Below are 256546 nucleotides of genomic sequence, written 5' to 3' on the forward strand. Positions count from 1 at the left end.
AGCTTTCAGTCCAAGCTTAAAATTCCTCATGCCTCTTAAAGGGAAATTAAAATCTCTGACTGGAGCCTAAGTTTTTTTGATTGTTTTTCCCTTTTTTTCTTTTTGCTCTTTATCTTCTAGCTGAGCTCCCTGTTCGTGATGTGGCTGGGAGTGGCACAAATGCACACATTTCTAAGGGAGAAAAAAATATAGTACCTTTTTTTATGAAAGCAGGCATCTCAAAAATGAGATTTGTGGAGCAAGCTTGAAATTCATAGAGCAAGCTTGAATAAAGATGCTTCTCACAACAGTGTTCATGGAGAGATATGTAGGTTTTTGTGGTGATTAAGTTTTTAGGGAGTTATTTTATGGTGACTGATCTAGAATTGTGCCAGAATTTTTGTTTTTCTTAGAAAGAGTGAGTGCAGAGAATGGCTTCAGAAATTCAGAGGAGCTCAAATTCATACTTTTGAATGCCAAGATGTGAAAAGAGTGGTTATGGGATCCCAAATACCAGTGCTTCCTTGATATGGTTCTGCATGTTTATGACTGGGAATGCTGTTACTTATGTACCTTACCTATCTTGGTTGGGAAGTTAGCTAAGTTAGATAGAAGTTAGAAGTTAGAGTCTTGACTAGTTTTACCTACTCAATGTGGAGCACTTAGATATCTGTGTAGCCAGAAAAGTCAGTTAAATTTTTCCTTAACAAAACGAAAAATATACTGAAACAATTACAGGCCTTTGCCTTTTATTTCATTTTCCGTTTTAGTTGTTTCTACTGTCCAATGTGTAAAAAGAACACATTAAGTGAAAGTCAAATTCATTTTAAATCATCACTGTGATGTTAATTTTCTGTCAGTTTTGTACTGCCATGTTTCATAATCCTCATAGATGAGGAAGAGAGGAAAAAGCATTTCAGGTTCAAGAATGGAAGAAAATATATTGTTTGTCCTCTTCTCAAGACTATGAGAGTCAGGTAATAGGCAGAGTATAAGTAGGGAGAAATGAATAATCTATTTTTACCTGTTGTTGGGAACAGAATTGTGAGTGGATATTTTAAATTTGACTGACACTTTCTTAAAGTTCATTTTTAGTAGAGGAAAGGACTGTCAGGTGGTACTTTCCTAACTATAACATTTGCTGATACAGTTTTCCAGGACAGACCCTGTTCTTATGTGAATCCAGACATACTACCATTCTCTTAGCATGTTTTATATTCTAACACAAATACCACAATACCCTCATGTTGCTTCAATCTGTTTCAAAAAATCTACAATTTTATATTGCAATCAAAAGACTCTGATCAAATGGGATTCCTACTGATTTGAAGAGACCTCATGTTATGTGCATAGCAAGCCATTTGAATTCATGTATTTTCTTTTCCATTGTGACATGTTATTTTCTGTTTGTTGTTTTTTTTACCTCATCTCCCTTAACTGTCATCTAAAATACCAGAGATTTGCTATGTTCTGCTAAAAAATGGGGGGTGGGGGGAGGGGGGAGAGGGTATTATTTTTTAATTTTAAAGCCATACAAATGTGTGATAATAGACACCGTGGATGTGCTTACTAGGAAGATTTTAGGAATTTAATTCCTAAACTTATACTTTCTCTGTGCTGGTAACCTGTTGACAAATACTTGCTGTTGCAGCAAAAACCAGAGATGTGCTATTTAAGTTTCACTCTAGGAACTTTCTAATCCCCTGCCAAATGCCCAAACCCTCCAAATCTGAAAGCAAAAACTCATGAGCCAGGACAAATGAAGGAGTTCTGATCTCCTTCAGCTCTCTGAAGAATCTGACATTTCTTCATCTACTACCAAAAATAAAGGCATGACACCTTGACATCAGATTAGCTGCAAAGTCATTAAGCTTCTTCCCCACCCCAGCTTCATGCCAACGAACTTTTCATGTAGTTCCAGTTATGTCCAGGGAATTGCTGGGTAGGTTATCATGAATAGACACTTAAGAGGCAATGAGGAGAAAAAAATAAAATAGTAACTGGGGAAACCTGGTATCTTAAATCCAGGTCAAGTGTTTGATACCCAAATGTTTTTTTGTTTTGTTTTGTTTTGTTTTTTTGGTTGTTTGTTATTGACTACCTGAAGATGAACAGGAGTATTTTTTCATCAATATTCAGCACAGTGGCATGAAAGCGCTGTATCTTCAGCCACTGACATATATTCGCCCACCAACAGCTACAGTAAACTCACATAAAGCTCAGGGAATACAGAAGAAGCAAAGAAATAAAACACGACTTAGCTGAGCTGGGGATTAGCATTCTTGGATTCCTTCCCAACTGGATTTCAGTGTACAAGTGACTTCAGTAGGCACTTTATATTTGCATAGGTTACAAATCTAGGATAACCAGAACATACCAGGCAGTCTGACATCACTCCTCTTAATTATCTAGTCTCTAGCCAGCAGGGACTTCAGGTTTAAGTTCTGGAATGTATGACAGGTGTAAAGGATGATTCTGAGTCAAAAACACAGCACGAGAGTGAAAGACAATACTGACTACATCCAAATTACATATCACTAATTCTAGTTTAAAATACTTCAGGCTTACGCGAGCAATATAAAGCAAATAAGGAAAACATGCTGGGGTGAAACAAGGAACTTATGCATATAGGTTTGCTGGTTGACCAGAATTGTGCAGTAGAGTGTATAATATCTATGCTCATAGGAAGTTATTCACTTTCCTTTTTGGAATGAGATTAGCTTAAATTGGTTTTAATTTGAAATTAAAGCAAAACTGCCTTGCAGCTATTTAAGTCCTTGAAAAGCATTTTACTGGTTTGTGTATTTTCCTAGGGTGTTTTCAGCTACTTTAATGACTCTCCTTCTGTGGCTGGATCACAAGTAAGGCACGGTGTGGCTGCAAATATTCTACAATAAAATATTGTGGAGCACGTGCTTAAAACTGTTTTTTTTTTTTTTTAATTTATTTTTTTTTAATTTCCTCTTTAAAAGAGGTGGATGTACATCCAGGAAGATTCATGGCACAAGGCCATGAATAGCGGTGATTTCACCATTTCTAATTTACATTTTCAAAGTCTCTTATATGATTCATTATGCACTGAAATTTTACATACATTTGTTACTGGTTTTAGTTATAACTGCAGACAATTAGAAAAGAAATTCTGAAGCTTCGCTTGAGAGGCAAAATGCATCATACTCTACATGAAATAACTATTCTGTTCTTTCTCATGCAGAAACTAAAGAAGTGACAGATGTACACACTTCCCTTTATAATGCTGTCTGTGTGGGAAAAAGTAACCATTCTGGTTCGGCTATTTCAGTTTAGAGAAGTACATTTGATCCCTGATATATAGAATATGGCTGTAACCATTCAGCTGGCCTACAGAAGCTAGTAGGTGACACATAGAAGATACTCAGTTCTTAGCAGAATTTGGCTCTACTAAAGATATATATATAATGCTTGTTCATAATATTGCACTACTTCACTCTCTGCATGCATGTGTACACACACACACAAAACACTAGGAAAGAAGTTTAAAAAATGATTCAAGGTCAAAGAATTCTGTGCTGTCCAGACATTCATGAGAGTTGCAGCATGTACATCTTTATTTTTTTATTTTATTTTATTCATTTATTTATTTATTTATTTTGATTTAGCAAACTGCAGCTTATTACAGGTGTAAGCTAAAATGATTTGGTAATCTGTATATTTGGAGGATGTACAAATTTGTAAGGTTTCAAGCAGAAGATGAATGAAAAGGGGAGGCAGATGGAATGGGACAAGAACATGTTGTATGGGAGAGCTCCTAATAAGTATCTAATACATCAAATGAGAGCTGGGATTTTGTGCTGGTGAAAAAGCTTAAATTTAACAAGAGAATTCTAATTTAGACTGGGAAAACATTTGCAACACTGATGCAATTGAGCATTAGGAAATGTTTGCCTACAGAGACTGTAATTCACTTGCATTAACAGACTGTAATTTCAAATGGTGTTAGAAGTCTGTTAGGAAAGGCATGGACATGCTTTACGGGACCCTCTTGAGGTCCTTTCCAAAGGAATCTTCTACTGTATCAACAACTCCTCATGAAGCACTTCTATTCAATGTGTAAAATGCAGACTTTGTATTGAGTATTAAGACTCTCTCTGTACCTATTTCCACACTCAACTGTCCATTCTAAGCTTTTTATGTCAGCTTCAGGAGCTCTTAGTGTCATCCTGATATTGAATGGTATTTGTTTTGCAAGCATGTCAAGTGATTTTTCTGAGCCAGTTTAATTCAATGCCTTTGGCAGTCTCTATGGCCATGTATGTACTATACCTGTTGTTACATTTCAGTTCCCTGGAAAGAAAGCTGGAAAAGCAGCTTAGAAGGGAAGTACTATAAAATAGTGTGAATAATGGGAAATCAGGACAGGCATGTTATGGAGTGAACTTATTCTGTATCCTAGACATATATCAACAGAGAGAAACTGCTCTGGCTGAAGGCATGCTCACATATTGTGTATGTTACTTGGATCTTTTGTGAATCTCAGTAAGTGGATTCAGAGGAAAAAATTCAATGACAAGACATGTGGATTCTAATTATTTTAGAGGGTGAATTCTTTGACTAGGCAATTCTGGTAGAACTGTGGCTCAGAGAGCACTCATACTAACACATTTTATTATTCAAGCCATTTAGTTTACTTCTTGATTTTTTCTTGCATTAGTGAAGCAGTGGCTCACCCTGAGCCTCTAATTTATTAATTTCTACACTGAGTTTCAAGCAAATGATATTTGAGTGCCCATTGCTTCCATTTTCCAAACTAATATATATTTTTTTATTTATAGCAACTTAATTTTTAATGTAGCGATATTATTTCCCCACATTCCAATTCACTTGCCCTTTTTAATATAAAGCATAAAAGATGCTCTGTGTGCTTCCATCCTTTTCTACAGCGTACTAACTCATTAGACTAAGCAGAACAGTTTGCAGTGGTTTTACTACAACTTATTTTTAGTTTGTAAAGTCAAATATAAAAACAAGTATATACATATGAAAAATCACAAACCATTTTCTATTTCCTCTTAAGGAAAATATTTCAGCGTTTTTGTTTGTGAATTGCCGTTTCAAAATTGCCATGTAACTCTTTGGAATTTATGCCATGTTACTTCAACAAATATATTTACCAACTCTTTTATGTTCTTGCAATAGACAAGAAATACCCAGATATTTGGTGTAAGTATAAATGCACTTTGTGGTGAGTTTCCTATGCATTCAGAATTTCTATGATATGTTATGAGGGGAAAACAACAACAACAATAACAACAAAAGAACAAACAAAAACAACAAAAAGCTTTTTTCCATTCACCATTTTCAAGATGTACAATGATGTCCTATTTTGGTATCTTAGCTTTTCATGAAAAGGTTAAGTAGAACAGTTTTGTTAGTGTGGTACGATTCATATAGCCATACAGAACTCAACTGAAGCAATTAAATGCAGAAAAAAAAATCCATTAACAAATTCATTGTTGGTTAAACTCTTCAACAGTACAAAGAGACAACTGACAGTAATGTGAATGCATCCTTTTGTTTCTCAAGTGTCAGACCAAGTGTTAATGAGATCCCACTGGTGGAATCTTACTAGTATTCGTATACTGTATTGTATAGCTCACAGTTCCCAGAGACAAACTTCATGTAAGGGCACAAATATTTACATTCCAGAGGCCTCAGTCTACCTGCCCTCAAGGATGAACCTGGCCTCCAGATAAAGATGATTATCAAAATGTCAAAATTAGCAGCTATTTGTCCGCTGTTTCTTTCCCATTCTTTGCCCTAAAAGCAACAACCTTCTATCCACTTTCTCTCCTTCCTCAATACAATTTCTCTTCCAATTCACTGACAATATTGATGGGCCGATAATAGCTTTTAGCAAAAGTATGTTAGAACAGGAATAAACCATTGTGCTAATGAAATTGTGTGCATTTGGTTAAAAGCAAAGAAAGCGTCTCTCTAGACAAAGAATGTTATTGGTGTTTAGCTCATTACCGGTGATAGCTTGGGTAGGAGTTATTGTAATTAATTTATTCTAGTTTTATTAGATAATCTGTTTGTTGGGACATTAAAGAAAAATCAAACTTCAGAAGCTCCTCCTAGGAGCTACACTGATATCTTTAATGATATATGAAGCAATATGCAAGCTGCTACTGTATTTCTGCATGTGCAGGGTTTTGCTGTTATAATGCTACATTTTAGCTTTTCTTTGGGATGTCTGACTTGCTTGACCACAGTCACAGCATAGAATTTAACTCAGAAAGAGGCACCTTTTAAAATGTCTAATATCTACTCAGTGTGTGTGAATGAAGGAAGCTATGAGGTACTTCCTATTACTGACTGCCTACTTAATGCCCTCTTCAGAATACCACTCTAAAATACTTTAATATTGTAATTGTTGTCTTGAAAGCTACAAATTTGTTCTTTTCCTTTTTACTTCATCTTTAAATATTGGAGAAGGCTATGTGTGTGTGTGTTTTAATTGTTGTTTCCTTGACATATAAATTAACACAAAAATAGAGGGACTAAATTGAGAGAAAGCAAAGAGGTAGCTTGAACACCTGGGGAATGTTCTGAGCTCAGTAAAAATTGGTGCTAATGCCCCAATCTCCCTTTAGCTTGTGCAATAGCATTTGACTTCTTATTTTATTTCCTATTTTCTGCTAAGAGTTTAACTGTCTGCACTGTCATTGCAAAACCCTTCAAGTTTTAAGTTCATCTTTATTTCCAGACCTTGTGAAGTGTTGAGAATGATTCTTGTCAACTAGGTAGCTAAGGCTAGCTTCTTTCTCCTTTTGCTCTCCCTCCAGCCTCTATCAAACTTTCTCATCCCCATTTCACACACGTACAGCTGAAAGACTTCCCCTTTTTCTGTTTAGGGCTCTGCACTACACAAAGATACTACATCAACTTGGCAACTGGAAGTCTAAGGGAGAGCAGCTGTAGTTGTATCCAAAATGAGATTTAGGAGATAACAGAAAAACTAGATATGCCCATATGGAAGGAAGTTGTCCCTTTAAAAGCTGCTTAGATACTGTAGGTTAAACAAAACCTACGTGCAGTCTCTTGGAATTCTGTGGAGATCATCAGCTTTTCTAAATACATGAACAGTAGGTGAGGAATATCAGTTTTGTCTTACTGGAGGCAGTGTTGCGCAGAAAGATGCAGCAGAAGAAAGAATAAAGGGAATATTTGTGACAAGAGGCTAACAGTCATCTTCATCTCAACCTTTTCAAGTCTTGTATACGCCTACTCAGCAGTACGTAATAAGAGATTTTTTTTTTTTTTTTTTTCTGGCACATGGTTGATACCTTTCTGACTTCTGTAACCACTAAGTCAGGAAGTACAAACAGCACACCATCTGCTTCATTTCTTCATTAGAATATACTCAGTGATGACTATTCAAACTTCTTTTGCAAAGCTCAGCTAATTTGGACTGCTGCAGGCACTTATACATCATTATTTTTACAGTAGCATATGCCTTTTCTACCATAAATGCTAATTTTTGGTGCTGCCAATATCTAAAACAACTGTGTTTTAGATTGGAATATTCCAGAGCATGCCTTTCTTTCTTTACAAACATATCCTGAAGACATCTTTTACCTAATCACAACTAACGTTTTAAATAGCAGAATTCCCAAAGTCACCTCAATATACTTCAGTATCGGCAGGGATGAAGGGGTGGGGAGCATTAGGAAAATAATGTTCCTTGTCTGTTAGAGCTAAGGATCCAGTTTTGGAGGATATATATACTGGTTAATTTCTAGAAGAATGTAATACCACAGCAATACTATTTTCATCTAGAAGCTCTTCTTTTTCCATTATCTGCCTCCTTACAGATACTACTGAGGATGTAGCTAAAGCATGAAAGATGTGGATGTCCATAGTATAGGAAATGGTTGTTAAAATGTTCTTGTGCCTGAAAGTTCCTGTTTACCTCGGGGATACCTGGTATGATATAACAGAAGGCTTTGGAGTTGGTATGAGTATAATATAAGAAGGTGCCATTAAGAGTAAATGACAGTCTTTCCCCTTTGATGCCTTCCTCAACCTTACAACAGATTAGTTCTCCTCTTGAAACTGTTGCTGAATCTCTGCCAAAAGGTCCTTCAGATGAGCTAACACCCACCTCAAGTCATTAACAGTGCTATTGCCCATGTACAGCTGATTATAGAATGAAGATGTAGTGTATTTACATTCTTTTGACCTTAAGTTAATTAAAAATATGAAGATAATTTTTATTACCCTCTGTGTGTGAGCCTTAATATGATTATTTCTCACTGAAGGGCACAAAAGGGTGATAGTGAGCTAAAAATTGCTTTTGTCAGTCTATAGATCTCCCATAACAAACTGGAGATTCCTCTTTTTCCCATCCAGCTTGCCAACTAGCCTTGGAGGTTAGGTGCGAGAAGGATTTTTAATTCTGCCAAATCTGCTATTCCAGGAAAACTGACTTTTACACAGACACAAAAGCCTAATTTTTTTACAGATGTAACTCAAAATATAATGGGCTGAAGTACTTATTTCTCATCAACACAGAGTAGCTAGACTCTGTTAATCATACACTTAACTAGCCTAATGATTTTACAAACCAAGCAGAGGAATATAGACAGTCTCCTCTGAGCTGCAGAGACCAATGAAGTAGTTGCCAGTGCTGGTAGATATTAGGATTTTCTGTAGGTTTAAAACATAAAATATTTATAACATGTTATAATATTATAACATACTATGATCTTTAGAAACCTAAAAAGGAAAGTGTAAGAATAACCCCAGAATAGCAATGATTTCCAAAAAGATGAACCAAGATATGGAAATTATGAGGTTGTGTCTCCTGAAAATTTTGTTTTGGGAAAGAGCAAGAATTTGAAAGGGGAAAAAAGAAATCTGATCATTTCAAGAAGTAGAACTGGATATAGAAGTTGTTGTTTTAAATAGCTGTGATCCATCCTTTGTTTTGTCAGAAATTATCAGAACAAAAAATAAGATTTTTCAGTCATGCTATTTTATCAATTATGTCAACTGCTATCTCTTTGGGAGCAAATGGAATAAAAAAGATGCAAAAACATGGTGTTTGTATGCAACCAGAACAAAGAAAGTGTGTGTGTATTTGTGTGTGATATGTGTAAATCTAGACATGTTTTGTTTTTTGTTAAAAAAGAAATTTGGGGGGAGGGGAGAGAGGGGGGAATTAGCCCTGCTAAATTTATGGTGCTATCTGTTATAAAGCTTAAATGTACAATCTGCAGATGGAAATCAAAACAATTATATTCTATACTGTATACTGTACATTTCCCAAAGTCATGCAGTTTGTCTCTCTCTTTTTTTTTTTTTTTTTTTTCAATACTTTAGCAGGTTACAAAGGCTGATAAAAGTACAGGATGCATTGCAATGTTGTCATCTGTCCACAAAATGTAAATCCATTTTGGGCCTTGAATGTTGTGGATCCAACTTTCCCAGCCACTTTCCTAGCACTGTTGACATGGCTAACAGTAATGAAGTCAAGTAGCAGTTTCAGTCTCTCTTTGCATAGTTGCAAATGACCAGAGAGGAGCCAAAGTGCAATCTAGTTGGATCCAAGCTCTAAACTCCAGGTAGTTTCATTTTATGATTAATAATACACATGGTTCATTTTCAATTATGTAGTTTATTTTCTTTTTGTATAATGCAATCATAGACATGCAATGTATTTCTCAGATCTAAATAAACTATTTCAAAAGAGACACTAAAATCCATGATTAATTACATTATAATGCTCAAATCAGATTCTGTTTTGTGGCTGGTCAAAAAAACAGTTTCATTACAAGATTAGAAACCTTTTAAAATTAAGTAGCAATGGACATCCGTAGATGTACAAGCTAACACTAACACAGTTAAGGATGTATGATTACTAAACCATATCTTCAGAAGGTTATACCTTGGCCACAAAGCTTTATCCTGTCTTTTTGCGTATAATTGAATTTTCATCACAAGGTAGACTCTTTTTTTTTTTTTTTTTTAATATAAAATTGGAAAGATATTTCCAGAGGTTTATTCTTTGGTTTGAAGGGCTGAATTTGCAAAGATTTGGCTCTTGACTTCTTGACTTTCTGCTAAAATATATTAAAACAATATTCCCCCTCCCAACTCCCTCCGGTGCCTCAATTTGAGTGATCTGAGTGATTTGTATTGGCCTATACAAGATTAGCAACTAGCATATGAGAAAATTCTGTGCTGTTTGCTTAACTTTGACTTGTTGAAATCTGTCTATTAATGTTTGCATGAAAACTTTGGTACAATTCTTGTTTAGGAGCACTGCAGAAAGACTTCCTGTTTTTAGTGGGAAAATCAATGACTTTCATGTAGAAATGTCTCCTAATCTTTTCGGCTTTTCATTTATATTTTTAATTAAAGTAATTAAATAATACTAGCCCAAATCTTGGTTATATAATTTAATTCTGTTAAATCATATGATACATGGACTAAATAAAAAACTTGTATTCTCTGCAAGCAATGATTTTTAATAACATTTACTGTAACTTTCCTGAGATGATGCAATATAATCCAAATTTTTTACTAACTCATTAATATTTTATTTTAAAATGTTTTAAAATGTAAGTATTGCTATAACATTGAATTTCTTTATAAGTTTCTAAGTTTTACATAGCATGAAAGGGGTTAATAGAGGAAGCAATCAAGGAACAACTGAAAAGTTGCCCAATGTCAGAGGTAAAGATTAGGAACAGTTAAATAAAATAGACATTTATCGTGGATGGAGTGGAGTTAGTGAGACTTGTTCCTCAACTAACAGTGAGCTAAGGGTCCAGAATTTGCTGCACTGAAAGCAGACTTAGGAGGGCTTTTATTAATGTGATGCATGAGAAAACAATGGTGTTATAGCAACATTTTAGTTGGATGCCTTTTTAACAGGAATGATCTTCGCGTGTTATATAATCCTTATAATGTGAATCTAAATAAATGTTGGGATCAATAGGCCAAGAAAGTTTCAGCTTCTTCTTACTAGGTGAAAGCATGCTAGATGCTATGAAGATGCATTGAATTTACAGTACATCAAAATGAAGTTTGTTTTTCTGGCATAACTCAAACTGTATGGTTCAGCTTACATTATTATCTACTGAGCCTAGAAATTCTGCGTTCAGCTGAAATAATGATATCTTCCTGCAAAATAAACAAACAAACAAATGAAGGATCAACCTCTTATCTGGCCATAATGAGGAAAAACTAGAATATAAGTGGAAGCAAAAATTTAGTATAGTATACACAATGTAGAAAGAAAACAGTCATATCTCTTAAACACAGAAGCTGGTCTGATTTGCTAAAATGTTTCAGCTTCTGCATGTGGGCTATAACAGCAGCCTAGAAAGTATATCATGATTATGTTTCTTAAATACCACAGAAACTATAAGAAGCTCCACCTACTCATTTTACTGATTGGAGCGACTGGTATCTGAAACATGCTGAAGCCTAGCCAAAAGACATTTTAAGTAGTTCATAGACTTCCAGCAGCCTTCAGCATGTGCCTCAAACCAGGTGTTTCAAGGTTACCTACAGCTGTTTTGAAGCACAGAATTATCTAGGTTGAAACTCTTTTTCTGAAAATCTGTTTCTAAGCTAGACTCTCATCTCCATAGATAACGGTGTTTTCTGTTTAGCAGAGGAATTTTGACACAGTTTTAACCCAGACCAGGACACCTCCATTCTTCTGAACTTCACAAGAAGGAGTATTTTGCAGAGGTCGGTTTTTTAGCACTTTTCTAATCAGTAGGCTAGGTCTTCAGGTGGTGTAAAACAGTCTTGGGTCATCTTACTTCAGCTGTCAACACTGATTTACACCAACTGAGAATTTGCTTCTCTATTTAATTCGTCTACTGTTGTGTTTCTTTCTTGCTGTCATCTGATGTTTGTATTCTATCCATGTATCTTCAAGGTTACTGTCTAAAGACTATACAGAATGAAAGAAAATTGTAAGAGACGTTACAATTGATGTTCTTTATGGGATCTAGCCAAGTGGTACTCAGTGCAGGATCCAATTTGGGGGTAGGACATAAAATAGCTTTTATATCAACCTCACGTATTTGATTCTACAGCTGACTAAGTGCTGAGTGGGCCCTTCAGCTCAAATTAAATCACCCTGTGGTATCAGAAAGAACCAATTTTAAAGAGCACCTAGAATGTGTGACTTCCTATTTTCTCCTTTTTCCAGGTGAGTAGTTTTTATTCCCCAGGGACTGTTAACTTCAGATTAGTGTGGTAGTTATTCCACCTTTTACTACTAGGAAAAGCCCGAGAGAACTAACATAATCAACTGGAAAAACATAAAATAGAGGGAAGAGACTCTTAGCTAGATCTTTGTTTGCGTCTAAGGGGAAAGATAAGTCTCTATTCCATGTGCTTTGGAAACTATATCTCATTTTGCTCCTTTGTTCTTAATGTCTTAGTAATAAGATGAATCATGTACCTTAAAACTCAAATAATGTGCTGGCCCTCTTTCAGCCGACAAAACTAGTTTTCTGCAGTAGCTTCTCCTTGGGATCAAATACACTGTTAATGTAGTATGGAGGTATACACAGATTAAAATGTGTATGTACTTTTTTGTTTCCCGTGCTGTGACTGGAATGCATTAGTGATTTGGATGTTGGAAATTATACTCTTCACTTCAGGCTTCATTGCAACAGCAGGGTTCTTAATTTCTCTGTTTTCCTGGTGATGCTCATCATCAGCGTCCATCTGGTAGTATGTTGATGAAAAGAGCTAGTGATGATACACCATTTTCCAGTTGAAAGAAGATTGATTTGTTGGTCTAGATGTAGGTAGGAAAGAATAGATTAAGTAGTCAATGTGTGACTGGACCGAAACTCAAGTTTGGTTCAGTGTAAAGCTGACATGGGTAAGATATTCCCAGGTGTAAAAGATTATCTCAGACAAGTTTTGTCCTCGTAGCTTCACTTTCCTATTTGTGAAAAGAAGCAGTAACCATCACTGGCCTATTGCCTTTTCCATCTGTAGAACGCTTATGAGTACTGTTCCATTTTTTGGCAGTAAGTCAACTGAAGCCCAGGAATGTGGGTTGTGGGGTTACTTTTGTTTCCCCTGATGTTATCAGGCATGTTTATGCTTGATCACTGGTAAGCTTGTCATCACTACTCTCTTCCTCACTTCACTTGATCCCACTAACCTTTTTAGTCCTTTCTTATTTGCTTGAAATCAGAAACCACCAAGACACTTTCAAGAATCTGCTCAACTTGCAGTGAATAAAATGCTTCTGAAGAAACCTCACATAAAAATCTGTTGGAAGATTTACTCTTTAATCTTAAAGTCTTTAAGATACAACTATAAAGTAAGCCAATGGGTTTGAGAAACCCACTCTGATTTTTCCTTCAGGATGTACCTTTAGCTCAAGGACACTTTGGATCAAAGATGTCTTGATTTTACTTATTTATTTATCCTGGTGTTTGATCAGAATTGGCATTTAAGTGAAAAGTTTCTTTGAAAGTTCTCTTTGACTTAAATATCTACTTTCTTTTTTCAGTAAATTGTCTTGATTAATTAGAGGAACTGAATAATTTACTGTTGTCTTGTACTACCTATTTTTTTCTAAAATCTGTCCTCTGATGGCACTAACTCAAAACAACCTGTTCTTAAAACAACAAAAGCACCAACTTCATGTTTCTTTAATTTCAGTGACTATAGATGAGTTATTTTGAGTTATGAAGCAGTTCTCATGTAAAAATAAACCTACACCACTATGGTGTGGGAAGAAAAAACAATTAATGCTTTCTGTAACATTTATAAATAGTTGGGCTGTTTGTTTGTTTGTTTTTCAATAGGATCTGAGATTGTCACATCAAATTGAGCTCATGAGTATGCTCTAATAATTATCTGCCTTTTTTTTTTTTTGCTTCGTTGCTTTGATGAACTCCATGATTTTTATCTAGTCTCCACCACCAAGATAAAGGTTGTTTGTAGTCAGAAGTGTTGTATTATGAACAGATATATTCAGTTAACATATAATAACAGTTTATTCATCAGTAACAGACCATCTTACCAAAAACTGGAAGGGAAACATAAGCTTCTCCCTTCCTAGAATATCATTAAAAAGTAGCCGTGCCACTTTTCCTGTGTTAGTGAGGCCAGAAGATACTGAGGTTTGGGGTTTTTTTGCTCCCCAGTCTTTCTCTTCTATGTGATCACAAACATGGAATGTGAGACCAAGACATTGTGAGCTTTTGGTTGTCAGGAAGGAGAGGAGTTAGGATGATAGTGTGTAGACAATGGTGCTCTGCAAGACCTCTTTCTGAAAGTATTTATAAACTAGCCTTTCTATAGATTTATCAGTCCTATCTAACTTCTTCGTACATAAAGATATGTTTATTTAAAAAACAACAAAAAACCGCACAAGCTCTCAGATCACACCTAAAAAGTGATCATTCTCCATTAGCTTTGTAGTAGATTTGCATAAAATTAGACTGTACGTTATAACTAATAGGTGGAAAGCTAATAGGTGGGATAATTTATCACTGAAGCGAACATTGATGGGATTATAACTACCAGAAGGCTTTATTAGTATAGCATTGCCTAAAGAAAATAGCAATCTGAGACTTTGTGCTGTATGAAAACACAATCTTTGTCTGAATATAGTTTTTTGGTGACTGCAAATTAGGCTAGATTGTACAGAATAATTTGTTTTTGGGTTATGCAGGGACACCTCTTAATGTTTCTGGTCATTATATGCTGGTTTAGTGTGATGGAATTTGGATTATTTTGCTTTATGTGATGCAGGCAATGTCTTGCAACAGCATCTTTTGCTTTGAGGCCGCCGAGGTGTGAAGCAGAGAAAGAGGCAGCTGGAGGCAGTGGCAGATGTTCATTGCCTTGTGAGAACTAAACCCAGTCTTTTTGTTCCTGATAACACTGTCCAGAAATTGTTCTATTCAGTTCCAGAAAATAGAAAGAATATGCTGCTTCAGAAGAGCTGTTATCTTGGCTTTTGTTTATTTATCTTGAACGGCTAAATTAAATCGGCATAGCAACAGACAGACAAGAATAAATACCCCAGTTGTATTCAATATTGCTGCCCAACCAGTAACACTTGGATCACTGGAGATGATGGATGAAGAAAGACATCACTTCAGGATTTATTTTTATATATTTTTAAAAACCATTTAGATTTTCCTTAGAGATCTAGAAAGTGAAATAATCCATAGTGTGTTCTCGATCTCCAAAGGCTTCTGCCTTTGCAGGAAGATATGACCTTACCAAGGGGTCTGGATGTCTTTTCAACCCTCACTATATACATTTTTCCTTGTGTGGTGCTAAGGCTCTGTCTCTTTACTATCTTCGACCATGCTGAGGCTGCTGGTCGTGCTTTTACTAGTAAATTGTATGTGTGCTCTACAAGGCTGATAGTCCATCAGTGCCATGTTATACCCCCTTCTTTTTGTAACTCTAACTCAGGTCCAGATAGAGTTTTAGTCTATACCACTGGATTCATTGAGCCATTGATTAAATGGGGTTCTTGTTCATATTCCATTTTTCATTATAGCACGAGCAAGGCCATACCAATATACAGAGTGGACGGGAACACAAGACCCGGAATTAGTTCAAATGAAGCCATAATCTCACTGAGGATAGTAAGAAAAGACTGCTAGATCAACTGAAAAAGGTGGTATAATAATAGTAGTATTAGTATTCATATATGTATTAATACTACTGTATATATGTATTAATATATATACATACTTTTCAAATTTTTGAGTAAAATAAAAACCCGTATCTGGACTTCTATGGTTAGCGGTATTTCAGTAATCTCTGGCGTCTCTTACCTCATAGGTTGTAAATGAGGATGAGTGTGGAGGCACTGGGATATTGTCACAACAAGATTCAGGGGTAGCGGGCAAAATTCTTGGTATGGGAAAGCCCGAATAGAGGTTTAAAGCCTCTGCAAAACCTGTCAGTTTTGCAGTATCTCTTACCCTAGATACTCTGGATCCTAAAAGACATCCCCAGTTGATAGTCCTGTCTTCTCGGCTAGATTATAATAATCTGAGGTTGTTTAGGGCATTTCCTCTGCCCACTGCTCTTGGCAATTTTGAATTGCCTGGATAGAGGAAAAGCTATTAAATTCTCTATCTCACTCAGGTAAAAGTATGCCTGTTCATGAATGGTTTAGAAAGTCATGCCTTTGTCCGTCAGTACATCGTTTTTTTTTCATATCTGCCTAAAAGAAGTGCTATGCTTGAGCAGAGATATTTGCAAATAAGACACTATTGCTGTTGTGAGTGCTACTTTGACTGTGATAAGAAAATTTCATATCCGATTGGAACATTTTATTCCCTAATGGTGATCATATTCTTACAAAAAAAAAAAAAAAGTAACCATTGACTTACTGAATGATTTTATTCAAAACAATATGAGCATTTAGGCTGTGGCTCTGCTTTACCAAACTCCCACTCCCTAAAATGAAACACGTCAGCTGGGGCACCTGTGCTCCATACCTGCTGCCAGTGACGTAGTCTACTTTAAGTCAAAGAGGATGTCCTGCTTCTTAGAAGCTGTACAGGGGGGTTTTTCACTTCATTCATAAAGTGAATCCTTTACACACAGTTAAATTTCTCTGACAATAAGCATTGCAAGGTTATTTTTTTTAAGGTAGTACAAATGTGCTTCCTTTCCACAGTGTTTATTTCTGTGAAATCTGAGCTTTAGGATTTCACTAGTTTGGTCAACTTTATTTGCTTGCAGTGATTTGAAGTCAATGAAACAGAATTTTTTTTTAGCTACTTGAAGAAGTATTTTAGAAGTATAGTTCTGAACATAGTAGAATATTTCTTCTTGATATCAGCAATCTGATTATTTGCCTTCCCTCAACTGGAAAAAGCAACTTATCAGAAAGACATGACATATGCTAAGAGCCAAAGGAAAAAAACAAATATACAGTCCTAATTGATGTCAGTCTATAAGAACCCAGCTAAAGCAGTCCATTGTCCATATCCTTAGAAGCTTTAAATTTAATCTACCACATCATGATGATTTACAGGAATTGTCTTCTCTTCAATTTACTGAACATGTCACCCTTCCTAATGTATTTTTGATTGTTTTCAGATCCATCCTTCTGATAGAGAAATCGTATTTTGAACCTGTTTTTTTTTTACCCCTGAATTTCTTAACATTGAAAGAGCTACTGTAATCGTGTAATCTCATTTTCCGTGGTTATGCCTTTTTTTTTTTTTTTTAATGCACTAGCATAGAGGGAGAGCATAGAGGAGAAAAGTCTCTTTTTCTTTGCCTATACATAAGGTTTTATACATGCACTTGCAAATTACGTTTAAAAAAAAAAAAAGTCCTTACATGGAAAAGTCTTAAATATGTAACAGAAGACTAACTACATGATCAGGAAGAAGATTTGACTTAAGACTGCTTTGTTAACCTGAGCATTCATGATTACCCCGTCCTATTTTTATGATAGCTTTGGAGCATTCATATTATTTGCATGGTTATGTGTTACTTCTAACATTGTTATAACTTTCAATGCTGTATTCCAGTAATCAAATTGTCAGGATAACAACTGGAAAAAATAACTATCTGATTGCTTAAGAAAAATAAATAAAAGGCAACTTAATTGGCAAAAACAAAAGGCCCAGAGTGGTTAGGACAAAATGTTTAAATTCAGAGAGAGATCTCCTGCCACTCGAATCTATTCTTAGTGGTATTTCACTTTTTGTTGTTTTTAATCAGCAAGATCATTTGAAGAAACTTTTCACCAAGTATGAGTAAGAGAATGTGGCATGTGAACTGATGATTGAAAGTTCCTTTAAAATTTGTTTATACCTCTGAGGAAAAATTCTGTGTTTTTCTAAAGATGTTTTTTTTTTTTTGGGGGGGGGGGGGGGGTGGTTGGTTATGTGGTGTTTGTTTGTTTGTTTCGTTGCTTGCGTTTTTTCCCTTTAATTCCATCCCAGTGTCTTTAAATTCAAGGATATATAACTTTAAGGAAATAGAGCAAACATTTGAGACCACTTGTTCTGATGATTAGTGTGAGATTGCCTCCTATGCTACTCCATCTTCATAGCTGTGGTTACCCCTGTTGGAAAGATCAAACCAAAATGAATGTAGTAGCGTATGCTGTAGGCTTATAGTTGTGCTGACTTTTTCCAGTGCTCAGGGAAGCTTTTTCAATGGTACGGAATAATGTCCAAAAAAATCAATCTCACACACTCAAAGTTCATTGGTTTTGTTTCTGGTTTGCTGATTGTGGGTGGATTTTTTTGTTTGTTTGTTGTGTTTTGTTTCTGCCTCTAGCTTATCAAGTCAATAAGTTGAAATCAGGGTCTCTGAGGGACTTCTCATGTGCTGGAGACTAAGATATAAATCAGCGCAACTGTATGGAAGATAGTGAATTAACACAAAGCATGTATATTTTATTAGTATGGATATTACTGCTGTACTATTTTGAACCCAAGCTTAGGTTCAAAGCTAGCTGTGGTAGTTCTGTGTCCTTGTACTTGATCAAATAGTAAGTTCAGAGAGTCATTCACACATTGAGAGAAAGACCATCATGTGTAATTTGCCATATAATATTTTATGTGTGGAAAAGGCTTTTTCTTTCTGTTGTTATACCTGCCGAGTGCACTGAATAAACCTAAAAGCAATTTAATAGCTATTCATGATGTGATGTCAAGCAGACCTCGGGGAAAGAGGCTTGTATTTTTCAGGCTAACCAGCTTGCCAGACTGTTATTTCCCAGGTTATATACAACGTGTCATGTCACATCTCTAAGCACTTGGTGTCAGATGTAGCTGTGCTCCTCCTAAAGTGTAGTCAGCTCTCATTGTCTTAATCCACATTGCATTAAGTATGAGAGCTGAGATGAGCAACTTTACAGAAGGTAATTTTCTTCCAGCTGAGATAACGAATTCATAGGCCTAAGATAACTGTCTACAGCACTTGAGATAACGCTAACTCCCACTTGAACAAATTACCCAGTGTGCAAGCCTTTACCTGTAACAAAAGCCTTAGGTTGTGGTTTTCTAGACCTGCTGCATCTGTCAAAGTGGAAGGAGATTGACACAGTCAAACTCCTCAGAAAGTGTCCTAGAAAACAGTACTCTGGCAGAGGGCCAGATCAAAGTAGTTCCAATAAAGTAGGAATATTCCATTAAAAATAGAAATGTACAGCAGTACAATTATTCATTTTGTAAAACATGCTGGCTCAGAATAGACAAACAGGTACCAGGAACAACTTGTGAGTCTGGTGCACCTGAATGAAAAGCCATAAGACTAAACTAGGTGGTTCCTACAGGTTTAAGTAGTGACCTCTTCCAATACATACTTATTCCATTATTGCTGTCAGCCCAGAAATTGAAAAAGGTTTTGTAACAGACTTGTGATGGACTTCAGAATCAGATTTCCATTGTATTTTTCTAGGTCATACAAAATACATGTAGCTAATGAATCTGTGGCTGAATCACGTTTATTGGAAGGTCACAGCAAAATTGAGTCTCCTGAAATGACAAGGTGGCAACTCATTATGTGAGACAAATTATTTTTCACTCCTTGAGTATACATTATAATATCATTAATCATGATGAAATATTCTGTTATTAATGTAGCTCTGCATAATTTCAGACTTTCAATTTATTCTAGCACTGTTCGACATCCACTACAAAGTATCTATCCTGATGTTAGTGTACAGAAGAGGTGTTAATATTTCTGCTTTGGTTATGAAATGAGCTCTCCTTTCCCAAAGACAAAAAAAAATACTGCTGCTTAATTTAGAGTAAAAGTGTGGACAATAGCATGAACACGGTTATACCACATAAAAATTGGAATCATTTAGCACAACCAAAATGAATTTTACATGGACATTCATATTTTCCATTTTCTTCTAGCTAACAATCTTTTTCATTGTCAATACCCCCAGAATCTTTTATTCAGAACTTTGGCATGCTTCATAGATAACTACAAATGTTATGGATTACATGTCCTATCTTGATTAAAAGACAATAATTTAGCCAGTATCTAGGTACCATTTTAGACTTATTGCTGTTAGAAGGTAAACGTTTACCCACTTATCTTGCAGTAGATTATCAGGAGTGTTTCTGTGTTTCTGAGCATTAATTTCTTTTGAATATACAGAGCCCAATACTGTGTTATCGTAGGATGCCACAGTGTGGTAGCTGTTGGTAAATGCTGTTGGGCTTTTTGGTTTGATTTGTTTTTTTCATGTGTGTGCCTTGTTTGTTGTTTTTTTTTTTTTGTGCAAATTCAATACCCATGTATCCATCACTGTGCTTATGGGAGCTCAAAATTGCAATCAATAAAGGGCTGGTGACTAGCATGAAGCTTGCAAGAGGTCTAAAATCTACTCACCTTTGCTTCCTTGTGAAAGATTTGCTGCTTTAGTTATGTTGTTGCTAATACTTATTTCTGTTGTAGACCAAACTTTTTAAAATTTCGTATCTTTTGATAGCAAGACAAGGAAAGAGTTTGTTTGTTTGTTGCTGTTGTTTTTGTTGCTGTTGTTGTTGTTTTTTAATACCTCCCTGGTTGAGAGAGGCTTAGGATATAGATTTACTTTGTTTATTAGCTTGTCAATCTGTTTTCTGTGTTTAGAACTACTTACTTTCTGGTTATAGTCCGTTACTCTGACTGACCACTTTCATCTCAGAACAGGGCTAATGGAGAGAAATGAAACTGTGCTTTGTCAAGAGAGTCACCTCCTGCTTCTTCAGGTGATGGAAAGCATGTTGTAGGCTGTACTTCAAGTGCTGCAAAAAGAATGGCACAATCCCCATTGTAACTGATGATGATAAGTCAGATTTACCCTTGCTTTTGTTGCTTCTCTGAAGCTAGTAGAAGTACACTTGTAAAGAATTTTTTTCCATTACGCAAGGCTCCAGAAGGATAATAGAAACAAACTTTTATGTCCTAGCCATTGATGAGTCCCTGACCATTGCTGATCCACAGAACCTGAGATGATACCTTACTACATGAACTGGAACTCTTATTTGGCTGCTCTTTGCATGCAGAACTGTTTTCCTTTCAGTTAAGCAATCGAAGGGGCTCTGCCTGAATTAAGTTATGGATCACATTGTATTTAACTGCTTTGCTTGACTAACGTCTCCCTTGTTGAAATTCCCTCAGGGAGATTACTTCCATTGCCACCAGGATTTTAAGCAAGACTAGACATATAGGCTGTATAACTTGTGGATTGAGGGGAGACGGAGGAAGGAGGAGAGAGAAGAGCAAAGGACAGGGATGTGGGGGGGTTGTCCGTATATTTTTTTTTTTGTTGGTTTGTTGGCTTGTGTTGTGTTGTGGTTGGGTTTTGTTAGTTTGTTTTTTTTTTCCTTGCTTAGCTTCCTACACAACTTGTCAGTGTTTCTCAAGGAGTGAGACAAAGGAATGGAAAAAGAAATTGAATGTGTTCTCAACACAATAAAAGCAGGAGAATGACAGCCACTGACTGAGAATTAGAACTAAAAATACTTCCCTCTATTCTGAAGGTGAATCTTTGAGATAAGACTCATTTTGCTAATAAAAAGCAGCACAAACAGCTACTTTAACAAGTACAAAAAAACTGGGGTCCCTTTCAAAACTTATTTGATGCAGCTTATTTTGACAGCAGTTTCTGTTCCTGTGTGGGTTTGGGTTTTGCTTAGAAAAATATTGAGAACAGTTGAGCATTTGTGAGCAAAACTGTTGTCCTTTCAATTATTTGTTACCACTGCTTCAGGTAAGTTGATAACACGTGATTGAGGAGACTAACATTTTAACTACCCCCAAAAAGTGCTGTTTGGCTTTCTTCACACTGAATGACTTGTTCTACTGATTAGGGATAGGACAATTGACTCAACAGTAACCACAAGCAAAGATGAACGAGTGATACGTCTCACAGTTCTTTTAAAAGAAATAAATAAAAAAAAAAACTAAAAAACTTTCTTTTTGTACATAAGCCTTTTGGAATTGGCTGCTGTGTTGCATAAGACCAGATTGACAGAAGAGGCCTCTGAGCTCTTTGGTTCCGAGTAATTTTTGAACAACACATACTGCCAAGAGTAAAACAAACTCAGAAAAATACTGAGCAGAAAAATGGCCCAGTGAAAACTGCTGTCAGGTGAATCACTGTTGAACTGCAGCAAAGCAGAATTTATCATTTTTGTCTGAAAACAGTGGTTGCAAGAAATTAAATAAGGAAAAAAATGTAGTTTTATGTCTGATAATACATATTGCTTGAATGAAGCCATGTCAATTAAAACCGTTAACTCAGAAAAAGTGAGTTAAAGGACTGCAGTACAAAATGTGACAGAATGTGGTCTGGAACAAAGCACATGAAAATATAGAAAAGTTCTGAACGTGCTGAAGCAGTTAATCTGCTATGCAAATCACTAAGGTGTAAGGTGAGAACACAATATTCTTACACCATCAATTCTGAATTTTTCTGATCATAACTCAAGAAAATAAAACAATCCAAAACGAGGTTCCTCACCTGAACTTATAGTTGTGGGGCATAGGGGAATGTGTACATATTACAGGAACTACCAAAAGAGACCCAGAATAAGAGGGGCAAAGGAGACTTCAGTCTTTCCATGCAATCCCACTTGGCTGCAGAGCCTAGGAGAGTGATCTATCCTGCATAAACTAGAAGGAGTTTGCCTGCAGCATTACAAGCCCAGACGGGTTGTACTGTTTCTCAGGTTGGGATAGAGGAAAAATGTTTTTAAAAGGGTTTCTTGAGAGGAGCTTGCACTACCTGGTATTGCTTATTTTCCAGTACTATCTTGATACCAGCTAACCAATGAATGGAGCTGGACAGTACTGAATTCCTAGGCTGGGAGTGATTACTCAACATCAGGTACCTAACACCAAATTCAAAAGATGGTTATTTAGTCCAGAATGTGTTAGTACTTACAAACTACAGATGTATTTCTCAGTATATATCATAACATTCATGGTATCAGAGAACCGCAGAGTACTGTTCTGGTTTAACTGCCAAAAACAGGACAAGTACTTTAATACAAGGGGAATCTCTGGAGGTCTACTCTCTGTTCAAAGGCAGGTCAAAATTTCAAAGTTAGATCAGGCTGCTGCAGTTTTGAATACCTCCAAGGATGAAGATTCCCCAAGTCCCTATTGGTTCCTATTTTCCTTTCAAAGTGCATCCCTAAGTTAGAGAGTGTAGTAACTGGATAATGAGAAGATTCTGAGAACCTTGACTCAAACCTCACTGTTTAAATATGAACTTAGTTTCTGGAAGCGCTGGGTTTCTGAGAAAATATATGCATATAGTGTTCAAATATGTGTTTGAGGCATGCAACATAATGTATTTTGTAATTATCTCTTTCTTTCATAACAATACAATCGAGCTCTCATGCCTGTTGGATCTGCCTGTAAAATAATTCTTTTAGTTCAGAAATACTTGCAACTAAGACAAGTGTATTGAACCATGTTTCTCCCTACATGTGTTCTTTATTATTAGAATGGTGTGAAAAGGGGACATTTTATGCCATTTCTCCTTCTGTATGTGTTTGCAAAGATATTTGGAAAAGGAAGACAATATGAAGCACTGAACACCACCACCACCACACCCTGAAGCTTTATGGGTGGGGAAGAAAACTGTTATTTTAGCTTTAGAAATGTGCATATGGTTTCTTTCCCTCTGAGCAGTAAATCAGGGTAGATGATGCTTCAAGAGTGCAGATGGAGCTGTACAAGTGGAAGAGATGAGTAGTGCTAGGGGGTAACTATTTTAATAAAGAACTTATCTGTGAGCTGGAAGAAAGTTACTTGTTGCTCTGCCATTCTTTTGTCATTGGTATCTGAGAACGTCCTTCAGGAGACACTATAGTAAATTCTTGTTTGTCATGAGGAGCTTTAAATTGATGCAAGGTATTTTATAGTAAAGAAAACAGACTATGGATAGTGAAAAGGGAATAGATTGGCTCTGTCACAAACAGCAGATTTAAAAAACAAACAAAAAAAAAAAAACACATTTAAGCAACTTAAGATGCAGTCACATTTCTGGAGAAAAGTAAACAAACTGTAAAAGCTACTTGCATTGCTAGTTAGGTATATATGTCCTAGCACAAGTAGTAAGAATTTTTCAGAAGGGATTTTTGTGTTGTTCAGCAGATAAATACTTTTTAGGGGGAAGGGGAATATTGAATGTTCTGAAATCCTTCCATTTGTTCAAAGAGTCTGTCATTGACTTTAGATACAGTAAGTCTTGGACTAGGCCCAGTGCAGCTGAAAAGTCCCAGAGCCTGCTATAGAGCAAAAGCGAAAATTCTTTGAAGTTCAAGCATGTCTGGCTGCAATTTCTCCAGCCAGGGAGAGCTCTGAATGAAGGTGAATTGTATAATTAATGTTCTTTCTCATTCATTGAGCTTCATCCGCTGCTGTTCTGAAAAGAAAACAATGTGCTTCAACAGCTTTCTAGGATGAGAACCTGAATACTCTTAGACTTGAGATTTACCAAATCACCAATGAATTCCAATGGAAAAAAAAGTCTTAAATTGCTGCACAAACATAAACGTGTTCACCAAAGGCATGCTATTAGCCAGATGCTTTGTCTGTTGAATTTGTATTTTGCAATCTCAAATTTCTACAATAAGTCTTATTGGTGTGACTACTTAAATATGTGACAGGATGCAGTTACTAACTTCATGCAAATATCTGGGTTAGTTTTTCAGCCTTAACAAGGTCTCAGGAGACTGCTTTAGCCTGGAAAAGCATTCTTACATATGACTCTTCCACTGAGTTTTTTTTTTTGAAATTTACTTCAGGTCTTAAAAGGTTTTGTCTAACAATCTTACAAATTTTCATGTTTATTGTAGCAATAGAATGTTCCCAGTGATAAGGCAAACATTTTCCTATCATTTATTCTGATTGCCTTGTGCTCAAAAGACACATGGGTCACTTCAAAAAATGTTTTATAACTTGTCTTTGATTACGTGTTCTAAGTATTTTCTTCTAGGTATGTTGTCTGCTAAAAGAAAAGCCATACCATTTTTAAATTAGTCATAGTTATAATTTTTAACAAGTCTTGATGCTCTGTAGATTTTGGGTGACTGCTGTTATGTAATTTGCTTTTGAAATATCAAGTACACAGCCAGTTTTTGTAGTAATAGTTCTTCAAACAGTTTTGTTCACAATGGAATACTTCAAAGAGGGGAAAAAAAATAAACACCCTAATGTAGCCTTCTGAAGAACATTGTGATTATATGCATTGCTTTTTAGTATCTTGGCTACACAGTGGGTCAAATCAATTTTGTACCGCAGCATTTTAATGAAGTTTAGATTTCAACAAGATTGCAAGAGTTCAGTTATTTTCTCTCTTTTAAAAAGGAAGATGGTAGACTCATGAAATCTCAGGTCAATATTTGGGTGAAGAGTTTTTTCTATTAACTATTTTGAGGCCTGAATGTGTTCCTAATTAAATTGACTCCACTTGGGATAATACAAGATCTTTGCTAATTCTGTCCTCTGCCATCACCTTTTTGAAATTTGATCACAAGCATCCAGCTCAGCTTTTCCAATAAAATAAATAAACAAATAAAAAGGAGCATCCATCTCTTTCATCTACTTGCTCTCATCTGTATGAACCAAAATGGTTCATACAGCAGCAGGGGAAAAAAAATAACTTCTTCCTTCTACCCTTGCATATGTGCAATGATAACATTTAATTTCAAATTCTATTTTGGAAGTGAGTTTCCATGAGTTTCAATATTCAAGGAAACTGTCTAATGTCTTAATAGATTCAGAGAAATGATTTTCACATAACCTGACAAACAATTAGTTCGGATGTGTAAGATGATTGCATCTGACCAAGTGTACCATGCCTTTTCTGTTGAGAAGCTGAACTGAAATGTATTGAACCAGAACCCTTACTGAGGAGTCAGAACCCAAGGATGGTGAGAAAGGGTGGGTCGATGCACTGTGCCAGCAGAAGCTAGGAATACTCAGAGCTCCCTAAAAGCTCAATGAGGTTCATATCCTGTTTTGAACGTGGCACATACAGTGTAACAGTTCAGTACACAAGGCAAATTGTATCTGTGCTTTCAAGAGATGTGCTGTGTTCAGTAAATGCAAGTAACACAATACTGAGCCGCCCTAGACACCAGCAGCTATTCATTAATTTAGACAAATTTTGTCCTGTTTCACTCATCAATACACAAAAGGAGATTTGAATGCTTCTGAAACATAAGTGAAAATGTTCTTCAGAATGTGCTGGGTTTTAAATAATTCTTATAACACTCAAAATTGCTTTAAAACCTTATAATTTCTTAACAAGAAATATTTTAAAATGTTCTTACTTTGCCTTAGAGGAGCCATGGTCAGAGCAATAAAATCAAGAAGATGATGTATGTAACCGAGAGTAGACCTTAATATATAGTTTTAAAAATGACTTCCATTAAAGCATGTGTTCTGAAGGAGCTGTAATAGATTTCGCTGTGGTTGAAGTCCTGTTTCTATTGAAGCTGAAAGAATTGTGTGGCTGATCTTAACGAGGGTCAGAATATTACTTCAAGTACATTTGTACTTACGAAAAAATATCTCTTTTCTTGGAAGTTAAGAAGGTTTTATTTCCTTCACAAACTCCAGTTATCTACTACCTCTGTCCTGTTTGTACATCTCTGTTCAGAAGTGCCTGAAAACAGGTGAAGCATCCAGCGTGAAGCAAAGAACTGCTGCCTGCTGTCTTGTGGCACGGTGGTTGTTAGGGGCCTTCTGGAGCCTGTTTAATTCAGCAGCCTCAAGCCTCTGAGCTGAAGTCCAGAACAGTTTGCTGTCACAACAAATGTTCTTGTTATAGTATATTATTACTTATATTATTATAGCTTGTTGTGTGTGAAATGAAATTTTGTACACTTCCAAATTTAATCCAAAAATATTATTCAGACAAATGCCCTCCTTTCTGGATCCGTCAGTTGAAAGTTGAGGATTCCTCAGCAAGAAACAGACCAGATTTTCCTTTGGGTTTTAATTGTTGCTTCACTAGAAAGACATTTCTTACGGGCAAGGGAAGTGGGAATCTTTTACACGTCTGTCGTGGACAAGGTATTAAGGGGCAGAAACAGGGGCTTTGCGAAGTGAGGTAAACCAGGACATGAGGGTAGCAGCAACACAGTATCCTTGGTAACAAGGGGTGCAGCTGAAACTCTACTGAACACCAGAGAAGGCTCATTATGAGGCAATTCAGGTCAAGCCAAAGTTCTAGGCAGTTGGCTGTCTACACCTACAGCTTGTCTGAGGACAAGGGCAACTCTAGAGATGTTGGATTGAAGGTAGCGGCATGGGAGTCCCAGATGAGGTTTTTCATTGCTCTTTCTCATGATTTCATGAGCTGAGGTTACACAGAGCAGACTTTGAGCACCAGCTACTGAGATCCTGGAACTGGTATGGAAAAAGTTGCAGAGGATTACAGAGAAAGGAGGCTGCAGATGCTTCAGGCATGTTGATGCACTCCTGACATGAGAAATATGTGTCAGACCCTCTTGCCTTTGTTGTCTGTAGCTCCATTAGTAATAAAATAGCATTTATTTAAATTAGCTGAGCTGTTTGCATATATTCTGCTGACCATAATTCTTACCTCTTGCTACAAATCTGACACTGCTTCAGAGCACTAGGACACAATTAAAAATAGAAGGGCAGATGTTACAAATAACTGCAGATGTTCAGCTGAAATTTTGGGGGGTAAGGAGAAAGCTTGTATGCTCTGGTTTTTTTGAATTTGAAAATGTGAACAGTTCTCTGAGAAAGTTATCTCAACATTTACAATCCATTTTTATTATAGACATGAAAGCTTTGTACAAACAAACAAAGTTGAAATTAACATGTATCTATACTACATAATTACACAATCCTGACCAACAAGATAAATTTTGCTGCTTGACTCTAAGATTTTTTAATTGTGGTTAATAACTCTATCAAAAATTGCAAGCTGATTGCAATAGAAATGGTTCATAGGCACCTGACAGTGTCATGTCTGGAATATTTCTGACTCTGCACACAAATCAAAGTTTCTCAGATTTTGAAGGAGACATCTCTGCTTACTGATCAGCAACTTGCTTTTCAGAGTGGTTCCTTGACCACGTCAGGCATCTGTAAGCACTGAAGGAAAACAATTTATTTCAAGAAGTGCAGCAACCACCCTCTTAAAGTTCCAATCCAGTGAAAGTGGAAAGCTTTTTTTTTTTTTTACGTTTATAATACTGTATGTAAAAATAAGGCTGATTTTAATACCTCTTAAATTCATTAATTTTAAACTGGATGTGATGAGCCTTAAGTTATATCCATAGTCCCTTCTTTCATCAGCAGAAGATGAAAGATTCTGAAAGTATGTAGTTTTAATGGAAAAAATAATACCTTTGGTTTTAGTTCTTTGTGGTATATGTATTGCTATTTATTATTCAACACTTCTAATTTAAGAGTAAAATGAGAAATATGTCAAATAAGAGAATTTTGCTCTTAGTTAATGCTGTATTTTTTTAATTAAATTAAAAAAAAAAAAACTGGCTTGCAAATACTTGCATGTCAGAAGTTGCAGGAAATAAAGGATTCTTCTGCAAATGTGTTGAAGATATTTGTTACAAAATTAATCATTAGGCACCAACAATTATAGTGAGTACTATTTGCATCTGCTGAGTCTTGATTGTATATCATATATTTTCTCTGATATCTTTGGTTCTGCAGGATAACCATTCCAAAACTGGAATAACGGAGTACAAATCTAACTAAATATATTCAGTTTTCTTATAGTCATAGGCTGCCATTGATGATTTTTCCCGAACTACAGCTTTCTTCTGATACGTAATCAGAAAATGATGTTCTGAGAACTTTGAATATTATTGAGAAATGTTCTATGCTACTTCTGCTTTGTTCTTTCCAAGATTACTTGAATTTTTCAAACATCCTGCCCTTAATTTGATGGATCTTCCACTGAATTTGTTGTGCCCTTTCCAGAGGCTAGAAATATAGAAACATTCTTCTCTTGAACTCCGTGACACTTGTTCTCAACCATTCCTGCGTGTGACAACATGATTGTATACCTGCTGTCCTCATCAGTAATTTATCTGTTACATCCACAAAGAAGTACATAAACTGTCATCTAGGAAAACTGTGCAATTGCCTAGGAATAAGCAGGCAGCACTTATCCATATGTACTCAATCATTTTCGACTGCCACCTTGATATCTTCCACATCTGTTAGTGAAGGAGGCAAAACATGGCCTGCCACCTGAAACGTTCTGAACAACTGCAACTATTTTTGATCATACTAATATACATGAACAGCACCTGCAGAGGGTCAAGGATCAGAAAGCTCAAAAACCCTAAGAAAAACAAAACATCTCTGTGGACTGTAAACTGGACTCTGGACAGCAAAGCTTGTTAAGTAGCTTGAGTTGTGTAAGGAGGGCTCACCTGCTTTTTGTCACAGCAGTAACTTACTTGGGATAACGCCATCTTCCTTGTTGCTGTAGAGATGTACCCAAGAAGTCCTATTAAAAACAGTTGGACTATTTCCTTGTTTAAAAATATCCAAAGACGTTTACAAAATTAGAGACCAATTTTAGACTGTAAACTCTCTGGGTAGAGATGTTCTTATCTGTTGATGGTACAGAGCTTAGCATGCTATGATTTTGATTCAGCCTCTGACTTCTGCTGTCACATAAATAATGAAATGTTATGCTGGAGTTATTCAGATTAGTCCTAAATGTTCATCAACTGACATTTTCTTCTCATCATTCTACTTTAAAAAGAGAACAGGAAGCTAGAAAGGGCATAAACTTTGTTACTAATGTTTCAAGCTCTCTCTAACAGTGCCTAATAAAATCTTCTGAATATAAGTAATGTTCAGTCTTTCCAAACCCAAATGTGCAGTAGAAGGTAAAAAAGTAACGTATATACATTTATTTCTCTATTTCCTCTGAAATAAAATCTTGTTAACTCTCAGAGTAGCTGTAAAAGAAAGTGATTGTATGATTTCATCAACCTCTGGTTATAGCTAATTTTGCTTTAATGTGAATATGTGAATTTTTCCTCAATTTAGATGTTATTTTCCCAGCACATGGAATATTGTTCGTAGGGTTGGTACATATTAAGGCTTGGTAGATATTTCTTCTGTAAATGGTATTTGCAAAAGTCAAGTCCTGCTAAAAAAGAAGGTACTGTAACATCTTTAATATGCTCTAATAACGTCTAATATGCTTTAATAACATCTTTAGTATGCTCATCTTAATACCACCTTTTTTACTGATAGCCTCAAGCTGGTATCTGGTTTGGTTAGCAAGCCTTGTCTAGGTCTCAAATAGTTATTTGAACGTGAAAGCTTGTGCTTAGATGTAGTATTAAGACTATGAAGAAATTTTAGCTATTTGATCTATAAGTTCTGGAGAAAATGCTTATTCAAAAAGCAAATCTTTCTGAAAATAAATAGAGTAGCTTAGACCAATCTAGTAACATGATACAGAACACTGAGATGTATTTCTAGAAACTGATGTTGAAGCATAGGTTTCAGTGTACTATTTTCTATACTCACCGTGGGAGTGTTTCAAAGTCAAAAACAATTAGGCAGTTTAATGACTGGATCTCCCAATTAGTTTGCCCCCCCAAGCATGTCAGTGGTACAAACAGCTGTTTCTCTCAAATAAATATTACTTAACTGCCAAGGACAGCCAGAGTGAGGCTGTCATTTCACAGATATTATTGCTGGTGACTATGTCAATAGATCTTCAGTGCCCATTGGCTCTAGTCCCTTTTCTACACTGCTTTCTCAGTCGTGCATTCCTTCAAATGCCCGGATTAAAGTACAGTACACTACAATAGACCAGATAAAAGCTTCCTATTCTATTTTTGAGGGCTGTCAGTTTATTCTTTGACTTACGCTGTCGAGGAGGAGGCAAGAGGCAGAAAGGAAGAGAAGTGTGATATAGAAGGCGTTTGTCTGTGTAACAGACAGTAGTACTCACTTCCTTTAAGATCTGCTTATACAGGTGTTTAGGCTAGAAAAGCTTGTTGTAGGCTAATCTTCTATTACGCTGATCCAAAAGAATATTGGGTTGATGTTAGCATTGCAACTGCTTTAGGTTTGGACAGCCCCATTTTCTTTCTTCTCTCAGGTACAAGAGGTATTTCTTGTTGTGGTTAGCACTGAATATCTTTACAAAGGCTTGAAGTTGATGAACTTCTGCCTTTATTTTCTAGATGTACTGCAAAAGTTAGTGAATAAACTTGGTAAAACTCAGTAAACATTCCTTCTCTAAGTACAAGCCTTGCCTCCACTTGTCTGTAGGTATAATCCTAGTCCATTTATAATCTTAATGAAGATTTCAGTTAATTTTTATCTTGCACTGGAATTCATAGTTTTCATGAAGCCTTGCCAGCCTGGATGAATCCTGTCCCAGTCCTTCTCAAATGATATGTAATCCTCATAGTCAGTCCACTTATGCTATTTAAAAGTATGTGTTGTCATAATGTTACTTTAGACTGTGAGATTTTCCTCTCTCTGTCTTTCAGAGGCTTTTAGTGGTATCAGCATCTCAAATAGTCTTTGATAATCTTGCCATGACATCAGGGAAAAAGATCCTGTCAAGAATTCAATTGAAATTTTATATTTTACAGTTGTAAAGGAATACTGACAATAGTCAAGCTCTCTTCTAAATTAAACTACTAAAAAGGTGACTTTGTGTTGTCATCTGCAAACTGATGAAATTTATAGCAGCATTGACAGAAAGAGTCTGGCTGTTCTTCTTACACTAAGCTCCGTATTTTCTGTGTGAAGAGTCCAATTTCTGTCAGTTTCTATAATATTTGTTCTTAAAAACAACAACAAAAAACCTACTGTCATGGAGACCAAATCTGTGTGGGTTGCATCTCCCAAACAATGCCACGAGTAAGGCGCAGAGTTTGCCACCCTGTGCTCTTGCCGTGCTCTTACACAGCCTCTTTAACAAAACAGGTGTTGTTTTTTTTTTGAGGGAGGAACAGACAAGATGACAAAGAGACCAGGTATTAATTAGCCATGAGTTACTCCAGAGGGAAGACAGAGTCTATGAAGAATTTATAGACTTAGTCTGGGAAAGAGTTTTCACCACACAAAATCTCTGAAGGAGATCTGTGGACTTGGAGAAGGAAAGCGTGGGCTAGATGCTTGATACTGTAATGCCTCATGGTAGCAGCTCCAAAGCCCTGTCAGGGTTTTGAAATACCTCTTTTATGGAAATAAACTGTAAAACCTGAAGATATACATATTTATAATAATAATAATAATAAAAAGTTTTATAAATATGCCTAGTGACAGAGATCAAAGAAAGATGAAAAAATCTTTTTCTAATTCAAGAACTGGCAGAACTACGTGAGGTCTATCTGATAGCTTTCAGTAACAGCTTCTGAAATGCGCTGTCACAGAGTGTAATTGCTGTTGATTGCGGTTTTTTTGTTGTTGTTGAAAATAATTACGCAGTGGCTGGGGGAAAAGAAAGGTAATTAAAATACGTAATTTCTGTGATGGATGGAGTAAAGGCAGCAAAGTATAGCAGTTTGTGACTAAGTAAATTATAATCTTGGGAAGAAACTGAGATTGTGTATGACCTGTAATCATTTGGAACAGAGGGTTGAGGGCCTTATTCTTCCATAGAGATTGAAGCTTACCTGGTGGCTGATAAGCGGCTTAAACTCTCTGCTCTAGAATCTCAGTTAGGTAGAAATATTCTGCTCTGAAGGACTCCTGCTTTAGTTTTATTCCCTTGAGTACTGTAAGTACTATATATTCACTTACTGTACTGTAGTGACCCAGCTTTTCTTGGTTGTCATTTTACCCGTGTTATTAACTCAGAAAGTTTCTCTTCTGTCTTAAACAAGCAATACTCCCAGAAAGACTCTGTGTTAATTAGCACAAAGCAGGCATTTGAAGTCTGTAAAGAAAAAAAAAATAATTTTAGTTTTCAGTGTTTTCAGGAAGTGTTTTATTGTAGTGCGGTATGTTTTTCTTTTATGTATGTATTTAATTACATTTATTCTATATCTGATATTTCTGTGGCATTATTTTAGTGTAAAAATTAGCCCCTCCAAAGAAATTAACTATTTATCACCTGTACTTTAGGAAGTACTAAGGATTCCCAGCCCAAATGTCAAGGGGTGCCCTGCTTATGTGTTTTTTTTGTTGTTTTGCCTGATAGCTCTATGTATAGGGTGTCCTTCTTGCTTGATGCACAAGAAACTGAAGGGTCAAGATCTCCTCTGTGATTTTACTGTTTTCTTCTCTGCTCCCCTCAATAGCTAGCTTCTAATATTCTAATATTCTCACTCACAAGTATTGTCTGATCCCTTAGTTACCTTCAATGCAGTGGGGCAAAGCTCTTTTCATTTACTAGAATTAGCAAGGTGAACTAATTTATAAAACCTGAATAAGGCAACCTAGAGGACATGACTTTGAAATAAAGAAGCTTGATTATGCTTTGGGATTTTATAGTTAATCTGAACTTCATAATTAGCATATGGACCTATACTAATCTGAATTTAATCTCTTCAAATTGAGTGTCAATCTCTCTCTCAACAAAATGCCATTTGAGGGCTCCTTTTTACTTTATTTTAATTTAAACCTTCTTATGAAGCTGATTTATCAAAGTCCAGAATAATTCCTTTTTAAATTAAAAATAATACCTTATTCTCTTAGCCAGAAATTGATGGTTTTATGGTTTCCTTCCAATTCTGTGAAAAGTGGAGGTGCAAGGTTCTTGCCTTTTTATATTAGTTTCCTAGATGCTGTATTTTTTTTTAAGAGGAAAATACCTGCAAACAACCTATTGCTCCATACAGGACATATATATTAGGTGGGCTCCAGGTTGTTTTTTGTTGTTGCTGTTCTTGTCTTTTTTAAACTGCTATTGATTATAGCACCTTAAAATTATAACATAATTACATTTTTCAGATAGTTAATATTTGTTGCTTGCTGTGTTGTGTGTCAAACAATGTTTGTTTGTTTTAAAGACTGGGAGGTTTGCCTCCTTTAGGTTAAGTAATGTTTTGTTTCTTTTATTAGGGTGTTTTTTACATATTAACTTCTGCAATCTCAATTGCAGAAAATAGAAGGTAGGTAGCATATGGAGCAGGAGATTGTAGAAGGAAAAAAAGGAGAGTCCCAGTACTATGATAATAACAGTAATAATGCCATGGTTAGGGGGAGATATTTTTTCCCTTCCTCTGCAGGTGTTTCTCTGCAATCCTAGGCCAGCTTTTTTGAGACAAGTTCTCATTATGTGGATCTTCAAACTTTCCTGTAAGTCCCATTTTCAAAACATTCAAGCTCTGCAGCGCTCATCAGAACATCACCTGCAGGCAAAGATGAGCTTAGACACAGCCAGACACACACCATCTCTGGTCCAGATACAAACAGTTGTATTAACACTGTGTTGTGTCTGCTGCAGTACCTTGCTTGGACCCAAAGCCTATTAGTGTAGGCACATTACTTTCACCAGATTTGCTTACATACACTGATGCCTTTATAGAGCCTAGCTCTATCAGTATTTGCCCAAGAGGCAGTATAAAAAACTAAATTTTCTGATAAGGATAGACTAAGTACCTTAAGCTATTGACTTTTTCAAAGCAAATAAACACTTAAGACTCTTTGACTCAGTCTTACATCCTTAAAATATGGGAATAATGTCACATTTTATCTTTCCAGGGTGTGAAATTAAAAATTAGAAGGGAGATTTTCACCCTAGATGAAACTCTGAAGGGTGCAGTGTGGGCAAAAAAGAGATATGAGAAAAAATAAATTACTGATGAGTATTTTCATTAGCTGGCCCTTGTCCCATTCCCATTACAATTCAAATGACAGGTTTCAGTAACTACAGTGTACATAAATTCTTTTGTGATCCTTAGCTTCATGGGTTTCATGCATATGGCAGGATGCAACACTTGCTATGTCCGCTGTTAGAAAGAACAAACACTTCTCTGGGCTTTCAATGGTGATAATGTTCATATTATGTGTTATACAGAAGGCAGGAAAAAAATGTAAAGGGTTTGTTGTGGTCTTGTTTTGATTTGTTTTTCTTTCAGCAAATGACATTTTAATTTAGGAAGGCAAATAAGAGTATGAAGAAAGTGAAGTGATTCCTCCTATTGCAGATGAATAGGATCGAGCACCCAGCTGTGCAGACTGTGAGGTTAGGATGCTGTCTTTGTTTTTATTGTTCATTAACAGTTTCCTGACTTTTTATTAATGACACAAAATTATAGAAATTCGTCTCTTGGCTTGATCTGAACTGGATATAAAACTTCACAATTTGTAATGATTCAAATATACCCCGTTCATCATTTTTTCTCATAGGGGACAGACCATCCACATTAGGTTGGTACCCCATGGTAGTCAACTGAAAGTAGTAGGATTCCCTAGAGACATAAGGCTCCAATATCATGCATCTAATTGCAGAATCGAGGCCTTGAGGATTTCTCTCCACCTAATGAATTTCCTTGTGACCTCGTTTTCTAAATCATCAGCAGGTTATTTCTCCTTACTTCTTTCCATTAAGAACTGGGCTGCAGGAAAGTTACTTGTGTGACTTTGAAAGATTGAGTTGTTCAGTTATTCACAGAAATGATTAACAGGTATGGTTTCACGTGAACTATTTTGCTGGTACAACAGATAGCAATTTTATCTAGATTTTAAATCATCTGCAAATGTTAACAAAGAAAAAACAAAAAAGCCAACCAACTAAAATTAAAGTAGGCTCTTTTTCTTAACATTGAAAGCTAAATTTTCTTTTGTGTTAGATGACTAAGTAGCTACATCCAGAAATGAAGTCTTTGAGTATGAAACAGCTAAGAGTGTTAAATAAGGAAAATAGAAGAAGACAACCACTTCTGGAACTGCAATAGAGGCACTAGCCCAAGTGTCAGGAGACTTCTGTAGCATCAGTTTGGTGCAGAGGCATTTGAAAGAATCTATAGACCTCTGTAATCTTCCTTTTAGCTTTGCATTGATAGGGAAAGGCGACATCTATAAGAAGTTTAATTAACCTTCTGCTGAGGTTAAAAAGATGCTTTTCCCCCCAAGGCCCTTGTTACAATGGGTATGCACTGCTAGAGCCTTAACCTGCCCTCAGCATGGGCTGAGGGAGGGTGGCGAGAGCTGCTCTGGGAAGTGTTGCTCTCCCTCCAGGGCATCGGCAGGGTGCAGCACTTTGAAATATATACACTGCAGCCTCGAGTAAGGAGGCTTCAGAGCACATTATAAAAGCAAAGTTTTTATTTCACTTGTTTGTCTTTTTAAGCTATATAATGATCAGGTTTTAAAAAGCTCTGTTATATATATTATGTGCTACACAAACTGTATGAACTAAGAATTTAATTTGTTTCGGGGTGTATTGAAAGATAGGCACATTAATGAAGAATTCCTTCATTCCAGCTTTTTTCCATAGCAGGTGCATGGACTTGATCATGCAGAGTTTAATCGTCAGGTCTTACTAAAATTCAGCTGGACTGCACATAAGCCAGCTTTTAAACAGGAATTAGATTAAATAATAATAATAATAAAAAAAAATCCTACACTAGCTTATAAAAATATTTCTACTTCAGTAATGAGTGCAGGAGAAAATTACTACCTGAGATTTTTAGATCAGCTCTCTCTTTAGTTGTCATTACTGCCAATGATGTTTTCAAACTCAACTGGAAGTTTATCATATAGCATTTGGTATCAGCTATAAAATTGTCTAATGTTAGATTGAATGGCAAATTTTATTATCTTTGCAAAATGTTTTAATTAACATGTTTGGAGGCCAAACAGCTGTGCGTGGAAATGATTACTTCAGCTGAAACAAACAAACAAAACCCACACCACTTTAGAACCCTTAGTCTCAAATATTTAATTTATATATCATAACTTCTGTTTGTTATAGAGACCCAAAATAATTGAACTAGGAGAAGTTGCAGGCGCACATCTGCTGGCACAAACTTGGGGGCTGGAAATTAAAATGAACCTAGGAGATGTCATCTTTTTCCATTTGTAGAACATCAGGTTGCTACAATTTGGTGTGAGTGAGTCTCTCTACAAGAGATGATTAAGTCCAGGACACTGGGGGTTAAGGTCAGAAAAACAGGAAGACTTGAAGTAGTGTAACTGGGTGGTTAAAATTAAAGATTGCTTATGTATCATATTTTTCCTATGATTTTTTGGGATTTTTTTTTCCTGTTTTTTAACCTGTGTGTGTAGGTCATCTTGTGATCTATCCTTATGATTTTTTTTCTAATTTTAGCTACTCTTTTCCAGCTGTATCTGTGTCTCACTCAATTTTCACTTTTGACTGAATCTGAATGGGTACTTGAATACCAAACTTCAGGAACATTGTGTGGGTTTCATGTTGTTTTTTCTGTTACAGGATGGAGGTAAATTTACAAAGCAAAACAATCCTCTGCTGCCTATGCTGTGAGCTGCAGCTGGCCTGAGGTTCCTAGGAGCTCTGGCATGATTTGAATGAAATTGCTTTAATTTTTCCTAGTTTTCTGAATAAATAGGTTTGAAAATTGGAAGTAACCTGGAAAACTGAGTGGAGAGATGAAGTGTTCTGTGCCCACCAGAGGATAAAGAGGTGCACAAAACCAGAGGATTGAACAGTTTGCTAGCACCTGTCTTGTGGCAAGGACTGGATCCTGCCAGGCTGTGAAAGTGAATGTAGATAGTGAAATAGTTGTGCAAGAGTTGGGCACTCTTTTCTGTCTCTGTGCTTTTCATCCTCTCTGTGCCTGTCTCATCTTTCTCTTCCTTTCCTGAAACAAATTCCTAAGACATATCTGAAGATATATAGATATATATATATATATATATATATATATATAAAATCTCTGTAAATTAAAAAAAAAAAAAAATAGATGGAACAATAGATGGTCCATTTTAAAAGCCTGTCTCCTGGGAGACACAACCCATCTGTCATAGGAATCTAATTCAGAGGCACAGTAGGTTTCCAGCTATTAACAGATGTTGTAGGTTACGTTCCATTCACTAACCTTGCAAAGAATGCCCTGTACGTTTTGATAAAGAAGGACTGTGTCTCTTGGGAAGGTGCTTGCCATGCTCTTGATTTAAAATAAATAAATAAATCAAAATGGTAGGGATGCAGGCAATCTGCTTATATTGGAAGGGCAAGAAATCAAATGTTCACACACACATTCAACTTCCATTTTGCAAGAGTTGCTTCCCAAAGTAAAATAAAAATTAAATCAGAACAGAATGCTAGTAATTCTAGTGGCAATAAAATATAATCATTTTTGTACCAGTGTCTTTCATTTGAATTTCAGATTGTATTTTCTTGCATGTTGGACTCCCCTGCAATTGATATGGCAGTGGTTGATATCTCGGTGAGAGAATAGAAATCAAATTTATGGTGGTATCCTCTCCTCATCTTCACCTCCAATGTCTCATTTAACTCACATGCGGATCCTAGAAGATGGAGGGTAGGATTCCTTTTGAGTTCAGGAAATAACGATGGGAATTACCACTACTTTCAAGAAACAGCTAGAAAATAATATCATGGAGTCTGAAAGTAAACTGTCAGTCAAGAGAAGTGTTAGTCTTGCTCTTCTGGATTTCATAGCTAAAGGCAACAGAGATCAGAGAGGCAAATGCATCATTGCAGGGGTAGAGCTGTGTTTGACAGCCTTCCTGAAGCTTGTGGAAGGACCTGACCACAGTCTAAAGGTGTCCTCTCTTGCCTCTGCACCACTTGCAGCATAGTTGTCTGTGCTTGGAACTCTCCCGTTTTCCTGTGCCAAGGTGTTGATTTGCATAAGGGCACAAACTTTAGCCGCACAGCAGTGAGGTAAGAATAAAACAGTGCAAACTCTTTCATCTGTAGCCCTGCTAAGCTGTTGCTGTTTACCAGAGGGCTTTCTGTATTGTTGGAAACCCCAAAGGAGCCTTGCTAATGTATCAGAATGCTTTATATGCAAGCAGTAATTCTAAATACTTGTAGCAGAAGTCTCAAGTCAGTGCTAACTGAGAGTTATGACTCTCATGGTGAAAAGTGAAATGTTCCGTTATGGTAGGAAGTAATGGATATCATCTTGGCTAACTGGTATGGTCTATGATCCAGCTCTTCTGTACCTGGATGACCTCAGTATGGAAGAAAAGGAAGCCCCCTGTGCCTGAGCAATGCTCTAACAGAACAGGGCCTGGCTTTTATTTCCCTGCCTAGCCCAGTTATGTTCTTTGTGCAGAGAAAGCACCTGTCAGAGAAAGCTTAGGGTGTTTTCCTCTCCTTTCTCCGTCTCTCTGCTCTGACCTAGCACAGACGTTAGATAACATACTCTAGTTCTAGTCTTGCAGATTCAGTGGTCTTGTTTTGATCTCAGAAGTTCACAGTAGTGTAAAGACTGACTAGAATATGTTTTCGTAAAATCGCAAATAGTACAATAGTAATCTTGAAGTAGCACAATATTCAAATAACAATTGTGAAATATGGTACTTACTAAGGCAGGCTGGAGTATCCAGATTTCTAAAGGCTTATTGATCAGTCAGGATAATGCAGCTAGGATACTAATTTAAATAAAAAAATTAGCTTCATATTTTTTCTGTTTGAAGAATTTAGGGAATGAATAAAAAATATGCTTAAAAAAAAATAAATTAGAAAATGTCTAGGTGAAATCCAGTGAGCAGACCACAACAGAACAATTTAAGAGGCCCAGACTGGTAAGTACTCCTGTACTGTTCAATTCTCTATCTGACTTTTCAGGTTTGAAACTGCAGTAGACCAGTGGTTAATATAGAAAGAAATCATATGAGGTCAAAATGTAATTTTTCTTCCTGTTTAAATGATAGTTTAAATTGTGAAAGGAACTTGATTTATGATAGACAAAATCAGCTGTTCATGTTATCTGTGGATGGTTTCAGGTTTCTTATGGAACTAAGTTATTCAGTACTTTTTATGAATATATTTTTTTCTGTGGTTATTCTGAAGCAAAGATTTATTTTTGAATAAGTAAAACCTCCTGCTAAACAAAGGAAATATTAACTTTTCATCTCCATTTTATCTGTATGAAAGCCTACTTATGACAGTAGTACAATTCAAATAATAAGAAACTTTAAAACAGTCTATATTTGAGATTACATAAAGATTATATGAAGTTTAAAATAAGAGCTTAATTTTCCAAGATCTGGATTTTAAAAATATATGTTTAAAAAAGGTCTGTGCCAAAGCCTACAGGACATCTTATAAGTTGATTTTTGTACAAGAATAGTTTTTATCTAGGTAGGACTATGTCCCCAGTAATAGGAAATAGGCAAATATCCTTTATGTTACAGGATTAGGCCTTTCAAATTACAGGTAATTTCAGCCTCACCTGTGAGGCTGTGACAAGTTGCTTCCTTTAAGGTTTATCCATTGATAGTCCTACCTTTTAAGTTCTGTCTGCAGTACTCTTAGGAAGAAATACACAAATTTCATAACGTGAAAGAAATTTGAATTGTCCAGCAGCCTTGGCCCTGCTGGATGGCAACAGTTAATGAAGTCAGATGGCTGCCTGCTTCCAGAGAGTGCTGGAGATCCTATGCTGCCTGTGAAACTCACATCCACAATCTGCGAGGTGGTGAGTGATCACTTCAGCTGGGTACAGTAAATACATTTCTTCTGAATGATCTCATCTTGTTTATGCCTTTGTAAAAGGGCAAAAACATGAACACTTGCAACATCTTCATGCTTCAGTACCAGCATCTGGATATATTTGGATACAACAACAGCAATGAGACCTGCTGATTCTGTGCTATTACTCCTGTAAGGGTTCTTACAATAATAGTTTTAAAGTAAATTGATATGAAAGCAGTAAGATGTAAGATTTAGCTTGGCTTGCTCAACCTATAATAAACCCCATCATATGTCTGTCGAACAATGCTAAGCACTATTATTATTTAAATAGAATGTCTACTCCTGATAATGTCCACTTTTATTGGAAACTGTGAAGACTGTCAGATAACATACTTACTTGGCTGAATAGTATTTTCACCAAGTTTATTAGAGTTTGATAGATTATATTTACCTTTCTCCAGTCATCATGAAATTCCCTGATTACCATGCCCTATCAAAACCAGCTTCCTCAGGACCTTCAGCTTCATTTTGTCTGGTCCACATGTACCTGTGTATTATCCTATCCTGCCAATGGCCTTCATAATTATAGGCAAACAAATTTTATAACAAGACAGAAAAGTGCTGTTCCAAAACATTTTTGGATCTTCTGCTGCTGATTTTTTTTTTCTTGAATCAGTTGTGCTACATCAGCTTATACCAGCTGATGTTTTGCCAGATGGTTGAGCATCCCCTAAGACTAAAACAGAATATTGGGGATATGTCTTTATTGATACCAATAGCAACATGTTTAATGTCTCAAAAACAACCTTCTGTTACCAATATTCTCTTGTAAAGGCCAGGGTTGGTTTATTCAAATCATGCAATGCTGTGTCTGATAGAAATGTGTGAATGATTTCTCCGGCTAACAGATAAGATAAATAAAAATTACTGTGGCTAACTTGCAAACATGAGGAACGTAGATCTTTTGCATTCTTAATCAATGCTTTTTCATAGGAAAAATTCTGTTTGTTTTGAATGGAAGTCTGACTGGCTCAGAAAGTGAGTAATGATATTCAGAAACTTCCTCCTTAGATCACTATGTGCAGACCAGACAAGCAAAGCAGTAACCATAAGATTTTGCTCTCTAACGATTGATTGATGACATATGTGAAATAGGTTTGTGCTCTCTGTATAGTTACTTGTGGAAGAGACTCATATCATAAAATCTAGCACCAGAGTGTATTGTCTCTATGGAAATTTCGGCAGGAGACTGAAGACTGGTAGGGCCTGGAAATGAATTACCTTTCTGCAGGTAGGGAATCTTCTGTTAAAGAACAAAATGGTTGAAAAGCATCAGTGATGCCTTGATGACTGTATTTATAAAGGGATAACCAGCAGAATACTTTTTCCTATTTCTTCTGTTCTTAAAAAACATGTTAGTGATGATAAACTAATCCAAATTACAATATCAAAGGGAGAAGATTACACCGGATGAAAAGGAAGTTAATGAACAAATGCCTGTATTCATTGCATGTGTTATTTTTAGAGCTGGGTAGGGAATTTTTGGTTGTCTCTTTTGGGGAGTGTTTTTTTTTTTTCTTGTGTTTCAGTGTTTGTTTTTTTCTTTCTTTTCCTTAATTCCTGTTATCACCAGTAGACAGAATATTAGATAGGAAAAAATCAGGGGTGTATTATCCTTGTAAAACCACATGCTGTCCATCCTGCATCCCAAAAGGTTGCTTTGCTGTATAAAAACCTCCAATCCTCCCTGGACTGTTGCAGCTGACTTCAGACAAAATGTCTGTATTCAGTTCCATTGTGTGTGTTGCCGACAGGTCCATGTTAGGCTGTTGCTGCAATAGAGTATGATTCATTGCTGTGCCTTCAGGATATTACAAATATGCTGCTGTAAAAAGAGAAAATAGTCCTGAATACTCTCTCTGCTGCAAACCACAATGTACCACGTGCTAAATGATACAGTGCTTTAAGTTAATAATGAGATACAGCATAATAAGGTCAAAGCAGTGATGATCAAAGCAAACATATGCTGTGGCTGTCCACTCCCACTAGATGTAGACCTCCAATTTATGATGCCATTGCTACCAAGACAGAAATATATATATATATATATATATATATATTTATTATTTTTTTTTTCCCCAGGAGTTATTCCTGACATGCTGTAAAGAAAAACACTTCTGTATAGACCCAGGAAAGTAGACACCAAATGATTCAGAAATACCATCAGTGTTACTAGTTTTTTCATCAATAACCTGGAAGAGAGGTGCAACAGCAGGTTAATAAAGTTCAAGGATATGTTGGGGTCAGGTGTCTCAAATATTTCTGGAAAATAATGAAACTTGATGTGGAAATGGATAAAACTGTAAAAAGAATTTTGGAAAACATAGGAGTTGGAGAAATAGAAGTATGCTAAGCACCTATTCATGGAGATACTGATTTTTATTTACTTTTATTCTTTTTTTATAATTGTGACTTCTTAACTGAAACAGAATACAGGCCAACAATACTTCCTTGATCACTGTTGAATTTCTGTTTGTTCCATCTTCTGCCTTTATGGGGTAAATACAAGAAAAAACAATGTGAAGTGTAAGAGGGGAAATGGAAACTGCTTACCCAAACAGCATTATGCCAGTGTTATTTTGTTGCTTGACAGTTGGCCACCTTTTCAGAGTCATTTTTATTCAGCAAAACCTTAATGCTAAAAGCTAGTTACAATGAATATTTTAAAACAGTTTGGCTACATCAATGCTATCTGCTAGGGAATCCAGTGTGAAGAGCACCCCTCCTGACAGAGCAATTTCCTCAGGAAAGGCTTCTCTGTTTGCTGTAGGCATTCAGTCAGGTTGCTTTTCACCTGATGTTTCTAATTTTATTCATGCTAGTGTATCAGTGACCCAAAATTTTCCCTGCAACCTTTTCCACCAGCAAGGACAGAGTATTGCAGAGGCCTACATAAAAGCAAACAAAGAGGAAAAACAATGAAAACCCAATGTTGGTTTACAGCTAAATTTATATATATATCACCTGTAGGTAAGGAATACTCCTCTAGAGTAAGTCAGCTCCTGGAGGAAAACCAATTCAGGGTAGTTGCATAGAAGGCTTCTCTAACTGAAGGATGGAAGGACAGGGAAGTTAGAGATCTGAGTTAGAAGCAAGTCCTATGTTTATTTTTAAACGACCAGGATGTTTAGGGACTTGGCCATTTTCAAAATGTTTCTGGGAAAATATTTAACTAAGCTATGCAATTGAAAAAGTTTCTACAACTATTTTAGCTATATATAACACTGATATTCCTTTTAAAAATTTATTTTGTTTGCAAGATAATTTATATTTACGTATACCAGCTGGCAATAACTTTTGCATATACTTGTGTTGTTTCCTTTACTTCAAAGTCAACATTTGCAATCAGATTCCCTTTAGTTGTCTAAAGTTTCTCTGTAAATACATGGCTTTAAATCTGGCTTCTGCAGCAACACTGGCTGGGGTCATCTCTCATTCTCCTAGGATGTATCACCTGTCTGAGCACCAGGTAATTGGGGAAAACAAGAGGTCCCTAAAATCATTTAAAATTCAGATTTTTGGAGTTGCATCTTTTCTCCTCTGCATGAGATAACCTTAATAAGAAAATATAGGCCATATGGAAAAACATGATAGCTCCCCTCCTAGTGTTTTTCTCTTCTATTTTAAACCAAAGAGGATACTGCTCTGTGGTTCTGATTCTGCAAACACTGGGTTTATCCTTTATTTAATTCATGGAAGTAATCTTATCAGATTCTGTGGAACTACTTATGTGTGTAGTACTAAGACCATGCCTAACTGCTTATTTTGTCCTCTTTGCCTGCTATTAAATTATAGTCATGATAACACTGTTACAGCACTGCTTAATGCTTTTTTGTGTGTCCCCCCCACCCCCATTTGCATTTAAATATACTACGTTCTTGTTTGCGAACCTGAACAAGGTTACTCTCTAGTTACTGCAACCTTTACTGTACAAGTATGTATTTTGGGTCACTGATAAGTGACTGAGATTGCTGGTTACAACACCGAGTATTTAGCTTTACTAAAGAAATTAATGTTGCTGGGCTGTGCAGACTGGCTTTCACTTAGTGCTATGCTACTGCTGCTCCCCTGCTTCAGGACCTGATGTGCCAGATGTAGCTGGTGAGCTATGAGACCTATTTTCATGTTGCTTCAGGAGGAGGCATTGTGTGCTGAAAGAGCCTTAGAGAGGAAAACAGATTTTCTGGGGCATTGATCACTTTTGCAGTACAGGTTGTATCCAATATGTTCTGTTACTTGAGTATCATGAAGGTCCAATATATATGTCACAAGGTTCAAATGCATGCCTTTACACTAGATTTGACTAAGCCTGTGATCCTCATATTTCTGTAGGAGAAAGAGTTCCACTGCAAAATTCTTAAACTATCTTTTTATTTTACTTTTTGTATGACAATGTTTTTCACAGGAAAAGGAATGAAAGTATTCTCTAAGTTATAAGGACAGAGTGTACTGTTTTCTGTTAAGCATCTTCTACTAAACAGTCTTTTGTGGTATTTCTGCACAAAGGTTCCTGGAAAAGCAAAAAAGAAATACAGTATTTGTTCAGAAAGGCGGATGGCTCTGCTCCTTGCTATCAGCCATTTTATTATACGTGGACCTCCACATACTCCACACTTAGGAAATTAAAAGGTCACAGGAAAAGGGCAAACCATGTCCTACTTCAGACTAGCTTTGGGACTCATCCACTGTAACCAGTAAAACTAAAAATATTTAATATTTAATATATTTAAATATATTTAATAAAAATATTTAATATATTTAAAATATTTAATGACAAAACAGAAAACAGCCAACCAACCAAAGTAATAATAATAAAAATAAAAGACTTAAGGAGGCATCAAGCTTTGGGAGTTTACCAGCAGTGAGGAATAGTCTGGCCCTTTTCCTAAATTAATGTTACTAACAATCTCAATGGTATTTGATGACTTGTTTATATTTCCCACAGTAAACCTGCTCATGGAATATGAGGGTGTGGATAGGTACTAAAGATAAATGTAACTGCAAATGTTTGAATTCCAGCATGCAGTCTGGAACTGGTTCTTCTCACGTGTGCCTGTACATATATGCATTCTCCCAGAATGTCAAGTGATAGTTCACTGTTTGAAGTCTCAAAGTCCTTCAGATTAGAAGTGCCTTTTAGATGGATATGCTTTTTCATCATCATCTTTGCTAAAATGCAGTATTGTGATTTGTCATATTTGGTTATGCTACATTAGCGTGTGTCACGAAAGCAGGCACTTGGAGTGATAGAGCTGATGAATGATGAACGTCCCTGCTACCCTTGAAATGGCATTAGTACCTGTATTTATGGTGGTTAATTAGCAAGGTTAAGTACCTCCATGACAGTGGTTCTCTAGAGGTTTTTTCTTTGAATTTCTTGCTGTGTTTCTGTCCTGTAATTATTAGTTCCGAATTTAAAAGATACTCCCCATTCTGTCTTCATATACTGTATTGGTCTTTGTCTTATTCAAGTGTATCTTATAATAGTGCATAAAGCAGTGTAACAGAAAGCATGGATATATATATATATATATATATATATACACACACAGAAGTGATTGTGTTGAAAAAATAATATTTATTAACTTGAGCCACATCTGTTTGACTGTTGTTATCCCTTCCCCATTCCAAAACAAAACATCTGGAGGAAAAATATACGTTTCTGTCAGTTGAAAGGTTCAGATGCTAAAACATGCATTAAGATGTTAGTATTCAGTGACTTTGTCATCTCTGTACCACAAAATATATCTATTTTTTCTCTTGCATTCACCCAGAACCAGGGTGTTTTAAGGGACTTCACGCGCTTGCCTGTTTATGTTGTTAGAAATAAAGTGTTTCCAGGAAGTTATTTGTCATTCTGCATTGTCCCTATGAAAGGAGGGACAAGCAATTTCTATCTTCTGCTTTGATTTGTTTAATCTTGTTACATCATTATGAATGGACACTGTATAATATGTTCTAAAACCATTAGCTGGTGGTGTTTCTTTTTTGAAATTCTGGCATATATGTTTAAGATGCAGTGCATGGTTTAAATAGTGGGACATATTTTGAAACAACAACCTTAATTACATGTGTATTTTGATTGGAATGCATTGTTTGCTTTCATTTTATTGGGTTAAAGGGCAGCATAGTTATCCCTTTCTCTGCTTAGTAGAAGTAGTAACAATACATATAGTTTCTAACTCTTCTGAATCTATAGACAGGGCAAAAGCTAGTGAAAGTATCTTTGCATTTTCCTTTATCTTTGAACTATCTAATGATTTTGTCTGCAAATATGAAGTTGAGTTTACTGCTAATTCCGTTCTTGAAGAGCTGTATTTCCAAAAGCAGCAGATGCTGATGGTCTCTGTTGATGCACTTCTGCAGTTCTAGTTCAGATTTAGAGCTTGTTGATTCTACGTTCACCACTTATCCCGAGGCACCCATCAGAGATTATTTCCCTTGAGACAGCTGACTCTCCCATTTCATCTATTGACTTCATTAAGGTAGACCAAACTTTTACAGATACATATGCTTTTCAAGAAAAAATGTATTACTCGAGACTTCTGCTTACAAAATAGAAAACAAAGGGCTACGAAATATACGTTCAATTGTGAATCACGCTGAACTATTGCTACATATTCTAACAGAATAAGTGTGTTCAACCTATAATAGCTGAGAATGAAGTGCTCATAATGCACTACACAGTTGACTTCTGCTCCACTGCTCCACTTTTTACTCCATCGCTCCAATGTTACCCACGAGTGGATCAGAAACCAGCTGTGGGAGATGGTGACTCAATTGATCCTATTGATGGCAGCCCTCTGTGAGTTTTTATTTCTTTCTAAACATGTCTGATCTGCCACAACTTGCAGCATACAACACGAGTGTATCTGAAATAAGTTCTGTTTTAACTTAATGTCCGTAGCTTAACTTAATCCTGTAGTTCAGCAGAGAAATAAGCTCCAACAGTGAGGGTAAGAAGGGAACTTCCAAGAAAGGTAGAGTAGGACAGACTTAGATACTATATCTGCTATAGATATCTGAAGGTATTTTCATGAAACAGAGTCCATCAAAGAGAGCCTTTGGCTTGGTGGTTCTGAGGCTCTGCTCTCAACACTGCTAATAATCTTGTCTTCTCAGTTCCTCCACCACCCTTTCAAGACTGTGACTAGCCTCAGTTTCTGTTGCTCTTTCTGACCTGTTAACTTCAGTTTCTTTTTTTTCTTTTATTTATTCAATTATATTAATAATTATTTTTGTAGCCTAACACCTTGCATGTTACATTTCAAAGTAGAAGCCTCAGGTGACTTTTTTTTTTTTTTTTTATGGTCAAGAAATAACACTTTGGAAGCAAAGGTTAACAATGTAGGAATAAATCCTTCCAGTATGGCACATATAGTATCATCACAATTTCAGCCCTAACTGACTTTCAATCTAACTTATATTGACATCAGAGAATTATAGAGAGCAAGGACAGTACATTGCCTTGTAAATGTTAGTCTCACATAAATTCACCTTTGCTGCAAGTATTTATACAATAACACCCAGAGTAAGCAAATGATATTGCTTGGAGGATTATAAGATGCTAGAAAGATATATTTGGTAATGTGTGCAGTGTGAAAAAAAAAAAAAAAAAGTTTATTGGATTTTTTTCCTTTTTGTTTTCTCTGTTTTCTGGTTGACAAATTATGAGAAGAATTTTCTTTTTTTATGTCAAATTTCCCTTTGGGTGCTTTTCAGTGGCTGTTTTCAATATGGTATCAAGATTAAACTAAAACCAAAATATGGAGGTTGATCACACAAGTAGATAAAAGAAATCATCTGGCCTGGGAAAGTATTTGATTTGGATATAGAGAAGGATGCAGTCTTTTCTGGGGTGTCAGCTCAGAATCTTGTGATTCTTAATTAACTTCAGCATTCAGGGAAAGTTAATTTTATTTAACTTAAATATTTTAATTAATTCTAAAGCCTTTTTTTATTTTTTTCCCTATCCTTGCCATTAAGTTTAAATGATACAAACTTAGTAAAAGCTTCTTGAGGGACTGAAGCTATTTCAGGGTTCACAGGGTTCCCTTGCTCCAGTATTTGCTATCTGAATACTGATGAGCAATGGACAGCATTTTATTTTCTCCTGGAACTCTAATTGCAGGCTAGAGGATGATAATCTTCATGCCAGGACCTTCATATATATGGAGGGGGGAAAAAAATCACTGTGTTGTCCTGAGCCATGGTCAGGCCCCCTGGCTTTCCATGATTCAGTGTTTATGTGATAATTTATCTGAAGCGAACTGACTGACTTCCTGAAGAATGTGCAGTAGGGGGGAGAAATTAACATATATTGTCACTTTATACAGCAGTAAGCCTGAATTTCAGATAGATGATAGTGAATTCATTCTGTTTTTTATTGGTATTCATTCCAGAGAGCAATGTCATTTTTTTGTAAATGATGTAATCCAACATACCATGTGTGGGCTCCATTCAGTAAAAGAGCTATCTAGGAGCATGATTATATCATCGGGAAGGGAGTAAATGCTTAGCATAAAGATTTTGCCAGAGCAGCATATAGGTCTGGTCATCTGAATCTTGCACTGATGAGTCATGTTATGCAGTCCAGGTATTTTTACAGGTAAGTCACTGTCTGCTCAAAGGCGTTGATTTTTTTTTTTCTGTTTAATATGGGAAACAGCAACAGTAAAAGATGATGTTTAGAAGCAATGTTGTCTTTCCCACTGAAACTCATTTGTCTGTCCTTTATTTCTTTCCTCAGCAACAGATTTTTATTTTCTTAATTTGTCTCATTTTGTTATTTGTATCCCAAAGGTGCGGGGATGCAATGAAAACATGATTTATTGCTGAAGATAAACAAATGTTTTAGGCCATCAAAGGAAAAACGTAGGGATAACAAGGTTGAGGTACCATTGGCATTATTCATGCTAGGGCAGTTGCTCAAACAAGATGGGGTCATTTGTGCAATTTATTTAAAAACACAAAGTGAGAGACAATATTCTTTTTGAAGAGCTTTTGGTCTAATGGAAATAAGAATGGTTGAGAAAGTGGGATAGTCCCATTTTACAGATAAGGAACTATGAACAAAGAAATCAGTGCTTGATTCAGTGTCTGTGAGCATCCGTCATTTTCAGAGTAGCTCCATCTCAATTCACCAGTGTATTCAGCATGATTTGTACCAGCTGAGAACTCAGCCCAAGGAGTTCTCCTTGTATCAGTTTGTCTAGTCCTTGAAGAATAACATCTTCCTTAGCTGCTTTTTGCTATGCAAATGGAATAGTGTAGATTTTAAACATAGAAGTGGGTTTTTATCGGTCTGCCATATGTTTTCCATAGATAACTATGTGGTCTAATTGGTTTGAATCAAACTACTGACACCAATATGCAAATCTAGTTGAATGGAGTGTATTTATACTGCAGTTTCCTTCTGCACCATTGATTGAAATATGAGTACTTAAAATAGATCTGTATGGAATATTTAAGTAGCTTGCAATTACACACATTCTGTCTTGTCTACCCCAAGTACTATGATGCTAATGAGGAAAAACCACTGGACAATTGCTCTTTCTTAATCTATCACAATATATTTTAGAGGATCATAGTGCTTGCAAGATCTTAAAATTTAGTTACTGCAAAAGCAGCATATTTTAAATAGCTGTTTATATATCACAGTTATGTATGCGAACATATGTTTATGTGAGGTTAATGTTACATTATGCTAACTATGAAGAGATTTTATGGGAGCATAGGCCTTTCTGACACTTTTTTAAAGTATTAATTTCATATATATTTTTTTATAGTTCATGGCTGTGGTCTTGTAATTAATGTCGCTGTCTGGTTTCTTGTCTGTACTCTCTGCCCCTTTCGTTCCTCTCAATGTCCTTTCACAATCTGTTCAGGCTAGATATCAGGTGGGCCATGCCATCGCGTCAATTATTTCCATTGGAAGGACTGCCAGCATGATCTTTTACTGTTCATTTTTCATTACCATGAAACATCTCATTTCAGTACAAAAGTCAAAAACTGTTTATGCTTGCATCTCTGGATTGCTACAAAAATGTGTAAGCTCGGTATGTAATAAGTGACTGCAGAATTTCTAGCCTTCCTGAAATGTGCCTGAACTTAAAATAATTGTTTGTAGGGAAGCAAAAATGTTATGCATATGCTAAGCAAAATTTGAAATACATGAACTCTATTTTTAGAAATTTCACTGGCAGGTTTGTATGATCTAATAGAATAACAGCTGCACACTGATTTCCGACTGTTCTTTATTCAAGCAATAATAATTATAAACAAGCAAAAGGGTTTCTTGTAAACAAGCAAATATAGATTGTACTTATCACCTTTAGTATCCCACATCCTATCACTTATGCTCTGATAGTAATCCAGTATCATTATATTGAATATATTTCAATTAGCATTTCAAGAACCATATCTTTATTTCTTGACTTGGCTGTTTTTGTTACCTGAAGACACCCATAATTCTAGGAGTCGTATTGTTACAAAAAAATTACCTTTCATGTCTCCACCAAATTACAAGCGACAACACACAAAATAGTGACTATGCTTGTGACTATCACAAACTCCTTAAAAGCTACTGGTATTAAGTACGAGTTTTGAAGAGCAAACTCTTGGATAAGAATCTTAGCTATTTGTTTTTGTTTTGGTTTTGTTTTCAAAAATGATAAAGAAACTTGCATAATGGAAAAGACTAAAATACAGTTCTTAAGGACTGGGTAATCAAACGGTGGTTAAAACCAGCCAAGTGAATGGCCAATTAGAAGCCTACTTAAATGTGCTTTAGAAAAGTGTCCTTAGTTAAGAGCTTGCTTAAGTACTCCTTTGCATAGGTACTAGAGACGGTAGGATAGGAGGTCTTCCTAAAACGCACAAAATAGTGTGATACCAAGTTATGTCTCTTATTGAAGGTTTACAGTGTTGGTTAGGTTCAGCTCCTCAGGGGAAAGGAAGAAGAAAAAGAAAAAAAAAACAACTTCTGGCCCCAGGGAGGTCACTGAAAATGCAACCAGTCATTTTCAAGGGGACAAAAATTTTTTCCCTGCTGCCTCCATTCACCTTTCTTCATGTTCCTGTTATTCATACTGACTTAACGGTGAGGGGTAGCTTACATGAGCAGAGGCACCAAAGCTGCTGGCACTGTTAGTTTGAGCAAGCCCTCAACAGTGTAGGTATTCTGGAGGGCAGAAGTTTCTCTCTGACAGGAATTGCAAATGTAGTCTTCCAGCTGGCTTTCACCATCAGCCCTGGGCTCTATTCCAGGAGCAGTGTTGCTCTCTCAGTGGGAGTACTCAGTGACCCTCATTCAGCAAGATCCTTCCACATGCACTTAACATTTAGTCTGCAACTCATCCTGTTCAACTGGATTAGTCCTGTGCTTCCAGTTGAGAACCTATGTAAGTACTCTGATGGAAAAAGAAAATTAGATTTCAAATTCCCTGCAACTACACTAGAAGTAATTTTAGAAGTGGTGAAAAGGAACAATGAATGGTAAATATTGTATTAGAAACCATTGTGCTTCAGATAAGGCAAAGCTACTTACTACATCCATTACCAAGTTTGGAACTATTTGCTTATGCAGCTGTCTCTCTGTGGGTGGATCCATTGGGTTACAGGGTCAGTTAATTAGGGACAACATCTACAGTTAATGTTCTGAGAAAGCTGTGTGGAACTCGTTAAGGAGAAATGAAGATGATTCTGCAGGAAATAGCAGAACAGCATATTGAATTTAAGAAAATGTGTAGGCCTAGTACAAAATGCTTTTTGGTTGAAAGAGTTTATAATAAGATTAATGTATACAATTTTGCTTAGGAATTTTCCTTAATGACAATGTGCAGCTGTGGTTTGAGATTTTTTTCAGAAGTACGCACCATTTCCAGGGATATAAATATGTGCTAAATAATTCAAACAGAGAAAAAAATAGCTATAAAGATACACACATACAAAAAATTGTATCAAAAGCAAATTTCTGATGGATTTTTGGCACCCTAGGGTAAAAATGATTAGGACTTAGTCTTGTGAGCATGTATTCACCTGCCTAATTTTGCTCCTCGGAGGCACTGTATTGAAGCTGCATGTATTGTCTTAAAATAGAGCTTGCTTTGATGACAACATCCTGGCTTTAAATGGATGAGAGCTCTATCAACTACTTACAGCACCAGATGAAAAGGACAGCAGTATTATGAGACTTGGGATAAAAGATTTATTTCATCTCAAAAGACAAATGTAATTTTAAAAAAAATGTGGAAATTGTGGATAAAAACAAATTGATTTGTGTGATACTGGGTGAAAGGAGAAAATATACTCTTTGCAGGAGCATACGGCTTTATGACTGTACTTTCAGATTCCTAATTGCAGGACACTATAAGCTGCTGATTACCACCCTATTTCTGCAATAAGATCTGTTTACACTGGCAAATGGCTGATGTGGAGGCTTGTAGCTGAATCTCAGCATGGGTATAAGATGAGAGAAACAACCAACCATAAGAAAAATTGTCACCCTCTTTACTTTACGATCTTCTGTTGTCTTTCAGCAATGGAACTTCCACATGCAAGGCACAGTTCTGTGGGAGAACACCCTGAAAGCTCTCTTAAAGTTAGCTTTGCTTTTATGAAGTACCAAATTTCACTTTCAGCTACAATTTTGCATTAATTAGTAGCTTTGTTGAGGAAATGTGCTCCAACTCATGCAATTAGAAGCTGTTTTAATTGAAAAGCACAGCATATTTGCAGATGGATTATGAATCTGAGAACAATTTTGAGATTTAGGATTAATATTTTAAGGTAGGCAGCACAGTAATACTTCAGATAACATCTAAAATTACTACATAACGAGCATATCAAAGCTAATGTGTTACTACATTACTTTATACCACTTTCTGTACAGTTTACATATTAGGCATGGGGCAAACTCATTCCTAAAGTGAAAAATTTGTTTAATTTACACTTCTAAATATATATTTAGATTTATATAAATAAACAAGTGTACATTTACATTTACTTGTACATTTACAAGTGTAAATATATACTTATATAAATCTATACATAACTTCATTTCTGCATTGCTACTTTGTCAGTAAGTATGTTCATACTTCTAGATGCTGAGACTAGTGCTATAAATTTGATCATAAGGGGTTCAGGTCCTCTGACTAACCAGCAAATGTAGTTCAGTCTACAAATACTGACTTGCTATGTTTTGGCCATCTGCAACATGTCCTTATAAGTATTCTCATAAATCTCTGTCTGAAAGTATATAGTTTCTGGACAAAATCATTGCATGTTTTTTCATTTGTTTGTTGTCATTTGTTTCTTTTTTGGGGGGGGGGTTGTTTTGTTTTCTTTAACCTTAAATGGAAGTGTTTATGCTTAATTAGTAGTCTGTCCCTTGTTTCTGTCCCATTTCAGACTTTGTCTGCTGCACAGCAGCAGACTCTCTATATACTCTACTTTCACTCCCAAATCCCTGTTTAATGAAACTTCTTGCTAGGAGACAGGGATAAGTAGTCATGATGTAAGACATTAAGGAAAGCAAACAATTTATAAAGAATTATTTGTTAAGGTATTATCTTGAAAGACTTCAGGAAAATGCTCTTGATGAAGCAAAGGAGCAGGTTAAAAAAAAAAAGACTTTCACTGTATTTTCTTTTCTGTGCCTTGCAAAATTATCCAGGAGATCAGTCAGCTTTTTTCTAGTATGTCCTAAGGAGGTAGAAATCAAGGACATTCATAAGTAATAGAACTTAAGTCAGAGCTTAAGCATGTGAAGTTCAGACCTAGTTTATTTTTGTCATTAATTAGTTGCTGGTCTGAGTGCTTTCTGGGACAAGATCTGGACTTTTTGATCTGGGAATTTTTCCTGGGGATCATATGAATCATGTAATACGTAAACATTTTGCATTTTTTTTTCTGATGTCTGAGGACATGAGGAACTTGAAAATGCAAATTACAACAATGTTGTGGTTGGTATGGAGACCCTACTCCAGGAGGACTGTGAGGTTTGTTTTTAAAAACCTAACTTAGAGGAACATTCGTGGTCACAAGGGTTCACTTCTGAGAGGACATGGCGGTCTCCTGTAGTGCACTTTGAATTACATGACTGAGAAAAAGCATCTGGGTAAAATCTGGTTATTCATCTACCACAGCAGTTGTGAACATAACATTTATTAAAGAAAGGCAAAACAAAATGTATAAATTAGGGCCTTGAGAGATGGTGTAAATAGAGATATAAAGAGTCTTTTTAACACTCTGAAATTCCTGGCGTGACTGATAAGAGGAAACCATTAGGGATCAGAATTATAATTAAATGTGTTTTTGTAGCACGGCCAAGGAAAACACTACACAATGACACTTAAAGATTCTTAAACAATGCTCAGCTCAATGAGTTTATAATTTTCTAATACCTAAAAGAAACTAAATAAATTAATGTATTTTGCTGATCTTATACAGATGGATTCGGACCAACAACATTAAATCAGTCCATATGTTTTAGCAGGAGTTCTTGATAAGGCATTGACCAGCTTGACCACTGGAAGCAATACTGAACCAGAAAACTGAATCTCCCACATAGGAAGCCAAATGAAGAAATAATTATTTCAATTATCAGGGCATTTTCCAACTTAGAAACAAACTTTCTTTGCTCTGGAAAAAAAAAAAAATTAGCTTTGTGGGAGAGCTTCTACCAACATCCCTTTGAGTGTAACAATGTTTTGTGGTTGTCATATGCCAAAGGACCTGGCACAGTATCAAAATTTATGTACCGCAGGATTGAGCAAGGTTTGAGATAGAGCTGCCTGCCTCAAAACTTGCAAAGATTTTAACTTTAAGGAGCCAGCTTTATTCTGTTGCGCTGTGCCATGGCAACAAACATGTATCCATGGCAAGGCGGCATTTTATTTATTTATTTTTGTTACATCCTAGCTTGAAATTTTTTAGAAACAGTGGTTTGGAGTATGAAATACAAGTATGTGCATAGTAGGAGAGAGACACTGAGGAATAGGAATGTTGCCAGCCTACTCTTTTGGGGCTGGAATGTTTGGGTCTTATGCAAGTGTTTCAGATGTGGTCTGGAGATTTGGGGGGGATATTGACCTGGAAAGATAACAATTCTGTTTCCATGATTGGTGGGGTTACAAAGCTGTCTGTTACTCTGCTGCTTGCAAAAATACTTGCTCTGCACAGAACTGTAGGGGTAGAAAAATCCAAGAAGCAAACTTGCTTTTTTTTTCCTTGTTAGGTGGAGGGGAAGAAATAACAAAAAACACCAACACCACCAATCAAAACTTAAAAATTGGATTTTAACCAGTTTTAAAGATTTTAACACACCAAAGATGTGAAACAGTACTAGAACTGGCATCCCTTGATCTGCATATTTTACCAGATGCAAAATATTAATTAGAGTTGATTTCTGATTTTGAATGTCTGAAGAGAAAACATTGATTTGTAAGAGTGTTGCCAGCAGGTCAAGGGAGGTGATTCTTTCCCTCTACTCAGCCCCGGTCAGGCTACACCTGGAGTGTTGTATCCACTTCTGGACTCCCCAGTACGAGAGGAACATAGAACTACTGGAGCGAGTCCAGAGGAGGGCTACAAAGATGATGAGAGGCCTGGACCACCTGGTGTACAAGGACAGGCTGAGAGAGCTGCATCTGTTTAGCCTGGAAAAGAGAAGACTGAGGGGAGACCTCATCAAGGTGTATAAATGTCTGAGGGGAGGGTGTCAAGAGGATGAAGCCAGCCTCTTTTCAGTTGTGCCCAGTGATGGGACGAGAGGCAATGGGCACAAACTGAAGCACAGAAGGTGCTGGCTCAATATGAGGGGGCACTTCTTTACTGTGAGGGTGACAGAGTACTGGGGCAGTTTGCCCAGAGAGGTTGTGGAGTCTTCCTCTCTGGAGTTATTCAGAACCCGTCTGGATGCCATCCTGTGCAATGTGCTCTAGGTGCTCCTGCTCAGCAGTCGGGTTGGACTAGAGGATCTTCAGAGGTCCCTTCCAGCCTCAGCAATTCTGTGACTGTTGCATGGGGGACAATCTGCAGGGGATGGGGTGTGCTGTCATTGTTCTAGCCAGCATGCTTCGGAGAGTTACTGATCAAATAGCCTGCTCTTCTCCATGCCAATAAGCAGCATCAGAGTCTGTTTGTCTGCCTGAGCAGCTAGCTAGCAAATTGCCAGGAGATGGCCATCCATATTGAGGTATGGTGCCAGGGGTTGCAAATTTATCAAAACTTGTGAACAGCAAATTGCTTCCTGTGTACATCAGAGAATGAGAAGGTAGAAGGAACTTAGCAGATCATTCAGTCCATCCCTGCCGCAAGATCAATGTTATTTAGAGGGTTATGGCTTTTTCAACGGGAACTTCTCTAATTTTAGCCATTCATCTTAAGTTAAACTTCCATATTTTTCCCCCAAAGCATCCTTTTAAAATTATTATTATTCCATTCTTTTAGAATATAGATAGATACATAGGAAGAAGAATTGAAATTTAACATGCAGTTCTTTGTTGGAGAGGCTTTGCTAGAGAAAGCACTTGTCTTACATTAAGGACAGGTGTATAAGGGTAAGGATGGGTGTTTAATGTAGTATTTTGCATAATAATAATAATTAAAAAAAAATAAACAGGAGGCAGAACTATCTGCTTCAGCAGGAGGAGGAGGAAATAGGGAGTCAGGGCTTTCTGTGACTTGAAGCATTGGCTCCTTGTTTAACTGCAGTGCATTTACCTCAATACTGTGATCACATTCAGTTATAACTGTTACAGCTGATGAATACATACTTTGATTTAACTTTCCTTCTTCTGCTTTTGAGCTTGACTGTCTATGTCAGCAAATTATCAACAAACACTATTTCTGGTGCCCCATATACCTGTGTCTAGGAATGTTTTTAAGACAAATTTGATCTCAACATGCGAATGTAACAATTAGGCCCATTTAAGTGTAAGTGGCTTCCAAACATTTAATTAAAAAGATCAGAAGTTCATTACCAGACTACTGATAACTAAAACTGAAGCCACTGTCAGCAGTTAGTCATGCTGTCAGAAAAAATACCCTTGTCAGAGGCTTTACATTCAGTTTGGGCCCTGACAACTATATTCTTATGAAACTAATCTCACGTAAATGAATTGATTCACAGGTTTAAATCTCCCTATTTGCCTTTGTATTTTCTGGGTTTTTAGTGTTTTTGCTAGTGGATATGGGAATTGATTTATTTTTCTTAAGATTGTCATAATGCCTCACCTAAGAATGCTGAAAAGAATGAATGTCAGCAAGTCTGTAAATAGAAAACATTTTTACTTTATGATCATTCTCTTAGTTTGTATGAATAAAAAAATAAATAAATCTTCTCACCAAGGGGTTTTCTTCAGAGTTACCAGTATACCACTTTATGTAATATTATCAGATCAAATAAATGCTTTAAAGTAAATTAATTTAATGCCTTTTACAAAACCAGAAAAGAGTAAAATAGGGGAGGAAAAAAAATTAAACAATAGAACTGCTCAGCTATGATCTGTCTTCTCTCATATTTCCACAGCACTATGGGGTTTCACAGGCATAGAAAGTTATTCATAAAATTTTATGTTTTCCTGATATAATTATGCTGGAAAAAATCTTTTTCCCTGCAATCCTGCACTCGTTCATCTAATAAATGACCTCTTCCTGTCATGATGACTCTTCCTCATAATCATGAAATTCCTGATATTGTTTTTTTTTTTTTTTCCTTTCTGCAATCAAAATTGAATTTTCATTCTGAAATGTTGATACAGAAACCAAAAGTTCCAACTTCTTGTCCAGAGAGAAGTGACTTTCTGGGAACTAGAAATAAACTCACAAGATCATGTTAAGCTTTACTGACCATCCTCCCAAAAAAAGCTGAGTATCCTGCCCTGTCTGATCCCTAAGTTTAGTCTTGTTAAAACAGACAAATTTCACGTCTTTATAAAACCAAAGGTTTTAGAGGTGTAGTTTAAGTAAGAAAGTAATTAAAAAGACATTTTTTTTCACTGATGTAATACCAAAGATTGTCTGTTGCTTTGGCTATTCTCATCACTTCTGCTTAAAGATAAACTCATGAACAGAAAAGTTCTAGGGTTGTTTCATTTGTTGTTCTTGTTGTTTGTACTAGAGAATGGAAGTTTCACAAAATACTTGTCTATAAAATTTTTCTAGGGTTTTGTTTGGGTCAAACAGGAAGAGATGAGGGAGAGGAGAAATACATTTCCGTTGCGTGCACAGGAAGCAAACATTGACCACCAAAGCTGATATCTGCCTAGCTGCAATATTAATAAATAAATAAACCAGCTTTTATGATAACAGTAACTTGCCAATGAACTGCAAAACCTTTCATATTAATGCATGGCATTATGTAAATCAGCTTCCTCTTCTTTGAGCGACTAATGTAGTCTGCTCTGCTGGGAAAGACTGAAAAGACTCCCAAGGCAATGGTAAACATTACTGGAATTATATTATGAATGATCTAGGGCTTAAAATTGTGTCTTCTGTTCTTCTGTGAAGTGTTCTCTCTGACTGTGCTTCAAGACAGAGCCGCATTAAAGATCCAACAGGGAGATGCAGCAGACTTCAATTAATTCTTTAGGGAAAGTGAATAGGGAGCAGAGCTGTCATATATAGTAATTTTACGGGATGCCTCCAAAATTACCAGGTAGGAGATACTTCTTTGCATGACGCTTACTTGCATGTGGAAAGCATTGCCATGGGAAGTTTTAGAAGCCAAAATATAAACAAATTCAAAGCAAGAGATTAGACAGATTAGTGGAAGATAGATCATTCAGAAACTACAAAATAAGGTAGTCCAGACACGATCCCCAGTTGCAGATGTCCCTAAAGTTTGAATTTCCATCCAAAGGAAAGGACCACTTTGTTCATGCCTCTTTCTTTCCAAATTTCCCCTAACAGCCACTGGGTGTGCGTGTTAGGGACAAAACTGAACTAAATGTTTTCTCTTATAGCACAGTTCTTGTGCTCTTGAGTGAATGCAATTCCATGCTATTCCTATACTACATATGTGTTTGTGACAATGAGAAAGCACAAACATATTGTGTACAACACATTCCAAAATAATGCGTTGTTCTAAGGCAAGTCATTGAACCTTTGTGTTAGATACCAATGTGAAGCAGTAGTTCAAAAGCTTGAATACACAAGAAATAAAAATATTATTCACCTGATTTTAGTTGTTATTCCAATACATCTAACTTGTTTCAAATGTTGATATTATGTATTTTAAGATACAATATTATTAAAAAATAAGCTTAAAAGACTGACACTACTCATTATGCTTCACTGGTATGTTAATTGTGTAATGGAGTTGTTCACTCTAGTATATTTTAAAGCTATGTAATTCTGAATTCTGTATCATATTTTCTGTTAAGATTTAATTTCCTTTTTCTGACATCCTACTGCTTTGACTCAGATCCATAGAGATACAATAGTTGCCTGTCTCCCCAGCAGTTGTGGAGACTAGTTAATGTTTGCAAAGCTTTCTGAGGGCAAGAAGTGCTGATTCTATGGTTGTAAATATGGTCAATTAATATTTTTATTGCGTTTATTTTCCTACAAGATAATCTGTTTGAATTAGAGCTAGGACAACAAGAAATGTTCTTGACCAGTAATGCAGTGAGGTGTGGCATATAGTTTTGAGAACCTGACCTGTGTTTCTAAATTGTACCATTTCACCATAAAAGCGTCATAATTTCTTCCTGAATTTAATTTATAACAGTTTTATATGAAGTTTAATTTTAACCAAAAGAACAATTGCAATTAGCATGAAAATGAGGTATTAACTGAGGCAAAACTTAGGCCAGAATTATTTCTTTAGGTTCACTATTCCTATAAATATTTGTTTTGTGACACACAAGTCAGTGAATACACCAACAACAATCATACATTCTAACCATCATAGGAGAAGTTAAATGAAATTCTGCCTGCTTTTATTAATGGAGATTGTGATTATTGTGATTTTCTTTTACAAAGTACAAATCTAGAGTTTGAAACTGTGGGGATGGAAAGGTGCAGGAGGAGGAGAAAGAAAAGGGAAGATTTTCCTTTATTCTACACATGTCCAAACAGTGAAAGCATGATCTATTTGGAATAAAGGGAAATAGACATGTTTTAATTTTAACACTTAGCTACAATGCTGCAACTATAAAAACATCAGTAATATGAAAAGCACATAAATTGTCACGAACATTTGCAAAATAATTTAAACTACAAAGAATCTGCTCTGTCACCTGCCAGTCACAGTGTGAATTTAGTTCATAATGATAGACCATATTCATCCACACTCACTGTCTTTTTTTTTTTAATCACTGTCTTTGTTCTGTTTTAGCATTTGGCTGTCACGTCTTTAAGAAAAATGGTCCAACTGTTTTGCCGCTTGCTCTAAGAAATAAGTTGCTCTTAGCATATGGAGGTTTTCACAAACAATATGTTTTCAGTTTCCTGTGCTTTGGATTTCTCCATGGAAGATCGGTAAAGCTGGTATGACATTAACTAAAAATGCTGCTGTCCACATAAACAGAGCCTGCAAAGACTCCTGCTGTACATGAGCTTTTTAAGGAGGTAGACTTATTGCACATCCTGCTTTAACTGAACTTTCTATAGTTAAGCAGCAAAAGAATAAGAATTGTACAGGAAGGAAACACTTGATAAGTAAGAGATGTCATTAGCAGAGCAGCATTTGGTTATTTGTTCCACAAAACACTGTTTAATTATCTGTTCATCATTTCTTGATCAATGCATAAACTAACCACTAAAGGGGGAGAAAATCCATAGACTGTCAAAGGGTTTCCAATAGAAAAAAGACTCAGGCCCTACTCAAATCATTTTTTTGTTGCCCTGGCTGTATTTCACACAACTTTATTGTCTTTTCCTTCACTTTCTCTCATTCTTGCTACCCTTAAGGCAATGTTTTCATGTTTCTGAACAGGTCTTGTGGTAGATAAATTCTACATTTCCTGAGTTTTCTGGCTGAAGGCTCTCTGGTGTGAAAGGTGGAAAACAGAAGGAATTCCAGTTGCATGCCACAGCCCTGCAACAGAGCATGGGAGGGGAGTTCTTGGCTAATCTCCATAGAATCGTAGAATGGCTTGGGTTGGAAGGAACCTTAAAGATCACCTAGTTCCAGAACCTGTGCCATGGGCAGGGATGCCACCCACCAGATCAGGTTGCCCAGGGCCCCATCCAACCGTGTTTTGAACACCTCCAGGGGTGGGGCATCCACAGTTTCTCTTGGCAACCTGTTCCAATGCCTCACCACTCTTCTCAATGAGTTCTTCTCCCAGTCTGTGCTCATGTTTGGGATTGCCCCGACCCAGGTGCAGCACCTTGCACTTGGATTTGTTGAACCTCTTTAGGTTCATATGGGCCCACTTCTCAAGCTTGTCCAGGTCCCTTTGGATGGCATCCTCCGGTATATCGACTACATCACTCAGCTTGGTGTCATCTGCAAACTTACTGAGGGTGCATTTGATCCCATTTTCTATGTCATTGATAAAGGTATTTAACAGTACCAGTCCCAAGACAGAACCCTGAGGGGCACGACTCATCACCAGCCTCCACCTGGACATAGAGTCATTGACCATCACTCTCTGGGTGTGGTCAGCCAGCCAATTCCTTATCCACTGAATGGTCCACGCTTCAGATCCAAGGACTTGTGGGACCAAGTCAAAGGCCTTACAGAAGTCCATATAGATGACATCGGTCAGGAGACTGGCTGATCTTGGAGAAATTAATTTGGAGAAACAACCATAGAAAAATAACCTGAGACAAAAATCAGAGACAAGATGGATGTCCCTGATTGTCATCTGATGTTTAATGTTAAATAAATAAAAAGAATATCCAGAAGTAACATTAAAACCTCATACTTCTGTGTTTAATTCAGTCCATAGGTGGCAGGGGACAGAAAACTTTCTGAGATTGGACTAATTTTGCATGTTTTTATGTCCTGTAGTTCTCATACCTTTTTGTGAAGTTTTTGGTTGTAATCTGTATCAATGATGTCTAATGAGATGCTATGTGAAGGTGAAATTGTGGTCCAATACAAAAGAGAAAGTTCATTGATTAAAATAAAGAGTACATAGCTATCAAGTTCTTTCAGTTGTGGAACTGAATTAAAAAAAAAAAAAAGTGACTTGAGGAAAACTCATTGTGGCATGAGGTGAAGTGGAAACCAGTTACGGTAGAGGCGAAAGGTGGCTGTCTAATAGCAGGGTGTGAAAGGATAAATGATGGTCTTATGAAGTGTCTTGTGACTTTCAGGGAATCACTAGGTAGACAGTGTTTTCCATGAACAGCTGTAAAGTACATAATAAGTTGGTACAAGGGGATGTATTTTTGAGTTGGAACTGAATCGTTATATAAAATGGTTGTAGGGAACAAAAAGTGTAACAGCATGTCTGTGTTATAGAAGAACAGCTAGTAAAGCAAGAATATAACAACCCTCACCCAAAAGCTTTTAGAGCACAAAACCAATCAAGTTAAAAGAATAATATTTCAGCCTTAGTACCCTGGATCTGCTATCATTCTTGTTCCAGACAAGATTTACAATTGATTTCAGGCTCCTTGCTTAGTCATTCTCATGAAATATATTGTAAGCCTCATCTTCCCCAGTATAAGACAGAAGAGACTCTTTCAGTCAGCAGGGCTGCTCAGATGGTAAGATTAGGTGAGAGAAAAGTATCACTTAATTTTCTAATTGAAACTTTATGTTGCTTTGCTTTTTCCATCTTTGACTGAACAATACTCTTTGCTTGCTGTCTCTGAAGCAAATTCAGGAAGGCATTGAAACCACAGTGTTCACTCTAGCTTGAGGCTTGTGACACAGAGTAGAAGTGGGCACACATCAGCCAGATTTAGGGGTGTGTTGTTTTTTTTGTGTTGTTTATAATTATGAAGGGAACTCTTGGCAGCTAGAGAAGACTTTTACCATAAAGAAGACCTGTTCTTTGGTGTAAAATTCTTTTTTCTCCATGCCAGCTCTAATATACACATTATTTGAGTTCCTGTAATACCACATATGTATTTTTATATACAAAAGGTCTATTTTGTACACCTATTTCAGTTCTTGCCAGTAGCTCAAGATGGTCTGATTGGACTTAACTTCATAGATAGTTTGATTTAAATTTGCCTGAATACAACTTTGATCTCACGCTTCATTGCTTTACATTTTTGATCAAAGCAGTATGCTTGGTCAGTGAGTTTAATAGTGTGGATCGCTATGTTATAAAGTGTTTTATGTTTGTTCTTTTTAAGAAGAACACCTTTGTTATTGAAACTGTTAGAAAAAAATATAGGAAAATGATGAGCCATTTCAATATAAATAAGTAGGAGATTATATTTTTATTTTTAAAGAGAATTCTGAAATTATTGGCAACAGAGACCATTACCTTACCAGTGGTATTTACAGTTAAACAGAAAATGTTCATTTATTTGAATTTGGGGACTACTAAAATGACAGTGAATTACAGTCATGTTACCAGAACTTCTCAGTAACCCAGTGATGTGTTAAATGCCAGGATTTCAAAGGTGGGTGTCATCTTCCATGAATCTCAGCACTACAAATTTTTTGTGTTTATTTTTCAAACTGTGTGCATATGTATTACAATCCACAACAGCACGTAACCAAACTAGATAATTTTATACTCTCATTTGATCATAAAATCTATGAGTAGCTCATTACCCAAATCTGGTATTTCATCCAGCTCCAAAGTAACTTTTAAGTGTGAAAAATTTTAAAGGACTTTGATAAATGCTATATAGACTTAGAGTGATAGTCTATCTTTAGATAGACTGGACTGTGGTATCTCTTACAAATATAATGCTATTATATGCCATTTATATGTTTGTGTAACAACAGTTACTAGTGGTCCTCCTGGACTCATGAAATTATCTCTGTCTTCTAAACCTGTCAATAACAGAACTTTATATGGTAAATCATATTTGGAAATATAATTAGTAAGTTTTTAAGGGCATTTTTTTAATGACGTTTTCCATCTTCTGCTATTTAAATTGATTTTTATATAAAGCAATTAAGGACATCCTTTTTCCATTAAGGAAATTATATTTAACTTCTGTTGTGATGATGTATGTTATATATAGAAGAGAAAAGGTACTTGAGATTCACTTTTTTTTCCCCCCGCCCCCAAGGTCATTGTCATTGTGGGGGTGGTAATTTTCCAGACTATATACATCAATTGGTGGTCCTCTTAGAAAGTAATCAATCAAGACTTCAGATAGAAATATTTCTTTCAACATAATTAGTATCATGACTGAGAAATTATCTTAATTTATTAAGCACTATGTTTTTGAAAGGTTAATAATCAGTATGGAAAATGTCACTTGAAAACAGTAACATGAACACTGTTCTTTCTTGGCTAAAATTATTATTTATTTCTGGTGTTTTCCATGACACTTCATTAGGACAGTAGTAGACACGTTCCATAAATATACATATATTTATATGATGAAGAGCTTTTGAAAATACCTATGTTAGCCCTTTCATCAGACATCCAGCTGTTTGGCTAGTGCTAGCAAATGTACTCAAAATTTATATATGGCTTTTCAAGTTTAGAAGATTTTCTAAGTACTAAATGATATTTGTTTCTTTGTTTTGTTTTAACATAATTACAGTTAAATAAAATTAGATGTAAAGTATTAATATAGAGGGCACATAACTGCTTTCCACAAATACATAAGCACATTACTTAGGCTTCTGGTATATATATTTTTAATTCACCTTCATCCATGGGCTCAAAGATTCTTTGCTCTGTGAATCCAAACATAGTAAATTTGGTAGATTTAATCTAATGGTTCACTCAAGAGCTAAAACACAAAAATAGATGGGTAGGTAGTCCATTGTTGGCCAGGGAAAGGGTTTTTATTGATCAAAATTTTTTCCATAGTTTTTGTATGCATCCTCTTATCTCAATTCCATATTATTCTATCATATGATTAATTAGTACATTTTCTTTCTCTTTTACTAAAGAAAAAGAATTGCAATCATGATGATATTCTTCTATATCTCTCATATACCCAGAATACTTGTGTAACTAAACAGACTTCGAGTCATGGTTGCATAAGCAAAAACCTTTGTTTTTATTTAAAATGATATATTTTTTCAGTTTGCTAAATTTTAGATAACTCCATAGATACACTAACCGTGTCCATAGATGACTCTGTCTAACTCAGGATTTGATGACAGATGACTCTGTCTAACCAGGATTTTTTTTTCTCTGCCTCAGCCTGGTTTAAAATATTCCAAAGTATTCCTTAAAACAAAACTGGACAAAGGCCGAAGTTACATCATCAGAATTAGCTATTAAGCAGGAGGGGGTCAGCTATATGATTTCCTGAGCTACTTTCTAACCTGAATTATTCAGTGATTCTGTAATGATGTACGATTATTGTTATGAGAAAAAATGCCTATATTCCTAATTGCCCAATTGCTTTCTCAATATGCTCTTTTGGAGTAGTACATGAACTATTTTTGAGTGGCTTTTGAACACTATGACATTTTGTCTTGGCTGTAAAGTTTGAGCAGCGGTGAGATCAATTTTTGAAGAGCTGAGGTCAGCATGAACATCTTATCCCTTCACTTGACCTGAAGAAGATCTCTGTACATTACACAGTTTAGGAACACTAATTAGTGAGCACCCAAGAGCATTGGAAACTATATAAAGATATAAAGTCTTTTTTTTTTTTTTCCCTTGCTGTCTGAAGTTTTTTTTTTTTTCCTATCTGTTCTTGTAATCTCAGAATTCACAGGGTAAGTTTATATCTCACTGGGGTTGTTTAAGAGATGTGCTCTCAATGGAATTGTGTTTTATTTACAGTAGTAACATTTTGCAAGGAGCATCATCAGAAATTTTTCTTGATGTTACAATACATTCTGATAACTGGGGGAAGTTTTCTATACTTGGAAGTAGCCTAAAAAACGTCTGGTGCTCCATGTTGTGCCACACTAACTGCTATGATACATATTCAAGATGAATTTCCATGAGAATTCATTTTCATCAGTAGATGAACATTCATATAGTTCATTGTATCTCTTTTTAAAAAGAAGTTGATCATTGGTAGGAAAAATATTTAAGTACTGTTCACTTAGACTTCTTTACTGGCTATGCAAATTTCCAATCCATTAGGGCACATTGCACAACCTTCCTGAGGAAAAAAAGTATATTGTGAGCATAATTTAGAATGTTGTGTGACTGCTACAGAATCCTGGAGTAGCTTATTCTAATCCCAAATGGCTTATTCAGCATCCTACTTTAAAAGGTTTAGTGGTTTGATAGTGCACTTAGTTATTTTAAAATATCTGCAGACAAAAGCATCTTCTTTGAAGACAGTCAGAAGATAATATTGGATTATCTTCTTGATAATAGTGCCAGTGCCTCAATTATGTTGGTAGATGTTTTTCTTTATTCTTCTTAATTGATCCAGTTTTTTCAGCCTCCTACTCAGCCACAGAGACAAATGGAAGGTTTTCTTTTTTATGTGTCTCAATTTTTTTTGGAGTGGGATGGAATATCATTAAAAAACTTTAATTTTAGCAATGTTAGGAATGTGTCTACCTCTGTGCTACTGGGATTTTATCTACAGAAAAAGGAATATTTTGTTGAGGTCCCAGACCTCACCTCTTAAAATAGCAGGACAGTTACATAAACTATTTCTAGAAGGTAGGTATTAACTTGTTACCATTTATACTGTATTTAGTAACAGTAATGAAATTAATTTATGAAATTATTTTTCTTTAAAAAATGAAGTTTTGGATGCTGCTGATTAATATTCAACTGTTATCTGTTATCATATTAGACTTTAATCTTCAAAGCTTTTCATAGAACCATGTAGTTAAGATCAGTGAATTCAGTGAAGTGGGACTAGGCTTTTAAGCATTCACATAATCCTGTCTGTGAATACATATATTGATAATTAGTCATTCACAGAGGTATTTTGATAACAAGTCATTCTGATTCAGTGCTATAAATGCAATTTATTAAATGGCTGTGCTGCTGTTTTCAAAACTGTTTGGCTTGGGTGGTCAAGAGGACAAGAAATGGGATAGTTCACATGGGGAAAATAGGAGTTCAGAACAAAACTGGAAAAATGATTTTTTTTTTTTTTAAACCACGCAATATGCCATTAGTATTGAACTCTATGGTATTGGAATTTGTTGAGGGAGGGAAAAAATAGCAAGATCCAAAAAGCAGTCCAATATGTAGGTTAATAATTGGAGTATTCAGACCAAAAGTAATTATTACTATTATTATTATTATTATTATTTATTATTATTATTATTATTAATAATAATGTAGAAGTAATACTGAACCTTCATCTTCAACCTGTAGAGGTTTTTATAGCTGGAGAAATGGAGAGAGAGAGTTGTTTCATATTTGGCTGCTTCCCTTTCTTAATCTAGTGTTGGGTGCTGGTGGAGATGATGAAGTAGGTAGGCTTGGCTTCAATCTAGTATGACAATGTTTCTGTTACCAAATTCTTTTCTTAGGCAAAGAAGTAGGTTGCCTAGTTTCAGAGGAATTAAATAGCTACAGTAAAGATTGAGGGTTAAGCATAGACAAGGATGGAATGATATTACTCAGCACTGAACTTAAACTTGCATCTGCCCTGGAGCATCTAAATAGGCCATTTGGCTTTTTACATTTTTATAGTCTGGCAAATGTTCAAGTATTTTGTAGTACTGGGATGCAAATACCTCAGCAGAATTCTCTAACTTTGTCAAACTTTGGACATGTAAAACTAGGTAAATAATTTAATTTCTTGCTGCTACAGTTAGCGGAGAGATAACCTGTCTTTCTTCTAGTATACATATTACAATACTGGAGTACATCTTTGTCTACATCTTTGTCTTATGCAAAAGCCCTTATTGTGTTCTCACTGCACATCATTTTATAACTGTGCACTTCAATGTGAAGAACACACTGTAGCAGCAAAACATGCTGGTAAAAAAATGAAAATGAGATGTTGTATCTTGAAAAAATGCAAAATACTGTTTCAGCTTAGTGCCTCATCATTCTTCATGGAGGGTATTCTCTATTTTGAATTAGCAACACTCCTATTCTGACTGGGCAGATGAAGAATGAGATTTATAGATGGGGTTAATTTAGTCACAGAGGCATTGACTTTCTGAAGATTACTAGCATATGGAAAACTGGGGAAAATGTGTTTGTAAATTCATTTCAACCAGGGGAAACTTTAAAAATTCATATAGTTTGGATTATTCCTGATACTGCTGTCACTTGTCCCAAGAAGCTACCATATAAAAAGGAAAAATAAATTTCTCTTCTATCCAATGGAATTTCAAAATATGTAAATCAAAACCCCACGCCTTGACAGCTGTATCATTTGGCATTAGTATTTGAAGAAATATAATATTTCTCCAGAAAGAACTGTTTCTTGAGAGAGAGATAGGCTACTGTTAATTAAAAGAAGTTTCTTTATTAGTTGCTGTCTCTAAAATAACTGGATGAAGTCTCATTTCCTTGGATTATTTGGTAGGTGAAGATGCATGACATTGTTCTTCCTTTTATTTTCCTCTAAAAAGGTTAATAATTCATTGATCTCTTATATAAATTTTGTTCAAAGCCATAAGCTTCCTATATAATTAGGTAATGTAACCAATTTGTGACTATTGAACTATCCAAACAAACATTATAAAAGTCTGTGCAAGATATAAAATAAAGATTTTCATGCTACTGCAAAAGCGAAGCACTAATTAGGAGGATTGCCTAACTGGAAGATTTTTTTATTTTTTTTTTAACAATTCAAAGTTGCAGTGATTTCTATTAATTGTAGTTCAGTGTCATGAAAATTTGAAATCCAATTAACCTGGGATTCTGTAAATTTAACGAGATAGCTGAAGGGATGTATCCACTATGTGGTGATTAGGAAGAGAATAAAATGGGATAGGAAACAGTGAAACATTTTCTTTATGCTTTAATTTATGAAGTTCCCATTCCAAGTGGAACTGAACTTTATCTGTGGGACAGAACTTCCGTATTTCTCATCAATGAACATGGAGATCATCAGCTTTTCTCTGTGAAGAACGAAAGAAACACCAAAATCCTAAGGTCAGGTTTAACCTTTAGCTATGGAGACTACACGTAAGTATAAGGTCTCTGTTTCCTGAGTTCTCATTTTAAATATGATAAATCAACTAGTTGATGACTCAACTGGCCTGCAGCTAATCATTGTTGTCATTAGCACAGATTAGAAAACTACCAGCTTGATTAGTCTTACTGGTGTCAGCTGCAATGAGGAGAGACTTTTTATATTATTATTTTTTAAATTGACAGATGAAATTAACTTTTCTGGTGTCTGTACAGCCTGTAGTTTCTGTGGTTAAGGGAAATCACTAAATTGAAAATGAAATTGGTGTTGTTTATTAACTAAGATTTAGCTGTATTGAACCAATTAAACCAATGTTTCTCATCACTTCTATTTCTGACAAACATTTGTAGTCTGTAGAAATGATCCCAGTTAAGACAGGGAAATCCGATTCCTGACAAGAACTAGGCCAGAGCTTTACATTTTCAGAACACTGCATCAATTGTTTGGCGTTCTTTTCCATCACTCCCCTGTCACAGATTCAAAAGAAATTGTTTGGTGGAGGCTGAGAGGTTAGTCTAATATGCCACTGATATGAGAAGAAAGGAGATAACAATTTGCAAGATGTATTATCAGAAATTCACATAGCTATTAACCATATTGAACAAAGATAAGCAGATAAATAATTTGTAGCAAGTTCTCAGACTGACAGAATAGGCTTCAAATATTATTGATTTTTATGAAAGTTTCATCAGTCCATGCAAAATGGATCTTAAATAGTCTCCACTCTTAAGTATAGGAAGTTAAATCCTGGCCTTGTTACAATCAATACCATGTATCCTGTTGACTTCTCTGGGCCAGAATGTCATCCCAAACTTTCATTAAATATACAGCCCTATTAGCAGAAAAATGCAAGCTTGCAGGAGAGGTTGATAGTAAATAAAGTTTTTGAGACTAGTATGCATTGATAGTTTATTATGGTAGTTAAACTGGGAAGTATTTCATAGTATATTAAATATTATCAAACTCTAAGAGGAAGAGTTATTTTTTGTTAACCCGTGTATACCCTTACTTAACGTAATGATGTTCTTTTTAAAGTTTTCATAAATGACTTGGATGCAGGACTTGAAGATGTACTAAATAAGTTTGTGGATGACACTAAATTGGGAGGAGCTGTTGACTCTCTTGAGGGTAGAGAGATATTGGCAAAACAGAGGGCTGGGCAATCACCAACAGCATGGAATCCAACAAGAGCAATTGCCAGATTCTGCACCTGGGATGTGGCAACCCTGGATATATGTACAGACTGTAGGATGATTATTCTTATTATTCTTATTATTATATAGAGGCTAAAAATAATCTTTTGTTTTTCCGCACCATTAATGAGTAATTTATACACATGTTTCTCTGTGTCAGAATCTTGTACATGAGCATGCTTGTGTGTTTGATCCTGATGAACAAGGCTTATGAATTTGCAGACATCAGCATTATTAATTTCCAGTGGCAAGATTGATTAGCATGCTTTTTCTAGAGACATTCCTGATAAAGGATATGATAGTATGTAAGAGAAAACTAAAACACTTTTAAAAGTTATTCTGAGTTGAGTCCCAATTACAGATTTGTGTTTCTAACGGCTTCAGACTAAGTCTGATTGCCAGTGTAATTGCTATTGCTATTAAATGTGTGTTTAATTAAAGGTTTGTTGGACCACGGATGAGAATGGGAGATGAAGAATGGAAAACTGATTTTATAAACTAGCAGTTATGGCATTCAGCTGGGACATGGGAGAGTGAAGTCCAGGAAATTATTTATTTGCAGCACCATAATAGCTTAAGCAGGAGTCAGCAATAGAAACTCAGTCCAAACTACCTCATAGATTCATGGTCAGGCTATAACCATGGTTCACATCAAATCTAGTTATAAGTAGCTGCTTCCAGCCAGACAGGATATTAATTTAAAAGCTATCTTCACCTTTAGACCGGACAGGGTGCAGATGTACTGTTCCTTTTCATTGTCCTGTTTTTTGGGGGATGAGACCATATCCAATAGATGTAATATCTTTGAGACCACGTGATTTAGAAAGGAGATATTGATTTGGGAACAGCCCAGTGGCTATAAGTAAGAGATGGGTGTGAAAGTGCTCTATGGTATGAAGATTTATGTGGCTTTGTTTTTTGTTGGTTATTGAAGACCTAGGCAGATAGATGAATGCAAGCAGAAGTACTAAATCACTGAGTATAAACATCTAAAATCTTATACTGTGTTTGTTAGAAATCTTTAACCCTTTTTTAGCTTAGAACTCACTGATGGTAGGCTGAAAAAAAAAAAAGACAATGAGTGGAGCTTTAAGGCAGAAGATATTCTATATAGTGAGAATAAAAGTCAAGAAAAATAGAGTGGGTCAATCTTGTAGTAAAAACAGTAGAAAGGAAAATCTTTAGTTCATCATTGAAAAGTCATACTTTGCAAAACTTTTAGGGCATGATCCCTAAATAAGATCAACAGTTCTGTTTCTTATTTAAAATGTATAATTAATACCATCATGAAGAAAATTAATATTTAAATTCTGTCCATAACTATACCAACTTATTCCCAATTGTTTTGTGTGTAAAAGCAGCAGAATTATCTAGCAACAGATCAACCCAAATTAATCTGAGTATTTATATATTTCTGAAGACACATGTGCATGAAGCTTTTACTGTTTTGCTTAGGACAATATAACTAATTTCTTTAGCTTGTGTTTTTATTTTAAGTCTGTGAATAATAAGTTGCAGTTTTAGATTTTTGTTGTTGTTTTTGAAACATTTCCCTAATATCTTTTTTCCCACCCTTACTGAAAAACGATAACAGACAGTAGTGAATTAGGTTATTCACAGCTGTCTTTCTTGTGTTCATAATTAATTTGTTTCTCATAACAGAATATAGAGAAATCTAGCTGTCTGTTAGCCCTAATAGGGAAGGAACATAAGAAAGCTCTGTAAAGTTCCCTAGTTCCATAGTCAAGCTAACATTTGAAATTAGAGTGAAAGTTTTGGGCTAAAATCTGTATTTTTAAAGGAGTCTTTAGATATCCTGGTATCTAAGATAGAAATATGTTAGAAAAATGAGTTTCTCATCATGAAGTTTTAAGTATTTTTCAGTGTCTTCAGTACAAAACTTGCCTTCCTTATTTATTCACAAAAATTTCACATCTTCAATTTGCAAATTACAAAAATACATGATTTATGATGTAACTGATTTTAATTTTCTTTTAGAAATGATCAAGATGTGTGTGTAAGGCAGTTATCTATTTCCCAAAGAGATTCTCCTATAGAATATTTGAATTCTGCATTGTTAGGTAGATGGCTAATCACATGAATCACCTACTCTTGTGCACTAGATGCAGAGCATTTCATAGGACTAACTAAGCCCTCATTCTCTAAGCAGTTACTAATGAAAGTTGTCTTGAGGAATTCGGATATGAATATTTCTGCAAGCTTGGAGTCATGAGTTGGAAGAGAACCAAATCAGAAAATTTTCAATAAATATAAGTAGCTAGTCCCTATATCTGAAGGCAATAAGTTAATATAAATCTTTATAAAAAGGCTCTTGTGAGGTGATATGTAGAGCATGATATATATTTCCAATTTATTAAAGATAAAATTTACAAATCTGGTGGCTCAATACAGTTCAAGGAGCAGCCAATGCATGTGATATCCACCTTCTTGGCTGTCATGCTGAGAACTGAAACAGGAAACTGCATCTAAGAATATGATTTTTTACTGCAGAGTTTCTCAAAACTGTCTGCTGGAAATCTTGCCTCTGTTTCTTTCAAAGCCCTATTTCAGTAGTTGAGCCAGTTATGGGGTCTTGGTTGCCAGCCTGAGTTCTTTGGCTGAATTTTAAACTGACTTGTGATCTGGCTCATAGTGCTGCAGCCTCTTGCATGGAACAGGTGACCTTTGGTTTCATCTACTGCAAAGTAAATTGTGAGTTAGGATTATAACAGAGACCCAGCTTCTGTGAATTGTGCACACATGGGGACATGCCATCCTCATGAAAAAAAAAAAAAAAAAAAACGGGTAGCGCTAGTGCATGAGATTCAGCCTCATCAGATTATAAATCTCCACCAAGTGTACCCGAGGAGGGTTAGGTAACTCCCTCTGAAGAAATTAATTCAAAAAGTGAATTCTGTGGGTCACTTCTGTTAAACTGTAGCTACTTTCTCACTATCAATGTTTCTCTCCCTCCTCTGACTTTGTGTGTGTGTGTGCGCATTTGTAGAAAGGCTTGGGGTGGGAGCCAGGACTATAATTACTATTCAGTGTTGTACTGCTTGTTTTCCCCATGTACAACAGCGGATGTGGGCCTGCTGATGTAATAAATGGGTACAAAAGGTTAAATCCTGTTCAGCATATGGGAAGAAAATTTAGATAGGAGGAGGGTGCAGCCCCTTTGCCAAAAATCTGATTCATGCAAGAAAAGGGGGGAGGAGGGATAGAGGAGAGAAAGGCTGCTGTTATTCTTTAACAAAAGACACTAGAAGCACAATCAGTAGATTCTGTCTTGACTGGAATTACATTGTTTTGAGCACATAATTGTTGGAAAAAATTGTCTGGAAGCAACTAATGCTTGCTTTCCCAGAGCATCTGTAGTTAGTTGCATTTCATGCTAGCAATCTTAACCTTTTAAAAACCTGAATGAAGCAATTAAACAAGAGAGGCTGAAAATATGGGAATTTGCCTTTTTCTGGCAATTAACTTCTGGTATAATTTTCTTTTGGTCAGTTGTTAAATGACTGACATTTTGACAGGTTGTATTATGCAGCTCCTTCTGGGGTTTTATTAAGTTCAGTGATATTTGAGTTTAGCTCATACCTAAATCCCAGAACCCTTTATAGTTTTGACTGACTGATTTAGTTCCTTCTGTGCAGAAGATGGAAAGGCATGAGATCCCTAACACTTAGCATCTCAGACGTATCGCTCAAATTTAGAGAATGAAAGACACAGGATAAGACAAGTGCCAGTAAAATTTCTTTTGTAGCACTGAAATGCTGCCTTTGTCTTACCACACTCTTCTCATGAGAATATGATATTTTTCACATAAAATCAAAATATTAACCCCTGATTGCACCAGCATGGATTAGAATGCTAACCCAGAAAGCAGAGTCAGGCTGTTCTCTTAACAAAGAAGCAAAAGCAGCACTGAACTGAGTAGCAGAAAAGAAAGCTGCTGTTATGGACTGTGGCTCAGCAAAGACCACCTTATAACAAAAAGAAACAGGACCAAAGTTCAACAATAAAAAAATAAACTTAGAAAATAGCAATAAAGACAGATATAAAGATAACCATTTGAGGGAGGAGAGAAATAACTAAACCTTAGCAGAAGTGCAGCTGCAGCTTGAAGTGACTAAGGAACATAGAAGAAGAAGAGGCGGGGTGTTTGGATCCCTTGCTGGTAGGTGACTTAGCAATTGCATGAGTGGATACAGCCAGTTCTGTAGGACATGGCATTTGGTTGTCACTCAAGAGAAACTGCCATTTAATTCAAAGTGAGAGGAACAACAGAAAGAGACAGTTCAGAGAAGTTACTCTGGATAGATTAAAATGGAAATTTCAATCGAAGTGACTGTGATGATAGCTATGTTAGCTACCTAACAGTAAATTTTTATTTATTTATTTATTTATTTATTAGGTTTGATGGGAGGACAATGATTTTATCCAAAGTTATAAAGGGCAACATTTTCAAAAGTTGCTATTTCAAAAGATGCTTAGACTTAAATTAGGTAACTGAAAATAAGGTATCTCGTAGAGTGGCCCAGAGATACGTTCTGTCATGGGAAAAGAGAGTGAGAGGAGAGAGAGGAATCACCCAGAAGGATGGGCCTCCCACTGTTTCTTTTCATTAACCATAGGCACAATCTAGGCAGTTACCATAGACAAGACACTTTCCTGCTGGTAAATTCAGGTAAAATCAAATGCTGTAACTAGGCACTTTGGATTCTACGTTATGTTACCATATGTTGTCTGAGGCAATATTGTCTGTCAGGTATTTTTGATAGCTCTATCTAAGGTTGGTAAGGAGCAGTACTGGAAGCCATCAGACTTGGTATTAATTGTACTGTCTGTTCTGCAGACAATGTTAACTTTCAGCAACTGATAGCCTAAAAGAAGGGAAGGAAAAGACTAATTTCTAAAAGAAAAGAAAATGGAGAAAAAATTCATTTGGAAATACTGAAATACATATTTTCTATATCATAGAATCATAGGATGGCTTGGGTTGGAAGGGACCTTAAAAATGGCCTAACTCCAACCCCCTGCCAAAAGCAAGAATGCCACCCACCAGATCAGGCTGCCCAAAGCCCCATCCAGCCTGGCCTTGAACACCACCAGGGATGGGGCATCCACAGCTTCTCTTGGCAACCTGTTTCAGTGACTCACTACCCTTACACTGAAGAATTTTCTCCTAATGTCTAGTCTAAATCTATTCTCTTTTAGTTTAAGACCATTCCTCCCTGACCTATCATTATCTGCCCGAGTAAAGAGTCCTTCTCCAAAGGTTAAATGAAGTTAAATATTCTGTTATTCATAACATCTAAATGATTAGTGTAGTAGTAGCAGTAAAAGTAGTTTTATGTACCTTTATCATAATACAATTATTACTTGATGAGAATGTAGATCTAGTTAATGTTTTCACTCCTGATTTAATAGGATCCAATTCGTTTAATGCATCTGTGACACACGGTTCCATGAAACACAGTGGAACTTGACTGCAATGAAAATGGTGCAATGCTTCATGGAAAAAACGTCTTCGGATCGTTCTGACAAAGTACAAAAGAAAGGGGGGGCGGGGTGAGACAGAATTGCAGTACACATTAGGAGATATATCATAAGAAAATGGTGTTTGATACTTGGTTAATCAAAGTGAGATATTTTGAGGCAGTTAGATTGTCAGAATATCCCAGTCAATTAGACTTTCAATAAAATGTTAAATTTTTATTAATCTCCAGTGGACAATCAACATCTTTTGGGAGAATTTTTGTTCTTTCCAAAATTGAATTTTATGTCAGAAAATCATTATAATAGAAGATTCCCAAATGATTTTACTTAAATGCTGATATGATCTGCCAACTGTTTCTAGAACTGCTTCATAACTGTCTTAAAATTTATAACCTCTGTTCTTCTTTTGGAAATGGAATATATTGAATGCTTCTCTTATTCTGGTAAGAACAGCATGGCCAACAAATAAATGTATTATCCATTCTCTTACCAGTCAAAATTTAATTAACCTCATGTTTATTCTCACCTCTTGGTCATCTTTCAATTGTTCTGTGATAATAATTCATTTTGGTTGGCTTAACACAAGTTACGTTTACACAGAGTGAATTTGGCTGAACCTCAGCTGTATATGCCAGATGACATTTTAATGTATCTGTATCGTGAAATGAATTCTCTGGAATCTGTCTGTTGTACATTCAGGCATCCTTAAGGCTAACCACCTGGAGTACTGTGCTCAGCTTGGGGGGCTCCAGCATACGACCTATTAGAAGGGGTCCAGAGGAGGGCCACAAAGATGATCAGAGAACTGGAGCACCTCTCCTACAAAGACAATCTGAGGGAGGTGGGGTTGTTCGGCCTCTCCAGGGAGACTTTGTAGTGACCTTCTGATACCTAAAGTGGGCCTACAGGAAAGCTGGAGAGGGACCTGGTTGTTTTTTTCACTTTTGTTTTGACATTAGTTGCTGTCCGAATAGCCAAGTTTATGAGTCAGTTATCATGGAGTGTACGTATTACATTCAGTGTGCAAACCAGGTCATGAAGAGAAGGAATTACCATGAACTTCTTTTCATTCCTCCATCCCCATCCCACCCTCTCCACCCCCCGTGGTAAACTTTCTTATTTGGGGCCTATACATTTCCCCCAAAACAATATATATTTTATATTTATATACACACACACACATATATATATATATATTTTTTTTTCCAGAAAGTAAATTTTATCTTAAAAAACATTTAGGCCAGAAAAAAAGTCCTTGTGCTAAACCCAGAAAACCCTTCAGTATGACATTTTAAGCTTTATGTAATTATTTGTTTCTTTAAGCATGTCATATTTCATATACATTTAGTTTTCCCTATTTTTAAGAACTGAAGATCATACATGCAATGTATTTTCTGTATAACAAGTATTACTACATCACACGTTTCTGCGGTTATGAAGATTAATTTAATTTTTTTTACTTATATCTCTCACTAAGTACCATAACGAATCAAGCTAAAGTTGCTCTCTTAGCTCTGAGTTTATTCTAAAATATGCAGAAAAAGTTTTCAGTGCTGCTTTGCCTCCTTAAGTGCCACCTAGATTTTCAAGTATAAGAACTTAGAAACAAGCCTTTTTGCAGCAAGGCTTTTCACAACAGACAGCCTTTTTGTTCAGGTGTTCAAAAAATCTATCTTCCTTTCCTTTCTCCTTGTTAGCCCAGCCAATCTTCATATTAGCTGATACATATTTGGTTTGTAATTGAATTTCAGTTTAATGTATTACTGGAAATTACTTAAAAAAAAAAAAAAAAAAAGAAATTTAAAAAGAGGGAGACAGAAAGATGCCTTGGTACCCCTTTAACAATCTCAAAAATAACTTCCCCTGCATATACACTATCCAGATTTATTAGCTCTGTCTTTCTAACATGGAACACAGGTTGCTGGGTATATATATATATGTTTTATATACATATATATATATATATATATAAACAATAGTTAACCTCTTGGGCTAAGGACAATATTCAACTTTCACTCTCTTTTAAGTTAGTTTTTTTTTCTGCTTGTTGCCAAACAGTTGAAAATGAGAAAATTTAAGGAATGTGCCTTCTCTACGTGTGAATACACAACAGTTGATGCTAGCAGGGCATTTGACAGTAATAAATAGTATCTGGAATGTAACTCTGTTCAGTTGTCCCTGTTCCTTCTATTCTGGGTACGGGTGGATGTATAGTCTTATTGTTTCTAAATGCCATCACCTTCTAGCTGGGTATAAAACATAGACTTATCTTCATCCTGGAGTCATTGTAACGCCATTTTTTTAAAACAGCATTTAAAATCTGCCAGTGTAATATCGATAGCAATGCCAGTTAGCCACTGTCTTGTTTTTGCTTCTCATTTAATGACACATCTATGCGCTTAATATTTACATGTTAGTCTGAAAAGCTTTTACTATGTAGGCAAACTTGCCCTTTTTTTTTTTTTTTAGTGGAGCAAATCATGTTCCTCTGTTATCTGTTTCCATACCGAGTTATTTCTATTGAGGGGAAAAAAAAGCAATAATTCTCAGGTTACTCTATTACTGTTGTTCATAATTAAACCATCGCAACTGAAACATACAACAGGCTACTTGTAAAATTCCTGGAGAATGTGTGTGTGGAATTTAATAACTGCAGCACACAGAAACATCTAAGCTACAAAGTTAACAAATAGTGTATAGGAAGGAGAAATGCATTCCCTGATTAAGAAATAGTTGTGCATACTGGTCAGGGAAAAATTGAGTAGTAAGACCAAAAGTTGCCTTCTTGATGGTATAAAATAAATCTACGGTTTGGACACCCAAAAATATATCTCAAGTGATAAAGCAGAACAAGGTAAATTTGGAGGTAGTAGATCATTAACTAATAGACAATAAATATATTTCCTTTTTCATGCAGCTTAAGGCAAAAAGGTTAAAAAAAAAAAAAAAAAGATCTTATCACGCTGACAGCTCTCAGGGGAAAAAAAGAAAAAAAAAGTGTTATAGTGGTGAATGAATGTAAACTCTAAATGGCTTCCTTGTGATTAACTTCATGAATTCTAATTCTATTCTACTGTATCATGATGCATGGATGCTATGTGCAAAGTAATTTGAATTACAGTGCAGGGAAGCCTGCTTTGATATAAAGTAGCTGTTGTATCCTCTGTAGGATGTAAGAAACACAGAGATATTTGCATCATCTAATCTGCATTCTGGCATATTACAGATTATTTAAATTAATTCTGTTAAATCAATAATTAATAGCTGTGTGATGATATCAGATTAATGGGTTTAAAATATATATATTTATTTAATTTAAAAGTAAGAAAAAAAGAAATACAGGATAAAAACAGAATATGTAATTAAATCAGTAAGTTGTGAAAGGAGTGATAAAGTTATGATGAATAATAGTCATATATTCAGAACACGATTAATCATATAAGATAAACTAAAAAATTTGGCCTGATTCTCCTTCTGTTTGCTAAAATGCTTACGGAGTCAGAAACTGTGTGAGTACTATTTAAATATATGCTATTTTGACAACTTTGCTCATACTGTCATTATGGAAATCACTGGCTTGCAGGTATCTTTAAAACACCATAAATCCTATATTCTGTATTATTGCAACACTTCTGGACTCAAAAATTGGTGCCAAATCTAATAATAATAATATTGCTGAGGCCAAGATTTTATTATTTAGGAATTTTAGATTAGAGTACTAATCAAAGTTACTAATCACACATAGGTACAGTGCTATGTAAGGGAACTCACATATGTACTGCATTTTATGCTTTTAGCACTATTGATACAGAAAGGAAATAGTAATTGCCTAAGAAAACTTTAAGCGAGTCCAAGTTGGTGGCCCAAGAACAACTTGAGCTCTGGTCAGTTAAGAAAGGTAAAAGTAGTTTCAAATGCTACAGCTGCTTTTGATTCTCCTGTCACTTTGTAGCTTCATAAACCTTCCCCACCCCTCCCAAAAAAAAAAAAAAAAAAAAAGTTGCTTCTTTTTTAAAGCTGTTGCAGAAACCTGCGGAAGTTGGGAGGGCTGATGAACTGCCGTTGGGGACTTGTGATTACCTGAACAATAGTAGATATGAAAAGAAAAGACTGAAGTGTCATTTTTTTCTTTTTTTCCTACCAGTATTCCTTCAAATATCTATTTCCAAGTATGACATCTCACTGGAGGAGACTGTGATTAGAACTCTTTTCTCCTTCCATGTGCTGCTAAGAACCCAGAGGTTTTATAGTTACATAATAGCTGAAAAATCAATGGGTCAGTGGATTTAACTGGCCTCCACTGTATGGGAAATATGTGATTTCCTCTGTACCACTGTACTTTTTGGAAAGAAGGGAACAAGTTGATAAAATGTATTTTCTTTTAACAAGTTTAGAAAGAGGAAGTCTTTCTTGCTGGAATAGCAGGTAATAAAAAACAAGAAAATGGAGAGGTCAGGTAAGAAAAAACCAAGTGCTTGAAGATGGGGAAAACAATTGAAAGCTATTTTTAGTAGTTTTGCTAAAGTATCCATTGAAATATTTTTATTCCTTCCATCTCTGTCTTCAGAAGAAGGTTTTGTAATAGTAAAGGCATCCTCCTCATAGCAACCAATGACGTCTATTAGAGCAGCTGCATCTATGTTTTTCTTTCTGATGTTTTATATCATCAGTGACACTTCTTGTGTTTCTTCTCACCCATTTCCTGAAGTATAATTACAAAGAGATGGAAATGTTTGTGACCCTGACTTATTACTGTTAAATAGGTTATAATTGTAGCCTGAAGTAATTGGCTTTTGCAGGAAAACACTGTTAACCTGTCATAAGAATTTCTCTAATGGCCTGTGCTTATGGTCATTCTAGATAATAAAGAAAATTCTAACCTTTGTTACACATATCCTAGCACAGTAGTGTTAAGGCAATTGTCCCAGTCCTCAAAACCTCTTTTACTTGCAATTATGAAATAGACTAAAAGTATCCATGTTAAATGTCTAGGTTTGTTGCACAATGGATCTGAACAAATATATGTGCTTTAAGAGATACATGCAGCATGGATAAAACTCGGGTAAAAACTGTCCTTTAGCTGGAGTTTTCAATGCATGGTTTGTCACACACAATGTGTATGGTTGTAATACAACGTTAGTGCAAGAACAACATACATCTGTACAGCAAAACAAGTATCATTACCACTAGGAATGAAGCAAGTGTTTTGGAGATTACAAAATTGGTCCTTACATTGGGATAACTACCATAAATTCTGGATTTATTGCCTAGATTCTTCCTACCTAACGTAGTTTCCAACTGAAGCACCTGAAGTGCTGCCCTTAGGCTGTGTGTGCAGATCAGAAGCATCTGCAGAGGGTGATTCATGCCAAGCAGGACCTTGAATGTAATCTGGAGCACTGCTCCCTCCCAAAAGGCTATATACAGATGGAGATGAGGGTGATGAGACCTCTCATTTAGGCAGGTCAACAAGACACCCAAAGCCACAAGAAGTGTAACAAGACTGAAGTCCCATATTGGCTTTTATCATGAATAACCTTTATCAGAACAATTCAGAGAACTTCTTGATCTCCTCTTTATGATTATTTTTCTTCATGATTAATGATACCTTCCCCACCCACTGCCATGCAAATAGATGTTTGTTAGTATCTCTGCAAAACATGGATCTGTGCAGGGTTCAAATTCCCACAACCACTGTAACTAAGCAAACATTGTTATCCCATTTTATACACAGGGAAATTGCAGTTCAGAAAAAAAAATAATAAAAATTAGCTTAATTGCCTAAAAGATACCCTAATGCCTTAACAGATTAAGCAGTAATATGAGATTTCATTGAGTATAATTCTGCTCTGGGATTTCCATTTGTTTGTTTGCTTTCTTTGGCAAAGGTCTGAACTTTTGATGCTCTTTTCCTCAGTTATGGTAAAAGCGTTTTTTATGTTACCTCTGATTCTGAATGTTGGAGGGTAGCTTTAAAATTCTGGTTCAGTCACAGTAGGAAAGTCTTCTGTATTATTAGATCAGGTTTTTTCAAAGCCAGAAAAGCTGCTTTAGTCAGTAAACAAGTGCTTGTAACACCTCTTCCACCATCTCCTCCAGCCTGCCTGATTTAACACATCCAGTGTCCTAAAGTTATTGGGAAGGCCTAGAGAAGCATTTCACTTGGTGCATCACTATCTCCAACTTGCTGGCTACAAGCCTTGAGATATATTACTATTCTCAACCTAAGCTTTAATTAAACCATCAAAACTTACTGGGACAATAAACACATTTTTCATGAAATTATTTAAAAATACCTACATTATCACAAGATAATTAAATTGAATTGTAAACTTATTTTGACGGTTTCTGAACTTCCTACATTTTTGTCAAAGATCACCATTTTGATTGGCACTGTATAATTGATCCACTGCTTTCCTGAACTGAAATTTTGTTCACAATAACACTTTCTAGGTGTGTTTATAGCAGAAAGTCTTCAGCTTGAGGATTTACTCAGACATGTATGCATGCATACTCCTATTTGGAGTACAGGAGTTGGAGTTTTTGGGTACACTTGCCTGAGTAGTTGCATATTGTTCTCATTAATTTCCTTTTTAACTTTTGTGGGATGGAGATTTACAGCATTGGGCCATTGTTTTTTAAGGGTTTTTAATTCTTTAGTATTATATAAATTTGTAAAGTCATTATTTTTTCCCCCTTTTCTCATTTGTCTTGCATAATTTATTCTAAATTTAGTCAGAACATAACATCAAATTGCACTAGTTCTGTCCAGTAATGAATAGCTCTTGAGACAGAGATGAGGATTTTCTGAATCCCTCATTATTGACTTACTCCTGCTTCCATCAAAGTCAATGGAGATTTTAGAGTTATTTAAAAAAAAAAAAAAAAAAAAAAAAGTCAAATTCTAATAGTATTCTAATTGTGAACAGAAGAACAACATACTGAAATAGCAATATCAGAAATAATGAAAAATAGTCTGAGATAACTGTAGCAATTTTGATGTAAATATAGACAGGGAACCTCAATGTATTTACTACTGATGTACATAACTTTTGATGACTGTAATCTACAGAAAAACAGGCTGTTCTTTACCTGCCCTGCAGGAAAAAAACAGTGAACTAGATAAGTTATTCTCTCCACCTCTTTTCCCAACTCCTTTAATTAAGGAGCTAGATTAAAAAAAAAAAAAAATTAAATGTTTTGATAGAGAAACTGAATGTGTTACATCTGTATGAGTGAATAGGCACAAAGGGAAATATCCTAAGGAGACTGCAGCTATTTACAAGGACAAAGAATACATAGTTTGTTCTCACAGAACTGTATTATTTTATCTAACATTGTTTTGTAATTTTCCTTTTTTTTTTTTTTTTTTTTGGTCTGTTTTTGTAAGAGTCTACTTGACTGGAAACTTGTTCTTTTTTCATAAGGTGAAGAGCTACGCAATAATGAATGATACGCTTAGAGAGGACGTTAAAATTGAACAATTAGAGAAATGCAAATATAAAAAATAAGACGATAGAAATATTCCCAGAGAACACACTAAACAGAATTTCTGAAAGCATTTATCTGTTGATTTGTCCTTGTAGATCAAGCCATGGTCCTTTAAGAGGATGTTTTCAGTTCATTGCCATAGACCAGGACTAAGAACCATGGCAGTAATGACAGAGGAGGAGGATGGACAAGTGGTAATTACCTAGTGAAAGTTTACAGTGTTCACCTTATTTTAAATTTATTTATTTATTTATTTATCCATGTCCAGTAGCTAATAGATCTGGAAAGTGCAATACTGCTTAGAAAAATAAAGACATTTCTGAAGAAGGAAATTACATTTTTTTTAGATGTCACTATAAAGTTTGGAGAAGACATTTGAGCTCTGTTTTTCTGGTTTTAAGCTCATAAGGATGCCATTAGGTATCTAATGGTTCTAAAAAGCACTTTCAGCTGTGTGCATATCTTCCTGCTGTCTATTGCATGCCTGCAAGTTGTTTCACATTGGAAAAATCAGAGCAGGTATTTTTTGTAAAAAGTACTTGACAAAAAGACAGATTTGACAAAGAAAAACTCACATGAAACACCAAGGAATGAGAATGTAGTATGTGATATATTCAGTTTTAGTATCTGATGTTGAAGAATAAGTTGTAAGTTGCATGATAGAAAAGTGCTAATTGGGACAGGAGTGATGAAAGTTGAGTAATTTTTAAGTTCATCTTAGAATTATAGAAACAATTGGAAGCAAAATACCATTCCTGTATTATAGCCAAGACGAAATTAAGCACTAAGGGATACTTAAAATTAGTTTGCCCACCCAGTTAAGAAAATATAACTTAACGCTGCTTTCATGGGTATGCTTGTCCTTGTTTAACGGAACACATAATTAAAATATTTCCCGAGTTTCAGAAGTAATTTTCCTTTTCATAGCTTTAATTCAGTATGAATACCTTTTGGATTTACAGGTAGCCCATACATTTATTCACCTTTGTTTTTTTGCTTAAATCAAGAAATCTTGCCCTCAGTCAAAGAGACTCAGGCACTGACTGATTTGTGAGCTTTGAATTCTCATTTTTTCTTCATGTGAGGATGGATCCAAGTATAGTAACTGAAGTTTTCATTTGCTATAATTTTATATTTGCCTTGAATGTGGTGTCTAGGCCAATGCTATGTTGAAGGAAGGAAGTACAATAATCAGGTAGAAAATGCCAACTGAAAGCTGAGATCTGACTGGTCCTCCTCTCCCACGTGGAGGTATACCTGAGGAAACATGAAAACTTCATTTTTCTGAGATGTAATCACAGGTTAATTTATAAAAAATATTTTTATCTTATTTTTTTGCTACAGGAAAAATTGATTCTAAAAATATTTAAAGTTACAATATTTTTATCAAATGGCTAGTATTTGTATCCATCATCTGTTTCAGTTGTACTTCAAGGCAACATTTGTTCTTCAGTTACATACTGTGTTTAGATAGTTACATGGACTTTTTTCCCCAATAAATTTAGTTCATATGGAGTAGCAGCCCAGACTTTGCTGACATACAGATAATACCAATAATTATACTAAACTCTTGTTATCTTGTGTTGTGATTTATCCTGAATTGTGATTTATATTGAAAGAGTAAGTGTCTGAGAAATAACAGTCCAAGTTTCAAGAAGCTGATGAGGCCATTGCCCATTTATCTCACGCACACTTGTCTTAAAAATGTGTTCTTGTTTGTATTGCACTAATGCTCTTCAAATCCAACTTCTCGGAGGTCTGTTTGCATTGAAGAAATGTTCTGTGATCACTTAAGAAGAAAGGAATCACAGTCACTTGTATTTCATTACTCATCTGCTTCAGAAAGGTACCAAGTTTCATGATGTAAACAGTTTCAACATATAAATTCTTACAGAAAAAAAAAAAGTTTTTTTCATTCTTTAAGATTTTATACCTCTTGTTGTAAAAATAACATGGCTTTATGTATTTTCCCAGAGGAAATATTTATATATCAGTAGGAATTCACACTAGTTCTTCCCTCTGGTAAAACTATATATCTGATTTCCAAAACAAGCTGAGTACGTCAGTCATTTTTTGTTGGTTTTGTTGGTTGGTTTTTAGCTGCCACTCTAAATTACAGGTAGGAGTTTCCATGAAAAAGATCTCATGACCTTTTACAACTCAAAAAAAATTGGCAAATGTTCAGTTGTTTACTTTGATCCATCTACTTGCAATTTGCATAGAATAGATGCAGCAGAAGATGAAGGCCTCACGGTAATATCATCAAAGGATGATGATTACTGAGCTCTCCCCAGTGGATGTAGCTGCTTGCTAGGGAGGGGTGCTAAGTAGTGGTAACTGTGCAGAGTGCACTGGGACAGAACAGGGAGTCCAGCAGTGGGCTCAGATGGGTGCGCTGTCCCAAGGTACGTGAGAGGCAGGTGTGATGAGCTGAACCAGAGCTAAACACAATGAGGGGGAGGAGTAGGGAGGAAATGCAATGTGAAAGTGGAGAAAGGAACAGTAGGAGTCTTGGAAGATATATGTGGAGATATATCTGGAAAATATATCTGGATATATCAATATGGAGACAAAAGCAAAGGTCTGTTTTTGCCTATTACTACACCTAAGAAAAATTAAGCACTATTGTCTCTGCTCCCTGCAGAAATAGGGGCATGAATTTAAAGAAGCAAATAAGTGGGGTGGCTCAGGAGTTGGAGGAAGAGAGCAGCAGCAAGTCCCCCAGGGATGAGGAGGCTGGGAGGCAGCCCAGAAGGGCTGGAAGAGGTGGCAAACAGTGCAGGAAGAGGATGCCAGGGAAGAAGCCCAGCCAACATGAAGTTTGGGAAACATAAATCTTCATTATGATAAGTACAAATGATATAGATACACCCTAAAAGGGTGGATTAATCAAAATGTAAAGAAAAAGAAACATTTCTTTAATTTTTGAAAAGTGAAATGTGAATATCAGAATTTACATTAGATGCCTTAATTTCTATCATTCTGTTTGAAAAACCTGGCAAAATGATTTCCTCTCTGTTCCTCTGGCTTAACACTATTTTGAGGTGAACGAATATTTTAATGAACTCATTTCATTTCAAATCATTAAATATATTCATGCTTGATAACATGCATCAGTTCTTTCTGTGGGGGGGAGATTATTACTAGGAATAGTGCAGTGCATTAGAATTGTATTAAAATGTAGATTTAGGCCATATTTAATTTCCTCCTGAGCTCTGTGTTGTGCAAGAAGTGTACAAACCAGATGTAGTCAAAAGTAAAAACTGACAGAATCAGCTTGTGCCTGCAGGGGTCAGCAAAGAAGTTGTTCAAGTTCTGCCCCTCCCAATCTGCTCCGATTTCATTTGGTCTGTAGAGCACAGTATGCTCTGATAGAACCAGCACACACGTTTTGAATTAATCAGTCATCTCAGCATTAATAATGCAGTGCAAATTATAATAAGCTGATCTGCAAATGTACCTTTGAAAGTCAGTGGTAGAGCTCTCCTTCACAGTCAAGCTGCAAAATCTGAATCTTACTGGAAAAAAGATTGGAAGTCTCCAAAAACTATTGTTATATTCAGAGTCAAATTCATAGTGTGACCTTTTCTGCTTTAATGAGTCAGCAGGGTGATGAAGAGATGATAAAGAATAGGATCTTTTTTGAAAAAAAAGATTCTCTAGCATTGTTGGTTTATCTGAGCTTCATGTGGGAGAGTCTGCATGCATGAGGATTTAAAGATAGACCTCTAGCTCTGGAAGACGGTAAGTAACATTAGTCATGATGGAAGATTTTTTTTCCTCGAAGAGAAAAATCCAAAGATCTGTGGTTTCATTTCATATGCTTTCTCAGCACTAAACTGGTTTTCTTCTAACTTCAGAGTTTCTGCAAAAGAAAAATCTATGTCAGTAAAATTCACTGTCAGGAAATAATTTATTTCTGATCGACCTTAGCTTTTGTCTGTTTGAGCCAACAATAAGTAATGGGAACTGAAAGCTGGCCAAAGAGGGACATGGTTTTGTGGTTCCCTCTGGACAAAAAAGTGACTCAGATAGGCCAGCTCAGCTAATGTCTGGATAAAATTAAAAATTTCCTTTCAGGTCAGCAATTGGAATGAAGTATTTCACTATTTTCACATGCATTTTTAATGTTATTTTATGCATAGAATGGATATAGCAGTAACAGTTATTTCAAGTTTGATTAAAAACAATAATAAATTCCAGGATGATGTGACAGAAGATTTTTTTTTTGGTCACTTTTGTATTAAATATGAAACAGTAATTCAGAAGGTGATTTTTTTTCTAATATTCAGAAATATAGTTAGCAATGGCATTTTGTAGAAAAAAATAAAAAAACACACATTCTGGACATCTTTGAAATAAAAGAAATATACGTATTGAGGAATAAGACAATTACACTGCATACCATTATCCTTACCTTTCCTGAAGTATAGTTCTCAAAATGAACAACAGCTGATACTGTGGTCTCAGCCTGTGAAGTGGGAGGATTTTGTCCCATATCCAATAGAAAATATTCCGACTTAGGCATCTCCTTTTAACCTTATCATTTTATTTTATTTTTTTTCACTAGCTTGGAATTATTGTTTCAGTCTGTGAAACATTACAGTTCGTAGATTCCTTACAGTATGACTGTTGTCTAGTGAATTATTCCTTATCCAGTATGTTTGTAGTTTGGTTTTCCTGCCCAAGGGTCAAACGTCTGTCTTTTTGAATGGCATCTTAGTGTTTTTTTTTCATGGAATATTTTCTCAATGCATCAAAATCATTTTGAATTGTAAACCTGTCCTCCAATGTGCTTGCAGCCCCTCCCTGCTTAGTGTCACTTGTGATTTAAATAAGCATATTTTCTGTGCCACCGTGCAGTTTGTAACGGTTTTTAAAGTTAAGGTGCATGTCCAAGTAATATAATGTAGTTTATTACTAAAAAAATAAACCAGACAGTGGGCGGGTGTTGTTATTAGTTTGGCAATAACACATTCAGATTGACAAAGGCCCAGTCTTTGTTGTCCCACTGCAATATTTGATAATGAACTGAACATGTGATATTATTAGCAACTAAAATTACTAAAATAAAATGAAATTTGCTTGAGCTCCATTCCAAAACTATTTCTGGTCTATAAGGTTGATTCTAGTAAATGAAAGCCTTTGGACCCAGACTCCAATGTCCTAAATTTTACTAGAGGCTCTGTGCCTGGTGTGACTTTCATTCAGCATGTTCAGCCAAAGGGAATTAGAGGGACTTAAAGGATCCAAAACCAACACACAATCAATGCCAGAGGGCATTTCTTCCTCTCCTTGGAGAGACTCATTGACTAAAGAGGGAGCCAGAGTAACTGGTGCAAAAAGGTGTGTGGTCACAGCTAGCTGAAATAATTCCCACCACATCATGTCTCTGCATATTTTACTGTCATGATGTATTCCTAAATCCATCGGAACCTAGATCTACCACTAGATAGCATACAGCAATGACTTTCAAGCCTCAGTTCTTTTGGTACTAATAGGGAAGTGGATTGAGAGTATAGCAAATAAATTAAATTAATTATGTAACAGGCAGTGAAATATGACTAAATGCATTGGGATCTTGTTGTTCCTGATGATGCATGTGAATCATTCACATCTTCTGAGCTGTTCTGTTTTCTGGTGGATGCACTCCTATGAGAGAGTTCAACACTACCTACAAAGTATATGCTTGTGTGAATCTAATTTAGAAAACATTAGCAATTACCATGGAAGCCCTGGTTTATATTTAGATTGTAATCATTCACTCACTTTATAATGCTTTTGGACAGGGACTGTGGTTTTTTATTATTGGAATCCTGTGACTATAAAAACTGTAATCAGAGTCGCTAACCTTTGTTTTTGCACTATAGGTAGGCAATAGCTATGAAAGAACAGTTTTAACAGCACAACAGTAAAAGGAGGTTTCACATGCTTAAAGCAAGACTCTAAACAAAACAAAAAGTGCAGGAGAAAAAGATGTATGAATTTTAAGAATTTTACATTAAATATCATGCATTGGAATTTAAATCTCTGGCAAAGGTAAAAAATAGCTGCCAGTGGTGATCTCAGAGAAAAAGTTTACATAGTTGCACCTAATCTCATCACTTTCTGTGAGACCTGACAGGTTTGTCACACTGTATTTGGCTAAAAAATATATATATATATTAAAAAAAAAAAAAAAGACTGTTCTTCATGTTAATTAATTCAAGAAAAATAGGAAGATGGGTGAAACACTATAAACAGACTTGCATACAACTTTCTGAGCCAGTTTTCTCATCATTTAAATATTATTTGGACAGAATGTTCCCGTCCTGGACATGACTGTTCTCTATTAGGGACTAGCTGTGGCTGCTTTCTTTGGGAACCATTTTCTCCTGGGGTCTTTTTACTGAGATTGTATCAGTCTTGTATCAGTCCTGCATTTACTTTAAAATACTCATTTCTATAGCTTCTTCTTTTTTTTTTTTTTTTCATATATTTTGTTCTTGTGTGATTTCAGACAATGTGACATCCTTAAATTTCATCCAGCTTGTCATCCTAGTTTGTTTTCGACTAGATGGGCACTTAAGTATTTTTTATCTTCTGTAGGGGATATCTTCATTGGGAAACGGCCAATGTAGCCCTATTGGCAGTGTTTATTGTGTATGAACACTGATATATTCAAAACACAGATAATAATTCTCAAATTGTATATAGAAATGTTTCTCAAACAGTCACTTTCTGCAAAGATCCAAGAAGCAGATGAAGCCACTGTTAGCCACTGAAAGACTGGCAAAGAAATAATTTTATCATCTGCTTCTGCAAAACTCCTTTCAGGTAGGCTTTTCCTGAAAGCTTTTGCTGAGCTGATTAAGGTTAATTCTTGGTTGCTAATGCATTGCGGTAAGGTTCAGGTGGCATAAAGCCTCTAAATATTTCTCTGGTTTCTAAAAGTCATCCTTATTATTTATAATGTACCAAGTTATTATATTGTTTAATATTTAAATGGAATGGTATTTTAAGCAGTAACTCAACAACAAAGTAATTTAAGTTCTGCTATGAGATACTACATCTCACCCATTTGTGTGCATCATGCTTGCTCAAAATCAGAAACAATTTATAGATCAAGAATCATTTTTCTGTAGTGCTTTCAATTCATTTTTCAATTTTTAAACCTGTAACACCTTTTCCGCTAGCTACACATATCCACAGTTCTTTCTTGTTGATATTCATCTAACTCTGAAGTGCAATTATATTGTATTTCCTTGCTATTTGCAAGCGTAGAAAGTCTTTATTGACCCTAGTGTGATAGAAACCTATCTCTGGTATAGTAACCAATAAATCTTGGAGTTGAAATATGTCTGCTTTAATCTTCACTGTAATCAATTAAGCTCTGAGGTTAGAACTACTAAGATTTAATTCAGCTGGGTGTTTGCAGAAGTCTCTGAACTGCCTTTTCTGAGGAATTGATTGTAATATTAAGATACATTAGTAGAAGAGCAAATCTATACACAAGATCTAAATTTGGTCACAGCTATAAAATAGTGGTTGAAGTATACCACTGGGTAATGTATTATGTCCACTTTTTGGTCAAAAGGTCAATAATTTATAAGGTTTAATGACATAAGTGATTTCTAGTTTGTACAGAAAAAATCGTATACATGTGTTACTAAAGTTCCATGCAACTTGTTTTTATCCAAGCAATTATTTTTAATATGAGTAATGACTCATGCATTAGTCAGACTGTTGATATGAAGGGTCATTTCTAAGTGCCACGTAGTAACAGTTCCTGCTACTACTTCTGCTTCTGTTATTATTTTTTTTTCTATATGCTCCTCCAAAATTCAACTGTATGATCCCTCGCTGTCTGTCACTCCTTCAGAAATAACAGTCAGACTGCAGATACATTTTAGCCTTCAAGATACTTAATCCGAGAGCCTCAGGGAACCATTAAACATTTCCTCAGAATGGCAAATGTGATGTTATCCTTGATTTGACCATTCAGGAGAAGCACCCATGAGCTAGATTGCACCATGGACTTACAAGAACACAGGACCTAGAGAAGATATCCCTCCCAAGAGTCTCATCAAACACTGTCGGAGGAGGCATTAGTCAAAAGGGTTACCAGCCATCATGGCAAATTTCAAACATGGCAAGACTCAAATCATCCAAGGCCTTAGTGCAATACTGTCAGTCCTCCCCATGCAAGCTCACTGCCCATGACTCCTATGAGGGATATATGGAATGACTGTGATGGAACCTCTGTTACCAGCCTTGACTTTCATCCACCTTTTTTCTCTGCATACTTCGCAGTTCCTCTTCAATCTCTTCTTCCATTTTTCCGCGCAAACCCTGGCTGTCTGAAGCTATGTTATTTTCTGTCATACAGGCCATGTTTCCTCACTGAGCTGATCTGTGTGTAGCAGTATGGGTAGAAACCTTGCATCTTGTAAGTCCCTCATAAGCTTCCTATCTCTGCTTCAAAACCAGAATAAGAAGAGTTCTCATCTGTCCCCTCCATTTCCTTTATTATTATACTTTTCTTGGCTCCACCAAAATAGAGCAGAGGATGATGCTGGTCTGGCGAATAAACTCCTTTTTCCTTGTGAAATGTAAAAACACTTCAGTTGTTCATTTTTTTCCACCTTCCATCTAAGCCAGGCTTTGTCAAGCCTGAACAATAAATGTCTCATGTTTTTCAGAACAAGGTGGTATCTCTTTTTATCTCCCTGACTTAGTGGCAAAAAAAGAAAGGATTCATCAGAAAGCAAAGATTCATTTAAACTGAAAAGCTCTTGTGGTGATATACGAGTTTCACCAAAGTTTTCTATTGGAGAACAATGCACAAAACAGCAAGGCCCATCCTTTCCCCAGGCAGCTGGGAGAACAATGTTTAGGGCACTTACCTGGCTTGTAGAAAGTGCAGGTCCAGCTTTCTGTGTTGCCTAATTTAGAAGAGAGACTGAAACCAAAGTCTTCCAGCACGCTGGCTGCATGACCTTAGAGTCAGAGTGCTCAGAACATTTTTCAGTGCCTTGCAGGATTTTTCTAAGACTTTTATAAGGTCCTAGTTTTAGCTTGAACATTTTTGCAAGATAATAAATATTTGCTGTGCGTTCTAACGTTGTACCTCATCAAGAAGAGATTCTAAAGAACGTACAGCTCTAAGAACAGTGAGTTGTTGTGAAATACAAGCTCACAGTTTGATTATTTTCTTACATGTTTTCTTAATTGTCCTTAATTGTCATTTCTACAGACAGAAATTCTGGAAGATGCACCTGTTAGATCATGAAGTAAAAAGAGAAGTAAAATGTGGAAGAAATGGTATAAGGTAAGGAACAGCACTGCAATCTTCCAATCTGCTGAAGCTGTGATGTGGCACCACTTATTTCCCTCTCCAGCCTAATTCCTTACCTCTACTGGCAGAAGTAGGCATCCTCCTCATTGTAACCTTTGATAGTTTTGTTGATGTTGTTGCCGTTTTTCTGAGTCACTTTTCAGATGGATCATTTCCTCGGCCTGGTTTATCATTTAGCTACATGCATGCTTGAACCAGTTCTCTAAGGGTAGAAATGTACAGATAACACAGGAGGAGTTGCAGGAGCCCCCGATCAGCAATGTTATTGTGCATATTAACTTGAAGATCCATTATTGATTAAATTACTTGTCTACCAAGTACAGAATTTTACAATGACTCATGGTGGTTGGTTGAAGTCCTAGCTGTAGTGAGGAGATCAGTGCACTCCTACTAGGAATTTCACTAGAACCAAGGATTCGAAGTCATTACTTTGAAGAGGCTTCTGTCTTCCCTGAAAAAAAAACCTTCTGTCTGCATAGAGCTGTTCCTGTGACTGGTGTCAGAGATATGCCAGGCAATAAACCTATACCAACCTACAAGCAGAAATCAACAAAGATAGAATTTAGGAGCAATAAACATCACACAAGAACTAGAAACTAGAATAGCATGAGTAGGGACTGCTAAGGTTGCATTGCTGCCTCCTACTGTTTTTCAACTGTGTGCCTCTTTGGTTCAGTTTATACGATGTGCCGTAGGGTCACGTTGCTCACTTTTGCCCTCATAAGCATTCATTGTGTACTGTGAACAGAACTCTGCACTGAACAGGAGTGTATCTTATATAAAAGGCATAGAAAAGCAAAAGGATATGTGCTAGCAGGGCAACACAATACAAGAATTTGCACTTTCAAAAGAAAGAAGAAGAAGAAAGCTATTTTCTGTTGAGATTCCACTGCTGATAAAGTTTCCATTGTTGCATGACTGATAGATTACTTTTTTTGTGTGTGACATATGTGAATACATACATAAACAAGGAAAATAAAGTGATAAAATTGTTAGTATGTTCTTGTTTAATTTAAAAAGACATTAATAATAATAAGCGCCTGTTTTATTCTCATAAGGAAAAATAAAAGGAGCTGGTATCTAAAGCACTGTATATGAAGGTTTACTCGTGGGTACCTCCAGGTTCAGTGAACTCACTATGCATGTTCTATTATTCTGATGATGGCTACAGTGACTGAGGTGTCTCAGGTCTCAGACAGAAATCAGGTCACTCAGGTAGCACAGGCTTGCTCCTGACTGTGTTGACTGAAACAGCCGGACACAGAACTCTACTTCTTTTTGACAGACACCTTCAGTTAGTCTTAACATGACATACATAAATAAGGTAAAAATAATGCATAGGTGGAGAATATGTAATTTTCAAGTAATTTTTGTAAGCTTACTAAATAGTATCTATAAAGGGTTCTCTAGTTGAGCTTTTGAGAAATTTTCTGCAGCATATTTTTCTTCAGGGAGATACTGTTTTGGAAATTCTGCATGATCTTTTTTTTAGGAAAAAAAAAAACATCCCATTTCATTGTGAAATCACTTCTTAAAATTATAACATTGAAGATGCTAAAAAGCCTCATTAAAGAAATCCACCAGAATTGCAATATTTTGGGATGAAGGAACACTTATGATTTTCTTATGAAATCTCTAAAATCTTTGCTAACTTTTCTTAGTTTATATCGGGAAGAACTACCTTAAATTACAAAGAAGCCTTCAGTATGTTCAAGCCTGTTTATACACAGCTGTATACATGAGGTGAGTTCTATAAGACAGCAATTCAAAGTGAATCCAACCTTGTAATTTGAGTGGCTTTTCATAGTAACACTCCAATACCTGATTTTTCTCATTATTTTCTCATTATTATTATATATATAATCTTTCTTTTCTAAAACATCACAGAAGAACTAATCTGAGCATTTTGAAGTTTGGCTCATTCCACTGATTTTAAGAGGCTTTGAATCCAGCGCCACTAGTTGGCCATTGGCCATTGTTTCTGATATTCAAGGGTATGTGTGCATCCAGTTTTCCAACAACTACTGGTAGATGCCTCATCTCATTTTAGTGCATGATTATAAAAACACTAAAGTAGCACATTTCTTAGCTGGATAGATATGTTGCTATTTATGGGGGTTTAGTCATGTATATTTATGAGCTTCTAAAATTGTATATCCATTTTCAGAATTTCTTTAGTGTCTAAATCTCATGAATTATAACATAAATGTTTTAATATGCATGATTATTAACAATACATAAGAAAAATACAAGTAATATTGTGACTAATTTCCTGTGGGGACTGATAAATTGCCTGTATATTTATTTCTTGTTGGAAAATCTGACTTCATAATTTCATATGATTCCTAGGTAGAATATGTGTCTTTGACAAATAAGGCAAAATATATTTGACATCCATTTATTTGCCATTTAGAGAGCTTGGTGTACATTAATAGAAAAATAATAACTTTTTTTTTTTCTTTTTTCCAGCAAACAGGGTATTAACCTGACACTTAAAAAATGATAAGAATTTATTTGGTACTATTTCCACACCTTTATTATTTTCATTTATGGACTGATTAGTACTTTCATGAACCTGTAGCCAGACTCAACAACAGCTCAAGCTTGCAAGGGTGTCATTTATTTAGGAGAAACAGATGAACACTTTTCAACAACCCATTGTTCTCACTGATGAAATTTTCTGAACTTGTTTATCACGATCTGTTAACAAATGCTGGCAATATATAAGCATTTTAAATGTTGTATATGAATTAAGAGATTTATGTATGTGCTGGCTTATGCTTTGTTGTTTCTAAAAGTGTAAAATAATGCCCTTATTAGTTACTTAAATAGCCACAAATGATATTTCTCTCTGCATAGAGTGCCTAGTGTCATAAGAGATGACCTCAAGCTGCAGCCTTAGAATAATTCAGCTTAAGATTCCTTCAGCCATGAGATACAGATCCCCTGGGAATTGGGTTTTGTTCATTAGTTTCAGAAATATTTGTTTGAAAAATACAATGATTTTTAAAGCAAAGGATGAGAGGAGACCTCTAGTTTTCATTACAAAAATCAAACAATCACATTCCCCCCTCCCCCAAACAAACAAACAAACAAACAAACACATTTGCCATAATGCACAAATATAGAAATCTCAAAAATATCTGTGGCATGAAAAAGCTGTTTCCTGCTTTTCTGAGGAATCTCATGCCTTGTTTTAAATGTTCAGTAAACAGCTTCTGCTATCTCATATTTGATAAAATGTAATTTATAGCCAGTTACAAAACATGCCTCAGTGAAGAGTACTTAGGAAACCTCTGTTACACATCTACGAAGTTTTATTTCTTGACTGCTACCATTTCTAGCTGTGATATCATCTCTTTTCACATCAAAGTCGCTGTTGCTTATTTTGTGGAATGGGATATAAAAGCAGAGTTTCAAGCAAGGCATTCTCCAGTATATGTGGTAGATGTAGTAGCACAGAGACCATTCCATGTAAGCATTTAGCCCCCAAGTCTCTAGATTATCAATCATCTAAAATGTTCTAAAGAGCATTAATAATTAAAATATTCTCAAGTTTTTTTGGTAATGACAGTTCTGCTAAACATAGATTTGGATAAACTGCTAAAATCAACACTTGCTTGGATTTTGGCAAGAGTATTTTTCCACATTACAGAACATATAACAATTTCAGGTAATTTGATTTAAAAGAAGTCCAGGTAAGAGCAATTTGCAAAGCACTTCCTTGTCAAAACTTCAACAGGTTGTATTGTGGAAGGAAGTACAGGTAAACACACTTTACATGTACGCAATAACCGCATCATTAAATTTGGCAACACAGAGTAACAGAGTTTGTCTTCTTTGTGTTCATCATTGCACAGTTGCATTTTCCCACAAATTAAGACCACCCCAGTTAGTAGCGTAATGATAGTAGTGTATCAGCTAGGGATTCACCAAAAAACCTGCTTGCAGAAAGGCATGCTAAAAAAAAAAAAAAAAAAAAATCAAAAAAAAATCTGCAGTGCATTTTAAAGTTACTTAATTGTATCCAAATGGGATGTGGAGAAAATAGCATTTAAACCAGGCATTTTTGTAGTATTTTGGATTGCATACCTGGGAAAGATTTAGCAGTCTAAGATTGCAAGTGAAGAAGTGATTGTGAAAGCAGTGACAGCTGCAAATATGAATACTTAGCTTGCCAGGAGCCTGTCTTTACTGAAGAGTTGTATTTTAAAGATGTCTACAGTTGACTGGGAACCTGAGCTGTGGCAAGAAATTGCTCTTCCTAAAACATTCTACAGTAAAGCATATGTTGAATGAATTGTAGGCTTGGGTTAGTGTGAATGTAAAATGGAAATTTTCAGGTTTAAATTTATATGAAAATCGTAACAAAAAAATGTGTATTGTTTTATATTTTATGATTTGTCATCTTTGGTAATCATTAAACAAAGTAAAGCTAATTTTAAAATAGATTTCAATCTTAATGTATACTTAAATACTGATATATTTATTTAATAATACACAATCTTACCCAATCAAGAAAAGAACCTAAAATATGAACTCAGACCAGCCCTGTTTCTTTGGTGTAAGTGGCATATTCCTTATAGCATTAGCTGAGTACAAGCCCCATTATATCACTTGGTTGAATGGTATAATTCCCCGTCTTTCTCCTTTGAAATCTTTCTCTGGGTAGATTGCAGACCGCTAAATTATGCTGTAGTCTCTTTTCTTCCACAAGTACAATCATTTCTTCACTGTCATCTGGAAGAGAATGACTGGTTGTTAAGGCATTAATGATCGAGTTTGACATGGGGGGAAAACGTGCATGTAAAGGATTTAATTGGACTCATCCCTTGTTTTTGTGTGACTGACAGTGCAGGTTTATGATATAATTGGGTTGTTTTTCAGTCTTGTTTTGGGAACAGCTTTGGAGTGAAAAAATCTCTTTTCAAATCTAGTGCATAAGTAAGTTAAGAACAGAATTGCTTTCACCTTCATTAGCTAAATTTCCTGTCACAGACACCTGTTAAATACTGTAAATATCAGGGAAATTCTGGCTTTGGGGAATTCTAAGGCTGACAGGATTGGCAGAAGTGGGAAGATTCCTGGCTCTCATTCAGCTACTGTACCACTTTGTCCATCGTGCACAGCTTCGTGTTGTCTGTTCTGTCTGAATCCCATACTGGGGGTCTGACAGCATGATTTTAGTCACTTCACTACCAGGTTTGAGCAGAAGGAAAAAAGAAAAAAAAAAAAAGATTTTAATTCAGGCACTGTACTTAAATTTTGAGAGAATTTCCAAAAATTGCGTCTAGCTCTGAAGAACTTCAGAACTCTCTAGAACTTTTTAACTTTAAAAATGTATTGTGGGTTTCTTAGTCTTATCACCTTTTGTTAGCTAGAGGTTAAAATTAAAAATCATCATCCTACAGAATTATTAGAAGGGAGTGATGCGTTTACCTTTATCAGAAATGTGTTTAATAGTCTGAGTGAGATAGGTAGAATTTGAACCTAAAATTATTCTAGAAGCTCATACTGCCAGTCATCTAATTACATGGCAGCTGAGCTTCTCTCTCCTACTCTCTGTGCATATGCTCCTTACCTTCAGGAAATCCCCGTAATTCAATTTGGCTTTGCAGTTAGACGGAGTTTAAGAGGGTTACACTGTGTTTGATTCCTGAGGGTACCAAGCTACCCTGAGTTTGCAAAAAAGGCATTTACAGTTACGCTGGATGAGTTGAGAAGTGGTTTCTTCTTAGTTTGATAGTCAGTGTGAGCTCTAATAATGTGTTTAAGAAGTGTTTTGGGACTGGTTTTCCTTTCTTTTCTCAAAGAAAGCAGCTGTGATGATGAAACCAGTGAACAAGTCTGAAGCTGGAAGAGAGGATGATGCTTAAAACAGAAATCTGTCAACTAACCACCACCACATCCCTTCCCTTTTTATCATTTGTAAGGTGTAAAGATCAATCTTTCCCTTGGTGTCACTTCAGTTCAGTAATCCACAGTGCCAAGCACCAGCTGCAAGCATGCAAATTGTGCCACTATGGGAGGATGCTGCCTTTCTGGCATCCCAACTGTAGTTGCAGAACTGGTGACATCTCCCCTTAAAAAGCATATGCCAAGGCACTGTTGCCATATGTCAGAAAGATGCAAATGTTTCATAGGAACTGGCAGTGGGTAAAGATGCACATGTGCTAAAAATTATATCTAATACAGTGTGGGGAAAAAAAGGTATGGATAACACCACAGGAGAGACAAACCAACAAAACTGGAGCCTGTCTCAAGAACCTTCAACCCACACATACATCTAAAAACCTCATTATTTTATGAATTAAGACTGCCGTAACAGAATATCAGTAGGTATGATACCGAAATTACTGGAGAGTTGAGTTTGAGAGGTTTCTGTTGTCACCGTTGTTCATAAATAAAATAATAGTAATAATAATAATAATAATAATAATAATAATAATAATAATTTACTTTGTCAGAGGAAACCAAAACCAGACTCAGAAAATGTGAAACAAGGTGCTGGTTCATCTCTACTAGTTAGAAGCCTTGGCACAAAACCTGCTGTGGTAGTGATGTCGAGACATTTTGGGAGACAGCAGAGGTCCCCACCTTCCTTGAAGTGCAAGAAAGGTCAGAACTGCATAACTCAAGCGGAGAGACTGTTAGAGCCTGCAGGCTGTGTGAGCAGTCATAACCCAAGTAATTCAGCTCTTGCTTCTACCCATCTAAGAGACAGGTACTCAGGGCAAGGGCTAGGTTGGCTGGCCTGAAAAGTCTTTTAAAAGGAGGGGATGATACAATTACCATGGGAATAAAACTTTGTTCTGTTTCTTCTGGCCAACTTCGTATCTGGGATGCCCGACTCCTTTTTATATCTTTGTATGTGACCTTTTGCTTGTTTGTTTTTGAGAGGCTAAAATCTGAAAACTATTGCAGGATTATTTTCAGTACCAATTGAGCTGAATTTTGGAAGCCTACCTGCACAGCCACAGTCTAAGAACACCTTCATCCCAGGTCGTCATCTGCAGCTGCAGGGCATCTTGTTTGTCACTCCTAGAGAAGCTTGCTGAGAAACTTGCTCTGAAAATAGCTGGTGATGTTCTCCAGAACTCAGCAGACCCTGCCCCAGAGCAGATCACTTGAACTGCTGTTATCATCGTCACTGGAAGCCATGTAAGGATCAGGTAAAGCATCTCTTAAAAGGCCAGCAGAAAGCACTCTGGCTATCACAAGTGAGACGTTACCTGCAAATTTTTATTGATTTATATTTTCAGTACTAATTTGTCCCGCTTCTGGCATCTAAAACAAATCTCTTCAAAGTAGGAAACTTTTTGCCTGGTCTGGCACACCCAAAAGAAAACTCAAACTTTTTCTACTTTTTGTTTTCTAGTGGATACAAGTTATAATTTGCATAGCAGTCAAATGGCATACTGCCATGTCAATCAAGCTTTTAAAAATGAAATTTGATTTAAACAGTGCTTGCTTAAATCCTATGTCTACACAGTCCTACACATTTAAACTCTTGATGAAATGAATAGTTGTCAAAAAACCAAACATGTATTATCTATTCCTTATACAGACTTGAGCAATAATGAGTACCGTTACAAAGGAAGACTGTAGGAGATATGACTTTTTTTTTTTTTCTCATCACATCAAGAACACTGGATATGAATTAAAACACAGCAGTGTGTGTTGGGAGGGAATCAGATGTTCTCTAAAAAAAAAATTGCCAGGAGAGGTTTGTAGGAATAGGAAACATCTTTATTAGTACAAATAACTGCTGTTCAAACTGCTGTTACCTGAAGAAAGGTTTGTGCCTCTAGAAGTGCACCTCAGAGTTGTCCATTTTTTTCCTATTGAATCATTTGTTCTAAGAAAGTATATTAACTCTCCTCTGCAAACCTTGTATCATTTCTGGTCTCATGGGTATCAGCTACTGGAACAACCCTACTGTACATTGGATCATTTGCAGATGTATTTTGAAAGTACATGTAAGCAGTTTTGTGTCTGTGAATTATGGATGCAGCAATCTCCCACTCTGTCAGGAGGGCAGGGTAAGAATTGTACTAAGTGCCTGCTGGAGGATCTGCCTGAGAGCAGTGAAAGAGAAATAGTTGTTGTACCCCTGTCTGTCAGTGATAGGCAACCATCTGCAATTTGATAAATATCCTCCATGTGTTCTTCACCTCTCTCTTGCCTCCCCATTCACTTTGCAGTATACACTTTCTGCCTGACCTGCCAAATGTGTCCAGTGAGGAGACAATTTTTCACATTTTGTTTGTTGAGGTCATGACAGCTCCTTCATTTACAGCTAGAAGCATTGGTTCTGTCCCTGAAAACAGCCCATCTAGTTCACAGTACTCAAACTTAGCCTTTATACTGGTTGTAATGCATTGTCCCTTCTGTCCACTTCACAACAGCTCTTGATCTTACAGATTCAATGGCACACTCTTTTTTTTTCCTCTTTTTTAATTATTTGTTTAACAGCCAGTGTTACATCTACAATAAGCTTTTGTCTACAGTGCTCACTATGTCACATTATCTGTATGTCCTGGGTGAGGCCATCAGAGCTCTTGAAGGAGTGGACCTAATGAGCCTTGAGAACAAAATTCCATTAGAAGTGGATGTAGAGGATTCTCCAGGTACGGTCTCTCTCAATTATTTGACTTCTCAAGCAGCTACAAAGAAACTTTAAATAATTAAAGATAAAAGGGATAAATAAAGGATATAAAAGAAGAATATCCTCAGAGACTTCTAGAGTATAGTTATGACTTTCTAAAGTCAATTTTCTAAAAGCTTGAAATCCATGCAAGGAGGTAGTATAATCCATGCATATTTTTCTTGATTTGAATGAAAGATACAAAATCAAAGTTGGATTTATACCTAGTTTATTCTTCACTTTTGCATACTCTGACTATGCACCTTTTCTCCTTTCCTTCCTGCCTCCCAACTTCTTGCTTATTTGCATTGTTTTTTCTGCATAGTAAATCTTACAGAAATATTCATCATGAATTGGTCATTAAACTATCTTGCCTACCTCCTGCCTAACAAGCACAAGAAAGGCTCTTGTTTCTGCAAAGGCCCAAGTTTCTTCGTTCATTTATTTTATTAAGTTTAAATGGGGGATGAAGGATGCTATTCTTTTAAAAGAAATCAATTCAAGGATACAACAGAAAGGGCTAAAGTAGTACTGTTGCTAGTGCACTTTATCCAATCAAGGTATAAAAAAGTTTTCTAAGTTCTAAAAAGCAGACTCTTGCAGATTAGACATTTTCCTTGGGCTTTTGGTTCAGCATCAATACTGCCATCTTCCTTCTGTTGTAATTTTCTTAACTCCTCAGAGCTTTAATTCAGCTGTTACAGGTGTTCCCCTTTTTCTTCTTAGCAGATCAGTTTCAAATATAAACGCTGTTGCCATGTTTGATGTTATCTCGTAATTATTTTTGGGTCTCTCCTTAGTGGTTCTTTTTGATTTATTTATTTGTTTTTGTTTGTATGTTTATTTATTTATTTAGATGAAATTTTCAGAGACTAAAGACCTAGTACAAGGATTAACTATCTGGGGCACATGGGCTTGACTTGCATCAGGCAGATATAGAACTCAGTACTGTTTGGTGGGGGTAACAGCTAACTAAGACCCTTGTTCATATTTATGAAACCAGAAAAGAGCAAAGTTAAGCCATTTACATCTCATAATCTGCCTCTCATTGCTGTGTGCAATTATTTATTAAAGTGCTAATTCATTTTATCTGAATGTTTCAAACCTCAGTACAAAAATAGAACAACATTTTATCCAAAAACCAGTCTACCTGTTAATACCCTGGACTGGACATAATCAAGAAAATAGGTTCAGTCAGGCCTCTCTTCTCTCTCTCTCCCCTCTTTTTTTTTTTTTTTTCCAATGACTTTTGAACTAGGTGTTATATGGCATCTGGGTGACATCTTGAGATTAAACACTAAACGACTCCATATATTCATAATGAAACTTTTCTCACTTTGAATCATTTCTGGTGTGCATGGCCCCTGCCACATTTAATTCAACTCAAGGAGGTGAAATTCATATCTTCCTTGAAAAGATTACACATGTAAACATGCTGACTGCATTGCCTGTTGTGGATTGAATTCCTACTGAATGGTATCAAAGTAAACTCTAATTTTCTCTACAGCAGGGAGTACCTTTTAGGAATATGAATCTTTTTAACCTCTTTGGTAGTCCTCAGATTAATGTAGTTTATGTCATTTGAGATTACTAGTAGATGTCACTGAATTCAGAAGCCATTTCTGGCTTTACATGCCTCTTCTAAAGCTTGTTGGAGCCAATATGTTTTCCATGGACATCAGAGAGTTATATATAAAACCACACAAGCATAAACAAAATCTTAACACTGACTTATTCTGTAAACAATTACAGAGATTCTATTCATAACAGTGCACAGTGATGTCCTTCTTTTACCTACATCTGAATATTCAATGCTAATCCTCTTACTGCTTATACCTTGCTTTAAACTATTTTGGAAAATGTGAATATTGAATTATGAATGCATGAATATTATGCTAAAAATTAACTTTGGGTAACTTGTCTGGAAAGATGTCGTGAATGTGAGCTGATGACAAGCTCAATTAACATCAGTGCAAAATGTGAAAGATGAGGAAAAAAAAAAAAAAAGGTCAGCCAAGTAAAATTTAAAAATAACTAAAATAAAAACTTCCTGTCAGACCATTTCACATGAACTAACCTTAGCTGAAGCACTCTTTATCTGTTCATGTGAACAGGTACTAATTGTTGGTACCAGCTGCGCAGGGGGTCCTGCTGCGTTCTTGTCCTGCTTGGCTATTCTCAGTGCAGCCTTTGTACGTGTTGAACACAGATCAAGAGTGCTTTCCTCCTCCCTTTTTCTCCTCTGAAGGCAGAAGTATATTTCCTTTATTCCACTGTGCTTGAGATTCAGTTCTGAAGTTGGCTGAGGGGGCTTTTGGCTGAGCTTATCAGAAATGGGAACATTCAGTTTTGCCCTAACATTTTTGTCTGTCATGATCGCCAATGAAAAGACATCATGTGGCACTTCAATGTTTTCACCCTGTTGAAATCCTTTCCAAAAGGCAGAAAATGAAAGGAAATACACTGAAATGGCTACTTTGAAAACAAAACCACACTTCAGTCTAATAGGAGCTGCTGACAATATCATTGGAAAATTTGAGAGATGTAAACAATAAGTCAGGCAAGAAGTTAAGATTAAATATATATACATAATAAAAACTCTTGTCAGACAATTTCATAGTACTTTACAAATGATTATGAGGGAGAGCTAAAAATCATCAGTCTTTTTAGGAATAACACAAATCCTTCTTTATCCTGCCTTTGGCAACTGTACAGATTTTGTTTTGGGGGCACTTTTGTTATCTGAGGAAGTAGTAGAGCATTCTTTCTGTAGGTAGAATCTGAGTTATATATATTTTTTCCCCTTCCTTTTTTTGTGTGTGTGTGTTATTTTTTTTTCTTAGAAGCTTTCAAGAAATCATTGTTTCTTGTTCATGTTTTCCACTAACACAATTCTAATATCACACCAGTGACTTATCCTTACTTTATTCCCTGTAGTCTCATAACCTTATTTATTAAGTCTCAAGAGAATAACTGCAAAGAGAAAGGCTGATATTTTTGTCATTTTATTATTATAGAATTGGAAGTTCTGTGCATATACTTTTACTCTATACATGTCTTCAGTGTGCCTTGCCCTATCAGTACAAAATTTAATATAATAAAGTAAGCACAATAATAAATAAATAAACCATACCAAGATATCGGATTTGACTGTAATTTGCTAAATTGGAAAAATCTGTCAGTCTTATTAAAGAGTCCTGCATTACAGGGTATTGTAATAAATCAAAGTCTGTCAAGAAGAAAAAAAAAAAAGAAAAAAACATCGCAGAAAGGTGCTTTGATGCTAATTCTTCTTTTACTTCTCATAAGAGCGTTAGCTCAGGGTCTTGAAAGTGCAAAGGAATCCAATCTGTCAACTTAAAAGTCTTTTTCAAAGTGCAAATAAATAGATGAATTTCCTTAAAAAGTCAGTGTGTCACCTCCAGGTAATGAACCTCATATTTCCTCTAACTCTCTGGGAGTGGTAGATACATGTCTTTTCTGATATTTCTTTTCCAAACAAAACTCCCCTTACAAATTCCTTTTCAATATTGGAACAATATGTATGTAGACTCCTAGTCTGACATACATTAAAAAAAAAAGAAAAAAAAGAGAGAGAGAGAGAGTACTCTGGGTTTGCTACTTATTTAATATTTTTAAGGCCTGATTTCAGTGAAGGGTTTCTAATAAGTTATAGTCTGATTTATCTATGAAAATGTTTTGGAAAGACTGCTGATATTAGATATTTAAGATAATGATTGAATAGTTTCCTAAATAACCATGAAAATATACTTTTGAATATAGTACATTTTTCCACCAAGGGAAGTCAGATGAATTAAGGTACCTACACATAAGGTACCTACACACTTCCTTATCAGAAGACACTATCTGTAATATTACATTGCTACTTGACATTTAACATTTCGGATGCTGGTGTGAGTTTGTATATAAGACTTAAATCAATTATATTAGCGTGACATTCTGCAAAGCCAAGGATTAAATGCACATCTGAAGTGCTTAGGAGTTTTGAACAATTCCCAACCTTAGTCTTTGACTTTCTCCAACAGAATATATCTAGTAAAACACCCATTTAACAAAGATAAATTCACATCTGAGATCTTTTTTTGCCTTCAGCTGTATAAACATTTTTATACAGGTATGACTTTTTATTTTTTTTAGTAAAGCAGAAATCCTTTAATTTTATTTATTTTTTTAATCCTTTGTCATGTGGTGTAATAGGAAATAACAATGTTTTTTAGAGTCCCTCAGCCTGTCAGCAAATATTCTCTGAGCTGACAAGACAATCTTAACATACTGTTTCCTAAACGTATCATTATATTTCATTCAAAGCAGTAGAACAAACTGTCTGGCTCTTTCAAGAGTTCCTAAGGATCTTGGCTGCCACTTAAGCACAGTAAGCATTAGCACTTAACAATGTTGGGTTTGCTCTGGAAGCTGATTCCTACAGAAGAATACAGAGAAGAGAATTTAATCTAAATGCAGTGGTAATTTTCCCAGCATATACATTCATTTAAGAAAGAGGCATTGTCCTTTTGTTCAAATGATTAAGGTTATATTTTTCAAGAGAAGCGGGCAGAGATGCTTTGAGGAGAAGATTTCTGAGATGAAGATACAGAAAAATCAGTATATAACATTAGAGAATGAAGAACATGAGAAAAATATGTCATATTAAAGGCCTAAGGGTTTTTAATCTATTAGATCGAAAGACGTAAAGTGAGTAAGACAATCTTATAATCAGAGCTCCAGTATAAATAGGTAAAAGCCAAATTAAGGAAAAGCAGAGGATGGTGAGGAAATGTGATTGTATAAAAATGAAAAATCTGGTTGAGAAATTCTTCAGTTAGAATTATGAGGATAGAAAATAGAGTAAAAAGAGCTGAGGGCATTACCAAAAGGTATGGGTGCAAAGCTGGTGCAAATCAATGGGTTCAGGAATATTGCAAGTCATTACATGCTAGGCTTCAAGTTGGAAGGGGTCTAATGGATAGAAAAATAATTCACAGACCTGTATATTAGTTCTGCCTTGCCCAGCATGACTGGAGGCAAAATGCCTCTTAGATCAAAAGCCACGTGTCTCAGCTTTACTTCATGTGTGCTGCATAAATGTGATTTCCCTTAATTCTTGTAAAAGTCCTTGGTGTATTTTAAGTGTAAAATGTTATAATGTATTTAGGACTCAGCCTGGAAAAGAACAGCAAGTCTACTTGTTTGTGTGTCAGTTTTCCCATCCATTAACTTTTTTGATTCATTCACTTGTTTTCTGCTTTTTCAACATTTTTCAACACCCATCTAAGCCAGATCTACTACATTATCTGCCATATAAAATAGCTCTTAATTTTCAGGACTGAAGGTAGTTAGCTTTCTTTTTATTTCCTCCCTTCCTTCCAACCAAGCATTCATCGCTGCTTCTTTTTAAATTACAGTCTTTCTTTGTGCAACTGTTTCATCATTCTTAGAATATCTGGCTTCAAGCCAGTACAAGTTTTATTTGTCATTCACTTCTGGGTATTAATCATCCCATTAACATTGCAGTTCTTAATGGTGGGTGCAGACATTATGTTAATGTCTGCTGTAACTTTTTGGTGACTGGGGAGCATTTCTAGTGATAAACTGTTCCTAGAGGGAACATCTGAAAAGTTAAAACAGTATAGTAAATTAAACACGCAAAAACTTCCAAACATATTGGAAACATATTTTGCCTCTTAAGTATTGTGACCTTTGAGTTATTCTACTTTGTGTTTTTTTTTTTTTTTTAATTTATTATTTTCTTTCAATACTTTATACCCTTTAAGCTACATGGAAAGGAATTACTCACTATTGACAATATCCATGCAGCAAACATTTGTTTTAGCCCGTATCTGGAACTGTCTCATGTTTCAATCAAGCTGGTGAGCGGACTACAAATCACCTGTATGCAGAGAGCAGCACAAAAGGGACTCAGGAAGGACACACCTGCCTTCCACTGAAAATGTTGCTCTGATTTATTCACAAATGGAGCAGAAATACTTCTAACACGTCTAAGTCCCAGAAAGACCTTGTCCGTTCTGTAATCCATCAGTGTCCTCAGAACAGTGATGAAGATCATGCACATGACTGCTATATTATGTGCAAGAAGGCACCTAAGAAGATGACAGATATAACTTCATCACGAGGTCATTTGCCTTATGTGATGAATTGAATTCTCTTTTGGTTCCAGGTCTCATCTTTTGTCCTCTGTGAACTTGAGTAAACAAAATTGTCAGTTGCTTCCCAGAACATATTTGTCAGATTTCTGTTCTGTTTTTCTTTTTCTTTTTTTTTTTTTTTCCCCAGTCTCCCCTTTTTGCTTCAGAGGCGAACTGACATCAATGGATGCTGTGAAGTTGTATTTCTACTGTGCTGTGCTGCTTCTTATAATAATACCAGTGCCTAGGATTTGGCAGGCCTGGTAAAACACAAGAGATACACAGAGTGAGGAAGATCTGGGTTCATACTGTCTGGATACCTTGGGAAAAATCACTGAGTGTGGGAAATTAGGAATTTATTTTCTACCAAACTTCAAATCACTAAGTAAATATCTGCAAGAAAGGTATGTGTACACCTGTGTGCCTGCTACTAGTAACAAAACTGTAAAAAAGGATGAGCCTAGCTGCCCTGTGGCAATAGCTCTATTACTTTGATTTTCTCAGCCTAGTAATTTTATCTTTAAATACAGTTATTTTTTTCACCTAAAGATAATTTTGTCTCAAAATCAAGAAAATATGTGACATCAGTTTTCTCATTTTTTTTCTTTTAACACCTTTAAATTGTAACATCTTTAATTGCAGTTTATTGAAGAAAAATCATTTTCTTTTCTCTTTTTCCCCCTTACTTGATTTGTAATTTCCTTATATATGTTGGAGGGTCAATGCAGTATTCAGCTGCTAATGGAAATGCATGTGACGTGTCTGACTTATGGCGTATTGAGCAAAATTTCATTGTCAGGTTTGTATGCAATATTTTACATTTCAGTTTAGTATGCCAGTGGTGAAATATTATCTAAAGTGTATTGCAGTTATTTACTGTTTGTTTTCAGATAGGCATGAACATTACCAGATAAACAGGGAGAAAATGTACTCGCCTCAGTTCAGATGTCCGAGTATCTTGAACTGAATCCAGTGTGTTTGAGATGTTTTAACAGTATATTTAAGGAAATGATAACACATATTTTAGATGCTCTTGGAGCTTCCAAATTCACAAGAGGGTATATTTTCCCCCCTCACTGCTTCTACATATATACTTGGATTAATGCAGATGTGAGTTATGCATTAGCATCAAGGGGAGAATTTTACACAGCAACTAAGGCGCAACAAGCCTGAGTGGATGGTGAGGAGGAGAGAATAAACAGTGAGTTTCCAGTAGGAGTTTGAAAAGGCTGATGAGGAGTCTGTCTAGAGAAAGACAGCTCATCTCTTCTCTTCTGCTGTATTGAGACTGTTTGACTAGACACCTAAAATAATGCACATTATCAGGAGACTGTTGAAGGATCCAGTGCTGCCCGTATCTGCTATATAGCAGATACAGATTGATTTTTGTTTATAGGTAGAAGAATTCTGCAGACTTAAAATTCCAAGTGGTACTCAGTCTGGAAGAGTAAGCAAAGCAGCTCTAACAGCCACTGAAGACAAAGAAAAACAAGACAACTAATTTGGTCAGAGAGGTCAGTATTTGAGACTTGTAGGGCAAATGGGAGTTGAAAATGTAGTGCACAAATATTTGGAAACCTGTGTTTTAATAACTGTCAGGAAGAATTATTTGAAATCTTTCCTTATTCTCTCTCCCTTCCCCTCCCCTTCCTTCCCTCCCCCCCTTTTTGGAACTTTTTGAAAGCATGAAATGGCTGTGTAAACTTTCCAGTAGTGATTTTAATGACTTCTTCCTTCAATGTATTTCTCTATGGTTTTAATCAGCTTTAACACATAGCAACTGTTACCGTGGACAAGTGCACAGCAATGAGAAAACTAAGGAGTGTGAGACATAGTAGACGGAGAAACAAACAAACAACAACAAAAAAGAGTAGAGGCCATGCTCAGAAATTGTGACGCTGATTACACGTGGAAAAGTTTTATATCTTATTAACCGTTGATGATTGTGTCAGAGGGCTTGGTTTTCACTGAAATATGGAAAATCCTTGCTCATAAAGTTTAATCCTCTGCTACTGCAAGAAACTAGCATGTTCATATGCTCCTCAAGCTGCACTGTGTAGTGAATAAATTACCTGGTAACTCTACCAAGAAAGTATCCATCTGGATCAACACGACAACTTATTTATGCACCAGTATCTGAAGGGTGATGGTAAATCCACCAGTAAATACAGCCTTTTCCGATGCCCATCTCTTCCAATGCCACAAATGCTTGCGTGGTTGCCAGGAGCTGCTCCTGGAGGCAGCACTGGTAGGGAAGCTTTGGTAGGCTTAACCCTGGAAGGCTGTCCATGTCTCTGGCTCTACCTGTGAGAGTACTTGGAGGCATATAGAGAGACATGAAAGCGTCCCTATACCCAGATATCCCTTGGATGGGAGCTTCAGGACACCCTGCATAAAGTAACGTAGTCATAACCAAAGTAGATTTTAATCGCAGTAGTTAGCGGTACAATCAAGAGTCTTTCTAAAACCAAGAACTGACATATCCCTTTTAACATTGTTAACAGGGCTTTAAAATCCAGTCCTCAGGTGGTATTTTGATAGAAAACTAGAAAATAAAATAATTGTTCTTTTTAACACTACATAGTATTCTTCACCAACATCTAAATTCATTTAAAGAGGACAAAAATCGGTATCTTTGTTTTCAGACAGGAAAGTGAAGGCACAGAAAAGTGAAATAGCTTGTCCTAGTTTGTGCAGAAATCTGAGTGATCCCTAGTGATCATTAGTAAGAATTCAGCCTATTCTTGGCTAATGAGGCCAAAATATAAGACTTTCTGGATGTGGCTGAGACAAGCTCAGAAATAGTTTATTAAACTGGAAAGTTTAGTACATATTATAACATGTTCCAGTTGTATGGCAGAACAAAGGCAAGAAAAAGAAAATCCTCAATTTGGGATATTAGTTAGAATAGGGCTGTGCATTGTTTTCAATTATTGATGTCGAGACATGTTAGAAAAAAATGGCAGCCAGTTTACAATCAGCCTAATTTAACAGTATAACCTTAAGGTTATGCACTACTCTAGACTGATTTATTTTAAGTTTGTTTAATTAATGTGGAGGGTTTATTTTTTAAAGTATTTCAATGATATCCATATTTGAATTCGGTGGAAATAGTAGAGGATTCCATTAAGCTCTGACTTTACTAATGTAATTTGATGGCTCAACATCTCAGTGTGCCTAGTTTTCACTATTTGTTCTGCTTTAAGATTTGACATGATCAGTCAGATCTGAGAATTATAATTATGCAGTCCAGAAATAGACTTCAAGATTTCTAGTCCCCATAGAAAAAGCCAATGGGTATGTAATTAAGAACAAGAAAAATGCTTGACCTACTTTTTGTGTTGAATCTAAGCTTCTGATTGATCTATCTTTATTTCTTTCTATTGATCTATTTATCTGCCTCTCCAGTCTGTCACTAATAATCTTGACCTTATTTTCCATTGACTGATCATTTAAACTAATTTCTAGTCTGAATGCTGGTAATTTAATAATGTGAACCAATTAGGAGTTAAATAGAATCAATAAACCCCTCTGTGACATCACTGAGAAAAACATTGAAGTACCACTGTCTCATTATCCCCTTCAGCATATTCTATTAATATTTTTAGAGCTGGAGTCAACCAAAGATACTACCGAAACTAGGAATATAATTCATGACATGATGTTACATTTTAGCTATCAAATTTTTCCAGCTTCATATAATAAAAGCCAGCAAAGGCTGTTATTTGCTTAACCTCAGCAGGTACTGAAGCATCTAATGTACTATGAAGTACTAAGTACTATGAAGCATCTAATCAACACCTGCCATGGGAAAAAGAAGTGTTTTACGTCTCCTCCCACTTTTATCATGTCTGTAATCCTTGTTTTCCAGCTGTTGTGCCCTCCTCATCTCTTTCAGTAATAAAAAAAGAGCCTGGTATCTTCTAGGCCAATCATCTCACAGCTCAGGTCAGTATAATTCAGTGAGAAGTCATCATTTTGCTGAGAGATTGAACTGTTTCCCCCATAGAAAAACTGATAATCAGTATTTCTGATACTGGAAATATCAGAGGTAAAGAGATGGATAGAAGACAGTAAAACAGATTGTTCATGATAACTGCACATAATCATGTGCTTCCTCCATCTGAGGCACGGTAATCATCATGGTGTCACCTCACAGGTATATACAAATATTGGATTCATTAAGAATCCAAATGGAGCTGATCCTGTAGTCACGTGCTTTCAACTACTTCAATTGCCTTTATACGATTTCTGCTTTCAAAGGAAACTGATGGTCACTCCATCTTTTGTGCAACACTTTTTGCTAATTTCTGGTTCTTCCAGCAAGTACAAAAACAACCCAAATACCCAGAAAACAGTTTATAGCCTGAAAGAAGCAAGATTACAAGATATGTTTGGGGATATTTGTAAAAATCTCCTCCTAAACCTGGCAAATATTATGGGGAAAGTTTTGGAGTTGCTTGCAAAGAGACAGGACCCCTTTCTTACTGAATATCTTTGAGAAAAAAAAAAAAAGCTATTTTCTTATCTATTTCCTGTGTATCTAAGTGAGCAAGTAATCATACAAGAACCTAAGAAAACCTAGAAGTGTCTGAGATCTCTTTAAGTTTTCTCTTACAATATTTATGTCCCTTTTATTCCTAGATTAAAAGGTTTTCTGGTCTATCCATCGTTTGTATTAGATGGATTGTAACTATAGTTTCCTGCAGGCTTGTGTACAATTTATCATTCCCACCTCTGGATGGTGACAGACATATTCTGCTAGCCCAAAAGAACTATTCTGCTAGCCCAAAAAGACCATATGTAAGTGTTAATAGCATACATTAGCACAGTTGTAAGCTTGTTTACTTTCCCCGTGAGCCCTATCAGATGTTTCTCTTTTGTTTTGGAGTTTACTTTGCTTCATTTTGTTGCCTGCCTGATAAAACAGTCCTAGCAACAAAACCCAGATTATTATGGTTTTAGACATAAACTTCTGTGAAGGTGCTAGATAATGTCCATGTGCCATTAAGCAGCCAAGCTAATCCTTTCCCTAAAATCTCTAATTCTTTGTAATCCTCTCCCTATATTCTACTTTTCCAGATGAAAGGACAGTAGAGTGGTACTGGCCTGCTCCTCACCAGGTTCTGATTTAGGGTCGTTAGCTCCATTCTGCACGTGTGTCTTCTCTGTGCCAGAACAGATTAGCTCTACTGGCTGCTGTGTAAATCCAGATGTTTGCCATATGGATAATTCTTAGTCTGTCTGAAAGCCCAAGACACAGGAGGGGAAGGACAGCACATGCCAAATAGCTGCCTACTGGAATTCATCTTGCCAATTACCTCATTTGGGGGGAAGCAGGTAATGTGTAGCAGCCAGGCCCACGGATAATTTCCACATCAACACCCACATCAGTATCTGCATGACACGACCACCTCCCGACTTCCATTCTCTTATGTTGGCTCTTTTTTGAGTTTCAGCTGTCTAAATTGTGGATGGCATGAACAGAACAAGTGAGAGGCACAGCAGTGGCATAGCAGACTGTGCCAAAGTATTACATGCCTTTCCAAAAGCAAATCAAACTTTTTTTTTTTAAAAAAAGGAAAATAAAAGAAAAAAAACAAAAAACAGAAACAAAGAAACAGAAAAACCAAACCCACCAAAACCACATAATAATAATAATAGTAATAATAATAATAATAAACAGCAAGCAATTAAGGCAGTATTTTAACAGGCTTCTGCAATAAAAAAGGCAAAAACATCACTGGACTGCATGAGGGAATGAGAGGGAAGAAATATCGGGGTATTTTACTGCCGTTACAAAACCAAATGATATGTCCTCTTTTTCAATTATAGACGCTCAATGTTTTTTAATCTGTTGTAAAAATGAAGTTTTATCATGGGGCAATAAAAAAGTTTTTTGATATTGGAGGTGTAGGATTGGGAAGTATCTCCTCAAAAGAAGTGTCGGATTAAAGCTGTATGAGAATGCCATTAGGATTAGAAGCATGGTCCATCTATCCTCCTCCTTTCCTAGTACAATGACAGCTGCAGAGTTATCTGTGAAAATAGCCATATTTTTTCAAGACTGTTGTCATTTATGTGCCAAAACCACATGTACTGTTGTACTGACTAAAGTTAGAGCTTCTGGCCATTAGGCTTCTTGGATACAGTGATCCTTACCAGGTTGGTCTCAAGGAAACCAGACAGTATACAGCAGTGTTTGACACTGTTTCTGAAGCTTCTGGATTGATAGCGTTACAGCTTACTTCCATTGTGAAAATTGTTTTTTCATGGTGTCCAAAGGGATTGCCACATAGAATTTGCAGGAAATAACATTCCTGTTTGACAAACAAGCTCATTGGCAAGAAACACTGACATGAGAGCCAGTATTGAAGAGAGAAACTTTTGTGATAAAACCTATCAGATGAACTATGTCTCTAATAGCCTCTATGCAAGCTTTTGCTTTCTTGAGCTCTCTTGAATGACAGGATGGTCATTATTCATCACTTGAGGGAAGAACCCCAGTAAGATGCAATTTTCTGTGACTATGTTGTATAGTCAACTGAGTTTACATATACACAATTTTTTTGTTTCCTATCTTGCATAGCATTCCCTAATAATAATAATCCATCCTGCAAAGCATCCCAGATTAGGATTCATAATGAGAGAAATTTGAGAGTAAAAAAGACGGGTAGAAAAGAAGGTTGTAGAGGGAATACAAGTTCTGAAGAGGGAAAACTTGGATAAGTACAGTGAAAGAGTAACAGTAATTAAACGGTAGTTCCACTCCCATAGGCATGAGAAAAGGGAGAAAAAAAAATAAACTAATAAATTAGTCATACATAATTTGTTGTTGTTGTTGTTTTGTTTTATCACAAGCTATTCCACAAATGGAAAACTAATGCAGCTCAAAATAAGTCCTGCATTAATCTACAATCTAATCTATAATCTACATATTTCTATTTTTCTTCTGGTTTTAGAAGCTAGTTCAATTGAATGGATTTCTCTGAAGAGCAAATGAGGGATGTCCATTTCCCCTCTTCCCAAATCCGTTATTAGGGTTATTCTTTTAATTTCTTTTTCATGTAAGCTTCTTTTTGCATTATTTCTAAACCTTGCTATGAGTAGATTTGCAAAAAGTGAAACAAAGTATCTGGAGACTCCATTAATGGAGTCCATTCATTAATGATAAAAAGCATTGGATAAAGACTCTTGCAACAGTGGAGTTTTCTAACAACATTCAAGATGTCTTCTAGGCACTCTTCTTTATTTACTTTTTTGATCCAGAATTTTTATTTTTATACAAAAAATATATTATGTGATTTCACTTCATTTTGTTACTGTTCCATAAGTCTTTGTCCTTCATTTTGAATTTTAGTTTTCTCTATGTTAAAAATAATAATAATAAATAAATAAAAAAAAAACACGAAAAACCTACACTTATTTAACTACCAGCTCTTCAGAGCTTTAGAGACCAAATTGCCTTGGAAACTAGAGGTTTAAGTAAGGATAATGGATTTCTGTTATTTGACAACTAAGCTATCTAATTATATAGTGACAGATATAGTTCTGATTGCATCTAAATTTATGATTGGTTAAAATTTCATTTTACAAGAATAGATTAATGATTAAATATCACATTTTCTGTAGATTTTTGTATTTTGATATGTTAATCATTCCACAAATCCAAATAATAAAATGAAAAGAGTTGCAAGAGCTTGTTTAAAAATTAACAGAAAATTACATATTGAAAACCAATCCTGAATTTTGCATGGGACATCTTTAAATTGGGTTATAAAATATTACATATTTAATCTCTCAGAGATAAAGCTGCTGGTGGATATACCCAGGTTATTCAAACTCAGTATTCAAAGTGGATATAAAAGCATTTGGAGTACCCATGTCAACTAAAAGGATAATATAACTACTTTACACAGCATGGGCACAATCACTGGTGTCAGCTTTGTATGGAAATTCAACTGTTGTTCTCAGTCCCCTGAGTCAGTGCTGTGTGGAAGATCTGTAAGACTTCCCCAGGCTGTACGCACTGAGGTATATCAGTGGTGCATCTAAGAAATCTATTTTCTCTCCTATGAAGTCAGAGCACTCCTCTTGACAGTTGCTGTGAGGAGGAACAAGATGGGCTGGTTTCATGCTGCAAAGATGCAATTCCTTCATACTGATATCCAGGGAAAGAAGCAATAGGACTAACAGTTTAGCAACCTAAGGTGTGAACCTTGGAAAGGAAAGAGCAAATATGCTTCTTGCTAATACGCAAGGAATAAACTTTTGTGAAACAAACAGGAGGTTCCTAAACAAGATTTTTAATTTTTCTATTATTATTATTATGTTCAGTGCTCTGTTTGATCTCGTCTTATTTGACCAAGCCTTGAGATCCTTTTAAGTGAATACATGTGACTGAAGGTGCAGCTTGTGCCCAAGTTTGATACTTGTGGATTTATGCTCTCAACATGCAGATGATCACCTGGGCTGAGGTCTAATACAAGGAGTTAAAACAAATTTTGGATAAAATATCAATTTAATGTAAAGCCTGAGGTTTCTGTTCAGATATGCTTTCCTTGCAGCTGTCTATTCCTAGCCACTCTCTATTTCCCCAGTTATACCTTCAATTGTGTGTGCTTTTATTTTCTTTGTTTTTCTGTGCTTCAATATGGTGCTATTAATGTTGTACATTTTGATTGAAAAGCGAATATTTTATGCAAGGAGAATATCTTGGAAAGTATCACCTTAATTCATATAGCAAGTACACTACTCTAGTCCAATATCAATTCTGCCTAGTTCTTACGAATATTCAGAGAACGAGTTCCTTCTGTGTTCTAAAACCAGACTCCAGGATCCATCAGCCTTACCATCTCAGTAATGCATCTGGGTGGGGATATTTGTTTTTGTAATCATGAAGAGAACTGTCATGTTAATGCTGGTAGTAAGACGCAGTCATTGAAATGAATGCCAGAATATGTATTTTTAACATTGTTTCATAAATCAGAGACCTGAAGGCATTTTGTTCAAACTTTCCCAGAGTTGTCACCTTCAAATAGAAACAAGCATTGATAATTTAAAAATAAAAGATCTGTGGTTTAGAAAATCTTGAGGAAGGACTTCCAGGTTTTGCTCATGAGAGGATGCTAAAACATCAGAAATCAGTTTAGGAGGGCTGTATAACAAAATTAACCTTCAGTGTAATGCCTACATTAAATGCAATGTCTCAAGCAAGGACTTCCTTTGAAAAGTCTTCTACAAATTCTTTGCAGGTTATATGTGACCTTTTGGAGTCCTCTGGGAAGCCCTGGCTCAGAGCACGTGGAAATATAGGTAAGTGATATTATTTGGCTTTGCTATACTGCCTATTGATTTCAATGAAGTTTAAGATGTGGCAATAGCACAGACAAGATAAAGAAAAGTTCTTAGCAAATTCTCTTGACAATACACTTTTTGTTGTTAAAATTCACAATGCCAAATGATGTGGAAGAACTTAGCTCAGATGCACTGTCAGATAAACCTGACATAGGCTGTCTGTATGCTGGCTGGAATGGAAATGAGGTGCCCTTTATCACTATCTGCAAAGGAAACCTCTGTTTTTCCAGTTCTCAGATTATGTCTCATTTTAGGTATTTCATGCATTTATAACTTGGAGGTGATGCATATAGAGCAGTAATGAAGAAATACGCCAGTCCTCAAGGTAGCATGCCAAAATAGAAGCCTGTAGTCAGCTGCAGCCTTCTGTTGGTCCTGTTGCCTGATCCCTGAGACCATGTTACTCAGTGGGAGATGGGAGATTTATCACAAAACTGGTAGTGACAAAATAAGCTGGGTACAGACTCTTCGGGCCCTTGCTCATGATTCCCACCTAATACTGGGTAGATGGAGAATTCTTTAAGGCCAGTATCAAGAAAGCATTATATGCAGTGCCAGCATTGACACGCAAACCTCTTTTTCCTGTGAAAAAATTATAGCATAATAAAGATTAATGAAGAAATGCAACAGTATTATTGCAGCTTCCATTAGCTTTCTCACTTTCACTCAGGTCAGACTGATTCAAAGGGGATCTCCCTGTATATTGTTACATCTCTGCTGTAGAAACTACAACCCTTCAAATGAAGATTAAATTAAATGACAAAAAGGAACATTAAGTAAAATTAAAGCAATAATAAAAATCAGGAAAGTGAGCTAGATTCGCTTTTTGTACTTGACTTACCCAGTTGATCTTAGGCGTCATGATTGCGGCTGAAAACTGCATCATCTACCCTACTTCAGTAGAGAGGCTTACTTGGGTGAATGCACTGAATGTAAATGTCTCTGGGCTTTTGGGTTTAAATCAGCCATTAGTACTGCCTTTTATTTTATCCGATTAACATTTATACACTCAGGAAGGGAATACTTTCTTAGCCTAGCAATAGGGGTTTTTATTTTCCTCTTTACATCCTCAACTACAGACAATAACCCCCTAATGAGAGTTGAGGGTTTTGGGTTTTTTTTCTTGATACATTCTGAAGGAAGAGATTTTGGTGGGAAAAAGTAATTGGTGATGGGTGATTGTTGCTTCTTCCTTGAAATTTTGCTGGAACTCTAAAAAGGCAAATAAGTGTTAAAGGCTGTCACATGCCTCAAGCAGCAGTTTATCTCCTGTGCTATGTGGGAGAACTGCTACCATACACAAATGAAGATCACTCTGTTATCTTAACTACAAAGTTTATGCACACTGTGTCCTTTAGTTTTAAAAGCTGTATGCTGCAATGAGTCAGTTATTATAGAATAAGGTTTAAAAGAAGTTAATGCACCAGAGAATGAAGCAGGATCTCATTCAGCTTGATGAACTAACGTGCTATGTTCGGTAAGAAACACGGACAATAACGGGAACACAGCTGGGTACTCTGTGGACCAGGGTCTTGAACCAGAGCCAGAGAGATTAAGCTAGCCTAATATTAATGATCCTCTTCTTGTAGAAATGTTCAGTGGAATTACTTCATGTTAGCCCTGGAATAAGGGGTGTCTGCCTAGCTCCAGTGTCCTTGGTTATATGGGAATTTTGGAAGGGAAGAGAATGGGCCAGCACTGCTCTCTGCCACAGACTCTCTTTGTAAGCCTCAACAAATCAAGCACCTCAGGCAGTTGCTAAGAAACACAGGCAATAATCACTGTGTCTCAGTCCCACATTAGTCAAATAGAGTTAAAACCATCTCTTTCATAAGAATGTACTCAGACGCATTGTGAGGAACATATGTGCAGATCAGACAAACAAGGAAGAGGTATCAGATGTGCAAAGATGAGGAGAGGACAGGACAGGAGAGGAGAGGACTGGACAGGACAGGACTATACTCAGCTCTATCATAGATTAGAAACAAACAAACAAACAAAAAAAAAAACCTAAGACTACAGTTTTCATAAACTTTCACATTCTCTTAGGAAGATTACTCAAAAATTATCTTTTATAAGGTCTCCTTAGGTACTTTTCTAGATATTATACTTTAAAATATATAACTGTAGTCTTCCTGAATTTTAGGATGTTGGGAGAACTGCTGTTGAGGACGTGCAATGTAAGAATATTTCACATACGTTAATGATCAACTTGCTGTACCATAGGTTCTTTGTTAATAACCATTAAGTACTCAAGTTTGAATATATACATTTTTCTATTTGCCCAGTGACACGCTGGAGAATCCAGGCAGGCTTTGTGCAGTCTCCATTGAAGCACAAGCCTGCCACTTTCAGAACAGAATAGCTTGAACTTTTCACAGCTGCAAACCAGATTTCTTTGTTGGATCAGTGATTTTTAAAAGGCAATTATTTTCCTCTTTACCTAATTCTGTTGCTCCCTGTGTAATACATATAAGCAATTGAAATATCCTGTTTTTATCTTTAGATTTTCAGCTGAGTAGAAAATAAACAAGCAGGCACTATTCTGTGACAATGGCTCTTGGGAGAAAAAGAGATACAGTCACTTTTTTTTTTTTTTCTTGTTCTGCAGTAGATCCCCATGTAATTTGTCCAGGTTATTTTATATAGTCAGCGTAGCTTCCTGACACATATGTTCCTTTTTCCCCAGAGCAGGGGACACAATAACTCATTACTACTGTAGGACTCTTCCTTAGTGATTTAGTCAAGTTGCTGTCTGACTCCCTGATTAATTCACACGGCTTCCTCACAAACTCTTACTTAATATAGTGACAGAGCTCTGGCTTGGCGGGTTCTCACTCTCTAGCAGAATAATCGTGTGGCTTTCTGCAGCATGCAGGCTGCTGGAAAAGCTTCTGGGCCTGGACAAGCTGTTTGAAAAGTGACTTGGCTGCAAGACAAAGCCATGCTGGCTGAACCTCCATGCTATCTCCCAAGGAGATTGCCATGGCAGTGCAGATAGCCTATTAACAACCTTCTCTGTTTGCTTCTGTCTCACTGGGCAGCAAAATTACTTGTTTAAAGGCAAACACAAAGGCTGTCAAACTGAAAGGGAAAATAAACAACTGAGGTCTGATAGAACATCCCAAATCATGTATCAGTAGTCAAGGGCATATGTGCAAATTGCCACATCATGCTACACAAATGCCACCTCCATGGAGCAGCCATTTGTCTTTGTTTTCATGCTCTTGCCCCTTGAATTCATTATCCCAAGGCTCCTCAAGCCACTGTAACACTTCATGCACATCTGCTAGCCTGCCCTTTGCCCTTCCCTAACTTGTTCAAGATTATGTATTTTCACCTTTTGCCTAATTGTCAGTTGTTGTCTCAGCAGATACATTTGAATTTTCTGTTCTTTATCAGCAGCCTTCTCCCTCATGGCCAATTTCTGTTTCATGGTATGTGGAAACAGAATATATAGGTAAAAGAGCTAATTAGGAACTTTGAATTGAATCTCAGAAGACCCAAGTTCTGTGGCTGGATTAAAAAATACTTTTTGTCTGCTGAATATAAATTTGACAATATTTAAACTTTCATAGCATCTTAGATCAGAGCATAGAAAAAGTCTGTTTTTTGTAAATACACTAGGGTTATTTTGACAGGGGTTGGACAAGATCACCTCTAGAGGTCTGTTTCCAACCTCAACCATTTTGTAACTTTTATTCATCTGGGCAAGAACATTCATGTCTGAGCATCTCATATCTTACTACTACAATAACCCTGACAAAATAATCTTTACTGTTTCACGCATGTAGCAATTATGTCTGAGAGAAGGCAAATTAGAAAGTTTCTGTGCTCCACAAAATGAACAAACTCAGCTGGAACTGTGAGGTAGGATTGGGAATGCCATCTTAACAACAGAGTGCAGTGAGCAGGGCTTGAACCTATTTATTAACTCATTCTGAAGGAATCTTTTCACAGGAGTATTTGTGGTGCATGCTCTTAGGTTTATTTATTTTTACTCCTCTTTTAAGATAATGTGCGTAAGTAAGAGGTTTGTAGTTTGGCAATAGTCACTCTAGCAGGAAAATATTTAACAGTATGTTCCAGAGAATCTCTTCAATAGCTATGAACAGCGGTTACGAACTTTAGAGTCCTCTTCTTACCATCAGATTAATTATTTCTATTGTATAATCTTGGACAGGAGTAGGCAGGAATCAGGTCTTCTGTATTCTGAATATCTACACCTATAAGAGAAAAACATTGCCTTAAATAACTTCTAGTTATATAAAGCGTAAGAAATAGACTTAGTAAAACACTCGAATGCAAGGTAACATTACAGTGTAGTTTAAGAGCACAACTGTGTTCTTTATGGACTCTTCAGTTCAGTGGTCGATCCAAAAAACTATGGGAACAATCTTTTGGAAGTTTCCCCTCCAAAAATATTTTGCTCAAAAACAAATTAAAAATTTAATTTCATTTTCTGTTTGGGACATTTTTTAACTCAATTTGTAACAAAAAAATAATTTCATTTTCGAATAGAAGCAGTTCTAAAACTAAAGGTTGAAATGCTGTATTTATAAAATGCTTACAGCAAGTAATTGCAATTATCTGACGACAACCTCTCTTTGGATATTATTGGTTTAACCATAATTTGGATCAAATATTTTGTAGGCAGTATGATATTAGGATACTTAACACTCTTCTGAACTGTTTCTACTCTTCCATGTACTTGTTGCAGGAAGACTATCAGATGATATTCAATAAGATGAGCTAGCCAAAAGATTTGTCTTCTGTTCCTTCATACATTTACCTCGTCATGTCACTGCCTACATTTTAGCAATCTCTCTGATGATGAATAAGGAAACAACTTATCTGCAGTATCAGAATAAAAAGGGAAGCCAATGTAAAACAACAGAGGTTTTTATGAAGATTTGATCTGTATGATTTATACTTTAATTATAATAAATGTAGATTAGAGAGCGTGGGGGTGGCATCGGGATTGGTTTCTCTGCAGGCTTCTGCTATCTGGAGCACTTTTGAAATAGAGTGGGAAGAAAAATAAAATACAGCCAACTATAGACTATTTATATACTCTCCTTATAGATATCCTTAGCATTCTCCTAAGCTCTGATTCTGAAAATATTTTTGTTTGGATTTAGTTTTATGCTTTGTTTTGCTGCCCCAAGTGATTTCAGTGATTCAGGTACATCTAAATAACCTCAGGTCTTTCTGAGATAGAAGCTAGGTTTGTCTAGCTGGATGTTTGTCTCCAAAGGCTTTCAATGAGAGCACAGAATACCTTGGGTAGTATATCAAGCTCTGCAAAACATTCATACTTAGTTTAGATTGCATATGAAATTTAATTTTCTAGGGCTGATGTTGGAGGTGCTAGTGGCTTCAGGCAGAGGTAATTTTATGTCTCTTATATGAACAAGAAGGACCTAGATAGGCAAATATTGTCTATTCCAGCAGGACAGTATATTCTAGAGTCAGCTGGAAAACGTTTTCTGTTCCATGCGAGTCTTTATGAAGTGGTCAAAATTATTGAGTCTGGTTGAGAAGAACAGAGCTGTGCAAAGCAAGTCTAAGCTAGTGTGACTTTGTAACCCATTTATGACCACCAAAGGGTTGTCAGCCACAGCTTGACAACCATTGGCTAGTAACTTGGCTCTGGTCATACTATCATTTACTCCAGAAACTCAGTTAAATTAGATGTGATTAAATCCAGTACAAATAAGTTCAGACTTGTGCCCAAGTCTGAAAAAAAAAATAAATCTTTATTCAACACATTTTTAACCTAAAATGCTAGTAAATGTCACTAAAATGTTAGACTGAAACGTCACTTGTTTGTTCGTTACCATCACCATTTTGTATCAGGTTGTGTTGATGTTTGTATATCAGTAATGACACAGACACCATTCTCGTAGGCGAGAGAGAAAAAGAGACAGACGTAAAACAGACAAAAGCATGTTCACTGCACAGAAGAGGGTAAAGAACAAACCAGAAATTACACGTTTTAAAATGGTTGTTTACAATTGATTGGAAAGGCTGACCTTTATTGCATGGGCATGTATTTTTTCTAATCTGCAAGAAAGCAGAACAGTGACTGGTGCTAAAAGGAAGATTTAATGTGTCGGAGAATGTACGTATAATTTCATAGAATTATTTTTTCCTCTTTACTGTTTATTTTCTTGTTTCTGGTTTGAAACCTACAGTTCAGTTCAGTTCATCTTTCTGTATTCTGTCTGATGAGGCAGAATTAGACTTACTTAGTCATTTTCTAGTAATCTGCTTCAGCACAGAGGCATTTTATGGAAGAAATTTGAATACAGTAAGACATAAAATAATTGTAAATAGTTTGGAGAGGTAAATGAACACACAGGACCACCTAGTTCTGCTTATTTCTTCAGTAGTTTAACCCCACTTCTGTAGTGAAATAGATTGTTTAACATTACGCTGCATGTATTAGTTTCTTTTAAGATTAAATAGGTGTTGTTACAAATAAAAATTAGTGAAGAACATATTAAAATGTGTGTATATGCCCATTTTGTGTGCATACATGCACCTATGTAAAAAAGAGTGCAAATGTGTATTCTTTAATCAAACAAGTTAAAGCAATATGCACCAGGGGCATTACCTTGCAGTAACAGATACCAGAAATCAGAAACTGAAAGATAAAATTCCTTCTACTAAAAGATAATACAAGCACCCAAATCTTTCAACTTTCTGTCTCCTCACTTTTTCCAGCTTTCTTTTGAAAGATGAAGAACAGGAGAAATTAGTTCAACAATGTCTTTGAAGTAAGACCTGGAATTTATCATAGTAAGTCGGGGATGACTCCTGTGCTACCTTGTATCTCTATCCATCTATATTTTCTCTCCTTATACTAGTATCGTAAGCCCTCCCGGGGCATGAAGTAGGTTTTATTCTCTGTGATGGGAGCTGTTGTTGTGATACTGTAGTGCAGACAGTAAAATATTTTGCTTATTACAAAGAAGAAACATGCTTTTTCTCCTTTACCCAACACTACCCAGTGGCCAGTAGACAACTCCCCAAATCCATGGAAGCAGAGGCATTTCTGGAGTAGCCTTCCCTGCTCAAGTGATGATTAGAAAACAGATAAAGTCACACAGACAGCAGTAATACTCCTGAGGGAGAGACCAAAAAGTAAATCCAACTGAACAAATAAATCTCCCGACTTACAGTAATGACTTAGGAGGGAACACATCCTCCGTCAAGCTACCAAGTGCAAAGTATAAGTAAAGCAAGTTCCCAGCAGGTGTAATACACAGGGTATTAGAACTCCTAAAAACCCAACTGAATTTCAAGCAATTGAATTTCAATGTTAAGATTAAATACAAAGATATTAGAAGAAAAAAAGAGTGGACAGGAACAGCTCATCAACGTATTTATTCTGAAAGAGGCATACAGGCCCATACGGGCATTAAATCTCAAGAGACTTATTAATGAATTCTTTTCCTTCGATATTTTAACCTAATTAGTTGTGTATTTTTCAGGCTGTGCAGTCCAGCATTATGCTCCATGGGAGTTAAGTTCTGAAACTGCTTAAAAAAAGCAGCAGACAACTTCTTCCAGTGATCAAACTCACCATGAGCAATCACTGTAAGGTAGCAGCTCTGTTGCATTTACTATCCCCAAAATATTTCAGTGGTACAGTCCACGTATTATTGCAATTAAAATAAAGGGACAGAAATGTCCTTCCCTTATTATTTTTTTAGGCAGCTGAAACAGTTTTCAGGCTTGTTTGTCAGTGACCCTCAAGCCAGGGAGCATAATGCAGTCAAAACTGTGCAGTTGGGAATGTGTGATTAGAAGAGCCAAACAGTAGATGAAGGCATTGAGGATAGAAAATGGAAATAAGGAGAGCCTTAGTCCACTCTTGGGAATAACTGAACAATAAAGACATGATAAATATGATAGAGAAAAGGGGTCGAATTCAAATTGAACACTGGATGCCACAGAGTGGCAAAGAGCCATGGAGTTGATTTAGGGTTTGGAGCATGTCATAGGAGAGACTGAGGGAGTTGGGACTGTTCAGCCTGGAGAAGAAGAGGCTTAGGGGGATCTGTTCCATGTGCATAAATATCTGATGGAGGGAGAGAAGATTGAGCTCTTCTCAGTGGTACCCAGCAAGAAAATGAGGCAATCTGCACAAACTCAAATACAGGAAATTCCATTTAAACATTTAAAAACAAAAACAAAACAAACAACAACAACAACAAAACACCTTTTTACTGTGAGGACACTCAGGCACTGGAAGAGGTTGGCCAGAGAGATTGTGGGGTCATAAACTGGTTGGTCAGAGGTGCCTTCTCACTTCAGCTGTCCTGTGATTCTGTAAGCTGAGTTATTTGTCTAAAATCAATTAGACTTTTAGCATAGATTGGCCAATGATGTAAGTTGGTCAATTTTCCTCCGGGTACATTTGTAGAAGCTGCTTCATATGGGAAACAACCCATAAAACCCTGTAGTTGTAACACATGCATCTATCTTCTGATCCATCTTTTAGGAAAATCACTATGGCAATGCTACCAAAAAAGCAAGGCAGTTTGGGTTACTTTCAGATGATGTAGCCTGGAAGTTGTAGCTGGGCACCCTTTTTATTTTCAGCCAGTTTCAAATGTGATTGTTTTCTAATAAAACTGTACTCTTTGTTTAAAGAAAAATAAATAAAATAGTTTTTTGAAACTTACTTTTCCTTTGAAAATATTTTTGCTGGATCATTTTTTAGCCTCCCTTAATATGTTTTTCTGCTTTCTACATTGTACTTATCTGTTTTTTCCCATCTTACAGGATGAAGTCTGAAATGCAACTTTCATCTGTGTATGTTCAGCCAATGACTGAAGTGCCCAGTACCCCTCCCTACCTGCTAGTACCCTAGAGAGCAAATTAGGAGTGGAAGCAGTAGCCATGATAAAATTGATGTTTAAAAAGGTAATTTTCCAAAACACCAACATTTATTTGCCGGAGTTTTTGTAAATAAGTAGTTTTACCTGCTCTATCTGCTGTGTTGTTGTATATCCTTCCGTGTTTAATGCAGGTTCTACTGAATATAAACATAAACAATTATTTCTAAAGTCTTATTAAGACAATGTATAGAATTTGATTTGTGGGGACCTTAGTAATAGGGGCAAGCTATAACATTTTATTTTTTCTGATTTATGGGAAAGCGGAAGCAGCTCCTATTGTTCCTACACTTCTCAGTCTGGGAGGAGGCACTCATTTTTTTTCATAAGCTTTCCTCTGCTATTTTCTTTGCTAGTCTGCCCTTCATGTAGCTCCCAGGTTTTCCTGTAATGTTTCTCCTTCTCCTTGTGTATTACTGTGAATACAACCCACCATCAGGGCAATGAGAAGTAGCCTTACCCCTCTTCTCTTAGAAAAATCCACATGAACTGGCTGAAGACAAATATGCAATAGAATCATCCACACTTCATCATACTGCTTGCAAGAATTTGTCATCAGCTGCTGCTCACAAACATACAGACAGAAAAGGAAAGTGGGAGACTGTGAATCGAAGACTGTGATCTTATATTACTGTAACTCTGCAATATAACCAGTATATACGCACTAGTTCCACTTGTAAGGTTGAGTAAAGAGTGTAACTCATATTTACTGCTACCTGAGGGGATGGGTTTGTAGGAAAAGGTAGGGGTAAGAAAAATAGCTAAAACACAGTTAAATGAATTGAATTGTTCAGAAGGTATAGAGATTTAAAAACAAAACAAACAAACAAAAAAAGAACAACAAAAAAAAACATATTTAACAATAACACTGATTAAGTTTTGCTTAACAAACTGGTCTTACTCCAATAGTACTTTTTTGTCTGAGTTCAGCATTGTCTACCTTGCTTCCAGGGATCTGCAACTATCTATTCAGAAACACCTATAGTACGTGTTAAAATATATACTAAAAACTAACAACTTGACAGTTATATGGCTTATTTGACTTCTACAAATTTCAGTGAAATCACAGCAACCACTGGTGAAATTCAAGCTTATTGATCACCGCTTTTAATTCCGTTTTAACCTAACTGGCCCATAAATTTTTGTTAGGTTCGATGAAGAAGGAGTAATTTAACTTGTAGTGATTAAAAATCAGCAAGGCTATGAAATTTCCATGTATATTTTGCCAATGCAAGGCAAGCATTTATAGTGAAATTATCTTTGGGATTTTCAATCCTGTTAGCAGAATGTAATAAGGATCAATTGTACTCTACTACATATCTATGAAAGCAGCCACATTCTCATCAATTTGTTAGAAGGTGGTATAATTTACTATTCTATCTGAGAGGTCCTGGGTACCACAGAAAATTAAATACTGTATTTGTGTGTGAATCAATACTTAAAACATCACTGTCATTGTTATTAAATACTAACTAATGTGAGTTAGGAGATGATGGCCAAAGGTAGCTAAGCAGTGGAGGTTAGCACATGTGCCACGCGTTTTATCTCTGAAATGTGCAGCACACTTAAATCAGACTTAAAGTTCGCTTAAGGGACAGCAGAGAAGAGCTTATTATCATGTACTCTCCATTTTCAATAGGCTTTCTGCAGCAGGCATCCATGGCTGTGAATATCAATATAATCCAAGTGTGCTTTCAGTTGTACTATCCTGTGTGGTACCAGACAGAGCTCTGCAGAGTACCATTAATCACTTCTGATAGAATGAGCCCTAAGAATATGAAGAACCATGTGTGAAAGGGAGCACGAATAAAGAACCAGGAGCCTAGATTCTTTCTACTACTTTCATTATTGTAGTGGAGTGCATGGGCACTTGTTATTTATGTTTGTTTGACTGATTTTCTTTATGCTGGAAAAATATTGTACTTGGAGATTTTACAATGCCAGGAAGGAAGCAAACTGAGCCACTAGGAAAGCAAAATTACTATCTGGATGCTACTATTTCATACTCCAGAAGATCTATGCTTGGCTGACATCTACAGGATTTAAATAGCGCAGGTTTCAATCTTTGGTAAAAGATTAAAATGGATGGATTTGTGTCCTGGCACAAGCACTTATGTTCTCTCTTTGATCCACTGTCCTCCACCAAGTGTAAGATGGACATAAATTGTAATGACCCACAGGAAATAAGATCAATGCTGCTAAGTGATTATAAAGTTTTTTTGGACAGAATGCATTATTTGCACTTTTAAGTAATGACAGCCTTGATACTAAGGCTAGCTTAGCAAAAACTATGGAAGGTACTGGAATATAGTAGGTACAAAGACCTGTTTTTGTTTTTATTTCCAGAATAATGACCACTTTGTGGCTCTTGGTGCACATATGGCTCACAAGCAGATGAATTGTGGCTCTCAGACTTTGCCTATGAATTTTCCAGGAGTTCACTTGTCCTTCAGGTATGTGATCTATATCAACTGTTTTCAGCTATATCAAGCATGCAGCCTGCAGCATCAAGATTAGTGGACAACTTTGCATTAACTAATGGCTTTGGACCTGTAATTTCTGTGATGCAATCTCCCATGTAGTAGCCATGTAGCCAGAGTCCTGAGAACTCTAAAATGAATAATCCTCCCTAAAAGCTGTATGCAATACACAATTCTCCAGCTAATACATTTTTACGTCTGTAATAGTATCCAATGGACAGGAGTTTGTAGGTGATAAGACCAGTTTACAGATAGATTCCATCTGAATGCCTTGAAATGGGAGAAGAGTTTCGTTCAATCAAGCAGAACCTTTAAGACCAAAGACCTAAACTACTTGTAAATGATTTATCCAATGAAAATACAATTCTCTTTTGATGGCAAATCTCTCAGTAAAAAATAAAAAAGCTAATCTCTAGAATCAGAGCAGAAGACGGTAGATGGTCTGCACTTTGAACCTGATTGTTATGTTCCTTGCTTTTAATATTTTTTTTTCCAATAAAACAAGTCATTTAGAAAAGGATTTGATGGCTCTCCCCACTGCTTGCCTAGAGTGGTTTATAATAATTTAAGAGTTTGCTTGATGATGATCTTTTCTTCAAGAGCTAATCTGACAGCGAGTCTCAGTATGATATACGATACATGCAGTGGCAAGAATGGCTCAGTAGCAAGCTTTTGACTGTATCACCACATTTATTTCACATGATGAATATTTTTTTTATTAGGAGTAGGGACTATAGATTATGCCTAGTACTAGTGGTTCATCATGGACATGTATTTTGTGCTGCATTTCAGCATGGGCATAGATATGTCCCTGATGATTTCAGAGACACTGAGTATTAGTCCTTATTTTTATCAAATGTAACCTGTTTTTTTCTGGTTAGTTTTTACTGATACTTCTGGACTGAAGGAGCTGGATACTTCTACCTCACAAAGCTATTCAAAATATGTGCATTTTACATATAGATATTTTTGCCAGCTCCTTGTATGCCTTGCTTGTAAAAAGGTGAATTTTTTTAAATAACTTAGAGGTTTGGGGACCAGAAAATTTTATTAAAGTCTTGTTTTAGTTTATGATTGCCTGTTTCCGGATTACTCCAAAGAACAACCTTGTGAATGATCATCAATTTTATATCTGATCCAATTACTTTTATGCAACTGCTGGTTTAATGATGAGAATAACATTTTACTAATTTGGATGAGATGTTAAAACCTTGCTACAGGTGTAACAGCATTTTCAGACAGAAAAAGTAGAAGGCCTCTAATTCTATTTATCCACTTAACCATAACCTTATTTCAAGAAAACACCTCTTTAAAAGACAAAAATATATAAGGATGTGTTCAACATTAACTGCATTCTTGAAGCCATACTAACATCAGAGCCTTCCAACAAAAGAGGCTAATTGCTTCTTTTTTGGAAGTTGTAGGGAAAGGAAGTTTCTGAAGTTTTATCTTTTTTTTTTTTTTAATATTTTTTAATATTTATTTATTTATTTCAAGCTAGAGTCAGGATGTAAGTTCAAATATTTGGCTTTTATCTTTTAACACCAAAGAATATCTACTATACCTTAAAAAAAAAGAAAAAGAAAAAAAAAAAAAACTGAAATGGTTTCTTTAACATATGTGCACTCTAGTATGATGGAAGGGTTTTTATATTGCCTGTTGTACCTGAGTGAGTAACCTCATCAGTGATCTAGGGTAATTATATATTGTTTAATTTTCATCAAAAAAGTGAAAAGTAAAATAATATTTGATAATGACTTTACCTGGAAGATATTGTGGAAGGTGGCTTAGTTCAATCCATCATTATAGCAGCTAAGCTATAATGAAATGTGGGGGAAATTGAATTTGCCAATTTTGGTTACACGCAGTTTAATTATAATTGATTTAGTGCTAATGCTGTATATCTCATGCAGAAGGCTGACTGGATAAAGGATTTCACAGAATTCACCGAAGCTCTCTTTCTCCCCTGCTTTAACATTGCAGATAGTATACTTTTAAACACAGACACTGTGATTATTATACCTGGGCCCTAAGTACTGTCCAAGCACCACATTAAATGTTATCTTATGTCTACAGATCTCCTTCCTCCCCTCTCTACATCAGATCTGACTGTCAAAACTGGCCAAGTAATTGGGACAATTAAGGTGCCCCTGAGATATAATTATCCTTTATAATTTCTCTATATGTTTAAGAAGAAGGATGATTGGCTTACAGAAACAGGCTCCCTATGGTACAGTGAGAAAGAGGATACTGGAAATGAGCAAATCAGCTTTAATGTCTTGTACTTAAATAGTCCCAAAAATAATTTAAGCCCAAACTCTTCCTTCTGCGCCAGTAACCTTACACCACAAAGCAACACTTTGAGTGTGTGTAGCCAAATAAATGAGGAACATCTCTGTACAAAGGATCCTTTGGTGTATTAGGATCCTGGTAATGATTCCCAATTGCTGGCATGAAGAAGATAAATGTGACGGCTGTTTTCCCATGCCCCACCGACTTGCTATTCATCTAAGTACGTAGATGGTCCTCCAGCTGTTAGTGAAGGCATCCTCACAGCTCCTCTATGGCTGAGCAGCCTTATTCCCACTTTCACAGAGGAAGAGCTCATTTGGACAAATGGAATGTCTTTTCCTTGTTATTTGTATTTTATCGGGGAATGTCAGAATACTTACTTTGACCACGTAACTTCTAGACCAGCACCACTCACAAGGCCATGGGGGCAGGACCATGCCTACCATGAAAGTGACACTTCAGAGAACTGGGCCTTCACCACAAGCATCCAGGGCTCCTTAGGCATGTCATTGTCCAGCCCAGAAATGTTATTCTTCCCCTCTCTCTATCTCCATCTGATTACAAATTATAAAATGGGAATAAAGATTTTAACTTAATTCCGAGAAGAAAATTTAGATGAATAGCAAGCAGCATTATTATTGCTTGGGTTAAACAAAAAGCTGGTTGAAAAACACCTTTTAACACCAGTGCACTAACACAGCACTGTCTTGGCTTGAGACTTCAAAATACAAATAGAAGACTAAGGAGGTAATATTTCCCTCAGGCAATCGAGGTGCACCATTGACTTCAGTTCCCAAAGAATGCATACATTAAAAAAGATAAATATGAAACAATGGTAGAGGTATAGGTGCATTCATGAGAAAAATGTTTATATCACATCACTCCCCTAGGCAAGAACATACTCTTTCCCATCTCCAGACCTAAACTGTATGTTTCTACAGATCCACTTGTTTAAACAATTGCATTCCTTAGGAAAAAGGAATAGTGATTGCTTTAAATGCATCTTTCACCCCAGAAATGGTTTTTACGCATTGCAGTGGCTACTGAATCACTGAATTCCCTGACATGAAATAAAATCGTATTTAAAACACATAGCCCTATAGAAAAAGTCTTCTGTTACATGCCATAGGTTGGAAAGAATCAGTAAAACAGAAATCAAACTTTGAGGAGGCTGTTAACTGCATCCTGTATGCAGATATATCTTGCCTTTTGTATATCCTAAATACTAATTCTGTGCAGATTGAAGATTTCAGGAAGAATTTACTGTTGCTTTGCATCTTCCATGTTCAAATACATTCAACAAATTGTATGAATACTCCACCTGAATGAGATGGTATTTTACATTCAGTTCACATTCTCTTTAGTTGACTGACAACACATATCAGAAGGCAGTTTAAATTCAGCACCCAGAATATATATTATCTTCTAATAGGCAAGGAGAGCAAATAGAGGCTACTTCTTTCACCCCTTCCTCACCCATGTCTGGGCCTGCTGAATGAACTTGAAGACCAATTTACTGTACGAGAAAAAAAGGACAAAAGCAGTCTCTTGAGAGCAAAAGAACATGATAAGAAAAAAAAAAAAAAAAGAACATCCTCTGTTAAGACAGAGGACAGTTATGTCCAGATTCACCCAGCCTAAATTATACCGAAGTCTTTGTACCTTGTGTTTGATGTGTATGTCTAGAATTATCTGCTCATATCCATGAGGCCCAAATTGGCCCTTTCCATCTCTACCAGACCTCAAGCACCCAAAGGACCAAGTCACCCCTATCATCCATTGCAATTTTGGCCTTGAAACTCCTTGTCACCACCTATGTACATGTACTTACTTCCAGAAAACTTGTTTTCTGTTCCGTTCTGGAAGAAGGAAAAGAATGTGTGTTTCTCTTTTGTATCTTAATTTTCTGTGCTCTTTCCTGGTTACTTCTTATTCACTTGCTGCTCCTGGACTATACCAGCTGCAAATATAAAAGGGAAAAGAAATGCAGCTGACTACATTGGCAGGCAGGAGTGAGAATATGCAAGAGGGTTGCTTGTCTAGCCAGTGAGGCTCAGATTCTTCAAACTTTGCTTGTCATTGTCCCTCCATCAAATATGTGTCACACAGTTTAGCTGATTTCACCATTTGTTTACCCAGATTACACATCAAAATATAAAAGGAGGCTCTGGGATTTGTTTATGCCTTCTGGAGAAGCCATTCCCTTGGTGCCCATTTTATCAATATATTTACCTTGCTCTGATCCTCTCCCAGCCCTGGTATCACTCTGTCACCATAAACCCCTTCAGGGCAAATTTGAACCATTGTGCTGGTAATACAATGACATTTCAATTGCAAAAAATATATTAAGTTGCACCATCATCATATAAAATATTTATATTTCCATTTGCCAGGGGAAAGGAAACACTTCAGAGCAATTTCTTGGGTCTTTTAAAAAAAATAGCAGGAAAAAAGCCAGAATATTTTCCCTGAGGAATGCTCCGAATTGCTGAGAGGTGTCTCCCAGTGGCCAGTGACACGGGATTTCTATAGCCACATGAAAATGCTGATATTGAGGTATGTACACTGTTTACCTGTACTCTGTTGTAGTTTATTTTGCATTGTCTTACAGAAGTTTTGTGAGGAATATTATTCAGTAGGGTTTCTAAAGCCTTTCTTTGTAACTGTCTTTTTTCAGAGCTGATCTCAGTCAGTTATTAGATGTGTGAATTTGTTGTCAGAGCAGGGATTTTGAGATGTTTATTGTTCTGGTTTTTATATATACACTTACATATATCTATATATTAAAAAGTTACATTAGCGTGGAGAAGATTTGTTCTATTCCTGTTTCATCCCCTTGGTAGAGGCTGGAGGTGAGCTGAGATAGAAATTGTGGTCAGTTCTTCTACTTTAAAAGAAATAAATGGCAGCTTGCAGAGTGGACTGGAAAGGCCTCAGAGAACATGGAGATTTGGAGGGAATAAAGGGAAAAGCGATTACTGCTGCGATAAAATACCACACCCAACAGTAGCACTAATGGAAATCCATAGCATCCCTTCTTCCCTTTCTCTTTTTTCATTTCTCTTACTCTCTAATTAATGTTACAAGAAAACTGTAGAACTGTATAAAGTATATAATATATACTTTAAAAAAAGATATAAAATAATAAACTATTCAAAGTTGTTTCAAGCTTACATTTTCAGATGAAATCCCTATTTTAGCCTTTTAGCCTGGTGTTTTGCAAAATATACAAGTAATTTTCATGAAAAGAAAATAGAAATTCACTCTTTTCATTTACTTTCAATTTTATTATCTTTCCCTTTGTATATCTTCTGCTTTCTTCTGATTTATCTCTAGAAAACATGTTGGAGCAGAGAGGGAATTATATGTATTTTAAAGGCCTATTTTCAAAGAGTTTTAATGATAATTTCCATTGTAGTAAGAAGCTCGGCTTTCAAGTGGTCTTTTAAGAATCCCTAAATATACAGACTTCCAATCAAATTTTTGGATATATCTTAGTAACAATAGTCATAATATATCGAATACAGTGGTAGTACCAGAACCTATTGATTTTGCTAAATGCCTGAATCTCTGACTGAACTAGTACAACACAGCCACTTTTTGTTTAGACCTTGAGATATTTCAAATATTGGGGTAGTTCTGAGTGGCAGGAGTGAAAAGAAAAGATAAAATTACCTTATTGTTATCTAACTTGCACTGAAAGCATTTCTTTAGAACTAGCCTGGTAATTGACTTCAGTAATTGCCAGGCTGCTCGGTATACTTGCTGTATTATTTAAAATACTGGGTCATCTTTCTGTGATTTCGATCAGCATGTTTTTCACTGTGACACAGTTTTCACATTCTAAGTATTACATGGCCAGTTCTGCAAAGCACAAAAGATAGCACATTATATTATCTGTGTTATTAAAATGTATAATGAAAAAGTGCATTAACAAATTGCATCTTTCAAATTAATTTTTAAAGCAACACCCTCAGCTTTAACGCCCCACAAATAATGTATTCCAGATTCCCACTCCATATTAATTTGGTCTGCACAGCTACTGAGAAATATAGGATATTAATACAAGATTTTCATTAATTATTTGAGATATCTGATGATAAACTAACATAGGGATTTGTGGCTGTGGGTACAATTGCTTTGTTTCCAGCTTTACAGCAAGTTTAATTCTGAAATGTCAATTATCTACTACTGAATCAAATGTACACTACCAGAATCCAGTAAACAATGGTATGCATTTGCTATTTATTTTGATATATTTTTTTCCCTACGGATTTGGCCATTGTGGGAAACCTGGGCTAGTTTACAAGATATTTCAAGTGTCTGTGAGGCAGAAGTGTCTCTCACTAGTTTGGGAGATCTTCAGCAGATTACTGGGAAGCATGTGATATCATCAAGTTCACTGAAAAGGCCTGCACAGTTTTTAATTGTGCTATATGAATCCCAACTTTCTTGGAAAGTTAATTTATGTATTAACAAAGTCTCTTTTCTCTTTTCCCCTACTTGTTCAGTAAGTGTACAAACCACTGAAAAGCCTGTAGGTGATAAAAGTATCCCTTGAAATCATCTCAAATAGAATGTAGCCACAAGGTAAAATTCTTCCAAGAGCAAAAATTGGTCACACACAATTACTTTCTGATGCACAAAACACATAGCTCAGATTTTATATTGTCATTAAATAAATAGGAACTAACAAGATGTTGTTTTTGGTTTTGTTTTTTTTTTTCTGTCCGTATTACTGCATAATATGTTTTGACAAAGTTTTCTGAGTGAATTTGGACCCAACTCAACCTTGCTTTTATTCTGTATAATGATTTACAATAATACAAAGAAGATATATGATGTTGTATTTTAGATTTCATAGCTTCTTACTTCTGCTTTGGTAGTCATGTACAAGACAACTGAAGAAGTGACCAAGAGAAGCTCTTCTGCAGTAACATTGAAGAAATGCTGTACTGTAGTCTGGTCCTCACTGCTGGATCTGTCAGTGATGGACCAGAAAGCTTGACACAAACTCTAGACATGTCTTACCTTCTCGTTATTAAAAAGAGTAAACTGCCTCCTGATTTGTTATGGGCAACATCCTGCTAATGTTAACAGAGTACAATAGCTCAGTTGGAAGGGACCTATAAAGATCGTCGAGTCCAACTGCCTGGTCACTTCAGGGCTAACCAAAATTAAAACATATTATTAAGGGCATCTAGACCCCTCTGCAAGGCCTCCCATCCCTCCAGGAGTCAATAGCATCTCTCAGTTCAGCATCAACAGCAAACTTGTTAAGGATACATTAAACTCCTGCATACAGATAATTGATAAACATGTTGATCAGAACTGTCCCTAGAATTGAGCCCAAGGGAACACTGCTGGTGACCGGCTACCAGTCAGATGTGGCCCTATTCACTACAATCCTTTGAGCTCTACCATCAAACCAGTTCATCACCCAGCATAGCATGAACCTGCTTATTTCACAGTTGGACAATTTATCCAGAAGGATGCTGTGAGGGGCAGTACCGAAGGCCTTACTAAAATGGAGAAAGATTACATCCACTGCCATCCTTTCGTCCACCAAGTGGGTGACTTTATCACAGAAGGAGATCAAATTACTAGGGCAGGACTTTCCCTTTATGAACCCATGTTGACTATGTCTGATAATTGCTTTGTCATTTAACTGCCTTTCAATATCCATTGAATAATACCTTGGTCTCTCACAAAGTCAGTGAAGCTCATTGCAGAATGTTATGTGATATGACCAAGTATTTCTGAATAGTCTCCTTTTCAGAAAGCCATCTCTGAGGGCAGAAAGCACTGGCTCCTGCTTACTACAATATGTATTCCATGGTATTCTCCTACAAAGTCCTTGGAAACAATGGCAGCTAATGAGGGCCTCTAGTGCTACTGATGCTCCTTTCAGTCCTGGTACTGTGACCCCCATTATGTCACTGTGTGAATGACAGTAAATTGGTACATGTTAAAAAAAGCAGGGTGTTGATAAAGGCATGGATCTTTCCTCATCTCACTCAGGTCATCAGCACAGATTTACGAAGTGGTTTACTAAGCATTAGTGTCTCCTTCCTTCCTCTGCCTTCCCATTATCAGCGGTCAGTTCAGCTTTCCTGCCCACAGCACCACAGCCCTGCCACTCTCCCTGTCTCCATCACAACTACATCCCTCCCCAGACAGTTAATCACCTCTCTTCGCAGTCAGTTCCTTTCAAGTTGTTTATCCCACTCCTGAAAGAAGATTCTACTACAAATGAAAAAGGTACAAAGTTCAAAAAATATATACTGTATGACTCAGTGGTCAGAAGAAATGGAGTTAAGTGCTGGTCTGTAAACATTTAGTAGTCAGAGCATTAATCAAATGATGTGAGGTCATCATTGTCCTCCAAGATTGACCACAGAGCAGTAAATAATACATGTTCCACATGTGAAAGTGAAGAAATAAGACTGAAATCCAGATTTTGCGTAGACTCTGGCCCTTTCGATCAGAGTTTAGTAGTTCTAAACTTCACTAAAGTCACTGAAGATGCCAGGTAAACTCTGAAAGGGAAGCAGAGCACTTCAGAGACAAAATAGCTGTCAATCCTTCCATCTGTGCATTCAGTACTTGAAAAGAGTATCTTCCTGCCCCCACCCCCACCCCAAGTAAGAACAGGTAAATCTTCAAATAATAATTACCACAACCACTTGATTTTTTTTTATTATTATTTTTTGATTGTGGTGTTATAATTCATTTGGCAGAACACTGAAGTGTTTATGAGAGAGAAATCCCATTTCCTTGGGCTGCTGCTCAGTCATGCTTTCACTGAGCCCCTGGGACATACACTGGCTAAGATAGAAGGGAAGTCAGAGAAGCAGAGTTAAATAATTCCTTCTTTGTGTCCACGACAGGGAGTAAGCTGTTTCACAAGATGCGAGATTACTGACTCCTCATGCAAGCAAGGACCATGGAAAAAACATGGACTGAGTCATGATTTGCACCCGTCTGACTGTATTGACTGTTTCACTGTGCACTCAGGATCAAAGCAGCCAGGTGTCAGCCAGCAGCTACCTTAGCTTCAGAGGCAGAAGAAATGCTGAAATGCATCACAGACACTCTTCCTTCTGACTGTGAGATGAGCTGTAATCCTGAGAGTAAGACCAGCTACGAGGCTGTGGTTCAAAGTCAATTTATAAAACCCAGAAACATATTCCATTCCCAGCGTGACACTAATGGAATATCTCAGTAGTGAGTGGTTGTTTCAAAGCTGTTATAAGAAAGAACATAGATATAAATGATACTTATATGCTGCAAACTTCAGGAAAAATGACAAAGACACTGTAATTCCTCCTACTATGATTAGCTATGAGTGGAACACACTGGTCAGTTTGGATATTTTTTGCCTGTTGAAAGTATTCATGGCATTGGGGGGGGGGGGAGGGCGGGCAGGAAATTGTCCCATATTTCCTTTCTTGTGTCTTCCTTTAAAACTGAAGACACCACAAATGGAGAAGCCGTCTGAAAAAAGTAAGTTAGACCTCATTGCTGGTGTGTTTGTAACGAGCATGTCAGGGCTCCTGGGTCTGGGATCATGCACCCCCAGCCACTACCAGTGAAGTAAGTTCTTCCTGCAGGCCTTCAGTGCCAGGGATGTGGTTGCCTTATTTTTGTTCAGAGAACTATGGATTCTGTTTAAGGCTACCAGCTGCATTCAAGACAATGTTTGTACTGGCTCACTAGCTTCTCTAAAACTGAAATATCTGACTCTTGTGCCAAGTCTTTGATCTGACCCTTGACTTGTTTTCATTCTCCTGTCTCTAGATGCTGACAAATGGGTAATAGCCCATCCAGAGGCTGAATTGCCAGGCAAAGATCTCTTACCATACCTAGACAACTCATCTGATACAATGCTGAATTAAAATCAAAGACTTACATTGATTTTCTAGAAGGAGAAAAGCTAGGTGAGTATATTTTGCAGTCTTGCTATATAGCCACAAGGTTTTCTGTACAGAATGTAATGTTCCTGTGTGCTTTTTCATAAGGCCATTGACAGTGCACCCAGACTGTGGGTGCTTTTTAGTTTTAAGAAAAATGCTGGTAAAGCTCACTAGATTTCATGATCCACATTATTAGTATTAGTATTAGTATTAGTATTCCACATTATACAATGAAAGTGGAAGGTGTATTAATTTTGGAAAATGAATTGCCTATTGCATAAAGGCAGTATTTTTTTTCTACTCTGAGTTACTGAAACCTGATTTTTCTATTATTTCCTGGAAGATCAACATAGCAGATCAATTAAGATAAAATCCTGTAATATATATATCTATATATTTATAAACATATACACACACTGTCTCTCTGTCACTATCTCATACCTGTTCTTCATCACCAGGAAAAAAAAAAAAGTTTCCTGAGAAGAAAACATGTACAATTGTATTCTGCTGTATTTTGCTTCACCTTTAGGTAAAGATGGATTTCCCACCCAATACCAAGGAGGAGCACAGTCACTTCTTCACCATGGATTCTATTATCTCTTCTTGCCTGAAGAGCTTAGATCTATTCAACTGTGAAATAACTTGTCCCCATGTTATGCAACCTTGATAATTCTCTGTTTGGCGTTACTCACAGGGTAGGTGCACCACATCTAAAGGTGGGAGCACCACATCTAAAAAGGAAGGTAGGAAGTTGAATGTACCACCACAACTTAAAATAATTAAAAAAAAAAAAAAAAAACTTTATATTTCTTAGGAAAGTGTAAAATAAGAACACAGAAAAATTGTCTTTAAAATTTGATAAAGTGTCTTTGAAGAGAGTATGGGACATTTTTGAAGAGCAAATCCCAGTTGACTGTGGAATTTTCCACTATGCAACTGAGCGTTTTATGCAGGCAGATAATTTTTTCCACTGTCTAGGCTCAGTAAGAAATCTAGTTTGTGTAAACACGTATACACATGCTCACACATTATGGAGATGTTAGAAGCATTGCCACAATTCAAAATGGTAGGTTGAAATGTACAGTTAACACAGTACTAAAATCCCTTTTCTTCAGTGACTGAATTTGGTATCTACCTTTGATAATCTAACACTTTAGAAGAAAATTTAATTCTGGCTGTGTTTTTGTTAAATGTCTTACCGGCTTGCAGAGGAAGTCTCTTCTGCTTTCTCTTGCTTGTTCTGTATTTATAGGTTGGATTAAACATTTCAAAATGTTTGGGTTGAATTTTTCATTTAAGACGTGTAGGACATACATGATCCTTTCCATAGCCAAAGGCAACTCTAGAACATTGCAAACATTTCAGTATTCTGTGCTTCATGGTTTCTTCTGTGTATTGTACAGGCATGTGTGAATGTGTATGTGTGAATGACAGGGAACTCACATGGACGAGTGAGGCAGTAGAGATTTTTGCAGAGCCTGAACAACACCTGAGTTTGACCTTGACAACAGATTAAAGAAGTAGATTTTTGAGTTAAAGTGGCAATTGAATGAAGTTTGGAGCTATAAACAGAAAAAAAAGAAAAAAAAAAAAGCCTCACTTGATTCTTTGTATGCTCAGAACAGGATTTTGTACCCAGTTACCAATAAATAGAAATGCAACAGTTCCACCATTTTTTCCTCTTAACCAGAACACACTTGACAACACTAAATATTCATTCCTCTGCTTGGGTCAAAATAGATACTACAGCCCATATCCTTCCAGGCATTCTCATCCTATCATCCTAAAATAGGATTTTATCCTTCTGCTGTCCTGTTGATATCATACCCAGAGTCTAACAATATCTTGAATGTAGTCCAATTCTGACATTTCAAATGTGAGCAGATTTAGTCTGTTTTTCAGAATACTTTACACACAAAGATTAATCAGTAACCCTGCCCCAGCTAGATTTTTCACCTTGTTTCAAACCAATGTTTTAGACCAGGACATAGTTTACTATGAATACCAGTATATGAATACAGAGTATACAAGAAGAAGAATGTATGTTAGTACTTGGAGTGGCTGGAAGCTGAGAAGTGGGCATGGCTTTGTATAAAGTTGATGAAATTTTGCAGATGGAAAGTTAAATAGCAGCAACTATAAGAGCTGTGTTAAATGAAGGCATACTGGTATTTGTATGGAGCCTGCAGCTAAGTCAGATTACAGTTTTTTGAGGAGAACGTGTCTCTGATTCCTCTCCCATGATATCAGCTGGGCATTCCCGAGCACAGAAATGCCAGTGGTCATACCCATCTCCAAGAGCTTTCTGATTTTCATCCTGTTCTTTTTCAAGAGTGATAACATATTCTCTAAAATAGTTTAAATGCTAGATGTTGTTGTTTCAATTGGTTCTGTAGAAAATCATCTTAATATATATACAATATTTTTCATTCCTTCAATAATTTAAAAAACAGATTGTTTTTACTTCTTTCTGCTAAAATACCGAGAGCATTAGAACAGGTAAAATATAAATTTGACAGGCAAGAACATTTTAAAAGAATATAGTTCTCTGTTGCATTACACAATGCTGTTAACAATTATAAACACCAATTCCAAACATACTCTGAAAGGTTTTCAAGGAATTTGACAGTTTACAATGTTCATCTATATAAAAGCGGCGTAATTTTATGAATTGACTAATTCAGACAATGACTTTTGGGACCACTGGAAACTGATTTCATCAAATTAGACCTATTGAGACCTCAGTTCAACAAGCTACCAGCTGTGGGAAGCCCGTCTCCTGCACCAGCTGAGTTTCTTGAATCACTCAAATTGTTCTGCTGAAAGCGTGTGCTTAAATATCTTGCTGAGTCATGAACCGTATGTTTTTCTAACAGTATTTATGGTGTTAACTTACACTTGTTAATCAGCAAGGTATTTAAGCATTTTATGAATAGATTAGATTTGCTCTAGAAAAGAATAAAGCACAAATAAATTCATATGCTAAATAATGGTAGTTCACTATTAGTGGTAGTTCACTAACAGTAGTAGTTCAGTGAACTAACAATGAATCACACTTGATTCATTGTTAGTTCAGCGAACACTAAAGTGGGAGTGAAAAGTTGTTGTCACCTCGAAGGGGACTTCCACTTTGTGTATGACAAATAAATATTTCTACTTCAATCCTCATCATCATCAGAGCAAAGCCTGTGACCCATCACTTCAACACAATCAATAGTCTCTCTTAATTTGATTTTAGAGTTGAAGTCCCGAGGGACAAAATTAATAGTCTGCTGGAGACAATGCAAGTGTTGTGAGGTCTTCCCCTGTGAGAAAATGTAGTATGTAGTGAAGTACTTCAACATGGAAAATGGACTTTGTGACTTCTGCAAAGTCATAATCTTACTCTTAATGCTTTGGTAGTCTAATTAATGTAAATACACGAGTCTAAATAATTGCTTTGGGGTCATCTTAATTAGAACTTCCATCTTTTAATTGGCAGAGAGATTAATTAAGATATACCCTCAACCGTCTACTAAATATCCATTATATTTTATGAAGAATTATTCTAGATCTACTCAAATGCAGACCAAGAACACTAATCCTACTTCACCCTTCCACTCTGTCACTTGTAATGCTAAAAAGAAAAACTTCCTTGCACGTATATGCTAAATCACAAATAAACTCTGGCACATGGCTCTCTGCTTTTCCCAGGCATGGATGAGCTATGGAAGAACTGGCTGTCACCACTGTAACCCCTTCCCTGGATGAGCATTAGATGTGTCCAAGCCTTGTCAACTGCTGCCAGCCCCTGGAAGAGGAACTGCAGGCCTGCAGCCATGGTAGGATGCCTGGGATACTCTCTGGGGTAAGGAGCTTAACATATGGCTGATGTGAGGGGGTTTTATGCACAGAGCATGTGAATTCTGACAGACTCCACAAAGTCAGCACTATAATTTAGGACGAGTACATCTGCACTGAATCCTGGGGGAAAATGTGAAAGCCAAAAAAATTTCGAAGGTGGCAACTCCAGCCATGTGCCTCTGCAAGGTTTAAGACTTTCCACGCCTATTTACAGCCAATCCTCGGTGCTGATGTTCAGTTTCTGTTCTTCAATTCAGATGGGGCTCCAGTAGAGCTCTTAGGACAAACTAAAGCCAGGCTGCTTTGGAGTGCACACAGCACTCATTCAGTCCAGGGAGAGGAATGCCTCTGCATAAAAATTGAATTTTTCTGATGAAAAATGAAATCTTAACTACCAACCTATGGCAAATAATTCCTCTTCTGCTACCAATCATGCAAAGAGCTCTCAAGATAGTCTGGTGTCAGAGTGATTAAATGTAGTTGAAATGCTTGTGGAGCAAAGAGACTAGTTAGCAGATTTGTTGCCAAATCAGATACTTCTTGATTAAACACTAGAACAAAAAGTCAACATTTCCTCTTTCCAATAGGGATTCTGTCTTGTCCAGTCAATGTCAGATGAAAAATGTGCCCAAGAGTGTTGAGTTACACTTCAACAAATGGTGTCTTTTGAAATCCCATTTACACAGGAGGTGTGATCCCACCAGAACTCCTCCATCACCTTAGAGAAAGCCAGGAAAGCAGATGAGTTGAGATTGCTGCTAGAGGATATGGTTTCTATTAGTGTTTTCCTCAGAGGAGAATGTATAAATAACTCACTCATGGACTGGTACAATCTGTCAGGGGGGCAGCAGTTATATAAATATGTTCCTCCTGTTTCTCTCTCACCAAAAATAACCCATTTCTACCACAGCTGCATACAAAATTTAGGTAAATTAGAAGGTAGGATTGAGACTTTTTTTGCACAACAGATTCAGACTTCTGCAGAACAGCTCAGAAACTGCAACTGTGTATAGTCTTTTTTTTTTTCTAATAAAACTGCACATGCCCTGCCATGAAAAGAAACACCTTTCTAGTGTTTCCTGCAAACATAGATTTAGAAACAAAAAATACATTACACTACCAGATAAAATTATGGAAAATATGCTGCTTAACCTGTGAAGCCAGGCACACTGTATTAACGTTGTATAGTAAAGAAATAGTATAAAACAAAACCACTATATTAATAAAAGTATATTTGCCTTCCAAATTGTTTTGGTGATCCAATGAAGCCTGAATTAGCAATGTACCTTCATTACTGCACCGAAGTCAGGTCAGAACGTTTATTACTTTTAGGTCAGATCTTTATTACTTTTTCATTAAAAACAAAGCAAAGCATATTTTGTCTCACACTTTGCTAATCAAAAGAGATGACAGAGTTCAATGTATAGGATGTGACCCAGCTGGCTTTTTTTTTTCTCAATATTGAAATGCTGCTAAATGTTTAGATTAAAAATGTGCTAGAGCAACCTACCTGCACCTATCCTGCCCCAAGAAAATCTGTGTGAGGAGTGACTCTAGACCACTAATCGCAGGGACAGAGGATATTGCTGTTGTAGAAGCAATGTGTGTGTGTGTACCTAAGTGTGTGTGAGACAGAGGGAGACCACACCTCTACTTTTCTGAAGTGCAGACTTGAGGAAAAAACAGAGAGGGGAAAAAACAAAAAAACACAAGAGGACATTTCAGCCTGGCAGACCAACATAAAGAAGCTGTGAGCACTGTGAGCAGAGATGCTGCTGCTTCTTGTTTGATTCCTCCAGCATTCAGGGAAACATGTCTGTTTTCTTAAAAAAATCACAGGTCTGCTTCAAAGAGCCACCAGCCTTCAGCATACGTTTCTTCTCCTAAGCAGAACAGCCTGGAAAATCCTGAATGTGTCGCTGAATGCTCAGGTCAAAGGAGCAATTGTTGCTTCCAAGCTCTTGTCATCTAAGCGCCACTACTAAGACAAAGGCCTTTGAAGGATCCTGGCAGTGGGGGACCACCCACAGGCCGTTTGAAGAAATAAAAGTAGTCCAATGAGGAGTGTAATTATATTTCCTTTTCTGAAATGGAGACATCTGTCCTGACCTCCTGATTGCCCAGAGTAGTTCCATCATTGTTGCAACACGTTCATTCACCCTTGGGCAGCCTAAGGTGCCTTAACTGGAATGTTTCCCCCCAGGGAAATAAAATACAAGCAGATCGGGGTTATGAGTGAAAGCCACTCATTAGAAATCTTCTCATCTACAACCTTCCCTCTCCTCTGGGTATAAATATCCCTTCTCCAGGCACTAAATCCTGCATGGCAGTATCGGTATGTCACAGCGATGAGCTATAGCCAAGTGTGTGACTTACACTGGGCTGATCCCGTGAGGAGCTGTGGAATTGCTCTGCCACAACCCAGCTGTCCTGCAATGATATAACAGATAATAAAACTAAGACTGGTACTGAAGAAAAGTTACCCTTAGGAAATATGTATGGAACTATTTTTTGAAACAGAACCATAGCCGTCTTTAATTCCTCACCAAACAGAAAACATGTTCAAGCTAGAAGAGAAATAAGTAGCAGTTTCCAAAATCACCATTTTTCTGCTTAAAGACAGTTAGTGACAATCTATACATTTGTATGGATCTACACTTTTATGTAGGCTTTTGTCTGTCTTAAAGGACCTGGATAAGTAAACGACAGCAATGTGAGAATGGAATATAGAATTGACATCATATAGATCCCCTTCCTTGGTATCACATAAACCAGAGGTTTTATGGTAGATAAGTCATCTCCTGCATAGTCTTCAGTAAAAATAATCCTGGATATTACTCTGTCTTGTCTAAAAGAGAGGCAGAACAAGGCTGGAACTAGTCTGAGACTCATGCTTTGTGACTTGCCTATGGTAGCAGGCAGGAGGCAACTGAAGCAGCAATTTTGTGGGTACTTCCCTGCTCAGTGACGACTTCACTCAATCCATGCCAGACGGACCAGACAGCACGTTGAATGGCTGCATCACTGCACCCAGAGGCTCCAGCGATGAGGATGACCTCTTCAGGACCATTTGGGAGCTGCTTAGCATCTTGTAAGCACACACAGCTGAGCTCCAGACATCCTGTTTAGACCTTCTGGTTAAGAAGTTGCAAGGAATCAACCACAGAAATCTGTTTGTTAACAGTTTGAAGAGGTCTCAGGTTCTGAAACCACCCACATCTCTTTTGTTCTGTTTTTGCTAAGCATATAATGGTGTTTTGAAATAGAAATTCAGATTCTCCTTCTGCCAGGACTGCTTGATTTTGGTTAAAGCTGAAGAAAACTGAAAGCTAATTATTTCCTGCTTCAAGCACAATAGAGAGTTTATTGGAATGTTCCCTATAATCCTATCAGAAGTGTTACAGGAACTCAGTAATAAATGAACTGCCAATTAATTAAGTGCCATATAGACAGGCCACTCCAGAAATTGTTGGTTTCTTTTTTTCCACCTCCTGCATCAAATCAGTTGTTACAAATCAGGAAGAAGGTATTCACTGGAGTTTAATTCAAAACATTATGATTGCAGAATATTTCACTCAGGGTGAAATTCACCCTTAGTGAATTAATGTTAAAAACTAAGTGGAAATATGATTAGTTCCACCATTAAAATGTAATTTATTTGGGTACAGTTCTTGCACTTGCATTTTTTTTATTATTTAGGCATTCTAAAAATGGGTAACATAAAATTGGAACTTCCGTCATTTTTAATAGGATTTTTAATAACATCTCTCCCTAATTGCATTTAAATTACACTTTAGAGCATTAACATTCATTCTTCATCAAGACAATCTGAAATACAACAGCATCTTTTTGTGTGTCAGGAGGGAAAAGAGGGTGATTGTTTTTTGCAGATGTTAGTAGTAGGATAAAGGGGCCAGTTTCAAACCATCTACATGTTTGAAGCCAGTTTACTACAGGTGTTTTGGAATTGGAAGCTGTGCTCTGAAAGAAATCCATGTGGACACTTTTCTGCTTTACTCAGCTAAATACTCCATGCAGTTGCAAGGCAAAAAAATTAGGCCGCTGCACAGTCTAAAGAAAACTGGCCTAAGTGTATTCATTCAGTGACAGTACTAAGAAGATACTAAGTGATAAGGGTAAAATATATCAACTATGCTATGAAGATACCCCTTTGGGGTGCTCCGTGTTAAGTACGCTGTGGGGAGTGCATGAAAGGGGAGCGACCTGTTTGGTTTTGCTCTGGGACATTGACTGCCGGGTAGCAAGTGTACTGTGTGTTAATATCTCAGCTGCCCCATGTGCTAGATAAGGCAACTTATTGTGACACTTGTGTGCGGGTGCTCATAGGTGCAAAGAGAGGCCCAGGGCAGACATTCTTGAATTATCTGTGCTTCAGGGTCTCTTGTTTTCCAGGAAGCTCTGCTGGCTTGTATACCTACATGCAGCAGCAAAATCTTGATGACATCTACTGAGTTCCTGATGAGTGGAACTCATCAGGAGTCTCATCATTTTGCTCAAGCAAAGAAAAAGCCCTTAGGAATGGTGAAAAGAAAGGAAAAATTTTCCTTTGCTACCTAAAAACGTTTCATACAGAACAATCAAAGACAAACAGAAGGATAGATGTAGATGTGTACGGTGTTTTATACCTGAGCTACAAGACTGAGGATACTGGAAATGCTGATTGGCACAACAACCCTGCTGCAGGCCATGCTAAGCCTTTACAATAACTTGGGGAATGATTTTGGATTTGTAAGGCAATATCAAGCGTTCATTGAAATAGACAGTGCTTGGAATATGGAATAAAACGTCTGTGTAAGAAAATTTCCAGGGACTTACTAACAAGGTGGAGACGAAAAACAACAACAACGAAAGAAAACAAACAAGCAAAAATTCCTCATTCCTAACACTCAAATTAAAAATGTGTCTTCTCATTTCAACAGACTGACGCTAGTGAAACAGATGACACTGATTCCTGAAGTCCCTCCCAGCACAGAGCCAAGTAGCAAAGTTGTCTTCTAAAATAACGCCATTTGCAAGCACATCCAAGAAGTATCACTGAACAACCAGGAAAACAAAAATCTGTTCCTTTTGTCCTGGTATTGCAGGCTTTCCTGAGCCAGTCAGGTACTGACAGAAATGCAGCCTGGGGTCCTAGAGCTAGAAAAAGGGAGGAGGCTGGACAGGAAGGCTGACAGTGTGGCAGAAGCAAACACTCTCTCAGGCTGCATTGCTCTTGCCCAATGTCCTGCAGAGCCAGAGGGCTGCAAGAGGCAGGTGCTGCTTATTCTCCCCATGGAAAGAGTGAGGCTGAACACACCAAGTGCTCTGGGTAGGACAGCTAAACCCCAGGATCTGGTGCATCAGCATCCGTGTTTTATCCTCACAGTTACTTGGCTGTTCATGGCACTTTTAAGCTGAAGTTCCTGCATGGGAAGTCATTGTTAAAACATTTTTATCCCAGACCTGTGTTGTTGCCTGCTTTGACATGGAAAGATACAGAGGCTTAGCTTAAAGATATTGGTCTGTCTACCTTTATCTCCACTCACAGCAAGCCCAGCTTGAGCATATGTCTCAGCAGCTGGTAGATTTTGAAACATTGTGCACAGCCCTTGCTTTGAAGCTGATCCCTGGTAAGAAATAGCTCATTGAAATCTCCCACTAAGGCACCGACTTCCCTCATCAAATATTCTTTATGAGTGTTCTTTATGATTTTCTTCCCCTATAATTTATACCGGAGAATGTAATACCGAACAAAAATTAATAACAGCAGCCCCTGAACACATTGTGGTCAAACTGATCCAGCTTTTTGTTAATGGCCCTTGTGTCTGACTTACCATTGTGTCTGACTGCCTTCCAGTCATTTCTGTGTGCAGCCTGTGCTGTAGGCATGGCTGGAAAATCTTGTATTTGTTTAGAGAAGCAAAACTGGAAGAAAAAAAAAATCTCATGGGCAAATCCACAGAGGAACAAACTTAGTAGCAAAACTATGAACTGGATTTAAAGTTTAATCCAGGATTTTAAGTATGTATTCTGTCTACAGTTTGGCATAACTGACAACTTTGATTGCCTGAGCCTTCACTAATGTTGGAGTAATGTGGAAAAATGACTAGATTGTTTTCTGAAATGAAGACTGCTTTGTTTGCTGGCATGCCCATATTCTTACTACATTTGCTTTCCATGATAGTGCCAGGTAAAAACAGGAAGAGATGAATATACGGAACAGAGCTTAGAGAGACACAGACAGAGGATTACACGGGCATTTCTATATATACCAGTTGGGGAGTGGCGGTCATATTCACCTCATGAAAGGCTGAAGCTTGTGAGCTGCAGGAGACCTAGCCTCAGCAGCTCTTCGGGTACCCATTATCCATGTTTCTTCAATTTAAAAAAAAACATGGTTAAAAGGACTGTTTATACTGTTGCCACAGAAGACATTACTCATACACAGATATTAGTCATAAATGATGGAGCCCTTTATTAAAATTGCAGGCAGCTAAGTTTGGGGAGCTCATTGTCTTTTTTTTTTCTCTTATGAAGGGGCAATCAAAACGGCTGGTGCTTTTGGAGGGTATGTCTCAGTTGTGGTGCAGTCATGCCAACCAGGCTGTAATGAAGAATGACATTCTGGTCAGAGAAGGGCTGGTACTGCATTGTTTATCCGCATGGATTTCCATTGAATTAGTTCCGTTTTAGTGTCTAGATATATTTGACACATCTATTTCAATTTTAAATGTACTGTCCAGAAGACTGCAAGTGCTGACGATATCTAAAATGGCATTTTAAAGACAAAAGACACCCATGTTAGGGAGAAGTGATGGCTTAAGAGAATGACACCAGAATGACACCAATTAGCTTATGAAATAAGAGCAACCTTGTAATGGACATGTACAATAACAGGGTCACTTGTTACCTTTTGAATAACTGGGCTAATTGATTATACAGTTAGATTATAGTCTGATCCAAGGCATAAATCAGAGGACTTTTGTTTGAATCGTAGCATGTCTTTTCAGAAAAAAAAAATCCCAACTTTATATCATCTCGAAATCCTTAAGAAATTCAGGAAAGGCTGCCAATAATATGAAATATGAAAGACACTCTCTTTCCCTTTGTCTCTCTGTCTCTCTTGCTTTAGAGATACAGAAGACTGCATTGGAGAGAGTCTGCAGTTCTTTCCCTGGTAGCAAAGAGGAGCTACTCCAGCTGAGAATTGGTGTACTAGAGGTAAGCAAGACTCAGCTGGGAAGGAAACATCCTCTGTAACACCATCAAGTGATAAAAGCTATGGGCTCTGGATTTTACTAGCCTTTTAATCTCTTGTTTTTCAACCTTTTGAAGAAAAAGCTTCACATATTTTTGAACCCACTGGCACGTCCTTATGAACTGTTAAGAGTGTAAAAGAATTCTGTGCTGCGCTTTGTGTAACTTAAATTCACTATGAATGCTTGTGGGAAGAGTAAGCCTGGGACCAGAGATAAAACTGATAGAAAGAGACCTGCTAGAAATAACTGTGTAGAGCTCAAAGACCCCAGAGTGGGCAGTAGCTGGTATCTTACATTGGATCATAAATTATTTCAATCACTTTCACTCAGTCCCCCGTGCAGCCTTACAATTAAAAAGTACATTATTATCCCCCTCAAAAACCCATCAGAGGTAGCAAGAGGAGAAACTATTACTTATTAGACTGGATGGATACAGTAGGGAAAACCAAAGTTGCTCTTCAGGTCTTGATGGAAAGTGGGTAGAAATTTTGGTGACTTCTGGGTTCTGAATGTCAGTATGCACACTGTTAGGTGATCTTTCTGTTTTAATTCATTTGAATAGTCAGTAGATCTGATGAAATACTGAGGCTAAAATTAACTGAAATATTCTAAAATGGTATAGAATTTAAAGTCATGCAATCACAATTGGCTTTTCCCCAGGCATGCCCATTTTTTTTAAGCCCTAGCACTGCCCTCCTTGTTTCTAAAGGATTTTCAACAATGCTGCGAAGCCCATCGAGAAGTTCTGATGTACTGTCACAGAACTCTACAGTAATCAGAGGTGTTTTGCATTACTGGAAACTAACCCTGGGAATGACTAGAAATAACTATAACGTGTTTAATTTTGTGTGAAATTCATTGTATGCATTTGAAAAATGAGTGTGTTGGTTACACATATTAAAGTGTAGATCACTGAGAAAGACGATGTTACTATTAATCAGTATTTTCTTAAGCCTTGGTAATGCAAATTCAACAATGAGTGCAAATAAGCGAAAGTAAAAGCATGGGTGTCCTTATCAAAACAGAGAAGCTGCCAAATCTGACATCAAAGCAGTCCCTGCTCAGTGGCTACCCAATGACAACAATTCGGCCCTTTGAACACAAAATACAGAGTAACCGGGATTGAAAACAACCAGGCACTGACAGTGCACAGCAGACAAAGGTGAGGAGTCCCTGACCAAAAAAAGATGCGTGTGTGTGAAAATGTGCATTTCTCTGCAGGTCTTTGCAAGTATCAAAGTTCCATGTTTCACTGTATAGAATAAAAGGACAAATAATCTAAGGCTTGTGATCATGAGTTTTAAAATGTTTGAGACCCGAAACACCCTTGTTTGAAGAGGCAAACTACTGCAGCACTTTCATATTTGTGATATTTGGACATCATCAAATCATTTTACAGTCTCAAAATATTTTTCAGAGATACAGCCTGAAATTGGCAGATGATGTTCAGGTATTTTTTTTCCTCTAGCATGTGGCAATTATGATGAATCAGAGTTTATTCTGTGTTCTGTTGATCACCATAGTAACCTGTACTCCCTGCATTTAATAGGAAACAAAAAGTTATTTACTTGACAGGGATGGAGTTCTGGGAAGCACTGGTTTATGAACACTGGCAAAATATTTTAATGGCACTATTTGCTTCTCAGGTGGTTATGTGTACCTGTAATTGGATCTTCATCTGTCATACAGACTTCACAAGAAGAAATTTATTGTAGTGAAAATTCATTAATTAGGAACACAGCTATTTTCTACTCTTATCTGTCATTATATAAAGTTAGACAGGGTCCTATTCAGTCCAAACTATTTACATATAGGTAAAGCATAGTAAAGGTACATTGCTAGCCTGTTTGGCTTGTTTTGTATTCTCAGGAACCAAAGAGATTCCTAAACTGCAAACAAGAGATAGCAATTGCTTACTGGTATTGAGTGAAATCATTGCCATTTAGCATCAGACCTCTTCAGGTCTTTTTTTTTTTTTTTTTCCATCCAAAACTGTGACATTGCCTGTCAAATTTTAATAGTTCCTTTGGTGGTACGAATTGATTTATTTTATGAAATGACTTTCTTTTAGCGGGTTAATGGATCTTTCTGACTGGTTACTCTTAACATGAGATACTGACCTGGTTCTTGAAAGCGGCCTCGCATAATGCAGAGATGGCACAGGGGCGATAACTGGCATCCACTGTGGGGCAGAGGGAGCTGAGGGGAGCTGAAGAGCTTATTCTGCCCAGCCCCTTGCTCTGTGGGACTCAGGCACCAAATCTGGCTTCTAAATGAACTGCTCCTTCAGCAAAATTTAGAGTGCAAGCTGTGTGGAAACTAGGGCGATCGCCCGTGCAGTTTTCCTTTGTGAAGAGAGTTTCTGCATTTTCAGTCCCCTGTTGGAAACTTCCCATAATATGACATAATCTCAGAGAAGTTGATAAAGCAATTCATCAGGAGAAGATGCAGCCATTACATTTCTAACCACCTCTAGCCGCAATGAATCGTTCGTTATTGAACTTCATTATTACAATCACACATTACTGAGGAAGTCTCCAGTCCCTCAAGCATTTGTGTATTCTACCTACCTTTTGTTAGACATTTTATCATGCTGCAGTGAACTGTATTTTACAATGCATACAAATTTAAAGCTTGTATTTCACTAGTTCTGTAGGGACCATTTTACCCAGAAGGGTGCAGTTCTTCCTTCTATCTCAGGAAAAATTTTGATTTTAACTCTGACACATTAAAATGTCCTTAAAAAAATGATGGTTGAACCATCTACTAATTCAAAACTTTTATTTTATTGGGATCACAGGGCTAACAGTCAATATAGTTACTTCATATACTTAAATAGACATTATCTCCTGTAGTAGCAGAAGCAGTCAGTACTAAGCATCAAACAGCATGTGTGTATTAATTGTACAAAAATACCCTTTCACATTCATATTATCAAATAGGTTTTTCTAACCTCTATTCTTAGGAATGCAATTTGGAGGATGTGCATATATGTGAAATGAGCTATTATTAATACTTCAGCTGTGTGTGTGTTGTCACTGCAGCCTACCAGTTTTGCTGAAGTAATAATTTGGTCATATCAGAGGATGGAAAATAGGATCTTCAAAGCACTAGTCAGAAGGAATTACTGAGTAAGCCCATTGTGTGGTTTTTGTTTTTGTTTTTGTCTTTTTCCTGCTAAGAGATTAAACATCATACCTGGATATTATCTCATAAATACCACACACAGAATACTTATGAGACAGATACGGGAGGACTGCTAGCACATGCAAAAATCAGAGACACTGGAAGTTAGGAAATGTTACCTGTGATGACAGATGCATTTTTCTAGCATAATGAGCTACTGGGAATGCAGTAGTTTTGCTCTACTAAACAGTTCTTCAAAAGATTGGTGATGGTTTTTGTTCTAAAATCCTGCAGAAGAGAGGGGCCTGGGGATGGTGTGTTTGATGGTTTAATTTTGGAGACTAGGTTCAGATTTTTGAGCAGCTTTTATAGCAAGCTAACACTGGATCGTGTCTACTTGAAATGCTAATGTAAATGTAAAGATACAGAAGCCTTATTTTCAAAATTATTTAAAGCAAGTCTGTTTAGGCAGGTGCACAAAGAGACTGGTTTGTACGAGGTATGCTCCAAAATGGCCAACACAAATTAGTTCTACACAGGAACCATGAAGTTATGGCTAAGCTATTAAACCCCACTGTGCTTCCTTAAATGTCAGGATCAGCCCAAGTGCTTTAGCCAAGTGCAGTATCACTGAAGTGTACCTTACCTCCTGCAGATGCAGAAGTAATCACTACTAGGCATCAAACAGTACGTGGGTATTAATTGTACAAAAAGGCGTTCACATTCATATTATCAAAACCATTTTTTCTAACTTGTATTTTTAGGAATGCAATTTGGAAGATGTGCATATGTGAAATAACTGCAAGAATCCCATGAAGCTCAACAAGGAGAAGTACAGAGTCCTACGAGTCCTGGTGGACATGAGGTTGAACATGAGTAAGCAATGTGCCCACAGTATTCTTGGCTGCATTAGGCAAAGTATCTCCAGCAGGTGAAGAGAGAAGCTCCTTCCTCTCTACTCAGACCTGGTGAGGCCACACCTGGAGTGCTGTGTCCAGTTCTGGGCTCCCCACTACAAGAGAGACCTAGACATAATGGGAAGGGTCCAATGTAGGGCCACCAAGATCAATGAACTGGAGCACCTCTCCTGTGAGGAGAGGCTGAGACGGTTGGGACTATTCAGCCTGGAGAACAGGAGGCTCAGGGGGTTCTTAGCAGTTACAAATACCTATGAAAATGCTATTTTCAGTGCTGCCCAGCAGCAGGACAAGAGGCAATGGGCACAAACTAGAATACAAGAGCTTCCGTCTAAACACTAGGAAGCACTTCTTTACTGTGTGGGTGATAGAGCCCTGGCACAGGATGCACAGGGACAGTGTGGGGTCTCCCTCCTTAAAAGATATTCAAAAGCTGCATGGATGTGGTCCTGGGCAACCTGCTCTGGGTGTCCCTGCTTAAGCAGGGATGGGACCAGATGGCTTCCAGAGGCCCCTCCCAATCTTAACCATTCTGTGATTGTGATCACAAGACTCATGCCTGAGTAAGAGCAGAGGCAGGTAGAATTTTCATTTGCCCTCAAATCTTTATGGGAATACAAATATTTACCTTTCAAAGAGATGTGGCACAATTAAGGAATTTCATATTGGATAGAACATGAAGATCTTGGATGGGAGACTGCCTAAGTGTAAAGCATTAGATCATTAATGCATAGTTCATGCTTCTAGTTTCTGATGACCAATGTATGCAAGTATGCTTTTTCTAGAAAAGAATCATTTCTGAGGTAATGGTGAACAGCTGGTAGAGAATTTATATGAGTTGTACATAATATACACATTGAAGAATTTGCATAGATATTTCATTTCCTTCTTAAATGTCATAAGTAGAGATCACTGGTGGGTGATACCACGTACAATCCACCTTTTGTTAAGTTACATAGAGCCACAGCACATTGATCACACATACCAAATAGAAGACTTTAGCTCAAGAAAAGGAATATAATTGTAGAATGGATTTGCTTGCACAAATTAATGGGAAGATTTCCACCAAAGCAAGAACATATGTCATGGTAATATTGATTTTGGTATAGCCACCTCTTAAAATACAGGCTTTACAGAGTCAATAGTGCCTTGATTTAGGTTCTAACCCAACCCAGAAGTCTCAAATTCAGTTTTATCCGCTTATTATTGATTTGTCTGGCATAGTGTGGGTTGTTGTTGTTGTTGTTTTTTTCCAGAAATGCTTTTCTGCTCTCAAATTTTAGCTAGCTCTCCCAGAAGAATGTCTAATACAGTCACAAAGAGCAATTATATTCCTTACAAGTGAACTATTGATGATCATAATAAAAAGGAAAGACAGAAGTCATGTCAGTTTAGCTTCTGTCAGGACCTTAGAGTGCTCCCTCATTCAAAAACACTTATGTAATCAACAAGCAACAAGTAATAAGTTGCAAAATATGAGCAGCCCTTTATTTCCTATCAGGTAAGACAGCAACTTTGTAAAGCTGTGCTATTTTTAAGGAATAAAATACCTTATAACTATCACCAAGACATCAGTTCTTTGCTATTCTACTACCATACCTCTTTTTTTTTTCTCCCCTGCTACCTGACATTTAAATGCCTATAATTTTAGACATCAGGACCACATACCTGCAAAAAATTTCACCAGCAGTGAGCTGAAAGACATTATTGCTGCCATTTGTAGACAGCAGTTTCACCCAATGTGCATCTTCAGCACCTTCTTTGTCTTTTCTTGGGGTGGGAGGCAAGATGATGGAGCACAAAGAGACAGCACAGCTCCTTTAATAAGCCTTAACAATTTTGCTTTGATTAAATTTGTACAGTGAAATTGAAATCCTTTGGGTAGGAGTTGATGAATCATAGAGGAAATCAAGAGAGGAAATAAAGCCATGGTTAGAAGAGATTAAACAAGCCATAAAGTTTTCAATAAAAGTAGCACTTAAGAACTAGAAAAAGACATATGTATGTGATTGTACGGGGTGAAAATGTATGTGTGTGCAGGAGGAAAGGGAAGGGCAAATTTGTCTGGGGAGTAAATCCATTTAGGTCATTATGGTTCAATATGGCCATGATCCAAAAAAACACTTGAGCATATGTTTGATTTTAACATGTGACTGGCTGTCTTGAAACCTCAGCTCTGCTCACTTGTCAGGCTCAGGCTTAAGTGATTTCATCCTAGCTGCGCTCCTCTGCTGAATTATGTCAGCCCACTGCAAAGCCCAGAAGCCAACGGAAAGATCAAAATAGCTTTGGATTGGGTATATCTATGTGAAAAATCCTTTTTTTCTGTACACAACACCCTCTGCTTTCCAGCAGAAGTATGCTTACATGGAGCTGGAGGATGAGGAATGGCTGTGGCAGTCAGAGGGGCTGTGACACTGGCACTCTGCGAGCTTCTAATTTCTGCAGAACCGCACTGATATTATGTGTGAGGTGGCACAGGAAAAGCCATGCCTGTGCTTGCAAGCTGCAGGGATGGAGTGAGGAAGGGCTGACTCAGGGCAGGCGGTGGTGCAAGGTTCCCCAAGCAGGAGGCAGAGCATCTCCTCCTGGCTCCTGGGGCACAAGCAGGGTCTCCCAGGGGTCCCTGCGAAGACAACTGATCCTGCACACATTAGCTGTTGGTAACAAGGAATGGGGTCTTTGATTGTTCTTTCTACCCCAAGTTTTGTGGGGATTTCTGGCCAGGGCAGAGGAATGACTTTGGGCAAAGTCTGACCAAGACCATGGTTCTGGACCACTAATTTGAGCCACTTAACTTGGGAAAAGAGTGCACGTTTAAATCTCGTGTATTTTTCCCTATCTTCTCATCCCCGGGAATCTACTTTGCTTCCTCTCCAGTTTTCCAATTTTCTACTTCCAAGTTCCAATTTTCTACTTCCTAGAGCAGAAAGAAATACCATTTTGGCTTTTCAAAAATGAAAAAAGTAGAAAAGATAGATACACAATACTTGTCAGTGTCACCAGGTACTGTAATATTTATTTTTCTAAACTCTATTTCCTGGAGAAATGGGAATACAGACGACTCACAGCTTTCATTGAACAATAAAAGTTAATTTCTAGTTCTCAAGGTTTCACAAAAAAGCATTAAGGCATGATTCTTGCAATGTCACCACAAATATCACATGGACTTTTTGGATTTTTGCTTACTTCTGATCTCACTCTCAGAGGATGCAACAATTCACCACTTATACAAGCAATTTGCAGAATGGGAATCTGTTTATTTAATATGCCACAGACTTTTTGTTTTTTTTTTTTCCTCCTAGGAAAGCATATTGATACAGAAGAGCAAACATCTATATTTTCATATGACCAAAATGTTTAAAAGCTATTTTAGAACTCCTGCATTTTAAAAAAAGCTACTATTAAATGGTTTCTTTGAAGCAATTCAGAAGTCAAAATCAAAAACTGTCTTTTTCAGCACCTTTATGTTTCATTTACTGTCAAACTCTCAGTCAGCAGGATGAGGTGACTGATAATTATTCATGGTTGCCAATTAACCTACTTAGCAGGTCACATAGGTAACTGGCATAGATTGTGTCAAATCTCATTATTGGGATAATAATTTAATCAGCCCAGTGCATTCACTGAAGGCCAGAGAATAAATTAAACAGGAAAATAAAATCAGTACTTAGATATTATATTTAAAAACATGAAAACACAGTTTCTCATGAAATTATAAATCATACTACTTGCTAGTAGAAACCCAGTAAAAGCAAGAGAAGGGTGGTCTTTGGTGGTTTAGAGGGTGTGTTTTTTCAATCATAATATCCAACATGTCAAAAAATACCGTATGTTGCCTTGCTTTTATGAATGAAAAATAATTTCATACAAAGAAGCCATGAAAATATGTATTATTCGTTCATGTTTAGACAGCCATGCAATGTAGCACCATGCAATTGTCCTTAATGCAATGTTACAGAGCAGGACTGCCCAAGTGTATCTGTTTTCTGATTGTTCTGTGGAAAACAATCCTCTCCTCTCCTTTCTTACGCATCCCAGCCTTGTCCAGTTCTTCATGCCTGGCTTTAAAGCAAAGCCCAAGGAATTTCAAGTAAAAAAACAAAATCTCAGAAAAAAGAAAATAATATTGCTGGATTGAAGGATGGACAAGAGAGAAGAAAAATTCCAGTAAGTGCAATTGTCAAAGTCATAGAGTCAGTGAAAAAGCTGTGCTTTCTCAGTACAGTAATGCTCTACACTTAGAAAGTGTCTGAACAAATAGGAGGTAGGAGGAATGGAATCTGTCTGGAAAAAGAAAAACATTTTCTGGGCAGATAAAGAAATGCTAGTAGGAATAATAACATTCTTAAAAATGAGTTTGAATATAAAATACATATTTAAATTGGCTTCAAAGAGAGGAACAAACACTACCAGGAATTATTGAAGTTCAAATATTACACATATAGTCTGGAGAAAAAAATACCATGACTTGTGACAGGACCTGCATGTGTGAGTTGTGAGGAGCCCAACAGCACTGACAGAAGTACCTGCAAAACTCAGGGAAAGACCCGAGTATGGTCAGCATGCCCCTGTCTTCCTAGTATATAGCAATGGTTTACCGTCTACCAGAACAAGGGGGTTATAAAAGAAGCCATCACTCCTCCAGGTAGTGGACCATTCAGTTTAAACATATAGGTCTTATGGCCAAGAATTACAGCTTACCAAGGACTCCAGCTCCAGGACATGCAATTTATTCAGTCAGTAGGAAAAAAAAGAGGACGGAAAAAAAAAAAAAAAAAAAAAAAAAAAGACGATCACAGCAGCTCATGATAGGCCTGCAAAATAAAAACAGCCGGCATGCAAGGATAGCCAGCATGTCAGCAATGAATGCTGATCTCAACTAGCTTTGTTTTTTTTTTGTTTGTTTTGTTTGTTTGTTTGTTTGTTTTGAATAACAATAAGCAAGAATACATGCTTAAGTTGCTAGATGTGACCTAGACCGCTCATGTCAAATGTATTATTTTGAATCATAAATTGTCTTCCTACTGAAACAGCATACATTATAGCAGAAAGGTTGAGCATATGTATCACAGTCCTGGAACTATAGAAACAGCATGTAGCTCCTAAATGTCTATTTTAACTTCTGCCTACAGAATATAAATGCTATAGTAGTCAATAACAGATTTGAATTCAAAAATAAGAAAGACTAAAGTAAGCCAGCACTATTTATGGATGCTACCTCCTAGCTCAAGACTTCCAGACAACAGGAACAGCTTGCAGAGGAAAAAACACTTTCACTTAATTAGTACAAAACATAACATTAATGAGTTAAACTTTCTCATTAAAACTTTCCCTGATAAAGAAAGCAACAAGCTTCAAGATTATCATGTTTTGTTGTGCTTTTTTTTTTTTTTTTTTTTGCTGGTGGTGAAGGCGGTGATGGTGGTAGGGGTTGGCTGGGGTTTTTTTGAACAAAAAGCAGAAGCCCAAAAATACCAGGTATGTTCAGAGTAAGGGTCTCAGGAGGTGTCAGCTAGTCTAAATGAACTTACATTGTGCTAGAGGTCTGGAGGCTAGACTCCAGCTGCCAGCAGTCACTAATGTCTGTGGGCAGAAGGCCGACAGCTCCCATTCTACTTTTCCGATTCCTCTGAACATTTCCAGTGTCTTCAGATGACTGGTAATTTTCATATATTATGAGCTAAGGTTACAAATGGGTAATCAAATTACACAGGCTACAATCACAATAAAGAGTGATGGTAGATAAAGAAACTCAATTAGAATACCGAATATTTCACTATCTAGCTATCTAGATCAATCCAATTTTACAAATGCTTCAATAAGGACATGTCTAGAGAGCTGTCACAGAAGCAATCGCACATTTCTATGTGCCTCAGAAGTTAGCTTAAAGCAATAACATAGCCGAGGCAGCATGGTTCCCATACTGTGAAGTCAGGACATATTCTCAGTGGGGTTCAAGTCTGGATGGAGCTAAGACCAAGAGAGAGGAACGATATGGGTAAAAGCATCAGTAAGAAACTTTTTGTTCCCCTTTCATTTATTAAATTTTCAATTTTTTAAAAACATTATATTTTTCATTGATCTCTCATTTATATTTCAGTCTGTAATTGTCATAACCCCATTGTATTGTTGTAATAGCACCCTTTTACAACTCTTCTTTTTAAAAAGGTGCTTTCCAGTGACACTATTATTTCTTCCATTGACAATGATTGCCTATGGATTTGTTGCACAAACTCAATGGGCAGAAGTACTAGCTGATATTCAAGTATGGTAATACAATACAGAATTTTGGACACATCTGGATCAGTTAAAAATTTATTCATCCCCCTAAGAGCATCCGGTCTTGACTACTCCTGTTCAGTGCTTATCTTTTTCATCCCGTTCCTTACTCAGACTAATACTGACTTAGCGCCTGTCCCCGTATATAGGTGATGCTTAATTGCTAGTGTGCTTGCAGCAAATTGAACCATCTAATTCCCCCAGGGACAGTTGTGGGGGGAGGGCTTTTTTTCCCTCTGGTGAAAATTATGACTGCTCACGGATGCTCATTTCCACTGAAGGGAAAAAGCAGACAGCTTCCAGCTTCTAATGAGAAGGGGGAGAGATGGGGGAGGCTCTGAGCATCCCCAGGGTTGGTGCAGCTCCTCCACAAGCAAGGCGCTTGGATGCTCTCCAGGGTCTGTCCCCCACCCCTGAACTAAACGTGCTGGGGTCTGGGGGCATGGGAGCTGCTGCTGCATGGCCTCATTGCCTCACCACCCCCAGCTCTCTCCTGCACCCCCTCCTCATGGAATGCTTTCTCATGGGGTACCCACTGGGACCCGTGCCTGAGCATCCAGCTGAATGCCAGGCCGGGAGAGCAAATGGGAGGCTGCATCTTTTTTCCCCATCTTGATTGCCTGCTTTCTGGGCAGCAGAAGTTGTTTTAAATCACTGTAAGCTGCAAAGAACCCCGACCGCTCTATCCCACTCCCCGGGCAAGCATTTTATCACTAGGTTGTATTTTTTTCCAAATAGATACTATATATTATACTCAGAGAACACTAATCCCACTTCAAGCCCTGGTGAGAAGAGTAGCATTGGAAACTTGGTCTAGGACACAAATTAGTCCCATATAACTTCCCACACAGAAAGGTTCACTGGCTGCCTGCATCTGTGCTGGGCTCTTCTGGCTTCAGAAATGACAAGTCTTTTGGTTTAGGACTGCAGAATATGGATGATTTTTGTTTGCCTCTGCGGCTTTCCCACTGCTCGCAGAAGAAAGCCTTTATCTTTCAGTAAATGCGCAACTGAACTAATAGATTGTCAGCAATTCATTGCAAAAGGACAGTTTACAGTCCAAGATAACTCTGTAGATTCACAAATGTAACAGTCTGCAATAAAATGTGGAACATTTTAAATGTAGCACAGTGATTAACCATGGGATTTCCATAATAATCATCGTTTAGAGAATGCACGAATAGAATAAATGCAATATTGAAGCAAATAAATGACCTCTGACACAAAAAATGGCTTGCATTTCATATTACTTTACTTAGCTGCCCCCTCCTTCCCCCACCAAACAGAAGCGTTATTGACAAAATGTACTCTGGTAATTTAGTCTGTAGACTTAAAGAATGTGCAGCTCTGGGAAAAAATGAATTACGGGTTCTATTTGTAAGATGAGGAATGGCATGTAATAACTTAATGAACAGGAAGTTTATTAGTTGTTAAAGAGAGAACTAATGGAATGCATTGTTTATCAATCTTTTTTTTTTTTTTTTAACTTGAAGATGTTATTCAGGTGGGTAAGTGCCACATCCATTATGTGTTTGTTATCTTATTAACACAAATATGCTCTAAAGTATGTGCTAGATTCTCAAAAAGGTACAAAAATGTATCTCAGATTTTAATTTAATGTGTATTTGATCAGTGAGTTTTTCTCTATAATAACCCAAGTCATTACAATTTCTAGTCAGATATCTGGCCAGCAAAAAATTTCACTTGAACATAGGAGCTACCAACTTACATCATCAGAGGTTGCAGCCCTCTGCTCCCTGTACATGCTGTATTCATCAAAATGGTGAAGGGAAATAAATGCACATGCTATCATGATGATAGCCTTTTTTCAATAGCTGTTTACTGCTCTATAGACACATCTTAAATACAAAAGGATGGTAACAAGAAACATGTAGAGAAACCACTCACATAAAATGTAAGGATCAAATCCTTGCCTGTTTGAGAAATTTCCTTCTCAACAGAAGTAAAGAATAGGGATTTATCTCAGCTACAGTTGCTCGTGGACTTGTTTATTTTGCATATTTGAATGATTTGCCTCAAAATTTTTTGGATCATGGTATGTATGTGTGAATATGCAAAATATTGTCAATAAAGTGATCTAAAATGTGTTATGATGCTTCTCTCAGCTGATATTATATCTTTATGAACACAACGCAACAAATAGAATTGAGCCCTAGATAAATATATAACATATGTGCAGGTAACAAAAATAGACTGAGGGCAGGAAATTCAAGTCAATGTATATGAAGGTATAAGCAGAAAAAAGCAATAAAGTTCTGCACTATCAGCCCCAATATTTCATGTTCTGCATAGATCTTCAGGTAATTTTAACCCTGCAATGAATTTATCTGTTTGCCTTCATTTTCTATTCCAAAGATGAAAATAAGCAAAGAAGGAAAACCTGCATTAATCTGTGCCTCTAGTAGATTGTTGTGGGTGGGTCTTTTTTGCTATATTGTTTTGTCATACAGACAGCCCAGCAGCAGATGTCTTATGTATATTTAGCTGTTTAAAGACCAGTCACAGCCACTCCACTCAAACAGGTAACAGGAATGCTACTGACATTAGAGCAATTCAATATATTTGTTTTCTTTATCAATTTACATTTCACCTCAGAAGCTCAATACAATGGGATTTTGAACCATTTATGCTGAGCACAACTGCAAGGCCAGTAATCCAGTTATTTGATTTTCTTGCTGAAGAGAACAGAAGACCGGGAAAGCTGTCTTTCCCTCACGCTGGTGAGCAAGCTGCAGGCCTGCATTAGGCTTTAAGCTTCCTGTGTAAAACATACCCCAAGGGCAGCAGAAGACCACTTAAATACAGCTTGGAGGACATAAGTGGGACATGGCTGTGACACGCTGGCTTTCTGCCCAGGAATAAATTTTCACCATTACCATCAAACACTCATCCCGAAGCTCTTATACTGAAATTAAATGCCATCTATCAAATGAATAAACAATAATAAATTAAAGCAGCGTGAGTAAATTAAAAAAATAAATTGCAGTAATTTATACTGCAGATCATCTATTCTGGATTGCTTTTCCAGACCGCACACCTCAGATTATCTTTGAAGGTTTTTTTCATGATTGTATTTTTGCACGTGTAAAATCCAATGCACAAATTGGATTTATTCACGACCTAGTCCACATATTAATAAAAACAGAGTTTTAAATAGTATTTGCTTTTGTCATGCAAATAATTTTGTTTACTCCTGCTAGTCAGCAGAATCTGACTCACTTGGTACACAGGTTGAGTGCGTGAATTGTACCCAAAGATAAATCCAGACAACAAAAATGAAGCATGCGAAATGTTGCTTTAGATGCTTCATCTGGAACTGCGCTTTCTGGTTTAGAAAGTCAAGGATAACTTTGGCAGGCTTCAGGATTCAGGTAGCTGTGAAGTTAAAATGAATCAGTCCTTTTAAAGTGCTCAGAGGAATAGCAGGTTGTATTCTGGGAGAGATTTTGAAAAGGGAATTTTCAGTAAGCAGAATTTAATTACCTAACTGGAATTTTGCCATGATGCCCTGGCTAAACCTTCACTTTTTGTGAAGAAGAAAAAAAAAAATCAGGGAAAATTATTATGCTTTATCTGAACCATTCCTTGTATAGCAACAACTTCAGCCTTGCACTGGGATGGGACAATATTACGAATAAGAGCAAAGGGAAACATCTCACCTGCTGAACATTAGTCTCATTTCCTGAAACAAGTTCACTCTTCCCAGGAGCTTCTTTCCCAACGCTTCCTTAGGGTATGAAATAATTGGCTATTAAACAGGGTGTTCTTGACCCAAACAATGGAGCAGAAACCATGCAACACTTGTCATTATTACAAGAAGAGATAGAAGAGAAATCAGAGCTGATATGTCTTGACTGAGCTCATCCTGAGCAAAACCTTCTCACAGCTGTTTACACAGATTAACTGCAGCCTGCAGCTGTCTTGATTTGGCTAGTTGAGACTCAGAGGGTTGGGTTGTACCGCATTGTTGTACCTGGTTGTACCAGGGCAACAACAACAACAACAACAAAAAAAAAAGAGGAAAAACGCAGGGAGAAAATGGGAGAAGGGAAACAGAAGGGTACAACTTCCTCCCTTTTCACATTTCTTTCCTGCCTGTTTGCCCTGCATTTATAGTGGGGCTGTGAGAAAGAAAGGCTGCCAGCTCTATAGCATCATATTGCTGGTGTAGTAGTGGGCAGCCCATCTCACCTCAAGACAAAAGAGAAATTATGAAAAAGGTGTCTGCACAGTAACAAAAAAAAAAATGCAAAAATATTCCTTATCACCAATCCTGTACGCAGTCTCCTGAACAAGTGATGGCTTCCTTTTTTCCCCTTGTAAGTGCAATCACCTGTAACCTACCGAAACCTCTGCAGGTCCCCCGTGGGCTGCCCCAAGCCTCAAGCTCTGGCAGGCAGCATGTCACGCCAAGTTGCTGTGTGCAGGCTCCAAATACCACACGAGGAGTGGATGAGGATGCCGGCGTGCGTGGAGGCAGTTCCCATGGCCTGGAAGGATGAAAACAACTTGTTAGTATGCAGCACACAGCGCCCGAGGCTGAGACTGCTATTAATAAGTACTATGCAGAGGGCTCAGGTCATGGTTTTGTAAAATTCAGTGCACTTGGTACACCTGTAAAACAAAACACCAAAAATGCAGCTCAGCTCACAGAGCCGTTTGGGTGCAGCATGTTATAACTGAGGTGCTGAGGCAGCTGTCTTTGAGACGTCAGTGAGATACCTGCCCCTCCACGTCACGTTGCTTGTTACAACAGGAAAGGGCTGTGCAAGTAAATGTGTCTTTATGGAGCTGGTAGGGCTGTGGCACTGATCACTGGGCAGGACACACTGCTGGGTCATACTGGTTCGTAATGGGTCACAGTAAGTGCCTGCACACTAAGGCATTCATCGCAGGGAAAAATGGGAGGTATCAGAGGTCCTGGGCAGGACCAGGATCTCGCTGGGGTCATAGCGATGTGGGGCACTAGCTGGGGTGCACAGACCCATGCCTCGGGACAGACAATAAGCCAGCTGCCAGTTTATGGGTCAGGATTAGAGGGCAGCCCAAGGAGACATTGGGCCCACATTGGGGTGGGCATCTGCTACCGACTGCCTGCTCAGGGAGAGCTAGATGAGGCAGACAGCTGGAAGCAGCGTCACACTTGCAGTCCATCAAGGCTCAGAGTACTCAAGCTACATCTAGTACTGCTAACGCAGTAGCAGAACACAGGCACGCCATGAAATGCTCATGGTAGATCTTATTCTGACACTATCCACCTTAAAAAGAGGCTCTAAGCCTCTGTGCAAGCATGCTGCTGCCTTTCAAAGGATGGTTCATCTTCTATCCTGCCAGGGTGTCCTGCAGCAGAAAACAATGGTTTCTGGCTCCTCCAGCCTTACCCTGCGGATCAGCTGGGTGTCCCGAACGTGTAACACCTGCAAACAGGACGCACTGACCGCAAATGCCAGGACAGCATTTCTTTTCACATGGGCAAAAAGGAGGTTATTTGTGTAGGAGGTGTGTGTGCATGTACCTGCTTTAAATAAAGCTACCCCACGTTTCCAGGTTAGATTGCACTTTATTTCCAAAGCCTTTACACACCATATTCCCCAAAGTGTTTGAGTAGAAAGAAAGAGGATTGGAAAAAAATTACTGTAAATGGAAAGCTTCTGAAACAGTTATTTCAGCAGCTCATATGATTCCTACGTTCCCAGCCTTATTGAGTGAAGGAGGCCTTCAAGATGGAGATAACTGGTACTTAGCTCTAAGACAATACATTTTCATTGGCGATGAAAGACAAGACTGAAGCTGGAGGGGAAAGTAGTATCCCCAGCAGTATGTTTCCCCACTTACCTCTGTGGCAGGAATCTCTCTGATTTTATTACAGCCCGAGTCCCCTATACCACAGAAGACGGCAGTCAGAGCTAGCTTTGCCTCGGTATAAGAACAGTCTTTACATGCCCTTATGGTGATGTGCTAATTCCCTCAGGACCTCTGAAAAGATTGTGCAGCAATCAGAAAATCCTGTAGTATCTCCTAGGGACATGGGGCCATTTTTAGAGAAACTGAGGGAGGAATTCTAATATATAGGGAATAGCTGGCAAGGATGCAGTTTAGCTGCAGGAGTCTTCCCTCCTCTGCTCTTTATAGCCTATAACTTCAAACAGAAATTAAGACCTTTAATATTCTTTAAACTGTATGGCAAACTGTTCGGATTCAGTGAGTGCCTCAGGATCTTGCCTCTCTACACACTTCCACACAGATACATGCCATCGTTGCTTTGCTTATTCCATATTTCAGTAACTCTTAATTGCACGATGAGTTCTCTCACACTGCAGATTTATCTTCACTGAGCTAACTTTTGATCTCGGGCATTAGCTCTGATCAGCACTAAGGCAGACACGGTCTATCCAATTAGCAGGTGGCAGCCCCAGAAGCTCACGACACAGCACTTCTGTTACTCTGCCTTCCAGGAGCTTTGACCTCAACAGACACACTTGGTGAACCTGGCCGTGTTATTTTGGCTGCCTACCTCAGCTCATCTGCTTGGATGGCATTTTGCCTGTTAGCAAGGTAATACGCTGCTTTCAGGAGATGCCAGAAAAGGAGGGGTTTACATCCATAACTTGCTAAGCTGTGTTAAAATAGCTTTCTTCTGACATTGAGCAATTACACAAAGCATCTTGACTTTCTCTTTATACAAGTGACTCATTACCAGGCATTCCCTTGTATGGAATCCAAACTACTTGTTTTCCAGCATCTGCAAAAACAAGTATATGTTTCAAAGCAGAATGGTTTTGTGCTCTTTGGAGGCTGCTCTAACATTGATGATGTCAAAGAATCTCTTTTTCATTACACAGTTAAAGCTGGGGCAATGACCATCTTCTTCAGTGATTTCCCACGTCTATGGCAAAGGAGTCTGAGTGACTGTCAAGGTTCCTGGGCACTGCACTGATACCACCAGCAGTACTGTATTAAATGTCACATAATCCTGGCAGTCTGTTTTGCTGGCAGTTTCAAAGCCATAGGGAGAATCCATGACTCAGCCACCATTAAAAGCCACTAGTTAGTTACGAAGACCCCTACCTCACTGTATTTGTACCTCCAGGTAATCTGTTCGGGTCTGTTTGTGTCAAATGATGCCCACTTGCTTTGACGTGGCAGAACACCAAAGCTATGAAAACAAGGAGAATGCCAAGCCTTGAGACTGCTCTGGGAGTTGGCTGAAATGAATAAACTTTCAAGATGTTCCTGGATGCCCGAGGATGTGTCAAATGAGGCTGTGCTAAAATGATCTCAAATCTTAGATGACATCAGGTGTGAACTGCCTAAGTGTGAAGGGAACACTGCAGCAGAACCATGCATTGGCCCCGTTCATGAATTCTTTGTAGCTACTCAGCATTTGCCTCTGTTAAGGATCCAAAGCAAAGCTGATCACAACCGATTACAAGGAACTAAAGTCTTACATGCTCAGAAATGCCTTTCAGCCTGCCTCTTTGGCACACCAAATCTGTGCTTGCAAAACAGAGGCTAGAGTGGAAAAGCAAATCTCCTGGCTATAGTAAAAGTCAAGATAATTTCTGAAGGTAACACTAAATGTATGTCATTTATTCATCACCTCAAGTCAGTCATTAGCACTGAAACCCAAAGGTGACCATGCAAATACAGCACCACAACATCTCAGAAAAATGCAAGAACCTGTGTTCTTATATTAAGTCCCACTCGTTTGCCTTTGCCCAGTTGCGAATCACCACACTGTGACTGTCAGGGTCCTTAGCAGGACACGACATAGGGCTAATGGCAGAAGACCGAGTTACATTGCCACTAGGGCCAAAGTAGCAGGACAAAAGATGTACTGGTATCTCCTGGTTATCAACAGACCCAACAGCTACAAAACAGAGAGCATCCCTGTGGCTGCCCCTCTGTGACATGCTGCAGAGATTCCCAACCCAAGAAACAAATTCCAAGAAACAAAGCAAAGTGCAGCATGCAGAAGCTCATAAACATCGAGATAACAGCTTACTTCAGCGTAACACTAGGACAATTAGCTTCAGCACTGTTTTACACTGACATAGCTTCCAGTTTCAGCATTTGACTATTCCTGATAGCCCAGGAGTCTCCAAGCTGTGCTCCTAAAAAGGAGTTGCCCCACTTTTCTTTTGCACTCCCACAGCAGTCTCTCCTCTGTGCCTCTTCCAGTTTGACTCTTTTTTTTTTTTTTAATGTGATTGATCAGAAGTCTATCTCGTCAGTGTCTCTGTTCAGTCCTGCTCTTGCCAGGCATTTTACATTCAGTACAACAGATCTAAAACCTAGAGCTGAGATGAGAAGAAGGAGATCACAGGAATAGAAAAAAAGGATCAGGAAGAAAATCCTGCAATCCATTCAGAACATCGCTCTTTCATGACTGATGTGTGTTGTGTAGCAACAGTAAAGAAGCCACAGAAAACTGCCTTAAACTAACAAGGAGGAATGACCATCATTAGAATGAGAAGAGCCATATGATTGTTGAAATTACAGTGAACTTGCTCAAGCCACCACATGCCTGGGTTATTGATATGGGTTTAGAGAAGAGAATACGCAGTACTCTTTAAAAGGATGTGAGGACAAGGGTTCAAAGGGAACATAACACAGGGAAACCTGGAATGGGGAGGACCAGGAATGCAACTTCTTCCACCTGCAAAATCAATTCAACTACAGTTGAATAAAAGAACAAGCTGACGTCTCCCTCCTACATTACATACTCTTCCTTATGTATACTGACGTAAGAAGGGTAAGAATGAAAAATAGCTCTATTTTCAACCACACATCAAAAAAAAAAAAAAAAAGTCGAGGACATACACAAAAGAAATTGACTGACTCCAGTCAACAGTTTGCTAAATCGACTGCCTCAAACTTTGCATGGTCTCCTGCAAAAGGACTGGCTGTGCTGGCAGCAAGAAAGACTTTTAGAGCCCTCTCTGGGTGTACAGAAGTGATTTTTCCACTGGCACATTTCTACCAGCAGGTCACTTGACTACTGATCCTATATGAATACAAGGAGAATATTTTCATGCAGCCAAAGGCAGCTTTCCAAACACAGTTCAAAAGAAATAGGTTATTTACAGTTCTGAATCTACAGGAGGGTCCACAGCAGGTACATTAGAGGAGTCTGGAAAACTTGGTTGCTAAATCCACCACCTTCACCAAAGACTTTTTCAATGGTCATGACCTGAACTATTTTCAAATAGTTCAAATAGTTTCAAATAGTTCAAATAAATACCTTTCTTTATTTTCCAAATACAATGTAACCAACTGAAAATCAAATTTTCCTTTAGTGCCCAATATTAGTGCTTGGTTAAATATGAATAAAGATTAACTGTATGGCTCATATTAATATATAGGAAGATCTGATGCATAAATGTTAACACAATGTACCAGCACAGCGTTCATTTTAGTTTAAAATCAGAATTAGTAGAATCTGTCTATCAAAATGGTTTTTAATAAACTGAAAAGTACATGGTATTTTTTCTTTAAAGGGAAAAGCATATATGAATACGCCAACAGAGATGAAGGTAATTATAAAGGCTCTTAAAGATAGGAAAAAAAAAAAGACAGGGAAAACAACTTCAGTTAATTCTCCTTTTCAGGATCTAATTAACCTTAAAAACTGTGAGTCTTCAGCCTTTCCCATGCATTTCAATGAAATGGAGAATGTCCCATGCTACAAACTACAGGTCTGATTTAATGGAGTTTTGACTGAGGATAAAGACAGAAGAGTCAGTCTGTGGTACCCTCTCTTCGCACTGAAAAGTGTCCAATTCCAAAGGCAAATGCACTCAGCTCAGTCATCCCAATTAAAGTGTCGGCTGCTATTCAGCATAAGCAAAGATAGCACAAAGAATCCAAAAGAATTGGTCGTTATGGCATATTTACAAAGGCACCACAGAAATTCACATTCGCTAGAGACAGCAAAGGAAAATACATGTTATTTAAACAAACACATGTGCATAAATATATGTATGTATGTACACATACAGAGCTCCCCCACACCTCATATATCACATAATAAAATTACATAAAAAGGAGAAAATCCCTTTGCTCTCTCTAGGTCATTCTCTCAAATCTTTTGTGTATAAAAAATAAGTGGAACTACTGCTGAAGCTGCAGTATCTGGCTGCTGAAACGGTATCTTTTTGCTGGAAGTAAACAGTGTTAAAAAAGACAAAATTCAAGGACCCATTTCTTCATGGGTGTCTATAACAACTCATCTAATATGCAGAGCACACAGAAACCCTGGTCTTACACTGATGTCAGCCTGGCATAACCCCGCATGCCTCTAGAGGAATTTCTGTGCTGAGATCAGGACCCAGCCCGATGCCGAGCGGGTCATACCCTGCAGTGGTGACAGGCACAGATCTCCCACTGACATCTCTGGAGGTTGTGCATGAGTGCTAGTGGCAGTCCATTAGATTCAGGTCAAGTTATCTGAAAAGCTCCAGCTTCCTTCTTTCCCAAATGCCTACCAATGACGGTATTTTTATCAGAAAGAATGAGAGGGAGAGTTCCCTGCCAAAGGTTATCTCCAAGTTCATACTGTGTGTCCTTACGCTGCCACAACCAATAAATCGCTAACAGCCATCTGTAGTAACCAGGCTTCCCTGGGACCAATTTTGTGGGGCCAGCACGGATTTGTGCAGGCTGCTGCAACATGGACGACAAGCTGGGCTAGCACCACAGCTCTTTGTGGCCATGGCCAGCCTCTAAATGTTTTTGAAACAATCCTTTGAAGTTCAGATTTCAAGAACAAAAGCAACACAGACAATTGGAGTATGCTCAGCAAGAATGAAACTCATCCAAAGGAGCAGGGCACCTTCCCAGAGTCTCCGCACTGGCTTCAAAGGCCCCACAGATGGCCAACAAATGCTCTGCCCCTCTCAGCCTCCCTGATGAGCATCAGAACTGATGCTAGGACCCACTGAAGGAGCCACTTCAGGGATTTCAGACTAAGTGGATGTTTGTGCCCACACAGAATGAGCTTCACCCACTACTGCCCCCATTTTGAGGATCAAAATGACTGGGGGGGCTGCACTGTAATACTGCGGCCTCCCCATAGTGGGTGTGAAAGTCATTTCAGACTCCTCCAATTTGAGAGGAAATTCACTCCAAAAAGGTAACACAAGACATTGCTAAAGTCCTTCTTAAGCCCTTGAAGACCCTCCTCAGTTTCCTGTGCAACAGATGACATGGGTTTGTAATACATGGGAAAAAATGGCACACAGCCCATGTTCTTGTACTTGGCATAGCGGTGGACTTTGTGCCCTTTTTACCCTTTATAAAGCCAGATGACCCAGGCAAGCAGCAGGACGCCACCCCAAAGCACGATTATTTTATAGCTTCAATTTATTTTTGGGGATATCAAAATTTATGACAATTACTAAAGCAAATTGATTAAACCTTAAGCATAAACACACCGTGATACAGAAGCTGTTTTGCTGGCATGCCAAGGAAGCATCTATTTGCAAAGTACGTGGCAATATCAAAGAGCTCTCTATTGATTAAACTTTGAAAATAAAATTGCACCACTTATCATATGCTGTTTGCAAAAATGCCAATCATTATAATACTCACATAGCATACTGTGTGTTCCCCCTGAACTCGTTAAATTCATTACTAAGACTCTGTCCTAGGCTGCCTACACGTGGAAAAAACATCTTTCAGATAACACATTAACATTCATAACCAGCATTTAAAGCAGTGCATGGTGCCATCTCAAAAGATAATGGTGTTGTCAGCACTTCCAGTGTAAGCCTCATTTCAGGGGATGGAGACAGGGAGTGGCAACACTATTTCAGCTATTTTAAATGACACCAACAAAGAAGCCTGACATACAAGTTGTCAATCTAATTGTACATATCTTTCAGAGGTTCTTCCTTCACCTCCACATTAAGTTTTAAAAAATAGTGAAATTCTCAGTCTATTATTGTGAACCACCTGGCAAGTGCTATCATTCTGCTTGTGCATACAGCATCCTTTACAATTCTAATTCAAGATGTAAACCTTCATATTACAAAAGCTTTTAAGGTATCAAACAAAAATGACACGACCACTTTCCCACAGGTATACTCACACTCATCAAAAGAAAGAAACAGATAAGCAAAACAATAGGTAACAATACAACAATGAGGGCTTGGTTCATGAATTGTGTTATTAGCTGTTCCTGCAGTACCAAAACACTAATAATACTGAATACAAAAGTCGATGACAAAATGGGTAAAAATAACAACTAAAAGTTATTTTGGGGGGGAGAAATTTGTAGGTGCAATGCTTTTGAGCCCAATCCTGCTACAGATAATTACAGTGTAAGGTATGATTTGCAAAAGGAGAGGCATTAGCTGTTGATGGTATTGTATTCTGTCAAAAACAACAGTTTTTTTGTATTAGTGTGTATATAAATATATATAAAGTAAAAAAGCAGTTGTTGTAAGGGAAGAGAGGCTTCAGAAGGCCATGACAGCTGTGGAAGATAAATTATTTCAATGCTTATACTTGAGACGATCAGGCCCATTGACCAGTTCATAGCCAAATGGAAGATGAGGTGGGAACAATCTCATCCTTATATAATTCCAAATGCATTAGTATCACCAGCTAGAAATACAAAGTCAAACACTTCTATGTGCAAAAGCGACAACAGGATTTCAAGTTAGAAAGCTCAAATGCTAACCAGTGTAGTGATTGCAAAGCAAAAATACTATGGAGCAAATATGTGCATAAACATTTTTACCCACAGTTTTCAAGAGTCCTCACCAATTCAATAATTAATTGCCAAACACAGCTGAGCTGTCCTTTTCTCCTACCAGCTTCCCTTGCAGTCATGAAATGGACATTAAAGGCTCCTGCTGTGCAAAGGATTTTATTGCTTTACAGAAAAAAAGACCACCTATTTAACATATTCAGGTTTCCCCTGGCATTCAGGCTGGAAGTGAGATATCCAAATGTCTTCAGTATTCTGGACCCCAATGACCACAATATAAAGTTGAATATTACCGTAATCTCTTCCCCTTCTGTTGTCCCTTCAGTTCTGGTGCCATGTTCAGCACATCTCTAAACTCTGCTTTGAAATGAATTTAAAAAGACAGAGAGAGCTCTGAGAATGTCCAGGAAAAAAACTTCAGGCCCAGGTAAACTCCAATGTTAAAAATCAGGATATCAAGTAATTTTAAGCACCATCCAAATTTGGTCACCGTCAATAGGGAGGAGACTCTGGATATGGCCATTTATATCTGAGCACCTAAATCTTACCATAAAATGTCATAATAGACACGAGATTTTTTGTGTCTGTATTTGTGCGTGTAAAATTCCCAGAGCAGAAGTCACAGTTGAAATCCAGGCCCCATGAAGACAAAGGGAGATCGGTCAGAATTCTAGGTCAGGAATTTATGCATGCTTGTATTGTGTTTTGTGCAATAACAGTTCTGGGAGCTACTTTAGATGCTAAATTAATTTTAAGGCTTCCTTGGAGTCTGGAATTCTTTATTTGAAGTGGTTCTCCCCAAGATATTAAATGCAACCACAACTCTTCTGTGTTCCAATTGTCTCTTCAATTTCTGCTCATGACACTTCGAGTTATTATACGTCATGCTTCAGAGTCATCATTTGTAACAGACCGTCCTCCACAAAGAGAAATACTATAGGGTAGCTTTCAGATAAATGACTACTGTTCAGAGATAGCAAAGTTTCTGCCTAAAGTGATGTGGGAAAGACTGAAGGAAATAAGGGAATTTTTTTTCTCTAGCAGAATAAAATCCTTATTTTCTCAGAGACTTAAATTTTCCTATCATATGAATGCCAGAACAGAAGCCACCTTTTCCTGAAAGCTACATCATTGTTTTTTTCTTTTGTTCTGACTTATATCCCCCTTTTCAGAGATGAACTACTTGCCTTTTTGGTGTAATTTCTTTTCTTTCAACTCAAGGCAGCTTCTTGGCCTGCGCTGTATTTAGTAAGCCTTGTCCCCAGTAGCCATAAGCTAGCTTCACCTGTGAAACCAGAAACCACCACCTCAGCCCACAACCTCTTTTGCACCTAGGTAATTTTACACAATGAAGTACTCACGTTGATCCTATGCATAACCAAGACCCTGAACAAGCCCTGCAAATAGTGGTGAATGTCTGATCTAAAAACATTTTCCTATCGTAGAGCTATCCCAATCATTACCATTTGATGTTGCAGGAGACTGCAAACAACTAGGCAAATGCTTATGAACAGCCAGACATATACAGGTACTGTATACATACATAAAGGACAATTACAGTTCTATTAGAAACCAGATGGCAAGCACAAAACCCAACAAGTGCCCAACTGCCCACAGACATCTTATGGAATGAACTTAAAGGAAAGAACTTTTGGGAACACATGGGAGTCTGAACAGATATTCAGGTTTTTCTGCTCTCTTCGGAGCAAATACAGAAATATGTGACCTCTGTGCATAATGACAATTCAATGACATGCCTCTCATTCTGAACATGGAATATGAAATGCTCACTGTGAACTGCTCAAAAATAATCCCCAGGCCATGATTATTCATAGAAATTATTTGGTGAGTAATTTCAATTAAATAAATTCAAGGAAACAAGAAAAATAGGCTAAACCAATAGACTGCATTATTTACGATGAATAATTCATCTGGAGGAACTCCCCCTCCCACCTTTGCATAAAGCTAGCTCAAGGCTTAGGGCACTGGAGTCCCACTTAAGCCCTGTTTTGAGGTCTTAACTGGGGACTTTCATGATGAATCACTCTGGGCTGGCCATCTGCCCAGGACTGAATTTCACCCATTGCTCCTGCTCCTCACATATTGTTAGATACGCCATTAGCACAGTGGGATTTGGATTCTTTTAACTGTACTTCCATAAAAATCATGATATGGAGAAAGTTCATTATGTTTCTTTCACTGCTAATAAATAAAGGGAAGAAACCTTTCCTATCAACCCACCAGACTTTCAACAGTGAACATTCAGTGTACCCATACATCAACTGCTTTTTGCAAAGGTGAGTCCCATTACTAAGGCATTGCACTCAATAAAACAAGAAGACCTGACAATTTCAGCAAGATTCCCTGAATGACTAAAAACATTTGTGCCCATTTGCACTTTCATGATGGGATATTTCCAGTTAGAAACATTCACAAAATGTAATGTAGATTATGACTCTGAGGAAATATAAAAAATTGCACTTATAAATCATAGTGGTAAATATTACCGTAGACATTCACTCGTTTGAAATGAAAGACATATCCACTGTTGTTTTAGGGATGGAAAAAAAACTTTCATTTTTTTGCTTTTGATGCTCAGCAATGTCAGCACAGAATATCTGTCTTTGGAAAGATTCATCTCACTGTCCCTATCAGAGAAAAAGGATCCACTGACATGATGAATCAAAGCACTTCCAAAAATATTTGACCCACTCAATTAAGTAAGACATATGTATGTGCTTTTAAGTTACACATTTGTTCAAAGATCTGATCCAAAGCCCACTGAAGTCCTTCCCACTGAAGTAGGAGTCCTTCCACTGACACCAAAGGGCTTTGGCTCAGACATACTACTTTGCTGAATAGCAATGAACACATCCATAAATATCAACTGTCTAACAGTACTTTGCTGGGTTCCATGCTAAATGGAGTGTGTGTACAAAGGGAGGGGAGACTGGTTTTTTCTATGCAAGAATTAAAAAAAAAATATTGAACCAAAGCTAAAACAAAATGCAGTCTTAATTACCCAGAGGCGAGTGATTCTGTCTGTATCCCCGGTGTGGAGGCTACCTGGGATGCTTTTTGACAGGCATTTTCTATATCACATTTCCTGCTGAAACTGACATTACAGCTCAGAAAATATGTGTCTAATTTTTAAGAAAGTCAGGATTCCACATTAATAACACAAAACATCAGAAACTGATAGTTTTACTGCTGTGTTTTTCACCACCAGTGTAAAATCCTGCTGTGCTGACACAAAACAGATTACCCCAGATATACTGAAACAAATCATGGTGAAGTCTCTGAAAGAAAAAATTATCCTAAAATTAGATAACCGTTCTCAACAATGTGTATCCTTGGCTAGGATTTGAGTCCTTGCAGGAAGCAGAAATCGAAGGAAGAATTACTAAGCATGTTGATTTCAAGTCATATTTCATCAAATTATTTTATTTATACAATAGGTAAGAATGAAGTGTCAGTAAACAATATTCTGAAGCAGCCCATGGCCCTCCAGATGCCTGAATGGCTGGGGGAAATGGAGCTAAAAATGCATCTGGAAATGAAGGAACATCATTACAGGTAATAGCAAAGGCCATTACTGACTGCCAGCAAACTGCAGCTCAGTAGACACCGCACGTAAAGAAGCCACCGTCACTCAGGTGCCCCTCTGCCCACAGACTGGAGCACCCACTGGCTCTCCTTCCTCGGAGGCTTTGCCACAAGCATCCCTCTCCTCTGCCCCTCTGGGAAACACATCGCACTAGTTCACTGCGTCTGTGCTAACTGGTGAGTGGGGATGGACGCCAAGGCCGCAGAGGGCAGAGACTGCCAGCTGCTTCCTCCCTGGCCTCTATACTCACCCTCTTCGCCTTGCCCTTCCCTTGCCCAAAGGCAGCCAGTGAAAGCCAGAGTCTCCTCCTTCGCCCTCTCCTTTACAGCACACTTTCCAGTGCTGCTGGATGATCTAAAAGCTTGGATTACAAGTAACAATTATTTTGCATGCTGCTCACTGCTAAATCTGGAAACTGTTTATTTCCTTAATAATCACTTTTAAGTGAGGCACAAAAATATCCCACTTACAGTATAGGAAAGATTCCAAAAATGTAGATACTCATGGAAAATGTCTCCAGCTACAAATAGGCACACATACACGCTCAGGCATACAGGGAAACATCCCCTCAGAAAGTAAGCCTACAGGGAACTTGTTGACTAGCAATGAAGACTATGTCAGAACCCTGAGCTGACATGGAGTAGGCATCTTGTGTTATGCAGTTCAGGATCGCAGGATAAGGAACACAAAATCACTAAACACCTAAATCTACAAATTCTACCACGCTAGTCACCACATTTTGTTCACAAAAATCAATATTGGTATCTATTTATACTACAGGAATAAATCCCTCCTTACCCTCTACCAGCACCCGAGCTATCTTGATAGTTTCTAATGATCAGTACAGCTTAAATCCTGCCCTCCACCCAATTCACAAGGGTTTTAGCTTAGCATGTGTTTCATTCTTTTCTTTATTCCATAAGCCCTTTGATGGATATATTCGTGCCTTCTTCATTTATAAAAAGAGAAATAGAAACAAATAAATTGATAAAGATATGTGACAAGTGTTTAGCATCCATCTGCAGATAAAATGTGGAGAAAGAAAAAGACCGCCACATTTTCAGGCTTATTCTGCTATTCTGCTCCTTGATATTTATTCTCACAGAAGGACAACAGCATGATGTGTGCTAGGCAGTAAGGGTAATGATCTGTGCCAAATTTTATGTGCTTATGCTTCATGCCGTGGTTTGGCATTTTTTTTCCGGCCAGCAGATAGATGAAGTGGTGGCTTTTAGGACCATGAGGGAGTCAAAAGCTGCCCTGGTCTATATAATAGCACAGGACTAAGGCAGACTCTTTGAAGTTGATTTGGACTGGTGTCAAGCAAGTACTTTGTTTATACCTGCACAGGAGCAGTCTGGGAATGTCCCCATGGGAAACAGGTAGGGGATAATTAAGAGCTCTTCATCAAGCAGACAAGGATATTACAAGGATAAAAATTTCAAACTGATAGTAGCCAGATGCAGAGTTGTAGAGAAAGCACAATTTTTTACCAGTGGGAGATGAAAGCTAATGGAACAATTTACCAAACATTGTGGTAGATTCTCATCACAGGCAATTGCTAAAATATGCCCAGATATGTTATTGGTTTTCCAGGGCTTTTTGCTTTGTTTTGTTGTGTGTTTTTTGTTGTTGTTGTTGTTGTTGTTGTTGTTTTTTCCTTAGGAGGTATGATCTAATTTAAGCATGAATTAATTCCAATTTAGCTGATGGCCTTCGTTATGCAAGATCCTAAAGTCACAATGGTTCCTTTAACCCTTATAACCTACAAATCTGCAAGTTTATGTCTGTAAGTTAAAAGTCTTCATAACTTTGCTCCAGAAGGAGCATGACAAAACACAGTGAAGTAACTGGGGAAGAAGAAACCTTCACGATGCTCACAAACCAGGTGTAGGACTGTGTTTTCTCAAAGCCTTGCAGACTGTTATATCAGCCTGCCTCCTGGCCTCCCACTTCTGGAGGCTCCCAGACAGTCACGGCCTGAAAATGCTCCTGCATTCAACACACAAAATAAAGCAGGTGGGGAAGAAAGCTGTTCTTTTATATCCTGTGTTTTTAATTGAAGGGATTATAAAACACTTTGGGCATGCTGAGGAATCATGACTTTGTTCCTAAATAAAAAGCTGTAGCTATTTTTTTTTAAATCCCTGTTTTTCCTCCTACAACAGTGGTTATTATATGCATACATTTGCAGTGTAATGGAATCAGTATCATCTCTGTGTATTATTACTGTTGCAATCCCTTAACAGGCTGTTCCTTCCATCCCACATGAATCTGGTAATTACTGCTGAGGCATGCCATGTGTACACCTTCCCTTCCCAGGCAGCATCAGCAGTTACCACAAACACATTTCCCATGTACTAGTAAACACAGGCAAGTGTAACGCTGTATGCTGTCCCACGAGCCAGTTCCAGGTCATGGTCCTTACTCACCAGAAAGCTGCACATCACTGAAACTCACAGACGTACACTGTCAGATGAGATAAAAATGCAGTGGACTTACTTCTGCCTTCAGCTTTTGCTGTGTGTTGGAGTGAACCCTGAGAGTGCTGGCAATGCTGTGCGGGGCTGTGCGGGTGAGATGAGTTGAAGGCAGGTTACAGGAGCACGTGTGTGCCTCTGTATGCGTGACCACATGGGCAAGCATGTGCATCAATGTGCTCCCTTCTATAAAATAAAACAAAATCAACCTGGGCCTACTTTTGCCTTCTCCTTTCAGGCTCATGCCCCTTCCCTGTGTTACAAAGACCTGAACATAAGATTTGGTATGTTCTGTAACTAGTCCAATTTTGCTCTCCTAACACCATATTCTAACGCTTAAAGAGAAATCAAATGTAAAACAAGCAAAAAATCTTGCAGCAAAATAATCTGGCTGCTGATGTATTAGTGTTGTAAAACTCCAGATCTGCGACAGAGATCTCCCCTGATCTTAGCTAATTTTGCTCTGAATTCAGCTGGATAAACAGCGTTTGCACGGAGCAGCTCTGATCACATATCAAAATCCCAATCTTGTTGAAATTCACACAGCAGCACCCCAACAGCGTGCTCCAGAGCAGCAATGCTCCGGCTTTTTCCACAACCTCACCAAATTTTAAGTAGGGAAGTTGCAGCTGCTCCAATCCTGAGCACAAACTCCAGGACTCTCCTGCCCAGCAGCACTGCAAAGGTATCTGTGCTGGCTGCTGCAGGATGCTACCTTTCCTGACACCAAGCCCCCCCCTCAGAACAGACAATACATCTCTGCTGCTCCTGAAGTGTGGGCTCTGATACTTAATGGTCAAAGACTAACACAAAATGACAGCACCAATCTTGCCAAGTCCAGCAGTCTTTTGGCAGCAAACCTCTACATTCTGGAGACTCGCTGCTTCCAGCTCCCTATAAAAATCCTACAATAACGCCCCCTGCCATATTAGCACTTTAAAAATTCATTGTGGATTGTCTATTTTGTATTTTTTCCCCGGTGTGAACCCAAAGTTTTACCTTCTAGATAGAGATCAAGAACAGCCATCCTTTCCTATCTATTCCTTTCGCCTCTATGCGAGGGCATGGTGCTTAAGCGAAGTCACAATAACCCACATCCAACATCTTGTTCTTTCAACGTGCAGCCAAATTCTATACCATAACATCTCAATTTGGCCACGGGATGGGTCTAGGCACTGTGACGGGTCACGCTGGATGTGGTCTCAGCTGCTCAGCACCCGGCTGAGCTTTCCAGAGCGCACAGGGCTGCGGGCACCCACTGGCCGCAAGGTGTTGAACTTCCCTGGACGCTGGGAAACGTCACGGCCCCGGACAGGGCTCGGCGAGGCAATTTGGGGATGCCAGGAGCGAAGAGAAGTGCTGATGCCGGAGCCGGCTTTTGCAGCACCCCTGCTCCGAGAGCCAGATTGTGTGCGGCGTGTGCGGTGTGCGCCAGCTGGCCGGCCGGCTCGTGCCAACGCGGCTCCTTGCCTCACTCTTCTGAAAGCACGGATTTCGGGACCCGGAGCCCCAAATCCTCCGGACCCAGGTACCTCCACTCGTCGCCTTCTTCCTCTCCCCGGCTGCCAGTCCCCGCGCTGTCCTGCCGCTGCTATCAGAGCGCTCCGGCGCGGCAGGGCTGGGGATGGGGGTGCCGGGGGGGGGCCGGGGGTGGTGTTGGGGGGGGAGGGCTGGGAGAAACGTGTCCCCCACGCCCCCGGCGTGACGTCAGCGCGGCTCCGTGCGGGGCAGCCGGCAAAAGCCCCGCGCCGCGCCGCGCCCCGCGCACACCGCCCCGCTCCCGCAGCGCCGCCGCTGCTCCGAGCCCCCTGCCCTGCCCGGCTCGGCTCGGCACGGCTCCACGCCGAGCCACGGCACGGCACCGCCTCGCCGGGCTCCTCCCGAGGCGTGAGGCGGGCGATGCCTCTCGCCGCCGGGCGCCTGGTTCCCGGGGCGCGGCGGCGCTCGGCGGCTGCCCCTGCTGCAGCCCCTCCAGCCCCTGCAGCCCCTACATCCCCTGCAGCCCCCTCGGGCGCCCCGAGAGCAGGTAGGTAGGAGCGGGGGGATGCTGCGGGGTGCGGGGAGCCGCGGGGGCTTCGGCTCGGAGGAGCCCTGCTGCCGGCACGGGGGTACGGATGGGTTTTTTCTGCCTCCCCCGGCTGAAAATAGCGGTAGCGGCACGGAGCTGGGCAGCGGGGGCTGCCCCGGGCCGCTCTGCTGACGGCAGCCCCCGGGGAAGTGGTGGTGGAGGGGCCGGGGGGCGCAACGCCGGGATGCCGGTGGCCGGGGCTCCCCGAGGGGCTGCCCCCAGCACAGCTCGGCCGGCACTTCCCCGGGGGGAGGATTTCGGAGTTTGGCAAGTCGCTGCCTTGCCCCCCCTCCGCCCCCAGCCTGGCGACCTGCTCTGCCCGCCGCTTGCAGTCTCTGCTCCTGGCCGTTTTCATTGGGGGTTTCTTCTTTCTCTCCTCACCTGCCTCAAAAGGTTTGACTGTAGGTACTGAAGCGGGGATCGACGGCGCATAAAGATGCTGAAGGGTGTTTGGTTGCTCAGTTTGTTAACAGTGGCTGGGATCTCGCAGACAGAGAGTCGCAAACCTGCCAAAGACATTTGCAGCAAGAGCCGCTGCCCTTGCGAGGAGAAGGAGAACGTGCTAAATATTAATTGTGAAAACAAAGGATTTACAACCGTCAGCCTCCTGCTGCCGCCACCGTCCAAGATCTACCAGCTCTTCCTCAACGGGAACGCGCTGACCCGCCTGTTCCCCAATGAGTTCGTCAACTACTCCAACGCCGTGACCCTGCACTTGGGCAACAACGACATGCAGGAGATCCGCACGGGGGCCTTCAGCGGGCTCCGCACCCTCAAGAGGCTGCACCTCAATAACAACAAGCTGGAAGTGCTGAAGGAGGACACATTCCTGGGCTTGGAGAGCCTGGAGTACCTGCAAGCCGACTACAACTACATCAGTGCCATCGAAGCGGGGGCCTTCAGCAAGCTGAACAAGCTCAAAGTGTTGATTCTCAATGACAACCTCCTGCTGTCCTTGCCCAGCAATGTCTTCCGCTTTGTGCTCCTCACCCACCTGGACCTGCGGGGCAACCGGCTGAAGATGATGCCTTTTGCTGGTGTGCTGGAGCACATTGGAGGCATCATGGAGATCCAACTTGAAGAAAACCCTTGGAACTGCACCTGCGACTTGCTGCCACTCAAGGCCTGGCTAGACACCATCACCGTCTTTGTGGGTGAGATAGTCTGCGAAACACCTTTCAGGCTGCATGGGAAAGATGTGACCCAGCTCACCAGGCAAGATCTCTGCCCTAGGAAAAGCTCCAGTGATTCAAACCAGAAGGAAAAACACCCTGTCCTCTCAGACCCACATATCTCAAGGTTACTGCCCACAGCTAACTCTGCCATCAATCCCACCAGAGCCCCAAAAGCCAGCCGCCCCCCAAAAACCAGGAACCGCCCTACACCCCGTGTCACTGTGTCAAAAGACAGACAAATATTTGGACCTATCATGGTTTACCAGACAAAGTCTCCTGTGCCCATCACCTGCCCAGCCGGCTGCATCTGTACGTCACAGAGCTCAGACAATGGACTAAATGTGAACTGCCAAGAGAAAAAGATAAGTAACATCTCTGATCTCCACCCTAAGCCAACCAGTCCAAAGAAACTTTACCTTACCAGTAACTATCTACAAGTCATTTACAGAACCGATCTTGTAGAGTACAGCTCTCTGGATTTGTTACATCTAGGAAACAACAGAATTGCAGTGATACAAGAAGGTGCCTTTACAAACCTCACAAGTTTACGTAGACTTTATCTTAATGGCAACTACCTTGAGATTCTGTACCCTTCTATGTTTGAAGGGCTGCAGAGCCTGCAGTATCTCTACCTAGAGTACAATGTCATTAAGGAGATCCTGCCGCATACCTTTGATGCTCTGAGTAATCTTCATCTGTTATTCCTCAACAACAACCTGCTCAGATCCTTGCCCGACAACGTCTTTGGCGGCACTTCCCTCACCAGACTCAACCTCAGAAACAACCATTTCTCGCACCTGCCGGTGAGAGGAGTCCTAGATCAGCTCTCGGCTCTAATTCAGATCGACCTCCAGGAGAACCCGTGGGACTGCACGTGTGACATTCTGGGGCTGAGGAACTGGATAGAGCAAGTCACTGACCAGAACAACCACCAGTCAAATGCCCCCGTTGTTATCAACGAAGTCATCTGCGAGTCTCCCACCAAGCATTCTGGAGAGCATCTGAAATTCCTGAGCAAAGAAGCCATCTGTCCAGAGAACCCCAACTTGTCAGACTCTTCTCTCCTGTCCATGAATCAGAACACAGATACCCCCCAGCTCCTCGGTGTCTCACCCAGCTCCTATCCGGAAATACACACTGAAGTTCCACTGTCTGTCTTAATTTTAGGCTTGTTGGTTGTGTTCATTTTGTCAGTCTGTTTTGGGGCAGGCCTGTTTGTCTTTGTCCTTAAGCGCCGGAAGGGGGTGCAAAGCATGCCCAGTAGCGCCAACAACTTAGATATAAGTTCATTTCAGCTCCAGTACGGGTCCTACAACTCTGAGACCCATGACAAAACCGAAGGACATGTTTATAACTACATTCCCCCTCCCGTTGGACAGATGTGCCAAAACCCGATCTACATGCAAAAGGAAGGGGATCCAGTTGCCTATTACAGGAATCTCCATGAGTTTAGCTATAGCAACCTTGACCACAAAAAGGAAGATCCCACCAGTCTTGCATTTACAATCAGTGCAGCTGAGTTACTGGAAAAGCAGTCCTCACCTCGGGAGCCAGAGCTGCTGTATCAAAATATTGCAGAAAGGGTCAAGGAACTCCCCACCGGAGGATTAGTTCATTATAACTTTTGCACCTTACCCAAAAGGCAGTTTGCCCCTTCGTATGAATCCAGACGCCAAAACCAGGACAGGATAAATAAAACTGTTTTATATGGAACTCCCAGGAAATATTTTGCAGAACAATCTAAACCTGAGCATCCTTTACTCCAAGGAAAGCTACAAACAGAACCAGACTACCTCGAAGTTCTGGAAAAACAAACTGCAATCAGCCAGCTGTAAGGGGGGAGGTGGGAGGCAAAGGAAAATTTTTAAATGAGCTCAGCATCAAATTTGATTGATTCTGAGCTCAGTGCTGATGTCATCTGTCGCATTCCCAACGTTTTCACTTTTTAAATTAGAGAGGGAGTAAGAGAGAGAAATGGAACCCTTACAGCACAGCAGGGATATGGTGTTGCTTTTGCAACGCTCCCTTTAAGTTATTTCTATCTCTCTCTCCTTTTGAACCTTCTGTAGGAACTGCCACCACAAATGTATGTTTCTGTAATAAATCTTGCGTAATTCTTTTTCATTTGGAAGGAAATGAGGAAGGGGGTCTTTGGGTTTTTCTGTTGTTTTTTTCTTTTCATTTCAAAGTGGAAACTTAATGTATTCTGTAGAAGATCTCCAAAGATCTTTTTTTTTTTTCCTGGACTATGACTTTCTTTTGTAAATAATAATATACAGTACTGCTGTTTCAATTACCAAGTATAGCCACTGGGCGTCACTTTTTTGTGTTAAAGTGCCTTTGCACTTTAAGTACATTATTACTTAATTGTTGCTCTTAGCTTTGATAAATTGAACCTATTTTAATGTGTTGTATTTTTGAAATTAAAAAAAATATGTAAAATAGACCTATATGTCAGCTGCATTAAATCAGAAGGTTTGATTTATAGGAAAGCTGCCCATCTTTAAATGAATCTAGTTCTAGGACCTTACAAACTGAACTGTAATTTATTGGGGTATATTTTTTTCCCTCTGGGTTTGTTCAGAGTGATTCACTGAAATCAACTGAGAGGATTTAGCAATGGACTAGAGGTTATCAAATGCCTCAGCTGGGAGTAACAGCTCATTAATAAAACACGTTTAACACAATATCATAGTGAACTGAACAATTAATGTCCTTCTTAATTCATTGCATTGCAGTTCTAACATGGTTCAGTGGTTTAAGATTATTTTCGTACTTAGGAGAATATTACTCACAGTATTTTATCCATTAAATTGGGTATTTTTGTGCATTTTATGACAGCATTTATATTTATAACTTTTTGGACTGAAATTAACATTTCATTTTCCTGCTAGATACAGCAACTTTTTTTGTAAGCAGGGACACCAGCAGGGGTCATCCCACACTTCATTACTTTTTTTAACATACAGGCAAATGAACCAATGCCAAAGGTAAAATTTGAACCAAGGTCTTTTCAAGTCCTCCAAATGAAGGTAGCAGAGATCACTTTGTGCATCATACTAACTTTCAGTAGACTGAACTATGTCAAGTTCTCTGTCTGTAAAGCAACAGTAATAATGCAGCGATTCTAGTCTACTAGAGGAAACTTTCTATTAAGTCCATTATCTTAAATTTTGTCAAATGTTCTAAGCTAACTGAATTCACTCAACATGAGTTTTTGTACGCTCATCAGTGAACATACGCAATATGTATTCTCCCTTCCCATTAACTCAGGCCTGTTTTACTTCAAGATTTACCTTATCAACTTCAATTTGCATTTTCTTCCTGGAGAATATCGAAACCATTTTTATTAACAAGTCAAACTTTATTGAGCCTTATTAGCTTCTAAATAATTTTTAGATGCAAACATTATTGTGTGATTTAAACAAACAGCCCTTATTTACAACAAAACCAGTTTTGTTTTGTCTATTGTAAATCCTTATGCAACTGGGATGGTGATCTGCATATAAAGTAGGCTAGGCTTTTCAATTCCTTATTAAAGCAATTGATGGAGTCTGAAAGAAGCACACTGTTTCCTTTTCATAAATAGGTTACTGCACATAATAATCCTTTATTATCATGCAGAGATTGAAGTGGCCTCTGCTGACTGATTTTTAGAGCTTTACTATAGTTAGTAATACAGTATCTACAACTCTGAGAAATTTTCAGCAATAGCATTTGAGCTATAAATGACTACAATCAATGTTGTTCTAATCAGGACTTTGGCAATAGGAAGTCACTTTATATTTTAAGGCTAAAGAGACTTTGCATGTGTATTGCCAGATATCTGAGTCATTCAGTAAACTGTCTTCTAATGATTGATGTGACATCTGAGTACACTACTATGCTAACATGTCGATTCTTTATGTTTTGAGTCCATAGCATCTATGTCTGTTCATTAGATCAGGTTTAAAACTGGAGTGCCACAATGAACTACTGAATAATCAGTCTTCAAAATGGTCTCACTTCAAGAAGGAGGCGAAATGGTATCACTTTAGTTGCACTTGGAACATTTGACCGGAATAGCATCCATCTTTGAGTGAGGTATTTGTCTGAAATCTTCCAGTAGTGACTGTCCTATTATTGCTCCTTTTCCTGGGTGCTTAAAAGCGTTTATTGCTGAAACCCTACGAAAAGTATAAGGCTTATTTTAAAGTTATTAACTCTTTCCAGGCTTGATTTTAGTATTGTCTGCAAAACAAGTACTGTGTTATATCCGGCACTCTAGCAGCTAGGATATTATCTATTATTGTCTAGAAAACCAGAACAAATTACATCTTTTTTTCCTCAGAAAAATGCTATTTTTTTCCTACAAAAAATATTTTTCAATTGTAAAGCGTTCACAAACAACAGACAGAGGTATTGGATTCTTTTAGTGACTTTCTCTTATTTACTTTTACTGTTTGAGTCTCAGGCTGACTTTCATGCTTTCTTTGGTAGCATAGCAATATTTTAGAGGTTGCTGTTGCTTTACATTTCCTTAGCTTTCATAGTGGAATTTATTTAGTGACTGGATTTTGGTTTGCATCACCAGTACCAACTTAAAAATCATTATAGCTGTGGATCTTTTATGTTCGTTTTTATACCCTCCAGCTGACATCTATTAAACAATTCTTTTCATAGTGAGTATAGGTGAGAATTTTTTTTTTTCAGTTACACTTAAAGAGATTTGTTTAACAGGGAAAATGTGTTGGCAGCTTCGGTGTAGAAGGTCTCTACATTTCTTTAGCTGTGCAGCCCTGGAAGCCACTGCTTGTTAGGGGAATGCTGTTTGTCTGACTAATGGCTTGATAATGAGTCTGAAAAAAAAAAAATTCCTTCAGAGATTCAAGATTTAAGCTGTCAACATTATGTAACCAGGTTAGTGAAATATTTTTTTTTTGCCCAGGAAAATGGGATACAGATTTTTTTTCTTCCTAATTTTTCATTTGTGAGAATAGATATAATGACCTTTACAGAAACAATAACAGTACAGACAGAAACAGTATTAAAAATATACAGTTATCTCCAGTGCAGATAAGGGACAGTACACTTCCAATGCACGAATTTGTTTTGGGGAAGGTTGTTTTTCTGTGTAGCCATGAAGTTTGGCAAAATATGACCTTAGAAACTGGATTTCAGTAAGTAACTTCAACAGCAAAATGGGGAGAGATGCTAACCTTACACTACCTGCGCCCAAACTGCCCTGTGTTTCCTAGGCAGACATCTGTCTCCTCAGACAAACCCGTGGTTTTGCTAGCAGTAGAGCACAGCTGGAGGATGACACATAAATTCTGACAAAACAAATGCTGCTTTTTGCAAAAGGGTCTGCATTTTGTACGTTTTCTCAAGTCTGCTGCAGAGCCACTCCAAATGCCCCTTGGTAGTTCTCCTTTTATCAGTCTTGCTCTTCAATCAGATTTCATCCTCTCAGGTTCCAGCATTTGCTTAGTTCTTACCTCACCTCCAATTTCTGTACTTCCCAAGCCCCCACCATGTAGTGCTCCCGCCTCTCCCCTCAAATTTGTCCCCCTGGGCTCTTTCCTTTTCTTCCTAAGCTAGCTATAGAGGACCTATTTCAGTGTTGAAGGAAATGAATATCCCTGCTCTGCTGAGAGCTCAGCACTTACCTCTTCCTTTAGCTATTAAAATTAAAGACTAAAACTCATTGTGGGTCTCTAGAGTCACTAGCAAAAAACAGGCCACACAAAGGTGACTTCTTCCATTCCAAAATATAAGGCATGAACTAAGTTCCAGATATGCCTGCTTTTTTTCCTGTAACTGTAGAGAGTATACCTGATGAGCACTGGTTAGATAGCTAATTCCTTCATAGCTGCAGTAAGCCCAGCCTGATCATTTCTAGCATTTCCATGTACAATATTTGTGCTCTGCTGGTTATCTGCCAGTCTTTACCCTAAGATATTTCTATTCTGTCTATGAGAAAAATGTTCCCAGCGTTGTTTATGGACTGCTTCAGTCAAAGGCACTGACTTTTTACAACACATTCTTGTGCTGGTAGAGAACTATACAGTAGGGTTTGTTTGGTTTTCTTTTTCTTCCCATCAACAGTTGAATGTGTAAAATGAAAATCAAACTTAAGAAAAGTTAGAAGCTGTAATTAGTAGTGTCAAGATGAGGGTACCAGCAAGTTAAATTGCCTAAATAAAAGTCTTCTTATATAGGGATACAAATGCCATAATTTTAAACTGCTCATGAGTGAAATGAGATACTGGAAATGTTAATGAAACTTCTTACAGGCTAATCACTGATACAGTTTGTGATTTTTCATATTACTGTTGTTGCAGACAGTAAATGTCATTTAATGGAGAAAATAAACTGTTTCCCAGAGTTCCCTCCCCAAACTGTAGAACTCCCAAACCAACAGATAAATTAACTTATGCAGATGATGTGACATTTCTTGTATTTTTCCCTTCATTTTTTCAAAGTATTCTGTAGGAGAAGTCCAGAAGTTATTCTTTTGTAAGAGGATCATTAAGTCTGTTTGGATTATTGATCTCATAGCTTTTCTGGGCACAAGGCCAATCATTTTGACTAAGGTTTTTAATCCTAGCTAATGAGGGAGGAGGATTAATGAGAAGTTTTTGTTGTTTCTTCTTGTTGGAGGGTTGGTTGGATTTTTTTGAAACCATAGATTGACATGTTTATGAATACAGATGAATAGATTGTTTTGAATGAAAGAAATGTTGGAGCCGCAATTGGAGATGCAATCATTCTAAAGACCAAATAGACTCAAGTGAGAGTGAAGTCTGAAAAACAAGACATCAAAAATCAGTTTTCTTCCTGAGATCATAAACATGGAGGGCCCCCATTTGAGTACAACATCAGCTTTTGTTGCATAATATTAAAGATTTAGAAGGATGAAATTAGGTGCCAGATGCACCTCCTTTATCTTTAAAGATGTTCAGGTACTAAAGTGTTCATTTAGAATCTGGTTCTCATCTCTACTTGTTACCCTATTTATGCATGCATCTACGTTACCACTGGTTACACACTGTGCTTGAAAAAGTGATCAGTGGGAAGTTTGGAAGAGTAAAGCTAGTTGCAATATTGCCAAATCTTTTTTTATCTATATTTTTAAAAATACAATGAATTAACTATCGGTTAATAATGTCTTTTTTAAATTATTATTATTTCTAAGGACCTTTGCAAAAACTGACATTTCAGCTGTTCAAGTCAATCTATGTGGCTAGTTAGAACAAGAGCAACACACAACTTGTTGCTGATTTTAAAATGGAAGCTAGCACTACCATTTAGAAACTCAGAGAATTTGCGTTAGTATTTGCAGTGTAACAGCAATTGCACCAACAACACGTGTCTGCAATACGACGTCAGGGTTCTTTATGGTCACAGAACAAGTATAGATTTGCGTCTTAGCAACACCGATTTCTTGTATCTTCTTTTCTCACCCTCCACATGAATTGCTCCCGAGAGCCAGAAGTGTTAGGCACCAATTATCTTCTGTGTAGGAGGCAATACAGCCATTTTAAGAATGCTGTCTGCATTGGAAAAGGCACAGCTAATGTATATAGAAACCTGTTGCAGTTATCTCCTCTTGAGATAAGAGCTATTTCCATACAAAAGCTTAGAAAAAAATCCCCGTGAAATCACTGATAATATGAGAGTGTATTTTAAGACTTTTTTTTTTTTTTCTTGAGAGGCAGAGGAGTTGGAGTTGAAGCAGATTTTTCCCACGTTATAAACTTCTTTCATCTCTCCAAGTATTTGTTACTGACTTGCTCCATGTGAGTGTCTTACTTGGACAGCTAAAATCCAAAGGAAAAAATGAGAACTGTGAAAAGGCAGTAACTACATAAATTCTGTTCTAATCACAAAAGAACAAACAATATAATACTGAAGTGAGATTGTCACAGGCTTTTAAAGGTTTCAGGCTACAGTGCAATCTGAGTGATTCAGGTGTAAATGCAGAGTACCTTTGTTCACTTTACACCTGAGTGGCCTCAAGTGGAGTCCCCTGGGATTGGCACCAGTGACAAGAATCTCACCTACGACAGGCAGTCACTTAAGTGGGAGTGGGAGGAGAGAAAACCACGTTGTTTCTCTCACCATCACGTTACATGCCATCTGTGATTTTTCCAGACTGAACTGTCATTCACATAAATCTGAAGTCATCATACTCCCAGTTTATGCCTAGTATCAGATTTTTAGTAGTTCGAGTACTCCAAGATGTGACCTTTTGGCTCACAGTGTGGCCAACATCTTAACTGCCATCACCTCAGTGGCTCCTGGGAGCATGAGGTTTTGTTTGGAAGCTCAAGTTTATTGTATCTCTGCTAAATTTTAAAACTTGAGTATTCCTTACTATATTCTTATTATGCAGGACAAGTGAAATATTTTTTTCTGTTTTTCTTTATTTTCTTTCACAAGAAGGCATGTTCCTCAGTACCAAGGCAGCTGGGACTTGAGCCACTCAGAAGAGTTTCAGAAACTCAGTGATCCACTCAAGTGAGCAAAGCTTTACCTAAGCTTTACTGCTTTCATCACATCTGCTGTGCTATGCTAAACTCTTCAGATGTATTCCAGCTTGAAACACATACACACTAATAAATATCTATGGAAAACCTTAAAATATCCAGCTAATATGCTTGCTCACAATAGAAAAAAAAAGAGGGGGTGAGAGGTCAGGAAAAGCCTTTCAGATTTTCTGTGCTTTTTTCCAAAGGTTTCAGAGAGTCTTATTATGTTTATTAGTAAATCAAAAGGAAATCTAACCGCACTGTTGTGTGATTGTGTAGGTTCTTTTTATGCAAGAAGGGCATGCAGAGGGGAGTAAAGATTTTAAAAGGGAACTACCATAAAGCTGCAAACTTAAGCACTGATGATTCAAACAGGTTAATGCAAATGCCTATTTGTTGTGGAACTTCTGAAGGGAAACAGTAAACACATTTACTAATGGCTAAGGGAACGGAACAGACAATTCTCTTGGACAGCTGAGAAATCCCAGCCTTAAAGTTATACCAGATTTACTGCAACTGAGACATAAGCATGGCTCATGTGAATAGACAGTAATAGGAGGAGAAATGTGTAATGCTCTAATTCACACTTTAATTAGCAGTGTAGTTTTCAGTTTGTGTTTTCTCAGACCATATTTACCATCCCGTCTAACTCATAAGCCACTTACCAGAACTTAGTGGCTAATTCTTATTTATTTATGTGGTCTCCTTTTCCATAATGCACTGCTTACAAATTTCTTAGCTGGTGACTTATGTTTTCCATAACTTCTTGTTGTTCTCCACATAATGTGTGGGAATAATTTCCTAGTTGCAGAGTCTAACAGACAATTCATAGTGAATGCCTAAAATTGAGCTACCGTGGACTTTTTTCATCCTATTGTATTACTTGTTTTCTCTAGATAGGGAAGCAGTGGGCCTACTCATTGGCTGAGAATTTAGAAATTAATGCTCTGCTTTTAGTTCTGCCAGTGACCTTGAACAAGGCATACCTGTGTCCCCATGCTTTAATTTCTGCATCATTAAATGAGTAGGATGATACTTCTTTCCTTAATCTAGTGAGATTTACTGATGAATGCTCAGTGTAATAGTTTTTCAAAGCCAGTGCTTATGGCTTTGTAGCTTCATCCAAATACAGTAATAGCCTACTGCTTTTCTTCAACACATGTTATTCTTATCTAAGAATGTGATGTATGCATTTCAGATTTAGTTTGGTTTTCTGTTTTTGCAGTTAAAAAGAGACCGTGAACATTACTTTTTACAGGAAAAAGAGATGACGTACATGGAATGAAATGAAAAAAAAGCTAGTTTGTTTTTAAGCTTTTGAAAATGCACAGTACCCCATCTCCTCAATTTTCCCACAGATAACGTGAGCTGAATCACATTATCTGTGTTTCTGCTCAATAGCATCATTTCAGCAATGGTTCTTAACATACCATTTATTTTTGATTCACTTTTTTTTCTACATGAAATCAGTTTGGCTACTGCAGACATTTTACGCTAGCAAGTGAGCCAAAAGAGGCTCTGAATGGCAGACAGCTGCTGAAATAAGAACTTGGCACTCTGGGGAAAGAAAGAAATTCATTCAACTTTCTTTTTATCTCTCTTCCCCGTAGTCTGTAACCTCTCCTTTTTTGTATCCCGTAGTTATTGTAATAATTGCCCTTTGAATGTAGGATGATGGAATGTTTTCAATATTAGAGCCCAGCTACAGACTAGAAAACCCAACTACTTGTGTTGGACTCTCCAGCAGGAAAGAGTACCATCTTCCACAGACGGTCATCCATAATATATGTGGACAAGTCATGCATAGCAATCTGAGGATGCTTCCACACAACAGAGAGCTGATTTGTAAATCTATGACTAGGTACTACTAGAATCTGTGGCATTATATCCATTCAATGCAATGGAGTAACAATTTCAGCCTCATCTTTAAATTTGCTTTTGATTAATTTATTAAATTTCATTCACTGGCTAGAAATGTTACTCAGGTTTAGGTTTAGATTGTGTGACCATCCAAATTTTAGGCTGGTAAAACTGAGGTTCTCACTTTTCTTGCTAATTGTTGAAATGGGACATGCGAGCAATTGTTCTTAGTTTCTACACTTTAAATTACACCGTGGTGGTTTTTTGGCTGGCCATGGTAAGTTCTCTGATCCAATGCAGACTTACAGATAATCAGTAGATGTTTAGAGACCATTTGTATAAAACTTAAAATACAGTGAACAGCACAAAATATTTCTACCAGTTCAGGTATTCTGTAAACCATCTGTCATGGACCAGCAGAAGTACATCAGAAGCAGTACTTCAAACGGTCCTTCAAAAGACATTTTCTCTGTAAGTTTTGGGAAAAATCTACAAGCATTCCATCATCCTTTTAATATATTCATCTTAGAGATTTTAAGTGTTAACTTTGCTACCCTAAAAATAATAATGTTATTATTTAAATTAGGGTATATAGCTCCTCACCTACTGCAAACAGTGTTTCGCTCCATAAACATCCCTGTAATGGTTTATAAAAGCTGAGGATGAAGCCACTTTATTTTGTAGACCTCTTAACCTAGGCAATCAACAGTTATACTGATAATGAATCAGCACTATAAGTAATGCAGTAAGTTGTTCACTTTAATTTCACTATTTTAGAATGAATACAACGTGCTGCTGTTTTGGAATTTTTAGTTAGATCAAAAAAAAAAAATAAAAGTTCACACATAGTTCTTTTGGGGATGCAAACAAATAATTTGTGCTCTAAAACTAGTTGCTATATTTAGGCATTTGGTGATTTATGAAAACAATTAGTAGTACAAAATACTGAGATAGACCTGGGCACGATGGGTCGATGGGCAGAGGCCAATGGGATGAGGTTCAACATGGCTAAGTGCCGGGTCCTGCACTTTGGCCACAACAACCCCATGCAGTGCTACAGGCTTGGGGAAGAGGGGCTCAAAAGCTGTGCAGAGAAAAAGGATCTGGGGGTGCTGATTGATGCTCGCCTGAACATTAGCCAGCAGTGTGCCCAGGTGGCCAAGAAGACCAACGGCATCCTGGCTTGGATCAGGAATAGTGTAACCAGCAGGACCAGGGAGGTGATCATCCCCCTCCACTAGGCCCTGGTGAGGCCGCACCTCGAGTACTGTGTTCAGCTTTGGGCCCCTCATTACAAGAAGGACATTGAGGCCCTGGAGCGTGTCCAGAGAAGGGCTATGAAGCTGGTGAAGGGTCTGGAACGCAAGTCCTATGAGGAGCGGCTGAGGGAACTGGGGCTGTTCAGTCTGGAGAAGAGGATGCTCAGAGGAGACCTTATTGCTCTCTACAACTACCTGAAAGGAAGGTGTGGGGAGCTGGGGTCAGCCTCTTCTCATAGATAACCAATGACAGAACTACAGGGAATGGCCTCCAGTTTTGCCAGGGGAGGTTTAGGTTGGAAATTAGGAGAAATTTCTTCTCAGAAAGAGTAGTCAGGCATTGGAATAGGTTGCCCAGGGAGGTGGTGGCGTCACCATCCCTGGGGCTGTTGAAGGAAAAGGTTGAACCTGGTTAGGGATATGGTTTAGTGGGTGACATTGATAGGTCACCCACTAAATCTTGAAGGTCTTTTCCAACCTTAATGTTTCTATGATTCTATGATCTTTGTGTTCTTTATTTGGTACTTGCAAACTACTCTACCATACCCATTCTGTTCCCTTCAAAGTTTGGACATGAGTCCAAACTGTAATCAATGGCAACTGCACTCGTAACTGTAAATGTACATTCAAAAAACGAAAAACAAAAACAAAAAAAGGAAAAGAAAAAAAAGTAATGAAATAAAACTAGCTAAAAAGTCTTGGGACATGCACAAAGTCACACTCAGAAAGTCATGTTTTCCCAAGGATGGCCACAGCTGTTCCTTCTTTGCGAACAACACATTGTCTTCATCTAACATATATAACCTTATTATCATGTAAATATTTATGTCATATTAGAATCAGGCTTGCTCTTTTCACAGTAGATAAGCTTTCTGTATTAATACAGATAACAAAAATCCAATTTCTGAAAATGTTCTGTTATTGTGTCATTTATCCTCTGCTTTTTATTAGTGAACAACTTGTAATTACTTGGTCTTACTCAGACTTTCCAGAGGAAGAACTGAAGAACTGAAGTCATATTTCCCACACACTGGGATTCTGATCTTCAAAATTCACTTCTTTCTCTTCATTGCCTTTAAATAAAGTAATGTACTAGGGAAAAAGACTCGTCTTGCTCTGGAATGATACAAGTGCAAGTCAGGAATAATTGAAAATAGTTTTGATCACCCTTTGAAATCCTAGATTAAGCAGTTTTGCTAACACTCAAAGAAATTCACTGGAACCTTTTGATTTATTGCACAATAGGTAGAAAGCTTCTTTTCTTCTTCTTCGGGCTCTTACCCTGCCAATGGATATTTGTTCTGTAAGCAGCACTGACATGAAAAGTCTGAAGTTGTCCACTTTTCTCTCTGTGACCAACATTCCCTTGGTAAACAGAGCACCATGAGGAAAGCGGTGTTAATCCTCTACGTTTAGCTTTGTGAAAAAGCCACAGTGAAAGCTGTGAAACCTTTGAGCAAAATTAACAAAACTTTGTAAGACTTGCCAGCACCTTGAGACTTCTGACTAACATATCGCAGAATACTTGCTATTATATGAGATTCCAATTTAATAATACCCATAAGTTTCTTCCAAATTAATAAAATATGAATGTGGAAAGAACAAGGGCTATACCCTTAGCTGAAGTAACTCTGTGTAGCAATACAGATTGCAATGTTGATTGCAAAGCTGTTTCTCTGATCTGTTTAATTTTGTTTGTTAATTGAATTAGTTGAATTGATAAATTTAATTTTGCTGCCTCTAGGCTGAAAAGTCAGGCTGGGTAAGGGCCAGGCTGCTTCTGCAAAGGGAAGTAAGGGACAGAAGTGGAACAGCAACAGAGACACAGAAGTACAGCCGTAAAGTGAAGGTTATGGCCACCAGGAACGTAAGCATTGTCCTCCTAGGAGGGACCCCTTGCTCACATGTAGAGGAAGGCTCCCCCCCAGCACAACATGCCATCACACACCCTCAAGTCAGGTTGCGGTGTGCTTTGGTGTAACCGAAGCAGACAGCATGGATCTGGCCTTTTTGCTTCCCCAGGAACTGCCTGCAGGGCATACACTTTCCGGCAATTGCTCTGGGCTGGTGCATGTCATCCAAAGCTGTCTACATTCTCTTAAACTTGGCTAATTTGATAATAAATGAAATAGGCTGGTAGAAATCCTAGGGCTAAGGAATTCATTCTGGAGTGCTCTGTGTTTCAGCTGACAGCACCCACAACTCTCCAGCTATCTCCTCCAGAGGGAACACTAAGGGGATGCCCCTAATCTCCTAAACTCGTTGAACTAATCTGTCATTATTATTAAAGAAAACTTAAAATATAGGTAAGATGTCTTCAGGTAACAAGGGCATGGAGGAAGATAAATGTTAAAATGGTTATATAAGAGGAAGTATTTGGTGTTGGAGGCCAAACAGGAATCCAGTGGTAAAGCTGCTAAAATAAGAACGGGCATCACAGACTACAGTGCCTTGAATGGTATGTGTTGCTGCTCTGCCTGACAACAGGTACAGCTGCCACCAGATGGGGGAAAAAAAAAAAAAAAAAAAAAAAAGCACAGATCAGAAGCTTCCTAGAGTTTCCAAAGACTATTTTTTTCATCATTACTCATGCTGAGTTGGAGTTCTCCCAAATTTATCCACTGAAATCAGTCACGCTGTTCACAGAGTACATATAAACATGGGAGGCAAAATCTGGCACTGTCTTCCTTCTCAGGGGCCTGACTGGTCAAACAAATGAGACTCCCCCTTATTGCTGCATTTGAAGATACTGGTAGGAATCACAGGGTGAAGCTCTAGTGGGTGAACACACATTATTCTGATTACAGTTCCAGCCCCTGGGGAGGAAAATCCGTTGTCAGTGCCATGTTATTCACTTAGTATTGTTTCCCATAGGATGGCAAACATTGGGGACCACTTTAAATAATCTAGTCTTCCTCCTCTTATAATAGGCTAACAGGCAAATGCATGGTACTCTATTCCAGTGGGCTTTGTTTCCTCTTCTATAAATAACATAATGTTCACAAATCAACCTATTTTAAAACGGAGCAACAAAAAAGGTAGAAATGACAGGGAATGCCTCAGAACTAGCCTTTTGTTTCTAGCCTGAGATAAATTTTTATGTGTCCCAAATTTATGTACAGGACCACTCGGAATAGGAGACTTATGATGATGGGACTCCCTGAGGACCTCAAAATTGAAGAACAGACGAGTCCTGTCTTCTTTATTAACTGTCTCTGGCTCCAATTGCTTTCTGATAGCACAGGTGACAGAAAGAACACTGCACTATCACTGCCCTTGGAATAAAGTGGGTCACATAGGACCATCATTTTTTAAGTAAAGCTGCTCCCTCAGAATCAGTAGTTAGCTTGTTTTTAAAAATTGTGCACTGATCTAGCCTTTAAATGTCCAGTAAACAAAGACAATCTCTATACCAAGCAGGGCAGTACTGTATTCTCTAGTCCAGTGCAGCAAGAGAATAAGGCTCCAGTGATATTACGAAAGTGTCCTTTAGCAGATGAACTGTAGGCATTATTGCTTCCACAGACAGTTCTGTATAATAAATGTTTTGTTTTGTTTTTTTGCTGTTTGATTTTGTCATTCATGTGGAATTCGTGTCATTTAACTTGTAGCTACCTAAGCATGAGGTGTCTTGTCTAATTAAATCATCTATGTTCTTTTCATAGTTAACAGGAGAAATCAGCCCCACCACAAGTTGATTCATCTCACCCACACCAGCAAATTGTCATTGTCTGCATGCCATTTATGTCTTTGCGAGTTAGTTAAGACTTCTCCCTGAGTTAAATTAAGAAATGAAAGTCCTACTGAACAGGAAATATATGAAACCTCCAAAGCAGTTTTTACTTTCTATTTTCAAGTCATAACTATACGGACCTTCGAATCTTTTGTAGAAACATGTGAATTGCCTGTGCTTTAAGGGTAAGGTGTTGCTCTTGAAAGAAGTCAAGGGACAGAAGAAACAAATCTTCTTTTATATAAAATAATTCTTATGAGTAGGGCATCCAGTTGATGGCATGCAGTTCCCTACACCTTTTTCCTTCATGCCTCAGCCACAAATTCTCAGGGCTCCCTGTGTCCTAAATCTCCTCCACCCACCTCCCTTGAAGACACCTGGCTCAGATAATGCTGTACCACATTCTCTGTGCTCAGACTTCTCCCGTGATATCCGTTTTTCCAGGAACACCTGGTTAATCCCAGAATGCCACATAGATCCCTAACATGTTGGTACTCATCTCCCTCCTAACCTAGCTACAGACAATACGTTTTTTTTCAGGCATATGACTCAAGATTTGTAGTCCCTTTAAAACACAAATACCCTACCCACAAATGAGGTTTTGTAGCAGACATTCTTCAGTGGCAACACATCAAAGTAACAGGAAAATTATATCCTCTCTGTTTATTATAAGTAATGTTTGGATGTATTTACACAAAGGTAAAGATCTAGCATTCTTAAGAAGGACAGTCTTACACATCTCACACAGACTTGCACATCTCATGTACAGGAGAGGGAGAAAGTCCTCTGGAGTTACTACCGTGGGGGTACTGGAAGTGTTTTTGTACTGAATAGCAAGCAAGATTCCACCGAATGCTGCCAGTCTTCATAGTGGTAACTGAAGCAGTGCCAGCCACACACAGTTGCTGTATCTAGCAAATGATAAAGCGATTCTGCTTAGCCAACCATTGTCTAATGATCAGCTGCCTATCATACCAGTCTCCGCTTATAGACAGTGACCTCACTTTACTATTACTGAGATAAATCACTCCATCTTTTTACATGTCCTTTTGTAAATGAAAACACTTGGGAAGAAAAAGCAGCATTTTTAAAGGCTTGCTGGTGTCTAAAAGTTGAGATGAACCATGAACTCTTGAGCAGCCAGTCATAAAATAAATACAAAGGATTTTTACACAACTAATGCTCCCTTGTTTCTCAAGCTCTGAGCAGTTTTGTAAGACATTCCTAAACACCCACTTTACTCCAGAAATGCAAACAAGAATTATTGAAAATAATGCTCGTATGTTGTCACAAATCACATATGCCCAGATAAGTGCCTCAGGTATTAAGGAACACTGATCAGAAAAGGACACGCAACCTCCTGTTTCCCTGAGGCTGCTGTCCCAGCTCATGAGGTGAAACGCAAGTCTCTGAGCAGCTGCAGCCTTTCCAAGACGCTCATATGAGGAAAAAGGTGTTCCTGCAGCCATAGCAGTTTGCACTGTATGACTTCTAATCACCCCTTTTGTATGAGTCAAGGAAAGATAAATGATCAATTAGCTGAGGACGTCTAGACCACCCTCAAAATAGCCTTGCCTCCATCCACCTCTGACAAAATGTGTAATGCAAGGCATAAAACGAAGATTTTCCTTACTGGTCTTTTTAACAGCTCACTCACTGATTCAACACCATTAATCTTTGTTTGCAAGACCATGGATATTACTTTCTATAGCAAGTAAATAATCATTTTTTTATTACTTGCTCTCTGTAATAATAAAAATGCTTATTTTACTCCTCTGTTTTATGCTAAGGAGACAGACAATGCAGGCTGCACTCTTGCTTTAGATCAACCCTTGCCTGCCCATACTTCCCTCCTGTTTTTTTTTATAAATAAAACTAAACCACCAATAACTACCTCTCTTAATGCATTAATGTTGGCACCACAGAAAGAACACATTCACGTATCACCTGATCAAATTGGTCAGTTCTTCCCCGGCGGCCATTTTACTGGGGCGTAGCCGCCATTTTGCAGTCACTCGCTGAGGCGATCGGCTCGGGGGCAGATCCGTTCTGAGGGGGCAGGAGTTCTCCTGCCTCGAGGCCACTCGAGGGGGCCGCGAGGACCCGGCAGAATCTCGCGGGGGCGGCTGACGAGGCTTGGGGGGAGCCAGGAGCGCCCCCATCTGTAGTACAAAGGCGCAGGCAGGGCGAACAGGGCTGGTCATGTTTATGTTTGTGTTCGGGGACGGCCTCCTGAAGAAATGGTGTCCGCCCGCCGAACCTGCCGGTCTGCGGCTGAAACCCAGACGGGGGTGGGCGCAGCCTCCCCGGGCAGATGCCTCCATACGAACAGACCTACCGAGGATCGAAAGAGGGGCCCAGACCCTCAGTTCTGGGGAGCCCCAGCCTCTGGAAGCCGCTCTGGGGCCTGAAAGCAGAGGAGGGTGTCGTGGGTTCAAGTGTGCCCAGCTGGATGAGCTCTTCAAACAGGTGGCTCAGTTGCGAGAGAAGCTCATCAGGCAGCATAGCATTAGGGAATCTGAGCAGGAGACTGATAAATAGTATTATTATACATTGGCATAGGCTGAGCAGCAGCCCTGCCTTAAGTCCAGGCAAGGGGTAGCGAAACAAGCTTGCAGCCCAAAACAAGCACATTTGAAAGACTCACAGGATGAGGGAGAGTGGACCCTCATCTCTGATCGGAGACAGAGGAGGAGTCTCACCTCTGTCCCTAAAGTGTCCCTGGACAGTAGATATGAGGTTCTAAGGCAGGAGAGAGGAAACTCTGGGGGATCCAGTAAAGACCTCAGAAAGAGCAACCACAAGGAACTCAGAAAGGCCGACCACACAAAATTGGCCCAGTCTCCCAACGGCATCAAAATGAGTGCCAAAAAGAAGGCACGAAGGGTATTAGTCATTGGAGACTCCTCTCTGACACACCGAGGCTCCCATTTGCCATCCAGACAATCTCTCCAGAGAGGTTTGCTGCCTGCCTGGGGCCCTTATTCGTGATTTCGAAGAAGCTAACGAGTCTGGTGGGTCCCAAAGACTACCACTTTTCCAAGTAGGATCAAACGATGTTGTAACAAGGAAACTCCAAAATATTAAAAAGGATTTTATGTCCCTTGGAAAGATGTTGAAGGGATCGGGAGCACAAATAGTGTTCTCCTCTGTCCTCCCATTTGGTGGCTGGGATCAAGGAAGAAGGAGACAAAGGGGCCGAGTGAATGATTGGCTGAGAGGCTGGTGCCATGCCCAAGGTTTTGGGTTCTATGACCTTGGATGCGCTTTTGAGGAAGCGGGCATGCTGACGCCAGATGGGGCACAGCTGTCCAGGTGGGGCAAGAATGTTCTGTGCAGTAAACTGTCTGGACTTATCAGGAAGGCTTTAAACTAGATGTGGTGGGGAAAGGGGATGCACCTCTGAGTGAAGAAAGCATACCTGAGAACACTATCACCCTAAGTAACGGCAAGGAAATACTTGTGAACTATCCCAATGCAATTAGGAAGAGTTCTGGGTGATACGACCAGTTGTCCAGCTGACGTGCTTCTACACCAACACATGCAGCATGGGAAACAAGCAAGAAGAATTGGGAACCATGGTGCAATTAGACAAATATGACCTGATTGCTATCATGGAAATGTGGTGGGATGGATCATATAACTGGAATATTAGAATAGAGGGCCACAAACTCTTCAGAAAGAATAGACAAGGAAGGAAGGGAGGGGTTGTTGCCCTCTACATTAGAGAAGGGATTGATTATGAAGATTTGTCTCTGAGAAACAGCCACAGACAGGTTGAGAGCTTGTGGGTAAGAGTTAAAGACCGTACCAATAAAGGAAATCTTGTAGTTGGGGTCTACTACAGGCTGCCTGATCAAGGGGAGGCTGTGGATGAGGCATTCTTGCTTCAACTACAAGAAGCGTTGTGCTCGCACGCCCTCATCCCGATGGGGGACTTCAACCACCCGGATGTCTGCTGGGAAAACTACACAGCAGGCTGTAAGCAATCTGGAAGATTCTTAAGAGTGTGCTGATGATAACTTCCTGGTCCAGGTATTAGACAAACCAACCAGAGGAGAAGTGTTACTTGATCTGGTGCTCACCAACGCAAAAGAGCTCATTAAAGAGGTCAGGACTGGAGGCAGTCTGGGCTGCAGTGGCCAAGCCCTGGTTGAGTTTGTGATCTTGAGGAGTACGGGCCTGGCAAAGAGGAAAATCAGGACCCTAAACTTCCAAAAAGCATACTTCAAGCTATTTAAAGACCTAGTAGCTGAGATCGCCTGGAACATTGTCCGTAGAGACAAAGGAGCTGAGCAGAACTGGAGACATTGCTCAGAAAAGAAAGGCTAAGGAGAGTGTATCCCCCTCCGATGGATGAGAAGGGTGAACTGGTGAACAGACATGGATAAGGCTGAGGTACTCAACAACTCAGTCTTCATTGATAGTCAGGCTTCCCAAGTCTTACATTTCCCTGAAGCCGTAGATGGAGGCTGGGGGAGCGAAGTCCTACTCACTGTAAGTGAAGATCAGGTTCGAGACCACATGGTGAAACTAAACACGTACAAGTTTTTACTTCTACAACGTCACATGCTGGAACAGGCTCCCCAGGGATGTAGTCACAGCACCAAGCCTGTCACAGTTTAAGAAGCGTTTGGACTATGCTCTTACTCATATTGTCCGAATTTTTGTGTAGACCTGTGTGGAGCCAGGAGTTGGACTCGATCCTCATGGGTCCCTTCCAACTGAGGATATTCTATGATTCTATGAAGTCTGTGGGGCCTGATGACATGCATCCCAGGGTCCTGAATGAATTGGTTGATGTAGTTGCCAAGCCTCTTTCCATCATATTTGAAAAGTCATGGCAGTCAGGCTAAGTCCCTGGACTGGAAAAAGGGAAGCATCACTCCCATTTCTAAAAAGGTTAGAAAGGAGAACCCAGGGAACTACAGACCGGTGAGCCTCACCTCTATGCTTGGCAAGATCATGGAAAAGATCCTCCTGGAAGCAATGTCGAGGCACATGCAAGACAAAGAGGTGATCTGAGACAGCATGCCTTCACCAAGGGTAAATCGTGCCTGACCAATCTTGTGGCTTTCTACAATGGAGTGATTGCATCAGTTGAAAAAGGAAGACCGACCAATGTCATCTACATGGACTTCTGCAAGGCCTTTGACATGGTCCCACATGACATCCTGGTCTCCAAATAGATACGGATTTGATGGGTGGACCATTCAGTGGATAAGGAGCTGCCTTGAAGGTTGCACCCAGAGAGTGGTGGTCAGTGGCTCTATGTCCAAGTGGAGGCCAGTGACAAGTGGTGTACCTCAGGGGTCTGTCTTCAGATCGGTACTGTTTAATATCGTTATCAATGACATAGACAGTGGGATCAAGTGCACCCTCAGCAAATTTGCAGATGACACCAAGATGATTGGTACGGTTGATACAGCAGAAGGAAGGGATGCCATCCAAAGGGACCTGGACAAGCTTAAGAAGTGGGCCTATGTGAACCTAATGATGTTCAACAAGTCCAAGTAGACGGTGCTGCACCTGGGCTGGGGCAATCCCAGACATGAATCATAGAATCACAGAATCATTAAGGGTGGAAAAGACCTCCAAGATCATCTGGTCCAACCATCCCCCTACTACCAATGTCACCCACTAAACCATGTCCCTAAGTGCCAGGTCCAACCTTTCCTTGAACACCCCCAGGGACGGTGATGCCACCACTTCTCTGGGCAACCTGTTCCAATGCCTGACTACTCTTTCTGACAAGAAATGTCTCCTAATTTCCAACCTAAACCTCCTCTGGGAGAAGAACTCATTGAGAGCAGCCTTGCAGAGAAGGACTTGGGGATTCTGATGGATGAAAAGCTTGACATGAGTTGGCAGTGCGAGCTTGCAATCCAGAAGGCCAACTGCATCCTGGGCTGCATTAAAAGAGGAGTGGCCAGCAGGTCGAGGGAGGTGATTGTCCCCTTCTACTGTGGCCTGTTGAGGCCCCACTTGGAGTACTGCATCCAGGTCTGGAGCCCCCAGCACAAGAAGGATGTGGAGCTGTTAGAGTGGTCCAGAGGAGGGCCACAAAGATGATCAAGGGGCTGGAGCACCTCTCCTATGAAGAAAAGCCGAGAGAGCTGAGGCTGTTCAGCCTACAGAAGAGAAGTCTACGAGGTGACCTCATTGCGGCCTTTCAGTACTTGAAGGGGATTTATAAAAAAGATGGAGAATAACTCTTTGCTCAATCAGATATTGACAGGATGAGGCGGAATAGTTTTAAACTAAAAGAGAGGAGATTTAGATTGGAGGTTGAGAGGAAATTCTTCACTCAGAGGGTGGTGAGGCACTGAACAGGTTGCCCAGGAAGGTTGTGGATGCCCCACCCCTGGAGGCGTTCAAGACCAGGTTAGATAAGGCTCTAAGCAACCTGATCCAGTGGGTGGCGTCCTTTCCTATGGCAGGGGGGTTGTAACTAGATGATCTTTGAGGTCCCTTCCAACCCGAGCCATTCTATGATCCACAGAATAACTGCATAGTTCTGAGACTATCCAGAAAAACTGTAAGGAAGGTAAATAATTCCCCAAGGAAAAATTAAACAGGAAAAAAAAAAAAAAAGGAAATTTGGTGAATGTGCAAAAATGCAAGTTATTCATTTCCTTCTATAGCAAGAGTATCAAACTGAGAAATCAAGTAACTTAAAACAGATCTTTAAAAGTCATATAAATAAGTCATATTAATAATAGAATCATTCCCTTATTTGCAGAAAGGGTGCATGTATTTTTCACAATTCATTAGATTCCATCAGCTAGTATTTAGCTTGAGACTCCCAGGTAGAAAGAGCTATTGAAGAGTAAAGTATGCATTGTTAATGTTGCTCATTGTTATTTGATACCCTTCACTTTTGACTATAAGACATGCTAAGTATAAAAGAAAATTCAAGCTGTAAGAACAACTCTTCTAAAAATATCAGCTCTTTATCTACTTTTTTTCTCCTTTCTATTGAGAAAGGATGAAATGCATCCATCCAAGATATTATAAGCCATTTGCACCCTTTTGACGTAAGACTATATCACTGAAGTCCATGTAAATTCAGTAGGAGCAGGATTAAAGACTTTACTGGAACAGCAGTGATGTATTATAGGAAGCTTTTATATAATTGAAAATCCTCCCAGCAACAAAGTGATTTGGAAGGGGACGCTGAGTTTGTGGCTGAAAAGAGAATTTTAAACCATGCAGCATGTGCCAAGCCAGTGGTTTCCGGTCCTGCATCTGTCCCATGGAAGAAGACTACCAGTGCTGCCATGCTCCTCAGCATGAGAATAACTTTGTCCTCTCTCTCCTTCTTGCTATGAACAGCTTCACAATGAAATCACATCACACCTGCAAAAACTAGCAGTGTTAATGAGCATCCTAGATATGACACCTTAGAGCAGCAGACCTTCCTCTGCTGCTCAGCAAATCTCTGCTGCTGAAAGATTTTGATGTTAGGTTCAGGAACATAACGAAAGTTGATTTAACAACTGTTTTTGAAGAAGCTTTTTAAATCTTAGAGCCATATAAAGTGAATTCACAACAATCCCAGGAGATAGATGCACATTTCCAACTTTTCCAAATGAAAAATATACATAATAAGAGCCAAATTCAACAGCAATATAATAAACGGAAATTTTGTCATCAAATATAACAGGGTAGACATCATCCCCACCACACATAGGTTCCAGAGATTTCCACAGGAGTTAAATGCACTTATTACACAGACTGGAATGACAGCCCTCAGTTCTTCTGTCCTTCTGCTATCTTCAAGTGGAGGATTCACTCTTGCTCTCTCTTTTGTTAGGGGTTGAACAAGAGCTTACCTATACAAAACATGTAACTCTCTTTTGTAACTTGCTGCTGTTAAATGCTTCTACCCATCAATTATCCCATAAGATGATCAACCTAAAAGCAACCATATATTTTATGGAAAAGGAAATTGCTCGAATGACATATAGCTGCTTCTCTGTTAGTAGAGACTTGACTGCATAACGAAGGTTGAACTATTTCCTTCTGAAATGGAAACGAAAACACCTCATTTTATGTCAGGGCCAGTCATCTGCATTTGGGTGGTTATGGGACCAACTTAATATCTCGTAGCTGTACTCGTGGGGAATATGCAAAGCCTTTTTGGCACTGACTGACTGTACTGTGGCAAAATAGACACATGAAGTTTGCTATTCAGCAAGTCCATTCAGTTATCTCCCATTTTTTGTCTTCTTTCAAAGTCTTTACTCTTATAAGATTTCCATTAGCCTACTTAAAAAGTACTACTTTTAAAAAAGTACTGCTGAGCCAAAACAAAATAATTTGTATTAAAAAAAAAAAAAAGATAAGCAGAAGAGTATCAACATGCCTCTGAGATAATTATATCTGATCTCAACACAGTTTTATTTTCTAATAATACACACAGGATGAAGCTGTCTGAATACTAAGGAGCATTTAATTCTGCTTTTTATAATTTTTCTAGTAAGGGTAAAACCACCTAATACACAAATACACACATTTCAAGCAAATGTGACAGAATGAGGGCATTATTTTGATACTTTATGTATACTTAGAAGTGTGGGCAAATTTAGTAAGACTGCTGCAGTTGCTTGAAATACATATGGTCAATGCCATCCTCTGAATAAGAGAAAAGAGCAGGAAAAGCTTGTTAGTTACAGATAAAATCAGGAATGAGAGACCCTCTAGAAACTGGGTGTGTGATTCAGAATCCCAATCAGCTGCAGCAAAAACCCAGCTTTCACTCCACCTTGCTGTGACTCACTGCAGTATCGGTGCCACGTACCTGTCTGGTGCCCTGCACAGAACAAAGTGGGTAGTACAGCTGCATGACTGGATCCACACTTTAGCCTATTCTGTGAACTTCTTACAGTTATTTAACTGAATGAGTTAAATGAATTTTAATGTCAGGCTTCTGGCTCCTTCAAGGAATATGAAAGTTTCTGCTCATCTATAATCTGAAGGCCTTATCCAGCTCTCCTGGGCACCTGGGCACTGATTGGAATGGACTCTGGACCTGGCTGCTGTCTTTAAACTGCTTTGGTCTAAAGAGAGATTGGCAATGCAGAGCTGAGTCTCTGTACCTGAGAAAAGACTCTCTAACGTCACGTCCCATGCCCAGGACTGAACAGGATGCTGCATGTGTCAGGATCAGGAATGGATGTAAGTGCTGCAATGCCTGTGTCATGAAATGGCTTGCAGAGGTCAGCTTATGCTTATCTGACTCTTTTTATATCCGCTTGCCAATCAGATAAGTTTGAACCTAATTAGGTTCTTTTAATTAAGAACCTAATTGTTATGATGTATTTGATAAGGTCTATTCTACATCCTTAAATGGACAACAGTTATTTATTTTTTTTCCAGACAAAAGCTTGGCAGCTATATTCAGGGTTATCAGAATGGCAGCTGTCTTAGTCTAAAGACCCAGAGAAAGCAAGGTAACCCAGGGAATATGACTGGGGTTAGCAGACCACCCTCCTCTCCTAGGGCCCCGAAGGTTACTCTAAGACCAAAAGTTTGTCTGCTTTTTCTATATACATAAACCGTGTGAAAAAAAAAAAAAAAGTTTTTTTTTCTTACAAAACTTGTATCTTTATAGGCCCACAGAAGGAGAGTATAACTCCTCGTTAATATATGGGGTTATAATGATGCAAGATAACTGTAATTTTCCTATCCTTGACTATTTGATTATAATTACCACATCAAAAACAGCTCTACAGAGTAAAAGTAAGTTTTGTGAAATATGTACATTTTTAGAAGAGGAAAAATCAGGCTTATAGATTGTTTTTAAAGCATATTTTAAGAAGCAAGCAGACCTGATCAAATATCAAGAACCAATTTTTTCATGTGAAATTTGACATCAGTAGGCTCTAAAAGTCAGCGAGAGCTTAGTTTCTATTTTACAAGTCGTGATCATATCAGTTCATGCTGCTAGATTACCGAACTTCTTAAAGACACGGGGTAGAAAAAGATAAAGGAGAAAAAAGTTAAGAGAAGCCTAAAAGAAAGACAAAAGAAATAAAAAGAAGCTGGAGAATACAGAACTGGAGAAGCTAAAGAATACAGAATTGCTAGGATTTAAAAAAAAAAAAAAAAACTGGAGGGGAGAAGGGGAGAATAGGCAAAAAGATGGGAGGGAAAAACAAATGTTCTACAAGAAAACAAAATGAGAATTTACCGAGAGAGACAGAGAGTAGGTAAAGCACTGAGTATTTCATTGTCGCTAGTTAAGGGGCTAAGACAAACACCGATACATTTGTTTTGCCCATAGAGCTAATTTCCTAGAGCCGATTATTTCCGTTTCATCTAAATGTTTTGTCCATGCCACTCATGGATTTTATGATCTTTCTGCTTTTGCATCATCCTGTGGAAAATCTTTTTACAAATGCAGTAGGTTTTCTGCAGTTGTAAGGAGATTTGTAACAAGATCTCTGCTCAGCTGTATTTGCTTTCTCAATGAAATTAATAAACAAATTGTCACAAGGTCAAAGGGAAATTCTGTGTTTAAGCTAGTTTGGATCAGATCATTAGTGCTAAAATTATTAGGATCCCCAAGGAGGCACACTAATTTTACACCAGCGGGGAATTTGGACTACATCCGTTTCAAAGTACAGCCTAAAGCAGATACCTAATAGAAGAACGAAAATTAAAAGTGACATCATTTCATTGAAGTGAGCATATTGAACTGAGGCCAGTGGAGTCCAGATATAGTACCCAGGTCCTACAATGCTTAGCTCTAATTATTAACTTCAGTATGCTTTTTTTTTTCTCCAGCAAATTTCAGAAACGTTTGCACTTTTCAGCACATTGCAAGCTTCCTGTAGTTTAATCATATTCATCATATTCTTTAGTTTCTTTTTTTTTATTTTTACAGCATTTTGCTCTGATCTATGAGATTCCTCTTAAAGCACATTGTCCAGACCTTAGATCCATCAGAAGAGTCTCATGTCTAAATACTTCTCCATGGATGGTTCAATTTTCACCTAGCATAGGAAAAGAGCAAGAATAAAGGAACACTATACTGGCTTGATCCCATGGTTCATTTAATTTTATAATCCCATATCTTTCTCTAATAGAAGTCAGCACAACATTTTTTTTGTTTTTTTCAACTTGTGGCATAATCTGTTAAATAACTTCTTTCTAGGATAAGCATGGAAATGAAGCATCCACTTGGTTAGCTTTTTCAAAAATTATTTTGGATATTCTTGTTATTTATACAATTGACCTGACTCTACCTGGTAAAGTTGTTAAATTTGGGATCTGATTTTTTTTTTTTTTTTCCCAATCAAATTGTACGTTTTGTTCAGAGTTATCAAAATTACTGATTGCTGAGGGAACATTTCCCAGTCAGGTCTAATCATAATATTTTCTGTGGTATTCCCCATCCCATTCCTAATACATCTTAATGCTTATTTGGTTTTCTGGCCACAGCTAAAGTCTTCATTAAGCTGTCTATAACAACATCCAAATCACTTTCCTGATCTGAATAATTAATTCCAAATCCTTTCCACTTTTATAGATGTTTTAATACTTTGCATTTATTGATGGAGAGTCTCATTTGCTGTCATGATCCTTGTGAAACTCATCCATCAGTGCACAGCACCGAATGAGACCACAGGGCCGGCAAGTATAGGAGCACTTCACCACATAATTGATGTTCAAACCGGAAAAACCTTTAAGAATATCTTCTTTCCATTCCCACACCCCATAAATCAGTCTTCTCTGGTGGTGACTAACTCCTACATCTGTACCATCTGCAAATTTTGCTACTTTCCTGTTCACCAGCTTTTTCAGGAATTAGTAAATATATTAGGCAATGTTGCACCTCATACAGAAACTTAAATTATTGATGCATTTTATTCATCAGGAAGAAACTCTTTATTTCCTGTCTCTTAGCATATGGAGACCCAAACTCAATGTTTACATAGTCTGGAAGCCACGTTATCAAAAATAAATACTATGGAAGTCAGCGGAACTGTATTCTACAATTTTTATATGCATTTTGCTATTGAATCTCATAAAATATTAATCAGGATCAGGAGGAATTTATGACATTTTTTCACCTGTAAGAGAATATTTTCCTATAAAGAATAAATTTAGACTAAGGTATTACAAAATGCACTGAAATGCAGCATGGAATAATCCAACTGCTTTCAAAAATAGAAAATAGTGGGTTACAGCACAGTATCAAAGTCATGAAGAACTCCCTGTTTTGTTGTTCTTTGAATTTGAAAAAAATAAATTTTAGTTTAATTTTTAGGTAATAGAGAATCTGATCTTCGGATATGAGTTTTAATAACTTAGGACCCTTTCGTAATCATGTCCTGAAGCTAAAAAAGCAGAACAGAAAATCTTCCACAGAAAAAAAAATGGTACTTCTTTGACACTTCTTCACCAGTACTTCCTTAATTCCTAGAAGCCTGTTCAACTAACTTATATCTGAAAGAGATTCTGGCACTTTGGCATATGCCTAGGAACAAGTGGAGACTCAATTCATCCACACTTCATACCATTCAAATTTCTAGTCCTTGCCAGCACTGCAGAAGATAATTAAGTGGTTGTTCATGACCCTTAGAGCTTCTGAGATCCCTTGCTATGTTGAGAAGACAACATATATCATGTGGATAACGAGAGGGAATCTCAGCCAAACTGCATTAAACATGACAACAGTAATAAAAAGCTTCTGTAACCTGAGATTAAAATCTGGTGAGAGATCTGAAGACCCTCAAAGTAATTCAACACGCTAGTGTCTGACTAAACTTGCATATGGAAACTCTGAAACTTCCTACTGCTTCTGCCTACAACTCCCACAGACGAGATGGCATTTGGAGCCGGAAAACCAATGTCATTGTAAATATTAATCAATAGAAGATAAGATTTCCCTTATTATGTCTGGCAATCCAGGAAATCAAATGGATTTAATTTACAGAGACAACAATGATTTATAGCATTTGAGGAAGATTCATTATCTGATTAATTATCTTAAAAGTAAAGAATGCATTTGTGAATATGTGTAAGGAATTGGTTAATCCAGTTTTCTACAGGGCATGAAAATGCTTCCTTAGGAATAATTCACAGGTTTGCATATCAACCAACTACACTGGTATTATAGGACTAAGCACAAATACAGGGAGGCCATACACAAATAATGCATGATTGCCTACTATTTACAGCTTGTTGAGTTCATGAGATGCGAATAATTAGCAGAGTTCTGGGAACAGTAAAAAAACATTCATTTTTTAATATTAAGCCATGCTTTCCATACACCAAACACCAGGGCAAGACTGTGCCCCAGTCCTTTCACGAGAAGCCTCCCCACATCCCTCAGTTCAGAGCCATGCTTGAGAAGCAGCCCCATGGGACTCAGCAGGCCACTCACAAAAGTGCTGTGCAGAGTGATTGATGGGAACACCACAAGGCCTTGCAAGAATGACAGGCAATTTACACCTGAACATGAATTTTTTAGAAATTTTTTTAAATGACCTTTCACAGTGTGCAGTTAAAAATGCCCTTATTCTCTACAAACTCCGTGTAGTTATAACTCTGCTCTGTACACAGTCCTAGGAAAATACACAGTGCTGGTATTTGCAGACAAAGGAAATCAGATACAGGCTATGACTTTCCTTAACTTGTACTAAGAGGATAACACAAATAAGCTTCATACAAGTTGACAATGCAGATTTATGGCACATTTGTCAAGTGAAATGTCTTTGTTGAGGAACTAAACTACAGATTGTAAAAACTGTTGGTAGCCCCACTTGTATATACCTGGTTTTGCTGAGGTGTAAGAGTCACTTGAGTGTGCAAAATTCAAAGTGACGGATAGGAACAGTGGAAACGCAAACCATCTTTAAGTAAATTAAGCCATCCTTAAGAGGCAAGTGACCATTCACAGTATATTCTTTTTCCTGTTTGTGCTGAATTGTTTGCCATTATCCATTATGAAGCATCAATTGTTTTTTAAGCCCGAGAAGCATTAAAATGCTCTGCATAGCCACTAGAAACACCCAAATACAGAATTACTCTCAAATAAATGTTACTGACTTTCATATAACAGATTTGTAAACACAAGGGAATGAGTGACTAAAATGGCTTTTTTTTTTTTTCCCCTCTAGATTCTGAACTGCCCAGTGGGTGTGCTTCACATTTAAAAAGCCTTCCTTTTTCTAGTCACACTGAATCCTCACACATGTTCCACAGCTTCTGTTTTGCTATGCAAATTATAATGCAAATTGCACACATGAAGATTGGTAGGTGGGATAAAAGACATTTGTTTTGTTTTAGTAGTCAGAAAACTGTGTTTATTTTGCATATTTAAACTAAATTAAGTTGCTAAAAGAGAAAAGGAGTGGTGCAAATGAGATATATGACCAGAGATCAGTTTTACTGCTAAGCCACAGAAAACAGAATTGGTTAACATTCAGCTCTGGCTGTCATTTAAAAGAAACCTGAAAGAAATGTGTCCCACTAAATGTTACCACCCTTCTGTGGTGAGATCCTCTGGATAGATGATAGAACTTGTTCATGAAAAATAAACCACCATTAACAGTCACCATATGCTTCCATCCAGTCACAGCCAATTAATAGCTACATTACTCAGTTATTTTTCCTTTATGCTAGCTGGTGTGTTTAAAGAATAAGAGTGAAAAAGAAGCACATAAGCTGTTGCTAGTTCAGCAAACCTCAGCCACACTCACAGCTAGTTGATGTTAGCTATCCTACCATTTAAAGTCTGGGGAACTCAGAAAGAATATTCCTATCCATTCTCAAAGACACAAACTGAATCCTCTTATTAAGCAGAATTGAAGGGATCAAGAGGAAAAAGACATTGTCCTTTATGCCTTTCTATGTCTCCTCCATGTGTCATTGAAGACTATAGCTCTCTACTGTATCTGCTTAAAAGTTACAAGCATCACAAGTTGAATATAGGAAATGGCCTTTTCTATCAGAACAAAGATCACCATCCCCTTGCATCCCTTCCCTCAATTGGCTAAGAAGAGATGTCTAAAGGATTATAAGAGAAGGTCAACAATGCCGTGCTACTTCCTCAGATTATTCTCTCAGCCTTCAAAAATTTGTATCTTATTGCTTTCCTAAGCCACAAATACAGAAAAAAGGTAAATTCCAGACGCTGGTCTCGTAAGAAAGACAGGGTAAAAAAAAATACCATAATTTAAAAAATGTTCCTTAATGTAAATGTAGTGGCAGTGGAGTATGTTACTGAGGCAGCTGTAAAAAATAGAAACAAAAATCACTGACTCCAATAGGCTGTGCCAGAATGCTACAGGCAGTAATACCAAATGAAACATTGAGGTCAATGGGGATGAGCAAAGGCGACCACAGACTACCAAGTGATGCTGTTTGAACACAACAAAAAAGTCTATGTCAGAGCCTTGAAAATGGCAGAAGTCAAGAAGATAGCCGTTGAACGTGCTGGGGGAACTGACATGGAGCAAAATATGCTGAAGAAATAATTGCTATTCACCTTTCCTACTAATTGCAGTGTCCAAAGTGTGTAAAACAACACGTATTCAAGCACTACTGCAAAGAGCCAAAGGTGCTATATTTTCCCATCAGCATTACAACCTTTGCTTGTGTAAACACCACCTCTCTGTCATTGCATCCAGCTGTCACTGGATTGAAGTGGATGTCTTTAGGAAAATTCCTTATTGCTGAATTTTTCATTTCCACACCTTAATTTTTCCTCTGCTAATTAGACCATGAGAAATAAACAAAAATGTCAGATAGAAGAATCCACAGAATATCATATGTCAGTTTTTAGAGCTTTCAATTTCATACCATCCATAAGGAATGTGATTTCTGTCTTCATTATTGTCTCCAGAAACACGGATCAGCTCATCTTGATGCTGTCAGCTGGACTTGGTGTCTGAACATTCACGCCAGTGAATCGTTAACAGCTTTTCTCTCCTGTGTTTACACAGGGATGCTTTTCTAGGGAATGGCTTTATTTATATTTGCTTTCTAAGTGAAAGGTTTGAATTTCCTCTCTACACTGTTGTAGAATATTTACTCAGGTGAAGAATTCAAACCTTAGTATAATTCTACTTACAAACTAGATTTGAAATCAACATTACAGGGCATTTGGATTGCCAAGTCAGACAGATTGTTGTTATTTGCATATAATCCCATTTCAGAATTTTAGTTTACACAGGGAAGTAATTTAGCCAAAATGGGGCAAAACATCCAAAAAGCCTCCCACTCCATCCCATTGACCAGAACTAATTTCTTCAATCTTTGTGCAAAAGTTTGGATTTGGGCTTACATACAAGCACCAACATTTAAAACAAAACAGGAAACTTATCATGTGCTGCTGTGCTGAAACTTAGCTCCTGTGTGGAGCCATCTGGTTTATCCATAAAGTGTACCAGATTGCTTTGTATCTGGAAAAGCTTTTTTCTATTTCATGTTCTTACAAGGCCTATGTATTATCAACATTATAATACTAAAAATTGGAAAAAAAAAAAAAACTTTGCTTGAAAAAAAAATAATTAAAAAAAGAAGTTCCACTGCAATGTGCAGCGTGTTTGCTGCTGTGAACAGATTTGATAGGAGTCTGGTAAGGAATGGTTAGGACTGAAGACTCCAAGGGTGGGCAGGAGCATAACTGAGTTATAACTAGTTTGTGCAATTTTCATTTTAATATTATTAACATAGAAAGTATCATCCACAGCGGGACACATAATTTGAATGGGAAGGAAATGGGTTATTAATATCAAATGAGAAGCTTGACAATAAAGCACAGTCTTTGTTCTGCACTTAGAACAACACTTTCAGAAGACTGTTTCCATGAGGCACATACCAAAAGGAATGGGTCATTTTATTTTGGGCTTAGATTTGTTTTTAAAGCTCAGTATTTTCATGATACTAGATCATTCTTTGATGCTTTTTGTGTTGAACTTATTATTTTTTTTAACTAAATTTCATCGGTTAACTTTTATAATGGCTTAGCTCTGCTTTCTTATTCTGCTTAATTATTTTAATTTGCTTGGTAGTCTAGCCTTTTGTTCTAGTCCTTGCATAAGTGTTATCCTTGAAGATTTAAGTTAATTTTTGGTAGATTTCTAGAATGATTATTTTTAAATATGATATAAATCTTTAGGGCTCAAAGCACCCTTTTTTGGTCCTCCTCTGGTAAAACGGTTGTTACTTTTTTTTTTTTTTTTTACCCCCATAATGGTTTTTGGATATGCATAATTTTTTTTTTTTTTTTGGATATGCATAATGGTTTTTTGGCTTAACAACCTCACAATGAGAGTATTCCAGTATTCCAGACTGGGATGCTAACTCCAACGATAAAGGGTAGACATAATTAGAAGGGTAGACCCAATTAGAAGCTGCGGATGACTGAAGGACCTGTAAATAAGGGTGGATTAGCAATGCAGGAACACACTGAAAGCCACTTCCAGATTATTAAAAGAGCAAAACATTTGTAATTGTAAAGTTTGAGATACTTTCCAAAAGCTAAGCATAAAATCTAGCACAAGTTGCAGTTTACTGGATTTGGCAACTTTACTGTGTCTCTAAACAGTACAGTAGATGCTTTGTAAAAAATACAGTCTATCGTGTATATTTAATACTGACATTAAAAATATTTCCTGGTAGCAGGCAGTTTTAGAGGGAAGTTATTCTGATTCCTCTTATTTCAAGCATGACAAAATAGTATTTAAGTAGTATTTTCTTTCCAGCAAGAGACATAGTTTAGCCACACCAGTAAAGCACTTGTTCTGTTCCTTGCCTAGATCAGTTCTACGGGAAATTACAGTACAGCACTTTGCCGGTTCCTTGGTAAAAGAAAGAATGCAAGATGTCAAAAAGCTGGTGCTAGGAACTATTCTCACTGAAAAGTGTCATTCTCCAGTTACAGAGGCAAGAAAACTCAGGCTGAGTTTTACTACTGCCACCCATGCTATGCTTCGGGCTACACGGGGCATTCCACTGGGAAGATAAAAATAGTGAACAAAATAGGACCGATTCTCTATCCATCCGAATTTATTTTTTGAAATAAAGAGAGCAAGCTCTCTCCACATTTCTCTTCAGGAAAATGGTTGAGTCATTTCAACAGAACCTTTGCCTCGTTGGGAAAAAATAGGAGAAAAAACAGAATTCCATAAATCTCTTGCAGTTGATTTTGTAGTGGATTGGCCAGCACAGAGCATAAATAAAAGTGGTTAATGATTGCCAAAGTGCATAAAAATTAAAACTCAGACACTTGTGTCTTAGAAGAAACAAACAGAAAGAGCTGAAAACCTTTTGGGTATCAAATCACTGAGCCAATATGGGTCATGTGAGAGCAGGCTAAAATGAACGAAGAATTATAACCAGAGAAGAAAACATTTTTGATAATGAGAATTGTGCTTCTAGTAAAATTCATGTCACCTGCTTCTCCTGACAAGACTTGTGTTATAAAATAAAGTGAAGGCCCCTGCGGATAGTTATTTACTCTAAAAAATATGGTAATAAAAGTGTAAAGCCCTGTTATCCTTTTTGTTGATTACATCAGATGAAAATAAGAAGTAAAGGATGACTTTCCCCTTGTATTGATTATTCTGTGCTTTTACTTATCTGTTGTGAACAGTGATAAGTAAACGCTAAATATCCTATTGATACCTAATAAATTATTCATTTTTTATAATCAGTAATTCAGCATTTGCATTTGATCTTTTTCCAGCTGATACTGAATATGATCCATTTGTACTAAACAAAATCTCAAGGACTGAAAGATATTCAGACTCTGCAGGCAAGGTTATGTTGACTGAATAATATATTCAATTTATACCATAATTAAAAAGTAGGGTATCTCTTTCATCTCTATGAAGTAGGTGAATAAAATGCAGCTTTCAAACAACTGTTTTGTGCTCTCTTGTAAAATGTGCATTTGAGTCCTTAGAGAGAAACAGAATACACGTAAGTAGGATACAAATTACATACTAACTGTGGTGTCATACAAACTGTCACTTAAATCCTTATCAGCATCTGAAGAATGGAAAGCAGCAAACGCAACCCTACCCTTTGAGAGAGATTCCACTGGGTATACAAGAGACTACAGACAATAATCGCGACTTTCAGGGAAATAACTAAAAATTAGAATGGCAACTACAATTGGCAGATAATTTGGATAACAGTAAGGAAAAAAGTCACACAGCTTCTGTAGGCAGCAGGTATGCCCTTCACGGCTCTTACAGTTCTTTGAAGGAGTCAACAAGCATTTGGATAGGTACAGTGTGGTCAATACATTGTTCCTGGATTTTTAAAAGAGCTTTTGACCCAGCTCTTGAAGAAAAAAAAGCATTCATAGAATAAGAGCAACACAAACTATAAGATGATACAAATTATTCAGGATAAAATAGGTGAAATTCAGTGTTGATTATTGCAATCATAACTGCAGTATTTACAATGTGGGATTCAAAATTTTTTTTGAAAAAAAAATTTTTTTGCTTCAAAAAATGACTGCTATTAATATTGCAAGATCAAGCACTTGAAAGTAATGAAGTAGCAGTATTCATGGGGACCTGATTTCCCCCCAGTTTCTCTCCTCAACTCTTCAATGAAGTCTGAGAATTATTCCAGAATCTGACTGTTCCAATAATTCAGAACTTTTTTTTTTTTCTGAATTAAGAATGGATAGTTTATATATACTTTTTCTTAAAACAATGTGTGCTTTAATTTAATATCTCTCTGGCTTCACAACACCCTGCAGATGTCCTCCCTTTACCCTTTTGCATATTCATAGGTTGTAGTTTTCTCCCTCCTCCTCCCAGTCCTCTTTTAGGGCTGGCTTTTATCAATCCAGGCTTGTCTAGTGTCTTCCCTTAAGACAAGTACTTAAAACAAGAGTTCCTCTGAGCATCCTATTAACCATCCTGTGAAAGTGTTCTGAGTTGATGTTTCTCTAAGACAGATGGTCAGAGCTGTACACAGTATGGTAGATGATGTCATAACAATACACAAAATAAGTCACTAAAGTTTCTTAATTTCTTGGAATGGTATTTGACTTTTTTTTATTATTATTATTGATGCACAACTTCTTCAGTTAACTAATAATTTTCTATGGGAGAGCCATGCCATGCTATCTTGGATTCCTTTTCCTTATTATAACAAAAACTAAATATTACTTGTGCTCTAAGTAAAAATAGGAAAATTGAGAGTGAGACCATCCTAAGATATTTCATAATGTCATTGACATAAAATCTGAATAATTTATATCATTTTTCTTCTAAAACCTAACAACTTTCAATTTAAAAATGTAAAAAATAGAAAAAAAATTGTATTATCGTCTCAATTTTTATATGTACAAGGAGTTCATTGATTTATATGGTTCCTAAATGACTCTGACATTTCATTAATGAGAAATATAAATTGCAAAAGAATAAAGGAAAGAATTTGTCATAGAATGCTGCAAGTTACCTTGACCTACAGTCACATAGTATGGTTCAGAAGGACACTACCAAACTACACTAATTAAGAGAGAACAATTCATGCTGTTTGTATGTCCCAACCTTTTTTTTTTTTTCCTTGCTTACCTAACAATATTTGTGAGTTGGTCTATCTTTTATCAGAAATTTATCAGTAAAAATACTGTAGAATCATGGAATCATTTAGGTTGGAAAAGACCTCTATGATCATCAAGTTCAACCATTAACCTAACACTGACAAGTCTACCACTAAACCATGTTCCTAAGTACCACATCTACATGTCTTTTGAATACCTTCAGGGATGGTGACTCAACTACTTCCCTGAGCAGCCTGTTCCAGTGCACATAGAGTTTGGAGCTATTTTGGATGATCACATGTACAAGAAGCAGTAATAGCATGAGGAATTTCGGATACTGCCATAATTGAGAGAATTATAATTCATGAGAACAGGAATCTTGACCTGATAGTGAAACAACTTAAAAACTCTTTTAAAATCCCTGAACCTAGTTGTGTAGAATTTGATTGCAGATTCCTTAGATAGCTCTCCTATTATTGGATAGAGGGTACTAAAATTAAATGCGTAGCCAATGGAATGGTGAGATTGTGAAAAGTAGCACAGAGGACACTTAAAAACCTGTCTGTGTTCTAAATCCAGAAATACAGAATTAGTGGGATTGCTAAGAATATACATATTAGTTATTTAATGACTGCTTGTTACAACGGTAGTTAGGCTAACATGGGTAATACAGATTGCATTTACACAATTCTTTCAATCTTTAGGAACCTAGTCATCTTTGTAAATTTCTTTTGCTACCTTTTTTTTTTTTTGCAATGCAGCTTTCTGATGGGAGCTTGGCTGGGCATCTCGAAATGGCTTTAACTTTAGAAGCATAGAAATCATCCTCACAAAATTCTAAGCAATGAGGAGCTTTATACATGCAGGCATATTCCTGTTTATAAAAACAGGGAGAAGTAATTTGTTAGTACACTAACACATGGCTGCTTTATCAGCAGAGCTGCTCCTACTATAGCTAAAGGCTTAAACTTCCTGGGCTTAGGGTAAAACAACTTATCGTCTTAATTTTGACAGGTTGATATTAACAAAAATATTCTACAGCGTTTTGATGTTTTCACGTAATAACATGAATCAGAGGCCTGAAAATTAAAAGAAATGTAAAGTAATTAGGTGGTATTTAAAATCAGGGATTCAGTAACTACAATATAACATTCAGCTCTGGACACTGAAAAGTTATTAAGCTTTTTATACAAATTTAGAAAGGATAGTTAAATTAATATATGTGCTAGATAAGATGAATTCTGCAATCACAGAAGTCAGAGTTTTTACTTCAGAAAAGTTTATTTTTCATCTACGTGGCCTCACATTTGTGCTAGACCAAATCCAAGACCTTAAAACGTTGAATTGTTAGTTTCATTTGCCTCTTCCTCAACATTAGGGTAAGTTTTAATTTTTCCAGCAACTCTGTGCAACTCCATAAACTGTGTCCTTGTTGACTAGAAATGTTTTATTAACCTGTCAGTAAATACTGTACTATTTTTCAAGTTTTCAGTGAGTTGGAAACTATGAGAGTTTTGCGAACGCTACAATGCAGTCAAAGTCAGGACTTGTATTTGGCTCTAGGTGCTCATTTACAAATGAGCAATTCATCATGTGAAGGAGAGGGGAAATAGCTCCAGGTTTATGTCATACTGTTGTGATGTGAAGGGCTTCTCATTGACATGCCTCTGCTGTCACCCAGACCCAGTAGCAGTAAGACTGACAGAGCTGAGAAAGCAGGAGCCAAATTTTGCTCTGACTTTCCACATTGTTCTCGTTAGAATGTGGAGACTATGAAAAGCATCTGAATGTTGTTACACTATCCAAAGCAGAAAAAAAAAAAAAAAGAAAAAAAAGAGGCATATTACAGGATAATGAGAACTTCGGCGGGAGAAGACTTCTTTATCATTGTCCCAAATTATTGTTATTCTCACAAGACTCAGCCATAAATGAGGAAGAAAGCCTAACCTGTGTCTATTGTACTGTGCAGATGCCTCTTGAGAGAAGAAACAAAAGCCTCTTTGATCATTTGAGAGTTGACAAAGCAGTCAAATATACTAATACAGCTGTAATCCCATATTGGCAAGTCAAGGCAACCTTCATGTCTTCTCCATGTAACATCAATATTCTGTTAGAGTACTGAAGATATTACTCTAACACCTTGTAACTGCAGCAGGTTGTGTTGTTGGTTTTCAGCTGAGACAAACTATTTCTAAACCTATGAAACCCAATGGAGAAGACAAGCCTTCAGGGTCCTGCAGAGGTTTCTGGTTGGATTTAGTCTTGTTTTATTGAAGTTCTTACTGTCTGTATGAAGGACAGAGACTGCCTGAGAAGTGAAAGAGAATGCCTATTAAAAACATTAAAAGGTCAAGGAAAGAAGTTGTGTGCCTTGTTTCAAAAGTATACAGCATTATTTTAAAAATAAGAATGAATTATATCTAATTCCTGGCATGTAGCTCTGCAATAGACGTGAATTTAATAATATTAGGAAATCCTCAGGTTTCTTTTTAACGAATTCAAAGTATTGATTGAATTCAGAGACATTCAAAATATGTCGTTGACTTTGTTAGATGTTAATCCATCATATTCTGCATATGCTGTGCATTGTGATAGTACTGTAATGTTATCTATAATCCTAGTATGTCTAGCCTCCTACTGTGTACACACAAACTAAATTTTATAGTAAGAGGTTTTCTTCTATTGAGTAGTCAGTTATAGAAGATTTCAAGCAGTCACGCATTTTAAAATCTAGTTCTTTAAAACTGAATTGGTAAATCTAAATTCTGTTCTCCCTGTTTTTTTTGAGAGTTTGGGCACAAACTTGTGCCTTGGTTCAATCTAGATACTATGTGCATGAGTCTTGGCAGGAAGGCACGCTGTTACATGGTACTAAGGATGTGCCTCTCCCCCTATGCTGCACTATGCTATTGTTAATTTTATTCTATAGTTACCAGAATAAATTATGTCCCTGATGGCAGTTCAATAATGCATTCCTATAACAGCTAATATAAAGTCAACAGAAAACAAAAGAATGACTGCGGTTAATTTCAGCAGACCCTGGCTCAGGCAAGGTCTAATTTATTTTTGAAATAGATAATAAAGAAATTTGAAATAGAAAAAAAGAAATAACTACAAGATACTGCTCAGGTAGTTTTTTTTAAATGGTGTATGTATATAGAGGATATATTTTTAAAGTTTGGAAAAAAACATGCAGCATTTTTCATTAATGTGAGTTATGGATATGGATCACTAGAAGCATTACACTTGGGTAGTGGCAGCCAATAGTTCAATTTATCCAAAATAATGGAATGGCCACTCTCCTCTCTATTACTCCCACTGGTATTAGGTCTAGACAATGTCACTTCAAAGAGCAGCAGTTAACACCAGGGCAATCTGACACAAACCTGGAGCAATTTCCCTTTTCCTACACATGATGAATTGTTCATTTGCAAATGAACACCTTGAGCCAAAATGTTAAGCCTGCGTCCTACTGTTTGGAAGAAAGATTATACTGACAATATCTATTGATATTATGTAGGTGCCTGATGTGATTTGTCATTGAATAATTTAATTTGTTAGTAGTTAATATTCACAGACTGCAGTCTGCCAAATTAAATCACATTTCAAGATGCTCAAATTCTATTAACTTTTGTGTTTGTTAATATAAGCTGCTACTCAGAAAGTCATATATTTTGTCAAGTTGAAGCAAATTTCTGGGAAAGGGGAAGAGATTTTGATGAACAGAAGCAAAGCCTATACTTTTACTGTTCAGTAACAGTCTTCTCACAAAGAGAAAAGTATGTTTTAAGTTGGGAACGTTTCAATGGTTAAATTTTTTGTACCTGTATCTTCTGCTGCAATGGGAAAGACTTGCAGTGTCAATATATACAATATACAAGTGTGGCATATGGGTGGGTGTGTAGTTGTAGCTCCATAGAACCTACATAGCAGAGAAAGGGGACTTCTGAAGCACTGTGCCCATACTATTGCTCTCCTTTGGTGAATATCTACCCATTCAGGGTGCTGGAATAATGATTTGCAGCTGATAAAGGCTGCTGCCTTGAAGAGCAATGGAAAGAATGAAAAAAAAAAAAAAAAGCAAACATTTCTTAATTCCCTTTTTGTAGAGCACAGTCAGTATTTTAAAGAAGAAAGATTTTAAACATACCCACACCATTGGTTAAATTGAAGTGTTGCAAGGCACAAAAATCCTTTCAGCACTCAGTATATTAATCTCTTGGTTTATTATCTTTGAATACTAAGACAGATTTTTCTAAATTACGGACCAGACCTGAAAATCTTTTCCTCTTCACTGTAATTACACCAATATGTGTGAGAAGGATGCATTATACCTGCCTGCAAAAAAAAATCCTAATCCTTGTAATGCATCCTCAATATCTCAATTAAATATTGCAGCCTCTAAAGAGTTTTCTTTCTTTTGCCTTTGGTAATTGCCCTCATGCCATATATGATGCTGACTTTGTTGCAGATAATAAGGCTGTATTTTTGCCTCTTTTGCAGGAATGAATGCTTGATTTGTTTTTAACACTGTTTCCAGGCCTAGATGTGCAATAAAAGTGTTTTGAAAAACGACACCCAAATACACAATGCATGAGCTTTAGATTTGGTTACAGCACACTGTATATGTGATTATAACATTGAAGCTTATGCTTTCACAGTCTGCTAAGTGGAATCTCTTCAAGGCTACTGCAAAAAGTATTATCTTAGAGTGTGCAGGGAAGAACACCTGATGATTATGCTCTGCATCACAAGTAAACTGGTTCATTTTTCTCTATGCTATAAAAAAAAAAAAAGGAAAAGGAAAAGAAAAAAAAAAAGTAAGCATCACAGTATCTGCACAACTTTAATAAAAAGGTTAAATACGTATTTTTAATAACTTTAGACCTTCAAAAGGAAATACCAGGGAATTCTGGGAGCCCTTTTTTATCATGCACCTTGCAAGCAAGAGACAGCATTCTACAAGCTATAAATTGACACTCCCAAAGGAGCAGGAAAAAAACTTCTTGCAGTATACATAAAACAAGTCAGGGATGCCAATTACAATATTATACCAGTCTTTCCAGTGCTGCAAGGGATTTTTAACTGTCTGAAAATAAAAATCTCCTTCAGAAGCTACCACCTCAGTGTTCTACTACCACTTTATCTCAAATGGTAATGCTTACTCCATTCTTATTCTTGCATTTTCATTTGAATTTCACTGGTTCAGATTTCTCTCTTTTCCCCAAGAAAATTTTGATTACAAGGATAGATTTCTTGCAGCCTGACATGAGAAATTAAAAAATATATATTCTAATTAAAAATCGTCAGCACAATTTATATTTATTAGTTGACTTGGAATTAAACCAGATGTTTTATTATGTGTAGTCAAACTATTAAACAATTTCTTTTTATTGAAATATGTTGAAATCAACTGAAGCACATGGGTGACAGAAATAAGGATAAAAAGCCTCTTCTTCAATGGAAATGTATGCTTTCCTAATAAGTTAATCTATTTAGTGATGCTTCTAGGGGAAGATAATTCTATGAAACACTTCAGCAAATCACCCTTTGTTCCATTTACTCAAGTCTTTCATGTGTCATTATTGCTTAGTTTTTAAAGATCATACAAATACCATTGTCCTTTCTTTTTAATAGCATAAGGAACTTTTCAAACCATAGCTCATTTTCTATTTTTTTTCATTATAGATTTTTCTGTTAGGAAAAGAACTAGTGCTTGTCAGGTAGGAGAGAAGTCTACCAATGACTGTAACTCAGTTTTCCCTCTCCTCCGCACTTCTGAGTTGTTGATGTGTTACTGCAAAAAAAAAAAAAAAAAAAAATTGCGTCTATGCTTTCTGTGTCAGTAATTTTCCTGGAAGCAAGAATTCGACATTCAGAGGATGTGCCAAGGAAACAAATTTTCTTCAAAGTATCACCATATTCACTCTCAGTGTTTTGGGGATTGCTTCATGAGGCTTTTTTTTTTTTTTTTTTATTAGTGTGTTTATAGGTTTAGATACTAAAGATGGTTTTCTAAAACACAGAATATCAAAACATAGCTGTGATAAAATTTCAAGTTAAAAGGAGAAAAAAAAAACTTTTCTCAGAGCTGAGATGAGGATCTAAAGATATCTTCTTAGTGACCCAAAAAAGTCAATTACTATTTTCATTTCACTACCTTAATCTTTAATGGCCCTGCCAGAGACCTGATCCAACAGCCATTAGAAACCAAAAGCATCTAACTTCCACGACCTCAGTGCCAGCACTTAGCTTCAGCACAGGACACCACAGCAAACTGGGATTTTCAAGTGCCTATATTCCACAGAACTGGGAAAAATTAACCATACACTTTATGAAAATTCCAGAGGAGGGAAAGCGGAGTTAGTCCACATTTCTTAATGTATCCCATAGCCATCAGGAATATGAAGCCCTCAGCACTTCAGAATAGTTGTTTGTGTGTTTGCTTTAGTAAGCATCAGTTTTCCGATTTGCTTTGTCTAGTTAGAAGTTACAAAGCCTGCAAGAGAGAAGGCCTTTTATACAAGTATTAAGTCCCTTCTAAAAACTCAGATCATGAGGCTGGTTTTCAAATAAAATGAGGTTTATGCAATTATACTATTTTGTCTGTCCTTCTGTCAGCAGTAACTTTTAACAACTGGCCAATTTCAAACAAACTTGGCAGAAAGAGGAAAAAGTCTCAAAGCTATTAAATTCCTTCATATTTTAATGGCCAGTGACTCTGCAGAGGAATCAACAACTTTGCCTTTCAGTTACTAATTAATATTTCCAGCAAGCTTGCTTTTCTTCCTCATCCATCAGGCCATAAAGTTTGAGCACATTCAAATGCAGATTTTCAGCCAGGGCACAGCCCCTTTCTCAGGGCAGGGAGACCTGTTTGGCACAGTTGCTTCATCAGTTGCGTGTGCAACCAGGTATCTGCACAGTCCTTCACGTGAGTTACAAAGAACAATGTTAATTACAGATCCTCTTTTCAGGTATTATCTTCCCTAATAGTAATATGACAAAAATAAACATAACCTCTCCCTCCACTGTTGTTACAACTTTTTCAATATTAGTACAGTAAATATGAAGAAGAGCCATTATATAAGGCTGATGGATATTAACCTGAAGAAAGGAGCTCACCAGCTACACAATGGCTTAACAACACCAAATCCAAAAATCAGCAACAATGAACACTACCAACATTTCATACTTGTTTTGCTGGAATGACTCTCATTTCTGGAGAGGGAAAAAGAAAAAAAAAAAAGAAAAAGGCAATGTAAAAATCTGAAGTTTAATTTTCTTCTGACCCCAGGGAGAGATACTGACCCTTGTAAGAATCGTCTCAGATTCTGTTGTTGGATTTTCATTTACAATAGTTTATGGTTCAGCTATGTGAGGATTGACTCAAAACAGCATCTACAAAGCTACTATTACTTCACAACTAATTTGACATTATATGCAATAGCTAAGCTTAGAGAAAGTTTTTTGATGGTCTTCTAACTACAAAAGCATTCTGTGTATGACCCTAGAAATATTACAGGTGGAGACTACACTTTGGGGGAAGTTATATGCATATCTGCTTTACATACTCCATTTTTATTTATTTATTTTACAACTGAAAGAACTTTGTTACATCTCTGAGAATAAAAATGCAAGTAGTCAACACGCATAGTGATCAGACAGTCGTTTAATACACATTTTACATCCAAGTACCTGATTTCTGACAGAGCGTCTAGGCTGTATAGGAAATGCTTTCCCAATGGTCATATTCTGCATTCATAATTGTACATATTTATATGAGTATAAATGCACACACTATTTCTACACCATGTACGTAATTGCTTTCCCTAACTGTCCGTATAGAATCATAGAATTATTTAGGTCGGAAAGACCACTATGATCATCAAGTTCAACCATTAACCTAGCACTGACAAGTCTACCACTAAACCATGTTCCTAAGTACCACATCTACATGTTTTTTGAATACCTTCAGAGATGGTGACTCAACTACTTCCCTGAGCAGCCTGTTCCAATGCTTCACAACCCTTTCAGTGAAGAAATGTTTCCTAATATCCAACCTAAACCTCCTCTGGTGCAACTTGAGAGGCCATTTCCTCTTGTCCTATTGCTTGTTTCTTGGGGCAAGAGACTGACTCCCACCTTGCTACAACCTCTTCTGAGGCAGTTGTAGAGTGTGATAAGGTCTCCCCTCAGCCTCCTTATCTCTAGGATAAGTAACCCCAGTTCCCTCAGCAGCTCCTCATAAGACTTGTTCTCTAGGCCCTGCACCAGCTTCGTAGCCCTGGTGTGGACACACTCCAGGGCCTCAATGTCCTTCTTGTAGTGAGGAGCCCAAAACTGAACACAGCACTCGAGGTGCGGCCTGAACAGAGCCAAGAATTCCTAATACTCCAGACGAGAGGTACATTTGGGTCTCTCCAGATCTTGCCAGCCTTAAATTGGAGGTCACAGGGCTGATTTAAGGCTAAAATGAGCGCACTTCCTTTTTCTGCAGTTTCACTCAGCTTCAGCTCTGTGGAAGTCTGAGAAGATACTGCTTCTGTAACAGGCTGACATGTTTTGCTTGTGTCAGCAAGCAGAGCTAAACAGTACATCAAAGAAGTTCCTACATAAAATGCCTAAAAGCTGTGTGTGTGAGAGAGAGGAGTTCTCTTTTAAAGCAACTACAGATTTTACACATGGGAAAAGATCTTTAATAAACATATGGTGCAGAAAGCATTGTAATCAATTAATATTAGAAGTCAAAGTTTGAAGCAATGAACTAAGCCAGCCTAACTAGAGATTATCATATCCTATAACACTGTGAGGCCTACTGGAAGCAGGGAAGGCAAGACCTAAGCACACAAGGAAGCTTTGGGAGTGCTTCCTCTTGTGGCCTCGCTACCTCTCTTCAATGGGCACAGAGTCACAGTAAAACTCTGCACAAGGATGGTTCAGGTCCCTTTTGTTTATAAAGATATTTATTCCTAATGAAGACAGCAACTGAGAGAAAAATGAAGGTTCTCAGGAAACTCCATCACCAGCATAAGGACAGCAAACTAGGATCTCGATTCTCCAACATAAGGGAATGGAAACACTCTTGGTTCGTTGCAGTGCCAGATAGAGACAGAAAGTCTGAGAGAAGACTGCAAGAGGCCATCTGCACAGCCAACCACTGGAGATTTAAATGATGCATTTACATTACAAGACATTAAAATATTTATTGTATGTAAATATTTATTTACTGTATTTAAATAATATTTATTTACTGTATTTCCCCACCAGTCCATGTTTACGCCTCATAAGAAAGAAAGACCCTTCTCCGAGGCCAGCATACACAAGGACCTTCCACAGTTTAAATGCTTAAACACTTGCTCTTTGTGATACTCATATTTGTAAAATACTGTTCTCCAGTAACTCCTGATGTTACAGAACCTTGACACTCTAGTCCTACAGAACATGCTTAGCAACCTCTCTGGACTGTACAGGCAACTCTTTGTATTACTAAAGATGTTTTGCAGTCAGTTTCAGAGATGACTTTGCTTTCATTCAGTTTAATGAATTAGTTAGCTTAGATTTAGGCTGTGTTTCTTGTTCAAATTTTCATAAATTCTGGATGGAGCACGTGAGGCATCTAAATAAAGGGTTTCCATCTTGGAGCGTTAAAAGTGCAAATTTTCTCATGACTAAAAAACTAGTCTTTTAAATGTGAAGGCAGCTCTTTTTAGTGTGCTTATAGTTAACTACAGCTGCCACCAATAAATGTTATCACTGCAATGCACTTTGTGTGCCAGGAATTACCTCCCCATGGATAAGCAATGTCAGTACAAGAATACAACGTGGGTGATGATAAGCAACAAGGAAGGGCAGCTTTGGCATCATAAAGCAAAGTGGATTTAATCCCAGTTTCAAAGGGTATGAGATCACAAGTGTCCAATTCACAGGAAAAGATTGGGGAAGAGGAGAAGCCCCTTCAGCTGGGAAAGCAAAAAATCAAATATATATATATATATATATAAACAGCATATAAAGTGAATCATATATATATATAAACAGAATCATAGACTGATGCTTCAGATGGGGGTGATAGTGTGAGAACCACACTAAAGAGAAAGGATTACTGGATTAATAGATTCTTGTTTAGGAGAGAGTGCAGACGAAGCACTGGCCCTAAGATGGCAGCAGAACTTGATAGCAGTAGAGGTATTTCATACTCATACGCTATAAAATAAAGATAGATAGCTCAATTGTAGAGAGGCAGAAAAAGCACACTACAAACACACCTCCCTAATGGGAAATCCTTTCTAGCACACATGGTTTTTAATATTTCTGACTTTCTTGATACCCACAATCCTACCTATGCATAAAAACTGCTGTCTTTTTAACTATAATGTGATAGATAGAGCAATATCACCCCCCCTAGTGTCATTATTTTACTGATAATGGCATAAAGGATTTTATAATTGATCATACCCTTATTAAAAGATGACTAAAATACCCTTGCACCTTGATGGCAAAATAACAGCAAACATTCAAGAGGCAGTACTAGTACCATTACAGCACTAAAGAAGAAAACAAATCACAACCCTCTTCAAAGAACAAAGCTGATGCTAAGCCTCGTAAGCACAAACACAATCGTTTGCATGACACAGAAAGTTCATAACACAGAAAGCTCACATAGCTGAGTTGCACAAGAAGAGAAGAATTTGCACACACAGGGCCTGTGTATTTGGAGAGATCTGTGTAGAGGGATACTGTTGTTCCAGAATGAAACATTCATTCATTTAAGGATGCAGGGTGAAAATCCATTCATTGAATCCCTGAGTCTAGATAACAGCTGGCCTGTGGGTTATGTCAACTAGAAGGTGAATGATATGAACAGTAGATGTAAATCTGAATTCAGATAACATGGGCACAGTCACAGAGCAAAGGCAGAGCAAAATGTAACACAGTTTCAAAAACCTTTAAAGTAACCTTTCTTGTAGGCACAGGGTGTATACCCATGTACTTTAAAGTAACATCACTGTGAACACAAAAAGCTCAGTGTATGGTAAAAACGCATGGGTCAGTGAATTCCTTTGAATACTTCCATTTGCTTATGAGGCTGATAAGCAGCTTTTGAGAAGCAAGAAACATAAATGGTTTTCACTTCCAGCAGTCTATAGGATTCTAGAGAGACAGTTAAAATCTCTTTGACCTCGGAAATAAATAACATGAAATAATCCCAAAGAGCAATGCACATGATGCTCCTAGTTTGAATATGACTATGAGATATCATTTTTTGCTTAAGCATGTTGGGCTGGAAAGAAAAGTGTCATGAATGGCAGCAGAAAGTATGTCCCATTAAACACATATCAGCCAGCTATGGATATTTAGCTGAAGAACACTCTACAGTTGGCTAGTAGATTATAAACTATCACAGTTCAGAAAGCTGTGTGATAATATTGCACAACATGCAATCACAAAAGGGGAAAATTGGAACCAATGAATGCAAGGGGAATATGAAATAGATCTTATTGTCTCTATATATTAGTTTTTATTGTCTCTCATGTGTGACTGTCTTGCTGTGTAAATTTACAGAACAGATAAATAAAGGAAAGAAGTAGGTTAGGGATTGGACTGGATGATGCAGAAAAATTCTGCAAGTTGTTTTTGAAAGATTTTAGTTCCAAATTGTGAAAATTCTATATTACCTCACACAAGGTGATACAGAGAATACCAAGCTGTAAAAAAAAAAAAAAAAAAAAAACACTCCTTGGTACTTATTCTTTCACATCTTTATATTATTATTATTTCATTTTTTGTTTAAGGAATGTGTATGTCTTCATAAATATTCTTGCATATGGGTTCTTTTTGTTTCTTCTTATTAACTGGACATATCACTGAGGGTTATTTCAGAGCCATTTCTAAAATCGTTGAAGTAATTAGTTCGAACTTTGCAGAACTTTACAGCCAGTTCCTCATTCCTCTAGACTTATTCACGGGTGGCAACCACAATGCTGTATTACTAAACATCATCATAAAGATTTGTGACATTTTTTTGTTCATAAATTATTGGCTGCTTGTATTAATGAAGCAAACAGCTGGCTACTAAATCAGCTCGTGATCAATTTTCTACCTGGGTAGAAAGTTCTTTGAGCAGTACAACAGACCTAAATCTGTGTATAAATATTAATTAGCTTAAGAGTTCTCTCAGCTATTTGGCACTAGCCAGTGGTATAGAATTAGAGGATCCACATCCTCTGCTATTTATCCTTCCCCCTCACTTCAAGACTGGGGATGCATTAAAATTGGGCAAAGTGTTGTTGCACTCTGACAGCGCACAATATATACATGGGTCCTTGCAAACAATAGTCAGACAGTCATAAATTAAACCACTGTATAGTTGCTCTAAATTACTGTGGGTTTAAAGAAGTTTAATGATGAGAGCATGACAGCCAATTCTTTGGGACAACCCCCATTCCTGAGCTGAAAAGACCTTGGCACAAAGAGAAAATCTTGCTCGTTTTCAGTGTTTCTACGGTATTTCTAGAAGCCATCATTCTTCCATGCTGAGAGATCATTTTCTAAGTCCTCTGTGTTTCCATAGCAAAGGCCAGAATTTTTTCCCCAATGTGTGACAAAAAGAGTCTGTGCAATATTACAGAGAAAAAAGTAGAAACAGCACTTTGAAACACAACCTCAAATATTTTGCTGTACTGGATGGCTTCACTTTCTGAGCTAAAGTCCAGTCTAGTCTTATCAAGGGTGTAAAAATATGGCTTAATTCCTTCAATTATCCTCAGACACAGGGATTCTGAAGAGGTCTAATCTTGTCTCATGACACTGAAAGTTCTATGAACTGGAAGAGAATGGCTGGTTGCAGAGGAAGACACTTTCTCACACAGACATTTTAAGGCATGGATTCTGCACACTGAAGTAATCAGAAAAAAAAATCTCTACTTGTAAGAGCACATGTATTGGAAAATCATACTTGGAGCTGCCTGACACCACCTATGTATTAGGATCTTACACTTTAACATTGCCTCAAAATTCTTCAGAGAGTTAAAAAAAAAAAAAAAAAAGTTCACATTTGTAATACTATTAAGATCGGTTTTAGACTGAACTTTAGATCACTGAGTCCAGCATGCACCTAGGGCTACATATTTAGAACTAGGTCCAACAATATTGATGTGCCATAACAAGTCTTTGGTCATAGAACTGAGCATGTAATTAAATATTCAGTAGCATTGGATGTTAGTAATACAAAAGGTGACAGAATGCTGTAGGAGACACACAAACACTACAGCTTTTAGTATACAACAATTTGCATTCTAAATAGGCACTTGACTTTTCCTCTGTGACAGTCTCACAATTGATTAGATAAATATTTTGCACTAAGCCACCAGAATGTAGGGGTATAAATCAAGGTGTCATTTTAGACCAAGAAATCATTTAAACAACTAAAAAAGAAATATTGTTGTTTGAAATAATACATTACTTCTGAAGTTGTAAAGTCTTGATCAAGATCTAGCTCTGTGAACACTACAGCTTGGCTGGCTGTTTTCTACAACCAATCTTTAATTCTTATGTTTTTCAGATATAAGCACCCACAAGGTGTAATTAGAAAATCAAATTTCCTGAAACTCTAATACCTATTGAAAATTACTCATTTATGAATACAGATGGAACAAAGCAGTAGAAGTAATATACCTGAAATGTAAGCAAGGGTGAAAAAGCATTATTTAACTATCCTACATGCATCCACAAATGTAGCTCAGATAACAGAATCATAGAATCATAGAATATCCTGAGTTGGAAGGAACCCATAAGGATCATCGAGTCCAACTCCTGGCACCACACAGGTCTACCCAAAAGTTTAGACCATGTGACTAAGTGCACAGTCCAAACACGTTTAATATTATATTCTTAGATTATTATTTAAAATAATAATCCAAAAATTCCCGTGTACCAAACTGAAGGCCTGTAAAACAGGGAGAAAAAAAAAAAAGTTTAATATTTCTGTGAGTTAAAAAAAAAAAAGCAATAAAATAGCAAACTAAGTCATAATTTGTTACCTAATTTTGACAGTCCAAGTAAGGGCTAGCCAATATTTCCAACTTTGCACACAATAAACTGTTGCCAAAACACTCCATTAAAGGAAGAGCTGGCTTGAGTAAGGAGATAGTAGTTCCTTCTTTCTAAGTCATGGGCATGTGGGGACACAAAACATGGAGTATCTATTAAAGAGATTTAAGGAAATTTGTTCCTCTCTCTTATACATTGAGGAGATTAGGAGTTATGACATTTTATAACAATGAATAACTGCTGCCCTTAGCCGTAAGTACTTTACAATCTCTATTTAGAAAATCTGTCCCTCAACATTCAGTTACACTGAAGTAAATAAGGTCTTTCAATAAATATTGTCATCTTGCTTGCATTCTCACTTGTGGTTTCTCTTTTTGTAAAGATTGCTATATGTTTTGAAGGAAGGAATCACAGAATGTTTGAGGTTGGAAAGGACCTTTGGAGGTCATCTCATCCAAAACCCCTCCTCACTGGGTTTTTTAGGGTCACCTAGAGCCAGTTGTCCAAGACTTTTATGTGATGGGTTTTGAATATCTCCAAGGATGGAGACTCCACAATCTCTCTGGGCAACTTGTTCCACTGCTCAGTCACCCTCACAGTAAAGAAGCATTTCCTGATGTTCAGGCAGAGCCTCCTGTGTTTCAGTTCATGCTCATTGCCTCTTTTCCTGTCACTGAGTGCCACTGAACAGCATGTTGCTCTGTCTTCTTTACAGCCTCCCCGCAGATATTTGTACACATTCATGAGATTCCCCCTTCTCTAGGCTAAACAGTCCCAGATCTCTCAGCCTTTCCTCATGCAAGAGATGCTCCAGTCCTCTCGTCATCTTGCTGGCCCCCTGCTGAACCCTCTCCAGTAGCTCCATCTCTCTCCTGTGCCAGGGGAACCCACAACTGGACACATTACTCCAGTACTCATCAAAGAAGAGAAGTCTTTTAAAATTTAAAACTTATCTACTGAATTCTGTCTAGAGTTTGGCTGTTTAGTAAGTCTGCATTTAGGAAGCTTGTAATTTGTAAGCTATTAGTTGTATGTCAATTAATTGCAGGGAATTTCTGATGTAATTGATTATTTAATCTGCTTTAAGACTCACTACATGATTTAAACAGACAATATAAGACATTCTTATCACTTAGTGGGTTTGGGAATTTGAATAGGCTACCCAAGGCTGTTATTAGTAGCTGAGTTTGTGGTTGGCATTACTGACATGAACTCATTGTTGGCAGAAAAATAAAACATAAATTGTCACTTTTCCAAAACTACTGTGGATTTTCAATATTTTCAATTGCTGGATCATGTTCAATTTTTATTTTTTGGGGGGTTGGTTGGTTATCTTTTGTTTTGCTTTTTTTTTTTTTTCCATTTTTTCTTTCTTTCCTTGAATTTCCCAGCACAAATAAAATAATTGAAGGCTAAGTTTTTGAATGATGACAACCCAGATAAATTGCATTTCTTGCAAATTATTGTATAGGAAGAACTGGCCTGGTTCAACTCGCTGCCCAGTTCAAACTGAGTTGTCATTCTTCACCAAAACTCGTCATTCACTATTTTAAGAAAACTGTATTCCTACAGTTGTTAAAGGGCTGCAGATGGAGTAGAAAAGCAGCTCAAGAAAAATATCTATATATATATGGATCTTTCCCTACTTTTGCATACAGATACAGAAAAAAAAAGTAGATGAACTCGGACGGCTTCAATTTACATTATGTGACCTTCACTTATTTGGCATATTTGGGATGTGACTGATATAGTATCCTAGTAATTTATGAGTTGGTTTAGCATGAAAAATGAATTGTCTGGAGCTGATCCTTCTAAGCACTAAAATAAACAAGCCCACATTTCAAGTTATGCTAAATACTGTCTCTGAAAGGAAAGCTGTGTTTATCTACGAGCTGAAACCCAAGACACAAATTGATTAAAATAGTGTGCTAATTGTTTTCCTTATGCTGCACACAACAAATAATGTCTGTTTATTTGCTTGTGTTCATTTTGCATTTATCAGTAGGTGTCACAGAGAACAATGGCAGGGCAACTGATTTTACTTGAGAGTTGTTGGTCACCCAGAGCTGTAGTAGCTCTGTCAGGAAGACTAACTCATATACCTTCTTCCAAGGTAAATTCTTCCTAGGCAACAAGAGTGGATCTTGCTCAGGTTGGATCCTTGCACAAAGCTGCACTGACCTTGCTGCTCCTCCAGCTGCCTCTCGCCAGTTGGTAGCTTCATCTGAATGAGTCTTCTTATTCTCAACCACTATGTCTTTGTCATTACATAAAACACAATTTCTAGGTTGGACTTTTAGTCAGACTAAACTCTTCCCATAGTATCTGTGCCTAAAGGAACAGTGTCTATAGGGTTTCCTTAATGAGAGACAAAATGGAAATAAAATGTGTGGAAACAAAATTCCCCCTTTGGAAAAGCTCATGATATTGGACAGCACCTTGCAAAATCAAGCCCGTCTATGCTACTTTATTGTACATGAGCCAGAAACAAAAACTTGGACTCCTCCAAACGTCACTGAATGCAAGAGGTTGACTTCCCAAATATTCCCCTTTTTTTTTTTTTAATGCCATATTGACACAAGATGGGCCAATTTTGTATCTTCTGTGAATCACTTAATCTTTCACTAGTATTCAAAGCAAGAGCAGAGCAATACTCATAATTAACAATTGTGTCGCAGCATATAAAAGGCTCTCTGCTCAGCAAGCTGATAGCTGAGCAGAAATGAGCCAAACGTGCTGTTAAGGGCCCATTGTTCTTATGCTGAACAAATATGAACAAAAGCTGGAAAACTTTTTTTGAAAACAAAAAGTCATTAAAGCGTAACAATAGTTGATAGAAGTTTTGTGCATTCTAATCTGATTTCTGATTCACCACTGCATAAATGCCACATTTAACTTCTAAAGAGACTCCATCTGTATCTGTATTTCTGATAGTGATAGTCATAGATCTAACACTCAGCTCTATCTATTAATACATGCTTCCAGAAGAGCTCCCCCAGCACAGTCTTTGACCCTAATTTAAGACATGGCTGCTATTTTTAGATCCTAGGTACTTCACATTTTGTCCCCTAGTCACTCAGAATATGACTCAGATATTCACAAACTTGACTGAAAGGAGCAGCACTACTTTCTTATAATTAAGATTGTTCTGCACTTAAAGGAATAAAATAAAATACTATTATATATCTATCTAAATAATATCTATCTTTATCATGCAACTATGAAATGAAAGAGATTTATACAAGTGTCTATTTCAGTCCAACTCTTTTGTTTTTGTCTCTTTTTTCAACTCCATCTCTTTTCATACTATTAACTACTATTTTCCCCACAGGGACCAGTAAGAGAAGTCCTGACACTATGTGATTATTGGTCCTGAATCTAAAACTCCACCTTTTATTATGAGAACAGAAAGAGAGAATAGCGTCTTTATTTCAACCATCAGTAGTGTTTCAACAAAAGGTAAACAAATATCTTAAATTTGGGAAATATGCGCATGAAAGACATGTATAACTTGACTTATGGCTGCAGTGACAGCATTTATTTCACTCATAAGATGAATTGTGCCTTCTGGTAAACCACTGTTAAATAGATAAATCTTCCAAAAGATGCTAAAGGATAACAAATTTAACTCTGCAGCTGTACAATTCTCCTTTGTTTAATACAGGGTTTCCTTGGTCATCTTTTATATCTCTCCAGACCACAGGAAATCACTGCAGTTAATAGAGTTAAACAAAAGTGAAAGGAAAAATGGACTCATCAGGAAAAGATGGAGCCTACTAATGAGGTACTTCCTTCTGAAAACATTCAGGCTTTGTCACAATTTGTCTGTCCACATTCAAATGGAAAGTACAATTAGCAAATAACAACTACAGAAAACAGGTGGGGCAGGGTTGTGAGAAGTTGCTATATGTCTGTCCTGATTCAATATGATTATCTTCTCGTAAACCATTCCTAAAAATTGTTTAATATATTCTTCAGAACTATCTATTCTACAGTCCATCTATTCCAATAATTAACTACCCCTACAGTTCGAAAATTCTTGTTATATAATCTGAAATTTCTCTTTTATATTTGGTTCCAATGACCCATTTAGAGTCTAATACTATCCCTACCAGAATCTATTTTGCACCACTGATGGAGAAGCCTAAAGGTACGTAGGACCATAACTATGCTCCTTATTCAAGTACCTAAAGTCAGGAATGATTAATGCAGGTGCCGCTGCTTACAGTGTTGTGCTGATATATGAGAGGAAGAATATCTGTAATGCACAAATTCAGCTAGCAAGTTTAAAATGCCAGTCACCTTAGACTGCATCAAAGGAAAGAATATTTTTTCAGAGAGCGATTCAGAGAAGTACTAGCTTTGCTGCTCCAAATTAGTCTCTGGCAAAACCCTCTTAACTATACAGAATTACATCAGGCAGCTACCTTTCAGTATTCCCGTAGTTTCTTTTTTTTTTTTTTTTTTTTTTTTTTTCTGGGAATTGAAGTTAAACTGACTGTTTAATGTAATATAAAAGTACCCAGCTCCATTACTCTTAAAAAAAAAAAAAAAAGTCTCTCTGTTTAGTCTTTTTTAACTACTGGAACTTGAGCTGGCTTTTCCATTACAAACTATCTACAATTGCTTCAGTTGTCCAGGAAACACAAAGCTATCTTACATCGAGCCTAGCTTCTAAATTGACACTTAAATTGACTGAATACCCTAATGTGTGCCTTTGCCCCTTTTTCCATGGCGATAGTAGTATTTGTCATCTAACACCTTCAAAGTCTACAGAAACAGCAGGCACTCAGTGCAGGATATCTCAACACAGTCTGTTGTTAGCTTCTACTTCCCAAGGCATGTTTTTAAATTAAAATTGAAACACAATTGCAAAATTGAGCAGTAGTTAATTAGATCAGCCTATTCTATTCACAGGAGCTCTTCATACTCTATTTACTTGAACAGACATGTAGTTTGTTCCAATAAACTGGGTCACATACAAAGCTACATAACAGACACAGACGCTTTTTTTTTTTTTTCTTTCCCATGCTCTTGACAAACCCAAATAATAATGCTTAGGACTGCCAAGAAAGCCAATAATGAAAACATCAGATTTGTTTGCTGCTACCTCCTATTCAAGTGAACTCACGGTCCCACCACTTGGGATCCTCCCTTTCCCCCAAACCGTGTTACATTTGACTGCTGGATTGTTTACAGTTTAAAGCAAAAGAATTTCTGAATACACAGTCTGTCCTACACAGTAATGTACTTTTACAAAAACACATTTCTGTACCTGGTCAGGAATCCCATTTTTTTTTCACTTTTATGTAAGACCTAGGAGATCAGTTACTCAATTTACTTAAAAATGAATCTCAAGGAAAACTGGAAAGCATCAGTCTAGTGGTTTCAAAGCTTAATAATTCTTCTATTCACTTAAATACTTTAATTAACAGAGATGTTTAGAACAAAACTAGAATCATTGCCAGAAGTATGGCAAATCAAAACCCTCAGAACGACTGTTGCTGGTTATCTGCAAACTCAGGATGATGTTATTTTCATTTGCATGGTATTTTCCTGTAACTCAGTTCTCACTTGCAAATGGTAATGAGGTTTCTTCAGTTCTCACAATTTATATGTCTGTCTTGTCTCCCAGAAATGTCAGTTACTTTTTTATATAACACAGTCTCCTCCTAATAAGCACATATTTAACCTGCCTACATATGCTATCTAGTCTTAACCTAAAGACAATGACTGTCTCTTTGACCCTATTTTAGCTGGCTCTTTGGAAACTACTGAGGTTAGCTCCAGAGGTCCTTAGTTCCATGCTTGTTCTTTCTTCCAGGTTGACTTCTGTCACCTGATATGATTTGTTTGTTGCTTGAACCAATACAGAGTAAAGAAGTATAGATCATATGCAGACAGGCATTCCTAAAATTTCTGGAGAGCGGTGTATATATCATGTCATGATGACCAGGCTAGCTCTGACAGTCCTCTGGGACTCCTGCTGTTTTTAAAACCAAGTAAGGAAACCTAGGGACAAAGAGATAAAAATTAGGTCACCTGTTTTGCCTGACCATTGCTGCTTTTACCCCACACAAATGTTCTCGTGATCACTGCAGCAGTGAGGAACGTGAGGAAAGCAAAACTGTAGATCTCAGAGACTGAAGTTCTGCAATGAACCTAGAAGTCATGCTTGCAAAACATCACAATAGAAATCTAAAAAATCTAAGAGGAGAATTTTGGTGGATATTGCATTTTTGATGATTTTTTCAAATGGCAAAAATATTCTTTAATAAGTTCAGTTTCACAGTTCCTTAGCAAAATGTGCATAAAAATATGTAGACACACAAAATAGAAGCAGAGGTGTGTATGTAAGAAATGAGATGAAGCATATTAGGAACGAAGGATTCACTTTCACATCCCTTCTTCCAGACTTAGTCATAAGTGGGACATATGGTCCTCTCATAAATTTTCCTTTACCCAATTTTAAGCTGTATCAAGAAGCTGTAAATCAGCAGAAGCTATTGCTAGGGTTTAAATTCTTGAATTAAAAAAATTACTGAATCTGCAGAACACAGGGAAGCAGATTAAATCCTACTTATACTGATGGTCAGATTCTAACCTCTACTTCAACAGCCTCAAATTACAATATGTTTGTTGGCACAAGCAATTACTCTGTTTATATCAGTTTATGTGAGGTCACACTACACATGAGAGAGGAAGAATGAATGGATGAGTATAAATTTATATTATAGCCTCAAGATATTGAAGCAGAATATAGAAAAATCCTAAATTAAAGCTGTTCCAAATGGAATTGATTTGTTTATGATACTTGTGACAAGACAAGGAATCAAAAAAAGACCTCAAGACAAAATTTTTCTGCATAAAATCTAATATTGTCTCAGATAAACATTTATCATTTCATTTTTACCTTATTATATTTTAAGCCATATTTAAATTGCCATCTCAGAGAATTCCTAAGCTTCCAGGAATAATCCAGTCATCTTTTAATTACAAGAAACCCCATATAAATATTGTTCATTTAAATGCATACATAAAGCATATAAAGGACCACACACTTTAGCTTCAAGTGTATGGCATATAAGAGTAAGTCATTTTAGATCAAGCTAATTAGTTTATAAAGTCTGCATCACTTTCCTAAAAGCTTTTGGTTACAAAAAAGAATTCACAAACTCACAATACAGAAGATCGTGGTACATCAACAGAGCAGCCAACAGTCCGCCTAACCAATCATTAGCAAATCAACATTCTTACTGCAATTTCACCTTCTGTATTTTTAGGACTTTTTAAATCAATCTACATGGAGGCATAAAAGAAAATGAGAAGGGACATGCATTTTCCAGTGCCTAACAGCAATCTTTAAAGAAATGGATTGCTTCTTTTCTTCAGCAAGTAGTCACTTCAAAAAAATTCAGTGCAGGATCAGATCTTGGTTGATCAACAGACTGTTTGAATCCAGATTTCAAGGCCACATAAAGTTTGCTCAGAAGGAACTAGAGGCAGAGCTGTTGCAAGAACCAGAAGTGCCACTTATTTCTCAAGAGAGAGATACCAGCTTTCCTGCAAACCATGCAGGGATAAAGACAACCACAGTTACATAGGCTTTTCTTTCCTTGATTGTTTAGAACATCTTCCTGAACATTTAGAAATATAAACATTAGAAAATGGATATACAGCACCCAACTGAATTGCAAGCACTTCAGAACGTACTTGTTTGTTACTGTGTGGGAGCTAGTCTTAGGAGAGGATTGATATTCACAGTGAAACTCCTGCAGCCACTGGTTTTCCATTGTTATGATATAGGAATGACTTCCTTTAATGATAGAAATGATAGTGGTCTCTAGACAAAAGATAGTTGTAAGGTGTACTGCCAAAAGCAGACAGAAATGAAATCCCTACTTCTTTGTGCAAACATTGTATGACACTAGCGGTGTGATGATGTTCCCAATACCAGCATCCCAGCAGCCACGCTGCTGGTTCATGTGTCAAAAATGTCCTGGATGCTGATAAAGAAATAGCCAAACCCTCACCTGTAAGATAATGCTTTTTTTTTTTTGTCCAGCACTTTGTCCTGCAATGACACTGTTATGTGTGTAATACAGGATATTCCTCCGTCATAATCTCTTCAGTATGTGCATGATATGTTTCAGAGCTGTTGTCTCTAATCTGCCTTATCAAACTCAGCAATAGTCTTTTCACTAAAGACATAATATAGCTACTCTGATGTAATCCAAGCTGTTGCTGTCTTTGAAAAGGGCTGGAGAAATATATGACTGCTATCAGACTGTTAGCTCAGTTGCGTATCCTCTAAGGGAGAGAAGGTGTAAGATATCAAATTCCAAGAAACACAGATAGATACTTCAAGCAATGCAGAAAAAAATACTGCTAAATGGAAAAAACCAACAACTATAACAAACTAATTCTCTGACATAAAACAATTCAGATAATTTTTATGACCTACACTGCCAGTTTTGGAAGTTTGACTTTACTGGTATTCAAAAGTGAGGAGCTGATTTAGTAGTTGGGAGCCATGAGAACAAACACCAACTTTCCACTATACAACAGAAAACTACAATTCCAGTACAGTTTTTACAGGGCTTAGCAAAATGAATATTCTGAAATGCCATACACAATATTCTTACTAAACATTCAAGTTCTAATTGAAGTGAGCAGATAAGCTTAACAACTAAAACCTAACCTTCTACTGTTAGTTAACTTCCAACTTTAGTTTGTTTTCTCATAGATATTAATGTAAATTTCTGCTGACCTAAATCTCAGACATTATAACCAAATTTCTTTTGACAGAAATCCTGTGCAGATGTTCTGCTTCTCTTTTACACCTCTTGAAATGGCATTAATATTTTCAGGTTGAGCACTTGCCCCACTCTGGCTTCTGGATAGTGCTGTGGTGCTCAGAAGTAGCTGGAGTGGGGTTACCACGTCCTCCCTACTTATGGCACATCCCAAGGCAACCACATTTAGATGGATGAGAATTGCCAAGATGGATCTTTAAGTGCTCAAATCTTTGATATCACATAACAAAGCAGAACAATTAGTTTAATGGCACCTTCTTCTTTTCTTCACAAGAAGGAATTTTAATGAGGCCTTCATCATTTACAATAAAGATGTACTAGATCTCTAGCTAATTACAGTAACCACTTATTCCAACTAAATATATATTAGAATAAATGATACTGTACTTAAATGTAATGTTCCATTTAAAGAAAAAAAAAAAAAGAAAAAAGAAATCTCGCAACTGATCAAGAAAATCATGGATTAAGAATGGCTGAAATGTTGAGCTTTCTTCCACTTTCTTTCTTTACTGTCCCTGTATTAGACAACTCACTTAGCTGGCTATCAAAGGAAATGCTCTTTTATGTACTTTGAACTCTGTTTATTGTATCATCATTTGTCTAATCAAAGCAGCTTTGTCAGTGTCATCTGAAGAGAAGTTCCTTTGAAATAATATCAGACCTAACTCCGAGGAGTAATATATGAAGAATTGATAAAATACACCCATTTTTTAGTATAATTTTGTTTAACGTGCACAAGAGACAGACCTCATTAATTTGAATGTGCTTATTTTCTTCTATTTACTATACAAATTACTTTTTATTTATATTGTAATATGTCCAAAAAAAACAAACAAACAAAAAAAAAAACCCACCTATTTCTAGTTAATAGTATCCAACATAAAATGATGAACGGTACACTAGGTAATTTTAATCTATATCATTTGTCATTAGAAATAGCTGGAGAAAAATTATATGGCAATACTTAATCACTTTAAATTGAAAGCATTTTCTGATATTTTCTAAAGTAAACAATCTAGACATGACCACATTTTATGACAAAGCATTATCAAATTCCTTTTTGTAAATGTTACATTAAAAAAATCAGTTTTCTATTTTGCTTTTAAATGCAAATAAAAACTGTTTCCCTTTGAATGATGATTAGCAAACATACACCTCTTTATAACACTTATTAATTATAGTTTAGGGAGACAATGATGGGTAAAGGGGAAAACATTCAGGCAGAATTCTTTTCCTCCCTTCCCATTTTTTAAACGCAAAGAGTTTAAGTCAAGTAATAATAATAATTGAAAAAGCTGTGCAATGAATTGCAGCATCCCTACACCATACTTTACACATTGTCTTTCCTACACCTGTGATGAGATGAAAAAAGGCAAAGAGATAGCAAAACACCATACCTAAACTTATTAGCTGATAAAACAGGGAAACCAAAAAGGAAAGAACAATTTGTCATTACTTCCTTACTATCGCATTGGACTCAGCACAAGTTGCAATTACCAAAGACCCACTTTCTAAATAAGGACAACTGTTCAATTCAAAATTGATTTCAGCATCTTTTGGCTATGAGGAAGCCACACACACACAAATTAACCACGGTAACTCTTAATTCTAAGGAAAGGATTATAGGGAAAAGCAGTAGCCTTCTGCAAGCAAACAAAAGGGAACAGCTTGATGTGTAAAAAGGCTTATCCATGATAGGGAGATTATTAAAAGACACCGTTATTTGAAGCTCACAGGAAGTGTATAAAAAATTTCAAGACTATATTAAAGTTAGGGAAAAAAAGATGTTACTTTTATATTGCAGAATAAAAGAGACTATTAGAAGAAAAAAGCCTCTTGCACAAAGCTGTAGTTATAGCTTAATTTTTAAAAGGAGGGGAAATAATGTTAACTAGCTATAGTTAAAAGAACAAAAGCAATAATAAAGCAGGATTCCAAGACTCAGCATGCTGTCTACGTACAAAACCAAACCAAACCAAAACTTTTTGGAACATAGCAAAAAGAACTCCCCAAAGAAACTTTAGGGTCCATAGATCCCTGAGCTGTAAACAGTATGCGGATGCCACAAAAGAAAAGGGAGCACTGTGTCAAGCAGAACATTTCCTTGGACATGCTGTGTACAGGTCCCTTCCTTTGATTCTACCCATTTCTGTGTCTTCTGGTCAGTTCGTTGTTATCACTGAAATGCAGTATGTACCTGGCACTATATATATAAAAGACACCAAGGACTTAAAGATTATCACTGCATAAGCACCTTAGAGATGCCCTAAGTCTTCCATGCAGGACAGAACTACATTGGATCCACTATATACCTTCCTTTCTTGAGCATCTTCAAACCCTACTGAATTTCAGCATAACTCTTGAGTAACTAATACTTCAGAAAATCACCTAATCACCTCATAAAGGTTTTTATTATTATTATTATTATTTATTTATTCTTCATTTGCTGTAGGTTTTGCACACTTCAGCAATGCCGGGCTGCCATACTTTAACTGACGGATGCATCCCAGCTCATCTGACCCTCCATCAGCTGTTTAGCATGCTTGAAGATGAAAAACATGTCAACAGACAGGATAGAAGCAGTTTTCACATTCCCAGAACACACCTCCCAGACCAACTTCATTGCCTCTTCTTGAACACTTCCAGTCCTGCTCATTTTTTTACTTATTTATGAACACCTTGGTGTATTTAAAATGTGATTTTTTAAAAAGAAAATCAGAATATTTGTAAAGTCTTTTTTTGGTCTTGCTTTATTTCAGCTGAACTGTCGATTTGCCTACTCAAAGGAACAAATTTAGAAAATATAAATAGAGCAGATGCTTACAAATATGCTGTACTTTGACAGTCATCTTTTTTTTTATGCATTTTTATTAGCTAATAACAAGCAGGGCTTCCGTGAAGCTCACGAGGCAAACGAGACTTTTTTTGCTGTTGTTTTTAAAAGCAAGCACAGTAATCTAATAAACAAGTATGTTTTGATGCAGAGTTGTGTGTATAGCATGACAATCTCCATTGAGAAATATTTGTAGAAAAAAATTTATATCCAGTCCTCATGGATATGTGATTACATGGTGATGAAATCTAATTTATTACATTACTCACCAGAGAGAAGTTCTGGTACTTTTGGCAGGTTCTCAGCATGCAAACAAACAAATAATGCCTACATTGCCCAGCGTGGAATTTGCTGTTCTTTGTTTTTGCTATAAAAGTCTACACTTTATAGCTGCTCTGGGACAGTGATTCAAACAAAATACGAAAGAAAGTGGAAGTTAGTAGAATGAGGGGAGGAAGAGTTGTAACTAAAATAGCAAAATATTTCTGATTAATGAAGGCTTCTGCTACCACAGACCTCATAGTAGTAATTATACAAAATCAACAACAGTTCCAAAAATAATAGAAATGTAAAATCTCTCTGAGGATACTCACTCCAGAAATTTACTTTAAATACTACAAAGATTTAGACAGAACACATGGAAGATAGGAAGACTTCAAATATATTACTGAGATTGGCATATTGTCTTTAATGCAGTAACTGAGAAAGACACAGCAAACCTAAGCTGTTTTACCAAAGCATAGATAAGTCATTGACTATGTCAAGAAACATTATGCAAGCTCTAAGCAAAGCACATCCTCTTATCACTGAACTATTTACAGTTAGCATAATATTAGCACAATGACTCCAGCTTTTCATTTTAAAAAAGACCATAATTGAAATGGTAGTTTATCTCCTCCAGTAAAACATTGATTTAAACACTGGAGAGAAGATGCTGCTAACAGCTACCTCTCTGAATCTCTCTTCAGCAAGTCTGGCTCATTCACCACATTGCACAGGTGATCACATTTTATGGAAGAACATAAGAATGGCCACACTGGAAAGAGATCCAAGACAAGTGTAAGGCAGAAGATTTAAGTTAGAGAAGGATTTCAGGGAAGGAAATGGTACTGTGGTAATGAATCAGGTCACAGAGGGCACTTCTGACAACTGTTAGTAGCAACACCAGAGAAATGAAAGAATTAAAGAATGAGTCCTGCTGGAAACTCTTGCTTCAATTCAGCTGGGATCTACTCAGATCACTTTGCTCAGTACATCTTTTGTAAGACACGAATGTGAAGCGTGCATCTTTTCTAAGCCACACACAAACAATACAAAGTCTACTTATGAAAACCATTTGATTCTAATAGCCTCTGCTGGCTAAGATGAAGATGCCGTCTCTTCTATTAATTTTGACAAGTTCAGCTTAATTGTTTTCAGTATTCTGTCACTAGAATTGTTCATTTTAAGTCGGTACATCAATTGGAAGTGGCATTAGTACATTAGTTAAAGGTTAGTTGTTCAAGCACCATGGTGTACAGAAAAGAAGTCTCTCTAATTTTAGTAAAGCAGAAAGTCACCTTTTCTTCTAAACAATGTATCACAGTACACCAAGACTCATCTAACATTTCAATTGACAGGATTTTGATGACTAAAAGCATAACTTGAAATTCCTCCTGTAAATTTCAATTGCCTCATCTTCATTACAATCTTATTATTCCCTCATTTTGTCAGTAGATTTATACATATTTTGTGTGAAGTGCTTCCCTGTTTATGCCTTCAGTTTGTGCTTCATTGACTCTTGTGACTTCTTTGTTTGTTGTAAAAGGTTGTCAGGGAACAAGATATGATTTAATAAATAAAAATAAGTTCTCCCCAATGAATACAGCAGAAATTTACAATAAATATATCATACTTGATTTGAAGTGATTAGAAAACATAATTCCACACAAAATGTGATAATACCTCTAGATGTGTTAAATTAGTATTTAATCTTAATTTAACGAGGCTTATTGTATAGCATTTAATAGCAATCAACTGTGAGAGAAGCACATCTGGGAGCTTGATGAAGATGCATGTGCTGTAACTCAAACCCAGTTCATTTATTGTCATGTCTACTTCCTTTACTCTTTTTGACAGTCAAGTCTGACTGCCCATAACATTTCCAATACCAGGTCAGCAAGAACACATTTGTGCACTGGGTAATGTGAGGCCACACAGTGGTTGGTTATATGTATACACCTCTTGTGCTTCATTTAAAAGACCACTGGGTACTGGTCTTCAGAACCAGATATATCTCAGAGAAAACAACACAGCAGCCTCTTAGAATTCCAACCACAAAACGTGTTCCGTCTGATTAGTCAGCAGGAAGTAGTTTGTAAATTTCAAACATGTTTTCATTAAAAAAAAAAAATCATTTAAGATGGTGGAGTTTTTTCAAGACCGAGATATTTTTGAAAGGTTTTGCATTTGATGGTATTGCCTTTGTTCTAAAAAATTATTTCCTAAATAGTCAAGAGTTAATTTCATTCTTAAATACTTGAAATTGAATTTAAGATGCTGTGATTTTACTTTCAAGATTTTTTTTTCTTTTTGAATACCTGCCTTCTTTCACATTCATGACACAGCTAGGAACTACTGCAAAGTAGAGGCAAACTCATTATGACAAACAAGAACATTCCTTAGAAAAAGTTTGATGATATAGTCTATACCAAGGAGCAACTGCTTTATTTCTGTTTTTTTCAAGGTAGCAAGCAATTTAAGGTTGACGTTCTTTCTGTGCAGTCATCATGCACTCTCTAAAACTTGTTCTCATGCTGCCTACACTAGAAGCCTCGATCAGGAAACCTGGGAGCAGATGAGATCATTTACGGGCCTTTGTTAGATTGAGATCCTAGAATCACAAAGAGAAAAACCTACTGCCAATCCTTGAGCTCATATAAATGCAATTGCATTAAATGACAGTAAAAGACATCCCTTCTAATTAGGCCTTGTTAAGTATCTTTTCAACAGTCAGATGGTACTGAATTAATTCTGAATAGCTGACCTATAAAATCTAATTCAGACCTAGCTAAAATCTATTTTTGCCGCAGGCTCTTTTTCTTTTGTGTCATATGTCACAAATGATCTATTGATAAAAACAGATCTTGCCTTAAATAGCACAGCCATTGGGATTTGCAGAGTGTGACACTTAAATATTTCACCCGTTAGAGGCATAAATTATTATCCAACCTTCTGTGGTCAAATTTTACTGCATTCACATTTCATAAATAAACACAACCACCAAGGTACTCTTACAACACTGCATCTTACAGGTGGTTGAAACCCACTGGACCATACTTTCTCCCAGCCTTGGACTGATGTAGTACAGCTGATCTCTTCCACCCCCCTCCCAGACTCTGGCAGTTCCCTTCAATAAATAAACTATGGGAGAGAGCAGGGGGAAACTCAAAGATGTCAAATTTTGCCCAGCCATCAGCTTCCCTGTGCCACAGGGAATTTGCAGCCAGATTATGACCACTCTATGTCATTTAAGTGATGCAAATGATTGTGTTAGAAAATCTGACTAAATATAATGAAGCAATTACAGACTTAGTTAAATCTGGTTATGAGTATTGGAAAATTCTCATACATAGAGAGCCTGAAAAAAAAAAAAAATTACCTGAAGACAGACCTGAATAGAGAGGAACTTGAACAAAGAAAATGACAAGAGATCTGGAGCAGAAGGATCAGGAAGTCTCCCCATCGCTCACACAGAAGCATAAGGATCATGAGGTGGAACTCAAAAGTGACAAATATAAAACAAAATCATAGGAAGATACACCCACACAGGAATTAATGAGTACACAGTCCTACAGCAACTTTGCCAGACCTGCCCAATTCTTTGTTCAGTATCATTCTTTAAGGAGGAAAAAAAATAATAATAATTTAAAGAGGCTGTGCGTAGCTTTTCTTTCCTAATCACCTTTCCCTGAAGCCTGAAATTATAGCCGTTAAATGTATTTATTGTGCATTTCCCCAACACCCACTTTTGTATTTTGCAGTCTAGGAAATCATCGTGCTTTTCCCAAGGACTTCATGAGAACTGCTTCCTTGGGATCTTAATGCCTGAAAATAAATGTTGACAATATTTACCTACTACAGCTAGATGTTACAATAAGGAGGTTCATAAAAAGGCGACTATCTAATTTTGATTTTTTTTCCTCCTTATATGCTTCTGAGATTTAGTTACGTGTCTGTGAAGAGGAACATTACTATTATTCCAGGTTTACCACTAGTAAGTTGAAGTATGAAAACAGACAAAGGTTCAGACACAGATAATTAAATCCCACAGGAGAGGCTCATTTGAGATGACATTTCATTCAGTGACAGAAAAGGTATGTGACCCTTGTTACTGGATATTAATCTGATCACTAGCTTTGTCTTCAGCTGCTTATTACTAGCAGCTAGGAGCAGACTGGTCCAGAACTACTATGCAAGCATCTTCTGTGGATGATACCACTTCTTTAGGAGCTTGCCACAGTAAGACAGGTAGATTTCTGGTGACTGGTGAATTTAACATCCACGTTCCCCATGGAAGGAATATACAGAGAGAAATAAAAAAAAAAACAAATTAACTTCAAATTAAAGAAAAACAACGAAATTGGCAGAAATAAACTATTTGCAGTCTAGAGTGTTAAGTGCACAAATAACAGAAAGCAATAAAATAAGCCACTTGCTTTTCAGAGCATTCATCCTTAGCAATTAAAGCATCTCTATGAAACAACGCTACCTCAGGAAATGTCTAGCAATTGCTATCAGCCAGTCAGTATGGCCATTCTTAATGTTTATTCTTTAATTGATTTCAATAAACCTCTTTACCATCTCATAATTACACAGTTCTGCTACATTCCACCAATTAAATGCAATGGCACTAATACAAACATATCATTTTTTTCATTGTTTACAGTATATTTTCCTGTTTCTGCAAATCCAGTCTAATGATTGAGAATTTGCCCTCTTGTAGTGCACTTTGGCTTTGAGTTTATCCAACAACTTCCTCATAAAGTCTTCTTTGTAAACACTGCCAGCTGGAATTGCCATCTTATGGTCATTTTACCAGTACTTCCACGCGATTATTTGAGAAGAGTTTAATGGCTGCCCTGTCATTGACTTCAGATATTGCAATAATGCTACCCACAAGGTAAGTGAAAAGAGAATTAGTCCCTATTCAGTTTCATGAAATCCCCCATTTTGACAAGACAAATTAGCATAGCTTTATACATAAATGCCTTCTTTACTTGGATAATAACCTTTCAGAGGATATTAGAATTTTATTGCATTTTTAAAAACAACTTCTACTGAAATTCATTCCAGCCGAGAATTAGTTTGATACTGCTTAGTATTACCATAAAATAGAATCATCATTTTTCACTTTATTTATTGCCTTGCAATTCTGTAAGTATTTTTTTCTTTAAAATTAGCTTGTGAAGAAAGAGGATGAGTGCAAAAATGTCTGTGCCTGATACTCTTGGTCTCAGGTGTATCTTCACAGCTAATGTATTTGCACATCATGTTTACTGCAGTGTTAGTCAAGGCAGAGGGTTCTGAATGCTCTTCAATTGCATAAGGAAGTTTTGGTCCCAAACCACTTACAGCTTCATGCCACATATCTAAACTGCCAACAAGAACAACAACAAAAATTAACCAAAAAGGAGAATTTTACCTAAAAAAATAAAAAATACTGCAGAGCAGGAATGCACACAACCTAACAGAACATTCCATTCAAGAGAAACCAAGGTTCACTTTAGTCTTTTTATATTGTTTCAGAAATCTGTTCCCCTTGCTTATTACATAGCCTGGAAGCACTAACCATACACCAGAACCTTATTGTTCAGTGCCGGGCAAATGGCTAAGAGGCTGGATTCAACACCAAAAGTTAAGAAATAAGAGACTATGGACAGCTACAAAGAAAATGTGATTATATTGGTCAGAATGGAAGAAAACGTTCTCATCACATCAGCAGCTTAACTGAAGTCAAATGATAGAGGGACAGCATGAAAGTTAAGTTTTTAAATTAATTTCATTGTCTGTAACATGGAACATCTTCCTAAGGCAGTCATTTCAATTTTCCTTATTGAAGAGACAGAAGTAAAGAATATGTACCCTCAGAAAAGGCACTGCTAAAAGGATATTGAATATGCAGTCAAATGTCCAAGTGTAAATGGGTTCTTCCTATGCAGTTTTCTGAATATTCCAGCAATTATTGTTAGCTCCTTTTTTTCACATCACTGTCTGCAATCAGAGCTATGCAAACAGAAGAATGCTGTTCTCATCTATCTTCCTACAAAAGCAGAAAACAAGCTTGATCAACCACTAAACCATCCTGAATTTAAATTGCAAATGTGTATTTGATTGTCTGGTTTTGTTTTCTGAACAGTTAAAATTCACTTAAACTTTGTGACTGCTTTTTCAACCTCTTGTACACACTGTACATTTAAAGGTTTTGTTGTTGTTGTTGTTTTTGGTTTTGTTTTTTTACAAAAAAAAAAAATGCAATTTGAAGCAAAGATGTGCTTGGCTCATTAAAAGTTGGTTTACAGCAATTCTGGTGATTAGCAGGCCTTAAGGGAAAAGTCTTCTTTAAATGGTTTGTTAAAACCGCAGGATTCTTATAGCAATATGAAGCTAAGATTCCTTTCACCAGTTCACACATATACTACAATATTCACCAGATTTTCACAGATCTAACTATAGAAAGGAATGCATGAGTTTCAACCATGTGAGTAGAGGCAAATGCTTCAAATTATTTTTTGCATACTTTACTATCTAAATATAAAGAAAAAAGAAAGATGCTTTGTTTTTTCCTCATGATGCACATTAGACATCAAGGTAGAAAGATTTTTTTTTTTTTTTTTTTTTTTTTAAAGCGTGGACGATCACTAGGTTAGGTGAAAACTTTTTCTGGAGCAGTGCAAAGACAAGAAATTAGTCAGTGTTTGAAATATTTACTTAGATTTTCACAGTTACTGTTACAGATATAACCAGATTTAACTGAATTGACCTTTTTATAACAGTCTTTGGAATCAATTATAAAAAATGCTTTCCAGCTGCATTTTCTTTCTATTTATATCCACAAACCCAACATGGAAACTGGAAATTGCTGGTTTGATTCCACTGCAGCTTCTGAATGTCAGATTGCACAGGGTTTGTCAGGGCACACAGTGTGTGGTACACACAGTTACCTGGAAGATTTATGTAGCATAAAGCATGGGAAATTCAGGTTGTTCTTTTATGTCTAAAACAAACAAACAAAAACAAAAAAACACTAGAGATGCTGTGATGAGTCTACTATTTACCTTTTTTTTTTTTTTTGCCACTCCTGATATCTGTGTTACACTGGGAGCCGAGTGCTGCAGACCTTGATGTTCGTTCTCCAACAACAGGAGATTTGGGGTATGTTATCTCGTCATCAATCCTCCAGCTTACACTACTGCAGCAGATGGTACATAGAAACCCAGGGTGTATTCTTGTGATGAAGAAGTAAATAAAAGTATATGGCACTATAATGCTGACTTCACTGGAAATGCTAATGAAAAGCTCTTAGTTTTAATGGTGCAAAAAAAATGATGTTACCCAAATTCATTACACATCTGTACACACATCCTCCAAAAAACAGTTTTGGTATAGTGCCTATGTAATGACCTCTAAAATGGAAAGAAAAGGAGATACAATGACTCTAGATACATGGGAATAATGCATAAAAATATGAGTACATAAATATCTGGATAGCACAATTTTTCCCTGATCCTCAGTCCCATATCCCCCAGTGGTACCATGATGGTACATGGAAAAAGGGGGTGAAACAGCAACCCATGATCAGCAGCCTCTGAAAGCTTTGCCTCACAGAGCACGTATTACTATTTTCTCTTTAAAAATTCTAGTTTATTTTGACATTTCTCACTGTACTGTTTTGTTTTGAGCTCTATCTCAGTATTGAAGCATAAGGTTTGCAAGTCAGAGTAGGGTTTTTGTTTGGTATTGGGTCAACACATACCAAGAAACAATCCTTTTCATGTATCTGGTTGTGTGCTTATAATGGAGTAATTTATGGGCACTCTATCTATTCTAACACCTCCAGGGCAGCTCTGGGTGAGTATGAGTAGCATCTCTACTGCTGAAAGACAATTGCAATGCCACCAGCTGACACGTATCACCTACATCAGTTTAGCATAATACTTGCTGTAAGAGTGCCATTTGGCCCACAGAAGCAGCAAACCATGTGCAGTTTAGTAATTTAAATAAGAGAGATGAAAAAGAAAAGACAAGGGCAGTGATTTTTCTCAGCTCATCCAACACATCACATTCAGAGGCAGGACCAAAGTCTCCTGAATAGCTCTTGAATCCTCTTGGTGTTTGCAGGGTGAGTAGCTCTCATAATTCCTGAGAGAGCAGCTCTGTAATGCCTCTGAAGTTCTGCAGGTGATCTAAGGAAAGGAGAATGAGCAATACACAGGCTGCTTGCTCATTCCACAGCAAACTGGTAACAGCAATTGGACTCTGCTCAAAATTACCCTGGAAAATGGCAAAAATGGAGTATGGCACTCATCTTCCCATCAGTGAAAAATCAATATTAAAACAAGGGCTCCTGACAAACTAGGAGATGCTGCTGAATTTGAATGTATTTTTATGTTCACTGCTGTCAACAGCAACTTGGAGAGACCTTGGACATTCCTCACTAAGCCACTTGAGTAACATCAAAACTTAGAAAACATTCATAAAGTTCCATCTCTGACAGAAGAAAGGATCGTCTAAAAATACATCCTGTGCTTTCCAAGGAACAACAGTTCATCTATTCATGTAGGTTTAACCGCAAAGTTAAGCTGTATGTCCTTCACTCTGCTATCCTTGAAAGAGACTTTCATCACTCCTTAGTCCAAACTGGGTACACTACACACATAGGCACAAAGAGATTAGTAAAATCAAATTTCTTTGTCTTTTAATATATGGAGCAGAGCAAAGAAAAATCGAGAAATGAGAGGAAAACACAATGAATGCAAACAACTGAGGAAAGAATTTTGGACCAGGCAAAAAAGTCCTTAAGGATCAAACCTCTTCAATAAGCCAATCTGTGGAGTCAACCGCACAAAGTGAAATATTCCTTCCCCCTGCCTCAAATCCAACAACAGTTCATGCAGCAACAATAAAAGGTTTCCTCATCTCCTTCTTCATTTAATGTCTATTGGTATCTTCCCTGACAGTTTAAAAGAAAGTAGGGAAAATGGAAGGGAAGGATGCAAAGAGAACCAGCTTTTTGCACAGCAGTAATAGCAGAGGCATAAGCAGATGCTACCTCAGGGATCAACCTGTCAACTTTAGCTTTGCCTGTCCTTCTGCAGGGCATGTGCTAGCAACACTGAAAGCAGACATAGTTTATCTTACAGTAGTTTAAAGTAGTTTCAGGTTTCCTAGGAGTTTTGAGCACATTGCCATGCTCAGTGTCTCCACTGATCTATATCACAGTGTGACGAGCAAGTTATATGTGAACACAAAAGCACTCGTGCACCAGAACAATTATTCCAACCACTGGTTTCAGTTGGTTTCCTATGACATAACTTCTGTGTTGTAACGAAATATTACACTTTTCAGTCTTCTTGAATCATTCCAGAAAATGAGCATCATTTCACTCCCAAATCTGTTGAGTTCAAGTAATTAGATAACAGCTGAGCACCAGGTGAGCACACCTCCTTCAGCACTGTGTCAAAAGCCACGGCTTTAAGTCTTGACCAAGCACTAACATAGCACTAAAAATAAGAACCTTGATTCTTACTGGCTAGATTAAACACAAACTTACAAACAAAAAAACCACCTGTTCAAAACAGGACAACTCCGAAAAACATGGATTCTAAACCCGCCCCCCCCCCCAAAAAAAAAAAAAACAACTCATGCTCAGCCACATCACTGAGTGATGTGATTTTCAAAAGTGCTGAGCACGTGACAGATCCTTTTGACTTAACTATATATCATTCAGACCTGCTTTAGCAGAAAGTGAAATAAGGTACTATAAGGAACTTATATATGGAACTTCTCTTCATAACTGTTTGCTTGTTCATTTACCTTTCATCTCACACCAGCCTCTCATCTGAGCTCTCTTACTTCTTTGGACAATCTCAAAATGTAGCAAGTTAAAACCTACATGAGTAGGACTAGGGTGCTTTTTATGACACTACGTTTTAGCTCAACTTTTTTGCCTAAACATTTTCTACTGCAGTACCAGACTTGCCTTTTTGCCTACATTACCTCTAGCCAACAGGGAATGTCATGAGTTAGAGCAGTCAGTTTTTCCCTTCCCTACAGAAATCAAATGTGTCATCTCTACAGTGCTCTCAGTCTCTGTAAGCCAAAGGAGTGACAGTCTTCCCATCCCTTTCAAACTGAGTAGGTTCTGCTCATAACACTGACTCTGTGTTAGGCAGACAGATTATAGTTAATTACAATTTTGCAGTTTTTAGAGCTCAAGAAATTTAATGTTGTTGTTAAACAAAGAGTCTATGAGCTTTCACAGTGAGGAGGCCTCAGGTTAATTTTTTTTAATGCCTTTGACCAGGCAATTCATGCTGCCCATAACAGGAGATCTTGAGGATTTAACACTGACAAAAAAAATAAACCAGGTTACTTTTTAGGCTGAGATATAGTTTGGGATTTAGGCCATTCTTTTATTTTGAATAAAAGAACTCAGCTTGCTAACACTTAGAAAACCCTACCTACAAATTATTTGCTTTTTACCAAATATACCATACCAAACAGGTATGACCATTAATCCAGCTGAGAACAACAGACATCCATTTGGATGGAATTATTATACTTTTTTTTTTTCATATTATCTGTCTTTTCTTTTTATAAACTCTGTTCAAATGATCTGCTGGTGTTTAGTTGTTTTGTTTTCTGTTTGTTTTGTTTTGTTTTTGTGGTTGCATTTTTAAAGGGCTTACCTTGTCATTCATTTGAACCTTTCCAACACAGCTCTGCCCAAGGGTTCTAACCTACATAGCATTCACGCGGCTGCTTGGGCACAAAAATCCTTCACTCTCCTTATGAAAGACAGATCAAACAGTTTGGGCCAAATCTCTAGTTGATGTAAAAATGCAGGGCAACATTATTAAAAAGAAATCTCTAAAGTAATCTCTCTTCCTAAATTGTACATTACCCACAGCTGGGGACACAAACACCAGTCTTTTAAAATTTTCTACTCCCTAAACCAGGTGCTAAAAGCACAGCACGGGCACTATGCTAAGTCACTATCTTATTCCCCATGGTGACTTACTGATTTTGAGGTTACAACCTTCAAATTGTGAACTTGTATACAATCTGAGCTAGCTAGCTGACCTACATGATGTCGACATTCCATTAACTTCTGTTCCATAATTAAATTCACCTTAGAATCAAATTTGCAGAATTTAGAGCAGCACACAGAACAACCCGGCTTTGAAGCTTAATCTTGTCTAAACCAAAATAAATTATGTTAGTGAAGATTATAATGGTTATGCTACTTTGCACTTGTCATAACAGATTTACTGCTCATTTTCTACAGCATTTCCTTGGGACCAGCATATTCTTGCCTTTCTAATATCACAGTTTAGTTTTCAAGGGTAGCTGCTTAATGTTTTAAGTTTAGCTTGTATGAAGATGGAACAAGTATCTAAGGTGTAGATATTCCAAGACTCCTCATTTGTATCAGTTCTGCAATGACCTTTAGGGAGAAAGCACAGGTTAAAGGGTACATCAGAGGCCAAGTAAAAGCCAAGTGCTGAAAGCTGGCCTGCTAAATGGAAATCCCCAGTGTCTTAATATACAAGCTTCTTCAGCTTTTTTTTTTTTTTTCTCATTTAAATGGACACAGTAAAATTTTATGTACATCCATACAGAGTTATCAGATGCTAATATTAATTTGTTAGTACTGGGGACTCTTCTCATTGTTACCAGAGATTAAACCCATTAATCTGCCCAAATCTCTAGGTGTTTGGTGAGTTTCTTTCGATTAGAAGACAGCATTAAGAATGACAGAGTATAACCTGAGTAACTCAGTTGAAAGTATATTAAGCTCATGTGAAAAATTAATTGGAGTAGTTGTATTGAAAGACAGCTGAACCATCTCTCAAAAGTGCTGCTTAAAAATATTGAACTAATTATTTCTGATGGAGCTTGATGTCAAGCAGATCAAGGAGGCATAGCAAAAGCAACACAGTGTCTAGTAACCAGAAGTCTGGATATGAAATGCCAGCAGCCAGGTTTTGAGTAATGACCCAATATCCACTGGAAGTCAGAACTGAAAAAAAAAATCAAGCACTAAGTGAACGAGAGACATTTCTGTGTACATTTCAAATATGTTCAGGCATTTTTCAGAGCTTTATGTCTGTTAAACTCTTCACATGCACATAGCCATTGAGGTTTC

At 37.5% G+C, this 256546-nt stretch overlaps 1 protein-coding gene and 3 long non-coding RNA genes across 6 annotated transcripts; 2 read left to right on the forward strand and 2 right to left on the reverse strand.

The window, feature by feature from the left end:
• Window positions 1–85025: 85025 nt before the first annotated feature.
• LOC121077415 lies at window positions 85026–165166 on the reverse strand. Its single transcript, XR_005824021.1, has 5 exons — window positions 164844–165166; window positions 121600–121680; window positions 93343–93488; window positions 87410–87814; window positions 85026–85206 (listed from the first exon to the last, which is right to left on the reverse strand). It is a non-coding gene; the product is annotated as an uncharacterized LOC121077415 (long non-coding RNA).
• LOC121077414 lies at window positions 107650–157063 on the forward strand. Of its 3 annotated transcripts, XR_005824018.1 has the most exons (13): window positions 107650–108501; window positions 109494–109611; window positions 117352–117412; window positions 124184–124258; window positions 126251–126391; window positions 128710–128816; window positions 133529–133691; window positions 138026–138362; window positions 138936–139075; window positions 139581–139794; window positions 142745–142872; window positions 150027–150115; window positions 154044–157063. It is a non-coding gene; the product is annotated as an uncharacterized LOC121077414 (long non-coding RNA). The 3 variants fall into 3 exon arrangements; XR_005824019.1 differs by lacking the exon at window positions 124184–124258; XR_005824020.1 differs by lacking the exons at window positions 150027–150115; window positions 154044–157063 and adding an exon at window positions 143482–143729.
• Window positions 125750–132987, reverse strand: LOC121077416. The gene is made up of 3 exons (XR_005824022.1): window positions 132967–132987; window positions 131516–131689; window positions 125750–125985 (listed from the first exon to the last, which is right to left on the reverse strand). It is a non-coding gene; the product is annotated as an uncharacterized LOC121077416 (long non-coding RNA).
• A 15846-nt stretch (window positions 165167–181012) lies between the features above and the next one.
• On the forward strand, window positions 181013–190188 carry SLITRK2 (SLIT and NTRK like family member 2). Its single transcript, XM_040572711.1, has 2 exons — window positions 181013–181327; window positions 181763–190188. Exon 2 carries the CDS (start codon window positions 181806–181808, stop codon window positions 184377–184379), a length of 2574 nt encoding a protein of 857 aa, XP_040428645.1. The 5' UTR covers window positions 181013–181327; window positions 181763–181805; the 3' UTR covers window positions 184380–190188.
• Window positions 190189–256546: the final 66358 nt, after the last annotated feature.

The sequence above is a fragment of the Cygnus olor genome, chromosome 13 (assembly GCF_009769625.2).
Source record: "Cygnus olor isolate bCygOlo1 chromosome 13, bCygOlo1.pri.v2, whole genome shotgun sequence".
Lineage (NCBI taxonomy): Eukaryota > Metazoa > Chordata > Aves > Anseriformes > Anatidae > Cygnus > Cygnus olor.

Bases quoted from the DNA above. Each gene is read 5' to 3' on its own strand.
- SLITRK2 (XM_040572711.1), top strand. From the start codon at position 181,806: ATGCTGAAGGGTGTTTGGTTGCTCAGTTTGTTAACAGTGGCTGGGATC.